General features: G+C 52.3%; 1 protein-coding gene across 6 annotated transcripts; it reads right to left on the reverse strand.

Moving 5' to 3' along the window:
- Positions 1-17,312: 17,312 nt before the first annotated feature.
- On the reverse strand, positions 17,313-183,662 carry B3GALT4 (beta-1,3-galactosyltransferase 4). Of its 6 annotated transcripts, none has more exons than XM_078641618.1 (3): positions 183,529-183,638; positions 92,007-92,118; positions 17,313-19,513 (listed from the first exon to the last, which is right to left on the reverse strand). In XM_078641618.1, exon 3 carries the CDS (start codon positions 19,184-19,186, stop codon positions 18,095-18,097), a length of 1,092 nt encoding a protein of 363 aa, XP_078497744.1. In that variant the 5' UTR covers positions 19,187-19,513; positions 92,007-92,118; positions 183,529-183,638; the 3' UTR covers positions 17,313-18,094. The 6 variants fall into 6 exon arrangements, with proteins under 6 accessions (XP_078497744.1, XP_078497745.1, XP_078497742.1 ...); XM_078641619.1 differs by lacking the exon at positions 183,529-183,638 and adding an exon at positions 135,866-135,928; XM_078641616.1 differs by lacking the exon at positions 92,007-92,118 and having other exon boundaries at positions 183,529-183,662.
- Positions 183,663-288,358: the final 104,696 nt, after the last annotated feature.

The following is a 288,358-nucleotide window of genomic DNA, read 5'->3' on the forward strand; positions in this document are numbered from 1 at the left end:
TAACCTGTTTCTTTCAGATGAACAAGTCACTTACCTTCGGTAACGATATATCTGTAAGAAACAGTAGTTAGTATTAGATTCCTCACTGCCCCACCCATCCTCCCCGTTCTGCGAACCGATATCTAGGGTTAAGGTCATCCCCTTTCAGGGCCCTAGTTTCAATGGCACCAGTGTTGGTTTTTAACATGGCTCTGCGTTTCTGGCGCGGAAAAGCTGTGTCTAAGAACTGACGTCAGCGCGCGGAGGCGGCGTCGAAGTACTCCGATGACATCATCACGGCGCCGACGACGGACGCGGAGCCGCAGACGACGCCTACCGACGCGCAAGGGTACTGCTACGCAAAAATTTCCAGATCCAGTCTGACGCCTGGGGATATTCTAAGATAAGGAATCTAATACTAACTACTGTTTCTTACAGATATATCGTTAACGAAGGTAAGTAACTTGTTCATCACTCTTGATTCTTTCTGCGCTTTTCTTGCCTCTTTCTGCGCTTCTCTTGCCTCGGTCTGCACCTCACTTCCCTCTGACTCTACCTCTAATGCCTCTTTCTGTATCCCACATGCCTCTTTCTGCACCCCTCTTCCCTCTTTCTGTCCCTTTCTTGCCTCTTTGTGCACCTCTTGCCTCTTTCTGCATCTCACTTGCCTCTTTCTGCATCTCACTTGCCTCTTTTGCACCTCTCTTGCACCTCTCTTGCCTCTATCTGCACATCGCTTGCCTCTTTCTGTACCTCTTACCACACCTCACTTGCCTTTCTGCACTTCTCTTGCCTCTTTCTGCACTTCTTTTCCCTCTTTCTGCACTTCACTTGCTTTTCTGCACTTCTGTTGCTTCTTTCTACGCTTCTCTTGCATCTTTCTCCACTTCTCTTGGCTGTTTCTGCACTTCTATTTCCTCTTTCTGCATTTCTGTCCCTTCTTTCGGCACTTCTCTTGTCTTTATGTGTGCATCTCTTGCCTGTTTCTGTACTTCTTTTGCCTCTTTCTGTACTTCTTTTGCCTCTTTCTGTACTTCTTTTGCCTCTTTCTGTACTTTTCTTGCATCTTTCTGTACTTTTCTTGCCTCTTTCTGCAGTTGTCATGCCTCTATCTGGACCTCAATCTCTTCTTTCTGCACCTCTCTTGCCTTTTCTGCATTCTCTTTTCAGCACTTTTCATGGTTCTTTCTGCATTTTTCATGCACTTTTCTGCACCTCTCTTACCTTTTTGCACTTCTCCTTCTTTCTGTGCTTCTTTTGCCTCTTTTTGCACTTCTCTTGCTTCTGTCTGCACCTCTCTTGCCTCTTACTGCACTTCTCCTTCTTTCTGTGATTCTTTTGCCTCTTTTTGCACTTCTCTTCCTTCTGAATGCACCTCTCTTGCCTCTTTCTGCACCTCACTTGCCTCTTTCTGCACCTCACTTGCCTCTTTCTGCACCTCACTTGCCTCTTTCTGCACCTCACTTGCTTCTTTCTGCACCTCACTTGCTTCTTTCTGCAACTCACTTGCCTCTTCCTGCACTTCTGCCTCTATCTGCACCTCACTTGCCTCTATCTGCACCTCACTTGCCTCTTTCTGCACTTCTCTTGCCTCTTTCTGTACTTCTCTTGCATCTTTCTGCACATCTCTTGCCTTTTTGTGCACATCTCTTGCCTGTTTCTGCATTTCTTTTGCCTCATTCACTTCTCTTGCCTGTTTCTGCACATTTCTTACTCTTTCTGCACCTCTTGTTTCTTCTTTCTGCACTTCTCTTGCTTCATTCTGCACCCCTGTTGCTTCATTCTGCACGTTCCATGCTTCTTTCTTCATCTGTCTTGCTTTTTTCTGCACCCCTGTTGTCTCTTTTTGCACTTGTCTTCCTTCTTTTTCTACCTTTCTTGCCCATTTCTGCATCTCACTTGACTCTTTCTGCACTTTTGCTACTTTCTACACCTGTTGCTTCTTTCAGAAATTATCTTGCCTGTGTCTGTGCCTGTCGTACCTCTTTGTGCAATTCTCTAGCCTCTTTCTGCACCTCTCGCCTTTTTCAGAATCTCTGTTGCTTCTTTCTGCACTTCTCTTCTTTCTGTATCCCTCCGGCCTCTTTCTGTACCCTCGTGCCTCTTTCTGCACCTTCGTGCCTCTTTCTGCACCCCTCCTACCTATTTCTGCACCCCTCTTGCCTCTTTTTGCACCTCTTTTGGTTCTTTCTGCACTTCTCTTGCTTCTTTCTGCACCTCTTTTGCAAATTTCTACATCCCTCATGGCTCTTTCTGCACCCCTCTTTCCTATTTCTCCACCTCTTCCTTCGGTCTGCACTTTTCTTGCTTCTTTCTGCACCTCTTGTGCACAATTCTGTATCTCTCTTTCTGCACTTCTCTTCCTTCTTTCTGCACCCCTCCTCCCTCTTTCTGTATCCTCTCGCCTCTTTCTGCACCCCTCCTACCTTTTTCTGCACCCCTCTTACCTCTTTTTGCACCTCTTTTGGTTCTTTCTGCACTTCTCTTCCTTCTTTCTGCTCCCCCAGCCTCTTTCTGTACCTCTGTCTCTTTGTGTACCCCTCTTGCTTCTTTTTGCACCTCTGTTGGTTCATTCTGCACTGCTCTTGCTTCTTTCTGCACCTCTTTTGCACATTTCTGTATCCCTCATGGCTCTTTCTGCACCCCTCTTTCCTATTTCTCCACCTCTTCCTTCGTTCTGCACTTTTCTTGCTTCTTTCTGCACCTCTCGTGCACAATTCTGTATCCCTATTTCTGCACCCCTCTTCCCTCTTTCTGTCCCGTTCTTGCCTGTTGGTGCACCTCTCTTGCCTCTTTAGGCACCTCTGTTGCTTTCTATGCCCCTCTTGCCTCTTTCTGTACCCCTTTTGCCTTTGTGCACCTCTCTTGCCTTTTTCTGCACTTCTCTTGCCTCTTCCTGCACCTCTGTTGGTTCTTTCAGCACTGCCCTTGCTTCATTTTGCCCCTCTGTTGCAAATGTCTGCATCCCTCATGCCTCTTTCTGTACCCCTCACGCCTCTTTCTGTAAACCCTCTTCCCTCTTTCTGCACCTCTCTTGCCTCTGTCTGTATACCTGTTCTCCCTTTCTGCACCCCTTTTACCTGTGTCTGCACCTCTCTTGCCTCTTTCTGCACTTCTCTTGTTTCTTTCTGCACCCGTATTCCTTTTTCTGCACATCTTACCTCATTCTGCACATCTTTTGGTTCTTCCTGCACCCCTCTTGCCTCTTTGTTCACCTCTGTTGCTTCTTTCTGCACTTCTTTTGCTTCTTTCTGCACTTCTCTTGCCTCTTTCTGCACCTCTCGTGCTTCTTTCTGTACCTCACTTGCTTCTTTCTGCACCCTTCTTCCTTTTTCTGCACCATTCTTGCCTCTTTCTACACGTCTCTTGCCTCATTCTGCACAAGTCTTGATTCTTTGTGAACTGCTATTGCCTCTCTGCACCCCTCTTGCCTCTGTGCATCTATTTTACTTCTTTCTGCACTTCTCTTTCCTCTTTCTGTACTTCCTCTTTCTGTACCCCTCTTGCCTCCTTTTTGCACCTCTGTTGGTTCTTTCTGCACTTTCCTTGTTTCTTTCTACACCTCTGTTGCTTCTTTCAGCAATTCTCTTGCCTCTTTCTGCACTTCTCTTGCGTCTCCCTGCACCTCTCTTGCCTCTTTCTGCACTGTACTTCACTTGCTTCTTTCTGTACCTCTCTTACAGCACCTGTTGCTTCTTTCTGCACTTCTCTTCCTTCTTTCTGCACCCCCAGCCTCTTTCTGTACCTGTCTCTTTGTGCACCTCTCCTACATTTTTTCTGTACCCCTCTTGCCTCTTTTTGTACCTCTGTTGGTTCATTCTGCACTGCTCTTGCTTCTTTCTGTATCTCTCTTGCCTCTTTCTGCACTTCTCTTGCCTCTTTCTGCACCTCTGACTTAGAGGTGGTTTTAATCCCCCTGCCCTATTCTGTACTAGGGCCTTAAGGGGAGTTCATGCCAATCACAGGGGTACCCCAACCCATAGTGTACCCTAGTGTATGTAGGTGTTTTCGAAGTGTCTTTCAGCATACCACTGGCTCAGGGCCTGGTTAGTCAGTTAGTTCCCACCAGTACCAGTCAGCAAAAAGTTGGGGGCACAAGATGACTTTGCAACAAGACCTCTTTCTGTACCTCTCATGGTTCTTGCTGCATAGCTCTTGCTTCTCTCTGCAACATTCTTTGTCTTTATGAACTTCTGTTGCCTCTTTCTGCATTTCTCTTGCTTCTTTCTGCGCTTTTCTTCCTCTTTCTGCCCGTCCTACCTCTGTAGGAATAGTTAGAAAGTATCATTTAAAAACCTTAGACATTCACTGAAAAAAACACAGGTTTCAGGGACGTTATAGTTAGTTAGACATTTAACTTGTACAAAACCAGAGAAATTCAGCTGTTATAGTTAGTTCAGCTAACTATAACTTGCGTCCCCGCAATGCGCTGCTGATGACGTCACATATTGCATAAATCATGACCTGGTCAGTGATATCACTGATGACATCTCAAATGACTTCACTGATGACATCATCCACTTGATGATCTGATGCACTTCCTCATACCCTAATATAACCTTTGATACACCCACTCTAAAATACAGACTTCCATTTTCAAAACCATCGACACACCAATACCAGTTACTACATACCCACTTACTGATTCCTAGGTGTACACACACACCCACACCCACACCTACACCCCCACACACACACCCACACACACACACACACCCTCCCCCCCCATACATGCAGTCGCTCATCAATACGGCACTATCCTATGCACTCATACACCTATGCAGACACTGCCACTCATCCATAGTTACTCACACACCTAGTCAATCATGCAAAGAATCAATCACACTCCCATTTACTCACCTATACACACACACCACCTCACTTATTCATACATATGCTAACGCATACTTACACTTTTATACAATCACTAATACAAGCACACAGACATCCATACAGCCACTCTCACAATCACTCACTCTCACATATAGTCATGTATATACTCCAACACTCACATATACTGCTTTTTACATATGTAGATACTCACACATGTACCACTGAGACATCCATTCATTCACCAACGCACTCATACAGTTTATCACAGATACACTCTTGAAGCCATACACCCAGTGAATCACCCACTCGCACATCTATGGACAGAGTCACACACTCCTCACCCACATACTCAGGCACCCATACAGATACTCAGACAACCAATCAATAACCAATATAGACACTCATTTAGCTACTCACCAACCCATGCAGCTGCTTACACACCAACTGACAGACATTTACAGTTTAGTCACTAACCCATGCATTCAGTAAAACACGTTTAATCCCTCACTTATACAGACAGTCATGCACCTACTAAATCATCCATTCAGACACTTATACACCCACTCATACTCCAATACACCTTTGCATATATAAATCTATATCTATATCTTTATATAACACATATTTGGACTTTACAGAAACACAGTCGCTGGATGATGTCATCAGTGATGTATTTTGAGATGCCATCAGTGATGTCACTGACCATGTCATGATGATGTAATATGTGACATCAGCAGTGCATTGCGGGGCGTGAGTTCTAGTTAGCTGAACTAACTATAATGGCCGAATTTCTCTGGTTCTGTATGAGTGAAATTTCTAACTAACTATAACGTCCCTGAAACCTGTGCTTTTTCCAGTGAATTTCTAAGGTTTTTTTAATGCTAATTTCTAACTATAACGTCCCTGAAACTTATGTTTTTTTCGGTGAACACACACACATATATATATGTACATTTGAATGTTGTTTTAAATTAACAAAAAGGCTTTCCCAGATGTCAGAGTATTGCACAAACAATACCTCATGTTTTATTTTGAAAACAGTCTTTTGATGTGCCTCATTTTATAAGAGTAAAGTCTCTTTCCTGGTGTTTTTATTGCTTCACTGTGTGTGTGCCTCCGTGTGGGAGAGCTGTGTTTTCTATTATTTGGGAGGGCAAAGCAATACAGCGATCGAAGTTGTTTTGAGTCTGAATCTTGTACAGTAACGAATCTGAAGAGCCACCCACAGGTAAGCCCTTAAGCACCCTAGAGAAAGGGTTGGAATGATTCAGGGGTCCCTACCAGAGGAGGGGCTGGACAGAGGGGAAGATACTCCCATGTCCTTTGTCAAGTTTCACGCAGGAGCGGGAGCCAACGGCTCCCTGAACTGGTTCAAACTAGAGTATGCAAGGAGGGCACCAAACGTGTCCTGCAAAGCAGTCGGGTGGTGCTGGCAAGCGCCCCCAGCCGAATAACCTAAATCCTATCTGGGAGGTGGACACCTCTCCCTCTGACAGGAAACCTATAGTTCTACCTGCACATGCTTGAGCTCAGCAGCAGGAGGGCAGAATCATGTCGGGGGTCTGCAGCAGCACTGGCTTGCTTGCTGGCAGACCTTGGAAGGCTGTCACTGGGGGCTTCCTGGAGGAGCCCCTCAGTGCATGGAATCATACCTCCAACTCTGGTAACGGTGTGGGGGGTATGATTCCAACATGTTTGATACCAAACCTGCCCAGCCATTATATAGTTAGCCATTGCGTAGTGAAGCATGGCCACTATATGTATGAAAATGGCTGACAGCACTTACGAAGCCTGGAGAATCGACTCTGGGGTTTGTAGGGGACGGCCTGCTCATGCAGGGTACCCTCACACATGTAACCTAGCACCCTGCCTTCAGGATTGAAAGGCCTGCCTGAGGGGTGATGCTACCACCCGGACTGCATGTCCAAGGAGCTTACAGGGAACATAACTATGCTGAAAGTCACTGTTACCCCCTGTCATCCTCCTTACTTGCTCCGCCACATACAGGCCCAGTATGAATGGCCGACGCACCCTTTTTTTTCTCTTTGTGTCATCTGTCAGCATTTCTCTTCTCTTCCCTGTCTGTTCTCAATGCTGGAACTCATACTCTTGCGAGAGTACAGCAAGCTATTTGAACAAGCCCCCTGTGACATGGGGGAGGTGTGCCTATAAGAAGGTGTGTGGGCTGGTGCCAAGGTGCTTGGCTTTAAGTTTTACTTCCGGTTTCATGAGAGATGGATGTCTCGCTTTTGCCAGTATCTCTGTGTGCTGACATTCCGCCGCGCACACCTCACCGCTTGTAGAGGACCGCTGGAGCGGTTCCTTGCTGGATATTGTTTGTGCGCTCAGCATTCGGCTGCGCACACATCTCTGCCTGAGGAGGACCGCTGGAGCGGTGCCTCCTGAAATTTGCATTTGACAGTGGCCTTCTGCCGCACACACCCCCTCATCGTTGGAACGGAGGGCGCAGTTCCTCCTTTACAGCACAAGGGTGCTCAACTTATTACCGCGCCCGCCCCCTTTTCTTTTCCTTCAGGAACAGTGGGTGCCGTTCCTCATCGCCTCACATGTGTGCTCAGCGGTTCGCCGGATGTCTCTCCGTGGATCTTCAGAAAACAGGTTAGAGTGCATGACTTTGGGATAAACTGTATCCTTTCTACTCACTTGGGGGCATATTATCAAGAAACGGCGTTAACATTATCGCTGCTTTAGCGGCAGAAAACTGCTGCTAAAGCGGCGATAATGGGATTGATAATATGCCCTTGTGAATTCCCATAGAAGCCCAGTTTCCTGCTGCTAAAGCGGCGATAATGTTAACGCCATGCTTGATAATCCGCCCCTAGTTTCGTCTTTACCTGATTGTAGGCCTCTTCAATTTGCATGCTTTTTTTTCCAACAGCATATTTTGGGTCAGTGCACTGCCCTATTGAACTTATAGGCTTGTTGTCCCGTTTGGGGGTGTTTTTAGTTCTCCTGCGAGACAAGCTAATTAGGGACCACATTTAGGTTCTTTCTGGACTCCCTCGGAGCCTATTCTTTCTTTCGTTGCTGCCATCACTAGACACCTATCCCATATGACTGGTAATAGGGATACTTGCCTGTGTTCATCAATCGCCGTCCCTGGATGCATTCCTGGTGGTTGCGTTTTCCTCTTTTGAATGTGGCGAGTGGCATTATAGAAAGGAGGGGAAACGGGGAGGGAGTGTTAGGGTTATCAGAGAGTGAAACATATTTCCCCTATGTTGCATGGTTTCCTGCCACTTACCCGTTTGTGTGGTTGTGTTTTACAGAGTGTGGTGGTACTCGTAGTACAAACAAAGAGCGACTGACACCATCCCGTGTCCTAGCCCTCTTAAAGGGAATCCCGCGGCTCTGCTGTGCTGAAGTTTTCTCTAAAGCTTATTGTTTCCTTTTTATTTTTCCTTCCTTTTCCCTTGGGACAAAATCGCTCATGCTGCTTGACCAGCGTGGAGGGTTGGTCCGGAGGTGAGAGGGGGGGGGGGACTATCTCCGTTTCTGCGGCTCCTGGTTTTCAGGTGAGTGGGAGCACAACAGTTGACTTACAAGTTATCTTATATCTGAGCTCACTGCTCTTAAAACCTATATCTGTCATAAGGGGCGCTAGCACCAGCTTACACAGGCTGCCAAGGTAGGCCTGTGGTAACAGTTTGAGTGGTCTCTCATGGGTGGTATAATACATGCTGCAGCCCATGGGAGATGCATTTTGTACCTATGCCCTGGGGACCTTAGTACCATATACTAGGGACTTAGAAGGGGACACTTGTAGCCAATTGGGAAGGTACCAAAGTACTAACCGCAGTCAAATTTAGGGAGAAAGCACAGTGACTGGGGTCCCGATTAGCAGGGTCCCAGTCAGACTAGTCATAAAATAGAATAACACCAGCAAAAATTGGGGATAACCATAACTTTTCTACACAAAGCAGGGACCCAGTGTACATCATTCGGAAAACATCAGTACCAGTGGCAAAAAGGACTAGTTTCCCACTGTGGCGAACAATGTGAGGTTACGCGGAGGACACCCAGCTCGTGTTTCCACTGACTGGTACGGTCATGGAAGGCACCATGCTGTTAAACAGGATCATGGAGAGCGCAACTCTGGCTGCGGGACAGTTGGTTGGTCATAAACTCGATCAACACTGAGAAGATCCTGGTTGGGACCAAAGTAAGCGTAGCCAAACCTGAAGAAGCTGATGAAGCTAGTAGGTTGAGTAACATCGAAGGAAGTCTCCCACCAAGTTAAATCTGTGAGTGTTGTCCTCCACGGGCGATGTCTTTCTAGATGCTTGTTAAGCAGTGTGTCCACAACTTGCCTAAGCTGTGGCCTTTCCTAGAGGCGGATGAAAGAGTAGAAATTACAAGAACAATTGTTGGCTCACCTATAGACTATTCCAATGCTATGTTTTTGGAAGGCCCAAAATAAATCATAAAGCGGTTGCAGGGCATCCCGAGTCAGGCAGTCCTGCTGGTTGCTTGTAACGGCTTCTAAAGCATATTTCCACTACGCTTGATAGGTAGCACTGGCTTCACGTGGAGGAGAGAGTGAAGTTCAGGATTCTGACCCAGGGCAGGCTGGAAAGAGAGACCAAAACACCAGAGTCTCAAAAGTGTGAACTATCCTCCAGGTAGGGCTTTAAGGGACAGCGAGAGGGGCTTCTTGACAACTCATTGTGCAAATCAAAGTATGTTTGGCAGCAGAATGCTGCATGTAAAGTGAGGATGTGGAATGAGCTTCGGCAAAGCATTTGACTACGTGAGAATGTTATAAACATGAAGATTTATGATGCTACACAAATACATTTGGACAGGACGGGACAGATCAGCAGGCCAACTAGAAAGCCCAGAACACGATTTCCTGAAGGTAGAGAACAACAGCAGTCCCAGAAGATGCTGGGAAGGGGGATATCTAGAAGGTGCAAGAGAATCCCAAAAGGAACAGAAAGAGAATAACTGAAGGTTCAGATAGCGGGGCCCGGAGATGGTGCCAACGGCGGGACCGGGAGATGGTGCCAACGGCGGGACCGGGAGATGGTGCCAACGGCGGGACCGGGAGATGGTGCCAACGGCTGGACTGGGAGATGGTGCCAATGGCGGGACCGGGAGATGGTGCCAACGGCTGGACTGGGAGATGGTGCCAATGGTGGGACCGGGAGATGGTGCCAACGGCGGGACCGGGAGATGGTGCCAACAGCGGGACCGGGAGATGGTGCCAACAGCAGAGGCAATAGAGGATGCAGGTAACTTGACTAAAAGAAGGTGCAAAATAATGGGACGCAAAGTGCAGAATGAGACTTCCAAAAGGACAAACATCTAGACTAACCTGCAGTTCAGGTCAGTCAGCCTGCCACAGTGCACCTCGAACAGCTGATCTCTAGATGGTGTGGAACAGCGACTCCCAGACAGTGCAGAATGGGACTCACAAACAGTGCTCACAGCAAAACTCCCAGAACTTGTGGAACATCTACATCCAGGGGGGCGCTAGAGGGCGCGCTTGCGGAATGGCTGCCTAGACCTGCAGCTCCCGCTCCTTGGACATTGATCCTACACTAATCCGCTGCCACGGGGTGCCGTGTTACCCCCAGAAGCCCGGTTCCTGCATCAGGAGAGTGCACCCTGCACTCGGTCGAAGTTTGGGGCGGCTGCGAGTCTCGGCGCCGAAGATACGAGCTCCTGCAGTTTGCCCGGCGCCGGCCCTGGAGCTCGCTGGGGAGAGAGTCCGGCCACTGCAGCTACGCGACTCCGAGGCCTGCCACAAGGCGACCAGGCCACACGGCCCCCTTGCCTGCCTCACCCCTCTGAGCCGGGACACTGTGCAGACCGAGTGGGTGAGCGGAACCACCGATCCTACGTTTGGTCTCCTCCCAGGCGCAGCTTTACCGGCCTGGCGTGCGACCTGCTCCTGCCGGGACGCCTGCTGCCTCGGCCTCGCTGACAGCCGAGCTTCTCCCCATCGCCGCCATTGACCCGGAGCTGCGTGACGCGGCCCGCCAGCCTCGACCGCCGACTTCAGCGACCAGGGGATGGGGCTGCTGCAATTGCGTGAGGCCCCCTTGCCATTGACAGCGCTATTTGCTCACAGAACGCCGCGGATCCTCTGAGTGTGGGCCTGACTGCCCTCCCTTCACGATACTGCCTGGTGGTCTGCATTGCACCTGCTGACGGCTGGTGAGGCGTGCTCCCTGAATTGATCCGGAGGCTAGACACGAGGACGGGTGCCTCGACGCACGAGTCGCTTGACAGGTACCTGGGGCTACTGCCAGGGAGGGCGGCTGCTACCGTCGTACAGTTGCTGACCGTGTGGCGCTACTGGTGACGCTGCACATACTATTTGTCGCTGCTGAGCTCCAGCCCTGAGACACTCCTGGCGTGCGACTGGCTGCTAATCGCCCGCTTGGCTACTACTACCCTTGCCACGTTGTCTGGACCCTCACCTACTTGGAGGCACCGCCATGGGGCGTCCTGATAATCGTCAGCCCAAACTGAACTTTGATGGCTCTCGCAAAGGCAGCACATCGGCGCAGATGCGCCCGGGTCCCAGTGAGCCGCCCCCGCAGCCTGCCCCACCTGATGCCCCTGCTGCGGACATCACAAACCTACTACAGGAAATGCGGCAGGGATTTGCTACCGTAGTGGAGAAGGTGGACGGAGTCACGGCCCGGCTAGACGCCTTGGTCCATAAAGTGGACCGCCATGAGGAACGCCTCACAACTGCGGAACAAAGAATCTCCGACAACACTGACGCCGCCGCGGCCCACGCGACGCAGTTGGCGAGAATGGATAACCTCCTCCGAATAATTGCGGCCAAGAATGAGGACTTGGAAGCGCGAAGCCGCCGCAACAACATTCGCATCACCAATGTGCCGGAATCCACTGCCACAGGCAGAATGGAGCTCTATGTGGAGAAATTGCTCAAGGACTCTATCGGAGAGGAAGCCTTCTCATCCCAGTTTATAGTGGAGAGGGCTCATCGATCACTGGCGCCTATGCCCCAGCCTGGCCTGCCACCGAGGCCCATAATCGCTCGGCTTCTGAATTACCGAGACCGCGATGCGGCTCTTCGAGCAGCCCGGACACAGAGATCGCTGAGGTATGAGGGCATTACCTTTTCCATATATCCTGATTTTACACCGATGGTTCAGGATGAGCGGCGCAAATTCCTTCCAATAAAAAAGAAGTTGCGGGACGCCCAGATAGACTATGCACTTTTATATCCGGCAAAGCTGAGGATTACTCACCAAGGCAAACAACGCTTCTTCACCAACCCGCAGAAAGCTGAGGATTACTTTAAATCCATCCGGAGAGCACGCAGAGACGACCAGGCGCCTGAGAACGACCTAGAGAATGGTGATTTGCCACCTGAACGCCAAGAGGACTAGCTGCCTTTCTGCACTTCGACCTAAGACAACAATGTACTTACCTGCTGGTTGGTGCTGATTCACCATTTGGGAGATGGGCAGCAACACGAGAATCGGACTTACTGGACACCGCACCCCCCGTGGTAACGTATACCAAGGACCGCTCTCTCGGCCCTAGCTTCCACCAAGGGCGGTACAGACTGGAGCTACGGGCCGGATAGTGGCAGCGCGCACCTTCAGATGATCCCTTGTTGGGTATTCCCCGTTGATCTATTGTATGTTTGGCTACTTGCCACTCTGAAGTTGGGGGGGAGGGGGATGAGGGAGGGCAGTTTTTGGGGATTTCGTGGCTGCTGGCATGTTTGGGATGCTGGGGTGGGTGGGGGGGGATTGGACTTCATGAGGTTACCATTGCATAAACTGTGTATACATATACTGGTGTGGTGTGGGGCTTGGCGCTTCTGGTGCGGATGTGTCTCCATGCTTTGGCCCGCTTGGGCGCCTTCTCCTTTACTATCGATGTACTCATGGCTACTCTGAACTCGACTGCGCGATTAACATGTCTTTCATGGAACGTTCGGGGGTTGAACGATGCTCGGAAATGCAGGAATGTCTTCGCCTACTTGAATAGACATCATGTACAAGTAGCTCTGTTGCAAGAGACACACATGCCCGTGCGCGGGAACGCCCCGTTTGGACTGAAGTGGGCGGGAGCCCGCGCTTTTTCCTCCTATTCGTCTTATGCCAGAGGTGTGGCGATTCTTATCGCCCGGGGTGTACCTTTCCTTCACATGGGGGAGGAGGCGGACAAGGAGGGGAGATATGTTTTGTTGTGGGGGAGGGTGGGACATGACACCTATCTAATTGTCTCAATGTATGCACCGAATATTGATTCACCTGTTTTTTTTTCCACACTGTGGGGCAAAATTGTTTCAATCGGGGCAAGACATGTCATCTGGGGAGGTGATTTTAATCTGGCCTTGGTGCCCTCGCTGGATAGGGCGGATGGTGTTAACTCTTACAAGCCCCGAGCTAGAGAAGTTTTGGAGGGAGTGATAGAAGAGGGTGGGCTGTTTGACGCCTGGCGACAGCTGCATCCCCACGGGCGGGAGGGCACGCACTTTACACATCACACCGGGTCCTGGGCGCGCTTGGATTATTTTTTGGTAACCCGGGGCGTCACTGGGGAATTGTTAACAGTCGACCATTTGCCTAGGACTTATTCAGATCACAGCCCTGTTAGACTGCAGTTCCGTACTCCTGGGTGGGATAACCCGAGACCGCAGTGGAGGCTGAGCCCAGATACGCTCCTAGATGAGCTTTTTCGCACGGAGCTGGGTGAGGAGATCAGGGACTTCTTCCCTAGAAACAAGGGCTCAGTAGAGTCCGTGGAATACATATGGGAGGCTTTCAAAGTCACTATTAGGGGCTTCTGTATTTCTAAGAGCCACGGGGTCCTGCGAGCTATTCTACGTACCATTACCACATTGGACAGCGAGCTGCGAGCACTAGAGCTCCAAATGGTGGCAAATGGTGACCCACACCTACAGATGGCCTTTAGGGACACACTATCCAAGTATGAGGAGGAGGCTGCCAGGGAGGCGAAATACCGGGGCAAACACTGGGTGGCCCGGAAATACTGTGAGGGGGACAGACCTGGCAAGGTGCTGGCCTCACTTACGCGCACGCCACGAGAACACAACACCATATTAGAGCTTACTGATGAGACTGGCACTGTCACTAGAGAATCGGATGAGATACTGACAGCATTCACGGCGCACTATTCAGCACTATATACTTCCAAGGCAGAAGCGGATGCTCCATACGCTGGCTATATGAACGACGTAGCACTGTGCTGGCTCAGTGATGGCGATAGGGAGTTCCTGGCAGCGCCTTTTGAACTCGAGGAAATTCGCGAGGCTATTATGTCCCTACAGAATGGGAAGGCCCCAGGGCTCGATGGCATCCCAGCGGAATTCTACAAGGCTTATATTGATACTATGGCACCGGTGCTTCGCGAAGTCTTCACTGAATCGTTAGCTGATGGTAGGTTACCCCGATCTATGCGCGAAGTGGTTATCACCTCCCTTCTGAAACCTGGCAAGGACCCTACTTCCTGTGACTCTTACCGTCCACTCTCCCTTCTGAACTGTGATGTGAAGATCCTTGCCAAAGTTCTCGCCACGAGACTCTCACTGCTGATGACTAGAATCGTCCTGCCCGACCAATCTGGCTTTGTAGCAGGCAGGTCCACTTCCCATAATCTCCGCACCCTTTTCGCTTTGCTTCGCTCGGTCCATCCTGATGTCCCGGTGGCGGCTGTTTTCCTTGACGCCACCAAGGCGTTCGACTCTGTCGAGTGGCCCTACCTCTTCTCGGTCCTGGGACGCATGGGATTCCCTAAACTGTTCTTGGCCTGGGTGCGTCTCCTTTACACGGACCCCACGGCGAGAGTACTGATCAATGGGAACCTATCGTCACCTATCAGTCTCACGAGAGGCACCCGACAGGGGTGCCCGCTCTCACCCCTATTGTTTGCTATTGCGGTCGAACCACTAGCATGCCGCCTGCGCCAATTACACCGAGAGGGAGCAATTCAATGCTTGCAGCGGCAAATCGATGTGTCCCTTTATGCGGATGACATCACATTATATGTCAAGTTCCCGGAGCTACACCTTAACCCCCTACTCCGAGAATTCGTCCTTTTCGGAGGACTATCAGGTGTTCATATAAACTGGTCCAAATCGCAATTTTTTCCCCTTACTGATGCGGTGAGCGCTTTTCAACTGGATTACCCGTTGGTGTGGTGCCCAGATGATCTTCGCTACTTGGGGATCCGTGTGGCACGTGATAAAGATGAGACACTTCGCTCCAATTATGGAGTGGCCATAACCAAATTGGCCGCCTCCGTCGACAGATGGATCACGATGCCACTCTCCATGGCTGGCAGAGCCTCCCTCATAAAGATGGTGATTTTGCCCCGCTTTTTATACTTTTTCCTAAATATCCCTTATTACCCGGGCGCTTCTTTCTTCAGGACACTCCGCGCCGAATTGCGCAGACTCTTTTGGGGTGGCAAATCTCCCCGGCTAAAGTGGTCCACGTTGACCCTTCCTTATGACCAAGGCGGCTTCGACATCCCTGATTTCGAGGCGTACTATCTGTGCGCACAGGCGCATTTTGCCTACCACTGGATAGCTCCTACCCCCTTCATGCCTCACATAGCAGTGGAAGATTGGATAGCACACCCGCTCCCATTGAACGGCCTGATACACTGCCCCGAGACTTCTATCCCTGCAGCGAATACCTCGATCTCCTGCACCCTAGACGCGTGGCGACGCATCGCCCGGCGACTCCTTTGCGCGCTGCCCTACTCTCCCAAACTTCCTCTGGCCTATCACCCCAACCTTACCTTGCTATCGGAACTAGGGTTTCGTCAGCTCTGTAGCAGACTCCATATCGCCTTATGGGGTGACCTGTTCCACGACGGACTTTTCAAAACAACGGATCTTTTCTTCAAATCGCAAGCCTACACGCCCCTTGAGCTATTTTACTATATTCGTTTGCGCGCGGGGATGCGGGACATCCTTCCGGATTACCCTGCTGAACCTACGACCTTACCACCACTACACCACCTCCTAGAATCACAGGATGGGGCTCATTTGGTCTCTGGGCTCTACCGTCAATGTCGCGGAGCTGCTCCCCTACCGGCCTCTGCTGCCAGACAGCACTGGTCAGCGGAACTTGACACCGAACTCACGGACGACCAATGGAAATACTGCTGCACATTGACTTCCCGCATCTCTGCCAGCTGCAGGTTGAAAATAATACATTATAAATACCTACAGAGGGTCTACTACACACCGGTCCGGAAACACAGATTCGGGCTGGCCGATAGTGACCGCTGTGAACGGTGTCGCGCAGAACACGCTGACTTTCTCCACTTGGCATGGTCCTGCCCCCAGGTTGCTGATTACTGGCGACAGGTCATCGAGGCTGTTGCGCAGATGGTGGGTAAGGAGATTCCCGCGGACCCTCTGGTGGCTATCCTTGGATACACACAGCATATATCTAAGGAAAGCAGAAAATTCGTCGATATAGCATTCCTCCTAGCCAAGCGACGTGTCGCTTGCCGCTGGGGCAGAGGCAGAGCGCCCAAGTTCAAAGATTGGCTAACCGACCTAATATATTGCCAGGATCAGCACAACACCTTTTCTGAATTGTTGCCTCTCACGAGTAGACCTAGGAACGTTTGGGACCCGCTGGTACACTACTTGCTCAAACGCTCGGACGATGACACGATGTCGGGCGATGAGTTCATCGCTTCCCAACCACATTGACACTTTTGATTACCTTATTGATGCCCGGCTATGGCAGACACATGCTGTTTTCCTCCATTTCAGTGGCCCCTGTGCCCCTGCGGTCTCCTCGTGGAGTGTATGGCACTGGCCTCCACGGTACTGCCCTCCTAGCCTCCCCCTCCTGCGACCATCTTCCCCCTCAGACGCGTTACAGGGTGTCCCCTCCTCCATCCGGAGTGTGCTATCCTGCATACCACTAGGAGCTCTGCACTGTCACCCCACGGACTACCACTGACCTAGATCCTTAGGCCTGGGACATTCACCGCCCCGCACACTGGCGCCTAGCAGAGCCACCACACTACACCACTACCATACATTGTTGTCGCACAGTTCTGCACCACCACATACACGTAACCTCGTTGGGAAGTTGGGGTTCTCTCTTTTTGTTTTTTTTTTTTTTTTTTTTTTTTTTGGTTCTGGTTATACTCGTTACAAAAAATGGGAGTAAGTTTCTCTTATTGCTCACACAAAACCTGTTTGACTGCGGTACATCCTTCCTTGACCTGCTCCACCGGACGGCGTTGTGAAAAGCTTTATTCCTGTGATGTGCCGCCGGGCCCCCGGGATGCCGGCTACTAGGCTGTGTGATGTTGCTCCACTATTGCTGCCGGCCTCCGGGTTGTAGGCGCCTCAAGCTGTGTATCCTTCTGTACTCTTATCAATAAAGCAGTTTGAACAAAAAAAAAAAAAAAAAAAAAACATCTACATCCATAAGATGCACTGCAGGACTCCAGGAGGTGCAGACAGCACAAAGAGACACAGGATAAACATCTTTTAAGAATATATTTTATTTGGTCTGTTGAGGTCCTTTAGGAGTAAAAGGCACTAAATGTGTAACAGGTTGGCCATAGTTCCCCCGTGACGTCACCCGTGCAGTAACCTTTCGACAATAAAGAGCGTTTCCTGAGCCCTGCGTGTCCACAGTTGACATGTCACAGTGATTTCCACAACTATCTCGGACTAGTTCTAATTTACAGTTCCCTCAGTAGCCGTTCGGTGCCGTTCATGTGCTGGAGCTAACGAGCCCCTGTTCAGCCTCCGTTCCTTGGATTTCGCAACAATATTGCTCCATAAATAACCACATTAAATTCTAGGCTTCAGTGCAATAAAGAGGTGAAGCTGTCCACATTCAACCGGTTGAGGGCACCAACGGTATGGTAAGATGCGGAGGTCGCTTTCTCTTCATGAACTTCTGCTCGCTGTTGGAATCTGTATCCAAGATGGGGTAGATTTTATCCACCAATAACCCCCGATGCCTGTGTGACCCTTGTGACCCTTGATGCTTGGCAGGTCTGTTTCATCTGCTGGAGCAAGGGTTTCATCGGGGTGGTCCTCCCATATGCGCCACTGTCACTGCCTTCCCACCATCATCTGCTCTCCCTGGAGGGCCATGTTGGAATAGGTTCCAGTTTCAGGTGCTGAGGTTTTAAGTTCATCCAGGCTCAAGACTTTTCCAGGACAGAGACGGTCTCGACCCTGTCTGCACCCGGGGCTTGAGTTTTCTGATTGTACGCTGTGAATGACTAGACCTTCTCTGCAACTCTCCAGTCAGTGCGAAGTGAATTGCTTGAGGAGCTTACAGTGCAGAAGTCCTAAGTGCCACTGAATCCAAGAGCACTTGTGGCCTTCTTGAATGAGCTGCCACACCTTCTCCATCTCGCTGGGCTTAACCTGATGGGAGGTGAAGATGATTTGGTAGCAGCAAGCATCCTCGGTGTAGTGTAGGGCCCCTGCGATCTTTGACAAGTGCATAGGCGCAATCCCTAGCTTCTGGGTGCAGATCCCAACATAGACGTCCTCCATCGGGACAAATGGAATCTCCAAGGAGGCTACGTAGAACTTCAGTGCCACATCCCCAGAGAGCAGGTATGCCGTACCACTGCAGTATGGCGGAAAGTATTGTTCTGGGTATGTGACTTCCGACACGTAATATTTGCTTGAGGAGTCGCGTATAGGATTAACCCACCAGTGGATGCGGCCGATATACAGGTCCTCTGGCTTGTCTCCCAAAGACTGGAGGTAGCCAACCAGCCCTTCTGAGTTCACATAAACATCGTCGTCCACCTTCAGAACGTAGCGGACATGCGGGCAGAAAGTGGCCGTCCACTGCATGATCATCACAGTCTTGCGAGTCAGGTTGCGGTAGGTGTCAATGAAGATGCCTTGGACTATGTCGCCGTGTTGGGCAGACTCCTCCTCTAGTTCCGCCTGAACGGTCAGCGAGGTCGACATTCCCAGGGCGAAGAGAGTCAAAATATGATGTCCTCCAACCAGCCGGATTGTCGACCAGGTCTTCCTGATGGCCCTTCGGTTTGCAACATTGGAAGGTGCACTAATCACGAAGCTCACCATGAAGGGGGTGTCTGGTTGGCACGCTTTGGCATTAGCGATGTGGTAGTAGGCAGGCGTTCTGAGGCGTAGGAAGGTGGTGTTAAAGTTTGCAGCCTTAGCTCGCAGCTCAGAAGCGCGGCTCTCCACCAGCAGTGGGGAGACTGTCCAGGAAAGTGCCTCTTCCAGCAGTCCCACAGCAACCAGGGTCAATATCAGGAGGGTGGAAACCAGAAAGAGCAAGAGTTTGAGCAAGCACAAGGTGCGGGATTTTGTGCAGCACACCCATCGCACAAAATCCCAGAGCCGCATCGCCACAGCTTTCCGAGACTCTTGACTTTGCTTGGAGATTCCCTGTCCTAGAGCGGCTATCGGACTGCCACATTCATTGCGTCAATCACCGCAGGACCTAGTGACTGAAACAAAAGTCTCTACTCATTTAAGTCTCTGGTCAAAGGTGGAACTCGTAGAAAAGTCCCACTGGGTGGTCAGTGGTGGACCTCTGCCTTGTACGTTCAAGTGCGCCATGCGGTCAGCCTGGCAGGGCTCTAGCAGACTTCGATCCATCAAGGTCTTCTGGTCACTGGTGCGACTCTTCTGGGCAGCATGAGTAGTCGGCCAGCAGAATACCGATCAAACCTGAAAGATAGAAAGAGAGCTGCATCAGCAAACAACCCCACGCGCATGCTCAGAGACAGCAGGGTGGGCAGGGCATAATTCAGCATTTAAAAAATATATTTTTTTATTAAACATACATCAGTTGCAGTGTACAGTGTTACTTAAACAAATGTCCGGAAGTACAAATACATTCACCCTTATATCTTAGTCTATGATCCTTTGTTCCAGCAATCATAACCGGTCTGAACCCTCCCTCCCTAATATCTCAGGGCGACCCCGCCCCCATAATGACCTATCTTCCCTCCCTCACGATTCCTGTATGTCCCCCATTGATTCCACACTTTCTCCCATTTTTTGAGGCAGCCCCTGCTCTCGTATATTGTCATTTCTGCTGCACAGCAGCAATCCAGATCTGTTTTTCATTGACCTATCGTCAGGCGAAGGGCAGTCCCCCACACCCTGCTGATATTCCTCTTGGCCATCATTTCCGCCACTAATAGCCAGATTTTCTGATATTTCGGTCAAGTCTAGTTCCCCGTTACACACAGTATATGCCATCTGGCCTCCGTAGGAACGGTCTATCCGATCATCTCCGACATTACCCGTACCACCCTTCCCCAAGATTGCTGTATACTGGGGCACTCCCAAATAATGTGGAAAAGGGTATTTCTTTAATCTCAGCCCCGTATACAACGATCAGTAGAAGTGCCCCCTAGTTTACGCATGAGTGTGCTAGTGGAATATGACCTATGGAGAATTCTTAATTGTATTAGCCTAAATCTCGCCGTGATTGCTACCTCTCTTGGGCTCTGTATGGCCTCTGCCCAGTCAACATCCTCTAGCAAACCAACGACGGTCTCCCAGGCCTCCCGCAAGGTCCCTAGCGAGCTGGGGGAGCTGTTGATAATCTTTCTATATGAACAGGATAGTGCCTTTTCTGGGATTGGGCCTAGTATGAGTAGGTCCTCTAGTGGACTAAATTCAGGAAGTTTATCCCCTTCTCTTATGTGCCTACGAAGTGCATGTCCCAGCTGTATATACCTGTATCTTTCTGTATCGACTATCTGATTTTCCTTTTGCAGATCTTCGAACGAAATGATCGCCTGGCCCCTCCATACATCACTGAGGTGTGCTATATCTAGCAATGTCCACTTGCCAAAGCCCTGCAGTTTTCCCACCTTCCTCAACATATCACTGTCCCATAGCAGGGTTCGTTCGGTCAGTCTATTATCCCACCCCAGGAATTTGTCAGCCCTCGTCCATACCTCCAGCACAGTCTTCGAGTGTGAGGGCATACTTTCCCTCGCTGCCCTCTGATATAATGCTCCAGGCCCATCACCCAGTGATCTAACCGGAATGCGGGGTCATTTCTGTCAGCTAATATCCAATCATTATTCGTCATTAGTTGCGACACCCAATAATACTTTTGGAGATCTGGTATAGCCAGACCATCCTTGTACACCCCTCTCTGAAGTTTGTTAGCGCAATTCTTGCCCCACCCCCATCCCACAGTAGTTTCAGCAGTTCACTATACACTTCCCTGAAGAATCTTTTAGGTACTTGATAGGGGGTGTTTTGGAGGACATATAACATTCTCAGTAGTGTCATCATCTTGAATAAGACGGCTCTCCCCATCAGGGAGATCGGTAATGTCCTCCAGTGGGCGACACCTCGCCTCAGGCGTTCCACTTTGGGCTGCAGGTTTCCTTCCATATGTTCTGTTTGTCTTGGCTATGATGATACCTAGGTAGTTAAAACTAGCTTTGACTTGGAGCTTTATCTCCCCACTCAGCGCAGTTACAAGACCGTCGGAGAGCATAAACAGAAGGGACTTGTCCCGATTGATTTGATATCCTGAGTACCCCCCAAATAATTGGAACATTTGTAGTAACCTGCTTATTGTAAAGCGATGTCTTGTCGCGTACAGGAGGACGTCGTCCGCATACAGTGATATTCGATCTTCCCACTGCCCGCCATAATTCAGCATTTATGATGAGTGCAGAAGAAGAACTACTCCAACATGGGTGCAAACCTCCAAGGAAGCCTCCACTCCTGGTGGAGGGGGTGCCTACACTAAAGCTCCTTTCAGCCCCGGAGATAACCTCTCTATCTTTGACACCCATGAGTTCTTGCAAACATGCAGTTTCATCAAATGTAACGAAAGATCCTGGTGAATAAAAAAGCACCTGAGAAGGCCTCAGTGGTCGATAGACACCTGGAGCCCGGCACTCTTTTCCTGCCAGGTGTTACTTTGAATACTCTTGGCACAGGTTGAGCAGAGCCCCTCTTCCATGTACAAGGCAAGGGATGCCCTGCAGGCTCCTGTCTGTCTGTGTGACATACAACATGGAATCTAAGCTGTACAGAAGCTTCGACAGCCTCTTATAAGCACCTGGTACCGAGCCTGCCAGATGCCTGGGTCCTCTAGTTCCTACTTGTTCAAGCCTGATCCAGTGACACCACTGCTGCCTGCGTGTTTCCTGCTCACCGATCTTCCTGCCAACTATGCCTCGCCCAACCTAGGATCTACCTAACGCAGGGCACAGTAGGTGCAATGCAGGCGTGCCACGAGAAAGCTCATCGCACCTGTCCAGGCCCAGCATCATGACCCCCGATGCTTCCACCACCGCAGATGCACCACCGCAGAGTTCTACACGCTCGACCCCAGACGCCACAACAAACACTGCCACTGCGCCAACCCACGCTCCACGATAGAACCTTTCACCTGCACCCGCTGCCACAGCGCACACACCAGCCCACTGATCATCACCCATGCCGAACACCGCACCGACCCCACCTGAACAAAAACACCAACTCACATGTGCCCTTCCCAACACACACTCACTATGGAACACACCACCAAGATTTGGGACCTCATCTCCCCCCTCACTCACTATGTCCTACCTCGCTGAAGCATTGCTCAAGCCCACTGCTGTGCCCAGCATCACCACCGCAATACCCGAAGAATACAAGATCACCCACCGCATCAACAAGCCTGGCAGAGAGATGGCCATCGTACACAAGGAATCCATCCAAAGCACCACCACAAATAGCATCACCCCAGCTATTGACACCTCCACTTCTGACTCCAAACAGAGAGCAAAACCACCATCCGGAGCACCCTAACCTACTGTCTCCAGGACCACACCCAGCCTTCTGCAACTTCATCACCCCCTCGCCAAAGACTCCAACAACTACATTTTTCTCTGCAACCTCAACTTCCATCTCGACATTCACAATGACATCAACACTACCAATCTCCTCGACAGTATGAACAACATCGGATCCACCCAACTCGTCCACAACCCCATGCATGCCGCAGGCCACACGCCAGACCCAATCTTCACCTCCAGTGACCACATCAAGTACAGCCACACCACGGAACTCACCTGGACCAACCACTTCATCGTCACAGACCTCCGCCCCCAGTCTGCCCACCGCAGCTGGAGCAAAGTCTCTGAGGACACATGGATGAGCGCCCTCAACACCACCCACCCCATCCCTAACAACCTAGACCAGACCGTCAGAAACTTCAACAGTTGGATCACCAAATGCGAAGACCGCATTGCTCCCATTAGCAACAACACCCACAGAAGGTCCACCAAGCAAGCTAGCAGGTACACTGAAGATCTCAAAATCGCTAAATACACTGTAAACAACTGGGAAGGGGGTGGTGCTAGCAAGGACACAACTGACAAGACTGCCTTCAAGACAGCCCTCAGCCTCTATGACAGACAGTTGAGAGAATCGAAGAAAAACGCCTTAGCCTCACTGTAAGAAATGGGGTTACCAAATCTCCAGGGGGGGTAGCACGGAACCAAGCGGGCAGGCCAAACTTCGGAGGACATGTGAAGCACTCACGCAGTACCCACAGACCACACACCAGGCACACCACAAAAGAGGCAGGACACCAGTTTGAGTTGGAAAATTAGTAAGTAGTTTAGTATCTCCAACCTGCAAAGCAAAAATGCATCAACCGTAGTATCACAACACGGCGCCAACTGGCACCAGAGCCAAGTGTATCAGGGGGGATTATTTACATGGGAAGTAAGGACTGAGTCTGTAAGTCCATGGCTGAAATAAAGAAGGTGATTACATTTGTCATTAAACCTGGGGTCACTATGGCGGGGCCAACTCAGGCTCTCATGCTTAGCAGTATAACTCCAACCCGACCCCTGTAAAGGAAAACTTCATGGCATCACAGTAAATCCCAACAGACAGGAACACCTGTAATAAATCAGCAATGGGATATAACCAGGGGCCTGGAATGACACGCCAGGCCAGCCCCGGGGCAGGACACCTGCAGTAAAAGGGCACATCAACATTAGGTATTGGTCTCATCACCTTAGGCCAGGGAGATGACCATCTCATCAGGGTAGTAGGCACCTTGTATGCAATTGAACCTTAGGCATACACATTACGCTTTGACATTAGGCATTTAACCATAAGCATATCAACACTGGCGCATTATTCCTGAGCACTACCCTGGGCATCTAACACATTGCGCACCTCACCAGTGCGTACATTAGGCTCAATTAGGCAGGTAAATAACATCCGCAGGGGCCCACAACCTCAGTTGTCTAACAGCCTGGAATCCGCGTAGGATCACCTAGCAGGCGTGAAACATCAATATACCTTAGTAACAGGTCACAACCATTCATGGCCAGGGATAATCAAGCATTTCCTCTAACCCGGTCACTGTGCAGGAATAAACCTTTCATTAGGGCAACCCTAAATACCTCTTCAGGCGACTAACACTTCCCTAGGGGGGGCAGTCAGCCTCAGCAGCATAACGCATGGGGATGCCCACCACTAACAGGGGCATTAACACTAGGCCTTAAGCACACTGGGCGCGAAACCATCGGCCTGAACATCAACCCTGCATTAGCATAAGTCCTGGCCCTAGCTCTTGGGGCTTTAATAATTCCTTGGGGGACCCAGGGGCACAGCATTGACCTCCAGCCTACACCAGTTGGCACTACAGGCCGTCGCCCAGTTCAGGGTATGATTACCATCCCAAGCAAGTCATAGGGGGGGGCGGACACCAACCCTGTGCCCCGTTGCCCACTCTACCCTCCACACAGTCTAACGTAGGCCCCACTCACCGGGGTTCTGGGGAGGTCTCCTTCTCAGTAGGGGCCAGGCACCGACAATGTGCCTCGAGGCCCCTGCCGCACAGCACTCTCGTCGCGGGGCTCTCCTTAGACCTGCACGGTCACTCGGGGCCCGCAAGGCCTCACTCAGGCCTATGCTGCTCAAACGGGGCCCTCTGCAGTTTCGAGGCGGAGGGGGGCAGGCACCGGCAATGTGCCTCGAGGCCCCTCCTTTCCGCGGCGTCACCCGGGCCCCTCCTCCTCACGGGGGCCCGGGGGTTCAGAACGGCCTCTGGGCGGCCACACTTGCCTCACCCGGGCCTCCTTTCCTCACAGGGGCCCGGGGTTTCAACACGGCCTCGGAGAGGCCTCAGGGGACACACGTGGTGTCTGGGCACACGTGGGGGGAAGCCCGCCTGGCTTTCCCCCCACCTCACACGGCTCCTGCAGCACAATCGGGGCTCCCTCGTCCTCACGGGAGCCCTGCAGGCACTCTGCTCCTCCGGCCGGCTTCGCCCAGGTTCCCTCCGCCTCACGGGAACCTGGGACTTCGATCCGGGGCCGACGGGCTTTTGTGAAGGCGGGGCTGGCACCGACAGTGTGCCCCTGCCCCCCCTATTCCACCGGCCCCTCACTCCGGGGCCCAGACCGGCGGGGTGGGCTCCCGCTCCGGTCGCTCCCAATCGGGGCTCCCCCTCGACCACGGGGGCCCCGCACCTTTACTTCACCCGGGTCCCCCTCCCTCACGGGGACCCAGGGCTTCGCGTCGGCTCCTCTTCTCTGGCTGCCGGCCGGCAGCCAATCCCTGCACGGCCGCGCAGGCCAATCCCTGCGCGGCGTTGGCGGGCCGATGACGCGGCCGGGCCCCCGTCACGTGATGCGGGTGACGGCGGCCTCGGGGCCTAACGCGGCCCTTTCTTCACTTCGGCGGCCCTCTCCTGGTACCGGGGCCGCCGCGACGATGCCCACAGCAGTGGGGGGTCCCTTCAAGGCGGCACCGCGCCGCGGCGGTGAGATCGGCGGCACAAGGGGTAGGCTCCCTTTTTAATTAATTATTTATATGGCGGACAGCGCGCCAAAACGAAGGTAGGCTCCTCCAGCTCGATTCCCCTCACAGTGCCCTCAGGCCACACGGCGCTATTCTTCTCAGCAGACGGCGCTATTCACAGCGCACTGCTCCTCCCTCTGCCCACAGCTCTCAGCTCCTTTCTCAGGCCACGCAGAGGGGGCAGGAATTTAGCACTTCTCCAGCGCTTCCAAATTATAGCGCTTCACAGGCTGCCACAGTCTTTGGACTCACATCGCTTCGGGGCCATGCAGCAGTTCATGCCAGTCATCCGTCCACCGTCCCTGGGAGGCACAATCCTCCCCGGGCAGCTCCTCACGACCCAGCACTCCCAAAGGGGCCACAGCTTCACAAAAGGGGGCAGACAGTCCCACTCCTCACCTCCTGGGCGCTTCTTCCACACAGCGCTGGCGTGGGACCCGGTCCAAACAGCGTCAGCGACTTGGGTAGGGGCCCTCCTTTGTCAGGGGCCCGGGGGACAGCAGAGGGGGGGGGTTTAGGGGTGCAGGGCCCAGCTCACAGGCCCATGTGGCGGTAGCACCTCGCAGCAGGTCCCCTCTCTTTCTTGTCCCAGCTCTGACTGACTCTCTGGTGGCACATCCCCCTTACTTATACCGTCCTCCCAGGCAGTGCCAGAACCTTCTAGAATGTTGGCAAAGCTGGTCTAAACTGGCTCAAGGGGAGGGGTTGAGCACCCTGGGTGCCAGGCTTTCCCTCCAAAAGCTAGGGGTAGCTGGGTAATAATAACTAGACCGCTGACCTATGGCAGTCCAGTGGCAAAACCCATGGCCATGGCATCCATTTTAAACACAGAACATTTTAGTCAGGTGCATTTCTAAAATGGGGGAAATTTACAAGTGCTCACACCATTACATGACATTACATTTCAACACAGGGCAACTCCTACCACACATGGCCTATACAGGTTTATTACCATGGGGGAGACATCCTAGACAAGGGGGTCAAAAGCGAAATTTTTGGGGGGAAAAGGCCAAGTCCAACACTCACGCATAGAATCAAGCTCCAATAAGAGCAAAGAACTCTTCAACATGGTCAACGAATTCTCCAACCCCTCAGCTGCAACAGACAACTCTACACCCTCACAGGAACTCTGGGACAACATGGCACACTTCTTCCACTAAATGATCGCCAAAATCAACAGAAACTTCAAAATCCAGTCCAAGGCCACTGACTTGTTTGAGCAACACACCGACTAACCAAATGGAGCCAGCTCGCCCCACGGCACACCACCTCCATGATGAACCTGGTCCCCTCAGGGGTTCCAACCAACCCATGCCATCTCCACATCTTCAACCTAGGCGAAGCGAGAATCAGCCATGTACCCACCGCCTCGTTTAACACCTCAGTTGCCAAGGCCTCTATCCCAGGGGACTGAAAACACGCAGAAGCCAACGCCCTACTAAACAAACCATCGGCAGACCCCAGCGAAAAAGCCATAAACCGACAACAAACCTCACATCTGCAATGGAACCTCCTACTCGACCTCTCCCAATCCGGATTCCACAGCAACCACTGCGCTGACACCGCCTTCATCGCAGCTACTGATGCCACCCAAGCCCTACTCGACAGAGAAGAGACTGTGGCTCTAACCTTCCCAGACTTCTCTGTGGCCTTCTATAAGGTCTCCCACCACACACTCACCACAAGGCTGCACAACATAGGCCTCCAAGGAGCAGCTCTCCGATGGATCACCTTTTTCCTCACCAGAAAAACCCAAAATGTCTGCCTTCCTCCCTTCACCTCCAAACCCAAGGAAATCATCTGTGGAGAACCCCAAGGATCGTCGATCATTCCTACCCTCTTCAACACTTATATGATACCTGTGGCCAGCATCGTCAAAACCCACAGACTCGTCATACCCTGCACCGGCGACACACAACTCATCCTCTCCCAAGACACCACCAACACCAACTTCCACAACTGCATGACTAACATCGGCAACTGGATAAAGGACAACTGCCTGAAGCTCAACACGGACAACGCAGAGGTACTGATTTCCAGAAACAAAAGCTTCCCATGTGACGCATCCTGGTGGCCCTCAGAACCTGGACCTACTCTTACCCCCACTGACCATGCTAGGAGCCTAGGCATTATTCTGGACGACAAGCTAACCATGAAGACTCAGGCTCACTCCATCTCCACCTGCTTCGTAAGATATGCAAAGGGCTACCCAGAAGCTCAAGATGCTCCATCACCCAGACCCTTATCTCCAGCCGACTGGAATGTTCAACACTCTCCACGCAAGGATCACAGCTCCCCTTCTCGCCGCGGCTAGATTCATCCTGGATCTCCCTGGACAAACTCACCTCACCGCCTGCCTCAGGGAACTCCACTGACTTCCTGTACAGAAAGGATGCCGGTTCAAGCTCCCAACCCATACATACAAGGCCCTACACAAGTGCGGACCCGCCTACTTGAACCACCACCTGAACTTCCATCAGCCCACCAGACACCTCCGCTCTGCAGCACTTCCACTAACCCTCGCCCCCGCATTCAACATAGCAGATGCAGAGGTCGCTCCCTCTCCTACCTAGCAGCGAAGACATGGAACGAACCACCCTTTCATCTACGGATGTCCGCATCCCGTCCAGAGTTCCAGAAGACCCTGAAGACCTGGCTATCCAGCAAATCAACTGAACCCTGTCAGTGCTAGGGTACCCTCACAGGTGACAAGAAGCGCTCTACAAATCTACCGATTGATTGAACCGCATCAAGGGGCTAGATTCTGTGCATCTAGATATCATGAAATCTAGATTATAATAGCACCTGCATTACACCAGAAGAGATGTGTTTATTTAACAGTTTTATAAAGCTCTTTGGTTGTATATAACTAAATAGTGTATGGATGCTTGGCTTTTCAACAACAAATACAAACAACACTTAGCAAAGAACAGCTTGTAGTAAAGAGCGGCTGCCACGCTGGGATCAGTGAACGAACAGACGGTTGGGAGAGAAGGAAGAAGTCAATATGATGGGTTTGGATAGAGTCTGCAAAGGCGAATGCTTAGATGTCCTCGAAAGGAAAGCAGCGATGGTCCGGCACTATGCCCACCGACAGTGCATACCAGACAGACGTGGCTGCTCCAGGCAATGGTTGGTGGTGGGCTTGGGTCATGGGGCCTCCAGGAGAAGGGAATTCCATGTCTACCTGACATATGCAGGAGATCGCAGAGAGGGGTTGGTCTGTTGTGGATCAAAGCTTTGTAGGTGAGGTAGCCAGGGCCGGACTGGGAACCCAAAGCAGCCCTGGTACATTTGATCAGCCAAACCCCCGCATGGTACATAGTGAGTGCAGCGAGCGAGCCCGACTACTACAAGGAGGGTATGTGTACGGGATCCCCCCCTCATACTCTTCGGTACACCTTGTGATTTCTTCCTTGGATTCTCTTCCTGGCTCTTCCTGGGTCTTCCCTTGTCTTGCTTTCCTTCCACACAGGCCCAGTTATCCCCCCGCTGCCCTTGTTTTACTAGTAATCGACTGGGCCTCTCCTTACTGGTTGCGGCTGGTTCTGCCCAGGTTTCACGTGAAACAAAAGATCATGTTTATTATTGTGTGTAACTTACCTGTGCTCGTTTGTAGTGCGCCCTAATGCCCGCAGGCCTCTTTGGAGCCATATAATGAAATTAAATATATCTAAGCACACGTGTCTGTCCCTCACTCTCCTCCAGGTATTCACGTGCATCACTGCACCTCACGCACTGTGCGCGGGTCACTTTGGGAGGGCCAGGTGGCCGCTTTGCCACACAGGCTGTGGGTGAAACAGCTTGTAGCGCTGTAGGACCAATCAGAGGCCACCATTTTCTAGTTGTCACACAGCCTGGTGTGATGGGCCGTCGTGTACACTTTGGGTAGAACCCTAACTGCTGAACCCCAAGTGCCCCCCACAACGTGCTTCTTTGGCGTCCAGTGCAAGGGGGTTTACCCCGGCCGGCTCTTCGTGTCCTCAGGGGTGGCGGCGGTGGTTGTGTAGCCGGCCTTTGTTCCCAGGTGCCTGTGTGTAAACGATTCTCAGCCTAATGTGTTTTTGTGTTCTGTGCGACTGTCACCGATTGTTTTAGTTTACTTTTTCTTCTCTCTCATTTATAACGTGCAAATATGTACCTTTTCCCTCATTTAACGTACTGGGTTCTATTGTGAAGCGTTGTGACGCCTTTGGGTAAAGTCAGCGCTATATAAAATTGCATAAATAATTTCTCATTTGCATTTAGCCCCCTGAGCTCCGCCTGGTGGCTGCTGCGTGCCGCTGTAGGCTGCTGTCAGGGAGGGTGTATGATGCCATCTATGGCCTGCCTGATGGGGGGGGCAGGGGAGGCTGACTCTCCTTTGGCAGAGGGGGGCGACTCTCCTGCTCGTCCTGGGGTGACCGTGCCTAAATGGGGAGTGCACTTCTCAGCATGGGCGGCCGGTGTTGCTGCCTGTAGTGATTGCTACTCACCCTTCTTGCTTATCCTCTGCTGTCACCATGTGGAATGTTGGTATCCATGAACACACATTAGAATGTTGGGTTCCTCGCTCTTTGAGTTCAGTTGGGAGCTTGGGGCTGAGCTGTAAGGAGAAAGCTCCTGGTGGGTTTTGTATCATTCTTAACATCTTATACCTTTGACTTCCATCCTGTACCATCTTATCAATAAATACTTATTCTTCAAGAACCTACGTTGGACTTCATCTTCATTTTACTTCACTACAGATTGGCGACGAGGATGGGATCTTTTTTTTTTGGGGATGTATTTCAAGTAGATTTATTGTAAATTCTTAAGTATCCTGGAACAAGCCCCGCCAGGAGCAGCCAGCAGGCAGCTCAGCCCCGTCATAACTGTGCTTATCTTCAACCAGCACCCAACATTCGTAGTGCACCACAGTGCAGAGGCATTCCACTCGAAGGGCATTAAGTGGGTAAAGGCATACATGGGAATATGCAATAAGTAGAATACAACACTGCCTTAGGTGAACCGCCCCAGTAAGCCGTGTCACCCCACCAGGAGGAAGAGGGGGGGTTTGGGGGGGTATTCAGTAGAGAAGCCAGCCAATCACCTGGGCGGACCTGTCTCCATGGTCCTCGGGGAGTCTCACATGCCAACTCGGAGTGTAAATATTGTTTTAATATATCAAGAAGCCTTTTTGAAATTGAACTTGGAACAGTAAACCACTGCAAAATTCAATTCTGGCTGAGCAGACCATCCCGCCAACCAAAGAAGCCCTTATCCCGGTGGTGAAGAAACAAACCTAGACCAGTAATTGGAGAGGGGAAACAGTAGTAGCCCTCTGTGGATGAAAAGCTAACGGAAGTGGGTGCAATAAAGACCCGGTTCCAAGCACAGCCTACAAATACACTGGCACAAAGGGAGGTGCTTTTCCGCACGCTGAAAAGTTTAAAAACAGAAACTGTCCACATAAGGGAAAGGACGCACGTCGAATAAGTCAAACCACGAAACTCTCGGGTTTGCTAAAAAAAATTCTAACTTCTTTAATATTTCATCAAACAATCGAACCAAGAAACGCACCAACTTTAAATATTACTATAATATTAAAATTATTTTGTTTGTTTCGATGCCATTGACTTGACTGTGACCTGAAGGTGTCGGTGTTTGACGTGTCCTATACCAGATTTAATATATGTGCGGCTGTTTAGACCTATTAAGATACCACCAGGTCTCTCTCAGAAGCTGGCAGGAGAATACAGGCGCCATTTCAGCCTATCCTCTGGTCTCTTCCATAAGACTGGCCGCAGGGCTGCGGTGCGAAGAGCACACGCTGAGACAGCAGGGTGCGCTGTGCTCCTGTGAGAGAAAAGAAATGAGCCTGCGTCCCCCAGAATAGAGCTCCTGAGAGGCAGGAAGGGCCAGAGAGAGAGGCGAGAGACAGATGAGACACTCGGGGAGGAGGTGAGGGAGGGGGTCTTATTTCCCAGAAGACCCTTTCCCCTCGGATGTATGACGTTACAACACATACTTTTACAACGCCTAGTGCTTTTAGGCGCTGGATAGTGATTTATTTAATTTACTATTCCAACTCCAGTCCCCGTGGATAGTAGGGAAGGTGTTGGATAGTATATTAAATACATTCCCTATCCTAGAGCGCCCCCCAGCGCTATGCGTTGTAATGGTTTGCGTTGTAAAAGTTGCGTCGTAATGGTAGTGCGTTGTAAAAGTTTCGTTGTAAAGGATGTTCCCCTTTCCCCTCTCCTCGCGAGGTGTGCCCATTTCTGCCCTGAACGCATGCAGAAGAAGTGAGAATCGTGACACAGGAAAAAAATATCATAGTGAGGAGGAAACTCCAGTGTAGACTACTCAGAGCAAGTACACAGCACTTACGGACAACCAGAGTACGGCGCTGTCAGATAATACAAGCACAGTGTGCTGACGGGTGGTGAGGATGGTGCACACACGAGCACTGACAGTGCAGCGTAAGAGTACATGAGGCACGTTCGTAGGTATGGCAAACGCACACAGTCACGGATGCTTGCAGCGTTGTGTTCTCACACTTGCAGTCAGTGCTGTGTACTCACACACAGACACTGCCAGCGCAGATGGAAGGTGAAACTTCAAGACAACAGGATGTATATACGTGCAATTGTTTCTATGCACCGAGCACTTTTTTCACACATTGCACGGTTCACACTGATAGTTCTAATTAGATAGCACGGCTCTGTGAGATTATTTATCAGTGGAACGTGATTTGTAAGGCCCTTCGACTCAATTATTAATATACGTTCAGAAGGATTCGGAGAGGACGCCACGTAACAGCCAGAGCTGCCGTTTTTGGAACTAGAGAACCAGGGGGCATATTATCAAGGGGGTTTATCTCCGCTTTTTTGGCTTTAAAAGCCAAGAAAGCGGAGATAAAATTATCTCCCTATTACCTAGCTATCGCTAACACCAGTTAGCGACAGCTAGTAGGAGATAGCGACCATCTTGGGCCCCACTTTGCATGGCAGTGATATTTATCACTAATGACATGCAAAGTGGGCGTGCCAAGATGTTAGCGACTGGAAACAGTCGCTAACATCGCTATCTCCTATTACCAACTTATGGAGATATTCGCGCTAAGCGCGAATATCTCCAAAAGCTAACACCTGCCCTGAGCAGTTCTTAGCCATGTTATCCTATGGGAGGTGGATAACATGGCTAAGAGCATTAGCTCGGTAATGCATGAATATCGCTGACTTTGCAGCGATATTCATGCATTGCGGCCGTTTTTTATCGCATTTGCGATAAACCTTGGTAATACCAAGGTTTATCTGCGATAAAAATCGCCGCAGCTCTGCGGTAAAATTTTGGGGCATATTACCAAGCAATAGCGATAATTATCGCTATTGCTTGGTAATATGCCCCCAGGTTCCAGTCTCCGCGCCGGCTCAATATCCTGCTGTGATTCTGGGCAACTCACTTAATCTAACGGGCACAGTTAGAGTGCTGTACTCGCAGATAATGCTAGTGCAGTGTACTCACACACAGTGGACGTGCAGTGCATTTACACAGAGTATTAATGCTACTATGATAAACCCAGCCTAGTGTGCATACAGATAATGCTAGTGCAGTGTACTCACACACAGTGGACGTGCAGTGCATTTACACAGAGTATTAATGCTACTATGATAAACCCAGCCTAGTGTGCATACAGATAATGCTAGTGCAGTGTACTCACACACAGTGGACGTGCAGTGCATTTACACAGAGTATTAATGCTACTATGATAAACCCAGCCTAGTGTGCATACAGATAATGCTAGTGGCAGTGTACTCACACACAGTGGACGTGCAGTGCATTTACACAGAGTATTAATGCTACTATGATAAACCCAGCCTAGTGTGCATACAGATAATGCTAGTGGCAGTGTACTCCCACACAATGGACGTGCAATGCTCTCACAAAAATGACTAATGCAGTGTACTCATGAATAAAGCTAGTGCCGCATATTCACGGGTAATGCCTCTAGGATAAATCCAGTCTAGTGTGCTCACAGATAATGCCTGGGTCCTGTTTTCACACACGATGCTAGTGCTGTATGTTCATTATCTGTGCTGAAAGAGCCGCCTGCGGGTGATTCCTCAGGAGAAGGATTTCTCAAACGACCGTGCATTTCTTTAAAAGGGAATAATGGAAATATTAAACCTTTTAATGCCAAATAATGCAAAAAGTAACACTTGGATTTAATGAAAGCACGCTACAAAGCCATACATTGTATCCTTAAGTAGAGTTTATGTCGGATACCGCCGCACACGTGCAGCGCTCGGAAGCTGCACGGACGCTATGCGGATAGTGAACAGCACAGCACCGCCACAGTGCACCGGGTTTACAAACAACCAGGATGAAGTGTGCAGTATCCGAACAAGAACAAAACTGCTGCTGACATTTACAGCCTGATTCATAACTCTCCCGTTTTGCGAGCCCCTAATAGCGATTCATAAGGAATCGCTATTAAGGACTTGCAAAATGGGATTCATGTAGGAATAGCAAAAAATATTGCAATTCCTACATGTTCCTTATTTGCGATTAGCAAATTGCTAATCGCAAATAAGGAATAACTCCCCATTCATTCCTATGGGCCTACAGGCCCATAGGAATGCATGGGGAGTTATTCCTTATTTGCGATTAGCAATTAGCTAATCGCAAATAAGGATGCGAATTAAAGGGTGCAGGGGTGTCCAAAGGACACCCTGTAGCACCCCTGAAATGTAATCTACATTGGTGTTACGCACACACATGTCCATAGGACATGTGTGTGTGTAACATGCAACTTAGAAAAATGCATTTAAATGCATTTTTCTAAGTTTTTGCTATTTACGACGAGGTCTGACCTCTCGGTAAATAGCGGCCCAAAATTGCAATTTCGCAATTTTAAAATGATTCATGAATTGCATTTAAGGAATCTCAAATAGAGATTCCTTAAATGCAAATCTTCGCAAATGTGCGAATTCTTTAATAGCGAATTTTGCATTTGGGATGATGAATCCCAAATGCAAAAATTGCACTCGCAAAAGGCAAGATTCTGAGAATCTTGCCCTTTGCAAGTGCAATTTAGCTTGATGAATCAGGCTGTTTTTCCTCAACAAAAGTGGGCACTGGACTGGATGGAACTGCGAAGCCCGAATCAGTAATTAGGATGCGGAAACGCAGACGTAACAAGACATCAACAGAGCAGATTTCTCTTTCTCATAAACACTGGGAAGGGGGGGAAAGGGAGGAGGCCTCCGGTCCAAGGGAGATGTATAATTTCACTTTAGGCGATAATAATTAAAAGGCCTCGGGTCATAGGTGGGAGAAAAAGCACCGGTAAAGGCATCACTAAGTCAACCTTTTGCAAAAAGTGAAAGAAAACGCAAGGCTCTGAATGCGACAATACCCTCCCTGTCTCTCTGTCGCGGCGGACTCCTTCGATGCATCTCTCTCTCTTCGGGCCTGCCTAGTCTGACAGACATAAATACAACTCTTTACACAGCACTCAAACACACTCTTTCATCATTGAAAGGACGGTCATTCTAGCCGGGGCCCTCAAGGCCACGACATAAATATGTAGTGAGTCATTTTCAGCTAAGAGCGCACAGGAGCCAGGTCTCCTTCACGTCGCTGGCGTCTCCTGCCTCTGGGACTGGGTATCCGCTCTCTTTGTCCAGCAAGCGCCAGAAACAGCACTTGCAAATTGTGGTGCTATTCTCACAATATTGGTACGTGTGTGAATGTGGTGTAAGTGCGACATTTCCCTTTCGGATTAATTCACACGAGGCACCTTTTGTAGAATGTGTCCTTAGAAAATCTTCACGCGGACAGTTACTTAAACGAGCAAACCCGGCAGCTTTATTCCAAAGTCGAGTTATTGTCTCCTGGAAGTGCAGTTTCATTTGACACTTTTCAGGCACATTAACACAAGAGCAGCAGTACAAAACACGTAGAACTTCCTGAGCGAGCCCCATGATTGATTGGAAGAGACAGCAAAGAGAGTGGGTAGAGGAGGAGGGACAGTGACATCTCTATGGAGAGAATGCGGCACGAAGGCAGTGTGATTGGAATTACATGCCCAATCACAGAGCCGGACTAGCGTGTACAGGCAGCGTGACGGAGAGCCGGTGAGAAGACTTTTCTTATCTGCTTGTTAAATAAACAAGCAGATAAGAAAAGTCTTCACGACAGCCGTGAATCAGGCCAGCCAGTCCGGCAAAAAGCAAAAGGGAGGCAACTAAAAACCCTCCTTTCCAATGGGAAGCCAGCGTTTACCATAAACGCTGACGCTACCCAATGGAAAGGAGGGACGGGGCTAGAGTCCCATTCTCAAAAGTAAATGGTTTACTATAGCTCTCGCAGGCGAGGAGCTCATGCGTGCTCCGATGCCAGACGAGACCTAAAAAGCGGGTGAATTCTATTTAAAGCTGCCGGTTTTCCATTTTTACTGATTTTTACAGATAAATACAGTCAGAAAACAATGTGTTTCCTGTCTGTATTTATTTTTAAAAGTGGAAAAATACTGAAAATGGGGCTTCTTGTGAGAAACTCTCCAAGCGGTCTTTCATGAATTCTAGGCAACAGCTGAGCAGGCAGACAGCATGGAGGGTTAAAATACAGGATAAGATTTCCTTAAATACAGACAAACGTTAACATATATTTGTAGTATGATGTTAATATATACCTGTGAGTGTAGTCTTTTGTTAGAAGTGGCTGGTTAGTATGCTAAAACGTGACCGGCATCCATGTTGGAGTGCATGTTGAAGAGCTATATAAACCCAGAAATATACCGTTTTACAGCTACATTTATTCTTAAAACACAAAACAAAAATGGATAAATACCAATAAGATGGCCAAATAATAAATATGGATAAATACAGACGATAATGTTAAAAAAAAAATACCATAAAACCGGGAGTCCTAATTATATTCCATTGAAATATAATAAAAAATATTGAGATATTTCCAACGTCTTGAATTGGCTCTTGTGGTGTCATTGGTACGTAGACTCTGCATGTAGAGCGGGTCTAGGAGGCGGATTCTATTCCTTTCTTGGAAGTCTAGAGAGTACATTCCTACCTACACATACACTTGGAGGGAAAGGCAGGGACAGTGGTGGAGGACCTTGGGATCCCTACACCCTGGAAAGCATTCGATCTGAAATTCAAGGGTTATAAAATATTGCCAAATTTGTTGTATCTCAAGCAATATAGATCCAAAGTATTAGGTAAAGTCCAAAATAAGTGTGTCCACAAGTGTACGTTTTCTTCTTCTTTTATTTCTCAAACAGCATTCTCTCAAACAGCTTTCAATTGGATCCTAGTCAACACGTGTTTCGTCTTTTGAGCGAAGTACGCCATAGACTTCCTCAGGGCAACGATCTCACAAAATATTTCCATAGACCATAATTCAATACCCGCACTGTATATTATAGTGTATCATACAGAGCTTCAACGAGGAGTCGTTCAATTTCAATAGAACAAAATCCAATACATATAACAGCAAACATACAAGCACCTCCTGTGCAACGCGTATTCACAGAAGATCTCCTTGTGTAAATGGACTGACCTCACAATCATGAGATCAGTAACAAAGTCAAGAGTAAAGTGCTCCAAAGCGCTGCGCTGATCTTCTGTGAATACGCGTTGCACAGGAGGTGCTTGTATGTTTGCTGTTATATGTATTGGATTTTGTTCTATTGAAATTGAACGACTCCTCCTTGAAGCTCTGTATGATACACTATAATATACAGTGCGTGTATTGAATTATGGTCTATGGAAATATTTTGTGAGATCGTTGCCCTGAGGAAGTCTATGGCGTACTTCGCTCAAAGACGAAACAGGTGTTGACTGGGATCCAATTGAAAGCTGTTTGAGAGAATGCTGTTTGAGAAATAAAAGAAGAAGAAAGCGTACACTTGTGGACACACTTATTTTGGACTTTACCTAATACTTTGAATCTATATTGCTCGGGATACAACAAATTTGGCTTTAATTGTGTGGACTTGGTCCACATATTTGGTGATGGTTGGATGGACATCACCCTTACCCCTATGAGCATCCTGATATTGTGAAGTTTACTATTTATAACTCAGCGCATTTAATACCCAATCATCCTTTTCTGTTGCTTTAATTGATAAAATATTGATTCCGAATGATCAGAAAAAGGAGCTGCAAGGACTAAGGGCCGGATTTAGATCTTGGCGGACGGGTCTCCGTCACAAACGTGATGGAGTACCTCGTCCGCTGACATCTAAATTAGGCCCTAAGAGAAAGAATTGCTGGTACTAGATACAACGTATCTTTCTGTTTCCCTGCGGAACGGAGAGCGACTGCCAAGTCAAGGTTCATACATACAAGAACCCGCCGGCTTCTGGTGGAATAAACTCAAAGAAAAGAGATAGGGGAGCGTGCGGACAAATACAGGACCCTGAGTGGTAGCGAGGGAACTTCGGCAGGTTCCTCAGGGGTGGATCGGAGAAAACGGATTCATGAAATATATTTATCGGTTTTACGAGGGCCCTTTGTGTCCGTTTTATGAGCGGTCTTTGCTTGTTTCTTTTTCGGGGGGGAGGGGGGTTGTGGACACCACAAGGTTATGTAATTTTGTTGAAATGTTATAGATTTCTGATATTTTTTCAAGGTAATTGAGACCAAGTTGTCTACTCTGCTATGTGTCCAATACATAGAATTAAATCTAAAAAAGGTAATCGTTGTGTGTTTTAGGAATTGTAGATGACTTCGAATAACAGCCATATCCGCATCTCAAGAGCAACCTTCCGCGCGTTAATCACTTTCACATGAACTTTGAGAAACGGACCCCAGGGCAATGAAGCCACCAATCAGGAGTGCAGTGGTGTTGAGGGATGATACATTTAGACAACAGGATGTGGGAGCACACCGCTGACCTCTCAGGCAAGGTTCGCCCCTGGCATTCTGGGAAATGCAGTCTCTTGTAGCTTGCGCCCATATTTTCGAGTGTTTCGCCAAGGTTGGCGCAGATAGTGCTGATCGCTAGACATGTGTTTCTGGATTATTAACCGTCATCAGTAGAGAATTCAGTCTTGTGTTTTGGGGTTTGCTGAGTAGGCTGCCAAACATTATATCAGGTCCGGTACCTCTCACTGGCGCGCAGGTGCTCCATCCACGAGCCCGTCAGCTCAATGACTCACGGGAGTACTTTACATAGACAACAGGGTGTGTAGCACACCGCTGAATGCCAGGGGCGAACCTTGCCTGAGAGGTCAGTGGTGTGCTCCCACACCCTGTTGTCTATGTAAAGTACTCCCGTGAGTCACTGAGCTGACGAGCTCGTGGATGAAGCACCTGCGCGCCAGTGAGAGGTACGGGACCTGATATAAAGTTTGGCAGCCTACTCAGCAAACCCCAAAATACAAGACTGTATTCTCTACTGATGACGGTTAATAAACCAGAAACACGTGTCTAGAGATCAGCACTGTCCGCGCCAACCTTGGCGAAACACTCGAAAATATCAGAGCGAGCTACAAGAGACTGCATTTCCCAGAATTCCAGGGGCGAACCTTGTTTCTTAAAGGAAATGGGACTGGCTTTAGATGAGAAAAGTTTGTTTTTTCGGCTTGTTTGAGAGTTTCAGTAGTCCTCTGGACCACTACCCCCAGCAAACATTTTTATTTTATTCACAATTGTAAATACGTCACCGCCCCAACTCAGGGATCTGTGACCTTTCAAAGATGTGGCTGTGGGACTGGATTTCGGTTTCTTGTAACGCCAGGTACGTTCATCCGGAACCCTTAATGTGAATGCCAATGTACCTGCTTTGTAAAAAAATAATGATAAAAATACCTTGAAATGAAAAAAAAACATGGATACATTTGAGAAGGAATCACTATTTGGAATGGACGCCCTAAAGACGCCTCTTCTGATCACTGGTGTGCCACCTGTTTCTAAGTCCATTTTGCGATGTAAACAGCCTCTTCGCGAATCACAATAAAAAAAGCCATTTATTCGAGTCCCAAACCCTGTCATTTTGCGAATCCCAAACTTTGCAACCCCAAAATGGCTTGGCACGTCAGCCCCGAATATCTCTGTTCATGACGTGGCCGCAAAGCTCACGCTGTGCGCGGCTCGATATTAAAATGACTCGCATATGTAGAGCGCTTTCAGCCTCAGGCCGCGGACCTCGGAGCGCTATAAATAGACGCCACTATTTCCGCTGCACCAGCCAGGGTTCCGCTGCACGACTGTCTCGTGACATGTACAGACATCGGCAGTGACGGCAGGAACCAAAGGATGTCTCGTGACATCAAATCACGCATCTCCCACAGGTCACCCGAAGTTGCATTTAGATTTAATTTGTGAGGGCGAAAGGCTGGCATGAGAGTTGCAGAATATTTTGTCCTTTTCAGACCCATTTCTGCCCCAGTCCCCTTTGCACTCCGTTTCTCTTGTTCTAAGCACTTCAGTGGATACTTTGATGGGGGGGGGCACAGGGCACCGAGGCCCCCTGGTCACTGCTGCCCGGGCACACATCAGCTGCAGAGCTGGGTGCCTCGTCGCTGCTCCAGCTGCCCGTGCCAGGGGTGCCAGGGCTGGGGGGCACCGAGGCCCCCTGGTCACTGCTGCCCGGGCCAGGGGTGCCAGGGCTGGGGGGCACCGAGGCCCCCTGGTCGCTGCTACCCGGGCACACGACAGCTGCAGAGCTGGGTGCCTCGTCGCTGCTCCAGCTGCCCGTGCCAGGGGTGCCAGGGCTGAGGGGCACCGAGGCCCCCTGGTCACTTCTGCCCAGGCTCACAAGAGCTGCAGAGCTGGGCGCCTCGCCGCCGCTGCCCGTGCCAGGGGTGCCAGGGCTGGGGGGCACCGAGCCCTCTGGGCCCAGCGGGCGTTGGGCACATTCACCCCACAACATACCTTGAGCCAGGACAGCCCCCAGCATTCCCGCCAGACCTGCGCGAGCTTTCCCTCTTCCATTCCGGCGCGTCCCTTCTTGTTCGTCTGCCAAGGAAAACAGGTCGCGCCAGAGTGGAGCCGGGATCGGTGTGCGGAGGCTCCGGTGCCCGCCCGCTGGGCACGGCGGGTCTCTGCACGTCTCTGCCTGCGTCTGAACTGCTCGAGGGATGAGTTCAGGAGAGGTTCCCCCCACCCTTCACCCCCCCCCCCCTACACACATACGTCAGTGTTTCCACAGGGAGTGCCAGGCACAGCTTTGCCAGACCCTCTGCCAGTCCCATGTTGTGAATTCTATCCTGGGCGACTGATCTACACCCAGCTTCTTGAAAATAATTCCTCGGGCAAGAACCTCCTTAACAAGCAGGCACTCCGTCACAGAGTACCTGCACTTGTATCTTTTTGTTACAATTAATTTATTTATTTATAAGTTTTTTATAGCGCGAACATGACCCAAGTGGGTATCAGAGCGCTTGACATAAGTTGAAGAAGCAATAGGCACGCAGCTCGAAGAGACAAGGCAAGGTACACGCAGGACACTGTGCCACAAGAGCGAAAATTACATAATGGAGGGAAGTAGCGAGAAGGCTGTGGTAGCAAGAAGAGAAGGGACACTGTCCATCAAGAAGAGAAGGGACATTATGGCCGGCAACAATAGGTCGCAACAGATGACATGTAATAGGTAGGATATCCAAAAAGTCTCGAGGTAACGGGAGCAAAGTTGCTAGATTAGCGCCTTGTTCATTAGTAGTGCTTTCCCTTCCCTTTTGAAGGTAAAAGTGATGGAATGAGCCTTGTCTCCACTGGCGGGGCGTTCCAGACTCTCGGGGCAGTGCCCGAGAATGTACGATTGTAGATTTTAAGCGTATTGAATTTCTTTGGCTTGAGCAGCAAGGTGCCGGAGCTCCTTGTGGGCCGGGAGCCCCCAGAAAGTTCCAGCTTATTTGCCAGGTAGAGTGGGGTATTAATGTGAAGAGCTCTGTGGGTCATACAAGCGATCTTTAGTTGGATCCTTGCCTCAAAGGGAAGCCAGTTGAGTGATTTCAGGTCCGGCGAGATGTGGTTGTTCTTCTTGGAACCCGTGATGAGTCTCGTAGCCGCATTTAGCGTAGCTCTGATGGGGGCTGAGCTGAGTTTCGGCAGTCCGCATAAAGTATCTCTGCCATATTCTAGTCTGGAGATGACCAGTGCTTGCACCGCCGATTTGAAGTCCTCATGGGGCAGGTAGGGTTTGAGTTTTCTTAGGACGGACAGCTGGAGGTTCGCTCCTTTGGTAGAGGCTCTGATGTGATTTTGCATGTTTAGGTTTTTATCGAGCAGAATTCCCAGTGATTTTATGGAGTCAATGAGGTGTGGTGTGCAGTTGAGCGCGGTGAGATCAGAGAGATATTTCACAACAGTGGGAGTTTGTCTAGCCGGTGCAATGAGGAGGAATTCAGCCTTGGGGGTGTTTAGTTTGAGGTGGTACTCTGCTACAGAGTACCTGCACGCATATTTTTCTATTTCAAGTACTGATTGTAACAAAAATATATAAGGGGAGAAGATGTGGTCTAATGGCCAAGGCGGTTGAACTTGAAGCTAAGGAACTGGTTCGAGTCTTGGCAGGAACCCTCAACATCCTGTGATCCTGTGCAAATCACTTATCTCCTGTCCCTAACAAGAAATTAATTTGTACGTCTGTAACGTAACTGGTTCTCATGTAAAGTGCTCTGATACTTTCGGGTCTAGTTCGTGCTGTATAAAACTCATAAAAACAATAAATGTCTTTGTCAGACAATATTGTAAGCTTTTTTCAGTGATAAGCGAAGGGAAAGTATAGACTGCAAGATTCCGCTGGCCTAGGAGAATTTCTACAGCATAAAGAATGGCACACATATGCCCATTAAGAAGCCCGCCGCTTTGCTCGTTTGTGACAGGTGTCACCCCTGCAGCGTTTACAGCATATTTTGTGAGGAACTATGCTAGCGCCAAAAGAAGATGCGAGACGAGGGTTTCCCAGGAAGACGGATGCCGGGAAGCGTCGCTACCTAGTCTGCGAGAAGCCTTCTTCTTGGGCACCTGCCAGCGTTGCTGGACTGGGCTCCCGTCCTAAAAGGTACAGTACTGCACGCTGCAGCGACCCCTCCGGCGCACCAAGGGTTAAAGGCACGCCGCGTCGGTCGGTCCAGAGCGCCATTCCTATAATTGAAGACATTATTTCCTTGGCGCACAAGACAGACCTGACCTGCTGCGGCTCCGGAGTTAGCAGGGGGAGAAGTTAGCGAGCAGGCCGGCCCGGAGCAGGAGAGTTCAGCGCACTCACGTCCCCTGGGACCTAAATTGCGGCAGTGCCAAGAAAGAAACCTTTTAACAGAGGGCGCTCCTCCCGAGGCATCTGCGGACATGGGCATGCAAACAGCTGGACAAGGGGAGTGCGTTCAAAATGGCCATCAGAAAAAACTAGATGGAAGAGCCGCCGTGCACAACAGATGCCGTGCGCGTGCACATCATCGCACGTGTCTGCCGCTTGTTTATATATGCATCCCGCTTTCACCTTAAGTGAAGGCGTGATATAAAAATAAACGCGCGCAAGCTAAATCTCCAGTCTGGGTGGGCGGGGCCTTATGGAGACGGGGCGGATACAAACCCTGCTTCCAATGAAGCGGGACACAAAATCAACGACTATAGATCTCGACAAGGCGAGCAGCGCATGCGCTGCAACGCAGGCGAGACCTAAAAAGGATTCTTTGAACTTCAGAATTAATCAAAGCCAACCTTAGAACACCCCCAAACCTGGGTTCACAGTGTTGGAGAGGAGTTGGCCTAAAGGCTAGGGAGGTCGACCTCGAATCTGGGGAACTGGGTTCGAGTCTCGGCAATGACGCTGAACATCCTGTGATTGTGGGCAAATCACTTAATCTCCCCATGCCTAACAAAAAAAAAGTATGTGTGTCCTCAACATAGCACTTCAACTGGTGCTATGTAAAGCGCTCTAGTTCGCTCTCTATAAAACTCTGTAAAAATAAAAGTCTTTGCAGCTCAATAGAGCAACGGCCCTCCATCAGGCCTCACAACCGTGCGCGACCACAGGGAGGGACGGTCTCCGCCGGAGCTCACACCGGTGACCCAGCACTGCGAGACCCCGGGGACTGTCTGTCCCCGCTAAGAATCACACCCGTGACCCAGCACTGCGAGACCCCGGGGAGGGACGGTCTCCGCCGGAGCTCACACCGGTGACCCAGCACTGCGAGACCCCGGGGACTGTCTGTCCCCGCTAAGAATCACACCCGTGACCCAGCACTGCGAGACCCCGGGGAGGGACGGTCTCCGCCAGAGCTCACAACGGTGACCCAGCACTGCGAGACCCCGGGGAGGGACGGTCTCCACTGGACCTCACACCCGTGACCCAGCACTGCGAGACCCCGGGGACTGTCTGTCCCCGCTAAGAATCACACCCGTGACCCAGCACTGCGAGACCCCGGGGAGGGACGGTCTCCGCCAGAGCTCACAACGGTGACCCAGCACTGCGAGACCCCGGGGAGGGACGGTCTCCACTGGACCTCACACCCGTGACCCAGCACTGCGAGACCCCGGGGAGGGACGGTCTCCGCCGGAGCTCACACCGGTGACCCAGCACTGCGAGACCCCGGGGAGGGACGGTCTCCACTGGACCTCACACCCGTGACCCAGCACTGCGAGACCCCGGGGAGGGACGGTCTCCGCCGGAGCTCACACCGGTGACCCAGCACTGCGAGACCCCGGGGACTGTCTGTCCCCGCTAAGAATCACACCCGTGACCCAGCACTGCGAGACCCCGGGGAGGGACGGTCTCCGCCAGAGCTCACAACGGTGACCCAGCACTGCGAGACCCCGGGGAGGGACGGTCTCCACTGGACCTCACACCCGTGACCCAGCACTGCGAGACCCCGGGGACTGTCTGTCCCCGCTAAGAATCACACCCGTGACCCAGCACTGCGAGACCCCGGGGAGGGACGGTCTCCACTGGACCTCACACCCGTGACCCAGCACCGCGAGATCCCGGGGAGGGACGTGGGTTCACCAAGAGGGGATGTATGACGTTACAACGCATACTTTTACAACGCATTTTTTACAACGCAACATCTTCTGGTGCTTCCGAGGACTGGACATTTAAACCCGGCAGTAGGCTTTCTCCGCCGCAAGAGAAGGGTTTGATTAGGTGGTGGAATGTGAGGGGAGCTTCATTCAAACAGGAGCGCCGATCGATTGGAGTGGACAAATCACGCCGCTTGTCGACTGTGGAGGGAGCACTGACCCTGGGCAGGGAAGCCCTGCTGCTGCCGCACTGAACCCTCGCCGCCACCGCACTTTGGACCTGTGCGTGTCCGCTGAGAAGGGGCAAGAACTACAAATCCCAGCATTCCCGGCCAGAGGAGTGCAGGGGGACCACGCCCACAACCGCGCCTGGCCGCGCTAAAAGCGCGAGACTCTTCCCGCGTCGCGGGGGCGCCGGGCTAAGCCCGGGCAAAGGGCGGGCCCTCTGTGGCCCTCAGAGGCCTGAGGAGACTGGACTGGGCTAGGGACCTTACATCATTTTAACCGGCCCATTATTGTGTATTAATTACGTGAGACTTTATTTTTTATTTTGTTATATTTCTTATGAGTAAGTAGTGGTTTTATCTGAGTGTATACCTTGTGTCACAACTGTTTAATATGTCGAAATCCAAAACTGATAAACCAGTAGTGGGTCCCGCCACCTTGGATAACTATTTGGTCAAGAAAGTAAACCAGATAAATAGTGAAAGACGTGCTTCCTTAGGGAAGGGCACTGTGATAGTGAATCTGCCAGAACTGTCTCCCACCAGACTGACTTTAGATACTGAGGCCGCAGTGAGTATTGGGGTTCACTCAGAGCAACATGTCCTGCCAAATGAAGAAATAGGTGTGCTAAATGAAGCCCAGCCCGCTCCAGGCCGATGCGCACCTGTAGGACAGTTCAGCAAAAAGGGGTAGGGAAGCATAATGATAACACTAAAAACAAGCATTTGCAATGCAATAGGTCTCGCATTAGGAAAGTTTGAGCTGTTGGTATTGTAAATGACAATTTTTTATTTATGTGTTGTTTTTGAAAATAGCGAAATTAATAGCTTTGTTTTTTACAATGCCAATAGTTTTAACTTTAGCAAATGTGACACCTATAGCATTTGTAATGCAATATAAAAGTTATTGTAATTTATAATGGCAATAGCTTTTGTAAATAACTTTTGTAAAGATTAAGTTCATTGTATTTTATTGTGGCGAAAATCCAAGAACAGAAGTGAAATATTAACATGTTTTTGTGACATTTGTAATAAAGCTTGAAACATTGAGAGAACATATTTGAACCAGTTGTTGTTGAATGGTTGCACAGAGTGATGCTGTGGTGGTGCTGAGTGATGTTCTTGTGTCGACGAGTGATGCTGTGGTAGCGCATAGTGATGTTGTGGTGCCTCTGAGTGATGCTGAATGATGCTATGGTGATGCGATAGATAGAGGGAGGGGGCGATAGATAGATAGAGGGAGGGCGATAGACAGATAGAGAGCGATAGATAGAGAGAGGGGGCGATAGATAGAGGGAGGGGGCGATAGATAGATAGAGGGAGGGCGATAGACAGATAGAGAGCGATAGATAGAGAGAGGGGGCGATAGATAGAGGGAGGGGGCGATAGATAGATAGAGGGAAGGCGATAGACAGATAGAGAGCGATAGATAGAGAGAGGGGGCGATAGATAGAGGGAGGGGGCGATAGATAGATAGAGAGCGATAGATAGAGGGAGGGGGCGATAGATAGAGGGAGGGGGCGATAGATAGATAGAGAGCGATAGATAGAGGGAGGGGGCGATAGATAGATAGATAGAGGGAGGGGGCGATAGATAGATAGAGGGAGGGGGCGATAGATAGATAGAGGGAGGGGGCGATAGATAGATAGAGGGAGGGGGCGATAGATAGATAGAGGGAGGGGGCGATAGATAGATAGAGGGAGGGGGCGATAGATAGATAGATAGAGGGAGGGGGCGATAGATAGATAGAGGGAGGGGGCGATAGATAGATAGATAGAGGGAGGGGGCGATAGATAGATAGAGGGAGGGGGCGATAGATAGATAGAGGGAGGGGGCGATAGATAGATAGAGGGAGGGGGCGATAGATAGAGGGAGGGGGCGATAGATAGATAGAGAGCGATAGATAGAGGGAGGGGGCGATAGATAGATAGATAGAGGGAGGGGGCGATAGATAGATAGAGGGAGGGGGCGATAGATAGATAGAGGGAGGGGGCGATAGATAGATAGAGGGAGGGGGCGATAGATAGATAGAGGGAGGGGGCGATAGATAGATAGAGGGAGGGGGCGATAGATAGAGGGAGGGGGCGATAGATAGATAGAGGGAGGGGGCGATAGATAGATAGAGGGAGGGGGGATAGATAGATAGAGGGAGGGGGCGATAGATAGATAGAGGGAGGGGGCGATAGATAGATAGAGGGAGGGGGCGATAGATAGAGGGAGGGGGCGATAGATAGATAGAGGGAGGGGGCGATAGATAGATAGAGGGAGGGGGCGATAGATAGATAGAGGGAGGGGGCGATAGATAGATAGAGTGAGAGCGATAGATAGAGGGAGGGGGCGATAGATAGAGGGAGGGGGCGATAGATAGATAGAGAGCGATAGATAGAGGGAGGGGGCGATAGATAGATAGATAGAGGGAGGGGGCGATAGATAGATAGAGGGAGGGGGCGATAGATAGATAGAGGGAGGGGGCGATAGATAGATAGAGGGAGGGGGCGATAGATAGATAGAGGGAGGGGGCGATAGATAGATAGAGGGAGGGGGCGATAGATAGATAGAGGGAGGGGGCGATAGATAGATAGAGGGAGGGGGCGATAGATAGATAGAGGGAGGGGGCGATAGATAGAGGGAGGGGGCGATAGATAGATAGAGGGAGGGGGCGATAGATAGATAGAGGGAGGGGGCGATAGATAGAGGGAGGGAGGGGGCGATAGATAGATGGAGGGAGGGGGCGATAGATAGATAGAGGGAGGGGGCGATAGATAGATAGAGGGAGGGGGCGATAGATAGATAGAGGGAGGGGGCGATAGATAGATAGATAGAGGGAGGGGGCGATAGATAGCTAGAGGGAGGGGGCGATAGATAGATAGAGGGAGGGGGCGATAGATAGATAGAGGGAGGGGGCGATAGATAGATAGAGGGAGGGGGCGATAGATAGAGGGAGGGAGGGGGCGATAGATAGATAGAGGGAGGGGGCGATAGATAGAGGGAGGGGGCGATAGAGAGCGATAGAGAGCGATAGATAGAGGGAGGGGGCGATAGATAGATAGAGAGCGATAGAGGGAGGGGGCGATAGATAGATAGAGGGAGGGGGCGTTAGATAGATAGAGAGCGATAGATAGAGGGAGGGGGCGATACATAGATAGAGAGCGATAGAGGGAGGGGGCGATAGATAGATAGAGGGAGGGGGCGATAGATAGATAGAGGGAGGGGGCGATAGATAGAGGGAGGGGGCGATAGATAGATAGAGGGAGGGGGCGATAGATAGAGAGCGATAGAGGGAGGGGGCGATAGATAGAGGGCGATAGATAGAGGGCGATAGAGGAGATAGAGGGCAATAGATAGATAGAGAGCGATAGAGGGAGGGGGCGATAGATAGATAGATAGATAGATACAGACAGACAGACAGACAGACGGCGATAGATTGTATTTATGTTGCATTGAGTAGAGTGTAATTATGTGGTGTGTAATTATGTGGCACTGAGTGGTATTTGGAGTGTATGTTCCATTGAGTGCATTGTAATTATGTGGCGTGTAATTATGTGGCACTGTTGGACAGGCCACGTGTAAGGCTGGCTCCCTCCCCGCACGACCAGGCCCGAGCCCCGCTCCTCAGGTGTTACACGCAACAACAACCCGTTTCCCGTCTCCTATAAGGCCCCTGCCCCTGAACATCTCACATCAGGGGCCCGATTCCCTACCGGCCCCCTCGCCCGGCCTGGGCGCCATCTTGGACACAGCACCACGAGGCCGCGTGGCCTCCGATCAACCCTGACCCTGGGCCTGGCCAGGCCCCGACATCCCGGCACCACCATCCACCCAGGAGGTGAACGGACTACTTGGCAGGTCAATGGGAGAAAGAGGTGTCGATGGCTCTCCCCCACCAAGTGCCGATCGCCCCCAGCTCCCCCAAGCGCTGGCTCCACCCCCCTGCTGGGTGTCTGGACTCCCTCATCCCGGGCCTCCCGACCTCCCAGTGAGAGGGTCCGGACATCAAAGGGCGCCAGACCTATAACTGGGGCAGCTCCGGAGCAGGAGGGCAGTTGTATCCTGGAGTCGAGAGACGCAGCGAAGAACTCAACCTGGACGGACTACTGGCGCTGCCGTAGCCCTGCCTTGCACACTACCGACCTGCCGCTGGCGCTGCCGCGGCCCTCTACAACCTTCGTCGTCATCGGGACCTGCTGGCTCCGCCGCGGACCGTCGTTATCTTCAACCACCCTGGGACCTGCTGGCTCCGCCGCGGCCCGAACATCTAGAACGCCGAGCTCGAGGATTGTGAGCTAATTCACCTACCACCATATCCCCCAGCGTGGTAACGAGACTGTCCCGCTACCCCCTAACCCAACCAAGAGACTAGAATAGAGGGGACCTCGGAGTCCAGACCTCCTTGTACCATCTCACCGTTCTTAAAGAATTGCTTATAAAGTAACGTTGAACCTTATCCTGGTGTGGTGTACGTCAGTGGGGGGGAAGTTATTTGCCTGTACGATCGTCGGAGACGGCTCTCCCCGGAGACCTCTCCTCTTATCTTCGGCCGACCCTCCCGGTCCGTCTAACAGGCACTGAGTGGTATTTGGAGCGTATGTTGCATTGAGTGCAGTGTAATTATGTGGCGTGTAATTATGTGGCACTGAGTGGTATTTGGAGCGTATGTTGCATTGAGTGCAGTGTAATTATGTGGTGTGTAATTATGTGGCACTGAGTGGTATTTGGAGCGTATGTTGCATTGAGTGCAGTGTAATTATGTGGCGTGTAATTATGTGGCACTGAGTGGTATTTGGAGCGTATGTTGCATTGAGTGCAGTGTAATTATGTGGTGTGTAATTATGTGGCACTGAGTGGTATTTGGAGCGTATGTTGCATTGAGTGCAGTGTAATTATGTGGCGTGTAATTATGTGGCACTGAGTGGTATTTGGAGCGTATGTTGCATTGAGTGCAGTGTAATTATGTGGCGTGTAATTATGTGGCACTGAGTGGTATTTGGAGCGTATGTTGCATTGAGTGCAGTGTAATTATGTGGCATGTAATTATGTGGCACTGGGTGGTAAGCTTTCAAGTACCTCCAGTTATTAAGCCTTCAGAGAGCATAAAAGGCAGAAAGGTCCTCTGCACCATGCTACAGTCTACTATTTGACTGTGCGGCTGATCATTAAAGACGGATTACTAGGGAGCCCCCAGCCCCCCTCTATTTTGGGGCAGAGGGGATTCTGGGAGTCTCAAATCGACATTTGTATGTTCCATTCTAGTGAGTAATGCCCTCCTGCGACATGGAAGCTTTCTACGGTATAACATATCTCATTACTGCTATGTGTTGTGTACACATTTTTATAGGTGCTAAGCCTCTTTTAACCTAATTACATGAGGTTGTGCTGACATTAGTATGCATTTAACAAACACATATGGAAATTATTTCTTTCTTATACTAAGTGCAATTTAAGAAATGAAATCTGAATATTTACAAAGAGCATAATAACATTCACATTTCGCAACCACTTAACAAGAATAAACAGCTAACTTCCTACAGAGGCAAGTGTTCATGAGGGAAACGCAAAAGATATATCTGCTAAACTTCCACTGACAGTACTTTAAGGGCTGTGCTATTCCACTGGGGATTGTGCATTATTTGTTACGAATTAATAAATTACTTTATTATTTGCACTGCTTGAGGCACTTTATAACTTGTCTGACAAATTGGAAACTACATATTTTCACCATTTAGTTGAAAAGTGTTATTGCTATTGGTATAATAAGTTAAAAAAACATTGTCATTTTCAATGCCAACAGCTTCAACTTTAACAAATGCATTTGAGTATTTACATGAAAATTGAAATAGCACTTAGTGACTTTAAAAAAAAATGGAAAGCGTTACTTGCCCTAACGTATGGTGTGGGAGCACTTTGCATCATATGCACAAATTGATAAATTACAAGTATGTTCATGAAATACATTGTATTGTGGTATTGTGGTATACTTATATAGCGCACCTGTCACCACCAAGGGCATCCTGGCGCTTTTGACTCATGGACCAAGCAAAGCAACGGCTCAACCCAACCTAGGGAAAAGGTAAGTTTTCAAAGCCTTTCTAAAGGCTGAAAGTTCCTCAAGACTTCTCAGGGATAGGGGCAGGGAGTTCCAAAGTTTGGCCGCCGCTACTCTGAACGAGCGACCGCCCATCCTCACTCTCTGGAAGCGCGGGACTACAAGTAACCTGGACGACGAGGAACGCAGGGCGCGAGATGGAACGTACCAGGCAAACATACGCCGCAGAGGGAATGGGCCCAGGCTATGAATAGCCCTGAACACAATACACGCTGCCTTGTAGCGTACGCGTAGGTGGACCGGAAGCCAGTGGAGTTCCTGCAACGCTGCCGTGGAAGAGCTATGGTAGGGACGGGAAAGGGCAAGTTTGGCAGCCATATTTTGCACCCTTTGAAGCTTGCCCATGAGTGTTAACGGGGCCTCCAGAAGCAGTGCGTTGCAATAGTCAAGTCGACTTAAGATGGTACTACGCACTACTTCTGGTCTGGCTTGCTCAGGGAGAAGGGGCAAAACCTTGCGCATGATGTTACGACAAGGGTTTTAAGATGTAGGAGTCAGTCTTTGTTGGTATGAATTATATGTAACAAGGGAGTGGCTGGGAGAAACACTACGTCATGATTTAAAATGTAAGGCAGAGTTGTCTGTACTAAAGAAAGGTTATTTGTCATAACAGAAACCCACTTACCGATCTACATACAATGAAGCTCACCTGCATGTAATGGGTTATTCTCTGCTGTAGACTTTCACTGTAACATAAAATATGTGGACTGAGACTGTTTTTTATGGGAAACATCACTTACAACGCAACTTTTACCACGCGATGCTTTTACATCGCAGCTTTTACAACGCAAACCATTACAGCGCATTGCGCTGGGGGGCGCTCTAGGATAGGGAATATATTTAATTTACTATCCAACACCTTCCCTACTATCCACGGGGACGGGAGTTGGAATAGTAAATTAAACAATTCACTATCCAGCGCCCCAAAGCACTATGCGTTGTAATGGTATGCGTTGTAAAACCCGCATTGTAAAAGCACGTGATGTAAAAGCATGCGTTGTAATGTCGTACATCCGTTTTTTATGACTCCGCACCTTGCAACTCTACCCTCTTTTCTAGCGACACCTTAACCCCAAATTAATGGTTCTCGGAGTAATTGACGTTTTTCCAACACTGAAGCAAAATGTCTTAACAAGCCTCCGTATGCTGTTCACTCAACCACATCAACTACATAACTACTGGAGGCCGCATCTTTTTGTTCCTGGCTGCACGTAGTTGGAAGACCCTACTATTGCAACGGGAGTTGCAATAGTGGCGTGTGTAGTGCAGATGACAGATTAAGGGAGGGTGAAGGCGGCCCCAATCTGGGGGGAAAAACACGAACATTATGAAGTGGATACCGTGTCCGGTAAAATAAAATGAAAGGCATGCAACACGAAGTGCATATATGGGGGTAAAAAGGGTGAGGGAAGTGAAACATCATGCTAGTTTCCTTGACGATGCAGACTTTCCTAGATTCGTTCAGCATTGTTTTAAGTGAATTTAGTGATCATAATCCTCTAACAATCCGTTTAAAAGGTTCCTGGATAAAAAAGGCAAATCAGAATAACAGCAAAGGTAGGCTGGGAACAACAGATGGGAGGAGGCGACTTAAATGGTCAATGGTCTCTTCGGATATTCTCTATAAAAATATCGCTGATGGTTGTGTGGAGGATATCAAAGAATGTACCCTTGAGGGCGGTGATCCCAGGCAGGTTTTAGCTGCTTATCAAAACATATCGGAGAAGGTGTCAGAATTACTATCTGTCCCGAATAAGAGCCAGGTGAAGGTGGGTCCGAGGTGGTTCTCCCATGACTGTACTAAAGCCGCCCGCAATCTTAGGTCCGCTTTGGCAGCTTCCCAGAGGAATCGGGAGGTTGTAAAATTGTGTAGAAAGGAATATAAGGTTGTCATTGCTTCCCGCAAGGAGTTCTTAAGAAGAGAGGCCTGGGATGAAATACTTGACCCCTCAACCCTGAACTGCAGCACCAAATTTTGGGCACTAGTTAAAAAACCTTTCCTGGTAGATGAATCAGGTGATGGACTTGATTGCTGCATAACCAAGGAGGAGTGGGAATGTCATTTTAAAAACCTGTATTATACAGTGGATCCTGTAACCATGGATGCTGCCTCCGATGACAGGGGAGGCGATATTAAATTTGATAAAAGCGAGGTATTGGTTGCAATAGAGGGACTCACTGTAAACAAAGCTCCTGGACCAGATGGTATCCCACCGGATCTTTTTAAATCAGATCCAGACTTTTGGGCACCCATTCTGGTGGCAGTATTTAATGCTGCCAGTATAGTGGGTTGTCCAACGTCTTGGGGATTGTCAACTATTGTCCCTGTCTTCAAGAAAGGAGACCGGGGCAGTGCTCTCTGTTATCGCCCAATATCACTTATAGATTCTATGGTCAAGATCATGGGGAGAGTATTATTGCAGCGTTTAACAAGCTGGACTGCTGATAATAACATTATGTCAAATTCCCAATACGGCTTCTGTGAAGGCCGTTCAACTATAACACAGTGCCTTAACCTGTTTCTCATATTGAGTAAATATACTGTTGTACAGAAGGGAGCCGTTCACCTCGCCTTCATGGATCTGTCATCGGCCTTCGACTGTGTCAACAGGGGAAGGCTGTGGCAGACCATGAGGGAGAAAGGTGTTGGCAAGGGGATTGTGGACTTTTTGATGAATCTGCACAGTGATACAAGAGCTAATGTTAGGTTTTCATCCAATGGTGAAACCACTGGAAATTTTAGTATTAAAAAGGGAGTGCGCCAGGGCTGTATCCTGGCCCCATTTCTTTTTAATTTTTATATTAATGATTTAGATGCCGTACTACAGGAGGTAAAATCGGATTGTCCAAGAGTTGGCAGGCGGGGAATTCCTGTACTTTTATACGCAGATGATGCGGTTTTAATCTCAAGAACAGAAAAGGGAGAGGGGTTGGCCTAACGGCTAAGGCGCTCGACCTCGGATCTGGGTTCGAGTCTCGGTAACGACGCCAATAACCCCCTGTGATTCTGGGCAAATCACTTAATCTCCCCGTGCCTAAAAAAAAAAATTAAAGTGTGTCCTCATGTAAAGTAACTGGTGCTATGTAAAGCGCTCTGATAACTGATTCGGTTCGGTTCTAGTTCGCGCTATATAAAACTCCCAAAAAAAAAAGAAAAGGGTCTCCAGGCACTTCTGAATGCTTTTATGACTAATAGGGATCTTATGGTCAACAATTCGAATTCGTATATAATGCATGTTGGCCGCCCATCAAAAAAGAAATGTATTTTTAAACTAGATGATGTCCTGATCCCCATCACTTACACATTCTCATACCTTGGTGTTTTATTTGATACAAAGCTCAGCTGGGCCCCACATGTGGCAAGAAAGAAGGGGGAAATGACAAGAGTAAATGCCTCTATTTTTAATTTTGCTACTAAATTGGGAAAAAAGCCAAACACTGCCATGATGAAACTATATAACGCTAAATCGATAGCTACTGCGGTCTATGGCAGTGAGATATGGGGCTATGTCAGCGGTGATCACTTACAGGTTACTGAAAATAATTTCTTAAAGCGTCTGCTCTGTGTCCCAGCCAGTACATCGAATCTGGCGGTGCATGAAGAGCTGGGAAGTCAGTACTTATCCGACATAGTTGGTTTAAGACCACTGACATGTTGGGTAAATTTATGGTTAAACCATGACATTCCGTTAACCCATCTGATAGTGAAAGATATTTTATCACATGATAACGCAATGTGTGTACCCTGGCTTAAATATTTGAAGTCTCAGTTCCAGAGGTTAGGACGCCGGAACCTGTTTGAAAATCCGAGTGAGATAGTAAAGGGTGATGTGGCAGCAATTAAGAGGGCTTTTTTTTTTTTAAACCTAATGTTAGAAAATACGTCATGTTAAGAACTTGTGATAGTATGGAATTATATCTAACATGCTCCTTTACTTCCCATGAAAAATTTTTGCTGACAAGGTTCAGGTTCAATATCTTTCATCATCTTTTAATTAGACCAAAGCTGGACATTTTTAAGAAAATTGCAGCTCCCTGTGGCTGCGACGGGAAGTCTCCACAGGATATGCTGCATTTTATATTTTTATGTAGATTTTATGAATACCCCCGAAAACGCTATCTTGTTACCCTTTTAAAGAAACTAAATTTTAATCAAATAAGACCTGCACTCATGTATTTACAGCTTTTGCACAGTGATAGTGTTCTCCAGGTGATGGAATTTTTAAAATTGACTGTGAAAATAAGAAAGTGCTTAGATGAGTGATTATATATCTTTGAAAGATGATGCATCAACGCACTTTATTGTATTTTGGTACTACCTGCATTTTTATTGTGATTTTGATTTTGCCTACTTACTCATCAAAGAAATTTGTATTAACTGTTTTTTGGAAATATGTATTTTTTGTTTTGATGTAACGGTAACTTTTACTATGAAATGTGTATTGAATTTGTGCTTTCATGGATTGAAATATATCCGAAATAAAGTCGAATTGAATTGAATTGAATACAACGCAACATCCTTTACAACGCATTCCATTACTACACATGCCATTACAACGAATTTCCTAAAAGTACCATTACAACGCATTCCATTACAACGCATACTACCTTTACAACGCATACCATTACAATGCATGTTTGGTAAGTGTTGGATAGCGTAGGGGTAAAAATTACTATTCTAACTCCAGTGGGTGCAACAGTAGGGAAAGCGTTGGATAGCGTAGGGGTAAAAATAACTATTCCCACTCCAAAGACTGCAACAGTAGGGAAAGCCTTGGATAGCGTAGGGGTAAAAATTACTATGCTAACTCCAGGGGGTGCAACAGTAGGGTAAGTGTTGGATAGTGTAAGGGTACTATACGTTGTGATGGTATGCGTTGTAATGGTATGCGGTGTAATGACTGCGTTGTAATGACATGCGGTGTGATGGTATGCGTTGTAATGACATGCTTTGTAATGGATCTTGCGTTGTAAAAGTTGCGTTGTAAAGGTTGTTTCCCCCAAGAGGATGGTTGTATGGGAGATAGCACCAATGACATCACATAGCCCTATCCTACGTCAGGCCCCTCAGCTCTTTAACACACAGGCATAGAGAGAGCTTTGGGGGTTAAAACAAACAGCCCTGCGTTGCAATTGTGGTTTTCCAAGTTCAATCATTCTGGATTTATAAAGTGCGAAAAATTACCTGCGAGGGCCTCGAGGCGCTGCAGCTGCCGGCTGCTGCGAGGTGATGTGTTCATAGTCACATCAGGGCCACATGAACCCCCGCCCCACATGCCCAAACCCGCAAATAACACAAGGACACAAATGTTAGGTTTGGGTAAAAATTGCTGCAGGTTTATTACATACAACATATGTAATGACGGTGGGTTAGCTTACGGGCGATCCTAGGGCAGGCCGCATTCTCGCTACCTGCCCGCCTGTTGAGCCAAACAACACAGTGGCGAACCACCCAACTGTTGTACAAATACCATAATTATACTGACACGCCCATTTACTGGGCGTGACTAGGCAAACCCCCGGTTGCACAGGCCCACAACCGCCCGAAGGACTACTGGGGCGCCGACACGGATTCCTGCACCTCCCATGAGGTTCCAGGTTAGGCTCTGAGGTTATGCTCTGGCACCCCTATGTGCCCGCTGACGTCCAGCGTTTGCACCTCTCTTCTTCCGGATCGCCCAGTAACTCCGCCTGCAACGAAAAAGAAACATATTAAAAGCTCCCCCCGGAGCCCCCTCAAGCCGACACTCTGGGTTCGAGGAAGGGCGGGAAAAGAGTGTCCCAACATGGAACAGCGACGTCCGGGGCGGCAAAGAGGCCTCCCCAGCAGGGCAGAGGTCTGATGAACTCCAGACGGCTCCTCCCCACCGCCCCGGACGTGCATCACTACCAGTCTCCACCAACCAGGGGAGACTGCCTCAGGAGAGGAACTACTGCGTCATGCGGGGGCGGGACAGCCCTCCGTGACTAGGAGCCCGCCCTCCTGATGGCCACTGCGTGGCCTCGGGCAGGCGCATAGTCACATCAGGGCCACATGAACCCCCGCCCCACATGCCCAAACCCGCAAATAACACAAGGACACAAATGTTAGGTTTGGGTAAAAATTGCTGCAGGTTTATTACATACAACATATGTAATGACGGTGGGTTAGCTTACGGGCGATCCTAGGGCAGGCCGCATTCTCGCTACCTGCCCGCCTGTTGAGCCAAACAACACAGTGGCGAACCACCCAACTGTTGTACAAATACCATAATTATACTGACACGCCCATTTACTGGGCGTGACTAGGCAAACCCCCGGTTGCACAGGCCCACAACCGCCCGAAGGACTACTGGGGCGCCGACACGGATTCCTGCACCTCCCATGAGGTTCCAGGTTAGGCTCTGAGGTTATGCTCTGGCACCCCTATGTGCCCGCTGACGTCCAGCGTTTGCACCTCTCTTCTTCCGGATCGCCCAGTAACTCCGCCACAGCCCGTGAGGTGGTTCCCGCTGCCGCACGGGCCCCCCACCATTATTACTGCTCTTTACCTGCAACCTACACCTAGAATTGCTACCTCCAGACAGAGGAGGAACAGGGCAACGCCCAAGGCGTGGGGTGCTACCATCAGGCACCAATAAACCTGTCCTACAACCCCTCAGGGAAACTAAAGGGATAGGAAGGGGCCCCTACCACAGAGGCCCTCAGTAACATGAAATAGGCTGTCCAGCGCAAGCCGTTGGGACACCACCATATCCCTTCCCACAGAGCGTCAGAAAACTGCGCCATGGAGTCACAGATACATCTGAATTACTGTCTTCATAATCCAGCAGGGAGAGTAATTGTGCTCACTGACACGAGGGAATAGGAGGGCACCGGACATACTATAGAACTTGGACGAGTCCCAGATAACGGATAATCCGGGTTCCCAGGCCAAACAGCCGGCATCCCCTGCCCTCTAGGTTTTAGGCTGGAAGCAGCTTCAGACATACCGTTAAGTTAGCTAGACTGAAGGCCGACTTGGGTTTTGGGCTGGTAAGCAGCATCGGCCATGATACCATAAGTTAACTAGTCTGTAAGCCACCTACAACCACCTCCCGGGGAGAACTGCGCCTGCAACGGGGAGCCCCCTAAGCTCCAGACCTGCGCCGGGATATGCCTGGAGAAATAAAAGCCACTCAGGCACCCATTGGCATAACCCCTACAGAATACAGAAGTCTATTGCAGTATGCAAATGTATATATTGGAATAACTAGCGACGTGGTCTAACAAGTGAAAACAGAAAAAACCACGGGGACAGCCGATAACACATGCCCCCCAGTCCGGCCTGCCGGCTGCCAGTCTATCCTACCACAGGGATAGCTTGTCCTAAGTTAACTAGGACCCCCCCCCCCCCCCAGGGATAGGGAACCGACACCGGGGGGGGGGGGGCACCGGGTAAGATACCAGATAGAACATTCTCTAAAGGACTTCTAGGGACCCACCTCAACGATTATAGACAGTCCGGGCTCGGGCTGTGGTAGCCACGGATGTTCTCCTTATACCTGAATTGATTGTTACACTAAGGCTGCAGACCGCGGGTGGGCTGCCAACAGGTACCCGAGCCTAAGATGAAAGATAGACAGCAGGACCAAAGGAAGGAGGGAAATGACTATTGACATACGACCTTCCCTATTCATGGTAGAGCAACACATGTGCTGTTATCAGGAGTGTACAGGTAGTATTTCTCAATTTTACGTGTTTGCCATTATTGCAGTGCTCCCTATGTACCAGTGTGTGGTACTCTTTGTTGCCAGCCACGCCACTTCTCTGAACGCACTGTTTGCTATTTCCCACGTGTTTATCTTTGCACTTACACTTTCTCACGTGTTTAGCTTGCACTTACACCAGCGCTAACATTGCCAACGTCCCGTATGTTCTAATGCCCTGGTGTCTATTGCGTGCTATACCTATTGCCTCCACACTGGGTGGCAAGTTTGCCGACCAGCATGGCACAAGCGCTTGTGCTGCACTCTCTTCATCTGCCCAAAATACCAGGGGGGGTACTATCAACTCCCGGAGTTTTTAGCATTTTTGATAACCCTAGTCAGAATACAACACTCAGAAAATCGCTTTCAGGTTCTGGCCAGAAGAAGCCCAAGAATGGCCACACCACTAAAATTGCCTGGCATAAGAAAACATGTCTAACAGGGACGATTTAGTTGGGAGAAGGTTTATTCTGAATGAGATATCATAGGGGAAGAGTCTAGAATGTAGATCCATTCCGAATTCTCCGGTGTGCCACAGCACTAAGCCTGGTGATGGCTACAGCAGATTTGATAAGTGTGAGGCGCACAATACATACCCACCCACCCACTCACAAAGTACAGTCTGGGTAGCTGGGACATGCCAGGAGGAGGTGTCTGGCCACAATTTAGTATATTATCGTAGCAAGAAATTGTTGGTTAGCATGTAAACAAAACATTTGGGAACAGTACATCTTTACTGGCGCTAACAGACTACAGGGCACGCCAAGGCAGTCCCATATGGCCTTGGCTTATTTAACATGAACGCTCACTCGTGTAACATGAAACTTAACTGACGCAGGGGAGTTTACGCCAATCCGCATCCTACCAAGTGCCGGCTGCTATGTGAGACATTTTATAATTTGAGTGTAATTATGAGTGACAATTCAATAGCTCACAGTGCTGCTTTCTCGTGAAAACGAGGGGAAAAACAGTTGCTCCACAAGGGCTCGAAATTAGCGGCTCAAATGACTTGTGCCCTAGCGCATACACTGTTTGTAGGCTTGTATATTCACACCTCATTCACACCCATACATAATATTTATTGTACCTGTAAAACAATTGAACCCCTAGTATTTAAAATAATAGCAAGCCTCCTGTATAACTTCCTGGCGTAAATACGGGGACCTATACATAGCTGACAGTTTGAGACTAAGTATGTGTGGCATATCCATTCATTTTACGTGTGACATATGATGTCTAATATCTAGCACTTCGCCGCATGTTAGAAAAAGGACTGAAAAGAGATCAGCCGTAGAGCCTATCAGTATGATGACCACCTCTTGTGTGGTGAATGGGACCAAGTTATAACGAAAGTGCTTCGAAAATAATAATAACATAAAACTATACTGGATTTCCTTTAAGATTACCTGCGGGTCAGATGCAAGGCAGAACTATCGAATTAAAGTAGTCGTGCCTTGCCAAAGCGTCAGGTTACTTTCCGAAACATGGCCCGGCGTGCAGCATTATCTATAACTGCAAATGCCTTGTTTTCTTTGAGCAGGAATCGCAAGGTGTGGGTGCGGGGAGCAAGCCTAATAGAGTAGTTGGTGTGTCATAGGCACTGTTACCGGAAAGATATGGGTCCCAGGATAGAGATAGAATGAAAATTACAGCCATGATCAAATACAACAATAAGGAGGAGACAGGCGTCCTCGGTGCCACTGCACCCGCTGCAGCTACGCTCTTGTTTGCCTGTCTCAGTGAGGGAGTCTCTTCATATAAAAACAGGAATGGGTTTATTCTCAAATCCTGTCCAGCCTCCAGCTATAATATTATTAAACCAGTTCTATCACATGCTATGCTGATGACATACTCCCACCCACACCGTTGTAGATAACTACCTGCAAAGCTGATCAGTTCCCGTATGGTTAGAGGGTTACTTTCCATTTTTATTCCTGATAATAGCAGAAAGAACACAGCACTAATCTCTGTCATACATGGGGCTTAAGGTAATGTATTATTAGGAATAGAAGCAGGGCTCGACTGAAGGATCGCTTTCAATAAGTGTATAATGAACCACTCGCACCCTCCATCGCCAGAGAAACTGTCCTGCTAAACTCAAGATGACGCTGGTCGAATATCCAATATTTATCTTGGGTGATATGATCGTAGGCATGTCATTTGCCACCAAAATGCCACACATTGTAATGGAATGGTTAGACAACTTATAGTAAGATACCATTGGGACAGGAAGTTGCGCATAAGCCTCGACTTCCCCCTATGCCGGGCTCCCAAACCGGACCAAATTGGCGTACAGGGGGGTCAATGGATTTGAAAATATTCTTAACTGCCCATCCTACAAGATGAACAATACTGATGACGTTTAAGGCTTGTGCACTCGCACCTGTTCATAGAGACTTATAGGGAAGGCACAACCGATGCAGGGTGAAATTACAAAGAAGTAACATGAATCAAGGGTTAGCACCGCACGGCTGGTCCCCATTCAAATCGTATAGTGCCCTTCCTTATAAATAGCTTGTCAATTTCATAATAGGGGTACATGTGAACACACCAGAATAGTTATTTCAGCCTACCAGAATTACCTACTTAAGTATCTGTGCAACCCTTTCAGTTTGGGGCCCGGGCCTCTAGGTTTGTGCTTGTCTGCTAGGCTGACATGGCTACTCTACACCCCTCATTTTCCGGGCTAGCGGCATCTAAAAATTCCGATTTAGGTAAGAGGCCTAAATATTTGAGGCTAGTACTGGGAACTGAGCTAGGGGACTTGCTCCCATGGGGGGGAAAGATGTGTCTTTGGAATACCATGATGCTACCTCTAAAAATGACGGACAATATTGAGCATTTCTTTAACCACAGGCAACACCCATCAAAAACATATCCAAACACGCTGAAGATTTCATAAAGACATATCATTCTCCCACCCACAGCCAAGGCTTGATACAGCCGCGGTACACACCAACGTGCTTCGTTAAGGAATAAATAATTTAGCCAGAAGACCATCTACGTATCCGGCACAGGTAAGAACTAGTGGTCCCGGACGTCGTTCCTAACAACTGCAATTACTCAAACCATAAACATACCGTAATGTCAACCTGCACGCACGAGAGGCTGAAGAAGGAACTTGTGTATGGATTAGACGCGTGCATCAGCAGATGTGAGAATACAAAGACTTGGATGCGCGATGAAGGTGTAGACCAAGAAGTTTACAGAGATTCAGACTGCCCCTTTGAGATGATATATTTTTTCGCTCTCCAAAACCTTCACAGCAAAATTCTAAAGACTGCGGGCGAGTCCATTTTTTAACAGGGTGGCGTAATTAGACATTCATCCGTACATATATCTCGTGCAAAAGAATTAAGCAAGTGCAGGTACACAAACTACTGAGTACCCGAATGCTCCTTAGAGGTGCGGCAATCTCCCTTAAATGATTTGCAGCAGTACTGAACTTGCAGGTAACTCCCTTTCAAATCACACGACGTTAATGTACTCTGCACGAGACAATACCAACCCATAATCACTGCTTGTATATGACAATATAAATGAGGAGAGACTTAATGTAACAGAAGCCAGATGACAAAATTCGCGCTGTACTTGCAAAGGAAGGAGACTAAACATGACTATGACCCCATCTGATAATACTACCTAGCAGGAGGCCTGATGCAACGAATCGGATACCTGAGGCCCCCTCAACACCACACCCTCCTGTTTGCCAGCATACATACCTCACAAGGAGTGGTTGCAGGAGCTGCCTGGTCAGCGCGGCGCCGGGAGTTCGCAAAAGGGGGCGGGGGGGGGGGGGGGGGGCCGAACAAAGGGGCGGAGTCTGAAATAAGAATGGCAAAATTAGGTATAGAAGCCCACACCAGAAGTGCTGCGTGGGTCGGAAGCAACAGTCACATGCTTAAGAAGCTGAACCTCGTGACTAACACCGCAAGTCATAGAGAACCCGGCTGCATCGCAAGCCAGGCGGAGCGAAAAGGAAACATAATGGGGGAGGGAGGACCCGAACACAGTATCCTCTTAACCATGCATTCCACGAAAATGTCCGTCAAAATTGTCCTCACTTACTCACATGCGCCGATATCGAAGAACCGTGACCCAAATTCACCGCCAACAGGCGCCATACACGTCTTGCGCCGGTCAAAGGAAACAAACCACCACCAAAAATAGCCGCACTGGACGCCATTACCCTTAAGCGCCGGACATCACACCATGGTGTCCCTAAAATGGCCGCACCCATCAGCCATTACACACGTGCACCAGGATAGTAGTAAGCAACTGCAAGGAACCAGGACCATCCCCACGCTTGCCCATATATGCATGTATATTAACAAACCACACTGCGTTATAGAATCGCGCCGTTCTTAGTCGTTGGGAGACTGGTGACCCAAGTGTCAGCACAACAAACCTACAACAGACATGCCGCGAAAGGCCCGAGGATGGCCGACACCCAACAATGGTAAGACTGAATGATGTGCTCGGAGTGAATACACCGATGTCGCAGAATTTTAAATATACCCATAATGCGAGTAATAAACTGAATTAGCGCCGCGGTCGGAAGCATGCCACAAGCAACCACAGCCGCCGCGTTATGGATCCGAATAGCCCGGGGTTAGTGCAATGAAAATGACTCCATGCCTCTTACAACCGCCCCTACGTGACAAGTCCCGGGCCGCAACCACAACATGCCGAAGATGACTCAGTTTCCCCCGGGGCGGAAATCAGCATAGAACTGGCGACGCCCGCCTGTGAACACCTCGCACCAAGATACCCGCGGAGCTGCGCTCAGCACAATACGACACCACCCGTGCTCCAGCCGAACTCCCGACAACTTGCCCCACAATAAAGATGACCGCAACCCATATGCGCAATACTTATTGCCCCCAGAAGTGCGAACCCGCCCGACGCACCCGCTGCTCTACCCAGGATGCGCTTGAACCCGCTTGAGCCGCGACGTGACAATACCACCGGCAGCAAAGGCCTCCACGCCCACGGGACGAGACCAGCCGACTCCCCCGGCAGCTACCGCACCTGCAGGAGACCCCTACTGCCATCACACCAAGCACACCCGTTACTTGCGCGCAAACCAGCCACTCAGAAAGTGCCACGATTCAACAGAGTCAAGCTGAGGTAGCGGTATGAATCTATCCCCCGCGCCCGGGTGCTGCTTTGTTCGCGCCCCCTCACAGACTTCAAACCTCGGGACCTGCTGTTCTCCCGCCGCGTAAAAAGGGGGGGGGGGCGCAATGCAAACTGGTGTATCCCGCAATAAACAACGCCGGGCAAGACTCACCGCACCGGAAGACGCCAACAAACACGACGCCAGACCATCGAGGTGCCCCCATGGGACCTCGGCACTGAAGGAGACCTCCAGCCGACCGGAAAAGAGAGTCCCTCTCGAGGACACTACCACGCGTCGAGGCAAAAAGAGTGTCCCAACATGGAACAGCGACGTCCGGGGCGGCAAAGAGGCCTCCCCAGCAGGGCAGAGGTCTGATGAACTCCAGACGGCTCCTCCCCACCGCCCCGGACGTGCATCACTACCAGTCTCCACCAACCAGGGGAGACTGCCTCAGGAGAGGAACTACTGCGTCATGCGGGGGCGGGACAGCCCTCCGTGACTAGGAGCCCGCCCTCCTGATGGCCACTGCGTGGCCTCGGGCAGGCGCATTCCGTTGCAATGAGGGAAAAACAAGGAGGAATCAGAGAAAACGAGGGGAATGCGAGGGGAAGGCAGCGAAAAATGAGGGAAACTCCAGGCGCGGACAGGTGCAAGAGTGAGGCAGCCAGCAGCGCGGGAAGAGCAGCGCCGGGCAATTTGGCAACATTGTTTGATCTTGGGCACAGCGTGCTCCCGGAGGCCTCGCCCCTTCTCTGCCCCCCCGGCTGCCCGGCTCTGCTCTGAATCTGAAGCCGCCAGGGCGGTACCAGCCGGTGCCAGGCGCTTTGGGGCCGCTCCATCCTCAGCTCCCCTCTCCTCTCTTCTGGCCCCTCGAGGGGGAGATGCTTTGCTCCAGTCCCCGTGAAGGTCACCCCCCGGGCTGCCAGGGGTGCCTTCCAGCTGCCTTGTAAATAGAGGCCGCCCCGGCTGTGCCCGGTGCCAGGGCGGGGCTGTGCCCGGTGCCAGGGCGGGGCTGTGCCCGGTCCCAGGGGGGGGGCTGTGCCCAGGGGGCTGTGCCCGGTGCCAGGGGGGGGCTGTGCCCGGTCCCAGGGGGGCTGTGCCCGGTGCCAGGGCGGGGCTGTGCCCGGTGCCAGGGGGGGGCTGTGCCCGGTGCCAAGGGGGCTGTGCCCGGTGCCAGGGCGGGGCTGTGCCCGGTCCCAGGGGGGCTGTGCCCGGTGCCAGGGCGGGGCTGTGCCCGGTCCCAGGGGGGCTGTGCCCGGTGCCAGGGCGGGGCTGTGCCCGGTCCCAGGGGGGCTGTGCCAGGGCGGGGCTGTGCCCGGTCCCAGGGGGGCTGTGCCCGGTGCCAGGGCGGGGCTGTGCCCGGTCCCAGGGGGGCTGTGCCCGGTGCCAGGGCGGGGCTACTCCAGGCCCCCCGCTCGCCTCTGGTTAACATCCTTAGTATCTGCAAATCCAGAAGTCCCTGGAGCCCTCCGAGGAAGGTGGCAGCTGTATGCAGCGCCGCGAGGCCTCCTCCCCTGGGCCACGCAGCGCTACATCACAGCTGGGAGTGCCAGAAAGACCTCAGAGCTCCACCACTGCTGGGGGGTGCAGGAAGGGACCCTCCTCTGGGACTTGGAGCAAGTGTGCAGCGCCCTGAGGCCTCCTCCCCTGGGCCACGCAGCGCTACATCACAGCTGGGAGTGCCAGAAAGACCTCAGAGCTCCACCACTGCTGGGGGGTGCAGGAAGGGACCCTCCTCTGGGACTTGGAGCAGATGTGCAGCGCCCCGAGGCCTAGGGTGAGCACCTCTCCCCAGCGCCGCGAGGCCTCCTCCACTGGGCCATGCAGCGCTACATCACAGCTGAGAGTGCCAGAAAGACCTCAGAGCTCCACCACTGCTGGGAGGTGCATGGAAGGGACCCCTCCTCTGGGACTTGGAGTAAGTGTGCAGCGCCCCGGGGCCTCCTCCCCTGGGCCACGCAGCGCTACATCACAGCTGAGAGTGCCAGAAAGACCTCAGAGCTCCACCACTGCTGGGAGGTGCAGGGAAGGGACCCCTCCTCTGGGAGTTGGAGTAAGTGTGCAGCGCCCCGAGGCCTAGGGTGGACACCCCTCCCCCCCATCATACTCCAGCGCTGCGAGACCCCCGGGGAGGGGTCTCTTGAGCCACGCAGCCATGCTCCGGCGCTTGAAGATGGCGGGAGGGGCCCCCAGCATGCCCCCAGTCGTCGGGCCTTCCTCGCCTTAGCCTCAGAGCCGTGATTGCGCACTGCAAGGCCCAGGGGCGTGGGGAGGGGCTCTCCTAGTTCTCACAGCCTGAAAGGGGGGGGGGGGGGGTGCGGGCAGAGGAGAGAGGGAGCCTCGGCCCTCAGGCTGTGGGGCTTTGGGCAGCACCCCCCCCCCACACTGTCCATGGGGAGCCCCGGCCCTTGTCCTGTAACAGACGGCTCTGCTTGAGCGCATTGAAGAAAGAGGGACACAACACATGAGCTGCGTCCTATTGAAAATGTGGCCCGTGCCTCGTCAGTGTGACCCGTGCCTCGTCAGTGTGACCCGTGCCTCGTGTGCGTGACCCGTGCCTCGTGTGCGTGGCCCGTGGTTCGTGAGCGTGGCCCATGGCTCGTGAGCGTGGCCCATGGCTCGTGAGCGTGGCCCATGGCTCGTGTGCGTGGCCCGTGGCTCGTGTGCGCGTGGCCCGTGCCTCGTCAGTGTGACCCGTGCCTCGTGTGCATGGCCTGTGGCTCGTGAGCATGGCCCATGGCTCATGGCCCATGGCTTGTGTGCGTGGCCCGTGGCTCGTGTGCGTGGCCCATGGCTCGTGAGCGTGGCCCATGGCTCGTGAGCGTGGCCCATGGCTTGTATGCGTGGCCCATGACTCGTCAGTGTGACCCATTGCTCGTCAGTGTGGCCCGTGGCTCGTGTACATGGCTCGTAGCTCGTGTGCGTGGCCCATGGCTCGTGTGCGTGGCCCATGGCTCGTGAGTGTAGCCCATGGCTCGTGAGCATGGCCCGTGCCTCGTCAGTGTGACCCGTGCCTCGTGTGCATGGCCTGTGGCTCGTGAGCATGGCTCATGGCCCGTGGCTCGTGTACATGGCTCGTAGGTCGTGTGCGTGGCCCATGGCTCGTGAGCGTGACCCGTGGCTCGTGAGCGTGTCCCATGGCTCGTGTGGCCATGGCTCGTCAGTGTGACCCTTAGCTTGTATGCGTGGCCCATGACTCGTCAGTGTGACCCATTGCTCGTCAGTGTAGCCCGTGGCTCGTGTACATGGCTCGTAGCTCGTGTGCGTGGCCCATGGCTCGTGTGCGTGGCCCATGGCTCGTGAGCATGGCCCATGCCTCGTCAGTGTGACCCGTGCCTCGTGTGCATGGCCTGTGGCTCGTGAGCATGGCCCATGGCTCATGGCCCGTGGCTCGTGTACATGGCTCGTAGCTCGTGTGCGTGGCCCATGGCTCGTGAGCGTGGCCCGTGGCTCGTGAGCGTGTCCCATGGCTCGTGTGGCCATGGCTCGTCAGTGTGACCCTTAGCTTGTATGCGTGGCCCATGACTCGTCAGTGTGACCCATTGCTCGTCAGTGCGGCCCGTGGCTCGTGTACATGGCTCGTAGCTCGTGTGCGTGGCCCATGGCTCGTGAGCATGGCCCGTGCCTCGTCAGTGTGACCCGTGCCTCGTGTGCATGGCCTGTGGCTCGTGAGCATGGCCCATGGCTCATGGCCCGTGGCTCGTGTACATGGCTCGTAACTCGTGTGCGTGGCCCATGGCTCGTGAGCGTGGCCCGTGGCTCGTGAGCGTGTCCCATGGCTCGTGTGGCCATGGCTCGTCAGTGTGACCCTTAGCTTGTATGCGTGGCCCATGACTCGTCAGTGTGACCCATTGCTCGTCAGTGTGGCCCGTGGCTCGTGTACATGGCTCGTAGCTCGTGTGCGTGGCCCATGGCTCGTGTGCGTGGCCCATGGCTCGTGGCTCGTGTGCGTGGCCCATGGCTCGTGAGTGTGGCCCATGGCTTGTGAGCGTGGCCAATGGCTCATGAGCGTGGCCCATGGCTCGTGTGCGTGTGGCCCATGGCTCATCAGTGTGGCCCATGGCTCGTGTGCGTGGCCCGTGGCTCATGTGCGTGGCTTGTGTGCGTGGCCCATGGCTCGTGTGCATGGCCCATGGCTCGTCAGTGTGACCCATGGCTCGTCAGTGTGACCCATTGCTCGTCAGTGTGACCCATTGCTCGTCAGTGTGGCCCATGGCTCGTCAGTGTGGCCCATGGCTCGTGTGCATGGCCCTTGGCTCGTGTGCGTGGGCCACGGCTCGTCAGTGTGACCCATGGCTCGTCAGTGTGACCCATGGCTTGTGTGCGTGGCCCGTGGCTCGTGTGCGTGGCTCGTGTGCGTGTCCCATGGCTCGTCAGTGTGACCCATGGCTCATGCACGTGGCCCATGGCTTGTGTGCGTTGCTTGTGTGCGTGGCCCATAGCGCGTGAGCATGGCTCGTGAGCGTGGCCCATGGCTCGTCAGTGTGACCCGTGCCTCGTCAGTGTGACCCGTGGGGGTGTGCGTGGCCCATGGCTCGTGTGCGTGGCCCATGGCTCGTGTGTGGCCCATGGCTCGTGAGCCTGGCCCATGGCTCGTCAGTGTGACCCATGGCTCGTGCGCGTGGCCCATGGCTTGTGTGCGTGGCTCGTGCGCGTGGCCCATGGCTCGTGTGCGTGGCTCGTGTGCGTGCCCCATGGCTCGTGCGAATGGCCCGTGCGCGTGGCCCATGGCTCGTGCGCGTGGCCCATGGCTCATGCGCCTGGCCCATGGCCCGTGCGCCTGGCCCAAGGCCCGTGCGCGTGGCCCATGGCTCGTGCACGTGGCCCATGGCTCGTGATTGTGGCCCATGGCTCGTGATTGTGGCTCGTGCGCGTGGCCCATGGCTTGTGCGCGTGGCCCATGGCCCGTGCGCGTGGCCCATGGCTCGTGCGCGTGGCCCATGGCTCGTGCGCGTGGCTCGTGCGCCTGGCCCATGGGCCGTGTGCGTGGCCCATGGCTTGTGCACGTGGCCCATGGCTCGTGGCCCATGGCTCGTGATTGTGGCCCATGGCTCGTGCGCGTGGCCCATGGCTCGTGCGCGTGGCCCATGGCTCGTGCGTGTGGCCCAAGGCTCGTGCGTGTGGCCCATGGCTCGTGCGTGTGGCCCATGGCTCGTGCGCGTGGCCCATGGCTCGTGATTGTGGCCCATGGCTCGTGCACGTGGCCCATGGCTCGTGCGTGTGGCCCATGGCTCGTGATTGTCGCCCATGGCTCGCACGCGTGGCCCATTGCTCGTGCGCGTGGCCCATGGCTCGTGCGCGTGGCCCATGGCCTGTGCGTGTGACTCATGTGACACATGTGGGAAGTGTTTGGTGTTGTGAGTGACGACCAGGGGGTGCTCCTGTCTTGTCATATATTGCTATCTTTGATTGTATAGCGCTGTGAGGCGAGTGGGCTAGAACGCTGGAGCTTCATATTGTTGTACTTGTCTGGATGGTGCGTGTTGTTAGTCTGGTCATTGTGGCAGCATCTTGCCGTGCTGTGTGATGAGGAGCAGCGGGCTCTTCTTGGGGCCTGCGCTTGTGTAGTCGCACTAGTGCCTGGAGTGAGAGCCCGTTGGTGGGGGGGGGGTAGGTGATTGTGACATTTATAACCTTGCTGTGATGCTCACTGTGCGTGAAATGTCTGCACGTGACGTAGGCTCCTTGTGCCTGTGCACGAGACACTGCCCTGGAATCCTTCTGTAAAGGGGTGTGGCTATGGGTGGTGCAACAGGTGCAGCTGCACCAGTGCCTCCGGAGCCCACTGCACTCACTTGTGAATCTATTACACTGTTCAATCAGCAGACAGAGTTCGTTCTCCTTTCTTGCAACATTTTTTCCAGTTTTTAGGTGGAGCCTGTAGCAGCGCGCATGCACTGCTCTCGAGAGGCTTTATGTAAACAGTAAAAGGGCTTTCGAAAGCTCACCGCACGCTCGTGCGTGCGGTTTGTTTTCCTTCACAGGCTATTCGCCTTTGCGTGCGTCTTTCTGAGAAGGACAGCGCGCAATTGGGCAACGCGGGTACATGTCCCGCCTTTGCTCTGCCCACGGCCTATTGCTTGCGTTTACCCGCACAGGCCACATCTGTTTTCAATTATCATGCACAGATGCGTGCACGATAATTAAAAACAGATCGCTCGCTGTGGCACGCGCGCACCACTCTCGGGCTTGTTCTGATGTGAACTTGTTTACTAAGTGAAGGTTTGCGTGAAGTTAAAAGTGCATTTTACCGTTCATCTATGAACAAAGCGCCGGCCCTCCCGTATTTTACCGCACTAAAAAGAGAAGAAAGCAACAAAAGACTTAATGAACACAAAAGCTTTCGGTTAGTGACTGTCTGCACCGTGTTGGACCCGGCCTCGTGGCGTGGTTCGCCTCTGTCCCTCCACACCCTATGAGTGTAGGCCTGTACCCCGAGTCCCCTGCGCAGCCTACCCATAAGTGTAGCCTGCACCCCGAGACTGGTCGTCCTACTCCAAGTAAACCTAGATCCCCCGAGAACCTTGACCAGGCCTGCCTTTCCCGCTCCACGCCCGGCTCCGAGCGCCTAACCTTGCATGCCCCACAAGGCCCGGACGCCATTTTCCCTTCCCGAGATCCCTGTCTCCCTGGGCCTAGCGTGACCCCGGCCCCAGCGAAACCCAGACTCCAAAGGCGCGCCAGTCCCGGATGGGGGGTAAAGGGCTCCCCGAGTGAGATAAGCCAGGGAGTTTCGAGGGCACCTCCAGCCTCCCCTGAGGGGCCGGTATCTGTCACACCTTTGGCCCTCCCCTATGGGCCAGTTTCGATCACCCCTCTGGCCTCCCCCAAGGGCTGGCTCCAGACCCGCTGGGCGTCTGGGAATTCCCGGGCCCATCTTTCAAAGGGATCAAAGAGCCAACCGCCGGACCCCGCCAACGACCAGCCCCCCCGGGCAGGAGACCTCCGCCTGCGAAGGTCCGGAGATCAAAGAGCAAAAGGACTATAATTGGGCCCGCCCGACAACTAGCGGGGAGTTGTATCTTGGACCTGAAGCCTGCTGATCTGATCGCGGCTGACCCTAAAACGAACTCATCTGGAACCATCGGAGCCCTGCTGACGCTGTCGCGGCTCAAGCTGAACTGTAACCATCGGAGCCCTGCTGACACTGTCGCGGCTCAAGCTGAACTGTAACCATCGGAGCCCTGCTGACGCTGTCGCGGCTCAAGCTGAACTGTAACTATCGGAGCCCTGCTGACGCTGTCGCGGCTCGACCTTTCCAAGACCTTCCGAGCCCTGCTGACGCTGTCGCGGCTCCTCACGAACTTCTCCAGATCGAGCCCTGCTGACCTCGTCGCGGCTTGAGGAGTACTCTGGTCCGACTGGACCATGGAGACCACCATCACGACCGCGCCGACTCGACGGAGGCGAAACAGCCAGTACGACCATCCTCCCGTATCCCCCGGCTCGAGGATTGAGAGCTGTGCGTAGGGTACGCCTCGTACTGACCCAGAGACTAAAAGACTGTCCCGCTTTCCCCGTCCCGAATCCTCCAAGACTTTGTGGTCCCTCGACCACTGTGTATATAAGAGTGCTTCCTTCGTTTATTGCTTATATAAAGAACTTGTTAATAGAATCCAACGGTGTGGTGTCTGTTCATAGTGTGGTGTGAGCTCAGTGTGTACGATCCTAGACTCGAAGTCCTCCCCGGTGAGGACCTCACCATCAAGACTCGGCAAGTTCTGTGGAAGAGGTGGGTCTTGGGAGGACTGGGTGAGCATAACCTGGCCCTCTGAGTGCGCCCCTTCCAACACACTGTATAATTTGGATTGTCTCAGTCATTTCTGCCTGTTACTGTCTGTTCTTCTGTGACCTGTTCGGTCTCTGTCTCGCACTGCCCTGGCTGAAAAATCCACCCTGCCTGTGCCCACGACCGTCTCTTTTGGTGCTATCACCCGTTGTCATTGTGCGGCTGTCTCGCCTGCTTAGATAGCCTGTCACGGCGCGCTCCTTGCGCTCTCCTTCTGCAGGTGCATCGCGCTCTCTTCCTTCTCTACTGCTATGTGTGGTCTGTGCTACTTCAGTCCCTCTCACACTCTTGTTGATGATGCCTGCTCCCTGTCTCGTGACAGCTGGGCCTGCCCTCGCGCTCCGAGCAGGTATCCTGCACTCGCAAAAACAGTTGATGGACAGAATGGAGAACAATGTCATACATTCACCCCAGTACAGAGATCTGGGCCTAAATCCATTTTTTTTGCTCACCATGCCATTCCAGTTAGGACCCAGCCATATGCAAATCAGCCTTGACCCTGTGCCTCATGGAAACAGTCCAGCCCGAACTGCCAAGCCATGTCTTTCCTGGACCGGAATCAAGCATCCTAGGACCGGTTTCTGGCATTACAGCCGTCTTCAGCCAGGATAGCTTGATTCCAGTGGCATGGAGAGCACGGGACTCACGTCTGAGCGTGGGTGGGGGTGTGGCATGGGCAGGTGGGGGTGTGGCAGGGGCGGGAGGGGTATGGCAGGGGCGGGAGGGGGGTTGCAGGGGCGGGAGGGGTGTGGCAGGGGCGGGTGGGGGTGTGGCAGGGGCGGGTGGCAGGGGCAGGTGGGGGTGTGGCAGGGGCAGGTGGGGGGGTGGCAGGGGCGGGTGGGGGTGTGGGAGAGGCGGGTGGGGGTATGGCAGGGGCGGTGGGGGTGTGGCAGGGGTGGGTGGGGGGTGGCAGGGGTAAGTGTGGGTGTGGCAGGGGCGGGAGGGGTGTGGCAGGGGTGGGTGGGGGCGTGGCATGGGCAGGTGGGGGTGTGGAAGGGGCGGGAGGGGTGTGGCAGGGGCGGGTGGGGGTGTGGCAGGGGTGGGAGGGGTGTTGCAGGGGCGGGTGGGGGTGTGGCAGGGGCGGGTGGGGAGTGGCAGGGGCGGGTGGGGGTGTGGGAGGGGCGGGTGGGGGTGTGGCAGGGGTGGGTGGGGTGTGGCAGGGGTGGGGGGGTGGGAGGGGATGTGGCAGGGGCGGGTGGGGGCGTGGCAGGGGCGGGTGGGGGTGTGGCAGGGGCGGGAGGGGTGTGGCAGCGGCGGTGGGGGTGTGGCAGGGGCGGGTGGGGGTGTGGCAGGGGCGGGAGGAGTGTGGCTGGGGCGGGTGGGGGTGTGGCAGGTGTGGGTGTGGGTGTGGCAGGGGCGGGTGGGGTATGGCAGGGGCAGGAGGGGTGTGGCAGGGGCGGGAGGGGTGTGGCAGCAGTGGTGGGGGGGTGTCAGGGGTGGGTGGGGGTGTGGCAGGGGCAGGAGGGGTGTGGCAGGGGCAGGAGGGGTGTGGCAGGGGCGGGTGGGGTATGGCAGGGGCAGGAGGGGTGTGGCAGGGGCGGGAGGGGTGTGGCAGCGGCGGTGGGGGTGTGGCAGGAGCGGGTGGGGGTGTGGCAGGGGCGGGAGGGGTGTGGCAGGGGCGGGTGGGGGTGTGGCAGGTGTGGGTGTGGCAGGGGCGGGTGGGGTATGGCAGGGGCAGGAGGGGTGTGGCAGGGGCGGGAGGGGTGTGGCAGCGGCGGTGGGGGGGTGTCAGGGGTGGGTGGGGGTGTGGCAGGGGCAGGAGGGGTGTGGCAGGGGCGGGAGGGGTGTGGCAGGGGTGGGAGGGGTGTGGGAGGGGCGGGTGGGGGTGTGGCAGGGGTGGGTGGGGGCGTGGCATGGGCAGGTGGGGGTGTGGAAGGGGCGGGAGGGGTGTGGCAGGGGCGGGTGGGGGGTGTCAGGTGTGGGTGGGGGGGTGGCAGGGACGGGTGGGGGTGTGGGAGGGGCGGGTTGGGGTGTGGCAGGGGCAGGAGGGGGTGTGGCGGCGGGTGGGGGTGCGACAGGGGCGGGTTGGGGTGTGGCAGGGGCGGGTGGGGGGTGGCAGGGGTGGGTGGGGTGTGGCAGGGGCGGGTTGGGGTGTGGCAGGGGCGGTGGGGGTGTGGCAGGGGCGGGTGGGGGTGTGGCAGGGTCGGGTGGGGGTGGGGCAGGGGCGGGAGGGGTGTGGCAGGGACGGGTGGGGGTGTGGCAGTGGCGGGTGGGGGTGTGGCAGGGGCGGGTGGGGGTGTGGCAGGGGCGGGTGGGGGTGTGGCAGGGGCGGGTGGGGGTGTGGCAGGGTCGGGTGGGGGTGTGGCAGGGGCGGGAGGGGTGTGGCAGGGACGGGTGGGGGTGTGGCAGTGGCGGGTGGGGGTGGGACAGGGGCGGGTGGGGTGTGGCAGTGGCGGGTGGGGGTGTGGCAGTGGTGGGTGGCGGTGTGGCAGTGGCGGGTGGGGGTGTGGCAGGGGCGGGTGGGGGGGTGTGGCAGGGGCGGGTGGGGTATGGCAGGGGCAGGAGGGGTGTGGCAGGGGCGGGAGGGGTGTGGCAGCGGCGGTGGGGGTGTGTCAGGGGTGGGTGGGGGTGTGGCAGGGGCAGGAGGGGTGTGGCAGGGGCGGGAGGGGTGTGGCAGGGGTGGGAGGGGTGTGGCAGGGGTGGGAGGGGTGTGGGAGGGGCGGGTGGGGGTGTGGCAGGGGTGGGTGGGGGCGTGGCATGGGCAGGTGGGGGTGTGGAAGGGGCGGGAGGGGTGTGGCAGGGGCGGGTGGGGGGTGTCAGGTGTGGGTGGGGGGGTGGCAGGGGCGGGTGGGGGTGTGGGAGGGGCGGGTTGGGGTGTGGCAGGGGTAGGTGGGGGTGTGGCGGGTGGGGGTGTGGCAGGGGCAGGAGGGGGTGTGGCAGTGGCGGGTGGGGGTGTGGCAGGGTCGGGTGGGGGTGTGGCAGGGGCGGGTGGGGGTGTGGCAGGGTCGGGTGGGGGTGTGGCAGGGGTGGCAGGGGCGGGTGGGGGTGTGGCAGGGTCGGGTGGGGGTGTGGCAGGGTCGGGTGGGGGTGTGGCAGGGGCGGGAGGGGTGTGGCAGGGACGGGTGGGGGTGTGGCAGTGGCGGGTGGGGGTGTGGCAGGGGCGGGTGGGGGTGTGGCAGTGGCGGGTGGGGGTGTGGCAGTGGTGGGTGTGGCAGTGGTGGGTGGGGGTGTGGCAGGGGCGGGTGGGGGTGTGTGGCAGGGGCGGGTGGGGGTGTGGCAGGGGCGGGTGGGGGTGTGGCAGTGGCGGGTGGGGGTGTGGCAGTGGTGGGTGGGGGTGTGGCAGTGGCGGGTGGGGGTGTGGCAGGGGCGGGTGGGGGTGTGTGGCAGGGGCGGGTGGGGGTGTGGCGAACGTGTTCAACACTGACACTATTTGCCAACCCTGGCTTCACTCCCACACCACGTATTGAGCTCCACCCTACAGGTTGACACTTTCCTAACTAAATACTTATAAGGTCCCAAATGCGAGACGTATTGGCTATGCCAATGCTTGTTTTCTATTTTTTATTGTTGTTTTTTTGCGGCCCGTGTGTTTTTATCGCAGGAGTTGTGCGCACGGGCGCTAGAGCACTTCACCTGAGCACCAGGTGACCTTATACAAGGTCAGAGCCAACCTTGAAGCAAAAACAGCCCAGGGCACAAGTCTTCAAAGCAGCCCCTCCTTCCTCCCCCACTCACTCTGCCCCCTCCTCTCTCTCCCTGGTCTCTCCCCAGGCTCCCTCCTTCCCTCCTCCATCTCTCTCTCTGCCCCCGCCCCGCTGTGCTTCTGGCAGAGGCCGCAACCTCCAAACACCTCACCCCGCCGGGAAATGCCCGGTGGGATGGAAGGCCAGTCCGACCCTGCCCCAGCCCCACACGCCGGGCCGGTGCAGGTAGCTGCCAGGAGCACACGGTCCACCCGGCTAGAAGGGGCCCTCTCCCGCCCCCCCCCCCGCCCCGCCCCCCCCCCCCCCCCCCGGAGCTGGGTGCAGATGGTGCCCGCTGGGCACTGCCAGGCGCCGTGCCAGGCTGGAGATAATTACCACGAGGACTTGGCTGCGTTTCCGCGGCAGAGCTGCCTGGGAGGTGACGTCAGCCGCCCCCCAGGGAGAGCTTTTCTCGAGGGGGGGGGGGCGCCTTCTCCACAAGAGATGTTTCTAATCTGAAGCCAGCGGTTCATTTTACAGCAGAAAGTTTCGAATATATCTGTTCAATGGAATTACACTTGGGGATTTTTTATTTTAACATTTCCGTCTGTATTTATCCATATTTATTTTTTGGCCATCTGATCTGTAGTGATCCATATTTTTTTAGTGTTTACAGCAAGAATGGCGTTGTAAAATGGTGTTTCCATATTTATGTAACTAATAAACAAGCCCTCAAACTAGGAGGACTACTGCATTTTGGAAAAATTCAACTGCAAATATAACAAAACGCTACACCCACGTGTAACGGTTAGCACTATATGCAAATATATGTTAACAAAGCCTATATTTAAGGAAACATAGTTCTGATAAATAGCTGGGTACAGGTGCTTTCAGTCGAGTCTGCTATTTTGAGAGTCCTCGAAAATGTTGGTTATTTTACAAAATATTGTGGTTTCTCTCGCTTCGTACTCCCACCAATCCACACTCCTCTCCTTTTCCACTGCCCCTTCACAGCCCTCTCCTGTGCCCTGCTTGTCTAAAATATATTTACAGGTATGCAGACAAAATATCGATATTTAAATATCGATATACAATTATATCGAAGTTTAAATATCGATGGGACAAAATATAGAAGGTAAGTAATATCGATAAATTAAATATCGATATTAGTAATATCGAAGTATTAAATATTGATGTCAGTAATATCGATGTTAATAATTTCGATGTTACTAATATCGATTTTTAAATTATTTTTGTGGATATTATTATGTATTTATTATGTATTTAATTAATTTTTATGTAATTTAATTAAATTTTGTATTTTAGTACTGTAGCGGGTTGTGAGTTTATAGGGGAATAGGGTGGGAAGTAATTTAATTATGTTACATTAATTATTAATTATTAGGAATTATAAATTAATATTTATTAATTGGTAATTATTTTTAAATAATTGGTAAATATTTTTAATTAATTGATTAATTGATAATTATGTTCTGTAGCGGGTTGTGGGTTTATAGGGGAATAGGGTGGGAAGTAATTTAATTATGTTACATTAATTATTAATTAGTAGGAATTATAAATTAATATTTATTAATTGGTAATTATTTTTAATTAATTGCTAAATATTTTTAATGAATTGTTTAATTGATAATTATGTTTTGTAGTGGGTTGTGGGTTTATAGGGGAATAGGGTGGGAAGTAATTTAAATGTAATTAAGTAATAATGTTCTTTAATTAATAGTTTGGTTAATTATCTAATTGTTAATTCATTATTAATTGTTAATTAAATATTATGAAATGGTATTTTTCATAATTTTTTTAATTACATATATTTTGTTCACATGTTTTTAATAATTATGTATTGGTATTTGTAAATGGTTTATATTTATTTAATAGTTAATATTTTTATTATTTAAAATAAAACATTTATTTATAAGTATGTTATTTTTACCCCTACGCTATCCAACATTTTCCCTAATGTTGCACTCTCTGGAGTGGGAATAGTAATTTTTACCCCTACGCTATCCAACTCTTTCCCTTACTGTTGCGCTCTCTGGAGTGGGAATAGTAATTTTTACCCCAACTCTATCCAACACTTTCCCTTATTGTTGCGCTCTCTGGAGTGGGAATAGTAATTTTTACCCCTACGCTATCCAACGCTTTCCCTACTGTTGCACTCTCTGGAGTGGGAATAGTAATTTTTACCCCAACTCTATCCAACACTTTCCCTTACTGTTGCGCTCTCTGGAGTGGGAATAGTAATTTTTATCTCTACGCTATCCAACACTTTCCCTACTGTTGCGTTCTCTGGAGTGGGAATAGTAATTTTTACCCCAACTCTATCCAACACTTTCCCTTACTGTTGCGCTCTCTGGAGTGGGAATAGTAATTTTTACCCCAACTCTATCCAACACTTTCCCTTACTGTTGCGCTCTCTGGAGTGGGAATAGTAATTTTTATCTCTACGCTATCCAACACTTTCCCTACTGTTGCGTTCTCTGGAGTGGGAATAGTAATTTTTACCTCTACGCTATCCAACACTTTCCCTACTGTTGCACTCTCTAGAGTGGAAATAGTAATTTTAACCCTCCCACTATCCAACACTTTCCCTACTGTTGTGCTCTCTGGAGTGGGAATAGTAATTTTTACCTCTACGCTATCCGACACTTTCCCTACTGTTGCACTCTCTGGAGTGGGAATAGTAAATGTTACCCCTACGCTATCCAACTTTTTCCCTACTGTTGCACACACTGGAGTGGGAATAGTAATTTTTACCCCTATGCTATCCAACGCTTTCCCTACTGCTGCACTCACTGAAGTGGGAATAGTAATTTTTACCCCTACGCTATCCAACACTTTCTCTACTGTTGCACTCACTGGAGTGGGAATAGTAATTTTAACCCCTACGCTATCCAACGCTTTCCCTACTATTGCACTGTCTGGAGTGGGAATAGTAATTTTTACCTCTACGCTATCCAACACTTTCCCTACTGTTGCGCTCTTTGGAGTTGGAATAGTAATTTTTACCCCTACGCTATCCAACACTTTCCCTACTGTTGCACTCTTTGGAGTGGGAATAGTAATTTTTACCCGTACGCTATCCAAAGTTTACTTACTTTTTTTAATTAGTTTTACATTATCAATAATTGTTATTTATGTATATAAATTTATTTGTAATTTATTATATTTTAATTTATTTATAAGTTATTAAAAAAATATTTTAGAGTTAAAATTAGTTACGTATATATTATGTATTATATTTTTATTATTATTAGTTTTTATTACATCATTTATTAATTTTAAATATTATAATATATTTTTAACTATGTTTATTATATTTATAAGTATTATTTTGTTAATATTACATTTTATTTACATTTAAAAAAAAACGATATTTTCTTAAAAACTATATTTTTGACATCGATATAATATTTTCGATATTTTTGTACTTACCTTTTTAGAGATAGGATCCCGATATTATTGTCCTCGATATTTTTGTTGCGATATTTTTGTACCTCGATATTTTTGTACCGATATTATGTCATAGATTCATTTAAACATTAAATGCTAGCGTGATTGTTGGAGAATCTGAAGCCCCCCACCTTACTGACCAAGCTGCGACCCTGCTTAGGGCGTATTCACCCCTCACAGAGGCCCCATGTGTTTGGATGGTGCGTGCCAAAACTGCAGCCAATCAGAGTGAGGGTCCCTGAAAGCAGTTAATCAAGTTAGGTCTACCTGGGTGTACCCAAGATTCATTCATATCTGGAACAAAACGATCAACAAATTAAAAACACATATCATTCCTCATCAGACACCTTCAGTTTAGGGCAAAGGGCCCCACGGGGCCCCCTCTTACCACCAACACTTTTCAGCTGTTCCATAGACCCCTTGGCGTCCTCACCCAGCAATCCAAAGCGGTTCTATCCCTTCCTGAAGATCCCCAGCTTTACCTGAAAATCTCTTCACAAAATAACATTTACCCACACAAACAGTCTGAGACCAGGGCACGAGTCCTAAAAAGAGAAGTGGGGGGGACGCTGTCACCGGAAGTGACGTCACAACAGGAAGTGACGCCACGAAAGGTGCGCTCCGATCTCGTCCCAGAGAGGCCAAAGAGTGAAGTCCAGCTGTTTGGCAGGGGAGACGCCGTCCACCCGGTAAAATAAGTGGGGGGACGCCGTCCACCCCCGTGGTACCCCGACTCGAGCCCTGTCTAAGACGTACTCACGGGTCACTTGACCACCTTCAACTTAACCCACTCAAAACAGAGGAGTTTATTTACAAGCCCCTTGCGCCAGCCGAACGTCACTTTTCCCATGTTAAACATGACGCAAAAGTGGCGCCAGAGGCTTGAAAATAAGCCCCAGCGTGTCTTCGGGCAACGCCATTAAAGTGCGGCTCGTCAGTACCCGAATGGCTCATGACACGGTCCACACTTAGCCGCAATCCAAAGGTTCATCGGGTTTCTTACTAGACAACCTCCTGTACTCAAAGGCAAGTGAGACGATTCCCACCACAGAAAACTGCGTCATAGACATGGCCGCCTTTAGAGGAGCCAATAGGGAGTGAGAAGACCTGGAATTAAACAGCCCTGAATGTGTGAATGAAACCCATGCCGGGGGGGGGGGCTGGAACATGCCTTTAGTGTTAATTTTTTCAACTAGACTTTTTCAGGTGCACGCACACACACACACACACACTGTCAGATCAGAGGACAGAGGTTGTGCAATTTGACCAAGATTAATTAATCTGGTAGCGTTGGCGAGCTGAGAGTGTAACCAGTATTGCTTTTTCCAAAGACTATGGGCCATATGTATCAAGCAAAATTGCGATCGCAATTTTGCTTAGTGGTATGTAAGAGCCAAATCTGCGTGCAAAATAAGGAATCACAAAATTTGCAATTCCTTATCTTGCGATTGCATTTAAGGAATCGCAAAATTTGCGATTCCTTATTTTGCGATTGCATTTAAGGAATCACAAATTTTGCGATTCCTTAAATGCAATGTAAGAAACACCAAAAAAGTGCAATTTGGCCTTAAGGAATCGCAAATTAACACCAACTTCAAGTTGGTGGAAATTTGCGATTTCTTTGAAAAATGCACTTTTTTGCATGTTTCAAAGTGCAATGTGAAGCACATACATGCCCTTAGGGCATGTATGTGCGCCACATGTGCACCCATCCTTATTTCAGGGGTGCACAGGGTGTCCTTTTGACACCCTTGCACCCTTGAAATTGCATTCTCAATTTGCGATTCTCTAATTGCTAATCGCAAATGAGAATGTCTTCCCATTCATTACTATGGGCCCATAGGAATGAATGGGGAGGTATTCCTTAATTGCAAATCGCAATTTGAGATTCGCAAATAAGGAACATGTAAGATTTGCAAAATTTATTGCAAATCCTACATACATAGCATTTTGCGATTCTCAAATAGCGATTCGCAAAAAATAGCTATTTGAGAATCGCAAAAGAGGATTTTGATACATATGGCCCTATAACTTTTGCATCATCTTACACTTTGGTGAACAAACCATTAGAGTGGGCATAGTCTACCCACCTTCCACCAAGCTAAAATCCAGTTTAGTTTGTAATCAGAAACGTTCCACCAGCTTGCAGAATGATTCTAAATACTTCTGGTCTCAGAGAAAAAGAATAGAGACAGAGGGTTAAGTTAAAAACGGATTGCCCAAGAGCACACAATTTGGCCAAATAGAGAACCAGGGTTTAAAAAACAGGCCCCTGGAGTCCAGAGATTCCAGGCTACAACTGCATCGGCAGTGAGTGAACTGTTTGTGGGCCCTGCTCAGATTTATAATTCACTGTTGATTTCCGGCTTGTCTAGGTAAAGAGTAAAGCCAGGATGGGATGTTAAATTTAATGTCGGTGTCTGCCCACCCCCACAAATTGCCCACCTTGTTACAGGTCCTGTCAAGGTGCTTTTTATACCACTTGCTACCTGTAGGCTTTCTATTGGAAGTAGCGATTAGGGCTTCTTATGTGATTGGTTGCTGGATTAAGTGTGGGACTGAGACTAGGGTTGGGCTTTTTATTGGAAGTAGGGACCAGGGCTTCCTCTGTCATTGGTTGCTGGGATTAGGGTGGGGACTACTGCTAGAGCCAGGGCCTCTATTGGACATTGAGATTAGGGTTTTTGAACCTGATTGAATGCTTGGATTAGGGCTCAGATTGGCTGTAAGGTCCTGGTCTACAAATTGGTTCTGGAAAATAGGGCTTGTGTTGTGATTGGATAGTGTTAGGGCTAGGGTTCCCAATGGCTGAAGGGGTCACCTGATTACTAGGGCTATAAATGGCCAAGGCTTAGAGCGTTTCAGCCCAGGCATCGAGGCTAAGGGTAGAGAGGACAAGGCAGGTGCCTGTTTAAGCCTGTTAAAGGCGGAGAGGACAAGGACAGGTGCCTGTTTGAGCCTGGTCGGGACTAGGGCCAGAAATGCTGCCCATTTTCACATTCAGTAATACCCACCCCACACCATCCACATCAGAGTAACACACTCACACCAAATGTACACCACACACTTACTACAAACAAACCCTATGCACAAAGCAATGTACCAACATACCTTACAAAATAACCACCCAAACCACAACTATACACCCTTCTATCCCAACTACCACACATTTCCACAATCACCCACAAAGAGTCCACAACTCTATCCTATACCACTAACCAATCCACTCATCACTAACACAACCAAAATCCACACCATACGCAACTACAACCCATCCAGAGACACACTCCCAACTCTAATTACTCCTAACAGACCCCCATTTATCATTCACAAACCCATACTCCGCCTTCCTTCCATCATTCGTCCAACCAACACCCTACTCTTCTTTCTACCACAATAACACAACACACCAATTACATGTCACAGCGCCACAAATTTTAACTCTTGCAGCAAACAGGTCTAAAACAAACAGTCTTAAATCTACTTTATCCCCTCCCACACACAACATACACTCTACTCACAAGCACATCACCGCCTCCTTTACCTTACAACTTCCACTCACAATCAATACTATACAAACAAACCCATCAGCACCTCTTTTCACCACTCCTCAAAAGCAAAACATATCACACACATCAGCAGAACAAAATCTAACAAACAGAACACCTCACAATACTTACAGTCACAAAATACAATCATACACCTACCTTTCAAACGACGCAAATGAACAAACTCCAATGCGAAGCTTTCTCTCTTCCACCACACCTAACAGATACAACAAAACAGCAACTCTCTTCCAGCCGCCTCTCATCCATTGGACAATTTAGAAGCCTACTACATGATCCACATGCTGCACCACCACCCCCGACTCAAACACCTTGAATTTGAATTTAAAAACACTTGTAAAGCGCACATATACCTAGCGGTTTCTTGGCGCTGACGGACTTTTAGAACCTGGGTGAGAGCTGTGAGGGGCTAGGCTGAGAAAGCTTGCAGAAAGAGATGGGTTTTTAGGGCCTTACGAAAATCGGGGTAAAGCGGGATGGATCGGATGGTGGGGGGAAGGGAGTTCCAAAAAGTGGGTCCAAGAACCGCAAATGTCACCCCCCCATCCTCTTTTTCCTGAAGCGAGGGACTAAGAGAAGGGACTGGGAGGAGGAGCGAAGCTCTCTTACCGGGATGTAGCTGGAGATTGCCGAGTTTATAAAGGCTGGGGCAGTTCCAGCTCGGGCCTGGAACGCGGTACAGCCAAGTTTGAAGAGGGCCCGCTCCCTGACGGGCAACCAATGCAAGTCCTTTAATACAGGGGTATCATGATGGAGTTTGGGGAGACCATGGATGAGACGGGCCGCTTGATTCTGAACCAGATGTAGGCGTCGGAGGGCATAAGCCGGAACGCCATTGTACAGGATATTACCGTAGTCCAGCCGGGATAATACCATTGCCATCATGATGAGTTTAAGGGCAGAAGGGGAAAAGAATCTAGAGATTTTCCTGATAGTACGGAGAGTGAAAAAGCAAGAAGATACCACCATACTGATCTGGGAGTGCAGGGTAAGATTTTGGTTTAACGTGATCCCAAGTGTTTTAACTGAGTGAGAAGGTGAAGGGGGGGGGACCAAGTGAAGGGGGCCAAAACATAGGGGTCCAGGGACTGGATGCACCGCCCGTCAAAACCAGCTCGGTTTTATCCGGGTTGAGTTTGAGGTGGTTGAAGTTCATCCAGTCCCTGATAAAAATCATAATGGATTGAAAATTATAGATAGATTCAGAAGAATGCGAACGGTCAAAGATCAACTGGAGATCATCTGCGTAATTGAAAACAGTGACCTCCAGTTGTTGTAGAGCAGAGATAAGAGGGAAGATATAGAGATTGAATAGAAGAGGAGAGAGGGAGGAACCTTGGGGGACACCACACTGCACCTTACGAGGGGGAGCAGAGAACCCTTCTAGATGGACAGCCTGGGTGCGGTCCCTCAGGAAGGAGGTAAGCCAAGCCAGGGGGGACCCACTAATGCCCGCTGCCCTGACAAGGGTGAGGAGGATGGAATGATCAACCGTGTCAAAGGCAGCGGACAAATCTAGGAGGACCAGGGCCTGGGAGCGGCCCGTATCCATTCCCTCCCTTCCCTGAGGCTGTCTAAGACCGAGACCACAACCCTCTCGGTAGAGTGGCGGGGGCGAAATCCAGCCTGGCAGGAGGCCAAGTAACCACTGTCCTCCACAAAGGAACTGAGGACAGAGGCGACGTGACACTCCAAGATTTTTCCCAGGTAGGGGAGAAGGGAGATGGGGCGGTAGTTGGTAAGGGAAGCAGGGTCGGCACCGGGTTTTTTCAGTAAGGGGATGATTATGGCTGTTTTGTGAAGGTCAGGGACTATACCATTCCCGAGGGAATCGTTCAGGAATGCCAGGGGAGGAATGGGGCAAGCCTGAAAGATTTCTCTCAAGATAGGCGCTGGGCATACATCGGAGGGAGAACCTGATTTAACTCGCACCGCCAGAGAGGAAAACGTTTCTCTGGTCAGTGGAGGGATGTGGTCTAGATGAAACCTGTTAGGGGGGGGCTCGGGGCCCGGGGGAAGAGGGGGAGGAAGGGGTATGTTGGCCTTAATAGCTGCGATTTTCTCCACAAAAAAGTTGCTTAGGGAGTCACAGAGGGCTTGGGAGGGGGAAGGTTTTAGGGAGGTCCTGTCTGACAAGGCCAACTCATGAACGGTAGAGAAAATTTCTCTAGACTGATTTCCAGATGAAAGTATTTTGTCAGAGAAATAATTGGTCTTGGCTAAAAGAATTGCACTTTTATACGCGCTAAGCATAGACGAATAGTGAGCTTTTAGGATTGGGCAGTAAGCGCGCCTCCATGCGCGTTCTGCCTGGCGAGCAGCCAACTTCTTTACCTTGAGTTCGTCGGTGAACCATTTGTTAACATTATGGGCACGTTTCACAGCAACACATTTCAGGGGAGCCACCTGATTGCAAGACCTAGATAACCAGACATTGATAGCGGTGGCCTGGGAAGAAGGGGAAAGTTCCTCCAGGGCCGGGTAAGAGCTTTGAAGGGTAAGGCAGAGGGCAGGAATGTCAACCTTGTTCCAGTTGCGGGCCCAGACGTTCCTGGGAAGGGTAGGGCGCTTGGGCCGGTGGAGGTCTAAGGTGAACGAAATCAAAAAGTGGTCTGACCACAGGCAGGGTGTGATGGTAGGGGGGAGACCGGGATATTCAATGACCAGATGTGGTCTAAGACGTGGCCCTTGATGTGAGTGGGAGCGGACACATGGGAGGTAAAATTTAGGCTAAGGAGGGAGTCTGTGAAGTCCCTAGATACTGCGTCTTCCGCAGGGTCAGATGGCCAGAAGTTAAAATCGCCAAGAACTAACACAGAGGAATTGTTAACTGTTAGTGTGGCAAGTAGTTCCTGAAACTCTGTAAAAAAATGAGGGGTATAATTAGGTGGGCAGTAAACAAGGACACAGGTGATGGGGGTTTGAAAAGAGGCAGATCGCATCACTAAACACTCAGCTCCCTTGATGACCGGAGAGGAGAGAATTTGGAAATGGAGGTCCGACTGGACAATCAGAGCAACACCTCCGCCTGCCTTGCCCAGCGGTCGATCGGCCCGGAAGGCATAATAAGCGGAGGGTAGTGATGCGAGGATGTTAGGAAGGGAGTCTGGACAGAACCAAGTTTCTGTCAAAAATAAAAGATCAGGTTTGTAGGAATCCAGGAACTCAAAAAGTTCTAAATTGGTGTTTCACTGCTGATCTAGTATTTAAAAGGAAGGCCGAAATAGCGGTCACTGGCCTTGAAGGCTGGCCAGGTTCTGATGGAGGGAGGGGCAGGGGTGAGGGGAGAAGCAGAGTGGATACAGTGGAGGGAATAGAAAGGGACCGAGCAAGACCGAGGTTGGAAATAGTGGACGCTGAAGTGGCGCTAAGGGTTCCATGGCTTTGATAGCAATGAAGTTCCTCTGAGGAGTAGGTTAAAAATTGGGCATAGTAAGGTGCCCGTTGCCCCGGCCGGCTGCGGACGGGCGCAGACGGGCTTGCCTTTGGCGCGCCGCTGGCGCGCCCGCTGCGCGTGCGCATGGTGCGTCGCTTTTTTAGCCTAGGTGCGCGGTGACTAGAGCGCTACCCCAGGGAATGCTCTGCCCCTCCAAGATGGCGACCGCAACCCCGTCAGCCCTCCGGATCAAGCGGCACTCAGCCTTGCCGGACCGGGGCTAGGGGAGCGGTAGTTGGAGCGAGGAAGCAGCAGCGGCCAGGTAAGGAAAAACAAAAGTGATATTTTAAAATAAGCAACGCAGTAAAATATACTAAGCGAGCCCACAAGCACCACAGCAGCCGCGAACCAGCTGCCACCAGGTTCAAGCGCGTCCCTTCCGCACTAAACATACGCAAACAATATAAACAACGTGCCACACATCACTACTTTGCTTCTCCATGTCTACACCACAAAAGGTTACACCACAAAAACAACACAGCACACCAACTCACTCTCAAACAATGTCCCCCCCACGCACGCAGACCCATCAAAATGCCTTCTTAGCCTGCTGGACAAGGAACACATTACAGAACAGCTACACAATTGCTCGCCTCATACAGCGAATACCAGCACTAGAAACACAACTGCTACAAACCCATACAATACTGATCACTCTTCTACAAAACAAAGTCTCACTATCACCAAAGGCCAATCTCTAAACTGTCTACTAATAAATGCTCGATCACCCTCTAAAAACAAACATCACATCTACGACCTTCTCACTGATGCAAAACCAGACATACTATTCCTTACTGAATCATGGGTGGGAGATGATATTGCTCCAGTCCTGCATGAAGCCGTTCCTCTAGGCTATCAAACGATCACCCACAATTGTATAGGCAAACAAGCATTGAAAATGCAATAGGTCTCGCCTTTTATTAACCCCTTCCATGCTGGTGATGAACCCCAGCCGTCACGCTCCACGGTGCTCGTGTGCTGATGACAGCTGGGGTTCGTCACGGCCCCGCCCTGTTCGTGCGGCTGCCGCACACGGGGGAATCGCGGCCGCACGGAAGGGGTTAAGTTAAAGCCCTTTGCTTTGCTAATCGTATTGTATAACAAAACAAATGGCTTTAACTTAATGAAAGGCGAGACCTATTGCATTTTTTATGCTGGCCTCAGGTGGCAGCTTTGGAGCACTTTCACTTGTCACACATGGAAATGAACACTCAAATGGGCAGAGTAGAGAGAGGATAAAAGCAGTGTCTGTAACCAGGAGAGGGAAGCAAGCTCACAGGTAAGGTGGCACAGATGGTCTACCCAATTTATATGTGTTTGTTCTGTGTCGTTTATCCGTGTTTTATTCCTGAAGTGTCCCACAGTCATACATCCCTTACTAACATTCGGCGGTGTGGGTTATGTGCAAGAGAGCGAGGCTTGGAACAGCTTGTAAGGGCTCTGCTGTAGAAGCGGTGCTCACGGCTCAGGGTACCTCCAGGGCCTGACTGGGAACCAAAACTGGCCCTGGCAAAGTGCTTGCCCCCTCCTCCCCCCCACAGAGGGAGGGGAGGAGGGGTTTGGGGGTGCCACCAAGCTCTTTGCTGGGGCCGGTTTTCAGACGATTTTGTTACTGCAAAAATGTCCCTGTAACAAAAACGGCCCCCAGGGGCCCAAAACCGGCCCCACCCCTGCGGCGCACCGGGGGATTGCCTGGTGCCCGCTACGGCCAGTCCGGGCCTGGACGCCTCAATGTGCGATAACAATGAGAACAGGAAGTTGAAAAGCACAAGACATAGGCGTGGAGACCGCGGCTCGGTTTCTCGAGCAGGAAGTCAAAAATAGCTCAAGAGGCCCCTGGAACATTGATCGCAGGAGTGCTTGTCGCTCATGTGTGGAGAAAGCAACAGACACACTTCATGACGACCTAACTGAATCCAATATTGATCCAAGACCAAACATTCAGGACCACAAAGCAAAATCCACTGTTTCCAATTTCACTGATATTCATAACTCTAGAGGGGGGGCCAGGCCAGCTCAAAATGTTCCTGGGCGCCACGGATTCCTAGTGGTACCTTGTGAGTTTTACTTTTTAGGGAGAGCAGTGCATTCGCTAAAAATAAGCTACATGACAATAAAATGACATTTTCAGAAATCTTGCTGCCGTAATCAAAGTTTCGTCCAGGCAGCAGCGCCCGGTAGGGCTGGGGTAAAGCCAGTCACGTCGCGGGCAAGGATGGCATCTGCCTGAGTTGGTTTGGTGCCTGGACTGCCGGCCTCAAGAGCACCGCGCGCCACTAGACTTGGGGAGTACCTGGGCCTCCATGTAGCATCTCAAAGCTTGCAGTGTCGCCTCACTCGCGATCCAGGTGAACGGCCAATGAAAAGTCAATGTACAGTGTGGCAGTAACAACCCTGTTGTACGGAAGACGCACGATCCTCTGAGTGCCAAGTATGCCTATAGAGAGAAGCGGCGATCGCCCTGCCAAGAAGGCCTGCCCGTTGCCAGCCTGGCCCCAACCCCACCCGCCTTAGGTAGGATCCGCATGTTGGCGGGAAGCTTACATAGCCCCCCTGTAACAGCATTGGGGGAGGATAATTCGACTCATTCAGTACACGTGGTAGTGGCGGGGGTGTATACAGGTGGCTCCCCCACTTAACTCCCACCCCTGGCTCGGCTTCCCCGAGACGTGTACAATCCAGACACGTACACCACCGCCCGCTAGGGTTCCCGAAGCGCGCGCAGTGTGCCCAGTCTGGTCCTAAAGGGCAGCGACGGAGCCGAATAGCAAAACAGTCCCCCTCAGCTAATCTCTCCTCCTGTGAATACCTTTGCATAGATATCAACAGCACACACAGACCCTTATGCAGCCTTCACATCTTCTACCACCCCCCAGGTGACAACCTCCACCTAATCGAACAAGTTATGGAAACCATCTCCTCCAACCTTGGCCGTCACTCCCCCCAGATCTTCCTCGGTGACTTCAATCTCCACTGGAATGACCTGCACGATCAGGCAGCTACAACCCTCAAAAACATCCTTACCGACCTATCTCTCACTCAATTCTGCGACAGCCCCATTCACAACCTAAGTTCGACACTGGATCTCATCTGCAACCCCAACTCCATTCATCTCGAATCCATTCTCCCCTGTGACTGGTCTGACCATCATTGTATCAACTTCCCGATTCCTGAAAGTTGGAACCACAAATCTGCTCAACCACTCAAACTTAAACACTAGAAAAGACCGCTCCATAACACTAGCGTCAATGAGCTCATAGATCGCTGCAATCTCTCTCTCCCGCCGCCTTCTGACATGTCTGTTGCTCACGACCTCACTGAACACTATAACAACACCATGCTATCGGCCTTGAATGATACGGCCCCCCTTCAAATAAAAAGAAATCCCATAAAAGACTCCAAACCGTGGTTCAATGACAGACTAAATGCTGACAGACGCTGTCTTACACTAGTTGAACGCAAGTGGAGATCCTCTCCCTCCACGTATCTTCTAAACACTCTAAGATCCCAAAGAAGCAGATACAACAAACTCATTAAAACGGTGAAAGCCAATTTCTTCAAACACCAACTTGACTTAGCTAAAAATCGCCCAAAACGACTTTTTGAGCTCATTAAATCACAATCCAACAACACCTCTACTCAATCTCAACACACCACTCGCCTGCAACCAAACTGCGATCCGGTGGCTGAATTCTTCCTCGAAAAGACAAATAAAATCTAAGGTCTGCTGCACTCACCCTCTCCTGACTCCTCTGTCTCCACACCCCTGGCCTCACCTCAGGGACTCTCACTCAAAAACATTGCCTCTTGGAGTCATTTCACTCCCCTCAATGACAGTACCATCCTCAACATTCTCTCTACCCTTAAACCCTCTAATCACTTCAATGACCTCCTTCCCCCCTAACTTCTTTAAAGAAATGATAGGTTCACTAGCGCCACTCTGGACGAAAATCATCAACGCCTCACTTCTTCTAGGTGAGATCCCAGACTGCTTGAAGGCAGGCCTAGTGCTCCCTATTTTAAAAAAAAACCCTTGGCTGACCCTGTTGACCTGAACAACTACAGCCCAAACACAAACATACCGACCCTGGCGAATCTTCTGGAGAAATGCGTTCACGAACAACTTCGCAAACACATTGAGCAATTCCAGCTTCTTGACCTATTCCAATCTGATTTCTGCACTGGACACAGCACTGAAACGGCCATCACTCACATTGTGGACAACACTCACTTTACTTGACCAAAATGAAACCTGCCTCTTAATTGTGCTCGATCTCTCATTGGCTTTTGACACTGTCAAACATGGCAATATACTCTTCCTCTTGGAACACAGCACGGGGCTCTCAGGCACGGTCCTTAAATTATTTGCCTCTTTCCTCAACAACCGAACACAAAGGGTCAAATCCAACCAGTCTCTCTCCAACCCGAGTTCCTGCACACTGGGTGTTCCCCAAGGCTCCTCGCTCTCCCCCACTCTCTTCAACCTCTTCCTGGAACCACTGACTGTAATTCTTAAAGACTCCAACATCCAATATCACATGTATGCGGACGACACCCAACTCTACATGAAAATCTCCTCCCCCGAAGACATCAAATCTCTCAACGGAACCCTTCTCAAAACCCTTAACTGGCTAACCTCCAACCATCTCAAATTAAACACCCTCAAGCCGGAATTCCTCCTCATTGCAACCGCTAAGCAAACCCTCACTGTGTTGAAATTTCTCTGTAACCTCAACGCCCTCAACTGCACTCCGCACATCGTTGACTCCACTAATTCACTGGGAGTTGTGCTAGACAAAAAAGTAAACATGCAAGATCACATCAGATCATCAACCAAAGGAACGAACTTTCAACTCTGCATACTAAGGAAACTCAAACCCTTCCTTCCCCATGATGACTTTCAATCGGCGGTGCAAGCACTTGTCATTTCCAGACTAGAATATGGCAGTGCGACTCTTTGCAGTCTGCCTAAACTCAGCTTAGCACCTATCCGAGCATCTCTAAATGCTGCCACTAGACTCATCACGGGCTCTAAGAAGACCAATCACATTTCACCGGACCTGAAATCACTCAATTGGCTTCCGGTTGAAGCAAGGATACAGCTTAAGATCGCTTGTATGACCCATAGAGCACTACACTTCAACACCCCACTCTACCTGGCAAACAAACTGGATCTTTCAGGTGGCTCCGGGTGCACAAGGAGCACCGGCACACTGCTGCTCAAGCCCGAGAAATGTAATAAGCTTAAAACTTACATTCGTACATTCTCTGGCATCGCCCGAGAATCTGGAACTCTCTTCCAGTGGAAACAAGACCAATTCCCTCTACACTTGCCTTCAAAAGGGAAGTCAAAACTCTACTATTGAACAAACTCTTCTAATGAACAATGTGCTGAACTTGATGCTGTGCTCCTATTGCCTCCAAGTGATTGTTTTTTGTCTGGTTTGCTCTTGATGTATATTGCCCTTCTTTTCACTATCACCCTTCCGGCTTCCTGTGCCTGCCCCAATCTCTGCTTGCCCCTGTTGTATATCGCCTCACTGTTTCCATGATTTCTCTCACCTACCTATTTTCCTTTGTCTACCTATAAAGCGCTTTGATACCCTCCGGGTTCATGTCCGCGCATACAAACTTTTTAAATAAATAAATTAAACGATTAACAGGGGCCGCAGGGAGTGGTCACTGAGGCGGGCAGAAGAGGGGCCGCAGGGAGAGAGAGAGGTCAATTAGGCAGACAGAGCAGGGAGCAGTCAGTCAGGCGGATAGACTCTTGTCATAGGACCCAATATGGAACCTTCATCAGAGCCAAGAAACCGAACTAAACACTTAAAAAGAAGTGAAAATGATTTATGTGCATTTAGTCGATAAACTAGGGTAGATCGGACCCGAGACCTCGAAAACCGTAATATTGCAAACATTGCTGACCATACGAGGGGTTAAATTAAAGAGCCAAGCGGCGAGTAACAGTCCCCGGTTCAAGTACCAGCGAGCAGTAGATGCCACATCACATATGAAGTGTGCCAACGTGGAGCGAAACGAGATGGCGCCTCGAGTAATATGTTGGAGTATCTGTAGCTGTATCAGCTAATTATTAAAAACAGAAGGGGCGAATGTTTAAAGGGTAGAGCAAATAGATACAAAATTCCAGATGACTGGGGGTGAAATCCGGCTCTCGTCTACTATATGTTAAGGAAATAGAAACATTGAGTGCTTCTCTTCGTAAGGTGCTTGAGTAGTTATTTCAAGATATGACCATTTCGAATAAAGCAAAGCATTCATCGAGCACGAACTGTAAATTGAGTTCTGTTAACAACATCTGAACAATCATAACAAACTACGTGTAAACATGAATAATTTACCTCCCAAATAAACAGCTCGATGCAGTCAATGGAAAGTGAGTTCTGTTTGAACCATTTCTTTTAATAACAACAATTTCCCATATAGCGGCATCTTCGTAACTGGAGATCCTACCTGAAAAGATTACAAACCACTGTGAGCAATACAGGGAAAAGTGTTGCTAACCCCAACAGTATCTATGCACATGGATTCCGCCATCACCCTCCCTCCTAAACAAAACAAAAGAGTGCGGGCGCTGGAGCTGTCAGTGATGCAACAGCTGCAACCGTAATGCCAATAGGGACAATACTGTACAAAAGGGGGTGGTGATGGACGGAGCATCTGAACCAATCAAACACTCACACCCTGTCAACAGATCTGGGTTTAATCCATCACCGTTCTTTAGCCCACTCTGCCACCCCAGTTCAGACATGGCTATATACAAATCAGTCTGACCCTGTGCCTCATGGGAACAGTCCAGCCCGAACTGCCAAGCCATGCCTTCCCTGGACCGGAAACAAGCTTCCGAGGACCAGTTTCTGGCATTTCAGCCGTCTTCAGCCAGGCTTGCTTGAATCAATTTGTAACACTTAGAAACACAACTAACATCCAGTACTGATCTGAAACAATACATTCTGTTAAAAAAAACTATATGAGTGGCTACAGGAACCGTTTGATATCCTGATACCACTAAAAACCACATAACAGAACAAAAGAAAACTAGCACCTTGGAGAAATACAGAGATAAAAGACATAAAACTACAAATTAGAAAGCTGCAACGTGACTGGCTCAAAACAAAAACAACCAAGACAAACTTCACCTACAGAAAATTAACAGATTATACAAGTCAGCTATCAAAAAAGCAAAGAAAAGGTACTATTCAGACAGAATACAAAATGTTAAATGTGCAAATAAAGAATTCTATAAAATACTCAATGAATTTCGTAATCCAATTGCCTAGAAGGAACTCATCCTGTTACTCAATATTTCACAGACGGGCAAATCATTATTCGGACAAAGCAGACACGTTGGACTCGTACTTAAAACAGAAACAAAGCACCAGCACTAACCCTTGTACAAAACAATAATCCAAGAATGCTCTAATCAAGCCTCTCCGTTCCTTCCAACACATCTCACACGATGAATTTATGGACCTGGTCAAAGCAAGCAGGCCTGCCGGCAGCCCTTCTGACCCCTGTCAACCACAAACTTTCAAGACAATTCTTTCAAACAACCTCTGCTGCCACTCCAGTAAAAAGAATCATCAACGATTCCTTAACTACTGGAATATTTCCAGAAGAACTCAAAAAGTCATACATACGCCCTTTACTGAAGAAAACAAACTTGGACCAGCTGAACCCTGACTACTACAGACTGATATCAAAAGCACCTTTCCTGGGCCAACTGATAGAAAGAGCAGCGTTCGCCCAGATGTCACAATTCATTGAAGAGTATGACATACTTTCAGACTTCCAAACAGGATTCCGTCCGGGAAGAGGCTCAGAATCTGCCCTCCTTGCCATCTGGGATGACCTAAAGAATACAGTTGACCGCAACGGGGTTGCTGCGCTACTCCTCTTGGACCTCTCAGTTGCCTTTGACACGGTTGACCATGGCACTCTGATACAAAGACTCTACAAAGCCGGCATAGAGGGAACTGCTCTAGACTGGATTGCGTCCTACCTTCGAAACAGAACTAATTTCATCCATACCCCACCTTTCTCGTCCAAACCGTACTCCACAAAAGCAGGGGTCCCTCAAGGTTCTATCATCTCGCCCATGGTTTTCAACATCTACATGAAGTCATTACCAGTACTGATCAATCAATTTCACCTTACGTGCTATAACTATGCAGATGACACGCAAATACTCCTTCTACTGGAAAGCCCCAAAGACATTGGAAACTCGCCAATTTTCAGCTGTGTCAGAGCCGTGGATCAATGGATGTCTTGGAGCCATCTCAAATCGAATGCTCCCAAAACAGAAATACTCATGTGTGGCGATTGGAAACATTATGACGTGCTTGCTGTCTGGCTTGATGAACTGGGATCAGCGCCTAAAGTATCAAAGGAAGTAAGAAACTCTGGAATGACCATGGACTCCAAGCTGTCAATGAATGCCCAAGTGGACAAACTAGCAAGATTAAGCTTTGCTACTATAAAACCTCTGCAACTAATCTTACCCATTTGGGATTTCCACACAAGGTCCACGTTACCATCTCCCTCGTTCTGTCCAAACTCGGTTACGCCAATAGCCTCTACCATGGATCACCTTTAACAACCATGAAAAGACTACAACGGATTCAGATCTCGGCTGCCAGACTACTCTTGCAGATCAAACCGCAAGACCACATCTACCCTGCCTTGAAAACCCTGCATTGGTTACCGGTTGCCAGAAGATCCACGTTCAAGCTGCTTTGTATCACCCACAAAGCGATATATGGAACAAGACCGCTCTTCATCAGGAATAAAATCACCAAACACATTCATCGATGGAACCTCCGCTTTAGAGTGGCACCTCACCACAAAATCCCAAGATACAAGAAAAAAAACATGGGTGAAACAGCCTTCTCTGTTCAAGCAGCCAAACTATGGAACTCTTTACCCCCCAACATAAGAGCAACGACAACCACCGTATCTTCAGAAAGCTACTCAAGAATTGGCTCTTCCCCACATAAGCACCATACGCAAACAGAAATATACTGCTTATCCCTCTGTATACTAGCATTTATTTGTACTATAGATATGTGCTCTTAAATGTGTATTGCTTTGTATTAGCATGTAGAATATGTTAAAAAAATACATTTTTAAGTACAACACTTCAAAACCAGAGTTTATCGAATGCATCTTTAATCTACTTATACTTACTTCCTTTATGCATCTATATACCTTCCACGTACTTCGATCTATATATTTATTACTTTCATACATAAAAATAAAATAATAATATATGCACTACCCTATTACTCACCCTATACCTCTATCAATATCTTTAATCTACATATACTTACTCCCTTTATGCATCTATAAACTTTCCATGTACTTATGGATCTATATATTTATTACTTTCGTCTCATTCAGCATATGCAATGCACTATCCTATTTCTCACCCTATACCTCTATCAATATATCCACTACCTCCACTCTCTCAATCAAGCCAAACTCCATACCACTACTATGATCCCCAAAATAACCCTTTCTAGACTCTCCCCAACTCTACCCCTCCTTGCACCACCCAACACCTCTTTTACTGTACTGATCCCCAAAACAAACCTTTCTAAACTCTTCCCTCTGACTCTTCCCCTCCACATCCTGTTTTACTCATCTCAACCCTCCCACTACTCCCATGACCTCCAAAAAAAAAAACAAAAAGTCTAAAGCCTTTACTCTTCTATCCCCCCACTATCCTTTTCAATCGAAATAACAAACAAACAAACAAACAAACATGCATGTCCACTTCTCAAATTTCATATTTCACTACACTACTTCACCACTAATCCTTTATGGGTTCCGGAGTAGCGTGCTACTTGCCGAAAAAGTGCTTTAACACCGAATTAGGGGTAACAAGGGATATATATATATATATATATATATATATATATATATATATATATATTCACTGAAAAAACCATAGGTTATAGACCATATATAGTTAGGAATTAGCATTTAAAAAACCTTATTTTACTCACACAAAACCATTGAAATTCCATATATAGTTAGTTGTACTAACTATATATCGCGCACCCGCAATCCACTGCTGATCATGTCACATATTACATCATTCATGACATGGTCAGTGACATCACTGATGACATCACTGATGACATCTCAAATGACATCACTGATGACATCACTGATGACATCTCAAATGACATCACTGATGACATCACTGATGACATCTCAAATGACATCACTGATGACATCACTGATGACTACATCCAGTGACTGTATAATTCTGTAAAGTTAAAATATGTCTTGAGTGGATGTATAAGTGTCTTGATGAAGGATTTAGTAGGTGCATGACTGACTGTATGAGTGACTGATTAAATGTGTCTCACTGAGTGCATGGGTTAGTGACTAAACTGTCTTAATTTGTGCATCATTATGTCTGTTGTTCTGTAAACTGCTGCATGTGTTGATCAGTAGCTATATGATTAACTATATGGGTTATTGATTGGTTGCCCAAGTATTTGTATGGGAGACTGTGTGTGTGTGTGGGTGTCTGGGAGGTGTATGACTCTGTGCATAGATGTGTGAGCAGTTGATTCACTAGATGTATGGGTTCAAAAGTGCATGTGGAAACAGCTGTATGGGCGGTTGACTGTGTGCATGAGTGTATTGGTGAGTGAATGGATATCTCAGTGCTACATGTGAAAGTAAGTACATATGTAAAATACAGTACATGTGAGAGTTGACATATATAAATAACTGTGCATGAGAGCCACTGAATGTGTGAGTGGCTGTATGGATCATTGTGAACTTGTATCCAGGATTGTATAAGTGAGTAAATATGTTTTAGTATATGTTTGAATAAGTAAGGTGTGTATAACTGTATAGTTGAGGAAATGGAGGTGTGATTGATTCTTTGCATGACTGACTAAGTGTCTGAGTAACTCCATGGATGAGTGACAGTCTATGAGTGTCTGTTTACACTGAGTGTATCTAAGGTTATATTAGAGTCTGAAGAGGTTCATCGTATTATCACATGAATGATGTCATCAGTGATGTGATCAGTAATGTCAAATGAGATGTCATCAGTGATGTCATCAGTGATGTCATCAGTGATGTCATTTGAGATGTCATCAGTGATGTCATCAGTGATGTCATTTGAGATGTCATCAGTGATGTCATTTGAGATGTCATCAGTGATGTCATCAGTGATGTCACTGACCATGTCATGAATGATGTAATATGTGACATGATCAGCAGTGGATTGCGGGTGCGCGATATATAGTTAGTACAACTAACTATATATGGAATTTCAATGGTTTTGTGTGAGTAAAATAAGGTTTTTTAAATGCTAATTCCTAACTATATATGGTCTATAACCTATGGTTTTTTCAGTGAATTTTCAAGGTTTTGTAAATGCTAATTCCTAACTATATATGGTCTATAACCTATGGTTTTTTCAGTGAATTTCAATGGTTTTTTAATAGCAAATATCATAAGCTGTCGATTGTCAAGTACGTGGTAAGAAAAAACATTTTCGTGTTTATGCACACTGATCTGCTTTCAATGCTGCCCCCCCCTCATTTCTATTAGGAGTACTCTCTCTTTCCAGATAGTGAAGGTTAGTTAACGCAGGCCTTTGCCCCCGTTGTAATCCGTCGTGCCTGCTTCTCTCTCCATTTGATTGATTGTTATCCAAGCATTTACTGTTTTAGAATTGGTTCTCTTTGGTTCATTCTCTATTTACAAACAAGCACAGAGTCGCAATACTCTGTTTAGTCTTTGCAGATAGCGAAAAATCGTGTAAAAAAACAAAAGGAATCGAGCAAAATCAGTAGGCCACTAATGGGATCTCTTTTTGACCTCGCTAAAATAGAAACATTAGGAACAACCTGTTGAAAATAGCAATGTGTATGTACATAAGCGGCGTTCATTTGTGTTCACAGTACCCCTTGTTGATTGTTTGAATCGAGCATTGAATTGTTCGAAGTTGGTTCTCTTAAGGATCTTCTCTGCCTGCAAACGGGGAAGAATAGGAATATTCTTTCTCCCTTTGCAGATAGTGAAGGGTAGGTAACGCAAACCTTTAACACGTCGTGCCTATTTCGTTCCTCATTGATTGATTGTTTGCCCGAACATTGACTGTTTGGGAATTGGTTCTTTTTGGAGGTATTCCCTGTTTGCAAATAAACGTAGGGAAATCTTTGCAAGTAGTGAAAGGGTAGGTAATGCGGACCTTTGTCCCCCGTTGTAATCTGTCATGCCTATCTACTCCCCACTGATTGATGCACCTGTTTCACCCGGACCATTTACTAGAGATAGGTCATCTGGCCCGACCAGAGAGCACCCCTAGTGAAAAGGACATATGCAATAATAACGAAGTGATCACTGTATCCTGTTAACAGAAACTTTAGCATGAAACAACCTGGAAAGAAAGGAATAGGAAAACGAAAATCAGTAGGCCACTGATGAACTTTTTATTAAATAACAAACAAAGAAACGATAACAATACGTAATGATAAAACCTATTATTGTCCTAGAAACAAGAAACGTTAGAAGTAAGCCCGTAATAAGAAACCTGAAAACAGTAAGAGAAACCAAGTGTGACATTGCAACGGCCACAAGGCAACGAGGCTTCATCGCCCCTCACTGCCCCAAAACGTGTCTGTCCCACCGCCTGCCACGGCCAAATAACGGCAAACTGGGAAAGATACAAGTCAGCAGACATCCGCCCCATTCTGGAAACTTCCAAAGTGCAACAGGTTTGCGGCTACGCCCAGCCGGAAGCAACACATATAAGGCGGGTCCTGCTGCCAACCGTCGGCAGAAGATCATCACGTAGGGTGTAGCCGGAGGAAAGGCCGAGGCCAATGGGACCCGGCCAGGGGGATTGCTACGACAACCCTGGAGAGTTGCAAGGGGGGGAATGTCTGTGTCCTCGACCCTCCCCTCTCTCTCCCAGTCCGGCCACCATCAACCAGAGGCCGAGGCCGACGGGATCCGGCCACGGTGGCGGTAACCCTGGAGAATTGCAGGTTCGACCCTCTCTCTCCCAGTCTGGGCCAGCATCCATGGAGGGCCTGGGAGTGGAGAGGCCACTGCACGAAAGGCCCAGGAGAGGCACCACACGCCAAGGCCTGCCCCACCGGATGAGCCAAGGAACCCGTTCATGGGGCCAGAGCAAAGGGCGTCCGGCCGCCATCCACCGGAGGTCCGGCCCAAAGACGGACGGGACATTTCTTCTTTCTTTTATAATGGCTGCGACAACACTGGGGGGGGATGTCTTGCACATGCCTCCGACCCCCCCCCCTCGTCCTCATCGCCTGGTCCGGCCATAACAAATGTCAAGCGAGACGCCGTGGGGTGCACTGGGAGGGAGAGACGGTGCGAACAGGCCTCTCCCGCCTCCCCAGGTGGAGGCTTCCCAGCTGCACCCTCAGCGCTCCAGGCGCCCGGAAAAGGGTTCTTCCACTGTGGCGATGCTGCAATGTCTCGCCCGGCAGGGTGGAGCCCGTCCGCTCATTTGACCCCGCGATCGCCGGTAGCTACCGAACTCTCAAAATGGCGGTCGACCTGGCAAGAGCGGGCCCAGCATAAAGAAATGGCCCGGTCACTGGTTGACTCCACCACCGTAGTCCTCCACGACCTTGAAGATTCTAGAGGACCCGCGGGAGTCCCCGACCCCCGCAGACACCCCCGATGGGGAATGACTGCCATGATCGCCCGTGGAGCGACGAAACTGTAGCCGCGGGACGTCGGCGATCCCATGCTGGCGCCAGCCTCAGTTTGAATGACTAGAATCCTGCAGACCACAGTTCGGATCAGTTCCGGGGAAAGCACAGTGTGACCCGGTAGGAAAAATTGTTGCACCCCCTCCCCTTTTTGACTGATGGTTCAAACCACCGATCCTTTCCTTTGCCCTTTTAACGGAACTTTGGACTGCCTCCCCCCCCCCGGGGCGCCCCACGCCGTTATTCAGAGGGCGGCAACTTACTGGACATCACCTTGGTGCCATCCACATTTCAGCGCTTTCTGCTGCCTTGGAACTATTCGCACAACAGACCGCTACTGACGACCCACCCCCCGGGACGCCCCACGCCGGATACCCAAATCAGTGCGGCACCCAGGCAACATCACCTGGGTGCCGTCCAGAAATCTGGACGTTGTGTTGCCTTGGGACTATTCGCACAACCGACCGCTACTGACCATTGTTCCTTCTTTTTCCCTAAAAATGTTTAAATGTTTTTACTGTTTTTGTTTTGTTGTATATATTTATAAGTTATTAAAGTTTTATAATCCTACTACTTTGTTGGAGTGCTATATATTTTTAATGTGACACATAATTGTAAAAACTTTGATGTACAAAGAGTCATCCCTGGAATCTTCCGCTTCAGGCTCGGTCCCCTCCCCAATCACAATACAGGATGGTTTTCAGATAGTAGGAACGCGTGTGGTGTGACGGATCTCATCGGGTGTGGGCCTTGATCTACTATAACTCCTTTGAAGAGGGGTGATTCTTTACAGCTGGGGCCATAAACTACATCTGCAGGGCTAGCTGATAGCCTGGGACCGGCCTGGACAATCGGACACAGAGGAAAAGGAGTGTCAGAGGGTGCGGTAGTGAATAGGGCGAAAGGGAGGTGTCGGACAGGCACAGGGTGTGATTCTCAGGGAAGAGCAGCGCAGATGGGGGGAGGTTTATTGCCCATGCATAAGACAGAGAGCGGGGGTGACCAGTGCCTGGGGGAGATGCTACGGATCGACAGCGTGCAGAGAGTGGGTCTGGTCAAGGCATCTAAAATGGCTGCCGTGCACAACAAAAGTGTGGCATTTGAAAAAAGGCAAGATGGCGCAGACAATGTTTTTCAACACTTCCTGATTTCCTTCGAATCGAACGTTAACAGACGTTGGGGCATATTACCAAAGTTAAGCGATATTTATCGCTAACGATGCTTAGCAACGAATTTTTTACCGCTAAGCATCGTCAGAAATTATCGCAGATAAACCTTGCTATTATCAAGGTTTATCGCAAATGCGATAAAAAACGGCCGCAATGCATGAATATCGCTGAAAAGTCAGCGATATTCATGCATTACCGAGCTAATGCTCTTAGCCATGTTATCCACCTCCCATTGGATAACATGGCTAAGAACTGCTCAGGGCAGGTGTTACTTTTGACATGCAAAGTGGGGCCCAAGATGGTCGCTATCTCCTACTAGCGGTCGCTAACTGGTGTTAGCGACAGCTAGGTAATAGGGAGATAATTTTATCTCCGCTTTCTTGGCTTTTAAAGCCAAAAAAGCGGAGATAAACCCCCTTGATAATATGCCCCGTTATCTCTCCCACACTACCGGTCCCCCTGGGCTTAAACGCCGAGATGGTAGGGACTGCATCCCGTGGAGATAGGCCAAGACGTCACTCAGCAGAAAAAAAAGTTAAAAAAAAGTCTATAAACATACAATAAGTTAAAAGTCAATCATTCTTCTTTCCTTGTAAAACGCTCCCCAGTCCGCTTCCCGTTACGCTAACCGGGCGCACCCCACCAAAAAAACGATATATTTTTTTTTTTGCCCCGCGGAGCCCTTTTAAAGCCTCCACATCAAACCTATGGGGTCAGGGAGGATCTACTATGCCCCCTTATGGTCATTTGCCCCTTCGCTTTGGCCTCCTCTTGTCTCTCGATCCTACCGAGAGACAAGATGGTGGCCGCTACGGACTGTTTGGAATGTTTATAGACGCCGGAGAACCAATCAGCTTCGCTTCACAAAGCTCCGTAACGCGAAAAGTACGCGAAGTGGAGCGCTGCCCGGTACGCTGTTACAGATATATATCTTTTTTTGAACGTTAATTTCTCAAAATCCACTGGAGCACATATATTGAGACCTAGCAAAGGCACATCGGGCTACCAGTCCCTACAATTTTGCCAAGTTTCGTGCAAATCCATTCAGCCGTTCGATTATTATTATTATTTATTTTTTTTGCCCCGCGGGGCCCTTTTAAAACCTCCACATCAAACCTAAGGGGTCAGGGAGGATCTACTATGCCCCCTTATGGTCATTTGCCCCTTCGCTTTGCCCTCCTCTTGTCTCTCGATCCTACCGAGAGACAAGATGGCGGCCGCTACGGACTGTTTGGAATGTTTACAGACGCCGGAGAACCAATCAGCTTCGCTTCACAAAGCTCCGTAACGCGAAAAGTACGCGTAGCGGAGCGCTGCCCGGTTCGCTGTTACAGATATATATCTTTTTTTGAACGTTAATTTCTCAAAATCCACTGGAGCACATATATTGAGACCTAGCAAAGGCACATCGGGCTACCAGTCCCTACAATTTTGCCAAGTTTCGTGCAAATCCATTCAGCCGTTCGGGCTAAAAGTGAGGCCAACCGCCCTATGGAAATTAACATTGGAAAAACGCGTTTTGGGACCCCCCTTTTTTCTCGGCCCCCCCTTGACGAACCCCCCCAAATTTCCAGGGGCTGCTCAGAAACAAAATGTGCCATTTTCCAGAAAATGTCAGCCAATTCCGTCCACAAACGCCAAAGTTATTAGACATAGAATTTTCAAAAAACCCATAGAGAAAAAATCCTAACTATATATACCTACTGGCGACCGCCAGTAGGTAATATATATATATATATATATATATATATCCTCGCTTCCCACTGTTGCCAGGTCGTGCACTCTTGCCACGGGTGCTTGTGTGCGGGTGACAACACCCCGCTATAATCCAGGCTTCCCCTTTCTCACCTTCCAAGAAAGCACAGCACTCACAGGAGGAGGGTATAAATCTTTATTACCCTCAGAGAACCAGACGCGTTTCGGCTACTGCCTTAGTCTTTGGTATATATATACTAGCAGCTCGTCCCGAAGTTGTCCGGGTATGAATTGCTGCCGGCCAGTGGTATATTGTTTTGTAGGATTTCGTTTTGATAGCATTTCTTATCTGTGACAGGCCTGTGAAACGCTCCGATTCACAGTGCACTGCTGATGCACTTACGAGTGCGCGTTCAATAGTGTGTGAACACGAGTTTCCCTACTTTATTTTTCCTTGCAATATTATATAGCGCGAACTCGACAACATGGCATGAGCACAATTTACATTACAGAAGAACACATTCATTTGTGGTAGGCACGGGGAGACAAAGCGATTTGCCTGGAATCACAGGATGTTGAGCTGATGCCGAGATTCGAACGTAGTTTCCCAGCTCTAAAGTTCGCAATTCTAGAACTTGTGGCGGGAGGTGTATATAAAAGTGTATGACGGTGCTGGCCATCAATGAGGGAGACCTGTGCATTTTTCAAATCGGTGGTGAAAAAATATGAGTATGTTGCTGGAGATATGGGCTGCCGTGCCACCAATGTACTTACCGGGGGAGGGTAAACACCCATTATTCCGCAACTTTCTTTCCGCATACCATCACTCCGCATACATTCATTGCGAAAGTACCATGACTCCGCAATGCCATTATAACGCATGGCATTACATTTTATATGCTTTTACCACGCATACATTTACAACAAAATTCGTTGTAAATGCATGAATGGTAAAAGCATGTTTTAAAAAAAATGTTTGGATAAGGTAAGTATGGGTATAGGGGTATATGTTTTGGGGTACTGAGGTAGATGTTGTGGGGTGTTTGGGTACTTTAAGGGTTCAGATATAGTTTTGGTTTATGGGGTACAGGGGTAGTTTTAGGGTTCAGGGATAGGTATGGGTGTTGGGGTACAGGGGTATTTTTAGGGTTCAGGGCTAGGTTTGGGTTTTGGGGTATAGGGGTATTTTTGGGGTTCAGGGCTAGGTTTGGGTTTTGGGGTACAGGGGTATTTTAAGGGTTCAGGGCTAGGTTTGGGTTTTGGGGTACAGGGGTATTTTTAGGGTTCAGGGCTAGGTTTGGGTTTTGAGGTACAGGGGTATTTTAGGGTTCAGGGGTAGGTTTGGGTTTTGGGGTACAGGGTTATTTTTATGGTTCAGGGCTAGGTTTGGGTTTTGGGGTAAAGGGGTATTTTTAGGCTTCAGGGGTAGGTTTGGGTTTTGGGGTACAGGGGTATTAAGGGTTCAAGGCTAGGTTTGGGTTTTGGGGTACAGGGGTATTTTAGGGTTCAGGGGTAGGTTTAGGTTTTGGGGTACAGGGGTATTTTTAGGGTTCAGGGCTAGGTTTGGGTTTTGGGGTACAGGGGTATTTTTAGGGTTCAGGGGTAGGTTTGGGTTTTGAGGTACAGGGGTATTTATAGGGTTCAGGACTAGGTTTGGGTTTTGGGGTACAGGGGTATTTGTAGGGTTTAGGGATAGGTTTGGGTTTTGGGTACAGGGTATATTTATAGGGTTAAGATGGGTTAGTGTTTAAGGGTGTTGGGGTATTTTAAGGAGTAAGGGTGGGTTATGATTATGGGGTGCAGGGGTATTTAAAGGGAGCAGGGTGGACACCCGGAGCTGGAATGTACAGAACCTGGGAAGAAAAAACAATGAAATATTGGGCACAACGCTCGCTTTTTTTCCGAAATCCCGAGCCCCGCACACGCCCACGCCCCCAGCACACGCCCCCAGCACACGATATGAGACATGGCATGAAGGGCGGATCGTACCACAAGCCCCCAGCGTTTGTCACACCCCCAGCACACGCCCACAGCACAACGCAGACATGCCCACAAGGGACTACTTTGCTGGCACGGTTCTTTTACCTTTTAAATGTATATGGTGGGCGTCTGCATAGCCTATATCCTTCTGCTGCAACTGCCCTTTCCAACGCTGTATTGGGTGTTGTGATTGGTGCTGTGGTTCCTGAGATTACCCGCCTCAAAGGTTTGGGCTCGCTCTTTATTATATTAGTATGGATATATATATATTCTAGCAGCCCGGTATGAATTGCTGCCGGCCAGTAGTATATTGTTTTGTAGGATTTTGTTTTGATAGCATTTCTTATCTGTGACAGGCCTGTGAAACTCTCCAATTCACAGTGCACTGCTGATGCACTTTAGAGTGCGCGTTCAGTAGTGTGTGAACTCGAGTTTCCCTACTTTATTTTTCCTTGCAATATTATATAGCGCGAACTCGACAACATGGCATGAGCACAATTTACATTACAGAAGAACACATTCATTTGTGGTAGGCACGGGGAGACAAAGCGATTTGCCTGGAATCACAGGATGTTGAGCTGATGCCGAGATTCGAACGTAGCTCCTCAACTCTAAAGTTCGCAATTCTAGAACTTGTGGCGGAGGTGTATCTAAAAGTGTATGATGGTGCTGGCCATCAATGAGAGAGACCTGTGCATTTTTCAAATCGGTGTTGAAAAAATATGAGTATGTTGCTGGAGATGTGGGCCGCCGTGCCACCAATGTACTTAACGGGGAGGGTAAACACCCATTATTCCGCAACTTTCTTTCCGCATACCATGACTAAGCATGGGCGGATTTTGCGAATTGGCAATCCGCGAACTTGCGTATTTACGGATTCGCAATCCGCAAAATCCGCAAAATCTCGCGAATTTGCGGATTTGTAATTTTTTTTTGTGTTCGCAAGGGTTTCTGCCAGTTCGCGAGGGTTGTGTACCAGTTCGCAATTGCGAACTTACTTGTCGGCTCGCAAAGGCTCGCAAAGGCCGCGACTATGTTGTTTCTACGTCTGGTTCATCATCACAGGTTCACAGCACCCTCTGTTTCACCACTGCCACCCTCTGGTACACCCATGCCACCCTCTGGTACATCACTGCCACCCTCTGGTTGGTTTATCAATATAGATTATGGGGGTGAAAAAAAGCAAGCACACCTGCCCTGCTTCAACTGACATGAACTAATTTGGGGTTGATTAATGTGTCACTGAATTTAAACTTCCAGTCTGGCTGGCACCTGCTTCCTTATCTGTAATTTGCTTTCTGTTGCAGTGCAATTTTTTTCACAGGACCTTTGTGGCCTACTTGTAGCTATTCTCTGAGCCTGCTGTGAGGGTCAGAGCAGGGTCATAGAATAGTTGCAAGTAGGCAACTGAACTCTGAAGGGGCCCCTCAGGAAGCACTACAGGGAATGGTTACTAATGATAAGATTGAACTTTTGCACCTGCTGAGTGCTTTCAGTTTTGTCTGTAATTGCTTTCTGTTGCAGTGTAATTTTTTTAACAGGACCTTTGTTGTATACTTGTAGCTATTCTCTGAGCCTGCTGTGAGGGTCAGAGCAGGGTCATAGAATAGTTGCAAGTAGGCAAATGAACTCTGAAGGGGCCCCTCAGGAAGCACTACAGGGAATGGTTACTAATGATAAGATTGAACTTTTGCACCTGCTGAGTGCTTTCAGTTTTGCAAAAATCCAAATATCCAGCAGCATCCACAAAAAGTAATCCTTCCAGGTCAAGATCCAAATCAAAGTGACCAGCACATGAAGAAAGCACTGGGAGGAGCACAGGAACAGGAAGTTGGAGACTGTGGGGCACTTCCTTCCTCCCACCCTCCCCCCCCCCCCAAAAATGGACTCCTTGCAAAGAAAAAGTGCAGGCAAATGTCAACCTGAGGAGTTATTCTGATAAAAATCATAATTTTCAAGGTTTATGCTGCCTGCTGGTGGATTTCTTGTGCGAAATTGCAAATTTTGCAATCTCGCAATTGCGAGATTGTCGCTGCCCGCCGCATCTACGTGTTCGCAAGTGTTTACTCCCGCGAAATTGTATAGTATTCTAGTTGGCAAGTGCGACCAAGCAAAAAATCCGCTACGCACGGATTTTACGAATTTTCGGCAAGTTCGCGAGAGTTCGCGGATTGCGAATTTGCCGAAAATCCGCAAAATCCGCGAGTGGAACGGATTTTACGCTCATGCGTAACCATGACTCCGCATACTTTCATTACGAAAGTACCATGACTCCGCAATGGCATTACATTTTATATGCTTTTACCACGCATACATTTACAACGAAATTCATTGTAAATGCATGAATGGTAAAAGCATGTTTTTTTTTTAATGTTTGGATAAGGTAAGTATAGGTATAGGGGTATATGTTTTGGGGTGTTTGGGTATTTTAAGGGTTCAGATATAGTTTTGAGTTATGGGGTACAGGGGTTGTTTTAGGGTTTAGGGATAGGTATGGGTTTTGGGGTACAGGGGTATTTTTAGGGTTCAGGGCTAGGTTTGGGTTTTGGGGTATAGGGGTATTTTTAGGGTTCTGGGGTAGGTTTGTGTTTTGGGGTACAGGGGTATTTTAAGGGTTCAGGGCTAGGTTTGGGTTTTGGGGTACAGGGGTATTTTTAGGGTTCAAGGCTAGGTTTGGGTTTTGGGGTACAGGGGTATTTTAGGGTTCAGGGGTAGTTTTGAGTTTTGGGGTACAGGGTTATTTTTATGGTTCAGGGCTAGGTTTGGGTTTTGGGGTACAGTGGTATTTTTAGGGTTCAGGGCTAGGTTTGGGTTTTGGAGTACAGGGGTATTTTAAGGGTTCAGGGCTAGGTTTGGGTTTTTGGGGTACATGAGTATTTTAGGGTTCAGGGGTAGGTTTGGGTTTTGGGGTACAGGGGTATTTTTAGGGTTCAGTGCTAGGTTTGGGTTTTGAGGTACAGTGGTATTTTTAGAGTTCAGGGGTAGGTTTGGGTTTTGAGGTACAGGGGTATTCGTAGGGTTCAGGGCTAGGTTTGGGTTTTGGGGTACAGGGGTATTTTTAGGGTTCAGGGGGAAGGTTTAGGTTTTGAGGTACAGGGGTATTTTAAGGGTTCAGGTCTAGGTTTGGGTTTTGGGGTACAGGGGTATTTTAGGGTTCAGGGGTAGGTTTGGGTTTTGGGGTACAGGGGTATTTTTAGGGTTCAGGGCTAGGTTTGGGTTTTGGGGTACAGGAGTATTTATGGGTTCAGGGGTAGGTTTGGGTTTTGGGGTACAGGGGTATTTTTAGGGTTCAGGGCTATGTTTGGGTTTTGGGGTACAGGGGTATTTTTAGGGTTCAGGGGTAGGTTTGGGTTTTGAGGTACAGGGGTATTTATAGGGTTCAGGGCTAGGTTTGGGTTTTGGGGTACAGGGGTATTTTTAGGGTTTAGGGATAGGTTTGGGTTTTGGGGTACAGGGGTATTTTTAGGGTTTAGGGATAGGTTTGGGTTTTGGGGTACAGGGTATATTTATAGGGTTAAGATAGGTTAGTGTTTATGGGTGTTGGGGTATTTTAAGGAGTAAGGGTGGGTTATGATTATGGGTGCAGGGGTATTTAAAGGGAGCAGGGTGGACACCCCGAGCTGGAATGTACAGAACCTGGGAAGAAAAAACAATGAAATATTGGGCACGCTTTTTTTTCCCATAATCCCGCGCCCCGCACACGCCCACGCCCCCAGCACACAATATTAGACATGGCATGAAGGGAGGAACGTACCACACGCCCCCAGCGTTTGTCACGCTCCCAGCACAGCACAACGCAGACACGACCACAAGGGACTACTTTGCTGGCACAGTTTTTAGGTCTCGCATGCGCATCGAGCAAGGCGAGAGTATTGCGAGTTATCCACTCTTTATCCACACTGCAAGGAATCGTGGCGATTCCTTGCAGTGCCCGTGACTTTTAAGCTCAATGCGCATGTGCATTGAGCTTAAAAGCGCGTGCACAGCCGCCCGCATTCCTCCGACACCTTTGAAGTGAAGCTTAGCTTCACTTCAAAGGCCCGGCTTCTTCACACCCACATGCCGCTCTGCCCCGCTCCGCCCCCTCCCCTGAGTCATCCTGCCTGCCCCTTCCCGCCGTGTCGCATTTCTCCTCCCCCCTCCCCTCTCTTCCCTCCGTCTTGTTTCGTCCATGTACCTTTTTCTTTTCTTTTCTTTAACGCATTGCACTTTCGCTGGTTCTGGCCGCTGAATCGACTAAATGCTCCCGCATCCGTAATCAGTGTTTTACCCTGAGGGTAGGGTTTAAATCCTGGCGTGTCCTCTCACCTATTTCTTTTGTTTTCCCAGCTCCGGTCTTATAATGTGCCCCAATGAGAGGCTTGCACAGAATGGCGGAGCGCAGCGATGTCAAGGTAAGTTGTACTAAGCGCTATGTTATGTTTGCTGTAGCAGATTTGTCTCTGTAATGTTTTGTAATGCTTATTTCTTTTGTTTTCCCCAGCTCCGGTCTTATAATGTGCCCCAATGAGAGGCTTGCACAGAATGGCGGAGCGCAGCGATGTCAAGGTAAGTTGTACTAAGCGCTATGTTATGTTTGCTGTAGCAGATTTGTCTCTGTAATGTTTTGTAATGCTTATTTCTTTTGTTTTCCCAGCTCCGGTTGTGTAATCTGCCCCAATGAGACGCTTGCACTGAATGGCGGATCGCAGCGATGTCAAGGTAAGTTGTACTAAGCGCTATGTTATGTTTGCCGTAGCAGATTTGTCTCTGGAATGTTTTGTAATGCTTATTTCTTTTGTTTTCCCCCAGCTCCGGTCTTATAATGTGCCCCAATGAGAGGCTTGCACTGAATGGCGGAGCGCAGCGATGTCAAGGTAAGTTGTACTAAGCGCTATCTTATGTTTGCTGTTGCAGATCTGTCTCTATAATGTTTTGTAATGCTTATTTCTTTTGTTTTCCCCCAGCTCCGGTCTTATAATCTGCCCCAATGAGACGCTTGCACTGAATGGCGGAGCGCAGCGATGTCAAGGTAAGTTGTACTAAGCGCTATTTTATGTTTGCTGTAGCAGATTTGTCTCTGTAATGTTTTGTAATGCTTATTTCTTTTGTTTTCCCAGCTCCGGTTGTGTAATGTGCCCCAATGAGAGGCTTGCACTGAATGGCGGAGCGCAGCGATGTCAAGGTAAGTTGTACTAAGCGCTATCTTATGTTTGCTGTAGCAGATTTGTCTCTGTAATGTTTTGTAATGCTTATTTCTTTTGTTTTCCCCAGCTCCGGTCTTATAATGTGCCCCAATGAGACGCTTGCACTGAATGGCGGAGCGCAGCGATGTCAAGGTAAGTTGTACTAAGCGCTATGTTATGTTTGCCGTAGCAGATTTGTCTCTGTAATGTTTTGTAATGCTTATTTCTTTTGTTTTCCCCAGCTCCGGTCTTATAATGTGCCCCAATGAGACGCTTGCACTGAATGGCGGAGCGCAGCGATGTCAAGGTAAGTTGTACTAAGCGCTATCTTATGTTTGCCGTAGCAGATTTGTCTCTATAATGTTTTGTAATGCTTATTTCTTTTGTTTTCCCCAGCTCCGGTCTTATAATGTGCCCCAATGAGACGCTTGCACTGAATGGCGGAGCGCAGCGATGTCAAGGTAAGTTGTACTAAGCGCTATCTTATGTTTGCTGTAGCAGATTTGTCTCAGTAATGTTTTGTAATGCTTATTTCTTTTGTTTTCCCCCAGCTCCGGTCTTATAATGTGCCCCAATGAGAGGCTTGCACTGAATGGCGGAGCGCAGCGATGTCAAGGTAAGTTGTACTAAGCGCTATCTTATGTTTGCTGTAGCAGATTTGTCTCTGTAATGTTTTGTAATGCTTATTTCTTTTGTTTTCCCCAGCTCCGGTCTTCTGGGTTTCGAAGTGCAGGCTTAATACTCAGAACCATATGTTAGCTATCCAATGTTTAAGTGCGCTTCACAGAGGCACATGAACGTTTTGGGGTCAGTTGAGGAAGGGGTCATTACTAGATGTTTACTTGTCCGGTATTGCCTTGCAAGTGGAACTTCACAGACAACTACATAAAAAAAGCATTTGCAATGCAATAGGTCTCGCATTTGTGAGAGTTTAACCTATTGGCATTGTAAATGACAATGCCTTTTATTTATGTTTTAAAAACCAACACATAAATAAAAAAAATTGCCATTTACAATGCCAATAGCTCAAACTCTAACAACTGCGAGACCTATTGCATTGTAAATGCTTGTTTCCTTTTACATGTATATGGTGGCCAGCTGTATAGCCCATGTCCTTCTGCTGCAACTGCCCTTTCCAACGCTGTATTGGGTGTTGTGATTGGTGCTGTGGTTCCTGAGATTACCCGCCTCAAAGGTTTGGGCTCTCTTTTTATTATATTAGTATATATATCTATCTATCTATCTATCTATCTATCTATCTATCTATCTATCTATCTATCTCTCTCTCTCTCTCTCTCTCTCTATATATATATATATATATATATATATCTATACTAATATAATAAAGAGAGAGCCCAAACCTTTGAGGCGGGTAGGCTCCGGAACTCCAGCGCCAATCAGAACACCCAATACAGCGTTGGAAAGGTGAGTATAAGCAGATGGACATAGGCTATACACCAGCCCAATATATACATTACATGTGAAAAAGACCGTTTTGGGACAAAGTAGTCCGTTGTGGGCGTGGGCGTTCTGCTGTAAAGCAATGCTTGCGAAAAGCGTTCTGTGTGAGAAAAGCGTCCTGTGTGAGAATAGCGTTGTGGCACGTCTTGAAGTGGGCGTGTCGTTTAGCAGTGTTGTGGGCGTGTGCCTTCAGAGACGCCCGAAGCATTGCGTAGAGGGGGAATAGCGTCCTTGGAGTTGTGGCGTTTGGCAGTGACGCTATGTGGGGCGTCTAAGTGCACCAAGCAAGCCTTTGGGGAGTGTAAATGCACTCCCCTTTCTCACTTCCTTTGAGAACTTTCCCACCCGGAGCACCTATGCATATGTTTGTTTATGATGCATGACTAATAATACAAAAATAAAAAGTGAAATTGTTTTTCAATTAATGAGATGGGTGATGTGACATCTGTTTATTATGCTCCCCACTGGGACCCTACTAAGGCACATGCCCTCAGTGTGCATGCCAGGACTGATCAGGGGCGTCGGCAGGAACGGACACACACGTTCGCATTCTGCGGAAAGGACAACAAACCGCAGAGCACATGCTCACCTTCCGTGCAACAGAAAGAGAGGTTCTGAGCAGCCGCACAGGCAAGTAGCATGAAATAATAAATGTACTATGCCATGAACTTTTAAAAAGACTTTGCCTTGCCTATTCTAACCATTTAAGACATTCTTTTTCGTACCCGGACAACGTTGGGACGGGCTGCTAGTATATATATAAGCCTTTGTCCCTCTTCTATTCCTCTCCTACCCTTTTCAATCCAAATAACTGACTAACATCCACCACTCAAATTACTTTCATATTGCGCTATACTAATTCAACACTAATCCTTTAATGAGTTCCGGAGTAGCATGCAACTCGCCAAAAAAACAAAAAAAAAACAAAGAAGAAGCGCTTTAACACCCCATCAGGGGTAACACGCGCTATATAAATGCAAACCTTTCCCCTCTTCTATCCCCCCGCTATCCTTCTCACTCCAAATACCTGCCTACTATCCACAACTCAAATTACTCCTTCCCTCTCCCTAGTGCCGGCGACAATCAGGCTGCCGAGTGCAAAGGTGTCTGTGTGAGTCTAGCACAGGTTTTGTACTGGAAAGCTGCCCTTCCACCATGCTTAGACTAACTTTAAAACATGTCCTACTTTGTATGTGTGTTGTACAGAGCAGGGCACAGGCACAGTCGGGCAAGAAAAGACAAATAAAAGCAATTTCCCTTGATAGCACTAATTAAACGGGTAAAAACCTTGCCTATTTTTTTTCTGCAAAGGGTTTTGCATCAAAAAGCACGGACGGCTGCATGAGAGCGCCCATGCACACCCCATGGAAGGACCTCTTGGCGCAAGGTAACGCAGAGCAGCAGGGGGCGCCCTTGCGCCACGCATGGAACGTCCCTTGGCACAAGTAACGCAGAGCAGCACGGGGCGCCCTCGCATCACCCATGGAACGCATTCTTGGTGCAAAGTAACGCAGAGCAGCACGGGGGCACCCGCGCACCACCCATGGAACGTCGCTTGGCGCAAGTTACGCAGAACAGCACGGGGGCGCCATTGCACCACCCATGGAAGGACCTGTTGGCGCAAAGTAATGCAGAGCAGCACGGGAGCGTCCACGCACCACTTACGGAAGGCCCTCTTTGCGCTAAGTAATACAACACCGCGCGCTACTTTCAAGTGAATTTCTAGCTCAAATAAGTTTTAAATTGGAAGAAAAAAGTTACACTGATAACATGGCGTAAAAATGTAGTAAATATTCTCCCAAGTGTCTTCGCCCAGGACCGGCTGTACATTGTGTGAGGCCCTCGGGGTCCTATCAGTTTTTCTCCCTCACCCTGACAAGCGTCCAGTGCAATTATGAGGCATCTGCCACTGGTACTGTTTTCGAGTTGACTGGGCCTCAGAGGGGACGGTGATTCTTAGGTTGAGCCTGGGCAGCACAAGCGCCGTCCTACGAGGCATGCTGGAATGTATATTGTGGATAACGGCCAGAGCTTTAGTGTGATCCCGGCCCTGGTCAAATCAAGCATTAATGTAACATCTTTTACTAAGGTGACTATGCAGGGGCGCCGAGATGCTCCTTGGAGCGATTGTTGCGCGGTATAAATGGGCAATTACATTACATTACATTACATTAAAAGCCTTCCTCTTTTTAGGTAGAGCATTCGAGACCTCTTGTATATACTCATAAGTGTATGTACTTTGTGGGCTCTGGAGATCAGCCCTAGGACTTGTCTGCTTCCGCTTAGGGACTTTTTTTCCTCTTCACCTGCCTCTATTTAACTGTCTTGATAGAAAACGACCAGCAGAGGTCAGTAAAATACCAGAATCACTTTAGCATTCTCTAGATTCCAGTCCATAGAAATTGTCTTCCACAAACACCTGTAGACAATAATATTTTTCTCAAATCTTGTATTTCCAGTGATATGACCACCGAAGGCCCTGATTTTAAATTAAAAACAGAGCTTTGGACTATACCGTTTCCCACTGAAAGGCAATATTTCTCCATGTGTTCCCATACCTGGCGTGTCACACAGTTTGGTGGTTACTTTCCCTCCATGTTAAAGAACAGTAGATGTTTCAGCACCCAGGCTAATGTGCTGCAGAGCTAAATACATATAAGGACCCAAAGGCGAGACCGATTGCATTGCAAATGCTTGTTTTTATTGGTTCCCATTTGTGCCTTTTAGAAATGCATGTTTCGTCAGCAAGTCCAATTCCTCCCGCCTTTTGTTGGTTTATATCCTCCCTGCAAGGGTTTTCCCGCTGTCTTTAATGAATGTTTTTTTGGTGGCCCTCCTTGTTTTCTTTGTTAAGGCGCCTCCCTTTCCTGTCACAGACCCCGCCCGCCTCTGGCCCCGCCCCCAGGAGGGTACCGGCACACTTACTACGCGTTGGTTGAGGGTTCGAGTGCAGCTACAGGGTGATCTCGCCCAAGCGACGCTTACGTGTTTAATTTTTTTTTAAGTAAAAATGCTCTTTGCATTATAATGAGCACCCCTGCTCTTCACAGGGGGGCAGCCGGGATTCCTGGGCATTGTAAGTGCATTTGTGCTTTGACGCCGCTGCGTTTTCCCCTAAAAACTGGTTTGTCAGCTTTGTGACTCGGTTTTATTTTCTATGGGGAATTTCACATCTGGTTGTTTAAGGTACAGTATCTAATCTCTATTCCGCACCTCGCTGTAATAGAGATAACAATGTTTACTTTTAATCCAGTGTTATCTTTATTGCACAGTCGGTGTCAAGTAGACAAACAAAATGCGTTTTTTTGTAAAAGCGCTGTGTGAAAGCGCACATGGCGCGCTGAATGTTGCAGGAAAGCATGTCGTGCCTGCAGTAGGAGAAACTCATTTAAGAAAATAGTCTTACAGACTCAACAGCAACGCGCAGAATTAAGTAACTTGATTGATTCAGATACCTCGCACCATTTGGTCCAAGGCGCAATTTGAATTGCAATTTACTTGACGTGAGCCGGCTGCCGCCAGGATATACGTTTTACATCCTACACGAGACACGTCGTGATTTATTCCCTTTTGAGGTCATACCTGTTTTCGATTTACTGACCCCTTTAACTCAAGCAGTCCACGAATGGGACTGGGTTGCGTCCTTCTTTCAACACCTCTGCCATAGGAGCCTTTGGGGCCCCATTCGCATCGCGATTCCACCACTAAAACGGTTGGATATAAGGTGGCTCCCTCTGTCCTGAAGAAGGCCCCGGTTTAAGGACTCAATGCACCTTATTTGATGGGGTCGAAACGTCAACTGTATTTCAATGCCTGTACTGATTATGTCACACAACTGTGATAACAGTAATTGTGTTACTGTATCTAAGTAACTGCTTGTATATGTAAATGCTTTATGACCTCATTGGCTATCAGACAGGCCTTCTTTTATAAGACACTGAATACTGTAAATGCACACCCCTTTCTCACGTTTCCAAAAACCCTCACAAACAAGCACTTCCTTTGAGCACTCCCCCCTCCCCCTCCCCCCACCCCCTCGGAGCACCTATGCTTATGTTTGTTTATGATACATGACTAATAATGCAACGATAAAAAGGGAAGTAAACTTTTAAAATTGTTTTTCAATTAATGAGATGGGTGATGTGACATCTGTTTATTAGGCTCTCCCCTGGGACCGCCTGTCTTTCTGTACTCAGTCAGTCATAAGCTTTTATTCGATATGCAAGATGTCTTATAAGCACATTTACAATAGAATCATTACAATATACATAAAAAAAACATTGCTTAAGAAGTCAGTATAATAAGTCATTTAAAAAGATAAAAGGACATGAAGTGCCCATATATAAATTAACTAAAAGAAGAATTAAACCGCTACTGACAATCTCTTACATCGAATAAGCCAAAACTGTTTAAAAAATTTTGCTATGAACTCATCTGATCTAAAAGCATGAAATTAGGTCTTTTTTGACGTAAATAAATCTGAAAATGATGAATGCATTTCAAATGTGTCAATCTGGTATATAGCAAATGTATCAATTTTGCTGTATTATATATGTATATGCCCGCATGTATGGAACACTATGAGTGACCTTGCATAACCCTCTTCTGTATAGGTGTAAAATATTTGTGAAAAGAAAGCGGTATATCAAGAATGTGAAAGTATTGTTTTTACCGATAGAAAGTGTAAACAAATCCAAACTAGTTCAGCTATATTATACTACGTTAGGAGGCCAAATAAGTAAAATATTGTTGTGATCTTTTTTACAGAAACTGGATGGTATATGTCCTGATGAAGACATATTTTTATGTTGAAACGCGTCGACCGGATGCCATCTAATCTTCCCTTTTTTAATTTGAAATCCTTTGTATAAACAGATGTACAACTATAGGAATGTTTTATTAATTGTAATCAATGCACTGATTTTTAGTGTTGTCTCTTTATCCTTTTTTAATCTTATTAAAAATGTATTTGTTCTAAACTGTACTAGTTTGTTTGTTTAATCTATTGTGTAATTGGTATATGCCTGGGAGTGTTACTTTACATATATTGTTTTTCCCTGTCCCAGGATATTGATCCGTATCAGGGGGTCCTTGTTGTTAACACAGTATGTTTGTTTATGATACATGACTAATAATGCAACGATAAAAAGGGAAGTAAACTTTTAAAATTGTTTTTCAATTAATGAGATGGGTGATGTGACATCTGTTTATTAGGCTCTCCCCTGGGACCGCCTGTCTTTCTGTACTCAGTCAGTCATAAGCTTTTATTCGATATGCAAGATGTCTTATAAGCACATTTACAATAGAATCATTACAATATACATAAAAAAAACATTGCTTAAGAAGTCAGTATAATAAGTCATTTAAAAAGATAAAAGGACATGAAGTGCCCATATATAAATTAACTAAAAGAAGAATTAAACCGCTACTGACAATCTCTTACATCGAATAAGCCAAAACTGTTTAAAAAATTTTGCTATTCCACACACAATAGGGGGGGAAGTGTCCGTAGTTAGGATACGCAAGGCAACTAGGTGGCTACGTGTACCCATATTTCGGAAGAGAGGTTTCAACCAAAAGCTCCTAGGTCTTGCATAATCCGGGCATTCAAATAGGACATGCGCAATAGACTCAACCCTGTTCGGGCAACATGCACAATTAGGGGAAGAACGGGCCGCTGATGTCCAGTTCGATACCACAGCACCTAGCGGAAGGGATCCAACTCTAAATTTAAAATAAAGGGCTCGGTCAAAGGGGAGGGTGATCAGGTCCAGGTAGGGTTCAAAGGCCACAATGTCTTTAATTTGTAGGAAGGAAACAGTGGACTTGCAGTGCTTCGAGTTTGTAATTAGACGCTCCGCCGTCCATTTCCAGAAAAGCGCCTTGACAACTTCTTTTGGAGGGGCTGAACGTGATGACCAACAGTCCCCTAGTCCGATCTTTTCCAAGAGCTTTTTAGTTTCTCTTAACCATCTGATCTTGGCCCAACCCCCCAGACTCATTATTTCCCCCAGACCCTCAGCGTAGGGTTTTAGATCTTCACTCCTCCAGATTCGTGTCCATAGCAGGAGCGGGCGAAGCTGAGCCTGATCTTTAATGTTATTACAGCCCGTATCCAACAGCACTGGTACAGATGGTGTGCTCAGTGGAATAGAGATAATGGATTTTAGTAGCTTGCTCTCCGCTATCGCTAGGGCATCCAAACGGCAGTCGCCCCACAGCTCTGCCCCATACAAGGCTGATGTCACTACTTTGGCCTTGTAGATGTCGATTACTGGGGTAAGCGATCTCCTTGGTGAGGCCCGGAACTCCCTCACGAGTGCTCCTCCTACTCTCCTATGGTTAAGGACCATTTTGTCAATGTGGTTTGCCCAAGACATCCTATCCGTAATCCGAATACCGAGGTAATCGAATTCGGCTACTTTCTCTAAAGCAACCGAGTTAAGAGTAGGTGGGCGGCCCAGTTTCCTAGGTGGATTTAGGACTAGGTATTTTGTTTTGTCCACATTTATTATTAAACCTTTTGCAGCACAAAAATCCTGGAAACGCGTTAGCAATTTCTGCAGGCCTTGGGGGGTCTTCGAGATCAGAAGCGTGTCGTCCGCAAAAAGCAAGGTGGGGATACGGACTCCTCCAAGGCAGGGGGCGTCGGCTGGTTCTTGTTGAAGATGTTTTACCACCCCATTCATATATAGTGAAAATAGGGTGGGCGCCAAGACGCAGCCCTGTCTTACGCCCCTGGACACTGGTATCTTCTCAGTGAGCTCTCCGTTTTTACCCCAACGGACCTGTGCAAAGGTATGGTCATGGAGACTAATGAGGAGGGACAAGATGTAAGGAGGTAATCCCAACTCATTAAGCACCCCCCAGAGCTCTTCCCGGGGGACTAGGTCAAAGGCAGTCTTCAGGTCTATAAAGGCCAAGTAAAGACTACCCTTGCCTAGTTCCACAACCTTCCACCCCAGCATTGCCAACCTAAAAACCTGCTCTACTGTCCCCATACCAGCCCGGAAACCTGCCTGAAAGTCTGATAGGATTTTATTCTCCTCCACCCAATGTAAAATCCTTCCTAGGATAGCTTTACCAGCTATCTTTTGGGTGGAGTCAATCAGACTTATGGGGCGGTAGTTCCCCGGGATTTCCCTGCACCCTTTTTTGTAAATCGGGACCACCACCGCCCCTTTCCAGGATTCCGGCACTGCCCCTCCCATCATGATGTCGTTTAAGAGAGCGGCAATGACCCTTCCCCATTTCGCTGGGTATGCCTTCATAAGATCCCCCGGAAGGCCGTCTGGGCCCGGTGCCTTGCGAGGCGCTACCCATCCTATGACCCCCTCAATCTCTAAGGGAGTGAAGAGATCATAGGCATGAGGTTCAATTGCTAGTATAAGCTCCCTCCCAACATTTACAGCCTGATTCATGTACATGCCGTTTTGCGTGTCCCTAATAGCGAATCATAGCGATTCGCTATTGAGGACACGCAAAACGGCATTCATGTAGGAATTGCTACTTAAATAGCGATTCCTACATGTTCTTTATTTGCGAGTAGCAATTTGCTACTCGCAAATACTCCCCATTCATTCCTATGGGCCGAGAGGCCCATAGGAATGAATGGGGAGTATCCCTTAATTGCGAGTAGCAATTTGCTACTCGCAAATGAGATAGCGATTTTAAGGGTGCCAGGGGTGTCCAAAGGACGCCCTGTAGCACCCCTAAAAAGCACATTTGAACAGGTGTTGCGCGCACACATGTCCAAAGGACATGTGTGTGTGCAACATGCAACTTAGAAAAATGCTTTTAAACGCATTTTTCTGAGTTTTTGCTATTTACCGACAGGTCTGACCTCTCGGTAAATAGCGGCCCCAAATGTCCAAAATCGCTATTTTGTTTTGTGTCATGAATAGCATTTGAGGAATCTCTAATAGAGATTCCTTAAATGCTATTCCTCGCATATTTGCGACTTCTTAAATAGCGATTTTTGCATTTGGTATCATGAATACCAAATGCAAAAATCGCACTCGCAAAGGGCCAGATTCTCAGAATCTGGCCCTTTGCGAGTGCAATTTACCTACATGAATCAGGCTGTTTGTTCCCCATCTGGAGGGAGGTATAGGGTCCCGAAGTGTTTTACCCAGTTTTGAGGCGGGATGTTGCAGGGTCTCATAGATGCATCGGGTTTATTCCGTGTGCCTATGAGATTCCAAAAGGCCCTTGAATCCCTAACTTTACTAGCCTGGAGCAGGTCTTCCCAGAATTTGTCTTCCCACTCCCGCCTAGCAAATCTAAGGGATTTATTATAGGCCTTCCTTGCATCCTGTATCTCACTTCGGGATTTGTGCTTAACTGCCTCAACTAACTTTGCCTTGTGAACCCTACATGTTTGGGTATACCAACGGTCAACAGGTTTTCTAAATTCTTTTTTGCCCAACTTATTGGGATGTGAGGTAAAGACGCTAGATAAGGCTTCTACCAAGGAGACAAAAAGCCCACTCACTCTACCCACCCCTTCTGGGGATGTTCTGAGGTTTGTTACCGCATGATTTAAGAGGGTTTGAATTTCCCCTACCTTTCCCTCGGAGAGGACCAATTTCGCCCATTTTATTCGTCTTCCACAAGGGGAGACTTCAGAATCATCCGGGAGTGCAGCTACCAGGTTAATATTGTCCTTCCTTAAGGGGCGCCACCACTGGTCCATACTTAAAGAGAGTGAGTTGTGGTCACTTTCAGTCGTGGGGACCACCTGCATGTCCCTTACGTAAGGCCATAGACACACATCTATTAGGATATAATCTAACCTGGAGGTGTGTCCTGGCCTATTGTACGTGTGAGCACCCCCCCTATCCGAGGTTGTCCTCCCATTTACCGCCCTTAAGTTAAATTCAAGGCTCAGGGAGTATATCTGGAGCGCCACTTCTGTCCACCTTCTGATCGGTGGGATGTCCAGTACCGGAATCCCCAACCTAATATCATCCTCATCTTGGTCGAGGGAAACGTCCGAGCCCAAGGGCTCGAACGTACAATTCATATCGCCCGCCACCAATGTACGAGTCTTGTGTGGGGTGTTTTTTAGCAAGGTCTCAAGGAGAGATATTACAGGAGACTTTCTCCCGCCCTTGGTTCCCCGGGCATAAATATTATAAACATTTAAGGCAATTCTTCCCCTATGATCTATTAGGGTGATATTTTGTATGTCCGGGCAACCTGTGGGAAACTCCACTACTCTGCAGTCTAAGGAGGCTGCGACCCAAATGAGAAGGCCACCCGAAGGTCGCCCTCTCCCTGATTCCGAGACTTGTGCAGGGGAGGAATAGGAAGAAAATCCCACCCTATGAGCCGGCACCAAGCTCCATGTCTCTTGGAAGAGGCACAGGGAGTGCTCATCAACCCATGCAGTAAATTCCGGTATAGCCAATTTTCTTGCAATCCCTGCAACATTCCAGCTGCAAACCTTAAAGACTAGGTCCGTCACAGCTGGAGTGTCGCTAGGCGCTAGAATGCCCCTGTCTATGTTCCTCCTCAAGGATATCTGAGGTGGGCAGGGTTCTTGGGGGGTGGCTAAAGAGGCTACTATCCCACTTACAAAGTTCACCTGGGTGGGTGATACTCCCGATGGCTCTACTCTACTCTCGATTTCCAGTCAGTAAGGCCCAGGAGCCCGCAATTGGTTCTCCCCTGGGCCTCCCATGACCCCAGCCCAATTTTGACCAGAAACAGGGGAACTTGAACTTCCTCCAGTTAGGAGAACATTTTGCCTGGGGTAAAAATAAGAAAGATCAACCACTTTAACCCCTGGGACCCCCATACTTTTAATAGGGGTACAAATCAAGGGCACTACTCTTGGGTCTTGAAAATTTATAATTATACAATCCCCCTCCTGAGTCTTTTTCCCCTGGCCTACCCACCCCACTCTGCGGACACCTAGAATGATACCATCCACACCCGGCGGGATTGGCCTGTTTGCCTTCAGCCAGTGGATACACTTGTTTTTAAGTGAGTGATGGTTTTCCAACTGGCCTTCTTTTAAAGGGGGCACATTAACCATAACGACAACAAAAGGTTGACAGTCTGGTGGGAGGTTTACTGGCGGGATCCGTCGTACTAGATTTCTAGGGACCGATAGGGTAGTGGACGGGGCAGTAGGTTGGGATACAGATCTAGGGGCTTCCCCTACCGCTAACCCATTGAATTTGTTACGAGCGCCCAATTTTTGGGAGCCTTCCGTTTTGCCACTAGCTATCTGTGGCTGCTTTTGTGGGAGAGGGTTAGGCTTATTATTATCAGGCTCTAGGTGTGTTAGTAGCCCCTTGTGTTTTGGCCCTGCTTTGGGACGGGGAGGAGATTTAGGAGCTGGGATTCATGGGCTGATTGGTACAACTTTGTTTAGACATAGTGGGGGCTTTGGGTCTCTCTGGGATGGTAGCTCGTTTCCCTTTGCGCCCATGTCCTTGTTTTCACTCACTCTGGTTAAATGTTTAAATGTAGTTTTGAGTGAGTGGAACCCATCAAGAGTTGATTGCTCTAGTTTATCTATCCGCTCCCCTAAACCCTTGACCTGTGATAGTAGCGGTTTCAAGAGACTGTATACTTTCTCGAGGATATGTTCGACTGCTACTGGGTCAGTGAGGTTGGGAACCTTAGCAGTGTTAGCGTCTGTGTGTAGCCCCTTGGAAGAGATCAGAACATCCCCTTCAGTGTCAGCTTCATTCACTGTAGACCTACCCCTTGTGTTTCTCATCCCTGAGCCAGAAGACGTTCTTGCTCTTTGATATAGAGCAGCCTGTCTCACTAGTCTACCCTTTTTACGTTTTCGTGTTTTTTTACTTAAGGGCCTATTCTCCTGACTAATCTCAGGAGTTTGGCTATTGGGGGAAACCCTAACTGACTCCCCTTGTGATACAACTAAGGAGGTGGTAAGCGATGTTGAGGACAGAGGATCACTGGTGGCTTCGTGTGGAGGGTTAAATGTTGAAGGTGTAGACAGATTACAAGGTCCACCGTCTTCCTCAGTAACTATAGGTATAAGTTCGGCGAGATTTTCCAGCCTGTCTATATTTTGCTCTATACCAGCCAACTGGGGGGGGTCTACGGAAACGCCAGGCACACTAGATGGGGAAGCAAATTGAACCCGGACACTGGCCGGTGTAAGCGACTGGGCAGCAACCCCCAGGGATGAACGTCTTGAGGGGAGGTACACCTCTGATAAACGCCGCTCAGACATAGCAATCTCCTTTTCAATCACCGCCGCCACCCTGGTGATGAAACGGTCCATAGATCCTATAACAGGGCTCGCGGCATTTGACCCCCTTTCGCCTTCACTCCTAAGAAGCTTTCCAGAGCGGGTAGACATGATTGCGGGGAACAGCACGGAGACTCAAAATGGACGTATGTACTCACGGCTGATGCAAAGGTAAGGGACGTGGCCCAGCCCAGCCTTGACAGCCCCTGACTGCCACAGACTGCCCGCCCTTTGCTCGGGCTTCGCTCGGCGTCCCGCTCGCGTCCCGCGGAGCGCCAGACAAAGCGTTAAATAGAAGAGTGTTACAGGCAGGGGGCGTGGCTGGTGGTGGGCGCGTCCGCTAGCGCACCTGTGAGAGCAGGGACTCCTGGATCTTCGAGTCCCTGCTAGAGCGCCAACGCCAACGCCAACGCCAACGCCAGGAAACAGCTTTCACCCTCTTGGAGCCGCGAAGCGGCACCCGCGGAGCGGGTGCGGCGAGGGGTAGCGGCAAGAACACAAGAGTCGGTCCCAGGGTCAGCGGGTCGTGCTGAAGCTCCACAAACGCCTCAACACCAAATGCAGCTTTCAAGTGGGTCCCGGGAAGCACAGGAGACAGACGCCTTTTCAGATTGACCAGGCGGGGGCGTGGCTGGTGGTGGGCGCGTCCGCTAGCGCACCTGTGAGAGCAGGGACTCCTGGATCTTCGAGTCCCTGCTAGAGCGCCAACGCCAACGCCAGGAAACAGCTTTCACCCTCTTGGAGCCGCGAAGCGGCACCCGCGGAGCGGGTGCGGCGAGGGGTAGCGGCAAGAACACAAGAGTCGGTCCCAGGGTCAGCGGGTCGTGCTGAAGCTCCACAAACGCCTCAACACCAAATGCAGCTTTCAAGTGGGTCCCGGGAAGCACAGGAGACAGACGCCTTTTCAGATTGACCAGGCGGGGGGCGTGGCTGGTGGTGGGCGCGTCCGCTAGCGCACCTGTGAGAGCAGGGACTCCTGGATATTCGAGTCCCTGCTAGAGCGCCAACGCCAGGAAACAGCTTTCACCCTCTTGGAGCCGCGAAGCGGCACCCGCGGAGCGGGTGCGGCGAGGGGTAGCGGCAAGAACACAAGAGTCGGTCCCAGGGTCAGCGGGTCATGCTGAAGCTCCACAAACGCCTCAACACCAAATGCAGCTTTCAAGTGGGTCTTTCTGTACTAATATTGACCCAGGTCCGGTGGCTGATTTGGGGTTTTCCCTAGTGAAGTGTAACGTACAGAGTACAGACTAAAGACGTACCGTGTAACAACCAACGTAAAAGAGCCAGGCCATCATGGGAGGTTACAAATGAAGACAATATGTACCGAAAAAACAATGTTCACAAGGAACTCATTTCAAAAAAATCAATAACAAATTTTGCAATTAAAATAATTGCAATGCTTAATCATACACAAAATATATATACCCTGGTTAGCTCTTCTATATAATCCTGCAATAATCAGATAACTATATAGACGTTTCAGACAAGCTCGCAGCAATTTCAAACACTTCTACCTAACTTCAGCCAAAGTAGGCACATTTATTTATACAAAATAGAAAATACAATTTAATAATATTCTTAATATTTTTACATAAGAACTATTTTCGTGCCCCAAGTGTAGTGACCATAACCATATTTACAGTGAAATAAGTGACATATTCAAAGACAAAAGACGGTTATCAATAGGTTACAGAAAAGGACAAATTATAAAATAAAAATGTTGTGGTTTTTCAAGGTGGTCATCCCACATAGCGACAAAGCATGGGCCGCACTAATCACTTATCGCACAGTAACTGCGTGGCTGCAAAGGGACCTCTCCCCAGCCCTTCTTACATGTTTCATTTAATGCAAAGTAAACAGTTGTAAATTCGACCTAAATTACTCCCTTTAAAAAACAAAAAAAACAATAACCATTGCCAGTTAGGAGCGCTCTGGGTTTTACAGAGTGTTAGAGGCGCACACCACAAGCACCACCTCAGCATCAACACTGCGCTACAAAAGCACAGCAACTCAGCACCACTAAGAACCACCTCAGCATTGCTCAGCACCACCACCTCAGCACTGCTCAGCAGCACCACCGCAGCACTGCTCAGCACCACCACCTCAGCACTGCTCAGCAGCACCACCTCAGCACTGCCCAGCAGCACTGCCTCAGCACTGCTCAGCACCACCGCCTCAGCACTGCTCCGCAGCACCACCTCAGCACTGCTCAGCACCACCACCTCAGCACTGCTCAGCAGCACCACCTCAGCACTGCTCAGCACCACCACCTCAGCACTTCTCAGCAGCACTGCCTCAGCACTGCTCAGCAGCACCGCCTCAGCACTGCTCAGCACCACTGCCTCAGCATTGCTCAGCACCACCACCTCAGCATCGCTTGGCACCACCACCTCAGCACTGCTCAGCACCACCACCTCAGCATTGCTCAGCACCACCACCTCAGCACTGCTCAGCACCACCACCTCAGCACTGCTCAGCACCACCACCTCAGCATTGCTCAGCACCACCACCTCAGCACTGCTCAGCACCACCACCTCAGCATTGCTCAGCACCACCACCTCAGCACTGCTCAGCACCACCACCTCAGCATTGCTCAGCACCACCACCTCAGCATTGCTCAGCACCACCGTCCACCTCAGCACTGCTCAGCAGCACCACCTCAGCATTGCTCAGCACCACCGTCCACCTCAGCACTGCTCAGCAGCACCACCTCAGCATTGCTCAGCACCACCACCTCAGCATTGCTCAGCACCACCACCTCAGCATTGCTCAGCACCACCGTCCACCTCAGCACTGCTCAGCAGCAGCACCTCAGCATTGCTCAGCAGCAGCACCTCAGCATCACAATCGTAACTGTCGGGGGTTGTATCAGGGCTGGGTGCCTGCATAGGTGCGTCTCACTGTGGTGAAGGCGAGTCCCTGGCTCCTGGCCGCGGCCGGGGTCCCTCCTCACAGATCCCACGGGATCCCCGCCGGCCGGGCGGGTGGGTTCATATTTTTCTTTATTTTAATTTTATTTAATGCATTCTTATAAAGCGCGGACTTTACCCGAAGGCGTCAGAGCGCTGTACAATAGAACCAGTTACAGTTACATGAGAGAACTGTTGCAGGAATAGAACAAATAGAAATAGCAAACCATAGAACCAAAGCGACGCAGGCATAAGGCACCTCAATCTCATGCACAGCAACCACAGACTGTACAAGCAAAAATAAGAATACATATGACGACTTTTATAATGACTAAAGCACTTCTTGGCGAACAATAGCAGGCCAAGGAATCAAAACAACGCCAGGCCCCGGCTTAGGAGTGGGTGTGCATGGGGGGGGGGGGGTCAAAGCACTATGCTGCCCCCCTCTCTCCTCTGCATAGCGCTGCGCACAGGCACGCTTGGCTTCAGCGCTCTATTCCGGCCCAGGCCCCTCGGCCACACCCTGCGGCCCCGGGTGAGCCGGGGGCGAGAGGGTCAGTCACTGGAGCCAGGCTCCTCTGGTCGCCTCGGCCAGCCCGGGCCCTGCTGCCTGCTTCTGGGGCCCCGGGCCACGGAGAGCCAGTCTGCCCCCCCCCCCCGCCCCCGCTGTTGCGCTTTCTGCCAGCCGTGCGGTGGGGGCCGAGAGCCCGTGCAGGCTCGTTTGTTTCCCCCTCTGCTGGTCCTGGATTAGGCCTCGAGTTCTCTCCCCCGCCCCTCCCCCCTCCTTTAGGCCTGGCTCAGGGTGCGGCGGGGGGGGCCTGGCCCCCAGCTTGGCCCTGGTCCCCGCGCTCTGATGCTCTGGGGACTTTTACGCGCCCCTCGGCTGCTGCGCGTTATCTTTAGTGACCACTGTTCTTAGCGGCCGAAGGCTCTTTGCACCGCAGCAGACACATGCCAGCTGCACATGCCAGAGGCTGCTCCGTGCCCTGTCACCCCCTCCAGAGCGGCCACCCTTGCCTTGCCGGCTCCCACGGTGTGTAACGCACCGGGGGGTCACGGATGCGCTCTGACGCCAGGAGTCAAGGTATCTCTCTCCAAGCATGCTTTGCTGGTGCGTGTGTCTGGCCTTGGATAAGTTCTCTGATCCGCTGTGTGTCCTCGCCCCCTCTGTCGCATGCCTCCTCCTGGTGGGGGGCAATTTCCAGCCGTGGTTGCAGCGCAGGTTGAGGGGGCCCCGCGGGTGCTTAGCTTTGCCAGTTGTGCGTGCGCCCGCAGCGCGTCAAGCTCGATTGTGCTTCGGAGCAAATCACTTACCTACCTACCGTGACAAAGACAACACAGCTGGTGGCCATGTACTGGGGACAGCGCCACAGAACTGTTCTTTTATTATCACCGAGAGCAGACCATTTTAAAACAGGATCGACGCTGCGTCGTTTTAAAATTATACAATCCAAATTCGGGTCACCCGAAACCGGCTCGAGATGGCGCCAGGAGTGGCGGGTTGGCACTGCCAGTGTGGGTGAGACAGAAAAGGGGGTGGTGATGAACAGAGTGTCTGAATTAAGCAGACCACTCTTACCCAGTCCAAAGATCAGGGCTTGATCCATCACCGTTATTTAGCTCACTGCCCCATCCCAGCTCAGAACCTGGCTATATGCAAATTAGTCTGTCACTGGCCCAGTGCATCATGGGAACAGGGCAAACCAAACTACCAAGCCAATTCTTCACCAGAAAGGAGACAAGCTCCCGGGGACGGTTTCTGCCATTTCAGCTTGAATCCTGATGGAGCAGTGAGCAAGGGACTCATGTCTGAGTATACCCTTCCACGCTTATGGTGGACAAAATGATTCAGAAAAGGGGGTGGTGATGAATCAGGATTCAAGCAAGCCGGGCCGAAGACGCCTGAAATGGCAGAAACCGGTCCCCGGAAGCTTGTTTCCTTCCCAGTATAAGAATTGGCTTGGTAGTTTGGTTTGCCCTGTTCCCATCATGCTCTGGGACAGGAACAGACTAATTTGCATATAGCCAAGTTCTGAGCTGGGATGGTGCGGTGAGCTAAAAAACGGTGATGGATCAAGCCCTGATCTTTGGACTGGGTAAGAGTGGTCTGCTTAATTCAGGCACTCTGTTCATCACCACCCCCTTTTCTGAATCATTTTGTCCACCATAAGCGTGGAAGGGTATACTCAGATGTGAGTCCCTTGCTCATTGCACCATCAGGAGTCAAGCAAGCCGGGCCGAAGACGCCTGAAATGGCAGAAACCGGTCCCCGGAAGCTTGTTTCCTTCCCAGTATAAGAATTGGCTTGGTAGTTTGGTTTGCCCTGTTCCCATCATGCTCTGGGACAGGAACAGACTAATTTGCATATAGCCAAGTTCTGAGCTGGGATGGTGCAGTGAGCTAAAAAACGGTGATGGATCAAGCCCTGATCTTTGGACTGGGTAAGAGTGGTCTGCTTAATTCAGGCACTCTGTTCATCACCACCCCCTTTTCTGAATCATTTTGTCCACCATAAGCGTGGAAGGGTATACTCAGATGTGAGTCCCTTGCTCATTGCACCATCAGGATTCAAGCAAGCCGGGCCGAAGACGCCTGAAATGGCAGAAACCGGTCCCCGGAAGCTTGTTTCCTTCCCAGTATAAGAATTGGCTTGGTAGTTTGGTTTGCCTGGTTCCCATCATGCTCTGGGACAGGAACAGACTAATTTGCATGTAGCCAAGTTCTGAGCTGGGATGGTGCAGTGAGCTAAAAAACGGTGATGGATCAAGCCCTGATCTTTGGACTGGGTAAGAGTGGTCTGCTTAATTCAGGCACTCTGTTCATCACCACCCCCTTTTCTGAATCATTTTGTCCACCATAAGCGTGGAAGGGTATACTCAGATGTGAGTCCCTTGCTCATTGCACCATCAGGATTCAAGCAAGCCGGGCTGAAGACGGCTGAAATGGCAGAAACCGGTCCCCGGAAGCTTGTTTCCTTCCCAGTATAAGAATTGGCTTGGTAGTTTGGTTTGCCCTGTTCCCATCATGCTCTGGGACAGGAACAGACTAATTTGCATATAGCCAAGTTCTGAGCTGGGATGGTGCAGTGAGCTAAAAAACGGTGATGGATCAAGCCCTGATCTTTGGACTGGGTAAGAGTGGTCTGCTTAATTCAGGCACTCTGTTCATCACCACCCCCTTTTCTGAATCATTTTGTCCACCATAAGCGTGGAAGGGTATACTCAGATGTGAGTCCCTTGCTCATTGCACCATCAGGATTCAAGCAAGCCGGGCCGAAGACGCCTGAAATGGCAGAAACCGGTCCCCGGAAGCTTGTTTCCTTCCCAGTATAAGAATTGGCTTGGTAGTTTGGTTTGCCCTGTTCCCATCATGCTCTGGGACAGGAACAGACTAATTTGCATATAGCCAAGTTCTGAGCTGGGATGGTGCAGTGAGCTAAAAAACGGTAATGGATCAAGCCCTGATCTTTGGACTGGGTAAGAGTGGTCTGCTTAATTCAGGCACTCTGTTCATCACCACCCCCTTTTCTGAATCATTTTGTCCACCATAAGCGTGGAAGGGTATACTCAGATGTGAGTCCCTTGCTCATTGCACCATCAGGATTCAAGCAAGCCGGGCCGAAGACGCCTGAAATGGCAGAAACCGGTCCCCGGAAGCTTGTTTCCTTCCCAGTATAAGAATTGGCTTGGTAGTTTGGTTTGCCCTGTTCCCATCATGCTCTGGGACAGGAACAGACTAATTTGCATATAGCCAAGTTCTGAGCTGGGATGGTGCAGTGAGCTAAAAAACGGTGATGGATCAAGCCCTGATCTTTGGACTGGGTAAGAGTGGTCTGCTTAATTCAGGCACTCTGTTCATCACCACCCCCTTTTCTGAATCATTTTGTCCACCATAAGCGTGGAAGGGTATACTCAGATGTGAGTCCCTTGCTCATTGCACCATCAGGATTCAAGCAAGCCGGGCCGAAGACGCCTGAAATGGCAGAAACCGGTCCCCGGAAGCTTGTTTCCTTCCCAGTATAAGAATTGGCTTGGTAGTTTGGTTTGCCCTGTTCCCATCATGCTCTGGGACAGGAACAGACTAATTTGCATGTAGCCAAGTTCTGAGCTGGGATGGTGCAGTGAGCTAAAAAACGGTGATGGATCAAGCCCTGATCTTTGGACTGGGTAAGAGTGGTCTGCTTAATTCAGGCACTCTGTTCATCACCACCCCCTTTTCTGAATCATTTTGTCCACCATAAGCGTGGAAGGGTATACTCAGATGTGAGTCCCTTGCTCATTGCACCATCAGGATTCAAGCAAGCCGGGCCGAAGACGCCTGAAATGGCAGAAACCGGTCCCCGGAAGCTTGTTTCCTTCCCAGTATAAGAATTGGCTTGGTAGTTTGGTTTGCCCTGTTCCCATCATGCTCTGGGACAGGAACAGACTAATTTGCATGTAGCCAAGTTCTGAGCTGGGATGGTGCAGTGAGCTAAAAAACGGTGATGGATCTAGCCCTGATCTTTGGACTGGGTAAGAGTGGTCTGCTTAATTCAGGCACTCTGTTCATCACCACCCCCTTTTCTGAATCAGTGTGGGTGAGACAGGCATCACCAGCAGGGGGCTTGCTGCTGTCCAGCGTTATTCCCACACCTTGCGCATCGTCCAGTGTCCGGCAGCTCGTCCCCGCCCCCTCCGCCCGCCACTAGCTTGGGGCGAGCTTTGTCTGGGTCCCTGGTCCCGGAATAAAAAGGGGATAATTAATGTGTGTGTGGGGGGGATTGGGGGGGAGCTTACCAGGCTCCTCCGCGGCCCACACGAGGGGTCAAGAGCGTGTCACTTCCGTCCTGTAGGGGATTTGGCCCCATGCCCAGAGTCACCGTGGGGGGTCCTCAGGAGGGGCATATTATCAACAAATAGCGATTTTTATCGCTAAGTTGGCTTACCAGCAATATTTTTATCGCCGCGCATCACCGTTTTTTTATCGCTAAGATAACTTGCTATTAGCAAGGTTTATCTCAAAAGCGATAAAAATCCAGGCGATAGCAGCAAAATGCGTGAATATCGCTGAGAATACAGCGATATTCACGCATTAGCGATGAAATGCTCTTAGCCATGTTATCCACCTCCCATTGGATAACATGGCTAAGAACTGGTCTGGGCAAGTGTGAGTATTTGGAGATATTCGCGCTTAGCGCGAATATTTCCATCGCTACGCCTACCTTGCTAATAAGTGATAGCGTAGTTATCGACTGCTTACAGTCACTAACGGGTTGGGTACGCCAACGACTTGCGTTGTTGGGCGCGGATAGTGAATAGTATAATTTACTATTCTAACACCAGTCCCTGTGGATAGTAGGGAAGGAGTTGGAATAGTAAATATACTATTCTTCATCCTTTAGCGCCCTCCAACGCAAGTCCTGGTTACGACTTGCGTTGTAAAAGACGCGTCGTAAAAGCACTGCGGGGTAACATCCGCGTTGAAAAGGATGTTCCCCGTCGGCTGGCGATGCAGATGTGACGGGTGTTGCCTGGGCACCCATCGATTAATACCTCCCCTCTGTTGGCCGTGCACAGCCATCGTCAGGATGCTTGAGGGACTCTGGCGCGTTTCACCGCTGCATTTTGAAAGGTTTGAGGTCAGGAATGCATACTCGAGCACAACAGCACATGCGGTAGTAATACCTGTGGCCCTTGGTAGAAACTTATTAGGGGGACCTGGTTTAGAACGGCTTTCAGTTTGATACAGTCCAGCTCTTTCATGCGCACTTTGGGAAGAGTTACTGGCAGTGCGCGGTCATACGCTTCCAATTTCTAAAATATGTTTCCATACAATATTTAGGGATGGTGACGTGTGTGCAATACGGTAACACAGCAGCAGCTCACTAATAGTAATGAAAATAGTAGGTGACTCTACCAACTAGCATATAGGAGGTTCTGTTTTGATCTAAAAGAAACCTTTCAGTGATGTCGTAAGGGTGGAACACATGGCTCAAGCGGCGCAGGGTGAAGCGTTGCAGGGATGCATACTGGGCTCGGTAACGGAACGCTGTGGGTCGGTAGTGCGACCGTTGGTGTTAGTTTTGCTCTCACAGGTTGAGAAGAATAATAGAGACCTGGACTTGGTTGGCGCCAATTTGATAAGGGGCTGGGTTCTTTGCGAGCACATGTGCCACCACCCCAGATCCGTTGCGTTTTCAGTATACTACTGCACCAAAGCCATATTGGGGCTGTTTGCCTGGTTGGTGTCCTGTGCGCAAGAGGGGCAGATTCGGGCCTCCCGTCCCCGGGTAGGGGAGGGCAGTGCTCTCTCCAGGTGCAGCTGCTGCTTGGGGGGCCTTTGGGGTGCAGCTTGATGATGGCAGCATGGGTCAGTGACAGTGAGTGGCGTGCTCAGTATGAGGCGAAGCCGGAACGAGCTGGTTCACCCGTCAGAAAAGGGGTGTGCATCGCGCAAGGCGTAGTTTGCATGCGCTCATCTCCTGTACGTACGGTGCCAGGCTGTCCAGACTGACTGTGTATATTTGTGATACTCTGCTCCATCGGAGCTACGTCAGTCTCATGCCACACCAGGCACCTTGACTCCCAAAGTATCCTATATATGTTACTGTCTCACACATGCACACTCCAAGCTCGGGAATATCTCACAAAAGCAACCTTAAACCTTGGTCTTTTTAGAGTTTCTTGCTGGTCAAATGGGCGTAATTACTGATATCGGGGCTGCCTCATCTTCATTGTTTTATTGCTAGCAAGAAAGTGTCACTCATAGTGCACTGAAATAATGGAAATGTCACACAGAGCAGTTGAAACCTTGACAGCCATGGATGGGGGTGGTTAGCTCTCGGTTGGCAATGCAAGAAAGCTATAATGGTGGCTTATTTATCTTATGCAACTAAGGAGCATTGACTAAGCCAACAGATGGGATTGTTGTAGGTGTAGTGCTTCTTTTGTAGTAATGACATAGCGGCGAAATACCAGGCAATTTTCAGCACATTGCCTGAGCACGCTGTGTAGCCCTGTGGAATAGTTGGGCCTGCATAAGCCACACATATACCTCCCACATTCTGGCCCACGCTGAGACATTTACATAAGTTGTATCACTGCATCGCCAGTTTTCTTATACTCGGGCCCATTGGCGCTATGGTGATGCGTGAGCAATTTGCACAGCATTTTGGGCCTGCATTAGCCACACATTCCGCCTCCAGTCTGACCCCACTAAGACCATTCAGCTCGGGCTCCGCTCCGGGTCTGGCTGATACAATAAAGCCTCTAGCTTGTTTAATCTCACTGGACACAGGTTGGTGCGTTAATGGCCATGTAGGCGATTGGTTTGACTGGTTTTACTTGAAGGGTCCGGATGTGGGCAGGCAAAAGCAACAGCGAAAACTCAACAACAGGGGTTGACACGCAGCGAAGGGCCCTTGGCGAGGTGCACTGGTACGCTTTTACCTCAACAGTATTTATTTAGTGGTTATTCAGGTACTAAAGTGGGGTTTTTCCTTTTGCAGTATTCACATGCCAGGAAGTACGAGTGAGGAAGTCACAGTTCCCCTAGTTGCACAACAAGTATATACATTTGTATAGGGTGCTTGTTAACCCCTTCCACGCTGATGACGAGCTCAGCTCGTCATCAGGTACAACTCTCGCACGCTGATGACGAGCTGAGCTCGTCATGAACTGCGGGATTCCACGATTCTCAGTGCACAGCGGGAAACCCCGCAGCGCGCATGCGGTTAAAAACTTCCTTGGGTCCAACGAGTGCCAGGCAAACGGGGACGACTTGTTCAAGTGATAAACATGAGGAGTTACTCAACACAGTGTTAGAAGGGATGTTGTCTAAGCAGAACTCACACTGGCCTTATACGCATGATCTAGAAGTTTGCGGCCAGGCAGTGGTCTTGTCCAACAAATGTGATAATGTTACGGGTTGCGAGCATGCACCAAGAGATGGACCCTCGAGACCATCCAGGACAGACGATAAGACCCGCCCGATAGCACGGCTTTTGCGGAAGCGGCCAGCTAACTTGTGGGTTGCGTTGCAAGAAGCTGAGGGGGACATGGGGTCAGAGCATCATTAGGCTACAATGATGGAAGAAGGATGGTTTTGCCGTTCCCACTGCTCAAGAAGGGGCAAGTATTCGTTCATGTTGTTCTCCTCTTACACAGCAGGTACACGAGGACTCCCGTGCTTATGTCACATATCACGTGGCAGGACAGTCACCAAAGGGGAGAATGGCCGTTGCCAGGCCTTTGCCGGGACAGGGATAGCGACTCACACTATCGGGAGCCTCTTGGGAAGATAAATGTTAGAAACACAGACGGGTGTGCGGGGCCAAAAACCCCTCACCAAAGCTGCGGGGGGCATCAGGCTGTCAGGTGGCTTTGAGGGTCGGGCAAGGGCATTAAAGGTCCGTAGTGCGTGACACGGCATTTGCAGGGACACAGAAGGGTCCCAGCGGATCCACCAAAGGGACTACAGCGAAGCAGGTGACACAGAACCTTGTAGTCCGAAACCATCACTGGTGTAAGTATCAAGGGTCACAGGTGGATAGCAGGGACCGGGCGTCTGTGACCGGTCGAAGGTTCGGCAAGCAGGGTAGGCTCGTTGGCTCTTCACAAAAGATTGCAGTGTCTAATAAACAGGCACCGTACACTTATTCCCTCAAACATGACGTGACTCCATGCTATGTTCGCCAGGGATCAATCGAAAAGAACTTGTCTGGTCAATGAGGCAAAGTAATGCACCCGAGAAGAAGACCACAAGGTACAAATTGGCAACCAGTTGGGGCCAGGTGAACTTTAGTGGTCTGAATTCACCCCCGGCTCCCGTGGCAGGGAGCTCGGTCGGGGGAAGTGAGGCAGCCTGCGCGCAGGAGGTTCATCTGCGCTATGCGTAAATTAATTGAGCAGAGATTTGGTTTTATTAGACATGAGTGCTACACGCCAAATTCACAGGGTGTTTTTAGGACGATGGGGTACATCGGTCCAGTATAAGCATGGACCTGTTTCTTGCTGGATAGGGGAGAGGCCCTAGAAATAGCAAGTAGGAAATAGTAAGGAGGAATGCCGGCCTTGGTGGGGGGCCCTGGCTACGACGGGCGCAGCCAGGGCCCCATCTGCAACTCTCGCAAATGCGAGCCCTGTTGCCAATGCTTGTTCTAGATACTTCCATCGGGGTTGGTGAAGGTCAGTTTACTTCCCTCCAGGACTGTTTGCAAAGGCACAAAATAAGCACCTTTTTGTGAGAGAACGTTTGGGAACGTCCGGCTCAGAGTATTTTTGCGTGTGCTGGGGGTGGGGCGCAAATATGCTTTTAGAGACAAATGTATCTCGGTGGGTGGGGTTATTATTAACTTGACAAACTTTGTGAACTCCATGTGGATAAAACAACCTCACGCCGTTGTTGAGTAAAAGAAAGCGCCGCCGTGTCTGAGTTTCCAAGAACACCAGCCCTTTAGCAAACACTTTCTTCTAATAAACACACCATAAAGGTGTGTGGTTTCAGCCACGTCTTTTCAATCCCCTTTGTCTGGCACCCCAGCCTCCTATGCACACAACCCACCGCGGACTGCAGTGACACGTCTGACACTGGCAGTGTGAATGCAGCCACCCTGCCCGGGCGCCGCTGCACCCTATGCACACAGACCGGGCACTGCACAAGAAGCACACACACGGAGGCCTCACCACACGCGGGTCCGGGTGCCGCTGCACCCTATGCACATAGAGCAGGCACAGCACAAGAAGCACACACACAGAGGTCCCACCGCACGCGGGTCCGGGCGCCGCTGCACCCTATGCACACAGAGCGGGCACAGCACACACGGAGGCCTCACCACACGCGGGTCCGGGTGCCGCTGCACCCTATGCACATAGAGCGGGCAAAGCACAAGAAGCACACACACAGATGTCTCACCGCACGCGGGTCCGGGCGCCGCTGCACCCTATGCACACAGAGTGGGCTCAGCACAAGAAGCACACACGCGGAGGCCTCACCGCACGCGGGCCCGGGCGCCGCTGCACCCTATGCACACACACAAAGGCCTCACCGCACGCCCGGCAGTTTGCTTCATTCAGGTTTATCCATAGGGTCCACTGCCTCCTGGGCAGTCATAAATATATTCAGGCAGGTGATTTAAACAGTCCTGATGATGATCCCATTACACCTTCAAAGGGATCGAAACGCCGTCGATCCTAGAGGCACGAGGCACCCAGGGGTCTCCCCAGGGGCACAGAGGCAGCCAGGGGTCTCCCCAGGGGCACAGAGGCAGCCAGGGGTCTCCCCAGGGGCACAGAGGCAGCCAGGGGTCTCCCCAGGGGCACAGAGGCAGCCAGGGGTCTCCAGAGTGGCACAGAGGCACCCAGGGGTCTCCCCAGGGGCACAGAGGCACCCAGGGGTCTCCCCAGGGGCACGAGGCACCCGGGGGTCTCCCCAGGGGCACAGAGGCACCCAGGGGTCTCCCCAGGGGCACAGAGGCACCCAGGGGTCTCCCCAGTGGCACCCGGGGGTCTCCCCAGGGGCACAGAGGCACCCAGGGGTCTCCCCAGGGGCACGAGGCACCCGGGGGTCTCCCCAGGGGCACAGAGGCACCCAGGGGTCTCCCCAGGGGCACAGAGGCACCCAGGGGTCTCCCCAGTGGCACCCGGGGGTCTCCAGAGGGGCACAGAGGCACCCAGGGGTCTCCCCAGGGGCACAGAGGCAGCCAGGGGTCTCCCCAGGGGCACAGAGGCAGCCAGGGGTCTCCCCAGGGGCACAGAGGCAGCCAGGGGTCTCCCCAGGGGCACAGAGGCACCCAGGGGTCTCCCCAGTGGCACCCGGGGGTCTCCAGAGTGGCACAGAGGCGCCCAGGGGTCTCCCCGGGGGCACAGAGGCACCCAGGGGTGATACGCACCTGGTTTGCCCCTGAAGTCTCTTCTCCTCGCCCGGTCAGTGCTGCTCCGAGGCCGCCGCCCTGGTCCACGGAGAGGAAGCGACGCCTTTCTCATCTCTCGTCTGTCGGATGTGAGGGGGAAGTGGTGTGTGGAGGAAACTCCCACCGGGGCTGTGGCTGGTGCAGCTCCTGGAGGCGCAGGAGGGGTCACGAGGCACCTCCGCCCTGGGTGTGTGTGACGCGTCTGCAGCTGTCAGTGTGTTGCTTCTGGCCCCGGAGGGACCAGGGGCCCTGACACTGGTGCAGTGGGCAGTGCTGCTCTGGCCAGTGGCCACACCCGTGGCCGCACGAGGCCGACCTCCTGCCGGGACAAGGGGGTCCTGTTCAGGCTGTCATCCTTCAAAGGGGAACATCTGCATGGACAAGATTCCTGCCCTGGAGCCCAGGAGTGTCTGGTGGGTTGGGGGTGTGCAGGGGTTCTGTGGTCACCCCTACAACCGGGGGCACCCTCCCTGCCTGAGCTCCCGGGCTGTGCTGGAGGTCACCCCGCTTCCACCACCCTCCCTGCCTGAGCTCCCGGGCTCTGCTGGAGGTCACCCCGCTTCCACCACCCTCACTGGCTGAGCTCCCGGGCTGTGCTGGAGGTCGCCCCGCTTCCACCACCCTCCCTGCCTGAGCTCCCGGGCTCTGCTGGAGGTCACCCCGCTTCTACCACCCTCACAGCCTGAGCTCCCGGGCTGTGCTGGAGGTCACCCCGCTTCCACCACCCTCCCTGCCTGAGCTCCCGGGCTGAGCTGGAGGTCACCCCGCTTCCACCACCCTCCCTGCCTGAGCTCCCGGGCTGAGCTGGAGGTCACCCCGCTTCCACCACCCTCCCTGCCTGAGCTCCCGGGCTGAGCTGGAGGTCACCCTGCTTCCACCACCCTCACTGCCTGAGCTCCCGGGCTGAGCTGGAGGTCACCCCGCTTCCACCACCCTCCCTGCCTGAGCTCCCGGGCTGAGCTGGAGGTCACCCTGCTTCCACCACCCTCACTGCCTGAGCTCCCGGGCTGAACTGGAGGTCACCCCGCTTCCACCACCCTCACTGCCTGAGCTCCCGGGCAGAGCTGGAGGTCACCCCGCTTCCACCACCCTCACCGCCTGAGCTCCCGGGCTGTGCTGGAGGTCACCCCGCTTCCACCACCCTCACTGCCTGAGCTCCCGGGCTGTGCTGGAGGTCACCCCGCTTCCACCACCCTCACTGCCTGAGCTCCCGGGCTGTGCTGGAGGTCACCCCGCTTCTACCACCCTCCCTGCCTGAGCTCCCGGGCTGTGCTGGAGGTCACCCCACTTCTACCACCCTCACTGCCTGAGCTCCCGGGCTGTGCTGGGGGTCACCCCGCTTCCACCGCCCTCACCGCCTGAGCTCCCGGGCTGTGCTGGAGTTCACCCCGCTTCCACCACCCTCCCTGCCTGAGCTCCCGGGCTGTGCTGGGGGTCACCCCGCTTCCACCACCCTCCCTGCCTGAGCTCCCGGGCTGTGCTGGAGGTCACCCCGCTTCCACCACCCTCACCGCCTGAGCTCCCGGGCTGTGCTGGAGTTCACCCCGCTTCCACCACCCTCCCTGCCTGAGCTCCCGGGCTGTGCTGGGGGTCACCCCGCTTCTACCACCCTCACTGCCTGAGCTCCCGGGCTGTGCTGGAGGTCACCCCGCTTCCACCACCCTCACCGCCTGAGCTCCCGGGCTGAGCTGGAGGTCGCCCCGCTTCCACCACCCTCACTGCCTCAGCTCCCGGGCTGTGCTGGGGGTCACCCCGCTTCCACCACCCTCACCGCCTGAGCTCCCGGGCTGTGCTGGAGTTCACCCCGCTTCCACCACCCTCCCTGCCTGAGCTCCCGGGCTGTGCTGGAGGTCACCCCACTTCCACCACCCTCACTGCCTGAGCTCCCGGGCTGTGCTGGAGGTCACCCCGCTTCCACCACCCTCACCGCCTGAGCTCCCGGGCTGTGCTGGAGTTCACCCCGCTTCCACCACCCTCCCTGCCTGAGCTCCCGGGCTGTGCTGGGGGTCACCCCGCTTCCACCACCCTCCCTGCCTGAGCTCCCGGGCTGTGCTGGGGGTCACCCCGCTTCCACCACCCTCACCGCCTGAGCTCCCGGGCTGTGCTGGGGGTCACCCCGCTTCCACCACCCTCACCGCCTGAGCTCCCGGGCTGAGCTGGAGGTCACCCTGCTTCCACCACCCTCCCTGCCTGATCTCCCGGGCTCTGCTGGAGGTCACCCCGCTTCCACCACCCTCCCTGCCTGAGCTCCCGGGCTGTGCTGGAGGTCACCCCGCTTCCACCACCCTCACCGCCTGAGCTCCCGGGCTGTGCTGGAGGTCACCCCGCTTCCACCACCCTCACTGCCTGATCTCTCGGGCTCTGCTGGAGGTCACCCCGCTTCCACCACCCTCACTGCCTGAGCTCCCGGGCTGTGCTGGAGGTCACCCCGCTTCCACCTCCCTCCCTGCCTGAGCTCCCGGGCTCTGCTGGAGGTCACCCCGCTTCCACCACCCTCACTGCCTGAGCTCCCGGGTTGAGCTGGAGGTCACCCTGCTTCTACCACCCTCACTGGCTGAGCTCCCGGGCTGTGCTGGAGGTCACCCCGCTTCCACCACCTCACTGCCTGAGCTCCCGGGCTCTGCTGGAGGTCACCCCGCTTCCACCACCCCCACTGCCTGAGCTCCCAGGCTGAGCTGGAGGTCACCCCGCTTCCACCACCCTCACTGCCTGAGCTCCAGGGCTGTGCTGGAAGTCACCCCGCTTCCACCACCCTCAGCGCTCGAGCTCCTGGGCTGTGCTGGAGGTCACCCTGCTTCCACCACCCTCACTGCCTGAGCTCCACGGCTGTGCTGGAGGTCACCCCGCTTCCACCACCCCCACTGCCTGAGCTCCAGGGCTGTACTGGAGGTCACCCCGCTTCCACCACCCCCACTGCCTGTGCTCCTAGGCTGTGCTGGAGGTCACCCCCCTTCCACCACCCTCACTGCCTGAGCTCCCGGGCTCTGCTGGAGGTCATCCCGCGTCTACCACCCTCACTACCTGAGCTACCGGGCTGTGCTGGAAGTCACCCCGCTTCTACCACCCTCCCTGCCTGATCTTCCGGGCTCTGCTGGAGGTCACCCCGCTTCCACCACCCTCACTGCCTGAGCTCCCGGGCTGAGCTGGAGGTCACCCCGCTTCTACTACCCTCACTGCCTGAGCTCCCGGGCTGTGCTGGAGGTCACCCCACTTCCACCACCCTCACTGCCTGAGCTCCCGGGCTGTGCTGGAGGTCAGCCCGCTTCTACCACCCTCACTGCCTGAGCTCCCGGGCTCTGCTGGAGGTCACCTCGCTTCTACCACCCTCACTGCCTGAGCTCCCGGGCTCTGCTGGAGGTCACCCCGCTTCCACCACCCTCACTGCCTGAGCTCCTGAGCTGTGCTGGAGGTCACCCTGCTTCCACCACCCTCACTGCCAGAGCTCCCGGGCTGTGCTGGAGGTCACCCCACTTCTACCACCCTCACTGCCTGAGCTCACGGTCTATGCTGGAGGTCACCCCGCTTCTACCACCCTCACTGCCTGAGCTCACGGTCTATGCTGGAGGTCACCCCGCTTCTACCATCCTCACTGCCTGAGCTCCCGGGCTGAGCTGGAGGTCACCTCGCTTCCACCACCCTCACTGCCTGAGCTCCGGGGCTGTGCTGGAGGTCACCCCACTTCCACCACCCTCACTGCCTGAGCTCCCGGGCTGTGCTGGAGGTCACCCCGCTTCTACCACCCCCACTGCCCGAGCTCCTGGGCTGAGCTGGAGGTCACCCCACTTCCACCACCCTCACCGCCTGAGCTCCCGGGCTGTGCTGGAGGTGACCCTGCTTCTAACACCCTCACTGCCTGAGCTCCAGGGCTGTGCTGGAGGTCACCCCGCTTCCACCACCCTCACCGCCTGAGCTCCCGGGCTGTGCTGGAGGTCACCCCGCTTCCACCACCCTCACCGCCTGAGCTCCCGGGCTGTGCTGGAGGTCACCCCGCTTCCACCACCCTCCCTGCCTGAGCTCCCGGGCTGTACTGGAGGTCACCCCGCTTCTACCACCCTCACTGCCTGAGCTCCCGGGCTGTGCTGGAGGTCACCCCGCTTCCACCACCCTCACCGCCTGAGCTCCCGGGCTGTGCTGGAGGTCACCCCGCTTCTACCACCCTCACCGCCTGAGCTCCCCGGCTGTGCTGGAGGTCACCCCGCTTCCACCACCCTCACTGCCTGAGCTCCTGGGCTGTACTGGAGGTCACCCCGCTTCTACCATCCTCACCGCCTGAGCTCCTGGGCTGTGCTGGAGGTCACCCCGCTTCCACCACCCTCACTGCCTGAGCTCCAGGGCTGTGCTGAGCTGGAGGTCACCCCGCTTCCACCACCCTCACTGCCTGAGCTCCCGGGCTGTGCTGGAGGTCACCCCGCTTCTACCACCCTCACTGCCTGAGCTCCCAGGCTGTGCTGGAGGTCACCCCGCTTCCACCACCCTCACTGCCTGAGCTCCCGGGCTGTGCTGGAGGTCACCCCGCTTCCACCACCCTCACTGGCTGAGCTCCCGGGCTGTGCTGGAGGTCACCCCACTTCCACCACCCTCACTGCCTGAGCTCCCAGGCTGTGCTGGAGGTCACCCCGCTTCTACCACCCTCACTGCCTGAGCTCCCGGGCTGTGCTGGAGGTCACCCCGCTTCTACCACCCTCACTGCCTGAGCTCCCGGGCTCTGCTGGAGGTCACCCCGCTTCCACCACCCTCACTGCCTGAGCTCCCGGGCTGTGCTGGAGGTCACCCCGCTTCCACCACCCTCCCTGCCTGAGCTCCCGGGCTGTGCTGGAGGTCACCCCGCTTCTACCACCCTCACTGCCTGAGCTCACGGTCTATGCTGGAGGTCACCCCGCTTCTACCATCCTCACTGCCTGAGCTCCCGGGCTGAGCTGGAGGTCACCCCGCTTCCACCACCCTCACTGCCTGAGGTCCGGGGCTGTGCTGGAGGTCACCCCACTTCCACCACCATCACTGCCTGAGCTCCCGGGCTGTGCTGGAGGTCACCCCGCTTCCACCACCCTCACTGCCTGAGCTCCCAGGCTGTGCTGGAGGTCACCCCGCTTCTACCACCCCCACTGCCCGAGCTCCTGGGCTGAGCTGGAGGTCACCCCACTTCCACCACCCTCACCGCCTGAGCTCCAGGGCTGTGCTGGAGGTCACCCCGCTTCCACCACCCTCACTGCCTGAGCTCCCGGGCTGTGCTGGAGGTCACCCCGCTTCCACCACCCTCACTGCCTGAGCTCCCGGGCTGTGCTGGAGGTCACCCCGCTTCCACCACCCTCACTGTCTGAGCTCCCGGGCTGTGCTGGAGGTCACCCCACTTCCACCACCCTCACTGCCTGAGCTCCGGGTCTGTGTTGAAGGTCACCCCGCTCCCACCACCCTCACTGCCTGAGCTCCACGGCTGCGCTGGAGGTCACCCTGCTTCCACCACCCTCACCGCCTGAGCTCCCGGGCTGTGCTGGAGGTCACCCCGCTTCCACCACCCTCCCTGCCTGAGCTCCGGGGCTGTACTGGAGGTCACCCCGCTTCTACCACCCTCACTGCCTGAGCTCCCGGGCTGTGCTGGAGGTCACCCCGCTTCCACCACCCTCACCGCCTGAGCTCCCGGGCTGTGCTGGAGGTCACCCCGCTTCTACCACCCTCACCGCCTGAGCTCCCGGGCTGTGCTGGAGGTCACCCCGCTTCCACCACCCTCACTGCCTGAGCTCCTGGGCTGTACTGGAGGTCACCCCGCTTCTACCATCCTCACCGCCTGAGCTCCTGGGCTGTGCTGGAGGTCACCCCGCTTCCACCACCCTCACTGCCTGAGCTCCAGGGCTGTGCTGAGCTGGAGGTCACCCCGCTTCCACCACCCTCACTGCCTGAGCTCCCGGGCTGTGCTGGAGGTCACCCCGCTTCTACCACCCTCACTGCCTGAGCTCCCAGGCTGTGCTGGAGGTCACCCCGCTTCCACCACCCTCACTGCCTGAGCTCCCGGGCTGTGCTGGAGGTCACCCCGCTTCCACCACCCTCACTGGCTGAGCTCCCGGGCTGTGCTGGAGGTCACCCCCACTTCCACCACCCTCACTGCCTGAGCTCCCAGGCTGTGCTGGAGGTCACCCCGCTTCCACCACCCTCACTGCCTGAGCTCCCGGGCTGTGCTGGAGGTCACCCCGCTTCCACCACCCTCACCGCCTGAGCTCCCGGGCTGAGCTGGAGGTCACCCCGCTTCCACCACCCTCACTGCCTGAGCTCCCGGGCTGTGCTGGAGGTCACCCCGCTTCCACCACCCTCACCGCCTGAGCTCCCAGGCTGTGCTGGAGGTCACCCCGCTTCCACCACCCTCACTGCCAGAGCTCCCGGGCTGTGCTGGAGGTCACCCCGCTTCCACCACCCTCACTGCCTGAGCTCCCGGGCTGTGCTGGAGGTCACCCCGCTTCCACCACCCTCACTGCCTGAGCTCCCGGGCTGAGCTGGAGGTCACCCCGCTTCCACCACCCTCACTGCCTGAGCTCCCGGGCTGTGCTGGAGGTCACCCCGCTTCCACCACCCTCACTGCCTGAGCGCCCGGGCTGTGCTGGAGGTCACCCCGCTTCTAACACCCTCACTGCCTGAGCTCCCGGGCTGTGCTGGAAGTCACCCCGCTTCCACCACTCTCAGCGCTCGAGCTCCCGGGCTGTGCTGGAGGTCACCCCGCTTCCACCACCCTCACTGCCTGATCTCTCGGGCTCTGCTGGAGGTCACCCCGCTTCCACCACCCTCACTGCCTGAGCTCCCGGGCTGTGCTGGATGTCACCCCGCTTCCACCACCCTCCCTGCCTGAGCTCCCGGGCTGTGCTGGAGGTCACCCCGCTTCCACCACCCTCACTGCCTGAGCTCCCGGGTTGAGCTGGAGGTCACCCTGCTTCTACCACCCTCACTGGCTGAGCTCCTGGGCTGTGCTGGAGGTCACCCCGCTTCTAACACCCTCACTTCCTGAGCTCCCGGGCTGTGATGGAAGTCACCCCGCTTCCACCACTCTCAGCGCTCGAGCTCCCGGGCTGTGCTGGAAGTCACCCCGCTTCCACCACCCTCAGAGCTCGAGCTCCTGGGCTGTGCTGGAGGTCACCCTGCTTCCACCACCCTCACTGCCTGAGCTCCACGGCTGCGCTGGAGGTCACCCTGCTTCCACCACCCTCACCGCCTGAGCTCCCGGGCTGTGCTGGAGGTCACCCCGCTTCTACCACCCCCACTGCCTGAGCTCCAGGGCTGTACTGGAGGTCACCCCGCTTCCACCACCCCCACTGCCTGTGCTCCTGGGCTGTGCTGGAGGTCACCCCCCTTCCACCACCCTCACTGCCTGAGCTCCCGGGCTCTGCTGGAGGTCATCCCGCGTCTACCACCCTCACTACCTGAGCTACCGGGCTGTGCTGGAAGTCACCCCGCTTCTACCACCCTCCCTGCCTGATCTTCCGGGCTCTGCTGGAGGTCACCCCGCTTCCACCACCCTCACTGCCTGAGCTCCCGGGCTGAGCTGGAGGTCACCCCGCTTCTACCACCCTCACTGCCTGAGCTCCCGGGCTGTGCTGGAGGTCACCCCACTTCCACCACCCTCACTGCCTGAGCTCCCGGGCTGTGCTGGAGGTCACCCCGCTTCTACCACCCTCACTGCCTGAGCTCCCGGGCTCTGCTGGAGGTCACCCCGCTTCTACCACCCTCACTGCCTGAGCTCCCGGGCTCTGCTGGAGGTCACCCCGCTTCCACCACCCTCACTGGCTGAGCTCCCGGGCTGTGCTGGAGGTCACCCCACTTCCACCACCCTCACTGCCTGAGCTCCCAGGCTGTGCTGGAGGTCACCCCGCTTCTACCACCCTCACTGCCTGAGCTCCCGGGCTGTGCTGGAGGTCACCCCGCTTCTACCACCCTCACTGCCTGAGCTCCCGGGCTCTGCTGGAGGTCACCCCGCTTCCACCACCCTCACTGCCTGAGCTCCCGGGCTGTGCTGGAGGTCACCCCGCTTCCACCACCCTCCCTGCCTGAGCTCCCGGGCTGTGCTGGAGGTCACCCCGCTTCTACCACCCTCACTGCCTGAGCTCACGGTCTATGCTGGAGGTCACCCCGCTTCTACCATCCTCACTGCCTGAGCTCCCGGGCTGAGCTGGAGGTCACCCCGCTTCCACCACCCTCACTGCCTGAGGTCCGGGGCTGTGCTGGAGGTCACCCCACTTCCACCACCATCACTGCCTGAGCTCCCGGGCTGTGCTGGAGGTCACCCCGCTTCCACCACCCTCACTGCCTGAGCTCCCAGGCTGTGCTGGAGGTCACCCCGCTTCTACCACCCCCACTGCCCGAGCTCCTGGGCTGAGCTGGAGGTCACCCCACTTCCACCACCCTCACCGCCTGAGCTCCAGGGCTGTGCTGGAGGTCACCCCGCTTCCACCACCCTCACTGCCTGAGCTCCCGGGCTGTGCTGGAGGTCACCCCGCTTCCACCACCCTCACTGCCTGAGCTCCCGGGCTGTGCTGGAGGTCACCCCGCTTCCACCACCCTCACTGTCTGAGCTCCCGGGCTGTGCTGGAGGTCACCCCACTTCCACCACCCTCACTGCCTGAGCTCCGGGTCTGTGTTGGAGGTCACCCCGCTCCCACCACCCTCACTGCCTGAGCTCCACGGCTGCGCTGGAGGTCACCCTGCTTCCACCACCCTCACCGCCTGAGCTCCCGGGCTGTGCTGGAGGTCACCCCGCTTCCACCACCCTCCCTGCCTGAGCTCCGGGGCTGTACTGGAGGTCACCCCGCTTCTACCACCCTCACTGCCTGAGCTCCCGGGCTGTGCTGGAGGTCACCCCGCTTCCACCACCCTCACCGCCTGAGCTCCCGGGCTGTGCTGGAGGTCACCCCGCTTCTACCACCCTCACCGCCTGAGCTCCCGGGCTGTGCTGGAGGTCACCCCGCTTCCACCACCCTCACTGCCTGAGCTCCTGGGCTGTACTGGAGGTCACCCCGCTTCTACCATCCTCACCGCCTGAGCTCCTGGGCTGTGCTGGAGGTCACCCCGCTTCCACCACCCTCACTGCCTGAGCTCCAGGGCTGTGCTGAGCTGGAGGTCACCCCGCTTCCACCACCCTCACTGCCTGAGCTCCCGGGCTGTGCTGGAGGTCACCCCGCTTCTACCACCCTCACTGCCTGAGCTCCCAGGCTGTGCTGGAGGTCACCCCGCTTCCACCACCCTCACTGCCTGAGCTCCCGGGCTGTGCTGGAGGTCACCCCGCTTCCACCACCCTCACTGGCTGAGCTCCCGGGCTGTGCTGGAGGTCACCCCCACTTCCACCACCCTCACTGCCTGAGCTCCCAGGCTGTGCTGGAGGTCACCCCGCTTCCACCACCCTCACTGCCTGAGCTCCCGGGCTGTGCTGGAGGTCACCCCGCTTCCACCACCCTCACCGCCTGAGCTCCCGGGCTGAGCTGGAGGTCACCCCGCTTCCACCACCCTCACTGCCTGAGCTCCCGGGCTGTGCTGGAGGTCACCCCGCTTCCACCACCCTCACCGCCTGAGCTCCCAGGCTGTGCTGGAGGTCACCCCGCTTCCACCACCCTCACTGCCAGAGCTCCCGGGCTGTGCTGGAGGTCACCCCGCTTCCACCACCCTCACTGCCTGAGCTCCCGGGCTGTGCTGGAGGTCACCCCGCTTCCACCACCCTCACTGCCTGAGCTCCCGGGCTGAGCTGGAGGTCACCCCGCTTCCACCACCCTCACTGCCTGAGCTCCCGGGCTGTGCTGGAGGTCACCCCGCTTCCACCACCCTCACTGCCTGAGCGCCCGGGCTGTGCTGGAGGTCACCCCGCTTCTAACACCCTCACTGCCTGAGCTCCCGGGCTGTGCTGGAAGTCACCCCGCTTCCACCACTCTCAGCGCTCGAGCTCCCGGGCTGTGCTGGAGGTCACCCCGCTTCCACCACCCTCACTGCCTGATCTCTCGGGCTCTGCTGGAGGTCACCCCGCTTCCACCACCCTCACTGCCTGAGCTCCCGGGCTGTGCTGGATGTCACCCCGCTTCCACCACCCTCCCTGCCTGAGCTCCCGGGCTGTGCTGGAGGTCACCCCGCTTCCACCACCCTCACTGCCTGAGCTCCCGGGTTGAGCTGGAGGTCACCCTGCTTCTACCACCCTCACTGGCTGAGCTCCTGGGCTGTGCTGGAGGTCACCCCGCTTCTAACACCCTCACTTCCTGAGCTCCCGGGCTGTGATGGAAGTCACCCCGCTTCCACCACTCTCAGCGCTCGAGCTCCCGGGCTGTGCTGGAAGTCACCCCGCTTCCACCACCCTCAGAGCTCGAGCTCCTGGGCTGTGCTGGAGGTCACCCTGCTTCCACCACCCTCACTGCCTGAGCTCCACGGCTGCGCTGGAGGTCACCCTGCTTCCACCACCCTCACCGCCTGAGCTCCCGGGCTGTGCTGGAGGTCACCCCGCTTCTACCACCCCCACTGCCTGAGCTCCAGGGCTGTACTGGAGGTCACCCCGCTTCCACCACCCCCACTGCCTGTGCTCCTGGGCTGTGCTGGAGGTCACCCCCCTTCCACCACCCTCACTGCCTGAGCTCCCGGGCTCTGCTGGAGGTCATCCCGCGTCTACCACCCTCACTACCTGAGCTACCGGGCTGTGCTGGAAGTCACCCCGCTTCTACCACCCTCCCTGCCTGATCTTCCGGGCTCTGCTGGAGGTCACCCCGCTTCCACCACCCTCACTGCCTGAGCTCCCGGGCTGAGCTGGAGGTCACCCCGCTTCTACCACCCTCACTGCCTGAGCTCCCGGGCTGTGCTGGAGGTCACCCCACTTCCACCACCCTCACTGCCTGAGCTCCCGGGCTGTGCTGGAGGTCACCCCGCTTCTACCACCCTCACTGCCTGAGCTCCCGGGCTCTGCTGGAGGTCACCCCGCTTCTACCACCCTCACTGCCTGAGCTCCCGGGCTCTGCTGGAGGTCACCCCGCTTCCACCACCCTCACTGCCTGAGCTCCTGAGCTGTGCTGGAGGTCACCCCGCTTCCACCACCCTCACTGCCAGAGCTCCCGGGCTGTGCTGGAGGTCACCCCACTTCTACCACCCTCACTGCCTGAGCTCACGGTCTATGCTGGAGGTCACCCCGCTTCTACCACCCTCACTGCCTGAGCTCACGGTCTATGCTGGAGGTCACCCCGCTTCTACCATCCTCACTGCCTGAGCTCCCGGGCTGAGCTGGAGGTCACCCCGCTTCCACCACCCTCACTGCCTGAGCTCCGGGGCTGTGCTGGAGGTCACCCCACTTCCACCACCATCACTGCCTGAGCTCCCGGGCTGTGCTGGAGGTCACCCCGCTTCCACCACCCTCACTGCCTGAGCTCCCAGGCTGTGCTGGAGGTCACCCCGCTTCTACCACCCAACTGCCCGAGCTCCTGGGCTGAGCTGGAGGTCACCCCACTTCCACCACCCTCACCGCCTGAGCTCCAGGGCTGTGCTGGAGGTCACCCCGCTTCCACCACCCTCACTGCCTGAGCTCCCGGGCTGTGCTGGAGGTCACCCCGCTTCCACCACCCTCACTGCCTGAGCTCCCGGGCTGTGCAGGAGGTCACCCCGCTTCCACCACCCTCACTGTCTGAGCTCCCGGGCTGTGCTGGAGGTCACCCCACTTCCACCACCCTCACTGCCTGAGCTCCGGGTCTGTGTTGGAGGTCACCCCGCTCCCACCACCCTCACTGCCTGAGCTCCACGGCTGCGCTGGAGGTCACCCTGCTTCCACCACCCTCACCGCCTGAGCTCCCGGGCTGTGCTGGAGGTCACCCCGCTTCCACCACCCTCCCTGCCTGAGCTCCGGGGCTGTACTGGAGGTCACCCCGCTTCTACCACCCTCACTGCCTGAGCTCCCGGGCTGTGCTGGAGGTCACCCCGCTTCCACCACCCTCACCGCCTGAGCTCCCAAGCTGTGCTGGAGGTCACCCCGCTTCTACCACCCTCACCGCCTGAGCTCCCGGGCTGTGCTGGAGGTCACCCCGCTTCCACCACCCTCACTGCCTGAGCTCCTGGGCTGTACTGGAGGTCACCCCGCTTCTACCATCCTCACCGCCTGAGCTCCTGGGCTGTGCTGGAGGTCACCCCGCTTCCACCACCCTCACTGCCTGAGCTCCAGGGCTGTGCTGAGCTGGAGGTCACCCCGCTTCCACCACCCTCACTGCCTGAGCTCCCGGGCTGTGCTGGAGGTCACCCCGCTTCTACCACCCTCACTGCCTGAGCTCCCAGGCTGTGCTGGAGGTCACCCCGCTTCCACCACCCTCACTGCCTGAGCTCCCGGGCTGTGCTGGAGGTCACCCCGCTTCCACCACCCTCACTGGCTGAGCTCCCGGGCTGTGCTGGAGGTCACCCCCACTTCCACCACCCTCACTGCCTGAGCTCCCAGGCTGTGCTGGAGGTCACCCCGCTTCCACCACCCTCACTGCCTGAGCTCCCGGGCTGTGCTGGAGGTCACCCCGCTTCCACCACCCTCACCGCCTGAGCTCCCGGGCTGAGCTGGAGGTCACCCCGCTTCCACCACCCTCACTGCCTGAGCTCCCGGGCTATGCTGGAGGTCACCCCGCTTCCACCACCCTCACCGCCTGAGCTCCCAGGCTGTGCTGGAGGTCACCCCGCTTCCACCACCCTCACTGCCAGAGCTCCCGGGCTGTGCTGGAGGTCACCCCGCTTCCACCACTCTCACTGCCTGAGCTCCCGGGCTGTGCTGGAGGTCACCCTGCTTCCACCACCCTCACTGCCTGAGCTCCCGGGCTGAGCTGGAGGTCACCCCGCTTCCACCACCCTCACTGCCTGAGCTCCCGGGCTGTGCTGGAGGTCACCTCGCTTCCACCACCCTCACTGCCTGAGCGCCCGGGCTGTGCTGGAGGTCACCCCGCTTCCACCACCCTCACTGCCTGAGCTCCTGGGCTGTGCTGGAGGTCACCCCGCTTCCACCACCCTCACTGCCTGAGCTCCCGGGCTGTGCTGGAGGTCACCCCGCTTCCACCACCCTCACTGCCTGAGCTCCGGGTCTGTGTTGGAGGTCACCCCGCTCCCACCACCCTCACTGCCTGAGCTCCACGGCTGCGCTGGAGGTCACCCTGCTTCCACCACCCTCACCGCCTGAGCTCCCGGGCTGTGCTGGAGGTCACCCCGCTTCCACCACCCTCACTGCCTGAGCTCCCGGGCTGTGCTGGAGGTCACCCCGCTTCCACCACCCTCACTGGCTGAGCTCCCAGGCTGTGCTGGAGGTCACCCCCACTTCCACCACCCTCACCGCCTGAGCTCCCGGGCTGAGCTGGAGGTCACCCCGCTTCCACAACCCTCACTGCCTGAGCTCCCGGGCTGTGCTGGAGGTCACCCCGCTTCCACCACCCTCACCGCCTGAGCTCCCAGGCTGTGCTGGAGGTCACCCCGCTTCCACCACCCTCACTGCCAGAGCTCCCGGGCTGTGCTGGAGGTCACCCCGCTTCCACCACCCTCACTGCCTGAGCTCCCGGGCTGTGCTGGAGGTCACCCCGCTTCCACCACCCTCACTGCCTGAGCTCCCGGGCTGAGCTGGAGGTCACCCCGCTTCCACCACCCTCACTGCCTGAGCTCCCGGGCTGTGCTGGAGGTCATCCCGCTTCCACCACCCTCACTGCCTGAGCGCCCGGGCTGTGCTGGAGGTCACCCCGCTTCCACCACCCTCACTGCCTGAGCTCCTGGGCTGTGCTGGAGGTCACCCCGCTTCCACCACCCTCACTGCCTGAGCTCCCGGGCTGTGCTGGAGGTCACCCCGCTTCCACCACCCTCACTGCCTGAGCTCCGGGTCGGTGTTGGAGGTCACCCCGCTCCCACCACCCTCAGTGCCTGAGCTCCACGGCTGCGCTGGAGGTCACCCTGCTTCCACCACCCTCACCGCCTGAGCTCCCGGGCTGTGCTGGAGGTCACCCCGCTTCCACCACCCTCACTGCCTGAGCTCCCGGGCTGTGCTGGAGGTCACCCCGCTTCCACCACCCTCACTGGCTGAGCTCCCGGGCTGTGCTGGAGGTCACCCCCACTTCCACCACCCTCACTGCCTGAGCTCCCAGGCTGTGCTGGAGGTCACCCCGCTTCCACCACCCTCACCGCCTGAGCTCCCAGGCTGTGCTGGAGGTCACCCCGCTTCCACCACCCTCACTGCCAGAGCTCCCGGGCTGTGCTGGAGGTCACCCCGCTTCCACCAACCTCACCGCCTGAGCTCCCAGGCTGTGCTGGAGGTCACCCCGCTTCCACCACCCTCACTGCCAGAGCTCCCGGGCTGTGCTGAAGGTCACTCCGCTTCCACCACCCTCACTGCCTGAGCTCCCGGGCTGTGCTGGAGGTCACCCCGCTTCCACCACCCTCACTGCCTGAGCTCCCGGGCTGAGCTGGAGGTCACCCCGCTTCCACCACCCTCACTGCCTGAGCTTCCGGGCTGTGCTGGAGGTCACCCCGCTTCCACCACCCTCACTGCCTGAGCGCCCGGGCTGTGCTGGAGGTCACCCCGCTTCCACCACCCTCACTGCCTGAGCTCCTGGGCTGTGCTGGAGGTCACCCCGCTTCCACCACCCTCACTGCCTGAGCTCCCGGGCTGTGCTGGAGGTCACCCCGCTTCCACCACCCTCACTGCCTGAGCTCCGGGTCTGTGTTGGAGGTCACCCCGCTCCCACCACCCTCACTGCCTGAGCTCCACGGCTGCGCTGGAGGTCACCCTGCTTCCACCACCCTCACCGCCTGAGCTCCCGGGCTGTGCTGGAGGTCACCCTGCTTCCACCACCCTCACTGCCTGAGCTCCCGGGCTGTGCTGGAGGTCACCCCGCTTCCACCACCCTCACTGGCTGAGCTCCCGGGCTGTGCTGGAGGTCACCCCCACTTCCACCACCCTCACTGCCTGAGTTCCCAGGCTGTGCTGGAGGTCACCCCGCTTCCACCACCCTCACTGCCTGAGCTCCCGGGCTGTGCTGGAGGTCACCCCGCTTCCACCACCCTCACCGCCTGAGCTCCCGGGCTGAGCTGGAGGTCACCCCGCTTCCACCACCCTCACTGCCTGAGCTCCCGGGCTGTGCTGGAGGTCACCCCGCTTCCACCACCCTCACCGCCTGAGCTCCCAGGCTGTGCTGGAGGTCACCCCGCTTCCACCACCCTCACTGCCAGAGCTCCCGGGCTGTGCTGGAGGTCACCCCGCTTCCACCACCCTCACTGCCTGAGCTCCCGGGCTGTGCTGGAGGTCACCCCGCTTCCACCACCCTCACTGCCTGAGCTCCCGGGCTGAGCTGGAGGTCACCCCGCTTCCACCACCCTCACTGCCTGAGCTCCCGGGCTGTGCTGGAGGTCACCCCGCTTCCACCACCCTCACTGCCTGAGCGCTCGGGCTGTGCTGGAGGTCACCCCGCTTCCACCACCCTCACTGCCTGAGCTCCTGGGCTGTGCTGGAGGTCACCCCGCTTCCACCACCCTCACTGCCTGAGCTCCCGGGCTGTGCTGGAGGTCACCCCGCTTCCACCACCCTCACTGCCTGAGCTCCGGGTCTGTGTTGGAGGTCACCCCGCTCCCACCACCCTCACTGCCTGAGCTCCACGGCTGCGCTGGAGGTCACCCTGCTTCCACCACCCTCACCGCCTGAGCTCCCGGGCTGTGCTGGAGGTCACCCCGCTTCCACCACCCTCCCTGCCTGAGCTCCGGGGCTGTACTGGAGGTCACCCCGCTTCTACCACCCTCACTGCCTGAGCTCCCGGGCTGTGCTGGAGGTCACCCCGCTTCCACCACCCTCACCGCCTGAGCTCCCGGGCTGTGCTGGAGGTCACCCCGCTTCTACCACCCTCACCGCCTGAGCTCCCGGGCTGTGCTGGAGGTCACCCCGCTTCCACCACCCTCACTGCCTGAGCTCCTGGGCTTTACTGGAGGTCACCCCGCTTCTACCATCCTCACCGCCTGAGCTCCTGGGCTGTGCTGGAGGTCACCCCGCTTCCACCACCCTCACTGCCTGAGCTCCAGGGCTGTGCTGAGCTGGAGGTCACCCCGCTTCCACCACCCTCACTGCCTGAGCTCCCAGGCTGTGCTGGAGGTCACCCCGCTTCCACCACCCTCACTGCCTGAGCTCCCGGGCTGTGCTGGAGGTCACCCCGCTTCCACCACCCTCACTGGCTGAGCTGGAGGTCACCCCCACTTCCACCACCCTCACTGCCTGAGCTCCCAGGCTGTGCTGGAGGTCACCCCGCTTCCACCACCCTCACTGCCTGAGCTCCCGGGCTGTGCTGGAGGTCACCCCGCTTCCACCACCCTCACCGCCTGAGCTCCCGGGCTGAGCTGGAGGTCACCCCGCTTCCACCACCCTCACTGCCTGAGCTCCCGGGCTGTGCTGGAGGTCACCCCGCTTCCACCACCCTCACCGCCTGAGCTCCCAGGCTGTGCTGGAGGTCACCCCGCTTCCACCACCCTCACTGCCGGGCTGTGCTGGAGGTCACCCCGCTTCCACCACCCTCACCGCCTGAGCTCCCAGGCTGTGCTGGAGGTCACCCTGCTTCCACCACCCTCACTGCCTGAGCTCCCGGGCTGTGCTGGAGGTCACCCCACGTCCACCACTCTCACTGCCTGAGCTCCCGGGCTGAGCTGGAGGTCACCCCACTTCCACCACCCTCACTGGCTGAGCTCCCGGGCTGAGCTGGAGGTCACCCCGCTTCCACCACCCTCACTGGCTGAGCTCCCGGGCTGTGCTGGAGGTCACCCCACTTCCACCACCCTCACTGCCTGAGCTCCCGGGCTGTGCTGGAGGTCACCCTGCTTCCACCACCCTCACTGCCTGAGCTCCCGGGCTGTGCTGGAGGTCACCCCGCTTCCACCACCCTCACTGGCTGAGCTCCCGGGCTGTGCTGGAGGTCACCCCGCTTCTACCACCCTCACCGCCTGAGCTCCCGGGCTGTGCTGGAGGTCACCCCGCTTCCACCACCCTCACTGCCGGGCTGTGCTGGAGGTCACCCCGCTTCTACCACCCTCACTGCCTCAGCTCCCGGGCTGTGCTGGAGGTCACCCCACTTCCACCACCCTCACTGCCTGAGCTCCAGGGCTGTGCTGAGCTGGAGGTCACCCCGCTTCCACCACCCTCACTGCCTGAGCTCCCGGGCTGTGCTGGAGGTCACCCCGCTTCTACCACCCTCACTGCCTCAGCTCCCGGGCTGTGCTGGAGGTCACCCCGCTTCCACCACCCCCACTGCCCGAGCTCCTGGGCTGAGCTGGAGGTCACCCCACTTCCACCACCCTCACCGCCTGAGCTCCCAGGCTGTGCTGGAGGTCACCCCGCTTCCACCACCCTCACTGCCGGGCTGTGCTGGAGGTCACCCCGCTTCCACCACCCTCACCGCCTGAGCTCCAGGGCTGTGCTGAGCTGGAGGTCACCCCGCTTCCACCACCCTCACTGCCTGAGCACCCGGGCTGTGCTGGAGGTCACCCCGCTTCCACCACCCTCACTGCCTGAGCTCCCGGGCTGTGCTGGAGGTCACCCCGCTTCTACCACCCTCACTGCCTCAGCTCCCGGGCTGTGCTGGAGGTCACCCCGCTTCCACCACCCTCACCGCCTGAGCTCCCGGGCTGTGCTGGAGGTCACCCCGCTTCTACCACCCTCACCGCCTGAGCTCCCGGGCTGTGCTGGAGGTCACCCCGCTTCCACCACCCTCACTGCCTGAGCTCCTGGGCTGTACTGGAGGTCACCCCGCTTCTACCATCCTCACCGCCTGAGCTCCTGGGCTGTGCTGGAGGTCACCCCGCTTCCACCACCCTCACTGCCTGAGCTCCAGGGCTGTGCTGAGCTGGAGGTCACCCCGCTTCCACCACCCTCACTGCCTGAGCTCCCAGGCTGTGCTGGAGGTCACCCCGCTTCCACCACCCTCACTGCCTGAGCTCCCGGGCTGTGCTGGAGGTCACCCCGCTTCCACCACCCTCACTGGCTGAGCTGGAGGTCACCCCCACTTCCACCACCCTCACTGCCTGAGCTCCCAGGCTGTGCTGGAGGTCACCCCGCTTCCACCACCCTCACTGCCTGAGCTCCCGGGCTGTGCTGGAGGTCACCCCGCTTCCACCACCCTCACCGCCTGAGCTCCCGGGCTGAGCTGGAGGTCACCCCGCTTCCACCACCCTCACTGCCTGAGCTCCCGGGCTGTGCTGGAGGTCACCCCCCTTCCACCTTCCTCACCGCCTGAGCTCCCAGGCTGTGCTGGAGGTCACCCCGCTTCCACCACCCTCACTGCCGGGCTGTGCTGGAGGTCACCCCGCTTCCACCACCCTCACCGCCTGAGCTCCCAGGCTGTGCTGGAGGTCACCCTGCTTCCACCACCCTCACTGCCTGAGCTCCCGGGCTGTGCTGGAGGTCACCCCACGTCCACCACTCTCACTGCCTGAGCTCCCGGGCTGAGCTGGAGGTCACCCCACTTCCACCACCCTCACTGGCTGAGCTCCCGGGCTGAGCTGGAGGTCACCCCGCTTCCACCACCCTCACTGGCTGAGCTCCCGGGCTGTGCTGGAGGTCACCCCACTTCCACCACCCTCACTGCCTGAGCTCCCGGGCTGTGCTGGAGGTCACCCTGCTTCCACCACCCTCACTGCCTGAGCTCCCGGGCTGTGCTGGAGGTCACCCCGCTTCCACCACCCTCACTGGCTGAGCTCCCGGGCTGTGCTGGAGGTCACCCCGCTTCTACCACCCTCACCGCCTGAGCTCCCGGGCTGTGCTGGAGGTCACCCCGCTTCCACCACCCTCACTGCCGGGCTGTGCTGGAGGTCACCCCGCTTCTACCACCCTCACTGCCTCAGCTCCCGGGCTGTGCTGGAGGCCACCCCACTTCCACCACCCTCACTGCCTGAGCTCCAGGGCTGTGCTGAGCTGGAGGTCACCCCGCTTCCACCACCCTCACTGCCTGAGCTCCCGGGCTGTGCTGGAGGTCACCCCGCTTCTACCACCCTCACTGCCTCAGCTCCCGGGCTGTGCTGGAGGTCACCCCGCTTCCACCACCCCCACTGCCCGAGCTCCTGGGCTGAGCTGGAGGTCACCCCACTTCCACCACCCTCACCGCCTGAGCTCCCAGGCTGTGCTGGAGGTCACCCCGCTTCCACCACCCTCACTGCCGGGCTGTGCTGGAGGTCACCCCGCTTCCACCACCCTCACCGCCTGAGCTCCAGGGCTGTGCTGAGCTGGAGGTCACCCCGCTTCCACCACCCTCACTGCCTGAGCACCCGGGCTGTGCTGGAGGTCACCCCGCTTCCACCACCCTCACTGCCTGAGCTCCCGGGCTGTGCTGGAGGTCACCCCGCTTCTACCACCCTCACTGCCTCAGCTCCCGGGCTGTGCTGGAGGTCACCCCACTTCCACCACCCTCACTGCCTCAGCTCCCGGGCTGTGCTGGAGGTCACCCCACTTCCACCACCCTCACTGCCTCAGCTCCCGGGCTGTGCTGGGGGTCACCCCACTTCCACCACCCTCACTGCCCTAGCTCCCGGGCTGAGCTGGAGGTCACCCCGCTTCTACCACCCTCACCGCCTGAGCTCCCCGGCTGAGCTGGAGGTCACCCCGCTTCTTCCACCCTCACTGCCTGAGCTCACGGTCTATGCTGGAGGTCACCCCACTTCTACCATCCTCACTGCCTGAGCTCCCGGGCTGAGCTGGAGGTCACCCCGCTTCCACAACCCTCACTGCCTGAGCTCCAGGGCTGTGCTGGAGGTCACCCCGCTTCCACCACCCTCACTGCCTGAGCTCCCGGGCTGTGCTGGAGGTCACCCCGCTTCCACCACCCTCACTGCCTGAGCTCGCGGGCTGTGCTGGAGGTCACCCCGCTTCCACCACCCTCACTGTCTGAGCTCCCGGGCTGTGCTGGAGGTCACCCCACTTCCACCACCCTCACTGCCTGAGCTCCGGGTCTGTGTTGGAGGTCACCCCGCTCCCACCACCCTCACTGCCTGAGCTCCACGGCTGCGCTGGAGGTCACCCTGCTTCCACCACCCTCACTGCCTGAGCTCCCGGGCTGTGCTGGAGGTCACCCCGCTTCCACCACCCTCCCTGCCTGAGCTCCGGGGCTGTACTGGAGGTCACCCCGCTTCTACCACCCTCACTGCCTGAGCTCCCGGGCTGTGCTGGAGGTCACCCCGCTTCCACCACCCTCACCGCCTGAGCTCCCGGGCTGTGCTGGAGGTCACCCCGCTTCTACCACCCTCACCGCCTGAGCTCCCGGGCTGTGCTGGAGGTCACCCCGCTTCCACCACCCTCACTGCCTGAGCTCCTGGGCTGTACTGGAGGTCACCCCGCTTCTACCATCCTCACCGCCTGAGCTCCTGGGCTGTGCTGGAAGTCACCCCGCTTCCACCACCCTCACTGCCTGAGCTCCAGGGCTGTGCTGAGCTGGAGGTCACCCCGCTTCCACCACCCTCACTGCCTGAGCTCCCGGGCTGTGCTGGAGGTCACCCCGCTTCTACCACCCTCACTGCCTGAGCTCCCAGGCTGTGCTGGAGGTCACCCCGCTTCCACCACCCTCACTGCCTGAGCTCCCGGGCTGTGCTGGAGGTCACCCCGCTTCCACCACCCTCACTGGCTGAGCTCCCGGGCTGTGCTGGAGGTCACCCCCACTTCCACCACCCTCACTGCCTGAGCTCCCAGGCTGTGCTGGAGGTCACCCCGCTTCCACCACCCTCACTGCCTGAGCTCCCGGGCTGTGCTGGAGGTCACCCCGCTTCCACCACCCTCACCGCCTGAGCTCCCGGGCTGAGCTGGAGGTCACCCCGCTTCCACCACCCTCACTGCCTGAGCTCCCGGGCTGTGCTGGAGGTCACCCCGCTTCCACCACCCTCACCGCCTGAGCTCCCAGGCTGTGCTGGAGGTCACCCCGCTTCCACCACCCTCACTGCCAGAGCTCCCGGGCTGTGCTGGAGGTCACCCCGCTTCCACCACCCTCACTGCCTGAGCTCCCGGGCTGTGCTGGAGGTCACCCCGCTTCCACCACCCTCAATGCCTGAGCTCCCGGGCTGAGCTGGAGGTCACCCCGCTTCCACCACCCTCACTGCCTGAGCTCCCGGGCTGTGCTGGAGGTCACCCCGCTTCCACCACCCTCACTGCCTGAGCGCCCGGGCTGTGCTGGAGGTCACCCCGCTTCCACCACCCTCACTGCCTGAGCTCCTGGGCTGTGCTGGAGGTCACCCCGCTTCCACCACCCTCACTGCCTGAGCTCCCGGGCTGTGCTGGAGGTCACCCCGCTTCCACCACCCTCACTGCCTGAGCTCCGGGTCTGTGTTGGAGGTCACCCCGCTCCCACCACCCTCACTGCCTGAGCTCCACGGCTGCGCTGGAGGTCACCCTGCTTCCACCACCCTCACCGCCGGAGCTCCCGGGCTGTGCTGGAGGTCACCCCGCTTCCACCACCCTCACTGCCTGAGCTCCCGGGCTGTGCTGGAGGTCACCCCGCTTCCACCACCCTCACTGGCTGACCTCCCAGGCTGTGCTGGAGGTCACCCCCACTTCCACCACCCTCACCGCCTGAGCTCCCGGGCTGAGATGGAGGTCACCCCGCTTCCACCACCCTCACTGCCTGAGCTCCCGGGCTGTGCTGGAGGTCACCCCGCTTCCACCACCCTCACCGCCTGAGCTCCCAGGCTGTGCTGGAGGTCACCCCGCTTCCACCACCCTCACTGCCAGAGCTCCCGGGCTGTGCTGGAGGTCACCCCGCTTCCACCACCCTCACTGCCTGAGCTCCCGGGCTGTGCTGGAGGTCACCCCGCTTCCACCACCCTCACTGCCTGAGCTCCCGGGCTGAGCTGGAGGTCACCCCGCTTCCACCACCCTCACTGCCTGAGCTCCCGGGCTGTGCTGGAGGTCATCCCGCTTCCACCACCCTCACTGCCTGAGCGCCCGGGCTGTGCTGGAGGTCACCCCGCTTCCACCACCCTCACTGCCTGAGCTCCTGGGCTGTGCTGGAGGTCACCCCGCTTCCACCACCCTCACTGCCTGAGCTCCCGGGCTGTGCTGGAGGTCACCCCGCTTCCACCACCCTCACTGCCTGAGCTCCGGGTCTGTGTTGGAGGTCACCCCGCTCCCACCACCCTCACTGCCTGAGCTCCACGGCTGCGCTGGAGGTCACCCTGCTTCCACCACCCTCACCGCCTGAGCTCCCGGGCTGTGCTGGAGGTCACCCCGCTTCCACCACCCTCACTGCCTGAGCTCCCGGGCTGTGCTGGAGGTCACCCCGCTTCCACCACCCTCACTGGCTGAGCTCCCAGGCTGTGCTGGAGGTCACCCCGCTTCCACCACCCTCACCGCCTGAGCTCCCAGGCTGTGCTGGAGGTCACCCCGCTTCCACCACCCTCACTGCCAGAGCTCCCGGGCTGTGCTGGAGGTCACCCCGCTTCCACCAACCTCACCGCCTGAGCTCCCAGGCTGTGCTGGAGGTCACCCCGCTTCCACCACCCTCACTGCCAGAGCTCCCGGGCTGTGCTGGAGGTCACTCCGCTTCCACCACCCTCACTGCCTGAGCTCCCGGGCTGTGCTGGAGGTCACCCCGCTTCCACCACCCTCACTGCCTGAGCTCCCGGGCTGAGCTGGAGGTCACCCCGCTTCCACCACCCTCACCGCCTGAGCTCCCAGGCTGTGCTGGAGGTCACCCCGCTTCCACCACCCTCACTGCCGGGCTGTGCTGGAGGTCACCCCGCTTCCACCACCCTCACCGCCTGAGCTCCCAGGCTGTGCTGGAGGTCACCCTGCTTCCACCACCCTCACTGCCTGAGCTCCCGGGCTGTGCTGGAGGTCACCCCACGTCCACCACTCTCACTGCCTGAGCTCCCGGGCTGAGCTGGAGGTCACCCCACTTCCACCACCCTCACTGGCTGAGCTCCTGGGCTGTGCTGGAGGTCACCCCGCTTCCACCACCCTCACTGCCTGAGCTCCCGGGCTGTGCTGGAGGTCACCCCGCTTCCACCACCCTCACTGCCTGAGCTCCGGGTCTGTGTTGGAGGTCACCCCGCTCCCACCACCCTCACTGCCTGAGCTCCACGGCTGCGCTGGAGGTCACCCTGCTTCCACCACCCTCACTGCCTGAGCTCCCGGGCTGTGCTGGAGGTCACCCCGCTTCTACCACCCTCACTGCCTCAGCTCCCGGGCTGTGATGGAGGTCACCCCACTTCCACCACCCTCACTGCCTCAGCTCCCGGGCTGTGCTGGAGGTCACCCCACTTCCACCACCCTCACTGCCTCAGCTCCCGGGCTGTGCTGGGGGTCACCCCACTTCCACCACCCTCACTGCCCTAGCTCCCGGGCTGAGCTGGAGGTCACCCCGCTTCTACCACCCTCACCGCCTGAGCTCCCCGGCTGAGCTGGAGGTCACCCCGCTTCTTCCACCCTCACTGCCTGAGCTCACGGTCTATGCTGGAGGTCACCCCACTTCTACCATCCTCACTGCCTGAGCTCCCGGGCTGAGCTGGAGGTCACCCCGCTTCCACCACCCTCCCTGCCTGAGCTCCGGGGCTGTACTGGAGGTCACCCCGCTTCTACCACCCTCACTGCCTGAGCTCCCGGGCTGTGCTGGAGGTCACCCCGCTTCCACCACCCTCCCTGCCTGAGCTCCGGGGCTGTACTGGAGGTCACCCCGCTTCTACCACCCTCACTGCCTGAGCTCCCGGGCTGTGCTGGAGGTCACCCCGCTTCCACCACCCTCACCGCCTGAGCTCCCGGGCTGTGCTGGAGGTCACCCCGCTTCCACCACCCTCCCTGCCTGAGCTCCGGGGCTGTACTGGAGGTCACCCCGCTTCTACCACCCTCACTGCCTGAGCTCCCGGGCTGTGCTGGAGGTCACCCCGCTTCTACCACCCTCACCGCCTGAGCTCCCGGGCTGTGCTGGAGGTCACCCCTCTTCCACCACCCTCACTGCCTGAGCTCCCGGGCTGTGCTGGAGGTCACCCCGCTTCCACCACCCTCACTGCCTGAGCTCCCGGGCTGAGCTGGAGGTCACCCCGCTTCCACCACCCTCACTGCCTGAGCTCCCGGGCTGTGCTGGAGGTCACCCCGCTTCCACCACCCTCACTGCCTGAGCTCCCGGGCTGAGCTGGAGGTCACCCCGCTTCCACCACCCTCACTGCCTGAGCTCCCGGGCTGTGCTGGAGGTCACCCCGCTTCCACCACCCTCACTGCCTGAGCGCCCGGGCTGTGCTGGAGGTCACCCCGCTTCCACCACCCTCACTGCCTGAGCTCCTGGGCTGTGCTGGAGGTCACCCCGCTTCCACCACCCTCACTGCCTGAGCTCCCGGGCTGTGCTGGAGGTCACCCCGCTTCCACCACCCTCACTGCCTGAACTCCGGGTCTGTGTTGGAGGTCACCCCGCTCCCACCACCCTCACTGCCTGAGCTCCACGGCTGCGCTGGAGGTCACCCTGCTTCCACCACCCTCACCGCCTGAGCTCCCGGGCTGTGCTGGAGGTCACCCCGCTTCCACCACCCTCACTGCCTGAGCTCCCGGGCTGTGCTGGAGGTCACCCCGCTTCCACCACCCTCACTGGCTGAGCTCCCAGGCTGTGCTAGAGGTCACCCCCACTTCCACCACCCTCACCGCCTGAGCTCCCGGGCTGAGATGGAGGTCACCCCGCTTCCACCACCCTCACTGCCTGAGCTCCCGGGCTGTGCTGGAGGTCACCCCGCTTCCACCACCCTCACCGCCTGAGCTCCCAGGCTGTGCTGGAGGTCACCCCGCTTCCACCACCCTCACTGCCAGAGCTCCCGGGCTGTGCTGGAGGTCACCCCGCTTCCACCACCCTCACTGCCTGAGCTCCCGGGCTGTGCTGGAGGTCACCCCGCTTCCACCACCCTCACTGCCTGAGCTCCCGGGCTGAGCTGGAGGTCACCCCGCTTCCACCACCCTCACTGCCTGAGCTCCCGGGCTGTGCTGGAGGTCATCCCGCTTCCACCACCCTCACTGCCTGAGCGCCCGGGCTGTGCTGGAGGTCACCCGCTTCCACCACCCTCACTGCCTGAGCTCCTGGGCTGTGCTGGAGGTCACCCCGCTTCCACCACCCTCACTGCCTGAGCTCCCGGGCTGTGCTGGAGGTCACCCCGCTTCCACCACCCTCACTGCCTGAGCTCCGGGTCTGTGTTGGAGGTCACCCCGCTCCCACCACCCTCACTGCCTGAGCTCCACGGCTGCGCTGGAGGTCACCCTGCTTCCACCACCCTCACCGCCTGAGCTCCCGGGCTGTGCTGGAGGTCACCCCGCTTCCACCACCCTCACTGCCTGAGCTCCCGGGCTGTGCTGGAGGTCACCCCGCTTCCACCACCCTCACTGGCTGAGCTCCCGGGCTGTGCTGGAGGTCACCCCCACTTCCACCACCCTCACTGCCTGAGCTCCCAGGCTGTGCTGGAGGTCACCCCGCTTCCACCACCCTCACCGCCTGAGCTCCCAGGCTGTGCTGGAGGTCACCCCGCTTCCACCACCCTCACTGCCAGAGCTCCCGGGCTGTGCTGGAGGTCACCCCGCTTCCACCAACCTCACCGCCTGAGCTCCCAGGCTGTGCTGGAGGTCACCCCGCTTCCACCACCCTCACTGCCAGAGCTCCCGGGCTGTGCTGGAGGTCACTCCGCTTCCACCACCCTCACTGCCTGAGCTCCCGGGTCTGTGTTGGAGGTCACCCCGCTCCCACCACCCTCACTGCCTGAGCTCCACGGCTGCGCTGGAGGTCACCCTGCTTCCACCACCCTCACCGCCTGAGCTCCCGGGCTGTGCTGGAGGTCACCCTGCTTCCACCACCCTCACTGCCTGAGCTCCCGGGCTGTGCTGGAGGTCACCCCGCTTCCACCACCCTCACTGGCTGAGCTCCCGGGCTGTGCTGGAGGTCACCCCCACTTCCACCACCCTCACTGCCTGAGCTCCCAGGCTGTGCTGGAGGTCACCCCGCTTCCACCACCCTCACTGCCTGAGCTCCCGGGCTGTGCTGGAGGTCACCCCGCTTCCACCACCCTCACCGCCTGAGCTCCCGGGCTGAGCTGGAGGTCACCCCGCTTCCACCACCCTCACTGCCTGAGCTCCCGGGCTGTGCTGGAGGTCACCCCGCTTCCACCACCCTCACCGCCTGAGCTCCCAGGCTGTGCTGGAGGTCACCCCGCTTCCACCACCCTCACTGCCAGAGCTCCCGGGCTGTGCTGGAGGTCACCCCGCTTCCACCACCCTCCCTGCCTGAGCTCCGGGGCTGTACTGGAGGTCACCCCGCTTCTACCACCCTCACTGCCTGAGCTCCCGGGCTGTGCTGGAGGTCACCCCGCTTCCACCACCCTCACCGCCTGAGCTCCCGGGCTGTGCTGGAGGTCACCCCGCTTCCACCACCCTCCCTGCCTGAGCTCCAGGGCTGTACTGGAGGTCACCCCGCTTCTACCACCCTCACTGCCTGAGCTCCCGGGCTGTGCTGGAGGTCACCCCGCTTCTACCACCCTCACCGCCTGAGCTCCCGGGCTGTGCTGGAGGTCACCCCTCTTCCACCACCCTCACTGCCTGAGCTCCCGGGCTGTGCTGGAGGTCACCCCGCTTCCACCACCCTCACTGCCTGAGCTCCCGGGCTGAGCTGGAGGTCACCCCGCTTCCACCACCCTCACTGCCTGAGCTCCCGGGCTGTGCTGGAGGTCACCCCGCTTCCACCACCCTCACTGCCTGAGCTCCCGGGCTGAGCTGGAGGTCACCCCGCTTCCACCACCCTCACTGCCTGAGCTCCCGGGCTGTGCTGGAGGTCACCCCGCTTCCACCACCCTCACTGCCTGAGCGCCCGGGCTGTGCTGGAGGTCACCCCGCTTCCACCACCCTCACTGCCTGAGCTCCTGGGCTGTGCTGGAGGTCACCCCGCTTCCACCACCCTCACTGCCTGAGCTCCCGGGCTGTGCTGGAGGTCACCCCGCTTCCACCACCCTCACTGCCTGAGCTCCGGGTCTGTGTTGGAGGTCACCCCGCTCCCACCACCTTCACTGCCTGAGCTCCACGGCTGCGCTGGAGGTCACCCTGCTTCCACCACCCTCACCGCCTGAGCTCCCGGGCTGTGCTGGAGGTCACCCCGCTTCCACCACCCTCACTGCCTGAGCTCCCGGGCTGTGCTGGAGGTCACCCCGCTTCCACCACCCTCACTGGCTGAGCTCCCAGGCTGTGCTGGAGGTCACCCCCACTTCCACCACCCTCACCGCCTGAGCTCCCGGGCTGAGATGGAGGTCACCCCGCTTCCACCACCCTCACTGCCTGAGCTCCCGGGCTGTGCTGGAGGTCACCCCGCTTCCACCACCCTCACCGCCTGAGCTCCCAGGCTGTGCTGGAGGTCACCCCGCTTCCACCACCCTCACTGCCAGAGCTCCCGGGCTGTGCTGGAGGTCACCCCGCTTCCACCACCCTCGCTGCCTGAGCTCCCGGGCTGTGCTGGAGGTCACCCCGCTTCCACCACCCTCACTGCCTGAGCTCCCGGGCTGAGCTGGAGGTCACCCCGCTTCCACCACCCTCACTGCCTGAGCTCCCGGGCTGTGCTGGAGGTCATCCCGCTTCCACCACCCTCACTGCCTGAGCGCCCGGGCTGTGCTGGAGGTCACCCCGCTTCCACCACCCTCACTGCCTGAGCTCCTGGGCTGTGCTGGAGGTCACCCCGCTTCCACCACCCTCACTGCCTGAGCTCCCGGGCTGTGCTGGAGGTCACCCCGCTTCCACCACCCTCACTGCCTGAGCTCCGGGTCTGTGTTGGAGGTCACCCCGCTCCCACCACCCTCACTGCCTGAGCTCCACGGCTGCGCTGGAGGTCACCCTGCTTCCACCACCCTCACCGCCTGAGCTCCCGGGCTGTGCTGGAGGTCACCCCGCTTCCACCACCCTCACTGCCTGAGCTCCCGGGCTGTGCTGGAGGTCACCCCGCTTCCACCACCCTCACTGGCTGAGCTCCCGGGCTGTGCTGGAGGTCACCCCCACTTCCACCACCCTCACTGCCTGAGCTCCCAGGCTGTGCTGGAGGTCACCCCGCTTCCACCACCCTCACCGCCTGAGCTCCCAGGCTGTGCTGGAGGTCACCCCGCTTCCACCACCCTCACTGCCAGAGCTCCCGGGCTGTGCTGGAGGTCACCCCGCTTCCACCAACTTCACCGCCTGAGCTCCCAGGCTGTGCTGGAGGTCACCCCGCTTCCACCACCCTCACTGCCAGAGCTCCCGGGCTGTGCTGGAGGTCACTCCGCTTCCACCACCCTCACTGCCTGAGCTCCCGGGCTGTGCTGGAGGTCATCCGCTTCCACCACCCTCACTGCCTGAGCTCCCGGGCTGAGCTGGAGGTCACCCCGCTTCCACCACCCTCACTGCCTGAGCTCCCGGGCTGTGCTGGAGGTCACCCCGCTTCCACCACCCTCACTGCCTGAGCGCGCGGGCTGTGCTGGAGGTCACCCCGCTTCCACCACCCTCACTGCCTGAGCTCCTGGGCTGTGCTGGAGGTCACTCCGCTTCCACCACCCTCACTGCCTGAGCTCCCGGGCTGTGCTGGAGGTCACCCCGCTTCCACCACCCTCACTGCCTGAGCTCCGGGTCTGTGTTGGAGGTCACCCCGCTCCCACCACCCTCACTGCCTGAGCTCCACGGCTGCGCTGGAGGTCACCCTGCTTCCACCACCCTCACCGCCTGAGCTCCCGGGCTGTGCTGGAGGTCACCCCGCTTCCACCACCCTCACTGGCTGAGCTCCCGGGCTGTGCTGGAGGTCACCCCCACTTCCACCACCCTCACTGCCTGAGCTCCCAGGCTGTGCTGGAGGTCACCCCGCTTCCACCACCCTCACTGCCTGAGCTCCCGGGCTGTGCTGGAGGTCACCCCGCTTCCACCACCCTCACCGCCTGAGCTCCCGGGCTGAGCTGGAGGTCACCCCGCTTCCACCACCCTCACTGCCTGAGCTCCCGGGCTGTGCTGGAGGTCACCCCGCTTCCACCACCCTCACTGCCTGAGCTCCGGGTCTGTGTTGGAGGTCACCCCGCTCCCACCACCCTCACTGCCTGAGCTCCACGGCTGCGCTGGAGGTCACCCTGCTTCCACCACCCTCACCGCCTGAGCTCCCGGGCTGTGCTGGAGGTCACCCCGCTTCCACCACCCTCACTGCCTGAGCTCCCGGGCTGTGCTGGAGGTCACCCCGCTTCCACCACCCTCACTGGCTGAGCTCCCAGGCTGTGCTGGAGGTCACCCCCACTTCCACCACCCTCACCGCCTGAGCTCCCGGGCTGAGATGGAGGTCACCCCGCTTCCACCACCCTCACTGCCTGAGCTCCCGGGCTGTGCTGGAGGTCACCCCGCTTCCACCACCCTCACCGCCTGAGCTCCCAGGCTGTGCTGGAGGTCACCCCGCTTCCACCACCCTCACTGCCAGAGCTCCCGGGCTGTGCTGGAGGTCACCCCGCTTCCACCACCCTCACTGCCTGAGCTCCCGGGCTGTGCTGGAGGTCACCCCGCTTCCACCACCCTCACTGCCTGAGCTCCTGGGCTGAGCTGGAGGTCACCCCGCTTCCACCACCCTCACTGCCTGAGCTCCCGGGCTGTGCTGGAGGTCATCCCGCTTCCACCACCCTCACTGCCTGAGCGCCCGGGCTGTGCTGGAGGTCACCCCGCTTCCACCACCCTCACTGCCTGAGCTCCTGGGCTGTGCTGGAGGTCACCCCGCTTCCACCACCCTCACTGCCTGAGCTCCCGGGCTGTGCTGGAGGTCACCCCGCTTCCACCACCCTCACTGCCTGAGCTCCGGGTCTGTGTTGGAGGTCACCCCGCTCCCACCACCCTCACTGCCTGAGCTCCACGGCTGCGCTGGAGGTCACCCTGCTTCCACCACCCTCACCGCCTGAGCTCCCGGGCTGTGCTGGAGGTCACCCCGCTTCCACCACCCTCACTGCCTGAGCTCCCGGGCTGTGCTGGAGGTCACCCCGCTTCCACCACCCTCACTGGCTGAGCTCCCGGGCTGTGCTGGAGGTCACCCCCACTTCCACCACCCTCACTGCCTGAGCTCCCAGGCTGTGCTGGAGGTCACCCCGCTTCCACCACCCTCACCGCCTGAGCTCCCAGGCTGTGCTGGAGGTCACCCCGCTTCCACCACCCTCACTACCAGAGCTCCCGGGCTGTGCTGGAGGTCACCCCGCTTCCACCAACCTCACCGCCTGAGCTCCCAGGCTGTGCTGGAGGTCACCCCGCTTCCACCACCCTCACTGCCAGAGCTCCCGGGCTGTGCTGGAGGTCACTCCGCTTCCACCACCCTCACTGCCTGAGCTCCCGGGCTGTGCTGGAGGTCACCCGCTTCCACCACCCTCACTGCCTGAGCTCCCGGGCTGAGCTGGAGGTCACCCCGCTTCCACCACCCTCACTGCCTGAGCTCCCGGGCTGTGCTGGAGGTCACCCCGCTTCCACCACCCTCACTGCCTGAGCGCCCGGGCTGTGCTGGAGGTCACCCCGCTTCCACCACCCTCACTGCCTGAGCTCCTGGGCTGTGCTGGAGGTCACTCCGCTTCCACCACCCTCACTGCCTGAGCTCCCGGGCTGTGCTGGAGGTCACCCCGCTTCCACCACCCTCACTGCCTGAGCTCCGGGTCTGTGTTGGAGGTCACCCCGCTCCCACCACCCTCACTGCCTGAGCTCCACGGCTGCGCTGGAGGTCACCCTGCTTCCACCACCCTCACCGCCTGAGCTCCCGGGCTGTGCTGGAGGTCACCCTGCTTCCACCACCCTCACTGCCTGAGCTCCCGGGCTGTGCTGGAGGTCACCCCGCTTCCACCACCCTCACTGGCTGAGCTCCCGGGCTGTGCTGGAGGTCACCCCCACTTCCACCACCCTCACTGCCTGAGCTCCCAGGCTGTGCTGGAGGTCACCCCGCTTCCACCACCCTCACTGCCTGAGCTCCCGGGCTGTGCTGGAGGTCACCCCGCTTCCACCACCCTCACCGCCTGAGCTCCCGGGCTGAGCTGGAGGTCACCCCGCTTCCACCACCCTCACTGCCTGAGCTCCCGGGCTGTGCTGGAGGTCACCCCGCTTCCACCACCCTCACCGCCTGAGCTCCCAGGCTGTGCTGGAGGTCACCCCGATTCCACCACCCTCACTGCCAGAGCTCCCGGGCTGTGCTGGAGGTCACCCCGCTTCCACCACCCTCACTGCCTGAGCTCCCGGGCTGTGCTGGAGGTCACCCCGCTTCCACCACCCTCACTGCCTGAGCTCCCGGGCTGAGCTGGAGGTCACCCCGCTTCCACCACCCTCACTGCCTGAGCTCCCGGGCTGTGCTGGAGGTCACCCCGCTTCCACCACCCTCACTGCCTGAGCGCTCGGGCTGTGCTGGAGGTCACCCCGCTTCCACCACCCTCACTGCCTGAGCTCCTGGGCTGTGCTGGAGGTCACCCCGCTTCCACCACCCTCACTGCCTGAGCTCCCGGGCTGTGCTGGAGGTCACCCCGCTTCCACCCCCCTCACTGCCTGAGCTCCGGGTCTGTGTTGGAGGTCACCCCGCTCCCACCATCCTCACTGCCTGAGCTCCACGGCTGCGCTGGAGGTCACCCTGCTTCCACCACCCTCCCTGCCTGAGCTCCGGGGCTGTACTGGAGGTCACCCCGCTTCTACCACCCTCACTGCCTGAGCTCCCGGGCTGTGCTGGAGGTCACCCCGCTTCCACCACCCTCACCGCCTGAGCTCCCGGGCTGTGCTGGAGGTCACCCCGCTTCTACCACCCTCACCGCCTGAGCTCCCGGGCTGTGCTGGAGGTCACCCCGCTTCCACCACCCTCACTGCCTGAGCTCCTGGGCTGTACTGGAGGTCACCCCGCTTCTACCATCCTCACCGCCTGAGCTCCTGGGCTGTGCTGGAGGTCACCCCGCTTCCACCACCCTCACTGCCTGAGCTCCAGGGCTGTGCTGAGCTGGAGGTCACCCCGCTTCCACCACCCTCACTGCCTGAGCTCCCAGGCTGTGCTGGAGGTCACCCCGCTTCCACCACCCTCACTGCCTGAGCTCCCGGGCTGTGCTGGAGGTCACCCCGCTTCCACCACCCTCACTGGCTGAGCTCCCGGGCTGTGCTGGAGGTCACCCCCACTTCCACCACCCTCACTGCCTGAGCTCCCAGGCTGTGCTGGAGGTCACCCCGCTTCCACCACCCTCACTGCCTGAGCTCCCGGGCTGTGCTGGAGGTCACCCCGCTTCCACCACCCTCACCGCCTGAGCTCCCGGGCTGAGCTGGAGGTCACCCCGCTTCCACCACCCTCACTGCCTGAGCTCCCGGGCTGTGCTGGAGGTCACCCGCTTCCACCACCCTCACCGCCTGAGCTCCTAGGCTGTGCTGGAGGTCACCCCGCTTCCACCACCCTCACTGCCGGGCTGTGCTGGAGGTCACCCCGCTTCCACCACCCTCACCGCCTGAGCTCCCAGGCTGTGCTGGAGGTCACCCTGCTTCCACCACCCTCACTGCCTGAGCTCCCGGGCTGTGCTGGAGGTCACCCCACGTCCACCACTCTCACTGCCTGAGCTCCCGGGCTGAGCTGGAGGTCCCCCCACTTCCACCACCCTCACTGGCTGAGCTCCCGGGCTGAGCTGGAGGTCACCCCGCTTCCACCACCCTCACTGGCTGAGCTCCCGGGCTGTGCTGGAGGTCACCCCACTTCCACCACCCTCACTGCCTGAGCTCCCGGGCTGTGCTGGAGGTCACCCTGCTTCCACCACCCTCACTGCCTGAGCTCCCGGGCTGTGCTGGAGGTCACCCCGCTTCCACCACCCTCACTAGCTGAGCTCCCGGGCTGTGCTGGAGGTCACCCCGCTTCTACCACCCTCACCGCCTGAGCTCCCGGGCTGTGCTGGAGGTCACCCCGCTTCCACCACCCTCACTGCCGGGCTGTGCTGGAGGTCACCCCGCTTCTACCACCCTCACTGCCTCAGCTCCCGGGCTGTGCTGGAGGTCACCCCGCTTCCACCACCCTCACTGCCTGAGCTCCAGGGCTGTGCTGAGCTGGAGGTCACCCCGCTTCCACCACCCTCACTGCCTGAGCTCCCGGGCTGTGCTGGAGGTCACCCCGCTTCTACCACCCTCACTGCCTCAGCTCCCGGGCTGTGCTGGAGGTCACCCCGCTTCCACCACCCCCACTGCCCGAGCTCCTGGGCTGAGCTGGAGGTCACCCCACTTCCACCACCCTCACCGCCTGAGCTCCCAGCCTGTGCTGGAGGTCACCCCGCTTCCACCACCCTCACTGCCGGGCTGTGCTGGAGGTCACCCCGCTTCCACCACCCTCACCGCCTGAGCTCTAGGGCTGTGCTGAGCTGGAGGTCACCCCGCTTCCACCACCCTCACTGCCTGAGCTCCCGGGCTGTGCTGGAGGTCACCCCGCTTCCACCACCCTCAGTGCCTGAGCTCCCGGGCTGTGCTGGAGGTCACCCCGCTTCTACCACCCTCACTGCCTCAGCTCCCGGGCTGTGCTGGAGGTCACCCCACTTCCACCACCCTCACTGCCTCAGCTCCCGGGCTGTGCTGGAGGTCACCCCACTTCCACCACCCTCACTGCCTCAGCTCCCGGGCTGTGCTGGAGGTCACCCCACTTCCACCACCCTCACTGCCCTAGCTCCCGGGCTGAGCTGGAGGTCACCCCGCTTCTACCACCCTCACCGCCTGAGCTCCCCGGCTGAGCTGGAGGTCACCCCGCTTCTACCACCCTCACTGCCTGAGCTCACGGTCTATGCTGGAGGTCACCCCACTTCTACCATCCTCACTGCCTGAGCTCCCGGGCTGAGCTGGAGGTCACCCCGCTTCCACCACCCTCACTGCCTGAGCTCCGGGGCTGTGCTGGAGGTCACCCCACTTCCACCACCCTCACTGCCTGAGCTCCCGGGCTGTGCTGGAGGTCACCCCGCTTCCACCACCCTCACTGCCTGAGCTCCCGGGCTGTGCTGGAGGTCACCCCGCTTCCACCACCCTCACTGCCTCAGCTCCCGGGCTGTGCTGGAGGTCACCCCACTTCCACCACCATATTTACCTGTAAATTCTAGCAGGATGAATGCAAATTCTTAACAATAATTAAGATCTCTTATGATACATATAAGCATTTCTAGATTTGTATGGTAGTTTATCCAGATTCTCAAAAAATTAGAAAAGGGCCAAGAATGCTCTATGAATTTTATTAGAATTGTAATGTTGAGGACATTATGAAATAAAAAAAAGATTTATATTAAGATTAACCTAGAAAAGCACTGAATAGGTTTCTCTACCAAATTGAAGGACAAGATGTAAAATAGGTGTGGAAAAGATTGGTTCACAGGTTATCTATCTGTCTATCTCTCTCTCTCTTTCTCTCTCTCTCTCTCTATCTATCTATCTATCTATCTATCTATCTATCTATCTATCTATCTATCTATCTATCTATCTATCTATCTATCTATCTATCTATCTATCTACCAGTCTACACAAGTGCTGAAACAGAGGTCATATATTAGACTAAGTGGTACATTGTATAATACTGATTTCTCTATCTTGAATCGAGATAGAAATGTATGATACTAGCGCTCGTGCACGAACGACATTGAGTTGAGATCTTTGTATCCAAACATTTGACGTGTAATCACCGTATTGCGATGCAGATGAAATGAAGAAGTGTAGTGAATGACAATCTGCTCCAGAAGTGATAATTTGTATCCTTTAAATATGGAATCTGGAAGAATAAATTCAATGTAATGAATTGAATATGGGTTCCTCGAAGTATTTTCAATGTACCTGATTGTTTAGGATGTTTGTACCTTCGACCTATTTGTATATGGGAAACAGCCTTTACAATATAGTCATTACATCACACTACCTTTATATAGCAGTCATTACATCGCAACATCCTTTACATCGCATGTAATTACATTGCAGCCATTACATTGCATGTCACTACAACACATGTCATTACAACGCATGTCACTACAACACAGGCATTACATAGCAAGTCATTACAACATATAGTACCCTTACACTATCCAACACTTTCCCTACTGTTGCACTCACTGGAGTGGGAATAGTAATTTTTACCCCTACGCTATCCAACGCTTTCCCTACTGATGCACTCACTGGATTGGGAATAGTAATTTTTACCCCTACACTATCCAACACTTACCCTAAATGTAATGGTGTGCATTGTAAAGGTAGTTTCTGAAAATGCGATGTAATGGAATGCATTGTAAAGGATGTTGCGATGTAAAAGCTGCGTTGTAAATGCATGCATTGTAAATGTATGCGTTGTAACGTCATACATTCTTTGTATATAGAATGTGAATCGTGGGGTGACTGGTAAGGGTGTATCCAGCACCGGGTGTTGCCTCTTTGACCCATGTTTGCCTGGTTTGTGAGTTAGTTCAATCCTTGAATATGGGTTGTCCTAAGTCCTAGTCAGGCACTTGTGAAGGATGGACGTCCTTTCACGAGGAGCCATGGATGGGTTTCAGCCCCAGAGTGGTGTGGTTATCTCATTCCAGGTCAAACATCAAGCATAGCTTACAACCCTCTGGGGTCTGAGACAGATGCACAGGAGAGGCCTGCGGAGAAGCTGTTACAGGATTCCAGGAAGGACCTAACCACGGGAGGATTAGCGAAGTTTTCTGAGAGCAGTACTAGGAAAGTCTCCAAGGACAGGATGATATGGAGGGGAGGTCTACGGGTGTCCGAAGCGCTCTTTTAGTAATACAGCGGGCATTCGGTATCATACAAGGCCACCTATGCTCAGAAATGGGTTAGACCTGCACGATTGGTAAGATGCTGTCATGACGCTAATATCAACACCTGTACGATGATAAAACCTGTAAAGTGTGTCCACCCGGGGAAACGCAATAAAGGTATCGACAGTGTATGAAAGGATGGACGGCGATTGGGCTATAAACTGTTATAGAATCGCATGATTACCCCAGACAAGTGGACTCTTGTTAAAGAAAGTTACTTTTCTGTAACAAAGGTTTTATAACGTTCGGCCAGATTTAGATCTTGGCGGATGACTTACTTCATCACAACGGTGACGGATATCCTGTATGTCGAAATATAAATCCCATAGGATACAGGATTCATATTTCGGTGGATGTGATATCTGTCACCGTTGTGAAGGAGCAACAATCCGATAGGATATAATGGGATTTATATTTCAGTGGATGGGATATCCGTCACTGTTGTGACGGAGTATCAATCCGATAGGATATAATGGGATTTATATTTCAGTGGATGGGATATCCGTCACTGTTGTGACGGAGTATCAATCCGATAGGATACAATAGGATTTATAGTTCAGCGGACGGGATATCCGTCACCGTTGTGATGGAGTAGCCCGTCCGCCGAGATCTAAGCCAGGCCCTTAGTATCTTTTGAAAAATGTATGTGACTTGTGTAAGTGGACACATATCAATGGGCGCTGCAGAGGGGACCGAGGACAGCCCTCTAGTACCAAACCTGCTTTCACTGGTGGGCTCCTTGTAGAGTCGGGGTTGAATGCTCATGCCACGCTGGAGACTTTAAGCCAAACACTTAGAATAGTAGGAACTTGCTGAGAGCTCTAAAAGTATCAAGCAACAAGATAGTTCAGAAATGTAATGTAACTTTTGCAGAGATGTCTGGGAAACCCTTCCGGCTCACAGGTTTGACCCTCAGCTGGGACTGACTCAACTTCTGAATCCTACAGTGTCGACAAAATGATGAACCGGTCCATTGATGGTCAAAGTTTTGTAGTAAATGCTGTAACGGTGTACACTCGCCGGAGGGTGATTCTGCAGCTGCATTAGCAGTGTATCCTTACGGCAGATCGCCATCCGCTCTAAATCCTGTCTGTCCTCCTCCAAGCCACTGGACAGACATTTTGGGCCGCTGAAGCCCCAATGTGTAGGATAATTCTTTTTGGATATTAGTCGGTTGTCGTCAGCCAGGCATTCTTCAGTTCCTTCAATAGTTACTTTCTAATGTCGGCTAACCTTCCCCCAAGACGCTCCGTAGGTATCTTGTTGGGTGGATCAGTCATTGTCAGCCACTCATCCTCCGAAGCGTTGACTATATCATTTCTAATGCTGGGCTCTCAGCTTTGCAGGTACCCTTTAAGCAATTACAGAGATATTTTCTGCTGTCCTCTGGTGAGTATTGGCCAGTCATTCCCTGAGACGTTGACTATGTCCTTTCTACTAATCGCGGACTGAACAATACTGGACAATTTTCCAACAAGACGTTGAAGAGGTTTTTTCTTCTCCCACCTGGTCATCCTCCGAGATGTGAAATATGTCCCTTCTACTAACTGCTAGGCAACGCTGGTCTGCCTCCCCCTCCAAGGTGCTGAAGTAATCTTCCTGATGTGGCCAGTCAATGACGAAGTCATTGCTTTGGATGAAAAAAATACTCAAAAGTAGGTCTTTTTGAACGTTGGCTGGTCTGCCGACTCCGTATTGAATAGCACTTCTCTAAGGCTTCCAGCTATTGTTTAAGCACTGAGCAGGTCTTTTAAACAGTTGACCAGTCAATACCAATGCATTGGTTCGTCTTTACTATAGGGGTGGGTGGAACTTGCGGAGTTTTACCCCGCAGAATTCCGCAGGATTCGTAAAAGCTCTGGGAAATTCCAGAGTTCCACGAGCAGCAGAATTCGGCATCTTGCATTTCTCGTGCTCATTCTAGCGCCTGGAGCTTTTTCCGCTTTGTTAAATCACCATGAACAGCACCACATGGCGCACTAAAGGGTACTGCTTCTTTCTGTCACTTGAGTAGATTTTCTACTTGAGTGGCAGCTCTCGCAACGCGAACAGCTGCGACTGCCCGCGTTGAGAAATCTTGCAGGGAGGCGTTCTAGCACCTGAAGATCATCCTAGGGGGCGTAAATTCTCACTTGGCAAGTTAGTGTTGGTGAGCAATGTGTGAGAAAAAACTCAGTCACGAGGCGGATGGCGGAGTTTCCCGGAACTCTGAACTCCAGGCGGAATGCGGAGTGGGCAAAACTCTGCGAACTCCGCTGGCCAAGCTGAGTTTTTAGCCACCCCCACTTTTCTATTCTCATCCAACGACTGCCAAAGGTGCTGTGTAGGGCTTTTCTAACATCAACTTGTCAATGTCAGTTAGTCCATAGTAATCCTTCAAGGCCTGTCAACATCTATTGCTTTAGCTAGGTATGGTTTTATTCCGTCCACTAGTAATCTAAGATGATGATAAGGTCTCAAATAGCGGAGAGTCGGGCCAGAGGGTTTGAGCAGGCCTTTGTCTAATGGCAGACGGTCATCTTGTAGGACACTCGAGTGTTCCTCCAGCTCCAACTGGGTGTTGTGTAAGGCATGATTTAGGTCTTCCCTCATGTCCTCCAGTCCTCAACCAAGGTGTTAAGTTGGTTTCTGTCCTACCAGCCTGTCATCATCCATGGATGCCACATGCCTTGCCATATGTCCTACGGTAGATTATCTAGGTTGTTGAGAAGGGTACACAGTCTAAATATCGAGTTTGTAATATCGACCTACAGAAATATCGAGTCTGAAATATCGAAGGTAAAGAATATCGAGCTCAAGAATATCGTTGGACAGAATATCGACCCTAAGGTAAGTAATATCTTATTTTTTTCTTATCGATGTAAGTAATATCGAAGTCAGTAATATCGATATCAAATATATCGATGTTACTAATTTCTATGTTACTAATATCGATATTTGTATTACTGTTATGTATTTTATTATGTATTTAATATGTATGTGTTATGTTTTTTGTTAAGTATTTTATTTGTTTTAAATTGTATGTGTACTATTTTTATATATTAGTAATGATATTTTTAAGTCAATTTTATATTTTAGTACTGAGCGGGTTGTGGGTTTATAGGGGACTAGGGTGGGAAGTAATTTAAATACATTAAATTAATTATTATTTTTTAGGAATTACAAAATTCATTTTAATTAATTTTTGCATTTAAATTCTGTAGCGGGTAGTGGGTTTATAGGGGAATTGGGTGGGAAGTATTTTAATTGTAATCAAGTAATGATTTATTTTAATTTATTGGTATGAATAATTATTTCATTTTGAATTAATTATTAATTGGCAATTAATTATTTTAATTGTTCATTTATTTTTTTAATTGGTAATTTTTTTTATTGTTAATTAATATTTGTAATTGGTAATTAATGTTTATAATAGGTAATACATTTTTTTACTTGGTAATTAATTTTTTTATTGATAATTAATGTGTGTAATTGGTAAATAATGTTTGTAATTGGTAATTAATTTTTTTAATTGGTAATTAATGATTTTAATTGGTAATTAATTTTTTAATTGGAAATAATTTTTTTATAATTGGTAATTAATCATTTATAAAAAGTATGTTTGGGTATAAACAATAATTTTATGTAAAGTTTTTTAATTGCTAATCCATTTTTAATAATAAAAATGTTTTTGTTTTGAAAAATATTAAATTGTTCAATATTTATTATTTGGTAACTAATATTAAAAATTTTATATTTATTGTAAATTTATTGTTAATAAATTATTCAATTGTAAATATGTTTTTATTAATTATTAATGGGTATTTGTAAATGATGTTGAGTAATTTCAAATTTAAATTAATAATTATTTTAAATACAAACATTATTTATGAGTATGTCATATTTAATTTCTATGCTATCCAACCCTTTCTCTACTGTTGCAGTCTCTGGAGTGGGAATAGTAATTTTTACCTTCCCGCTATCCAACGCTTTTCCTACTGTTGCACTCTTTGGAGTGGGAATAGTAATTTTTACCCCTATGGTATCCAACGATTTCCCTACTGTTTCACTCTCTGGAGTTGGAATAGTAATTATTACCCCTACGCTATCCAACGCTTTCCCTACTGTTGCACTCTTTGGAGTGAGAATAATAATTTTTACCCCTATGCTAACCAACGCTTTCCCTACTGTTGCACTCTCTGGAGTGGGAATAATAAGTTTTACCCCTACGCTATCCAACTCTTTCCCTACTGTTGCACTCTCTGGAGTGGGAATAGTCATTTTTACCCCTACACTATCCAACGCTTTCCCTACTGTTTCACTCTCTGGAATTGTAATAGTAATTTTGACCCCTACGCTATCCAACACTCTCTGGAGTGGGAATAGTATATTTTACCCCTACACTATCCAACGCGTTCCCTACTGTTTCACTCTCTGGAGTGGGAATAGTAATTTTTACCTTCCCGCTATCCAACGCTTTCCCTACTGTTGCACTCTTTGGAGTAGGAATAGTTATTTTTACCCCTACGCTATCCAATGCTTTCCTTACTGTTGCACGTACTGGAGTGGGAATAGTTATTTTTATCCCTACGCTATCCAGCGCTTTCCTTACTGTTGCACTCTCTGGAGTGGAAATAGTAATTTTTACCCCTATGCTATCCAACTCTTTCCCTACTGTTGCACTCTCTGGAGTGGGAATAGTAATTTTTACCCCTACACTATCCAACGCTTTCCCTACTGTTTCACTCTCTGGAATTGTAATAGTAATTTTTACCCCTACGCTATCCAACACTCTCTGGAGTGGGAATAGTATATTTTACCCCTACACTATCCAACGCTTTCCCTACTGTTTCACTCTCTGGAGTGGGAATAGTAATTTTTACCTTCCCGCTATCCAACGCTTTCCCTACTGTTGCACTCTTTGGAGTAGGAATAGTTATTTTTACCCCTACGCTATCCAATGCTTTCCTTACTGTTGCACGTACTGGAGTGGGAATAGTTATTTTTATCCCTACGCTATCCAGCGCTTTCCTTACTGTTGCACTCACTGGAGAGGGAATAGTAATTTTTACCCACCCGCTATCCAACGCTTTCCCTACTGTTGCACTCTCTGGAGTGGGAATAGTAATTTTTACCCCTATGCTATCCAACTCTTTCCCTACTGTTTCACTCTCTGGAGTTGGAATAGTAATTTTTACCCCTACGCTATTCAACGCTTTCCCTACTGTTGCATTTTCTGGAGTGGGATCAGTAATTTTACGTGCTACGCTATCCAATGTTTTCATTACTGAAGTTTTTTTGGGACTTTAAATAGTTGTTTTATTTATTTATTTATCTATTTAATATTTTTTGTATTATTTTAGATAATGTAGTATTTAATGAATTTTACATATTTTAAAAGTATATTTAATTGTTTTAATTTATTAAAATAAGTATTTACTTTTTATTTATGATATTATTTTATGTGTGTAGATGTATTTGTAATTTATAGTATTTATAAATAATTTATAAGTAATTAAATTATTTATTAAATGTTATTATTAAGTATATATTATATATTTTATGTATATGTTTAATTAATGTTTTATTATTATATGTGTATTATTTATTAATGTTAAACCTTATTAAATATTTTTAACTATGTTTATTTTATTTATTAGTATTATTTACTTTATTTTACACATTTATTTTTAACATTAAAAAAACGATATTTTTAATTACGATATTTTTAACATCGATATTTTATTTTCGATATTTTTGTACTTACCTTGTTGTAGATAGGATGTCGATATACTTGCCTTTGATATTCCAGCGTCAATGTTTCTGTAGGTCGATATTCTTTGAGTCGATATTCTGTCAGTGATCCGTTGAGAAGTCCTTTCAATATGTTGTACGGTCGGTCATCTAAGTGTCGACAAGGCCTCTCCATACACCGTAAAATTGATCGTCTGAGGTACCGAATAGGTCTTTCAATAAGTCGATCATTTAAGACGTTCTGTAAAATCATCCGATCTTCGTCCAAGGAAATGACTATGTCTTCTCGTATGTCATATGGTCAGTCCCCTGCGACAGTCTTCATAGTGTTAACCAGCCATCGACCAATTCATCCAGGTTATTTTCTTATGGTCTCCGGTCACTGTATGCAGCATTTACCAGGTGATTTCTCAGTTGAACCTGTCAATGTTCAAGACATTGAATAGGGTTTCTGTTATGCTTCTAGGTCGTCATCTGTGGCAATGAGCAGGCCTTCTCAAATATTGAAAAATGCAATCAACAATAGAGAAAGGGTCAAAAAGTCACTCTTGTACCCCTTAGCAATAATGTATATCAATCAACAGAAGAGTGACAATGTAAGCTTAGACGGCGACAAAAGTAAAGGAAAAACAAGGAGTAGTTAGTTTCTACCACCAGAAGAAATACAAAATAATAAGGAGGTAAAAGTGAGCATGCTTAGTGAAAGAAAAAGAACCCTCAGGCACCAACAGAAAGTCGGTAGCCAGTTGTCTTCATTGGGTTCTTGTTAGGAAATTAGTATCAAAAAGTGTGATAAGCTAAAGTGAATTAAAAGGAGTGTGGTCTACTCCCCAAACCGAAACATTCTTTTAATAAGAGGGTAGCTCTAACTCCATTAAAATCAGTGATAGCGGACGTATAAATGGTTGTATTAATTTGAACCATAAAGTCCTATGTATTAGTCAGAAAGAAAGAAAGAAAAAGTGGGTCGACATGTTTCTGCTAGTGAGCCAATAGTCAGCTCAGCATTCGTCAGGACCAAAGAAGTCCTCACTCCGCGGTTGACGCACGCTAAGGCGCCAGACCCAAGGGTGTGGGACATAAAACTATACAACCTTATGTGTAATAGTTGCACAGGTATTGTCTCCTATGGCCTCTCCGGATTTTGGGAGACAGGGAATTAGTCAATCAGCAGTGCAGGTGCCCCATAGGCTTGTGGCAGGGGGAATCCTTCACGCCCAGTGTATTTGCTACTGGGCGACTGCCCGCCGTAAACACCTATAGCGTCCACATCCACAGCCTGCAACAAGCCGTGTTTGTTTGGGCAAAACTCTGCAAACTCCGCTGGCCAAGCTGAATTTTTAGCCACCCCCACTTTTCTATTATCATCCAACGACTGCCAAAGGTGCTGTGTAGGACTTTTTTAACATGACCAGGTCAATGTCAGTCCACAGTAATCCTTCAAGGTGCTGCGATGATCTTTAATTGTCTTGAGTCGGTTCTTTCTTGTCAACATCTATGGCTTTAGCTGGATATTGTTTTATTCCACCCACTAATAATCTAAAATGATGATAAGGTCTCAAATAGCAGAGAGTCATGGCCAAAGGTTTTGAGATCTTCTCTAATGGCAGATGGTCATCTTGAAGGTGACTCGAGTGTTCCTCCAGCTCCAACTGGCTGTTGTCTAAGGCATGATTTGGGTCTTCCCTCATGTCCTCCAGTCCTCAACCAAGGCGTTAAGTTGGTTTCTCTCATATCAGCCTGTCATCATCCATGGATGTAACAGACCTTTCCAAATGTCCGACGGTAGATTATCTAGGTTGTTGAGAAGTCCTTTCAATATGTTTTACGGTCAGTCATCTAAGTATCGACAAGGCCTCTCCATACACCGTAAAATTGATTGTCTGAGGTACCGAATAGGTCTTTCAATAAGTCGATCATCTGAGACGTTCTGTAAAATCATCCGATCTTCGTCCAAAGAAATGATTATGTCTTCTCGTATGTCATATGGTCAGTCCCCTGCGACAGTCTTCACAGTGTTAACCAGCCATTGACCCAGGCATCCAGGTTATTTTCTTATGGTCTGCAGTCACTGTCTGCAGCATTTACTCAGTGATTTCTTAGTTAAACCTGTCAATGTTCAAGACATTGAATAGGGTTTCTGTTATGCTTCTAGGTCGTCATCTGTGGCAATGAGCAGGCCTTCTCAAATATTGGACAGGCTTCATCAAACATCAGAGCTTCTCTACGCCCATCACTTGACTGTCCAAGGCATCGAGTAGATCAGTTCAAAGTACTGGCATTTCTCATTCAAGGTGTTTAACGGGTCATCTCCAATGCTGGCCAAGCACTGTCAAGGGCCTGACAGGTATTTTGTATTCCTATGCCCTCTGTTGTTTATCTGGGCCTTCTCTGATGCTGGATGGGGATTGTCTAAGGAGTTTAGTAAGCGTTCTCTAGTGCTCGTCTTCATCCAAGGCATTAAGATACTTTCTCTGAGTCTGATATTGCGTACGTCGGCTGCATTGTTTCTAATTTGACTCAGAAAGAAAACGGTCTATGTGCCTTGAGCAGGTCTTCGTTAATATCAGTCAATCTTCGTCTAACTTCTTCTTCTCTTTTGTCGGCAGTGGTGAGCCAAGATAGTGAGCAGGTCTTGTGTCCTGTCTGCAGGTCATTAGAGAGTCCGTTATAAGCAAAGGAATTGGGTACATTTCCTTGAAAACCAGCCGGTGCTGATGCGCCATTTAACATCTGCAGGTCCTTGGTTGAGTGGATCTTCTATCATTCTGCAGAGTCATCGTCAAAGGTTTGATGTGCCCTAGAAGGTCCTCGGTCACCCAAGATGACGAGCAGATGTGCAGCCGGTGTTTGTCTAATTCTGGTGGGTCATCCTGTAAGGTTTGATGAGCTTCTTAACGTCAGAAGGTCCTCGTCATCCAAGATGTCGAGCAGGTGTTGAGTAGGTTTTTTCTCTCGCACTGGCTGCTGATCGTCTAAGGCCCTGATGTTCTGGTTAACATGAGAAGGTCCTCGGTCATCCAAGATGTTGAGCAGATGTTCAGACGGTCTTCTCTTATTCTGGTGGGTCATCGTCTAAGGTCTGATGTGCTCCTTAATGTGAGAAGGTCCTTGGTTGAGTAGATCTTCTATCATTCTGCAGAGTCATCGTCTAAGGTTTGATGTGCCCCAGAAGGTCCTCGGTCACCCAAGATGTTGAGCAGATGTTCAGCCGGTCTTCTCTTATTCTGGTGGGTCATCGTCTAAGGTCTGATGTGCTCCTTAATGTCAGAAGGTCCTTGGTTGAGTGGATCTTCTATCATTCTGCAGAGTCATCGTCAAAGGTTTGATGTGCCCTAGAAGGTCCTCGGTCACCCAAGATGTCGAGCAGATGTGCAGCCGGTGTTTGTCTAATTCTGGTGGGTCATACTGTAAGGTTTGATGAGCTTCTTAACATCAGAAGGTCCTCAGTCATCCAAGATGTCGAGCAGGTGTCGAGTAAGTTTCCTCTTGCACTGGTTGATGATCGTCTAAGGCCCTGATGTTCTGGTTAACATCAGAAGGTCCTCGGTCATCCAAGATGTTGAGCAGATGTTCAGCCGTTCTTCTCTTATTCTGGTGGGTCATCGTCTAAGGTCTGATGTGCTCCTTAATGTGAGAAGGTCCTTGGTTGAGTGGATCTTCTATCATTCTGCAGAGTCATCGTCTAAGGTTTGATGTGCCCCAAAAGGTCCTCGGACATCCACGATGTGTAGAAGGTGTTCAGATGGTCTTCTCTAATTCTGGTGAGTCATCCTGTAAGGTTTGATGTGCTTCTTAACGTCAGAAGGTCCTCGGTCATCCGAGATGTCGAGCAGGTGTCGAGTAGGTTTTCTCTCGCACTGGCTGATGATCGTCTAAGGCCCTGATGTTCTGGTTAACATCAGAAGGTCCTCGGTCATCCGAGATGTCGAGCCGGCGTTGAGTAGGTTTCCTCTCGCACTGGCTGATGATCGTCTAAGGCGGGATGTTCTGGTTGAGGTCAGAAGCTCCTTGGTCACTCGTGGTGCCCAGCAGGTCTAGCGCTTGTACTCTCTGACCCTAGCTGGTCACTGTCGAAAGTGCTAATGTGGGTCACACTTCGTCTCCAGGATGGAACCTTAGACCAACCCCGCAGGTGTTCGGGAGCGCTGGTGTGCTATGGACCGGCCCGGGGTGCCGACAAGGACCTTTCTCTGGTCAGCTGGACATCGTCCAAGGCGTTGAGTAGATGTTGTTGAATGGCAGCCGGTGTGCTTCGACCACTCCAGAGGCCGTTGCGTCCTGGTGCCGGGGCGGGTTTTGAGTCATCCTTCTGCATCATTTCACACCAAGAGTGAGATTCCATTTGGAATTGATTCATTCTGACAGATCAGAGGTTTTCTGTTTACGTTTTTACAGCGGGATGGGTTGGGGTGATAGTGGTTTGTTCTACAGGCTCTGGGTTGTGTTGGTTTGTTCTACAGGATCTGGGTTATAGTAGCTTGTTCTACAGGCTCTGATCTCTTGGCTGGGTGTTGCAGTGGCGTGTTTCAAAGGCTCTGGGTTATAGTATCTTGTTCTACAGGCTCTGATCTCGGCTCTACGTTGTAGTGGCTTGTTCTACAGGCTCTGGGCTATAGTATCTTGTTCTACAGGCTCTGGGTTATAGTATCTTGTTCTACAGGCTCTGATCTCGGCTCTACGTTGTAGTGGTTTGTTCTACAGGCTCTGATCTCGGCTCTGGGTTGTAGTGGTTTATTCTACAGGCTCTGATCTCGGCTCTGGGTTGTGGTGGGTTGTTCTACAGGCTCTGATCTCGGCTCTGAGTTGTAGTGGTTTGTTCTACAGGCTCTGATCTTGGCTCTACGTTGTAGTGGTTTGTTCTACAGGCTCTGATCTCGGCTCTGGGTTGTGGTGGTTTGTTCTACAGGCTCTGATCTCAGCTCTGAGTTGTGGTGGTTTGTTCTACAGGCTCTGATCTCGGCTCTGGGTTGTGGTGGTTTGCTCTACAGGCTCTAATCTCAGCTCTGAGTTGTGGTGGTTTGCTCTAAAGGCTCTGATCTCGGCTCTGAGTTGTAGTGGTTTGTTCTACAGGCTCTGATCTCGGCTCTACGTTGTAGTGGTTTGTTCTACAGGCTCTGATCTCGGCTCTACGTTGTAGTGGTTTCTTCTACAGGCTCTGGTCTCAGCTCTGAGTTGTGGTGGTTTGTTCTACAGGCTCTGATCTCAGCTCTGAGTTGTGGTGGTTTGTTCTACAGGCTCTGATCTCGGCTCTGGGTTGTGGTGGTTTGTTCTACAGGCTCTGATCTCGGCTCTGGGTTGTGGTGGGTTGTTCTACAGGCTCTGATCTCGGCTCTGGGTTGTGGTGGTTTGTTCTACAGGCTCTGATCTCGGCTCTGGGTTGTAGTGGTTTGTTCTACAGGCTCTGATCTCGGCTCTGGGTTGTGGTGGTTTGTTCTACAGGCTCTGATCTCGGCTCTGGGTTGTGGTGGTTTGTTCTACAGGCTCTGATCTCGGCTCTGGGTTGTGGTGGGTTGTTCTACAGGCTCTGATCTCGGCTCTGGGTTGTGGTGGTTTGTTCTACAGGCTCTGATCTCGGCTCTGGGTTGTAGTGGTTTGTTCTACAGTTTCTGATCTCGGCTCTGGGTTGTAGTGGTTTGTTCTACAGGCTCTGATCTCGGCTCTGTGTTGTAGTGGCTTGTTCTACAGGCTCTGATCTCGGCTCTGGGTTGTAGTGGTTTGTTCTACAGGCTCTGATCTCGGCTCTGGGTTGTAGTCGCTTGTTCTACAGGCTCTGATCTATTGACTGGGGCTGTGCTGGCTTGGTGTATTGGTTCTGGGTTGTAGTGGCCCCTTTGGGGCTCTGATCTCTTGACTCTGGGCAGCAGTGGCATGTTCTACAGGCTCTCACAGGCTCTGGGCAGCAGTGGCCCCTCGCGGGCTCTGATCTCTTCCCTGGGGGGCTTCGGGGCCCCTCTCGGGCTCTGATCTCTTGTCTGGGGGGCTGCGGGGCCCCTCTCGGGCTCTGATCTCTTCCCTGGGGGGCTCCGGGGGCCCCTCTCCTCCTGCTGCCATGAGGCGTCACCGCTTCTATTTATAAACCGGAGGCTGCGCGGCGGAGGGAGGGAGGGAGCAGGTGGGGAGGGGGTGTGGGTGGGGGGGGGGGTTATAGGATGGGAGGGGTTGCAGGGGGGCCGGAGGGGACGAGGGGGGTGGGGGTCTGGAGCGCTCACCTGCGGGGGCTGCTGTTTTATGCTTCCTCGCTCGGGTCCTCGGTGGGGCCTCGTCGGTGGCGGCTCGTCATGGGGGCTCGGCCCTCCTCTCCCCTCCCCCCCCCAGCAGTGGAGTGAGAGCCGCCCGCGCTGCGCACCGCCCTCAGCATCACACGGCATCACACGGCGGCTGTGCAGACACTGCCCCCCCCCTCCATCCCCGGGTCCAGAGCCCCCGCCCCCTCCCCCGGGTCCCACCAGCTGCCCCATGGCGCCTACACCCCCCCCACCCCCCACTCTCCCTCCCACCGCAGCTGCTTCCTTCCTCCCCAATCACCCCCCCCCCCCCCCCCTCTGCATTCATTTACTGTTCCTATGACGCGCTCTGACACCTTCGGGTAAAGTCCGCGCAATAAAAAAGCGCATAAAATAAAATAAATAAACATCAACACTTACCCCTCCCTGCCCACCCCTCTCCATCACCCGCCCCCTCCCTGCCCCCCTCCCACATCACCACTGACCCTTCCATTCCTTCATCCTAACCGGCCCTCCATCCATCACACGCCTTCCCTCACACCACGAACACCCCTCCACCACCCCTCCCCCCTCCACCAACAGCACCCCCTCCACCACCAGCACCCCCTCCATCACCAGCACCCCTCTCCACCACCAACAGCCCCCCTCCACCACCAGCACCCCCTCCACCACCAGCACCCCCCTCCACCACCAGCACCCCCCTCCACCACCAGCACCCCCCTCCAGCCCAAGCTGAAGCACCCCTCCACCACAACCAGCACCCCCCTCCACCACCAGCACCCCCTCCAGCACCAGCACCCCCCTCCACCACCAGCACTCCCTCCAGCCCCCCTCCACCACCAGCACCCCCCCCTCCACCACAACCAGCACCCCCTCCACCACCAGCACCCCCTCCACCACAACCAGCACCCCCTCCACCACCAGCACCCCTCCACCACCAGCACCCCTCCACCACCAGCACCCCCCTCCACCACCAGCACCCCCCCTCCACCACCAGCACCCCCCCTCCACCACCAGCACCCCTCCACCACCAGCACCCCTCCACCACAACCAGCACCCCCTCCACCACCAGCACCCCTCCACCACCAGCACCCCCCTCCACCACCAGCACCCCCTCCACCACCAGCACCCCCCTCCACCACCAGCACCCCCTCCACCACCAGCACCCCCCTCCACCACCAGCACCCCCTCCACCAGCAGCACCCCCCTCCACCACCAGCAGCCCCCCTCCACCACCAGCACCCCCCCTTCCACCACCAGCACCCCCCCTCCACCACCAGCACCCCCTCCACCAGCAGCACCCCCCTCCACCACCAGCACCCCTCTCCACCACCAACAGCCCCCCTCCACCACCAGCACCCTCCAGCACCAGCACCCCCCCTCCACCAGCAGCACCCCTCTCCACCACCAACAGCCCCCCTCCACCACCAGCACCCTCCATCACCAGCACCCCCCTCCACCACCAGCACCCCCCTCCACCACCAGCACCCCCTCCACCACCAGCACTCCCTCCAGCACCAGCACCCCCCCCCCTCCACCGGCAGCACCCCTCTCCACCACCAGCACCCCCTCCACCACCAGCACCCCCTCCACCACCAGCACTCCCTCCAGCACCAGCACCCCCCTCCACCAGCAGCACCCCCTCCATCACCAGCACCCCTCTCCACCACCAGCACCCCTCTCCACCACCAGCAGCCCCCCTCCACCACCAGCACCCCCTCCACCACCAGCACCCCCTCCACCACCAGCACACCCCTCCACCACCAGCAGCCCTCTCCACCACCAGCAGCCCCCCTCCACCACCAGCACCCCTCTCCACCACCAGCAGCCCCCTCCACCACCAGCACCCCCTCCACCACCAGCACACCCCTCCACCAGCAGCACCCCCTCTCCACCAGCAGCACCCCCCTCCACCAGCAGCACCCCCCACCACCACCACCTCCCCTCCACCAGCAGCACCCCCTCCACCACCAGCACCCCCCTCCACCACCAGCACCCCCCTCCACCACCAGCACCCCCCTCCACCAGCAGCACCCCCCACCACCAGCACCCCCCCTCCACCACCAGCACCCCCCTTCCACCACCAGCACCCCCCTCCACCACCAGCAGCCCCCCTCCACCACCAGCACCCCCCTTCCACCACCAGCACCCCCCCTCCACCACCAGCACCCCCCCTCACCACCAGCACCCCTCAACCACGAGCACCCCCTCCACCACCAGCACCCCCCCACCACCAGCACCCCCCTCCACCAGCACCCCCCTCCACCACCAGCACCCCCTCCACCACCACACCCCCTCCAACACCAGCACCCCCTCCACCACCAGCACCCCCCTCCACCACCAGCACCCCCTCCACCACCAGCACCCCCTCCACCACCAGCACCCCCCCTCCACCACCAGCACCCCCCCTCCACCAGCACCCCCCCTCCACCACCAGCACCCCCTCCACCACCAGCACCCCACACCACAAGCAGCACCCCCTCCACCACCAGCACCCCCCTCCACCACCAGCACCCCCCTCCACCACCAGCACCACCCCTTCCACCACCAGCACCCCCCTCCACCACCAGCAGCCCCCCTCCACCACCAGTACCCCCCATTCCACCACCAGCACCCCCTCCACCACCAGCACCCCCCCTCCACCACCAGCACCCCCCTCCACCACCAGCACCCCTAAACCACGAGCACCCCCTCCACCACCAGCACCCCCCCACCACCAGCACCCCCCCTCCACCAGCACCCCCCTCCACTACCAGCACCCCCTCCACCACCACACCCCCTCCAACACCAGCACCCCCTCCTCCACCAGCACCCCCCTCCACCACCAGCACCCCCCCTCGACCATCAGCACCCCTCCACCACCAGCACCCCCCTCCACCACCAGCACCCCCCCTCCACCACCAGCACCCCTCAACCACGAGCACCCCCTCCACCACCAGCACCCTCCACCACCAGCACCCCCCTCCACCAGCACCCCTCCACCACCAGCACCCCCCTCCACCACCAGCACCCCCCTCCACCAGCAGCACCGCCCTCCACCACCAGCACCCCCCACCACCAGCACCCCCCTCCACCAGCACCCCCCTCCACCACCAGCACCCCCTCCACCACCACCCCCCTCCAACACCAGCACCCCCTCCACCACCAGCACCGCCCTCCACCACCAGCACCCCTCCAGCACCAGCACCCCCCTCCACCACCAGCACCCCTCCACCACCAGCACCCCCCTCCACCACCAGCACCCCCCCTCCACCAGCACCCCTCCGCCACCAGCACCCCCCTCCACCAGCAGCACCGCCCTCCACCACCAGCACCCCCCCACCACCAGCACCCCCTCCACCACCAGCACCCCCCCTCCACCAGCACCCCCCCTCCACCAGCACCCCTCCACCACCAGCATCCCCCCTCCACCATCAGCACCCCCCTTCCACCACCAGCACCCCCCTCCACCACCAGCAGTCCCCCTCCACCACCAGCACCCCCCTTCCACCACCAGCACCCCCCTCCACCACCAGCACCCCCCCTCACCACCAGCACCCCTCAACCACGAGCACCCCCTCCACCACCAGCACCCCCCCACCACCAGCACCCCCCCCTCACCACCAGCACCCCTCAACCACGAGCACCCCCTCCACCACCAGCACCGCCCTCCACCACCAGCACCCCTCCAGCACCAGCACCCCCCTCCACCACCAGCACCCCTCCACCACCAGCACCCCCCTCCACCACCAGCACCCCCCCTCCACCAGCACCACTCCACCACCAGCACCCCCCTCCACCAGCAGCACCGCCCTCCACCACCAGCACCCCCCTACCACCAGCACCCCCTCCACCACCAGCACCCCTCCACCACCAGCACCCCCTCCACCACCAGCACCCCTCCACCACCAGCATTACCCTCCACCACCAGCACCCCCTTCCACCACCAGCACCCCCTCCACCACCAGCACCCCCCTCCACCAGCAGCACCCCCTCCATCACCAGCACCCCCCTCCACCACCAGCACCCCCCTCCACCACCAGCAGCCCTCTCCACCACCAGCAGCCCCCTCCACCACCAGCACCCCTCTCCACCACCAGCAGCCCCCCTCCACCACCAGCACCCCCTCCACCACCAGCACACCCCTCCACCAGCAGCACCCCCTCTCCACCAGCAGCACCCCCCTCCACCAGCAGCACCCCCCCCACCACCCCCCCCTCCACCAGCAGCACCCCCCACCACCAGCACCCCCTCCACCACCAGCATCCCCCCTCCACCACCAGCACCCCCCCTCCACCACCAGCACCCCCCTCCACCAGCAGCACCCCCCACCACCAGTACCTCCCCTCCACCACCACCACCCCCCTCCACCACCAGCACCCCCCTCCACCACCAGCACCCCTCCACCACCAGCATCCCCCCTCCACCACCAGCACCCCCCTTCCACCACCAGCACCCCCCTCCACCACGACCAGCCCCCCTCCACCACCAGCACCCCCCCTTCCACCACCAGCACCCCCCCTCCACCACCAGCACCCCCCTCACCACCAGCACCCCTCAACCACGAGCACCCCCTCCACCACCAGCACCCCCCCACCACCAGCACCCCCCCTCCACCAGCACCCCCCTCCGCCACCAGCACCCCCTCCACCACCACACCCCCTCCAACACCAGCACCCCCTCCACCACCAGCACCGCCCTCCACCACCAGCACCCCCCTCCACCACCAGCACCCCCCCTCCACCACCAGCACCCCTCCACCACCACCCCCCCTCCACCACCAGCACCCCCTCCACCACCAGCACCCCACTCTACAAGCAGCACCCCCTCCACCACCAGCACCCCCCTCCACCACCAGCACCCCCCCTTCCACCACCAGCACCCCCCTCCACCACCAGCAGCCCCCCTCCACCACCAGCACCCCCCCTTCCACCACCAGCACCCCCCTCCACCACCAGCACCCCCCTCCACCACCAGCACCCCCCCTCCACCACCAGCACCCCTCAACCACGAGCACCCCCTCCACCACCAGCACCCCCCCACCACCAGCACCCCCCCTCCACCAGCACCCCCCTCCACCACCAGCACCACCCTCCACCACCAGCACCCCCTCCACCACCAGCACCGCCCTCCACCACCAGCACCAGCACCCCCCCTCCACCACCAGCACCCCTCAACCACGAGCAACCCCTCCACCACCAGCACCCCCCTCCAGCACCAGGACCCCCCCTCCACCACCAGCACCCCTCCACCACCAGCACCCCCCTCCACCAGCAGCACCCCCCTCCACCACCAGCACCCCTCAACCACGAGCACCCCCTCCACCACCAGCACCCACCACCACCAGCACCCCCCCTCCACCAGCACCCCTCCACCACCAGCACCGCCCTCCACCACCAGCACCCCCCTCCACCAGCAGCACCGCCCTCCACCACCAGCACCCCCCACCACCAGCACCCCCCTCCACCAGCACCCCCCTCCACCACCAGCACCCCCTCCACCACCACACCCCCTCCAACACCAGCACCCCCTCCACCACCAGCACCGCCCTCCACCACCAGCACCCCTCCAGCACCAGCACCCCCCTCCACCACCAGCACCCCTCCACCACCAGCACCCCCCTCCACCACCAGCACCCCCCCTCCACCAGCACCCCTCCACCACCAGCACCCCCCTCCACCAGCAGCACCGCCCTCCACCACCAGCACCCCCCCACCACCAGCACCCCTCCACCACCAGCATCCCCCCTCCATCACCAGCACCCCTCTTCCACCACCAGCACCCCTCCACCGCCAGCATCCCCCCTCCACCACCAGCACCCCGTTCCACCACCAGCACCCCCCCCTCCACCACCAGCACCCCCCCTCCACCACCAGCACCCCCCTCACCACCAGCACCCCTCAACCACGAGCACCCCCTCCACCACCAGCACCGCCCTCCACCAACAGCACCCCCTCCAGCCCAAGCTGAAGCACCCCTCCCCCCTAACCGTCTCGCCTTGGGATAGTGTGAAAGAGCCCTACAGCCCCGCCCCCCTGTGCACCTGAGACAGACTCTATACCTGACAGGGTCCTACAGCCCCGCCCCCCTGTGCACCTGAGACAGACTCTATACCTAACAGGGCCCTACAGCCCCGCCCCCCTGTGCACCTGAGACAGACTCTATACCCGAGGACCCTACAGCCCCGCCCCCTGTGCATCTGAGACAGGCTCTATACCTGACAGGGTCCTACAGCCCCGCCCCCCTGTGCACCTGAGACAGACTCTATACCTAACAGGGCCCTACAGCCCCGCCCCCCTGTGCACCTGAGACAGGCTCTATACCTAACAGGGCCCTACAGCCCCGCCCCCCTGTGCACCTGAGACAGGCTCTATACCTAACAGGGCCCTACAGCCCGCCCCCCTGTGCACCTGAGACAGGCTCTATACCTAACAGGGCCCTACAGCCCGCCCCCCTGTGCACCTGAGACAGGCTCTATACCCGAGGACCCTACAGCTCCGCCCCTGTGCACCTGAGACAGGCTCTATACCTAACAGGGCCCTACAGCCCCGCCCCCCTGTGCACCTGAGACAGGCTCTTACCCGAGGACCCTACAGCTCCGCCCCCTGTGCACCTGAGACAGGCTCTATACCTAACAGGGCCCTACAGCCCCGCCCCCTGTGCACCTGAGACAGGCTCTATACCCGAGGACCCTACAGCCCCGCCCCCTGTGCACCTGAAACAGGCTCTATACCTGACAGGGCCCTACAGCCCCGCCTCCTGTGCACCTGAGACAGGCTCTATACCTGACAGGGCCCTACAGCCCCGCCCCCTGTGCACCTGAGACAGGCTCTATACCTAACAGGCCCTACACCCCGCCCCCTGTGCACCTGAGACAGGCTCTATACCTAACAGGCCCTACAGCCCCGCCCCCCTGTGCACCTGAGACAGACTCTATACCCGAGGACCCTACAGCCCCGCCCCCTGTGCACCTGAGACAGGCTCTATACCTAACAGGGCCCTACAGCCCCGCCCCCTGTGCACCTGAAACAGGCTCTATACCTGACAGGGCCATACAGCCCCGCCCCCTGTGCACCTGAGACAGGCTCTATACCTGACAGGGCCCTACAGCCCGCCCCCTGTGCACCTGAGACAGGCTCTATACCTGACAGGGCCCTACAGCCCCGCCCCTGTGCACCTGAAACAGGTTCTATACCTGACAGGGCCCTACAGCCCGCCCCCTGTGCATCTGAGACAGGCTCTATACCTGACTGGGCCCTACAGCCCCGCCCCCTGTGCACCTGAGACAGGCTCTATACCTGACAGGCCCCTACAGCCCCGCCCCCTGTGCACCTGAGACAGGCTCTATACCTGACAGGCCCCTACAGCCCCGCCCCCTGTGCACCTGAGACAGGCTCTATACCTGACAGGGCCCTACAGCCCCGTCCCCTGTGCATCTGTGACAGGCTCTATACCCGAGGACCCTACAGCCCCGCCCCCTGTGCACCTGAGACAGGCTCTATACCCGAGGACCCTACAGCCCCGCCCCCTGTGCACCTGAGACAGGCTCTATACCTGACAGGGCCCTACAGCCCTGCCCCCTGTGCACCTGAGACAGGCTCTATACCTGACAGGGCCCTACAGCCCCGCCCCCTGTGCACCTGAGACAGGCTCTATACCTGACAGGGCCCTACAGCCCCGCCCCCTGTGCACCTGAGACAGGCTCTATACCTGACAGGGCCCTACAGCCCCGCCCCCTGTGCACCTGAGACAGGCTCTATACCCGAGGACCCTACAGCCCCGCCCCCTGTGCACCTGAGACAGGCTCTATACCTGACAGGGCCCTACAGCCCGCCCCCTGTGCACCTGAGACAGGCTCTATACCTGACAGGGCCCTACAGCCCCGCCCCCTGTGCACCTGAAACAGGCTCTATACCTGACAGGGCCCTACAGCCCCGCCCCCTGTGCATCTGAGACAGGCTCTATACCTGACAGGACCCTACAGCCCCGCCCCCTGTGCACCTGAGACAGGCTCTATACCTGACAGGCCCCTACAGCCCCGCCCCCTGTGCACCTGAGACAGGCTCTATACCTGACAGGGCCCTACAGCCCCGTCCCCTGTGCATCTGTGACAGGCTCTATACCCGAGGACCCTACAGCCCCGCCCCCTGTGCACCTGAGACAGGCTCTATACCTGACAGGCCCCTACAGCCCCGCCCCCTGTGCACCTGAGACAGGCTCTATACCTGACAGGGCCCTACAGCCCCGTCCCCTGTGCATCTGTGACAGGCTCTATACCCGAGGACCCTACAGCCCCGCCCCCTGTGCACCTGAGACAGGCTCTATACCTGACAGGCCCCTACAGCCCCGCCCCCTGTGCACCTGAGACAGGCTCTATACCTGACAGGGCCCTACAGCCCCGTCCCCTGTGCATCTGTGACAGGCTCTATACCCGAGGACCCTACAGCCCCGCCCCCTGTGCACCTGAGACAGGCTCTATACCTGACAGGGCCCTACAGCCCCGCCCCCTGTGCACCTGAGACAGACTCTATACCCGAGGACCCTACAGCCCCGCCCCCCTGTGCACCTGAGACAGACTCTATACCCGAGGACCCTACAGCCCCGCCCCCCTGTGCACCTGAGACAGACTCTATACCCGAGGACCCTACAGCCCCGCCCCCTGTGCACCTGAGACAGGCTCTATACCCGAGGACCCTACAGCCCCGCCCCCCTGTGCACCTGAGACAGACTCTATACCCGAGGACCCTACAGCCCCGCCCCCTGTGCACCTGAGACAGGCTCTATACCTGACAGGGCCCTACAGCCCCGCCCCTGTGCATCTGAGACAGGCTCTATACCTGACAGGGCCCTACAGCCCCGCCCCCTGTGCACCTAAGACAGACTCTATACCCGAGGACCCTACAGCCCCGCCCCCCTGTGCACCTGAGACAGACTCTATACCCGAGGACCCTACAGCCCCGCCCCCCTGTGCACCTGAGACAGACTCTATACCCGAGGACCCTACAGCCCCGCCCCCTGTGCACCTGAGACAGACTCTATACCCGAGGACCCTACAGCCCCGCCCCCTGTGCACCTGAGACAGGCTCTATACCTGACAGGGCCCTACAGCCCCGCCCCTGTGCATCTGAGACAGGCTCTATACCTGACAGGGCCCTACAGCCCCGCCCCCTGTGCATCTGAGACAGGCTCTATACCCGAGTGTTAGACGGACCGGGAGGGTCGGCCGAGGATAAGGGGAGAGGTCTCCGGGGAGAGCCGTCTCCAGTGAATCGTACAGACAAGTAACTCCCCCCCCACAGACGGACACCACACAATGATAAAGTTCAACGATACTTTATAGGCAATTCTTCAAGTACGGTAGAATGGTACAAGGAGGTCTGGACTCAGGGGTCCCCTCTATTCTGGTCTCTGTTTGGGAAAAGGGTAGCGGGACAGTCTTGTTACCAAAGAGATGGAAATAGCTCTCAATCCTCGAGCTCGGTGGTGTAGATGAACGGGCCGCGGCGGAGCCAGCAGGTCCCGTGATGGATGAAGGAAGACGACGGTCCGCGGCAGAGCCAGCAGGTCCCGATGAAGGTGGTGGTTACAAACGGTCCGCGGCCACGCCAGCAGGTCCCGACGACGATGAAGGATAGGGTGGTTCCCAAAGCCGCGGCAGCGCCAGCAGGCAAGACGAGGGTGCACAAGACAGAGCTACGGCAGCGCCAGTAGTCCGTCAAGGATGAGTTCTTCTTTGCGTCTCTCGACTCCAAGATACAACTGCCGTCCGGCTCTGGAGCTGCCCCAGTTATAGGGCTGGTGTGCTTTGATGTCCGGACCCTCGCACTTGGAGGTCGGGAGGTCCGGGATGAGGGGGTTCAGACACCCAGCAGGGGGGTGGAGCCAGCGCCCGGGGAGGCGATGGGCGAGCGGTACTTGGCGGGGGAGAGCCATCGACACCTCTTGCTCCCATTGACTGACCAAGTAGCCCGCTCACCTCCTGGGTGGATGTTGGTGCCGGAATGTCTGAGGCCTGGCCAGGCCCAGGGTTGAGGTCGATCGGGGGCCAGGCGGCCTCGTGGTGGAGTGTCCAAGATGGCGCCCAGGATGGGCGCGCAGGCCGGTAGTGGGTCGGCCTACGCGGTCAACAGGTTCGAGTGTAGGGGTCCCTGCGGGGACGGTGGACGTGTAATGGTGGTGTGTGGTACTTGCGTGGCTGGTTCGGGCCTGGTTGGGCCGGGGGAGAGCGGCCCTTCATGTGGCCTGTCCAACATGCGTCCCCCCCAGCTGAAGGCGGGGAGAGTTACCCATTCTCTTGGGGACTCTTCTCGTCGAGGCGGAAGAACCGGGACAGGCCATCTGCGTTGGCGTGATCTGGCCCAGGCCGATGTTCAACTGTGAAGTCCATCCCTTGTAGGGAGATGGACCAGCGTAGTAACTTCGGGTTTTCCCCCCGCATCTGCATCAGCCACTGCAGGGGTCGGTGGTCGGTCTGTACCCGAAAGGGTGTGCCAAAAAGGTAGGGCCGGAGCTTCTTGAGGGCCCATACCACCGCAAAGGCCTCCCTCTCTATGGTGCTCCAGCGTTGTTCCCGTGGTAGGAGTCGCCGGCTGATGAAGGCCACCGGCTGATCACGGCCTTCGGTGTTCACTTGAGACAGGACTGCCCCAATGCCATGGTCGGAGGCATCCGTCTGGACGATGAACTCCCGGCTGTAGTCGGGGGCCTGGAGCACAGGGGCGGAGCACATGGCGGCTTTCAATTGTTCAAATGCAGCTTGACACTCTGGGGTCCAGTTGACTTTCTGGGGCTGATTTTTTGACGTGAGCTCTGTGAGGGGCCTCACGATAGTACCATAGTCTTTCACGAACCTTCGGTAATAGCCCGTGAGGCCCAGGAAGGCCCGTACCTCGGTCTGGGTAATGGGGGGCTGCCAGGACTGGATGGCGGCAATTTTCAGCTGCAGAGGGGCCACCAGGCCGCTTCCCACCTGGTGCCCGAGGTAGGTTACAGACCCTTGCCCAATTTGACATTTGCTGGCCTTGATCGTGAGGCCAGCTTGCTGAAGGGCGTGCAGCACTGCTCGGAGGTGGCGGAGGTGCTCGGACCACTGGTTGCTGTATACAGCGATGTCGTCTAGGTAGGCGGCGCTGAATCCTTCGAGCCCCGCCAGGACCTGATTGACGAGTCGTTGGAATGTTGCTGGGGCATTCTTCATGCCGAAGGGCATGACTGTGAAATGGTAATGGCCATCGGGAGTGGAGAAGGCAGAACGTTCTTGTGCCCGGGGTGTGAGGCCGATTTGCCAGTAGCCCGCCGTCAGGTCGAAGATACTGAGGTAGCGGGCAGCTCCCATGCGGTCGATTAGTTCATCTGCCCGGGGGATGGGATGTGCGTCTGTCCTGGTGACCGCATTCAAGCCCCGGTAGTCGACGCAGAACCGGAGTTCTGGTGTGGTGCCGGGGGCAGCTGCTTTGGGGACCAGTACTACAGGGCTGGCCCAGGGGCTGTCTGAGGGCTCGATGACCCCGAGCGTGAGCATTTTGGCTACTTCCTCCTGGATGCAGGCCCGTACCCGATCTGGCACGCGGTAGGCCCGGTGGCGGATAGGGGGGCTGTCCCCCGTGTCCACATCGTGCGTACACCAGGAAGTGACACCTGGGGTGAGGGAGAACAGGCTGGCGAATTGTGACAGGAGAACTTGGCACTCCTGGCGTTGCTCTCGGGTGAGGGCCTCTGAGAGTCGGACCCCCTCTACGGAACCATCTTTCTCCCGCGTTCGTAGGAGGTCCGGGAGGGGCTCGGAGTCCTCTTCAGCCCCATTGTCTGTGGCCATCAGGAGGCTGAGTTCTGTCCGTACAAAGTGCGGTTTCAGTCTGTTAGCGTGGAGGACCCGGAGGGGGTTCCGGGAAGATTCCAAGTCGATGAGATAGGTAGCCGGACCCTTGCGCTCGACCACTTTGAAGGGCCCTGTCCACTTGTCTTGTAGGGCGCAGGGTTCGGTGGGGGACATCACCCATACCTGTTGCCCAGGTTCAAATTCGATGGAGGAGGCATTCCGGTCATACCACCTTTTCATGTCCTCTTGACTGGCCTCTAGGTTGGCTTTTGCTAGTCCTCGGAATCGCCGGGTCTGGTTGCGGAGTGTTAGGAGGTAGCGGAAAACATCTGGTGGGTTCTTTAGAGGGGGCATCTCCCAGCCTTCCTTAACTAGGCTGAGCGGCCCGCGCACGGGGTGTCCATATAGCAGTTCAAATGGGCTGAAGCCCAGGGACTTCTGGGGAACCTCTCGATATGCGAAGAGGAGGCACGGCAGCAGCACATCCCACTGGCGACGGAGGGGCTCTTCCAACCCCCCGATCATCCCTTTGAGCGTGCGGTTGAACCGCTCAACGAGGCCGTTTCCTTGAGGGTGATAGGGGGTCGTGAACCGGTAGGTAACCCCGCACTGTTGCCAGAGAGATTTCATATATTTCGAAATAAAGTTCGTGCCTCTGTCACTGACGACCTCCCGGGGGAAGCCCACCCGGGAGAAGATCCCCATCAGAGCCCGGCCGACTACCGGGGCTGTCACAGTCCGCAGGGGAACAGCCTCCGGGTAGCGGGTGGCGTGGTCCACTAGCACCAGGATGAATCGATGGCCTTGTTTTGTGCGCGGGTCCAGGGGCCCTACGATATCGATTCCGACCCTCTCGAACGGGGTGGTGACCACGGGAAAAGGTTGCAGGGGGGCTTTCAGTTTGCGGCCGCTCTTCCCACTGGCTTGGCACGTGGGGCAAGATCGGCAATGCTGGTGTACATTGTCCCTCATTTTGGGCCAGAAGAAGTGGGTCACCAGGCGGCTATAGGTTTTGTCTTGACCCAAGTGTCCTGCCAGGGGGACATCGTGGGCCAGGTTTAGCAGAAAGTCTCTAAAACGGAGGGGTACCACTAGGACTCGGCTGGCCCCCAGCTCCGCGATTCTTTGCTCACTGTACAGCAGATCATTGTCCCAGTAGACCCAGTGAGTTCCGGAGGTATCCCCTGCGCTTTGGGCTAGCGCTTGCTGGCGGAGTCCCTCGAGGGAGGGACAGGTCTTTTGTTCTTGGCGAAATTGTTCTTGCGTGGGCCCCCCCTCTTGAGGCCACTGGTCGAGGTTAGCGAGGTCTGGAGGTTGAGCTGGTTCGGGGGGGACGTCACGGTCGGTGGTTTCGGCGGGGGCGACCGGAGGCGGTGGCGCCGGCCATTCGAGTTCCTCTGGGCGGGTGTTGGCACGGGCGGTCATGGACCGGGTGGTGACGCACGCCCAGTCCGGGACGCCCAGCATCCCCAGGTGCTCTTTTCGTTCGACTGCTGCCCATGGAGAGCTTTCCAGGTCATTACCCAGGAGGCAGTCTACGGGGGCATCATCTCGGACCGTCACCTTCAACATGCCGGAGACCCCTCCCCATTCGAAGGGGACGCAGGCCATCCGACACAGACTTTCTGAGTTATCGGCTGAACGTACAGGGCAGAGAATGTTTGGTAAGTATTGTTCGGGGGTCACCAGGTGACAGCGGACGGCTGTTACACTGGCCCCAGTGTCACGAAGGGCTTCAGCCCGGCGTCCATTGATGCCCACCCATTGGCTGTACTTCTGGGTATTAGCGGGTAGGGGGACCCGCGGGACCATGTCTCTCCCCCCTAGGCAGGCGAGAGCCATGGCGGCTGGCTCCCATTCTTGGTGTTCCTGTTCATATTCTTCTTGTTCCTCTGAGATCTGTTCCTCCCCCAGAGCAGCAGCGGCTACTTGGCGGGGTCTTGGGCTCTGGTACTGGGGGCAGTTTGGGTCGTTTGCATAGTGTCCGACTCGTTGGCATCGATGGCAGGTAACATTGGCTCGATGTCCCGGTCGCGCTGGGGTGCTGCCCCGGTTGGCCGGGGGGGTGGGGCTGGTAGTGAGGGTGACCGGAGCGTTGCTTCTTCCGCGTCCTTGGCCTCCACCTCCTCGGGGACGGTGCTGACCATTGTTGTTCCGGTTCTGTTCGGAGGACCCATTTCGACTCACTCTGGTGATCTCCCACCGGTCTGCTTCGGCTGCGAGCTGCCGGGGATCCGTTAACTTGCTGTCGAGGAGGTGCTGACGAAGTTCAATGAAGCAATTGTTCGACAGATGCTCCCATACCATAAGATTGAACAGTTGTTCGTAGGTTGTGACCTTGCTTCCTTTGATCCAGCCCTCGAAGGCTCGGCTAAAGTAATTGACATAGTCCACCCAAGTTGTACCTGGGATGCGGGTGCAGTCTCGGAACCTCTGACGGTACATCTCGGGTGTGAGGCCATAGCGGGTGAGGAGTGCAGCTTTCATATGGTCATAGGAGGTCATCTGGTGGTCCGGGAGTTGCAGCAGGGCGTCGCGGCCCTCATTGAGGAATCTCCCCCACAGACCGGCCCCCCAATCGCTTCTATCGATCCGGTGTGCAGTCATAGCGATTTCATAGGCCTTAAACCATTGCTGGATGTCGTCCTCTCGGAAGTATTCTCGAGCGACATCCTTGGGGATGTGTACCTTCTTCTCTGTTGCCCCTGGAGTGTGGGGTTGCTCGGGCACCCCTGCTTCTTTATTCTGTTTGCGTAGGTCGATTTCAGCTAATTTCCGCTCATGTTCATATGCCAGTTTCTTTTCCTCGAGCTCCCTTTGTCTCTGTTTCTCCTCTCTTTCTTCTCGGAGACGCAGGTGCTCTAAGTTGATTTTCTGTTCGGCCAACTTTAGTTCAACGTCCATTTTGAGCCGGGCCATTTCCAGCTCGTGTAGTCGGGTTCTTTCTCGTTCCTGGATCTCGTCTGGCGAGAGACCCGTTCTTCGTTCTTCAGGGGCCATGGGGGTTTGTGCTGCGATGTCTTGATCGGGGGTTCCGGCAGCCCCGGTTTCTGCCCAAGATTCCAGGGCCTGCTTAAAGTCATCTTTGGTATTTAGTCCGGTGGTAGCGATACCTAATTCGATACAGAACTGTTTAAGTTCACGATGGCTGTACTCGTCCAATTTCTCCATCTGGAATTTCTCCGTTGATCCGCTGTCTTTAGTTGACATCGTGATTCGCCGTGGGGTGAGCTACTCTCTGTACGGTTTATGCGGTGATTCGGATCCCGTCGCTGGCCACCAATGTTAGACGGACCGGGAGGGTCGGCCGAGGATAAGGGGAGAGGTCTCCGGGGAGAGCCGTCTCCAGTGAATCGTACAGACAAGTAACTCCCCCCCCACAGACGGACACCACACAATGATAAAGTTCAACGATACTTTATAGGCAATTCTTCAAGTACGGTAGAATGGTACAAGGAGGTCTGGACTCAGGGGTCCCCTCTATTCTGGTCTCTGTTTGGGAAAAGGGTAGCGGGACAGTCTTGTTACCAAAGAGATGGAAATAGCTCTCAATCCTCGAGCTCGGTGGTGTAGATGAACGGGCCGCGGCGGAGCCAGCAGGTCCCGTGATGGATGAAGGAAGACGACGGTCCGCGGCAGAGCCAGCAGGTCCCGATGAAGGTGGTGGTTACAAACGGTCCGCGGCCACGCCAGCAGGTCCCGACGACGATGAAGGATAGGGTGGTTCCCAAAGCCGCGGCAGCGCCAGCAGGCAAGACGAGGGTGCACAAGACAGAGCTACGGCAGCGCCAGTAGTCCGTCAAGGATGAGTTCTTCTTTGCGTCTCTCGACTCCAAGATACAACTGCCGTCCGGCTCTGGAGCTGCCCCAGTTATAGGGCTGGTGTGCTTTGATGTCCGGACCCTCGCACTTGGAGGTCGGGAGGTCCGGGATGAGGGGGTTCAGACACCCAGCAGGGGGGTGGAGCCAGCGCCCGGGGAGGCGATGGGCGAGCGGTACTTGGCGGGGGAGAGCCATCGACACCTCTTGCTCCCATTGACTGACCAAGTAGCCCGCTCACCTCCTGGGTGGATGTTGGTGCCGGAATGTCTGAGGCCTGGCCAGGCCCAGGGTTGAGGTCGATCGGGGGCCAGGCGGCCTCGTGGTGGAGTGTCCAAGATGGCGCCCAGGATGGGCGCGCAGGCCGGTAGTGGGTCGGCCTACGCGGTCAACAGGTTCGAGTGTAGGGGTCCCTGCGGGGACGGTGGACGTGTAATGGTGGTGTGTGGTACTTGCGTGGCTGGTTCGGGCCTGGTTGGGCCGGGGGAGAGCGGCCCTTCATGTGGCCTGTCCAACACCGAGGACCCTACAGCCCCGCCCCCTGTGCATCTGAGACAGGCTCTATACCTGACTGGGCCCTACAGCCCCGCCCCCTGTGCATCTGAGACAGACTCTATACCCGAGGACCCTACAGCCCCGCCCCCTGTGCACCTGAGACAGACTCTATACCCGAGGACCCTACAGCCCCGCCCCCTGTGCACCTGAGACAGGCTCTATACCTGACAGGGCCCTACAGCCCCGCCCCTGTGCATCTGAGACAGGCTCTATACCCGAGGACCCTACAGCCCCGCACCCTGTGCATCTGAGACAGGCTCTATACCTGACTGGGCCCTACAGCCCCGCCCCCTGTGCATCTGAGACAGACTCTATACCTGACAGGGCCCTACAGCCCCGCCCCCTGTGCACCTGAGACAGGTTCTATACCTGACAGGGCCCTACAGCCCCGCCCCCTGTGCATCTGAGACAGGCTCTATACCCGAGGACCCTACAGCCCCGCCCCTGTGCATCTGAGACAGGCTCTATACCTGACAGGGCCCTACAGCCCCGCCCCCTGTGCATCTGAGACAGGCTCTATACCCGAGGACCCTACAGCCCCGCCCCCCTGTGCACCTGAGACAGACTCTATACCCGAGGACCCTACAGCCCCGCCTCCTGTGCATCTGAGACAGGCTCTATACCTGACAGGGCCCTACAGCCCCGCCCCCTGTGCACCTGAGACAGGCTCTATACCTAACAGGGCCCTACAGCCCCGCCCCCTGTGCACCTGAGACAGGCTCTATACCTAACAGGGCCCTACAGCCCCGCCCCCTGTGCATCTGAGACAGGCTCTATACCCGAGGACCCTACAGCCCCGCCCCCTGTGCATCTGAGACAGGCTCTATACCTGACAGGGCCCTACAGCCCCGCCCCCTGTGCATCTGAGACAGGCTGTATACCTGACAGGGCCCTACAGCCCCGCCCCCTGTGCATCTGAGACAGGCTCTATACCCGAGGACCCTACAGCCCCGCCCCCTGTGCATCTGAGACAGGCTCTATACCTGACTGGGCCCTACAGCCCCGCCCCCTGTGCATCTGAGACAGACTCTATACCCGAGGACCCTACAGCCCCGCCTCCTGTGCACCTGAGACAGGCTCTATACCTGACAGGGCCCTACAGCCCCGCCCCCTGTGCACCTGAGACAGGCTCTATACCTGACAGGGCCCTACAGCCCCGCCCCCTGTGCACCTGAGACAGGCTCTATACCTGACAGGGCCCTACAGCCCCGCCCCCTGTGCATCTGAGACAGGCTCTATACCCGAGGACCCTACAGCCCCGCCCCCTGTGCATCTGAGACAGGCTCTATACCTGACTGGGCCCTACAGCCCCGCCCCCTGTGCATCTGAGACAGACTCTATACCCGAGGACCCTACAGCCCCGCCTCCTGTGCACCTGAGACAGGCTCTATACCTGACAGGGCCCTACAGCCCCGCCCCCTGTGTACCTGAGACAGGCTCTATACCTGACAGGGCCCTACAGCCCCGCCCCCTGTGCACCTGAGACAGGCTCTATACCTGACAGGGCCCTACAGCCCCGCCCCCTGTGCACCTGAGACAGGCTCTATACCTGACAGGGCCCTACAGCCCCGCCCCCTGTGCACCTGAGACAGGCTCTATACCTGACTGGACCCTACAGCCCGCCCCCTGTGCATCTGAGACAGGCTCTATACCCGAGGACCCTACAGCCCCGCCCCCTGTGCATCTGAGACAGGCTCTATACCTGACAGGGCCCTACAGCCCCACTATGTGAAAGTGCCCTCTTTCTGCATGGTTGCCCCTACTTAATGCTGAACTACTGATGTGCTTTGACTGAGTGTGCCCTGGGCTCCTGCCATTCAGGTACAGGGCCTGTGTTCCTTCCCTAAACCTGCATTGAAAACAAAATCCATTGGCATCTCTGGCCACATGTCAGCCCCAGGTAAATGGTACCACAGGTACCCAGGGCACTGTGAACAGAGAAGGCCCCTAAGGGCTCCAGCACCTATTATGCCACCTTAGAGGCCCTGTACCCTGACACTCACTCACTGCCTTTGCAGGCTGCGTGTCTTGGTGCAGAACAAAGTGAAGAATCGACATGGCACACTGTGTGCCATGCCTACAACCCACTGCCCTGGCATAGATCAGTCACTTCTCTAGCTGGGTGCACTATACCCGTGTTGAGGGCACAGGTGCATGAGCCCTGTACCCCTACATTGTCTAAGTCCATTTGTAGACATTGTAAGTGCAGTGGTTCCATTAAGAGTATATGGTGCTGGGAGTTTGTCATTACGAACTCCACAGCCCCATAATGGCTACACTGAAAACTGAGAAGTTTGGATTCAAAATTCTCAGCACAATAAACCCACGCTGATGCCAGTGTGGGATTTAATGCAAAATGCACACAGAGGGCATCTTAGAGCTGCCCCCTGAAAAACGACCTTCCACTAGTGTCCAGGCTGATTGGCTGCTTTCAGCTGCCACCACCAGACATGTTTCTGGACCCTGGGTCGAGAACCTGCTGCTCTCAGGGGCATGAAGCAATGCACATCCTGGGACGAGGTGCCAAGCCTCCTCCCCCGGGATGGGCAGAGTTCGTGAAGGGGAAGCTTTAAAGGCTTGCCACCATTGTGAGCTTCCCCAGGCCACCTGCTGCTTTCAGCAACTGGTCCCCACTGGTTCGGAAGCCCACTTTGGGTGGGAGAACCGGCAGCAAAAACAAGTGAGGAAGAGAGGTGTGCCCACCTCTGCCAACTCCACCCCTCAGGCGGGGGAGGCGGGGTGAAGCACAACTCTCAGTCCACGCCATCTCGCAGATGGGGGACCCAGCCAACCAGGAAAAGGCTTACGCACCCCTCCCACTGAAGGGTGGCATAATAGGGGGTGTACCCACCCTAGGAAGGAACCCATTGTTCCCAACCTTTTTTCCTACCTGTAACGTCCCTAAATCTAGTATTTAGGAGCACCCCTGAACCTTGCTTCCTCATACAAGAAATCAGAAATAGAAAAGGAGCAAACAACCGTGCCAAAGAAACGAGAGGAGAGACCCACTGACTTAGTCTCAGCCCTACCAGCCTGTACCCACCTCGAACCGGCTCCTGCAAAAATCCCAATGTGTCCTGCAGCCAGCAACCCTACAGCCCGCCCCCCTGTGCACCTGAGACAGGTTCTATACCTAACAGGGCCCTACAGCCCCACACCTGTGCGCCTGAGACAGGCTCTATACCTGACAGGGCCATACACCCCGCCCCCTGTGCACCTGAGACAGGTTCTATACCTGACAGGGCCCTACAGCCCCGCCCCCTGTACACCTGAGACAGGCTCTATACCTGACAGGGTACTACAGCCCCACCCCCGGTGTACCTGAGACAGGTTCTATACCTGACAGGGCCATACACCCCGCCCCCTGTGCACCTGACACAGGTTCTATACCTAACAGGGCCCTACAGCCCCACACCTGTGCGCCTGAGACAGGCTCTATACCTGACAGGGCCATACACCCCGCCCCCTGTGCACCTGAGACAGGTTCTTTACCTGACAGGGCCCTACAGCCCCGCCCCCTGTACACCTGAGACAGGCTCTATACCTGACAGGGTACTACAGCCCCGCCCCCTGTGCACCTGAGACAGGTTCTATACCTGACAGGACCCTACAGCCCCACCCCCTGTGCACCTGAGACAGGTTCTATACCTGACAGGACCCTACATCCCCGCACCCTCTGCACCTGAGACAGGCTCTATACCTGACAGGACTCTTCAGCCCCGCCCCCTGTGTATCTGAGACGGGCTCTATACCTAACAGGGCCCTGCAGCCCCACCCCCTGTGCACCTGAGACAGGCTCTATACCTGACAGGACCCTACAGCCCCGCCCCCTGTGCATCTGAGACAGGCTCTATATCTGACAGGGCCCTACAGCCCCGCCCCCTGTACACCTGAGACAGGCTCTATACCTGACAGGGCCCTACAGCCCCGCCCCCTGTGCATCTGAGACAGGCTCTATACCTGACAGGCCACTACAGCCCCGCCCCCTGTGCACCCGAGACAGGTTCTATACCTGACAGGGCCATACAGCCCCGCCTCCTGTGCACCTGAGACAGGTTCTATACCTGACAGGACCCTACAGCCCCACCCTCTGTGCACCTGAGACAGGCCCTCCTGCCTTCAATCCCAAAGACTCTGTCTCCCGTGAACACTGGATTTGTTCAACAACAGACTCCAGCTCTGCAAGGATCTGCGGGCCTGCCCCACTCTACACCTGATGACTATGGCCAGAGTTCGAGTGGCCCAACACCAAGAGGAGGTCTCCCCGGAGATCCTGACCCGAGATCCGGTGACCCCTGTCCTGCCTCAAGCCTCCAGCCAATGCCTGCAGCCTCAAACCGGAAGGTCCCCCCAACCAGATCAGGAGCTGGTAAGAAGATCCGACCCTAAAAGTCACCCCTGCAACCGACGCCCCACGGCCTTGGGTGGCCCAACCAATGGTGCCTAACCAACCCCCAAGATCCCAACCTACCTCTCCAAGTGGTGGCCGCACCCAGAAGACCTTCGCCCCCGAGCCTGCAGTGTGTTTGCAAACCGGAGACTCCCCATTGAAAGCTACAGGGCGCCCAACGCCAAAACAGCACTCTGCACCCAGCTGCCCCAATGTCCCTGAGGGTGCATCTTTTATGCTGGCCTAAACCCCTATTTGCCCTGAGCTTAAGTCCAGGAGCTTTGCTCCTACAACCCAGTGGCCTGCTAGTCAGCAGCCACCAACCGGAGGCCCCCTATCCCCCATTGGATAACATTGGGCCTAAGCACTCTGCACCTGGCCACCCTAGTGCTGCTGAGGGTGTAACAAGAGTGCATCCTTGACCCTGGGTGACCCCTGAGTTTAGCCCCAGAATACCAACTCCCACAACAAAGTACTTACCTTTGAAGCAATAACACTATTTTCCTCCATAGGATAACATTGACTATTTTTCTATGAAAAGTTTCCAAGTGTGGAGTTAAAAAATCTATGAAAATCTTTTACAACTGTACTAAATAACTGTTGGAAATGGCCCTTTTTGCAGGGTTATCCCCAAACTTTTTGCTTCTTCCTCCTATTTTTCCATGACCTGTTTGTGTTGGGTTTAGGACTCTGGGCACTTTACCACTGCTAATCAGTGCTAAAGTGCAAATGCTCTCTGTGTAAATTGTGTTATGGATTAGCGATTCCATGATTGGATATTTGATTTACTTGTTAATCCCTAGTAAAGTGCCCTGAGTGTGCCAGGGCCTGTAAACCAGATGCTTCTAGTGGGTCTGCAGCACTGATTGTGCCACCCACGTGAGTAGCCTTAAAAAGGTAACTTCAGACCTGCCATTGCAGAGTCTGTGCGCAGTTTGTAACTACCATGTCGACTTGACCAGTGCACACACTTGCCAGTCCCTAACCTTCCCTTTTCTACCTGTTAGTCACCCCTAAGGTGGGCCCAAGATACCCCTGTGGGCAGGGTGCAGTGTATGTGAAAGGTAGGACATGCCCTGGTGTGTGATAGTGAATTACAGCCCATTTCATTTTAGATCTCGCCTAGCGATGCAGCGCATGCGCACTGCCCGCCCTGGCGAGTTCTATTGTTGCCGCTTTCTGTGCCGAAGGGAGACAGGAGATGGCACACACGGACAGGAGACGTGCACATGTACGGACAGGAGATGTGTACTCTGTACGCGTGCACATCTCCTGTCAGCGAGCGCATCACACGCTTTCACTTTCCCTCCCCCGTCGGCTCCATGGAGCCAACTTGTTTTTCCAAGCAAAGCGGAGGGAGGGCGGTCATCCGATACTGTTGGCTGGCAGCAATCCAGTGCTAAGAAGCTGGCGATCAAACCGCAGAAAGCTCCGTCCACCTGCCATGGAGAAAGGTTTTGGCGTGAGTGCAATCAGAGCTGCTAGCAGATCCGCAGCAAGGAAGCATCTGTGCTTCCTTTTACATCACTCCAACCCGCCTGCATCCAGGGTTAGAATACACTCTCCAGCGCACACCCACCCGGCCGCGCGCCTGTTCCTGGAGAGGAAGGGTCTCTGGCAGCCCACAGCGTCCGACGCTCGTGTAACACACATAGCAGAACCCCCCGTTTCTCCTTCGCCCATTAAACAGCTGCTGCAATTTTTAATTACGTCGATAAAACCATGTCGCAGTGTATTCCCATGACAGACAGCGAATGCCTATTCTAATTGGCTTGGAAACCGGGTTATCAAAGCAGCACTCGGTGTTACCTACTGAGATCACTACAATAGGCGTTGTTTTGTTACTGTATTGGATGATGCAGCTTTGGCCATATATAGGCTGTCCGGAATTCGGTTTAAACCGACTGTCCCCGACAGTACCCTACCAGATGAAAATCAGCTGACCCGGTTTAAACCGAGTGTCACTGATTTTCGTAGTTGTTGCTCCGCTTGGCCTCTTGATGGAGCTAAAGCATTACAAATATTGGCCTGCCTGTGGTCACCTGGCTCGGAAGTGTCAGGGGAAAACACTGCTTCACTGCTTCTGCACGTGGGGTGCTGAGGTGTGAATAGCCCAAGGGCCAGAGCAACACCATGCCCCCTGCTTGGCTCATATAGGGGGAGAGGAGCTGTTGTGATCTGTCGTCTAACTGCAGCCACACCCGAGTACTTCACAGGTCTTTAAAAACACCATTTACTTAACAAGGCGTTAATAAAGGAGTGGGCGCCGGGGGATGGGCACTGGAGAAAGAGGCGGCACTCACGTTTCTTGCTTGTTTTTTTAACCTGCTGTGTGTTTGCTATTATCTCCAAATTTCGAGCTTCCACCCTGTTTCATCATCCGCGGGATCTGACATGGGGTGGCAGACCCTGAAGTGTTTAGGGGTGGGCGCCCACCACGCCCCAGCTACCCCCTGCCACCACACCCAGGGGATTTGAGGCTGGAGTAGTGGCTTCAGTAGGGGCAGGGGAGAGAGTGAGCGTTGGATGGGGAATCAGACAGGAGTGCCCCCCACCACACCCCAGCCTGCTCCGACGCCCCCTCTCCAAGGCCCCTGGGCCTGCGGGAGGGAGAGGAGGAGGAAGCTGAGTCCTGGAAGCGCCTGCCGGCTCCGCCCTCCCCTATCCCTGCCACCTCAAGACCACCGTCTTCCCCTCAAGGACCCCCACCTCGCCTGCACCCCTGGGCTGGCCCCCTGGCGTCGCCGCTAGTGCCATGCCGGGCATCACGGGGGCACCATGAGAGGCGGACACCCGGCGCCCGGCGCCCGGCTGCTCCTGCCAGCCCGTGGGGCCCCACCATTTTGCATTACTCCGCTGGAGGAGTGTCTCTTTAAGTTCTGCTGACCTGGGAAGCAGTGAGATCTGTTATTTTAAGACAGGGGCATCTGTGGTTTTTGAACAGGAAGGGAAGCGGGAATCGGCGCGAGGCCTCTCTTCTGGGATCAGAGCTCTGAATGAGAAGTGACGCAGGGCCTCTCAGCTGGGAGTTAGAGTTGGAATGAAAGAGGGTGCAGGGCCTCTCAGCTGGGAGTTAGAGCTGGAATGAAAGAGGGTGCAGGGCCTCTCAGCTGGGAGTTAGAGCTGGAATGAAAGAGGGTGTAGGGCCTCTCAGCTGGGAGTTAGAGCTGGAATGAAAGAGGGTGCAGGGCCTCTCAGCTGGGAGTTAGAGCTGGAATGAAAGAGGGTGTAGGGCCTCTCAGCTGTGAGGTGGCGCAGGGCCTCTCTTCTGGGATCAGAGCTCTGAATGAGAAGTGACGCAGGGCCTCTCAGCTGGGAGTTAGAGTTGGAATGAAAGAGGGTGCAGGGCCTCTCAGCTGGGAGTTAGAGCTGGAATGAAAGAGGGTGTAGGGCCTCTCAGCTGTGAGGTGGCGCAGGGCCTCTCAGCTGGGAGTTAGAGCTGGAATGGAAGAGGGTGCAGGGCCTCTCAGCTGGGAGTTAGAGCTGGAATGGAAGAGGGTGCAGGGCCTCTCAGCTGGGAGTTAGAGCTGGAATGAAAGAGGGTGCAGGGCCTCTCAGCTGGGAGTTAGAGCTGGAATGAAAGAGGGTGCAGGGCCTCTCAGCTGGGAGTTAGAGCTGGAATGAAAGAGGGTGTAGGGCCTCTCAGCTGGGAGTTAGAGCTGGAATGAAAGAGGGTGCAGGGCCTCTCAGCTGGGAGTTAGAGCTGGAATGAAAGAGGGTGCAGGGCCTCTCAGCTGGGAGTTAGAGCTGGAATGAAAGAGGGTGCAGGGCCTCTCAGCTGGGAGTTAGAGCTGGAATGGAAGAGGGTGCAGGGCCTCTCAGCTGGGAGTTGGAGCTGGAATGGAAGAGGGCGCAGGGCCTCTCAGCTGGGAGTTAGAGCTGGAATGAAAGAGGGTGCAGGGCCTCTCAGCTGGGAGTTAGAGCTGGAATGGAAGAGGGTGCAGGGCCTCTCAGCTGGGAGTTGGAGCTGGAATGGAAGAGGGCGCAGGGCCTCTCAGCTGGGAGTTGGAGCTGGAATGGACGAGGGTAAAGTAAAAGTAAAGTCCACATTTGTAAAGCGCACAATCACCCATAAGGGTCTCTAGGCGCTGGGGGCCGTCGGGAAGATTAAGCGAGCTATTGCCCAGAGTCACATGGTGCTGGGCTGACCTGCCGCCGGAGCCGGGGATCGAACCGTGGTCCCCAGATTCCAGCGTCAGTCGCCCTGGCCGCGGCGCCACACCTCTTCCCAAGGTGCAGGGCCTCTCAGCTGTGAGGTGGCGCAGGGCCTCTCAGCTGGGAGTTAGAGCTGGAATGGAAAAGGGAGCACGGCCTCTCAGCTGTGAGGTGGCGCAGGGCCTCTCAGCTGTGAGTTGGCGCAGGGCCTCTCAGCTGGGAGTTGGAGCTGGAATGAAAGAGGGCGCAGGGCCTCTCAGCTGGGAGTTAGAGCTGGAATGGAAGAGGGTGCAGGGCCTCTCAGCTGGGAGTTAGAGCTGGAATGGAAGAGGGTGCAGGGCCTCTCAGCTGGGAGTTGGAGCTGGAATGGAAGAGGGTGCAGGGCCTCTCAGCTGTGAGGTGGCGCAGGGCCTCTCAGCTGGGAGTTAGAGCTGGAATGGAAGAGGGCGCAGGGCCTCTCAGCTGGGAGTTAGAGCTGGAATGGAAGAGGGTGCAGGGCCTCTCAGCTGGGAGTTGGAGCTGGAATGGAAGAGGGCGCAGGGCCTCTCAGCTGGGAGTTGGAGCTGGAATGGACGAGGGTGCAGGGCCTCTCAGCTGTGAGGTGGCGCAGGGCCTCTCAGCTGGGAGTTGGAGCTGGAATGGAAGAGGGTGCACGGCCTCTCAGCTGTGAGGTGGCGCAGGGCCTCTCAGCTGGGAGTTGGAGCTGGAATGGAAGAGGGTGCAGGGCCTCTCAGCTGTGAGGTGGCGCAGGGCCTCTCAGCTGGGAGTTGGAGCTGGAATGGAAGGGGGGGCACGGCCTCTCAGCTGTGAGGTGGTGCAGGGCCTCTCAGCTGGGAGTTGGAGCTGGAATGGAAGAGGGCGCAGGGCCTCTCAGCTGTGAGGTGGCGCAGGGCCTCTCAGCTGGGAGTTGGAGCTGGAATGAAGTGGCGCAGGGCCTCTCAGCTGGGAGTTGGAGCTGGAATGGAAGAGGGCGCAGGGCCTCTCAGCTGTGAGGTGGCGCAGGGCCTCTCAGCTGTGAGGTGGCGCAGGGCCTCTCAGCTGGGAGTTGGAGCTGGAATGGAAGAGGGCGCAGGGCCTCTCAGCTGTGAGGTGGCGCAGGGCCTATCAGCTGGGAGTTGGAGCTGGAATGGAAGAGGGCGCAGGGCCTCTCAGCTGTGAGTTGGCGCAGGGCCTCTCAGCTGGGAGTTGGAGCTGGAATGGAAGAGGGTGCAGGGCCTCTCAGCTGTGAGGTGGCGCAGGGCCTATCAGCTGGGAGTTGGAGCTGGAATGGAAGAGGGCGCAGGGCCTCTCAGCTGTGAGTTGGCGCAGGGCCTCTCAGCTGGGAGTTGGAGCTGGAATGGAAGAGGGTGCAGGGCCTCTCAGCTGTGAGGTGGCGCAGGGCCTCTCAGCTGTGAGGTGGCGCAGGGCCTCTCAGCTGTGAGGTGGCGCAGGGCCTCTCAGCTGTGAGGTGGCGCAGGGCCTCTCAGCTGTGAGGTGGCGCAGGGCCTCTCAGCTGTGAGGTGGCACAGGGCCTCTCAGCTGTGAGGTGGCGCAGGGCCTCTCAGCTGTGAGGTGGCGCAGGGCCTCTCAGCTGGGAGTTAGAGCTGGACTGGAAGGCGGGGCATGCACTGTCGGCTGGGCATCTATCGCCAGTGGTGATGGCGTCTCAGCGCCCCGTGCTCTCTTCGCCTGCCCTCTGCAGCAGACGGGCTCTCAGGGCAGTGCTGCCTTCCTTGGGTGGCAGCCCCGGGTGCTCACGGCCTTCTCCCCGGGCTCAGAGGGTGCCGCTGCCAGCTCTGGTGGCACACAGGGCTTGGCGCGGCTGCCAGGCAATGCTACTGCTGCCAGGCGGAGAGTCAAGCCCCAGGGCAGCATGTTGTTGTGCCAAGTTATGAAATAAACTCCCTGCTCCTCTGTTGGGTCGGCCCTCTCTCCCGGATTCGGACAGGGATGCGGAGACAACAAAGAGCGAATAAAGAGCATAATATCAACCCTCTGCCCTCTGCCCTCTGATCTTCTCTCCGTTCTGCCTTCCTCTTCAGACCTTATGGTTTCATATTTTGTGTTCTTCCATTTCCGGGTATTGTCTGCTCTCCTTGTTTTCGTTCTGTGTCCTTCCCTGCTCTCTCTTGTGCCCCGGTGCCATGAATAGCTGCATTGCCCGCCTGTAAGGCGCTCGGGCCCTCTAGTTTGCATTATCACTGACTCTTGAGACAACCGAGCTCGTGTCTTGGTCTGGACGCTCTGTGTCAGGTGTGGGCAGGATGTTTCTATTCACAAGGGAATGCCTTCGGTCCAATATTTCTTCATACCTTTGTGTTTCTGTTTCTTCTCTTCTTCCACGATCCAAATCCCACGGCCCTTTCCACCCTCCTTCCCTTTGCCCTTTCCCCCTTTCCCCCCTTTTCTTTTCTTTCTTCCTTTCTTCTCCTCTGCACACTCTTCCTTTTATTATTCACCTGCCTGTGTTCTTCCCTTTCACATTGTCGTTCTTACTCCCAGGTTTACGGCTAGGGCGGTCGCCCTCGAAGTTGGGGAACCAGGTTCGAGTCTCGGCAATGACGCTCAGCATCCTGTTATTCTGGAAAAATCACTTAGTAGCTGTCGTGTTCCCAGACCCAGGAGAATACGCAGGACACGATAGTATTGTACAGGTATGCCTTTATTCTTTTCCCTTACAACAGCATATGCATATCACGACCTCATGCTTCGAGGTCCAGCATCAGAGTGTCCTCTCCCCACCCTTTGACCGGATGTGGTGTCCGGTGTCCCCTCGCCCCTTCGCTGCCCCAGGGTCCTAGTGCCCTTGTCCTGGACAGGACATCTCCCCCCCTGTTGCAAAACAAACATTTTGAGAAAGGAAAGAGAGAAAGAGAGAGAGAGAGAGAGAGAGAGAGAGAGAGAGAGAGAGAGAGAGAGAGAGATGTTGTTCGATGGCCCAGAGGCCTCTTCTTTTACACCTCTTCAATTAGTCTCTTTCGTTCCATGTGCTTCCTTCTTGATCGCTGTTTTCTGATATCCGCTTGAGCTTCTTCCTTTTGTGTGCCTTTCTATAGTTCTTGCTTTGACCTTTCCGCTTCTCTTGCGTCTGCCTTGCTGACATGCGAAAGGTGCCCTGTGACGTGACACTGGCCAAACTGCCGCCTTTGCCATCCGTTCTTTTGCTTTTGTCATCTTCAATTTGCCTCCGGGGATCTCGTTGCTCCATTTCCTCGCTTGTCCTTCTTTGACCATCACAATGCCTCCTTTCTTTCTTTTCCGTTTCGTCGCATGTCTTCCTTTTTTCTCCTGAGCCTTTGTTGTTGCGTTTGCTGTTTGAGCTCTTACAGCAGTGTCTTCTTGTTCCACGCTTTTTCCTTTCTTGTGTGTGATAGTCTCACTCGTCTTCATTCTCTCATTTCCACCACCTGTCTTCGGTAATTTTTTTTTTTTTTGATGTTGTGTCACCTTTGCTACCAGTTCTATTTCGTTGCTATCTGAATTTGGCTTTCTGCGCTGTCCCCGGTCAGCATGTGCTGCGTCGTCCTCGGCCGTCATAGCAAGTCTTGTCTCTTTCAATTCTTTGTGGTGCTCCTCGGTCCACGTGACACGTTTTCCTTTGTTTGTTAGCCCCTTCGGTGGTGTGCTTGTGATGGCATCATCTTCTTCCAGTCTTCCAGTTGCCATAAGACCCATCATTTGCGTTGTGACGTTGCTCAACAGGCACGGCGCTTTTTCTTCTGTAAACTTTCCTCGCTCCGGTGGGGTGCTTGTGATGGCATCATCTTCTTCCAGTCTTTCAGTTGCCATAAGACCCATCATTTGCGTTGTGACGTTGCTCAACAGGCACGGCGCTGTTTCTTCTGTGAACTTTCCTCGCTCCATTTCTTTTTCGTCTGCTGTCGCTCTAGCCTCCGCTCTTGCTAGGGCCAGGATCTTTTCTAGTGATGTTGGCTCTTGTAGTATCTTTGCACGGAAGCTCCTGTCACGGCATCCTTCTATTATTCGCAATCTTATTGCTTGTGTGTTGTCAAATTTGTCAAATTCACAATGTGTTACAAGTTTCCTCAGCCTTGTCGCAAAGTCATCTGGTGTTTCGCCTATTTGTTGAGACGCAGTTGCGAAATTGTATCTTTCAAGGTCAATATTTCTTTGCCCGTCAAATTTCATTGTTAAACATTTCTTTAGTTTTTTATAAGTAGTTGTTTCCTTTGTTGGTAGCGTCACTAGGAGGTCCCCAATGTCATCGCCTGCATAATTTAGTAATAGACCCAGTTTCTTTGCCTCTGTCACATCCGTCTCCTCCATGTATCTCTCCAGATGTCTGATCCAATTCTCCCACCTTATTCCTACTTGTGGCTCCGACAAGTTGAATGGTGGTGGTTTTCTGTATTGTGCACTTTGTCTTTCTGGCTTGGGGTCTGTCATTTCTTCTTTTCTATGGTATTCTTTTGTTGTTTCCCGTGCTCTTTCTGGCACTCTTCTATTTCCTGTGCTCTTCTTGGCACTCTTCTATTCTCCGTGCTCTTCCTGGCACTCTTTTTTTTTGTTGTTTTTTTTGTTATGTCTTCTATTGTCTTTTTCTTTTGTTGTTTCCCGTGCTCTTTCTGGCACCCTTCTGTTTCCTGTGCTCTTCCTGGCACTCTTCTATTCTCCTGTGCTCTTCTTGGCACTCTTCTATTTTCCGTGCTCTTCCTGGCACTCTTTTTTTTTTTTTTTTTGTTATGTCTTCTATTGTCTTTTTCTTTTGTTGTTTCACGTGCTCTTTCTGGCACTCTTCTGTTTCCTGTGCTCTTCTTGGCACTCTTCTATTCTCCGTGCTCTTCCGGCACTCTTCTATTCTCCGTGCTCTTCCTGGCACTCTTCTATTTCCTGTGCTCTTCTTGGCACTCTTCTATTCTCCGTGCTCTTCCTGGCACTCTTTTTTTCTTTTTGTTATGTCTTCTATTGTCTTTTTCTTTTGTTCTTTCCCGTGCTCTTTCTGGCACTCTTCTGTTTTCTGTGCTCTGCACTTTGTCGTCTTTATTTTCTCTTATGTGTCTTTATTTTCCTTTCTTTCCTTTTACTTGTTGTCTTTTTCTCTTATTCACTGTTTTTGGTCTTCGCTTGTGCTCTATTAGCGCTCAATTCCTTTAGTTCGATTCTCTTATTCGTCCTTGTCACCCTTTGTTCTGTTTTTTGTTTTCTTCTTTGTCTGTGCTTTGTTCTCTTGTATCTTCTTTACTTGCACCTGTTCGTTGTGCTGTCACCTTCTTTTCTGTTCTTTGTTCTGTTGCTCCTTGTTCAACCCTTATTTCCTTATTCTGCCTCTTTTTGCCTTTGCATATGCTTGTTTGTGCCTTTGCCTTAATTTCCTTTCTTTTCTTTCTTTTGTCCTTTATTTTGCCTCGTTTTGCCTTTGCATATCCTTGTTTGTGCCTTTATCTTAATCTCCTTTCTTTTCTTTCCTTTGTCCTTTTACTTGTTGTCTTTTTCTCTTATTCACTGTTTTTGTCTTCGCTTGTGCTTTATTAGCGCTCAATTCCTTTAGTTCGATTCTCTTATTCGTCCTTGTCACCCTTTGTTCTTTCTTTATTTTCTTCTTTGTCTGTGCTTTGTTCTCTTGTATCTTCTTTATTTGCACCTGTTCGTTGTGCTGTTACCTTCTTTTCTGTTCTTTGTTCTATTGCTCCTTGTTCAACCCTTATTTCCTTATTCTGCCTCTTTTGCCTTTGCATATGCTTGTTTGTGCCTTTGCCTTAATTTCCTTTCTTTTCTTTCTTTTGTCCTTTATTGGCCCCTCTTCTTCTTTAGTTGCACCTGTATTTATGTATTTATGCCCTCTTCCCTGGTACTATGTTCTGTATGCTGCCTTTTTGTCACTTTTGTGCTTTACTTTGCTTCTCTCCTTTTTGCTTTTATTTTCTCTCTTTTTCACTTGTATGGCCCTCTTGTCAATTGTCTTTTACTTTAACCACCCTTTGTGGTCTTCTTTTCCTCTTTTTCGGTGCCTTTATCCCTTATTTTGTATTTTTTTGCTCTTTTTCGCGCTTCGCCTGTCTTCAAAATGGCCGCCGCGCTAGTTCTTTGCTCCTATTTGTTTATATGCCTGTCTTCAAGATGGCCGCCGTGCTCTCGCGGGACTTCCCGTCCAATTGCGGCGCTGCCTGACTCCAAAATGGCCGCCGCGCTCTTTGCAGTTTCTATTGGCTCCCGCGCCTGACCCCAAAATGGCCGCCGAGACTCTCGTGGGTCACGAGAGCTCGCGCTGCTTTTCTATTTCAATTGGATTTCGCGCTCTTTGCTAGGCGCTTACCGGAGGGGTCGTTTTTTTGTTCCTTTCCTCGTGCAGCGGTCGGGGTGGGCTCCCGCGTCGCTGCTGCTCAATCACTGTTGCTGCACTCCTCCTTCTGGTCACGACGCGATCCAGGGTGGGCTCCTGGTTAAAATCGCGATTTCTCCACGTCGGATGATTCCGATCCCGCCTCGTCGCCAGATGTCGTGTTCCCAGACCCAGGAGAATACGCAGGACACGATAGTATTGTACAGGTATGCCTTTATTCTTTTCCCTTACAACAGCATATGCATATCACGACCTCATGCTTCGAGGTCCAGCATCAGAGTGTCCTCTCCCCACCCTTTGACCGGATGTGGTGTCCGGTGTCCCCTCGCCCCTTCGCTGCCCCAGGGTCCTAGTGCCCTTGTCCTGGACAGGACAGGAGCATATGTAGGTAATTTCCATTTTGCGATTCCCAAATAGCGATTTTTAAGGAATCGCTATTTGAGAATAGCAAAATCGAATGTAGGTAAAAATGCGCAATTTTTTTGCGAATCTTGTACATTCCTTATTTGTGATTAGCAAATTGCGAATCCCAATTAGGGAATGAGTGTTCCATTCATTCCTGTGGGCCAAAAGACCCATAGGAATGAATGGGGATACATTCTCAAATTGCGACTTTCTGTGTGAAAATCGCAATTTGAGAATCGTAATTCCAAGGGTGCCAGGGTGTCCAAAGGACACCTGTTGCACCCCTGGAATGTGCCTGTAAGTACATATGGCGCACATACATTCCCTAAGGGCATGTCTGTGCGCCACATGACACTTTGAATTTTTTAAAAAAATGCATTTTTGAAGGAAATTGCAAAATACCATCTACTTGAAGTAGGTGGTATTTTGCGATTCCTTCTGCAAAAATCGCAATTTTTAAAGCACCCCTACATAGCATTTAAGCAATCGCAAAATTGCGATTCCTTAAATACTATAAGCAAAATAAGGAATCGCAATTCTTGCGATTCCTTATTTTGCTAATATGCACCTACATATCAAAACGCCGTTTGCGATTCGCAAACGCTGAACTTCGCAGAATTTCGGCGTTTGCGAATCGCAAACGGCGACCTACATATGCCCCTTAATCTCCCCGTGCCTGACAATATGAATGTGTCCTTCTGTGATGAAACTTGTGGTATGTAAAGCGCTCGGATACCCGATGTCTCGAGTCTAGTTCGCGCTGTATAAAACTGAAGAAAAAACAAGGGTAAACATGCCTGAATGCAGCCTTTTCAGCTGCAGTCTCTTCACCTTATGTCTAAATATAATCACAGCGGATAAGCTGAAGGAGAATATATGTCAAGCTTTAGAAACAAACACACACGGGTGTGGCCTCCTCTCTCTCCCTCACAGTGCTCTGCTTTAATGGGGTGCCTCCTGCACCAGAGCACACCAGGCGTGCGCAGTCACGAGGGTGGCGCAGTCACGAGGGTCGCACAGTCACGAGGGTCACGCAGTCACGAGGCGTGCGCAGTCACGAGGGTCGCGCAGTCACGAGGGTCGCACAGTCACGAGGGTCGCGCAGTCACGAAGGTTGCGCAGTCACGAGGGTCGCACAGTCACGAGGCGTGCGCAGTCACGAGGGTCGCGCAGTCACGAGGGTCGCGCAGTCACGAAGGTCGCACAGTCACGAGGGTCGCACAGTCACGAGGGTCACGCAGTCACGAGGCGTGCGCAGTCACGAGGGTCGCGCAGTCACGAAGGTCGCGCAGTCACGAGGGTCGCGCAGTCACGAGGGTCGCGCAGTCACGAAGGTCGCGCAGTCACGAGGGTCGCGCAGTCACGAGGGTCATGCAGTCACGAGGCGTCCGAAGTCACGAGGGTCGCGCAGTCACGAGGGTCGCGCAGTCACGAGGGTCGCGCAGTCACGAGGCTCTGCCCCTTGGTTCGGCCCCCACACCCCAGGGGGAGGGGGATAGTGGCTGGACCGGGGGTCTCAGTGGAGGCCACCCCCGGGAAGCAGAGCCCGAACACCAATGAAAAGGATTGGCGGGAGATAAGGGAAGGGAGACAAGGAAGGAGAAAGAGCGGGCCCACTAGGCAATAGGGCTGGACCAGCGTAGTCGTAAATCTAGGGTTAGGAATGTGGTAGGGAGATAGGGGTATTTAAAGGTGGGCACCGGGCACAAGGCCCTTTTTCTCCGGGGAATTTTGTCAGGAGAAGACCCACCCACCCACCCGCGGAGGAACAAGATTTCAGGGGGGCGCCTGGAGAAGGAGGTGAGATTTGTCGCAGAGGCATAGTGGACTTGCAAGAGGTCCTTTGGTTCGGAAGAAGGGACAGCAGGCGGTACTTACAAAGCGATCCAAGAATAGTACAAAGCAGGTGGTGAAGCGGGCACAGACCGCAAACGGGCAGTCAGGACCCAGGGGGTCACTGGCAAGCTCCCCGAGCACTCTGTGTTCAGGTGAACCGGAAGTAAACAATTACACAACAGAGGGCAGAGCCTGGGACATGGAGGAAGTTGGGGTACCGGTTACCGGGGCACCTCGCAGAGATGGGTGGGGGAACAGCCAACCACGTTTGGCGGGCGGGAAGCACATCGGCTTGCCCAGGTAACAAGAGGGTACGCACCGGAAGGGAAGAGGCCCCGGGCTGGGGTGGGAACAAACGCTTACCCGGAAGGAAATGTGTGGACACCGGAAGTGAAAGGTCACCCGGCCGGGTGGGAACCGGCTGGTTACCCGGGAGTGAGTGGGCACCGGAAGCTAAAAGGGCCATCCGGTTGGGTTAAAGCAGACGCTTACCCAAGGAGTGCGTGGCAACCGGAGGTAAAAGGTTACCCGGTCGGGCTGGAAGCAGAAGCTTGCCCGGAGAGAAAGGAAAGGGTGCGTCCCCAGGTGATGGGTTTACCGTGGCAAAGATATCTGCACTGAATGTAGGGCACAGTGCAGAGCGGCTGGGGTTAAGGACGGTGATTGGTCACCTTGCCAAAGATAGCTGCACTGAATGTAGGGCACAGTGCAGAGCGGATGGGGTTAAGGACACAGGCTCGCCGGACAACAAAATTTATGGTGTGTAAAGGATCGCTTGTAAGTTGGAATTGCCTAATAAACTGTGGCCTCAATTCTTCCATAAAAAGAAACTTGTGTGTTCTGAATTTATTGGGTTTCGGGTGGTGCGACCATGTGAGGAGTGCCTCTGCTGTGCGTCAAGGGAGAGCTCGAGGCTGAGGTGGCCAGGACTGCAAGAGCTCACTGCGTAAAGCTCGAGATAAAGTCTGCCAACATACCTGGCGCGCTGCGCCTCCAGCAAAACGTTCTCTCTTCCAATTTCCAGATTGCAAACTCCACGCAAAGTGGCCTGCACACTGGAGAGCCTGGGCTGATTGTCCAGAGGCCTGGATACGCTCTGTAAGGGTTAGGTGTCAGAATATTATTAGCAAAAATATTGCTTCATCCAAGTATCCTGTCGTAAATTTCCTTTAAAAAAAAATCTTGTCACATTGGGTGCAGGTTTACTATTATTAACCACAGTCGGGGTATTTTTGTATGATATTTAGGGCACCATGGACTGCTTGAACATCTAACCTGGCCCTTTCAACCACCCAGTGCTTGAAATGGAAACATACAAGTGCTGGTACCCCTTAGCAAAGTATCTGCGTGCGTCTGAGAAGTGCCGGTACTCTCCAATTAAACGTACTATATCACTCTTGAGATCAGGTACTCTCCCTCTGAACAAAAAAGTGTAAGAAACTCAGTCCATTTAAAGCGCTGGAAACACCCCACCACTCCCGGAGAGTCGCCCATCATCCCCTCATCGCTTTGGCGCAGGTGGAATGCCTTACGACACCTAAAATGTCACCCGATCTGCCTCGGAGGAAGGGTTGCCCGCAAATTTCTTTATCACCCTAGCGCCGGCTTATGAACTTTCTGACTGTTGGTCTACCTGTAGTTTGCAATTCCTCTGTCTACACTAGGGCCTAATTTGAGCAGGTGGTTGCCAGTGGGGACACTTATTCTTGGGGAACCCACATCATTTATGTACCTATTACACTGAGCAGAAAGACGGCGGAAGACGGCAAAACCATTACAAAATGAAAATTCAGGAACCTCAAGGAGTGAGATAAAGGGGAGGGAGCGTCTGGTAGTGGATTAACGAGGTATGAGGTGGCGTTAAAACTACCATCCCTGGTATTCCACGTGCCCACGTTTAATTGCAGCGGCTGCGGGCTTCTGAGCATAGTTCAGGCCCTGACACTCTCTTTCACAAATGAAGCACTGACCTACACACTTATATATTGCTGGCTCTTATGCTTCTTAGAAGGTGCTAGAAACTCACAGGTGTTTTGTTTGCAAGTGCGTGCCTTGCGTAGCGTTTTATCGTGAGTGCTGTGAGACTGTTGCATCAGTATTACTTGTGAGTAGTTTGAACTTTTGCAATACCATCCTTAGATCTTTCCAGAAGCTCACCGAGAGGTGGCCGACGCCCTGCATTTCTAAAAGGACTGTTTGCTGGTCAGCCAGAACTGTTTGGATTTGTTTGCTCACAACGCCGTGATATACCCAGACGGAGCTATTGACATCAAGGAACTGTTTTTAAAGAGTATTTTCATAATTGTGGATTTTTAAATACTGTATTGTGGATTTACCTCTGATGCCGCCTTCCTGCTCGCCCACACTACCACAAAAAGAGAGTGAGGTGCTATCTAACTTTACCTCTGCCTGCCTTTGGGGTTCCACTGGATTCTGTGCACACTATACCTCACTTTGGTATAGGATATACAGAGCCAGATTTCTAAACCCACCCCATGTGCACCTGAGACAGGCTCTATACCTGACAGGGCCCTACAGCCCCGCCCCCTGTGCACCTGAGACAGGTTCTATACCTGACAGGGCCCTACAGCCCCGCCCCCTGTGCACCTGAGACAGGCTCTATACCTGACAGGGCCCTACAGCCCCGCCCCCTGTGCACCTGAGACAGGCTCTATACCTGACAGGGCCCTACAGCCCCGCCCCCTGTGCACCTGAGACAGGTTCTATACCCGAGGACCCTACAGCCCCGCCCCCTGTGCACCTGAGACAGGCTCTATACCTGACAGGGCCCTACAGCCCCGCCCCCTGTGCACCTGAGACAGGTTCTATACCTGACAGGGCCCTACAGCCCCGCCCCCTGTGCACCTGAGACAGGTTCTATACCTGACAGGGCCCTACAGCCCCGCCCCCTGTGCACCTGAGACAGGTTCTATACCCGAGGACCCTACAGCCCCGCCCCCTGTGCACCTGAGACAGGCTCTATACCTGACAGGGCCCTACAGCCCGCCCCCTGTGCACCTGAGACAGGCTCTATACCTGACAGGGCCCTACAGCCCCGCCCCCTGTGCACCTGAGACAGGCTCTATACCTGACAGGGTCCTACAGCCCCGCCCCCTGTGCACCTGAGACAGGCTCTATACCTGACAGGGCCCTACAGCCCCGCCCCCTGTGCATCTGAGACAGGTTCTATACCTGACAGGGCCCTACAGCCCGCCCCCTGTGCACCTGAGACAGGCTCTATACCTGACAGGGCCCTACAGCCCCGCCTCCTGTGCATCTGAGACAGGCTCTATACCTGACAGGGCCCTACAGCCCCGCCTCCTGTGCACCTGAGACAGGCTCTATACCTGACAGGGCCCTACAGCCCCGCCCCCTGTGCACCTGAGACAGGCTCTATACCTGACAGGGTCCTACAGCCCCGCCCCCTGTGCACCTGAGACTGGTTCTATACCTGACAGGGTCCTACAGCCCTGCCCCCTGTGCACCTGAGACAGGCTCTATACCTAACAGGACCCTACATCCCCGCACCCTCTGCACCTGAGACAGGCTCTATACCTGACAGGGCCCTACAGCCCCGCCCCCTGTGCACCTGAGACAGGCTCCATACCTAACAGGGTCCTACAGCCCCGCCCCCTGTGCATCTGAAACAGGCTCTATACCTGACAGGGTCCTACAGCCCCGCCCCCTGTGCCCCTGAGACAGGCTCTATACCTGACAGGCCCCTACAGCCCCGCCCCCTGTGCATCTGAGACAGGCTCTATACCTGACAGGGTCCTACAGCCCCGCCCCCTGTGCCCCTGAGACAGGCTCTATACCTGACAGGCCCCTACAGCCCCGCCCCCTGTGCATCTGAGACAGGCTCTATACCTGACAGGGTCCTACAGCCCTGCCCCCTGTGCACCTGAGACAGGCTCTATACCTGACAGGGTCCTACAGCCCCGCCCCCTGTGCACCTGAGACAGGCTCTATACCTGATAGGGTCCTACAGCCCCGTCCCCTGTGCACCTGAGACAGGCTCTATACCTGACAGGGTCCTACAGCCCCGCCCCCTGTGCACCTGAGACAGGTTCTATACCTGACAGGGCCCTACAGCCCCGCCCCCTGTGCACCTGAGACAGGCTCTATACCTGACAGGGTCCTACAGCCCCGTCCCCTGTGCACCTGAGACAGGCTCTATACCTGACAGGGCCCTACAGCCCCGCCCCCTGTGCACCTGAAACAGGTTTGTGTACCTGGGATTTCATCGTTCAGCACAGGGCCCCCCTGTGTAAGACATGAACCTGTTATACAAACCGATGCGTACCTGAGATGTCACCCTGTCGCACAGCGCCGTCCCTGTTTAAAACGTGAACCTGTGACACAGCCTGGCGTACACCTGAGATATCATCCTATAGCTTAGCCCCTCCCGCGTGGACGCGAACCTGTGACACGAACCAGTGTGTACCTGAGATATCATTATTCCTATAGCACAGCGCCCTCCCTGTGTAAGACGGTAACCTGTGACACAACCCTGTGTGTACCTGAGACATCCTCCTATAGGACAGCTCCCTCTGTGCTTAAGACACGATCCTGTGACACAACCCTGTGTGTACCTCTGGCTTCGTCCTATAGCACAGCGCCCTCCCTGTGTAAGACGGTAACCTGTGACACAACCCAGTGTGTGCCTGATGTTTCATCCTATAGCACAGCACCCTCCCTGTGTAAGACGGTAACCTGTGACACACTCCAGTGTGGACCTGAGACATCCTCCTATAGGACAGCTCCCTCCGTGCTTAAGACACGATCCTGTGACACAACCCTGTGTGTACCTCTGGCTTCGTCCTATAGGACAGCGCCCTCTGTATCTATGTCGTGCTCCTGTGACACTCCTCGGAATGTGCCTGAGGTTTTGTCCTATAGGACAGCGCCCTCCCTGTGTAAGACATGAAGCTGTGACACAACCCTGTGTGTACCTGAGACTTCGTCCTATAAGACAGCGCCCTCTGTATCTGTTGTGCTCCTGTGACACCCCCCCTGCACCTGAGGTTTCATCCTATAGGACAGCGCCCTCTGTACCTGTGTCGTGCTCCTGTGACACAACCAAGGGTGTACCTGCGATTTCATCCTATAGGACAGCGCCCTCTGTACCTGTGTCGTGCTCCTGTGACACTCCCCTGTGTGTACCTGCGGTTTCGTCCTATAGGACAGCGCCCCCAGTATCCGTACCATGCTCCTGTGACACTCCCCTGTGTGTACCTGCGGTTTCGTCCTATAGGACAGCGCCCCCAGTATCCGTACCATGCTCCTGTGACACTCCCCTGTGTGTACCTGCGGTTTCGTCCTATAGGACAGCGCCCCCAGTATCCGTACCATGCTCCTGTGACACTCCCCTGTGAGTACCTGCGGTTTCGTCCTATATGAGAGAGCCCTCTGTATCTGTTCATGCTCCTGTAACACTCCCCTGTGTGTACCTGTGGATTCAACCTATAGGACAGCGCCCTCTGTATCTGTGTCGTGCTCCTGTGACACTACCCTGTGTGTACCTGCGGATTCAACCTATAGGACAGCGCCCTCTGTATCTGTGTCGTGCTCCTGTGACACTACCCTGTGTGTACCTGCGGATTCAATCTATAGGACAGCGCCCTCTGTATCTGTGTCGTGCTCCTGTGACACTCCCCTGTGTGTACCTGCGGATTCAACCTATAGGACAGCGCCCTCTGTACCTGTGTCGTGCTCCTGTGACACCCCCGGGTGGACCTGAGGTTTCATCCTATAGGACAGCGCCCTCTGTACCTGTGTCGTGCTCCTGTGACACTCCCCTGTGTGTACCTGTGGATTCAACCTATAGGACAGCGCCCTCTGTATCTGTGTCGTGCTCCTGTGACACTACCCTGTGTGTACCTGCGGATTCAACCTATAGGACAGCGCCCTCTGTATCTGTGTCGTGCTCCTGTGACACTACCCTGTGTGTACCTGCGGATTCAATCTATAGGACAGCGCCCTCTGTATCTGTGTCGTGCTCCTGTGACACTCCCCTGTGTGTACCTGCGGATTCAACCTATAGGACAGCGCCCTCTGTACCTGTGTCGTGCTCCTGTGACACCCCCGGGTGGACCTGAGGTTTCATCCTATAGGACAGCGCCCTCTGTACCTGTGTCGTGCTCCTGTGACACCCCCGGGTGGACCTGAGGTTTCATCCTATAGGACAGCGCCCTCTGTACCTGTGTCGTGCTCCTGTGAGCCCTCCCCCCCTCCCCCCCCGGTGTACCTGAGGTTTCATCATAGGACAGCGCCCTCTGCATCTGTGCAATGCCCCCTCACAGGCCCCGTTACCTTGCACCTTGGCATCGGTGTGACGTTGGCCACAGGTCCCCGCCCCTCAGGCCCCCTGGGTTAATCGCTCGCCGCTCACGTCGGCCGTGTGCGGTCGGTCCTCGGGATCTGGGATCTCCAGGTGGGGCAGGGAGGGATCACCTGGAGCAGGGAGGGGGGCCCCACCTGCGCACGGCCCCGCCCCCTCCATCCTCCGCCCCGCCCACAGGGGAGGCGGCTGGAATGCTCTCACTCAGGTGGGGCTGATGCTGCCACAGCTGCCGAGGGGGGGGCAGCCCCCCAGGGCGGGACGAGGCCCCCGAAGAGAGGGGCCCCGGAGAAGGCCCTGGAGAGCCGGGGGCCACGGACCAGAGGGATAGCGCTGCTGTCTGAGGGTTGTGTATCCTGAGGGATAGCGCTGCTGTCGGAGGGTTGTGTATCCCGAGGGATAGCGCTGCTGTCGGAGGGTTGTGTATCCCGAGGGATAGCGCTGCTGTCGGAGGGTTGTGTATCCCGAGGGATAGCGCTGCTGTCGGAGGGTTGTGTATCCCGAGGGATAGCGCTGCTGTCGGAGGGTTGTGTATCCCGAGGGATAGCGCTGCTGTCGGAGGGTTGTGTATCCTGAGGGATAGCGCTGCTGTCTGATCTCAGAGCTTGAGAGCGCTGTGTCACCCGAGGGACAGACCTCGAAAGGTTTCTTTGAATCCACCTGTCCCAGGTGTGTCCTTCACCTCACCTGCTGTTCAGATATTTTCAAGTCAAATGAAGCCTCCTTTAGCCAACAGAGGCGCTGCCGAGCCCTTCAACCTGCTGTATCTGGAGGGTGGCAACCCTTGGCATGGCTAAGAGCTGCATCCCCTGTATCTCTAACTAACCATGCCTGGGAGGGACGGGCTGGGTGGAGTCTGCATCCCCTGTACCTCTAACTAACCAGGCCTGGGAGGGGCGGGCTGGGTGGAGTCTGCACCCCCTGTACCTCTAACTAACCATGCCTGAGAGGGATGGGCTGGGTGGAGTCTGCACCCCCTGTATCTCTAACTAACCATGCCTGGGAGGGACGGGCTGGGTGGAGTCTGCATCCCCTCTACCTCTAACTAACCATGCCTGGGAGGACGGGCTGGGTGGAGTCTGCATCCCCTGTACCTCTAACTAACCAGGCCTGGGAGGGGCGGGCTGGGTGGAGTCTGCACCCCCTGTACCTCTAAGTAACCATGCCTGGGAGGGGCGGGCTGGGTGGAGTCTGCACCCCCTGTATCTCTAACTAACCATGCCTGAGAGGGATGGGCTGGGTGGAGTCTGCACCCCCTGTACCTCTAACTAACCATGCCTGGGAGGGACAGGCTGGGTGGAGTCTGCATTCCCTGTACCTCTAACTAACCATGCCTGGGGGGGACGGGCTGGGTGGAGTCTGCATCCCCTGTACCTCTAACTAACCATGCCTGGGAGGGATGGGCTGGGTGGAGTCTGCATCCCCTGTACCTCTAACTAACCATGCCTGGGAGGGACGGGCTGTGTGGAGTCTGCATCCCCTGTACCTCTAACTAACCATGCCTGGGAGGGACGGGCTGGGTGGAGTCTGCATCCCCTGTATCTCTAACTAACCATGCCTGGGAGGGACGGGCTGTGTGGAGTCTGCATCCCCTGTACCTCTAACTAACCATGCCTGGGAGGGACGGGCTGGGTGGAGTCTGCATCCCCTGTATCTCTAACTAACCATGCCTGGGAGGGACGGGCTGGGTGGAGTCTGCACCCCCTTGTACCTCTAACTAACCATGCCTGGGAGGGGCGGGCTGGGTGGAGTCTGCACCCCCTGTATCTCTAACTAACCATGCCTGAGAGGGATGGGCTGGGTGGAGTCTGCACCCCCTGTACCTCTAACTAACCATGCCTGGGAGGGACAGGCTGGGTGGAGTCTGCATTCCCTGTACCTCTAACTAACCATGCCTGGGGGGGACGGGCTGGGTGGAGTCTGCATCCCCTGTACCTCTAACTAACCATGCCTGGGAGGGACGGGCTGGGTGGAGTCTGCACCCCCTGTATCTCTAACTAACCATGCCTGGGAGAGACGGGCTGGGTGGAGTCTGCATCCCCTGTATCTCTAACTAACCATGCCTGAGAGGGATGGGCTGGGTGGAGTCTGCACCCCCTGTATCTCTAACTAACAATGCCTGAGAGGGACGGGCTGGGTGGAATCTGCACCCCCTGTACCTCTAACTAACCATGCCTGAGAGGGACGGGCTGGGTGGAGTCTGCATCCCCGGTACCTCTAACTAACCATGCCTGGGAGGGGCGGGCTGGGTGGAGTCAGCACCCCCTGTACCTCTAACTAACCATGCCTGAGAGGGACCGGCTGGGTGGAGTCTGCATCCCCGGTACCTCTAACTAACCATGCCTGAGAGGGACGGGCTGGGTGGAGTCTGCATCCCCTGTACCTCTAACTAACCATACCTGGGAGGGACGGGCTGGGTGGAGTCTGCATCCCCTGTACCTCTAACTAACCATACCTGGGAGGGATGGGCTGGGTGGAGTCTGCATCCCCTGCACCTCTAACTAACCATGCCTGGGATGGACAGGCTGGGTGGAGTCGGCATCCCCTGTACCTCTAACTAAGCATGCCTGGGAGGGACGGGCTGGGTGGAGTCTGCATCCCCTGTACCTCTAACTAACCATGCCTGGGAGAGACGGGCTGGGTGGAGTCTGTATCCCGTGTATCTCTATAATAGCGGGCCTGTGAGGGACGGGCTGGGTGGAGTCTGTATCCCGTGTATCTCTATAATAGCGGGCCTGTGAGGGACGGGCTGGGTGGAGTCTGTATCCCGTGTATCTCTGTGATAGGATGCCCGGGAGGGATGGGCTGGGTGGAGTCTGCATCCCGTGTATCTCTGTGATAGGATGCCCGGGAGGGATGGGCTGGGTGGAGTCTGCATCCCGTGTATCTCTATAATAGCGGGCCTGTGAGGGACGGGCTGGGTGGAGTCTGTATCCCGTGTATCTCTATAATAGCGGGCCTGTGAGGGACGGGCTCGGTGGAGTCTGCATCCCGTGTATCTCTATAATAGCGGGCCTGTGAGGGACGGGCTGGGTGAAGTCTGCATCCCGTGTATCTCTATGATAGCGGGCCTGTGAGGGACGGGCTGGGTGGAGTCTGCATCCCCTGTATCTCTAACTAACCATGCCTGGGAGGGACAGGCTGGGTGGAGTCTGCACCCCCTGTATCTCTAACTAACCATGCCTGAGAGGGACGGGCTGGGTGGAGTCTGCATTCCCTGTACCTCTAACTAACCATGCCTGGGAGGGATGGGCTGGGTGGAGTCTGCACCCCCTGTATCTCTAACTAACCATGCCTGGGAGGGGCGGGCTGGGTGGAGTCAGCACCCCCTGTACCTCTAACTAACCATGCCTGAGAGGGACCGGCTGGGTGGAGTCTGCATCCCCGGTACCTCTAACTAACCATACCTGGGAGGGGCGGGCTGGGTGGAGTCAGCACCCCCTGTACCTCTAACTAACCATGCCTGAGAGGGACCGGCTGGGTGGAGTCTGCATCCCCGGTACCTCTAACTAACCATGCCTGAGAGGGACGGGCTGGGTGGAGTCTGCATCCCCTGTACCTCTAACTAACCATACCTGGGAGGGATGGGCTGGGTGGAGTCTGCATCCCCTGCACCTCTAACTAACCATGCCTGGGATGGACAGGCTGGGTGGAGTCGGCATCCCCTGTACCTCTAACTAAGCATGCCTGGGAGGGACGGGCTGGGTGGAGTCTGCATCCCCTGTACCTCTAACTAACCATGCCTGGGAGAGACGGGCTGGGTGGAGTCTGTATCCCGTGTATCTCTATAATAGCGGGCTGATGCTGCCACAGCTGCCGAGGGGGGGGCAGCCCCCCAGGGCGGGACGAGGCCCCCGAAGAGAGGGGCCCCGGAGAAGGCCCTGGAGAGCCGGGGGCCACGGACCAGAGGGATAGCGCTGCTGTCTGAGGGTTGTGTATCCTGAGGGATAGCGCTGCTGTCGGAGGGTTGTGTATCCCGAGGGATAGCGCTGCTGTCGGAGGGTTGTGTATCCCGAGGGATAGCGCTGCTGTCGGAGGGTTGTGTATCCCGAGGGATAGCGCTGCTGTCGGAGGGTTGTGTATCCTGAGGGATAGCGCTGCTGTCTGATCTCAGAGCTTGAGAGCGCTGTGTCACCCGAGGGACAGACCTCGAAAGGTTTCTTTGAATCCACCTGTCCCAGGTGTGTCCTTCACCTCACCTGCTGTTCAGATATTTTCAAGTCAAATGAAGCCTCCTTTAGCCAACAGAGGCGCTGCCGAGCCCTTCAACCTGCTGTATCTGGAGGGTGGCAACCCTTGGCATGGCTAAGAGCTGCATCCCCTGTATCTCTAACTAACCATGCCTGGGAGGGACGGGCTGGGTGGAGTCTGCATCCCCTGTACCTCTAACTAACCAGGCCTGGGAGGGGCGGGCTGGGTGGAGTCTGCACCCCCTGTACCTCTAAGTAACCATGCCTGGGAGGGGCGGGCTGGGTGGAGTCTGCACCCCCTGTATCTCTAACTAACCATGCCTGAGAGGGATGGGCTGGGTGGAGTCTGCACCCCCTGTACCTCTAACTAACCATGCCTGGGAGGGACAGGCTGGGTGGAGTCTGCATTCCCTGTACCTCTAACTAACCATGCCTGGGGGGGACGGGCTGGGTGGAGTCTGCATCCCCTGTACCTCTAACTAACCATGCCTGGGAGGGATGGGCTGGGTGGAGTCTGCATCCCCTGTACCTCTAACTAACCATGCCTGGGAGGGACGGGCTGTGTGGAGTCTGCATCCCCTGTACCTCTAACTAACCATGCCTGGGAGGGACGGGCTGGGTGGAGTCTGCATCCCCTGTATCTCTAACTAACCATGCCTGGGAGGGACGGGCTGTGTGGAGTCTGCATCCCCTGTACCTCTAACTAACCATGCCTGGGAGGGACGGGCTGGGTGGAGTCTGCATCCCCTGTATCTCTAACTAACCATGCCTGGGAGGGACGGGCTGGGTGGAGTCTGCACCCCCTTGTACCTCTAACTAACCATGCCTGGGAGGGGCGGGCTGGGTGGAGTCTGCACCCCCTGTATCTCTAACTAACCATGCCTGAGAGGGATGGGCTGGGTGGAGTCTGCACCCCCTGTACCTCTAACTAACCATGCCTGGGAGGGACAGGCTGGGTGGAGTCTGCATTCCCTGTACCTCTAACTAACCATGCCTGGGGGGGACGGGCTGGGTGGAGTCTGCATCCCCTGTACCTCTAACTAACCATGCCTGGGAGGGACGGGCTGGGTGGAGTCTGCACCCCCTGTATCTCTAACTAACCATGCCTGGGAGAGACGGGCTGAGTGGAGTCTGCATCCCCTGTATCTCTAACTAACCATGCCTGAGAGGGATGGGCTGGGTGGAGTCTGCACCCCCTGTACCTCTAACTAACCATGCCTGAGAGGGACGGGCTGGGTGGAGTCTGCATCCCCGGTACCTCTAACTAACCATGCCTGGGAGGGGCGGGCTGGGTGGAGTCAGCACCCCCTGTACCTCTAACTAACCATGCCTGAGAGGGACCGGCTGGGTGGAGTCTGCATCCCCGGTACCTCTAACTAACCATGCCTGAGAGGGACGGGCTGGGTGGAGTCTGCATCCCCTGTACCTCTAACTAACCATACCTGGGAGGGACGGGCTGGGTGGAGTCTGCATCCCCTGTACCTCTAACTAACCATACCTGGGAGGGATGGGCTGGGTGGAGTCTGCATCCCCTGCACCTCTAACTAACCATGCCTGGGATGGACAGGCTGGGTGGAGTCGGCATCCCCTGTACCTCTAACTAAGCATGCCTGGGAGGGACGGGCTGGGTGGAGTCTGCATCCCCTGTACCTCTAACTAACCATGCCTGGGAGAGACGGGCTGGGTGGAGTCTGTATCCCGTGTATCTCTATAATAGCGGGCCTGTGAGGGACGGGCTGGGTGGAGTCTGTATCCCGTGTATCTCTATAATAGCGGGCCTGTGAGGGACGGGCTGGGTGGAGTCTGTATCCCGTGTATCTCTGTGATAGGATGCCCGGGAGGGATGGGCTGGGTGGAGTCTGCATCCCGTGTATCTCTGTGATAGGATGCCCGGGAGGGATGGGCTGGGTGGAGTCTGCATCCCGTGTATCTCTATAATAGCGGGCCTGTGAGGGACGGGCTGGGTGGAGTCTGTATCCCGTGTATCTCTATAATAGCGGGCCTGTGAGGGACGGGCTCGGTGGAGTCTGCATCCCGTGTATCTCTATAATAGCGGGCCTGTGAGGGACGGGCTGGGTGAAGTCTGCATCCCGTGTATCTCTATGATAGCGGGCCTGTGAGGGACGGGCTGGGTGGAGTCTGCATCCCCTGTATCTCTAACTAACCATGCCTGGGAGGGACAGGCTGGGTGGAGTCTGCACCCCCTGTATCTCTAACTAACCATGCCTGAGAGAGACGGGCTGGGTGGAGTCTGCATTCCCTGTACCTCTAACTAACCATGCCTGGGAGGGATGGGCTGGGTGGAGTCTGCACCCCCTGTATCTCTAACTAACCATGCCTGGGAGGGGCGGGCTGGGTGGAGTCAGCACCCCCTGTACCTCTAACTAACCATGCCTGAGAGGGACCGGCTGGGTGGAGTCTGCATCCCCGGTACCTCTAACTAACCATACCTGGGAGGGGCGGGCTGGGTGGAGTCAGCACCCCCTGTACCTCTAACTAACCATGCCTGAGAGGGACCGGCTGGGTGGAGTCTGCATCCCCGGTACCTCTAACTAACCATGCCTGAGAGGGACGGGCTGGGTGGAGTCTGCATCCCCTGTACCTCTAACTAACCATACCTGGGAGGGATGGGCTGGGTGGAGTCTGCATCCCCTGCACCTCTAACTAACCATGCCTGGGATGGACAGGCTGGGTGGAGTCGGCATCCCCTGTACCTCTAACTAAGCATGCCTGGGAGGGACGGGCTGGGTGGAGTCTGCATCCCCTGTACCTCTAACTAACCATGCCTGGGAGAGACGGGCTGGGTGGAGTCTGTATCCCGTGTATCTCTATAATAGCGGGCCTGTGAGGGACGGGCTGGGTGGAGTCTGTATCCCGTGTATCTCTATAATAGCGGGCCTGTGAGGGACGGGCTGGGTGGAGTCTGTATCCCGTGTATCTCTGTGATAGGATGCCCGGGAGGGATGGGCTGGGTGGAGTCTGCATCCCGTGTATCTCTGTGATAGGATGCCCGGGAGGGATGGGCTGGGTGGAGTCTGCATCCCGTGTATCTCTATAATAGCGGGCCTGTGAGGGACGGGCTGGGTGGAGTCTGTATCCCGTGTATCTCTATAATAGCGGGCCTGTGAGGGACGGGCTCGGTGGAGTCTGCATCCCGTGTATCTCTATAATAGCGGGCCTGTGAGGGACGGGCTGGGTGAAGTCTGCATCCCGTGTATCTCTATGATAGCGGGCCTGTGAGGGACGGGCTGGGTGGAGTCTGCATCCCCTGTATCTCTAACTAACCATGCCTGGGAGGGACAGGCTGGGTGGAGTCTGCACCCCCTGTATCTCTAACTAACCATGCCTGAGAGGGACGGGCTGGGTGGAGTCTGCATTCCCTGTACCTCTAACTAACCATGCCTGGGAGGGACGGGCTGGGTGGAGTCTGCACCCCCTGTATCTCTAACTAACCATGCCTGGGAGGGGCGGGCTGGGTTGAGTCAGCACCCCCTGTACCTCTAACTAACCATGCCTGAGAGGGACCGGCTGGGTGGAGTCTGCATCCCCGGTACCTCTAACTAACCATGCCTGAGAGGGACGGGCTGGCTGGAGTCTGCATCCCCTGTACCTCTAACTAACCATACCTGGGAGGGATGGGCTGGGTGGAGTCTGCATCCCCTGTACCTCTAACTAACCATACCTGGGAGGGATGGGCTGGGTGGAGTCTGCATCCCCTGCACCTCTAACTAACCATGCCTGGGATGGACAGGCTGGGTGGAGTCGGCATCCCCTGTACCTCTAACTAAGCATGCCTGGGAGGGACGGGCTGGGTGGAGTCGGCATCCCCTGTACCTCTAACTAACCATGCCTGGGAGAGACGGGCTGGGTGGAGTCTGCATTCCCTGTACCTCTAACTAACCATGCCTGGGAGGGACGGGCTGGGTGGAGTCTGCATCCCCTGTACCTCTTACTAACCATGCCTGGGAGGGACGGGCTGGGTGGAGTCTGCATCCACTGTACCTCTAACTAACCATGCCTGGGAGGGACGGGCTGGGTGGAGTCTGCATCCCCTGTACCTCTTACTAACCATGCCTGGGAGGGACGGGCTGGGTGGAGTCTGCATCCCCTGTACCTCTAACTAACCATGCCTGGGAGGGACGGGCTGGGTGGAGTCTGCATCCCCTGTACCTCTAACTAACCATGCCTGGGAGGGACGGGCTGGGTGGAGTCTTCATCCCCTGTACCTCTAACTAACCATGCCTGGGAGGGACGGGCTGGGTGGAGTCTGCATCCCCTGTACCTCTAACTAACCATGCCTGGAAGGGACGGGCTGGGTGGAGTCTGCATTCCCTGTACCTCTAACTAACCATACCTGGGAGGGACGGGCTGGGTGGAGTCTGCATCCCCTGTACCTCTAACTAACCATGCCTGGAAGGGACGGGCTGGGTGGAGTCTGCACCCCCTGAGCCTCTAACTAACCATGCCTGGGAGGGACAGGCTGGGTGGAGTCTCCATCCCCTGTACCTCTAACTAACCATGCCTGGAAGGGACGGGCTGGGTGGAGTCTGCATCCCCTGTACCTCTAACTAACCATGCTTGGGAGGGACGGGCTGGGCGGAGTCTGCATCCCCTGTACCTCTAACTAACCATGCCTGGGAGGGACGGGCTGGGTGGAGTCTGCATCCCGTGTATCTCTATGATAGCATGCCCGGGATGGATGGGCTGGGTGGAGTCTGCATCCCGTGTATCTCTATGATAGCAAGCCCGGGATGGATGGGCTGGGTGGAGTCTGCATCCTGTGTATCTCTATGATAGCATGCCCGGGATGGATGGGCTGGGTGGAGTCTGCATCCCGTGTATCTCTATGATAGCATGCCCAGGAGGGATGGGCTGGGTGGAGTCTGCATCCTGTGTATCTCTATGATAGCATGCCTGGGATGGATGGGCTGGGTGGAGTCTGCATCCTGTGTATCTCTATGATAGCATGCCCAGGAGGGATGGGCTGGGTGGAGTCTGCATCCCGTGTATCTCTATGATAGCATGCCCAGGAGGGATGGGCTGGGTGGAGTCTGCATCCCGTGTATCTCTATGATAGCATGCCCAGGAGGGATGGGCTGGGTGGAGTCTGCATCCTGTGTATATCTATGATAGCATGCCCAGGAGGGATGGGCTGGGTGGAGTCTGCATCCTGTGTATCTCTATGATAGCATGCCTGGGATGGATGGGCTGGGTGGAGTCTGCATCCCGTGTATCTATATGATAGCATGCCCGGGATGGATGGGCTGGGTGGAGTCTGCATCCTGTGTATCTCTATGATAGCATGCCCAGGAGGGATGGGCTGGGTGGAGTCTGCATCCTGTGTATCTCTATGATAGCATGCCTGGGATGGATGGGCTGGGTGGAGTCTGCATCCCGTGTATCTCTATGATAACATGCCCAGGAGGGATGGGCTGGGTGGAGTCTGCATCCTGTGTATCTCTATGATACCATGCCTGGGAGGGACGGGCTGGGTGGAGTCTGCATCCCCTGTACCTCTAACTAACCATGCCTGAGAGGGACGGGCTTGGTGGAGTCTGCATCCCCTGTATCTCTATGATAGGATGCCCAGGAGGGATAGGCTTGGTGGAGTCTGCACCCCGTGTATCTATATGATAGCATGCCCGGATGGATGGGCTGGGTGGAGTCTGCATCCTGTGTATCTCTATAATAGCGGGCCTGTGAGGGACGGGCTGGGTGGAGTCTGTATCCTGTGTATCTCTATGATAGCGGGCCTGGGAGAGACGGGCTGGGTGGAGTCTGCATCCCCTGTACCTCTTACTAACCATGCCTGGGAGGGACGGGCTGGGTGGAGTCTGCATCCCCTGTACCTCTAACTAACCATGCCTGAGAGGGACGGGCTTGGTGGAGTCTGCATCCCCTGTATCTCTATGATAGCATGCCCGGGATGGATGGGCTGGGTGGAGTCTGCATCCCGTGTATCTCTATGATAGCATGCCCGGGATGGATGGGCTGGGTGGAGTCTGCATCCCGTGTATCTCTATGATAGCATGCCCAGGAGGGATGGGCTGGGTGGAGTCTGCATCCCGTGTATCTATATGATAGCATGCCCGGGAGGGATGGGCTGGGTGGAGTCTGCATCCCGTGTATCTATATGATAGCATGCCCAGGAGGGATGGGCTGGGTGGAGTCTGCATCCTGTGTATCTCTATGATAGCATGCCCGGGATGGATGGGCTGGGTGGAGTCTGCATCCCGTGTATCTCTATGATAGCATGCCCAGGAGGGATGGGCTGGGTGGAGTCTGCATCCTGTGTATCTCTATGATAGCATGCCTGGGATGGATGGGCTGGGTGGAGTCTGCATCCCGTGTATCTCTATGATAGCATGTCCAGGAGGGATGGGCTGGGTGGAGTCTGCATCCTGTGTATCTCTAAGATACCATGCCTGGGAGGGACGGGCTGGGTGGAGTCTGCATCACCTGTACCTCTAATTAACCATGCCTGGGAGAGACGGGCTGGGTGGAGTCTGCATCCCCTGTACCTCTAACTAACCATGCCTGAGAGGGACGGGCTTGGTGGAGTCTGCATCCCCTGTATCTCTATGATAGGATGCCCAGGACGGATAGGCTTGGTGGAGTCTGCATCCCGTGTATCTATATGATAGCATGCCCGGGATGGATGGGCTGGGTGGAGTCTGCATCCTGTGTATCTCTATAATAGCGGGCCTGTGAGGGACGGGCTGGGTGGAGTCTGTATCCTGTGTATCTCTATAATAGCGGGCCTGTGAGGGACGGGCTGGGTGGAGTCTGCATCCCGTGTATCTCTATGATAGCATGCCCAGGAGGGATGGGCTGGGTGGAGTCTGCATCCCGTGTATCTCTATGATAGCGGGCCTGTGAGGGACGGGCTGGGTGGAGTCTGCATCCTGTGTATCTCTATAATAGCGGGCCTGTGAGGGACGGGCTGGGTGGAGTCAGCATCCCATGTATCTCTATGATAGCGGGCCTGGGAGGGACAGGCTGGGTGGAGTCTGCATCCCGTGTATCTCTATGATAGCGGGCCTGAGAGGGACGGGATGGGTGGAGTCTGCATCCCGTGTATCTCTATGATAGCGGGCCTGAGAGGGATGGGACGGGTGGAGTCTGCATCCCGTGTATCTCTGTGATAGGATGCCCGGGAGGGATGGGCTGGGTGGAGTCTGCATCCCGTGTATCTCTATAATAGCGGGCCTGTGAGGGACGGGCTGGGTGGAGTCTGTATCCCGTGTATCTCTATAATAGCGGGCCTGTGAGGGACGGGCTGGGTGGAGTCTGCATCCCGTGTATCTCTATAATAGCGGGCCTGTGAGGGACGGGCTGGGTGGAGTCTGCATCCCGTGTATCTCTGTGATAGGATGCCCGGGAGGGATGGGCTGGGTGGAGTCTGCATCCCGTGTATCTCTATAATAGCGGGCCTGTGAGGGACGGGCTGGGTGGAGTCTGTATCCCGTGTATCTCTATAATAGCGGGCCTGTGAGGGACAGGCTGGGTGGAGTCTGCATCCTGTGTATCTCTGTGATAGCGGGCCTGAGAGGGACGGGACGGGTGGAGTCTGCATCCCGTGTATCTCTATGATAACGGGCCTGTGAGGGACGGGCTGGGTGGAGTCTGCATCCCGTGTATCTCTATGATAGCGGGCCTGAGAGGGACGGGACGGGTGGAGTCTGCATCCCGTGTATCTCTATGATAACGGGCCTGTGAGGGACGGGCTGGGTGGAGTCTGCATCCCGTGTATCTCTATGATAGCGGGCCTGTGAGGGACGGGCTGGGTGGAGTCTGCATCCCGTGTATCTCTATGATAGCGGGCCTGAGAGGGACGGGACGGGTGGAGTCTGCATCCCGTGTATCTCTATGATAGCATGCCCGGGAGGGATGGGCTGGGTGGAGTCTGCATCCCGTGTATCTCTATGATAGCATGCCCGGGAGGGATGGGCTGGGTGGAGTCTGCATCCTGTGTATCTCTATGATAGCATGCCCGGGAGGGATGGGCTGGGTGGAGTCTGCATCCCGTGTATCTCTATGATAGCATGCCCGGGAGGGATGGGCTGGGTGGAGTCTGCATCCCGTGTATCTCTATGATAGCATGCCCGGGAGGGATGGGCTGGGTGGAGTCTGCATCCCGTGTATCTCTATGATAGCATGCCCGGGAGGGATGGGCTGGGTGGAGTCTGCATCCCGTGTATCTCTATGATAGCATGCCCGGGAGGGATGGGCTGGGTGGAGTCTGCATCCCGTGTATCTCTATGATAGCATGCCCGGGAGGGATGGGCTGGGTGGAGTCTGCATCCCGTGTATCTCTATGATAGCATGCCCGGGAGGGATGGGCTGGGTGGAGTCTGCATCCCGTGTATCTCTATGATAGCATGCCCGGGAGGGATGGGCTGGGTGGAGTCTGCATCCCGTGTATCTCTATGATAGCATGCCCGGGAGGGATGGGCTGGGTGGAGTCTGCATCCCGTGTATCTCTATGATAGCATGCCCGGGAGGGATGGGCTGGGTGGAGTCTGCATCCCGTGTATCTCTATGATAGCATGCCCGGGAGGGATGGGCTGGGTGGAGTCTGCATCCCGTGTATCTCTATGATAGCATGCCCGGGAGGGATGGGCTGGGTGGAGTCTGCATCCCGTGTATCTCTATGATAGCATGCCCGGGAGGGATGGGCTGGGTGGAGTCTGCATCCCGTGTATCTCTATGATAGCATGCCCGGGAGGGATGGGCTGGGTGGAGTCTGCATCCCGTGTATCTCTATGATAGCATGCCCGGGAGGGATGGGCTGGGTGGAGTCTGCATCCCGTGTATCTCTATGATAGCATGCCCGGGAGGGATGGGCTGGGTGGAGTCTGCATCCCGTGTATCTCTATGATAGCATGCCCGGGAGGGATGGGCTGGGTGGAGTCTGCATCCCGTGTATCTCTATGATAGCATGCCCGGGAGGGATGGGCTGGGTGGAGTCTGCATCCCGTGTATCTCTATGATAGCATGCCCGGGAGGGATGGGCTGGGTGGAGTCTGCATCCCGTGTATCTCTATGATAGCATGCCCGGGAGGGATGGGCTGGGTGGAGTCTGCATCCCGTGTATCTCTATGATAGCATGCCCGGGAGGGATGGGCTGGGTGGAGTCTGCATCCCGTGTATCTCTATGATAGCATGCCCGGGAGGGATGGGCTGGGTGGAGTCTGCATCCCGTGTATCTCTATGATAGCATGCCCGGGAGGGATGGGCTGGGTGGAGTCTGCATCCCGTGTATCTCTATGATAGCATGCCCGGGAGGGATGGGCTGGGTGGAGTCTGCATCCCGTGTATCTCTATGATAGCATGCCCGGGAGGGATGGGCTGGGTGGAGTCTGCATCCCGTGTATCTCTATGATAGCATGCCCGGGAGGGATGGGCTGGGTGGAGTCTGCATCCCGTGTATCTCTATGATAGCATGCCCGGGAGGGATGGGCTGGGTGGAGTCTGCATCCCGTGTATCTCTATGATAGCATGCCCGGGAGGGATGGGCTGGGTGGAGTCTGCATCCCGTGTATCTCTATGATAGCATGCCCGGGAGGGATGGGCTGGGTGGAGTCTGCATCCCGTGTATCTCTATGATAGCATGCCCGGGAGGGATGGGCTGGGTGGAGTCTGCATCCCGTGTATCTCTATGATAGCATGCCCGGGAGGGATGGGCTGGGTGGAGTCTGCATCCCGTGTATCTCTATGATAGCATGCCCGGGAGGGATGGGCTGGGTGGAGTCTGCATCCCGTGTATCTCTATGATAGCATGCCCGGGAGGGATGGGCTGGGTGGAGTCTGCATCCCGTGTATCTCTATGATAGCATGCCCGGGAGGGATGGGCTGGGTGGAGTCTGCATCCCGTGTATCTCTATGATAGCATGCCCGGGAGGGATGGGCTGGGTGGAGTCTGCATCCCGTGTATCTCTATGATAGCATGCCCGGGAGGGATGGGCTGGGTGGAGTCTGCATCCCGTGTATCTCTATGATAGCATGCCCGGGAGGGATGGGCTGGGTGGAGTCTGCATCCCGTGTATCTCTATGATAGCATGCCCGGGAGGGATGGGCTGGGTGGAGTCTGCATCCCGTGTATCTCTATGATAGCATGCCCGGGAGGGATGGGCTGGGTGGAGTCTGCATCCCGTGTATCTCTATGATAGCATGCCCGGGAGGGATGGGCTGGGTGGAGTCTGCATCCCGTGTATCTCTATGATAGCATGCCCGGGAGGGATGGGCTGGGTGGAGTCTGCATCCCGTGTATCTCTATGATAGCATGCCCGGGAGGGATGGGCTGGGTGGAGTCTGCATCCCGTGTATCTCTATGATAGCATGCCCGGGAGGGATGGGCTGGGTGGAGTCTGCATCCCGTGTATCTCTATGATAGCATGCCCGGGAGGGATGGGCTGGGTGGAGTCTGCATCCCGTGTATCTCTATGATAGCATGCCCGGGAGGGATGGGCTGGGTGGAGTCTGCATCCCGTGTATCTCTATGATAGCATGCCCAGGAGGGATGGGCTGGGTGGAGTCTGCATCCCGTGTATCTCTATGATAGCATGCCCAGGAGGGATGGGCTGGGTGGAGTCTGCATCCCGTGTATCTCTATGATAGCATGCCCAGGAGGGATGGGCTGGGTGGAGTCTGCATCCCGTGTATCTCTATGATAGCATGCCCAGGAGGGATGGGCTGGGTGGAGTCTGCATCCCGTGTATCTCTATGATAGCATGCCCAGGAGGGATGGGCTGGGTGGAGTCTGCATCCCGTGTATCTCTATGATAGCATGCCCAGGAGGGATGGGCTGGGTGGAGTCTGCATCCCGTGTATCTCTATGATAGCATGCCCAGGAGGGATGGGCTGGGTGGAGTCTGCATCCCGTGTATCTCTATGATAGCATGCCCAGGAGGGATGGGCTGGGTGGAGTCTGCATCCCGTGTATCTCTATGATAGCATGCCCAGGAGGGATGGGCTGGGTGGAGTCTGCATCCCGTGTATCTCTATGATAGCATGCCCAGGAGGGATGGGCTGGGTGGAGTCTGCATCCCGTGTATCTCTATGATAGCATGCCCAGGAGGGATGGGCTGGGTGGAGTCTGCATCCCGTGTATCTCTATGATAGCATGCCCAGGAGGGATGGGCTGGGTGGAGTCTGCATCCCGTGTATCTCTATGATAGCATGCCCGGGAGGGATGGGCTGGGTGGAGTCTGCATCCCGTGTATCTCTATGATAGCATGCCCGGGAGGGATGGGCTGGGTGGAGTCTGCATCCCGTGTATCTCTATGATAGCATGCCCGGGAGGGATGGGCTGGGTGGAGTCTGCATCCCGTGTATCTCTATGATAGCATGCCCGGGAGGGATGGGCTGGGTGGAGTCTGCATCCCGTGTATCTCTATGATAGCATGCCCGGGAGCTGAAAATAAGGCTAGACGAGAGAAACGCGCGGAGCTTCAAACCCGAGTACGGGAACTCAACCGCATCCACCACCGCACTGGTGTCCCTGGGTCTGGAGGCAAGTAGAGATAGCAAGGAAGCCATTCGCGGGACTAGATTTAGACCATGCAGAATACTCAGTCTTATGCCTTAAACACGCTTACTACCTGGGGGAAATAAATGTGGGAGATTGTTGGCTTCTAAACTTAGGGGCCAACGCCAAACAAACTCAGTGGCAGAATTGAGAACGGAGACGGGAGGGAAAATAAATAAAGATGATGAGATAGCAGCTAGATTCGGCAGCTTCTATAAGGATTTATGCTCCGCCCAAGATATTCCCCCGAAACTGATGGCCTCTTACCTAGAAATAGCTACGGTGACTAAATGAACAAATGAGGACGCATCGGCAGTAGATTGCCCCATTCAAATCTCCAGGTCCGACGGGTTCTTGGCTTTATTCTATAAAACATCCTGCTCAACGCTAACCCCTTTCTTACCAAAGTGTTCAATGCAACCATCAACGCAACACTTCCCCCATTGACGCTTCCGGCCACCATTACTGTTATACCAAAACCAGGCAAGGCAGCTTGTGGGTCTTTTAGACCCATTTCACTCCTTAACGCAGATGCAAAGTTACTCAACGGGATATTAGCAGCTCGACTGGCTCCCGTAATGCCGGGGCTAATCGCACCCGATCAATCAGGCTTCGTCCCTAGCAGGCAATGCTCAGACAATACTAAGCGCCGGCTCCACTTAATAGACCAAGCTTCTCGTGATTGACGCCGAAAAGGCTTTTGACAGAGTGCACTGGCCATACCTAAGAGCGGTGCTAAGCGGCTTCACTATGCTACGAGGAAGCACAGAAGAAACATGGACAGATCTGCAAGGTTTAGAAACCAAAGCAGTTTGGTAATATTGTTTTACACTATTTCATTGATTCTATCTGGCCACAATGGGGTGATGTCCCACCCGTAAAGCCAGCCTTCCCGCCCACTGGAATTATCATGAGGTCTGAATCCACTTCTCGACAAGCTGGAGGCAGGTCCATCGGAGGGAGTCGGCCACTTCACCATCATCATCGTCTTCTAGTGGAAAAGACTCCACACATAGATAGATAGACATGTCCTGTCTTTTTATGCGCAGAGTTCCCTGCCCCGTCGGTAGAGTCTCCACAGTCAAAAAATAACTATTAGTGAATTTAAACTTGTAATTTGTGAATACCCCCAAAAATTGTAAACTTACACAAAAGTTTGCATTTATCTTTGTGAATCAGGTCAACGGTTATATATTGTATTCACACAAAGATCATTACAGAAAGAATGTATCTCTCTGAATGTTAATGGTCATTCTGAGCAACAGCCCTTTTATCTAATTTATATTAAACTGATGTTCTTATATGTGTGCAGCAGACCACCAGCCCCTTTCCGGCGTGTTTAATTTTGTACTACAGATTTCCCTTTTATTATTCTTCTCTGCAACCTTGCTGTCTCTTTTATAAAAATAGAACTAGACACCAATGATTTAAGCAGTTTGTGGGTAGTTGATAGTGTTGCTATACATTATAAGGAATAAAATACCCTCTGCTGTACAGTAAAATTATTTGCACGTTACCTCAGAGTTCTATTACCTTATAAAGTAGCTTGATATGTGACCTCCTTCCTCTCTGTGGTCACAGAACTCCTAGGTGGCTTGCACTATCATTATAATGTACACCAGGGGGTACTTTATCCCATAAATAAAGCGCAACATGTTTGCAGGGGCGTATCTTCAGTTGGTTAAGCGAGTGCAGTAGCACCAGGCCCTAGATCATTGCTGTATTTTATCATTCAATTTGCAGCCAAGGGGAGCATTCCTTCCTTGCACTAGGGCTCATGACTCACTATCTATGTATGGGACACATGGTTATATGTACATGGTCCGCGTTCCTGTTCTTCGGCTGTCTTTTGATGTCATTGGGCTTGGTAGTACAATTGTCTCGCAGAATAAGACATTCGACATTGCACTAGTCCATATGTTACAGACCCGCCCCTGTCACAATGGCACGCTCCTCAGATGAAAAGAATCTGAATCTTTTAAACTAATGGAATCCCACAGCCACACCTTGTGAATTTGAGCTTTTTGAAGTGAGTAGCTCCCAGAGTAAAAGTTTAGGTTTTTTATCTGAATCGCAGGAGACGTGAAAGGGCCATGTTGTGGTGACCACAGGTCCAAGGACTAACTAGCGGCACTTACCACCACTGATGAGGCATTGAAGCACTTTGTGGACAGGTAGCACTACTCCACGGCACCCAGAGTTAGTGTCTAGTGCTTGGTAGAAGTGCTGCAGTAAGTTGTACAACTCTTTGTTCCCGTACCATCTTCACCCTTGAAGAGTTCCACACCACAGCCACCATTCCCAATTTCAAGAAGACTTTCCACAGGAATTAAAATTAATTTTACTTCACCTGTAATTCCTTCCTAGTCAGGGTGGGGCACAAGCCAACCCCAAATGAACCTGTGCCCACCCCCCTGGTAGCAAGGAGCAGTCAGGCTTACCTTAGAGGCAAAGTGTAAAGTGTTTATGCAACACCTCAAAGAGCAAAACATTGAAAACACCACACAAAAGATCCCACACCAGGTTAGAAAAATAGAAATTAATTGAGACCAAAACGACAATAATCCAATCAGTAGATCCGGAGTTATTGAATTTGAAAGATTTTTGGGTAAATGGCATCAAAAGGCATAAAGCGCCAACTGTGGATATCCGGTCGTGCCGGACCGGGACAAAGTCACAAGTTCAGGCTGACCCCGATGGAGGGCGGCGGGATACAGGGACCCAGTTAGGACCACTGAACAGAGTGCCCTAAATCCTGGTCTGTGGAGCATTGTGTGGATCCACATTGAAGATGCGTCACACAGTCAAAGCGATGCATTGGTTCTGAGATGTGGCGAGGCTGCGGAGTGAGCTGTTGTTACATTGATGCTGAGAATCCCATCAATAAGGGTTTGCGATGCAAAGTCCGGGGATGTGCTGCACAGTCAAAGCGTTGTGTCAGTTCCAACGAGCTGCCAGTCATCGACGCTGAGGCTGTCATCGTCGTCGAGGCTGCCGTTGATGAGAGACCCAAGGGCCTGCACTGAAGAGGCATCGCACAGCCGTGGTTTTGAAGGGGATGCGGTGGCGATGCGAGTCTTTGCGATGGGTGCAAGCCATGTAGCAGCGGAAATGCGTTGGTTCTGCTCGGGGTTGTACCGCGCAGCAGAGGAGATGTATCAGTTCTGCTGGATCCACACAGCTGGCAAAGCACCTCAGGCCACTTCCAAGGGCCCAGGACTGGAGTGGCACCATTTGGCAGGAAGACTCAAAGATGGCAGAGTCCAGGTGCAGATCCAAGGTGGTTGGAAGCCTGTTATGTCCCTGTGGCTTCATATCAGGAGGCCACTCAACTAGCCCATGGAGTCACTCTGGGTTCTAGGTTCAAGAGATACACATCCAGTCCTTCTCACCCATGCAAGAGGCAGCAGGCAACAGATCAGCACAGCAGGGCAGCAGTTCCTTCAGAGCAGCAGAGTGGCAGTCCTTGTAGCAGCACAGCAGCCTTTCTTCCAAGCAGAGTATCCACGGGTGCAGAAGTGTACTGAAGTGGTGGTGTTTGAGGTCCTTCTTTTATACACAGTTGTACCTTAGAAATGGCATTGCCCTGGCTCCAGACTATTTGCAGGGTGTTTGCAGCCCTTTGTGTCGAGATAGGACACAACCTATTCATGTGTAAGTGCGGCTGTGACCAGCTTTTCTTTCCTGTCCAGCCAGTGAAGGCCCATCCAGTCACACCTAAGCTCCCATTGGCTGTGGCTGTCTAGGAGAAATACACAAAGTCCAACTGCCAACTACACCAAGTCATGTGACCAGAGACAGGCTGCAGGCACCAAATGCTGAAGGCAACAAAATGCCAACTTTCCAAAATTCAAAACACAGAAAAGGGGACCTGGTGCCGTCACTCCTTAAGCTCTTATTGCTTTAGAGCCACAAACAGACAACTTTTTCTGTTTGAATGGTTTATTTATTTTAACCACTCTATTTGGCTATTAAAATTTTTTATCAGATTTTTTTTTTTTTTAATGTGTGAAAAGTACAGAGACACCTATTTTTCAAATGACATACACTGGTAATCTTAACATTCACTCAAAACAATAATCATAAGCACACAACATTAATATATACAACATTTTTAAACAACATAAACTTGTTACATTTGCATCAAAACCATGTAATGACCCCAATGAATCTGTTGCTATTCTGAATTCTAGACTAACCAAGTGTCTAACACGGGGAAATGATATGAGTCTATAAACGGGGGATGGTTTTCATGGCAGTATCTGTAGGGGCCAATTCACAGAACTAACTTAAGACAAAATCGTAAACGTACTACTTTAGGTATTCACAGAAGGCATTTCGTAGCAGCAAAGTTAGGATTTTGTCTTAAGTTTGACTTAAGACAGACTTAAGACAAAATCCTAACTTAAGTCTGTCTTAACCATTGGTGCTATATAAAGGCAATAACAATACAATTATAATGCCTTTCAGCTGTACAGATAAAGCTCAGGGGTTGCTGTGTGTCCTCGCGTGACGCACATAGCTAGGGCAGCCCCGTCATGCGTGGCCGCCCAGTACATCATTGACACTCAAAGTACGGCCGAGCCCGTATGGGGCCCTCCTGTACTAAGCCTTCAATGAGCAGGCAAGCATGACGGCCACCTGCGCTTTGCCAGGTCCATAAATTGTAATCCTTCTAATATAGCACAGTGAGCTATGATGGACACGTGTGTGACCCGACACGTGTGTGACTCCTACACCTTGTAACCCTCACTGTCTCATGTCACACATCCTGTAGTTGGTCTACACACGTGATGTATTGTCAATGTATAATGTTTACGTGCGATGTAAAGTGCTCCAACACCCTGGATTGCGGTGAGTTGCACTATAAAAGAAATCAAGCAAAAGGGTGGTATTTAAATTGTTCTTTGTGTAAATACTGGGACAGACCAACACACCTGACACTCTTACCCTGTATGCCTGTCTCTTATATGCAGGGACTGAGGAAAGTCGAAGGCCGCCTCTCTTAAGTACCTGTGAAGTGATAAACTGTGTGCCTTTGTTTACCCTCCATTGCATCTAGGAGGGAGGCTCACATACCTCCCAGCCTGGATACTCCAACCAAAGGGGGCTGATGGCCCCTTAACTTCGGCCTTTGTTTTGGGCCAGCTGGAATTGTATCTAAGAAAGCTCCCTCCTCGCCTGCACGTGATGGCTGAGCCGGCACGTGCAGGCGCTGCTCATAGTGCCAATATCGGCCCATACCCCGGACCGCTCCTCCTCCAACTTTCCCAAATAACAGACACCACACTATGATTTGTTGGAGAAAGTTGTTGCAGCTTTATTAGCATGTACATTATGCCAACATGTGGGTTATCTAACGAGCGATCCAAGAGCAGGCCGCCTCTCGCGACCCGCCCACCTGATGAGCCATAACCCCCCGTGGTGTTAACCGCGGGGCGTGGTCAGTTTTGGGGGAAGGTCTAACCCCTCCCCTCGGCGGACCTCTATTCCGCCCCTTACTCACGCCCCTCCTTCTCCGGGGGGCTGAGCGTTGTAGGCAACCCCCGGTTGCTCAGGTCTACAACCGCCCGAAGGACTAACGGGGCGCCGTCCCTCCTCCAGGATCCACCCCAGCGTGGATCTCCCTGGGGATAATTTGCTCTCGCACCCTTCCAGTGCTCCTGTAGAGGGTACCCCTCTGTACCTTCCTGCATTGGATCGCCCTGTAATTCCGCCTCCAACACAAAAGACAGTAATATTAGTAGAAACAAGCCCCCCCTTACTGCCCGAAAGCAGGGTAAGCGTAAAGGCGGGCAAAAAGCGCACGGGCAGCCACCGCCCGAAGTCCACGAGGGAAGGGGGGGAGGGTCAGCTCGCCACCGCGTCCAGGAACAAAGAGGGCGCTTGACCCTCGCCCCCTGGGTCATATAGCCTATCTTGCCCCTCCCCCTGGACGAAGGAAGTGACATCACAGGGGGACCATCTGGTCCCCCCAACACTAGACCGCTCATGGGTCTGTGCCATCCTCTGCCCCTTAGGGTGGCCGCCCTCGTAGGTGGCCACCTTTGGTGGCCCGGGGAAGCCAGTCTAATGTGTTGGCGCCCTGCACCGGGGGAGGGCAGCATGTTCGAGGGGGGCCCAACGTCCTGGAGGGTGGACGGCGCCTGCCCTTTAGAAATATGCACGTCATGTCCAGGCAGGACCTGTAAGCAGAGGTCACTGCGCCAGGGTCACCAGGGGAAAGTAGGGTTTAAGACCCAGGCTCTGCAGACAGACAGACAGCATCGAGCACGTGCCCTTCCCCCCAGGGGCCCTCAGAGCAGGAGACCCCTCTGTGCACCCCGGACACGAGCAGCGGCGGGGATGAGCCCGCACTGGGCGTGTTCAGCAGACACAGGTACCAGGGGTAGCAGGCAGCAAGGGGGGCTGTCTGAGCCGGGGCCAGAGACTTCTAGAGTCCGGTGCCTGCGGGGCCGGGGATGAAAGGGTTGTCCCCGCCCCACCCCTCCCTGGCAGAGGGGGATATGTGAGGCCCTGCACCTACTGTCTGCCAGCAGAGACGTTTTAAGGCGGGGGCAAAGTGGGCTTTGGCCCAGGGCCCCCACCTCACAAGGGGCCCCCTTGCAAAATCCCAAAGTCCCAGGCCCCACCTCACACGGCACATTCAAAGTACAAGCACGCAGACATGAAGCACTTCTTGCCTCGGACAGTGCAGCTGCATGTCTTTCCTATGAGGCTTCGATGGGGCATGCCTGTCACTCTCTTCATCCCGATATCCTATCAGATAGCAGGATAGAGGAGGCGTGCTAGCCTCCAACCCTATCCTAGCATCTGATATGGCAGGCAGTTGTAACTCGCTTGCCAGGCCAAGATGAGCAAAAGCTATGACTCATCATGACAGCTTCCGCTTTTTCAGACTGCCTGGCGCGCAGTTTGTGGGAGGCAGAATCCAGGAGAAAGAATCAGAGAGATGTCTTAGAGTGCCGACTTCAGAGGTAAATATTTCTTTCTTTCTTTATTGACAGTTTTAAATAGCATTTGCTCGACCCAAGGGTATCCGTGAGGTTTACAGTACTGTGGAACAGGCCAGGATCATAGCATTAATGCAGGGATTCAAGGGGATAAAAAACAATGCAACATTATTATATGTATATTAAAAGTATAAAAATTACAACATTATACCTCTGTGGAATTAATGAATGATTAGACGCTGCGTCAAGGGGCCTTTTCCATGCTCATGTTGGTGTGCTGGGCTCATGTAGTATTTGTTCAGCAATAGCAATTTGGGATTTTGTTTGAAGAAAGTATAGGAGGGATTGCAACGGAGATCTATCAGAATCCATGGATCAGTATAGGATAACTAATGTGCATGATCTAATGTAGCACTTTGATAATGTAGTAATGTAGTTGATAATGTAGTGAAATATATTAGGTCACGGAAAAATAAATGATGTCCCAGCTTTATATGCCAAAAGAACAGGACTCACCTTCTTTTCACTTCCATTTTCTGTGTTACATTGAACTGTGCAGTTTTATTTTAGCTCACTCAGTGGTAATGTGTAGTGTGGATATGTGTAAGACATTCTGCATATAAATAAGGACAATTAGATTTGTGCTTGCTTGAAACAGTATTTGTAAAATGTTCTACATGTAAAGAAAGAATAACTGAATTTGTGTTTGCTCTGGTTATTACATATTAAGGATATTACTTCCTGGAGGTATGAGGTTTTCAGTTTTTTTTCTATCTTGCTTTCAGTTTATGAATGGTTCAGACTTGCAAGGGCAAGTATGGCCAATAAAACAAACAACGAAGAATCATTTTTTAGAACTGTAATCTTTTCCAACAGTATCAGGGCCAAACTGGCTCAGATGGCCTCTATTCTAAAACAAGCTATCCAATCACCCAAGCAAGGGCGTGACTCAAACCATACTCTTGGGGGCAGATTTATGAGGCCCTTGCGCCACGTTTACGCCGCTGTTGCGTCACGCAAGGCGGCGTAAACGTGGCGCATCCCTACGAACGATTTACAACGTGACGCATCTAGGCAGATGCGTCACGTTGTAAAGCCCTGCGCCGCTTGTGGGCGTTCCGGCGCAGGGTGGGTGTTCTGGGGCAGGTGCGCCTCGCAAAAGTGGCTGAGTGAAATCTATAAGATTTCACTCAGTCACTTTCAGGCCAATGCTGCGTCAAAAGCCTGCGCCTGCTTGAAGCAGGCGTAGGTCTTGATGCAGCATTGGTCAGATAGGGCACCCCCCGAGCCTTGCTGGAGCTGCGTTGCGCTTGCGACGCAACTCCAGCAATGCGCCGCCTTTACGGCACAGATGCGTCACGCATCTGTGCCGTTTTTGCCCCATGGGGCGCCGCATTGTAAATGCGGCGCACCATGGGTGGCGGAGCTGTGGCGCACTGTGGCGCACATTAACTGGCGCATCCCTGGGGATGTGCCAGTTAACATAAATCTGCCCCTTAGTATATTATTACACTACTGGAAGCAATAGGTATAATACAATACAAGACACTTGTAGAGCGCACAGCTGCCTCAGAAGAGGCGACTCGGCGCTAGCGGTAGCTCCAGTGAAAGACTGGCCTAGGTATGCAAAAAATACCAGCTAGAGCTTTTTGTAGAGAGACACAACAAAATGAAAAAATTAAAAGATTTCACAGCGCCTTGACTGATACCAAAGTAATTTTTACATTCATCTGATCTTCATACAACTTGAGTGCTAGTGAGGTTTGTTGTCTTGAACCTTAAAAAATCACGGATCTCGGTTTTCAATACTTTGAAGCCAGTTAGAATGTATGCTTTATGTAAGTGCAACTTGTGCGCAGATAAAGTGCTGCATGCATAGGCCACTAACTGCTCAATCAGTGCTAAAGTGCTTAGGTCCTTACATTTATTGGCGTCGTTAGCCTCTGATTATTACTATATCTGTTTGCTGAGGTTTAGTGCGGGCTATGCATTTAACCTTTTACTACTTGAGGCTTACAGTGCCTTCAGCTCTTCAGATTCCCTGATCTATGTTTGCTATGTCTGTTTACTTCCATTAGTACAAATTAGCATACAGCCTAAGAAAAATACGCTGTTTAAAATGCAGTGGGGTATGTGCAAAAGTGCTTTGAGCATTGAGCGCCATTGGGGGCAGTGAACACGATTTGTTAATTTACATGCGGTTTGCCATAGGACAAACATGTTTTCCATTTTTAAAATACAATATGTTTATTCAGTTCCCTCTTAATTTTATGTTTTTGAGGTGGATTGCTTCCCCAATTAAATGCTTATCATTTTTAATAAACTCAACTAGAAAGTAGAACACATGGATAAGATTACTCGTAATAATTGCTGAACAAACTGTCGTAGTCTTGTGAGAGGCCTGCAGAATTGTAGGGTGCGAGGTGGGACCTGGGGAGAGCTAAGGGATGGGAGAGAGCCAGAACTGTTATTATGCAATTCATTCGTAGCCCTGGCCTCCATTCATACGCACTTAAATCCCAGATGACTCTGTGTCATTTGTTCTAAAGTCTTATCATGCCCAGTTGTCTAATGTTAGTCCTCGGTACTCTGATTGATGCTACATTGATGCTACATTTTTTATATTGAATTTTTGCTTTTACAACCGTAACATACAGTTGTTCAACTACATAACCGCACGTGTCAGCACACTGGAATTTCAGTTTGTTGTGTACACAATTACACATTATGTAGAATAAGCATCCCCATCACCCCGCTGTCTGGGCGTTGTAGAGTGCACCAGTATCCTAACAGGCTAGCTGTCACGCTGTACAGGGTTGCTCTGTCAAGGCCACCCGCCTCCGACCTAGCAGGGTCGTCATTGCCAACAGTTTCTTGCATTGTTTAGGGGAATCAAGGCTACACCCAGCAGTGCCATCATGGGAGACATAGGAATTATTAGCTCTAGCGTGTGAATTACCTGGGACCGAGATGTTGCAGCTGCTGAGAAGGGCGGGAGCACACCAAGTGCTCAAAATCTCTCTGACCCAAGGGCAGCACACCCACAGCATTTAGACCCTGCCAATAATCTGCCTTTAGCATGCACACACCAAACGGATCATTATTTGTCAGTATTTTTATTACTTATGTCTTTGGACCAAAGTATGCAGGTTAATCCAGATGAACCGTGATATACAACATTTTCAGCAATGCTATATGAAAAACTCATCCTTTCAATAAAGCTGCCATCTTCATTGCAACCGAGTGCTGCTAGGCACCTACCTTGTAATTGTGGTCCACATGTTTGTTAAATATGGAATGACAGAAGGCCCTCTCATAATGAAAACAGGCATCGGTAGCACTGCTATAGTAATGACATTCAAATTAAAAGAAAAATGCAGCTATCTGTAGAGATCTAGTGCCACACTGTAGGGGTTTGAGCTCCTTTATCAGGGGAGTGGGCTTTGAATGTCAAATTAGTGCACACCTGCGTTACTGTGCTTTGAAAAGAACTGAAGGGCTTCCCAGCGATACAGAGCTTTGCATGCGACAGAAGGGCATTTCTAATTAGTGCTTTTGTACTTTCAGTGGGTCAGTTAGTCACTCCAGTGCAACTTTGCTTTAAATGTAACAGTAGGGCAATTCTCACCAGTGCAGTTGTACTTTCGCAGGGACCGCAGGGCACCCCAGAGCTACTGCGTTTTAAAGGAGATAGTAGGACACTCCAGGGTTGCTATATTTAAAGTGAACAGTAGAGGACTCCAGTGCAACTGTGCTACAAATATGGTGGAAGGACACTCCAGGGTTATAATGATTTGAGTAGAACTGTTTAGTTTTCCAGCTCTACTATAATTTGAATAGGAAAGTAAGGCGCTTCTCATTAGTGCACCTGTACTTTCAGTGGGACCGTAGGGCTCTCCATGGCTAATGTGCTCTGAATGGGACCGTTGAGAGCTCTGGTGCTAGTGGACTTTCATTGGGACTCTAGGCCATTCCAGTGCTACTGTGTGTTGAATGGGACAGTATCACACTCAAGCGTCACTGTGCTTTGAATGAGGCAGCATGGCACTCCAGCACTAGTGTACTTTGAATGAGACAGTAGGGCCCTTTTTTTGCAGTTTTATATAGCTACCTATGTTGTTATATGCCCTATCTTTATTAATGTGATAATTGCACTTTCACAATTGCTTTATTAACCTTCTTGCTTTCTCAAATTTGCTTGAAAATGCACCATTTGTCCACTCTTTTTTCAAATTATCTGGGGGGAGAACCACCCCGAGCCCCCGTAGGTTGTTCAGGCTCGTTCACTTTGCTAGTTCGCCACAGTGCAGTAGGCCAATAATTTTACACCTCACCACTTTCAAATGTCACCAGCCGCCACCCCCATAGCCCTAGCTATTTTGGCTGCTTCATGCAGCCAAAATCTTCAGGGGAAACATGACAGAGTCTCCACAGACTATGTAACACCTAATGAGAATTCTAGATGTGGTCAGTAACAGTTACCAGCACCATTTGGAATTTTGAAACCACTTCAGAGCATCAAATGAAAATATGAAAGTGTGGGTACTCATTATCCTGGAGTATCTGTTTGCTCCTGAGATGTAAATGTGCTCTCCCATTAAGAGTATTGGCAGTCTGCTGAGGAGCATAGGAACTCTCCCTTTTGTATTAAAGAAGTGCAAGGACTCAGTACCTGACAGTATCTGCACTCATAATGCGGCCCGAAACATTGACATACTCAGAAGTGGAACTGTAATCTAAATCTGTACAGAGATACCACATTTATGTCACTGGGACAAAAGATGCCCCCTCCTTCTTGGCTTTTCTATTAAGTTAATCCATGGAAAAGAAGCAGCAGAAAGTTAGATATGTTTGATGTGTAGGTTTGTGTGTGTGTCGAGAGAGAGAGAGTAAAACATAATTATTCATTATTACTGTAAATAACTTTGACAGTAAATAAAGAGTAGAGCCCTAACTGAGGTCCATAAGATCGAGCTGCCACTGTGTTCCTGGCACTGATTTAGCCACCTCTGAGGCCAGGGATCACAAGGCCAGTACCAGGGATAACAAAGGGCAAGCCAGGGGCCCTAGCTGCCATCCCGGTGACTCCTAAATGATGCCCCTGGTGTACAAATCATATATTATTGATCCCAAATAATGTACTAATTTATTCCTCTTAAGCACATAATTGAAATATTGATAGACACTGTATTTACCAAGTACATTAGAAATCCAAAGGACATGCTTTGCTTAATTTATTAGCTAGTTGAGTTGCCTGTATTTAACTTTTCTTTTGTGTTATGTTTCAATACATAGCTAATTTGGAAATCCCACTCCCGTTAGAAATTGACTCACTGTGAATATTTGGATGATGTGTCCAAAATAAATGTATCAATACTAATATGTATGCAAATATAATTTTAAATGAATCATAAACCTGCCCTGTCTTCATGTGAAAAATTAAAATTGCCCAAAAACAAATTAAGTCCCACAAAGGAAAGTGATACCTTTCAATTGCTCCCTAAGTAAAATAAATGTGAGTAATGTTCATGCAGTTAAATTTGTAACTGAATGCTAGTTACTTTGTGCCCCAACCTCCCACCACCCTGCTGATAGGGAGGGTAAATTTGAAATGTACATATTTTATACCTTGGCCTAGTAGGTCCAGAATGTTTGATCATGCTTCAGGATTTCCTGAACATATTTGTATGCCCCACATCATAGTCTGCAATAGTGTGTTGAACAAATGGTTACCAATATAAATAACAAACAACAATGTACTGTTTTCTTACTTCCTCAGCTCGTGAGCACATATATAATCTGATAAGTTGCTCACTGCACAAAATGAGGCGTTCATATGTGAGTGGAGCTACGAAAAGGAAAAAAAAATCTGAAGTAAAACAGAAGCTTGCAAAGCTTCAAAAAGTAACTTCATTTTTTCCGGTACAATCGAAATGCTGTACTGATAGTGCGGCGCAGTCACAGTATGAACGAGATGGTCTTGTTGCTAACGAGCCAGTAAGAGAATGTACTGAGGATGTATCTGCTTCCACTTCCTCTAACATTATAGATTTACAAACTATTGCCGGAAATGCTTCTCAGAGTATGATAACAGATGACAGCCAATGTTCAAAAATTCCACAACTAACAGCAGTGAGCTACGCAACAGATCCCGCCTTATGGAATCTTATCACAAACGAAACACGATCGTATTGGGTTCAAAGAGGGCCTTCAACCTGTCAAAATCGAAATAGTGATTTTTCCAGTTCTGCTCGTGTTTATCAAATTGGAGAAAAGAAACACAAGCGGAGTTTATCCGATGCTGCTTTCAAGCAGCAAATGCAAAATGGGGAATTTGTAAGCCGTACATGGCTATTATATTCTCCTTCACAAGGATCAGTGTACTGTTTTGCTTGTCGTTTGTTTTCTAGTACAGATTCTGCCTTCAGTAGATCTGGTTTTAATGACTGGAAGCATGCAGCCCGTCGTATTTCTCAGCATGAAGCTTGCCCTGAGCATCAAAAATGTATGTTAGTATACACCACCCGTCAAAAAGAAACTGGTAAAATTGATTCTGAATTAGAGGAACAGATAAAACATGAACAAATATACTGGCAGGGTGTGCTGAAAAGAATTGTAGCAGTTGTTAAATTTTTAGCAGCAAGAGGTATGGCATTCAGAGGAGAAAACCAGATGATAGGATCACTGCACAATGGAAATTATTTGGGAATTTTAGAACTTCTAAGCCAATTTGACCCGTTTCTTGAAGAGCACATCAGGAAATATGGAAATGCTGGAAAGGGCAATCCCTCATACCTATCAGCAACAATTTGTGAAGAATTTATCACATTAATGAGCAAGAAAGTTTTCTCTGCAATAATATCAGAAATAAAGGAAGCAAAATATTATTCTCTCAGTGTAGACTCCACTCCAGATGTGTGTCACATCGATCAGTTGACATTCACAGTGAGGTATGTAAAGGGTCACGTACCAAAGGAGCGTTTTTTGGAATTTATCTCCATTCATGGTCATGGGGCAGAGTATCTTGCCGATGTTGTAGTGAAATTCCTAGAGCGGGCCGGTATTCCATTATCAGATTGCCGTGGTCAGTCATATGATAATGCATCTAATATGTCTGGTCAGTATTCGGGCTTACAGGCAAGACTGAAAGAGATCAACACATTTGCTGTTTATGTGCCATGTGCTGGCCATTCCTTGAACCTGGTGGGTATAAAAGCTGCTGAGTGCAGCATGCAGGTTGTTTCTTTTTTTGACTTTGTTCAAAATTTGTACACTTTTTTTGCTGCTTCTACTCATCGTTGGGATGTGCTACTTCATTCTGTAGGCCCAGATCACAAGGTTGTAAAACGCTTGTCTGATACTCGATGGTCAGCTCATGCAGATGCCATCAATGCATTGTGTGGTGGCTATGAAAGAATTAAAGCTGCTCTTGAGTCACTGGCAAATGATCACATTCAGTCAAAAGATACAATGCATGATGCACTTAGTCTCCTTAGAAAAATGGACAAGCTGGAAACCATTTTTTTGACCATTCTCTGGAATGACATACTGATGCGTTTCAACGAAACAAGCAAGACTGTACAAAAAGAAGATGTTAACCTATCTGTTGCAGTCAACATTATCCAATCTTTGAAGTCTTATGTCCAAGAGTTGAGAGACCAATTTGATGACTATGAATGCAAGGCAAAGGCAAAAGCTCCTGATACTCATTACAGAGATTTTGGAAAGCGTACACAACAACGAAGCATTAGACAAACTCGGTTTGAAGGGCCCTCTAGTGACACCGTACTTGAAGGGCGGAACAAATTTAAGGTAGAAGCATACTTACCGATCATGGATGCTCTGATTGATGGTTTAACACGGCGAAGTGAAGCATATAGAGACCTAAATAATCGGTTTGGCTTCTTTATAGAATTAAAAAACATGAACACCAAAGAAATCGAAGGGTGGTGTGAAAAGCTTGCCTCTTTGTACTATAAAGACCTGAACAAATCTGATCTCATCAAGGAATGCCAGCAGTTCAAACATTATCCTGTACACAAAAATGAAACAATTTCAATGTCTGGTCTTTACAGGAAAATAAAAACTGATAAACTAGAGAACACTTTCCCTAACATTGAAATTGCACTGCGGATATTCTTGTCGATGATGGTCACAAACTGTAGTGGTGAAAGGTCCTTTTCAAAATTGAAGCTCATAAAAAATGAGCTACGTAATCGAATGCTACAAGCCAGACTCAATTCTCTGGCTCTGCTGAGTATTGAGTCAGAAATGCTCCAAGAAATAGAATTTGCTGATCTGGTTAATGAGTTTGCTGCTAGCAAATCCAGAAAGAGATGCATACTTTAAGTAGTGTCTTACAGGTGCCTAATATTGTACAGAGATGCTCCAAGGTTCTACTTAGAAGCTTTATTTTGCAGAAACACATTGTGACATTTTTGGTATTTATTGAATATAAGTAAATATTCATAGAAACACATTTACTTTCCATTTTCTAAAAATCTGCATTAAGATGTTTAACTTCCACAACCTAACCTGCACTTAAAATACCCCAAGATGCTCTGGAATCACAGCACATTGTGCACTTATAGCATTTGACCTTATATGACAAGAAAAACTGACAAATGGGAAGAAGACCCAAGAACAAAATCACTTTGAATAATGTTCGCAAGAAAATACCAAAAACTTATTTTATGTGACAAACAGCATCGTCAAAATTCAAGCCAACAGCATAGAGTTCTTGTACTCAATCTTGCCTATTTCATCCTTCTCCAACAACTAAAGAGGGCCTGACCATTCAGGAAAACAGCATGGATGCCTTGCAGGCATCTCTAAGATTGAATAGACCTGAAAAATGGTAAATCATAAATAGGGTCCATCTGAGCATCTTAAAATTATTGTCAGCAGTTCACAAAAGCCTATAGGTTTCTATGGTCTATACCTTTCTACTTATCATTGAAACTTAATTCAAGCCTTTGATACAGGCAGCAAACATTGCCATCAACAAAACTTCGAAACCCAGCAGCATTTATGTTCAATTCCTCAAAATTAAAATAGAACTCCTTAACACAATTACTGCACAGGTCAGGTGTAGATAACAAGATTTGCAGAGAAACAAGATGAGGTCAACAATGATAATTTCTCAATCATGTCCTGTTTAACCTATGCACCCTGATGTATATGATATCATCCAAACAACTACCTATTGCACAGAACACTTTGAAGAATGTTGAACGCCAATGCTTTTCTGTATTTATTACTGTTTTCTGTCAGCCCATGCATTAAAGTTCGTCCCAGAATCAACATGTTTAAGGTCTTAAACAATTTGAAATTCACCATTAAAATTTAGTAAAAAGTATGTCTGAGGAAAGAAAGAACCAATGTTAACAATAGAAAGAATGTAAGAAGAACAGCACTGAAAATAGTAAATGCATAGAAAGCCCTATACCTCAGGCTGAAATGAATGAAAACTAATATCATGGAACAAGACATTGATTGAAATCTAGACAGGTGGATACATAATCTTGCTAGAAAATGGGACAACATCATTCTGGCCTACTTCAATAATGTTATATGTGATACTTAGAGTGACTGAGAGAGTGGCTTAGCACAACCAGAGGACCCCACAGATCTTCATTTGTCTTCAGGAGTGGATTCAAATAACATAATCACTATAAAATGTAAGTAATTACAGCTCATTTTTCTTCTTTTTTTACTGTTTCATACATTTTGAATGTGTCATTACATATTGCGTGACATAACAAGGGTGTGAATGAACGTATAATGGAAAGTGAATTCAAAGGTATTGCGAACAGGGGCCCCCAAAATATGTTTGGCCCAGGGCCCCCAAAATCCTTAAAATGTCCCTGTCTGCCAGCTCTGCCCCGAAGAGCAGGCGTCTTTGCATTCCTTGGTTTACAGCCCCCGTCTAGCGCCGGCGCAGCCTCGCAGCGCTGCACACAGCCAGGCTGTAACCAGAGGCATCATTTCAGAGGGGCGTGGTCCCCAGCTATGACGTAACTCTAACGCTGTGCACTGTGGGTGCATCCTTTCCCAAAACATTGGGGGTCCTACTAACTAACGACCCCCCAGAATATCCTGGCACCAGAATATGGAGGGCAGACGATAGAGAGGTAGGTGCATAGAGAGAGGTAAGTGCATAGAGAGAAAGGTAAGTGCATAGAGAGAAAGGTAAGTGCACAGAGAGAAAGGTAAGTGCACAGGGAGAAAGGTAAGTGCATAGAGAGAATGGTAAGTACATAGAGCGAAAGGTAAGTGCATAGGGAGAAAGGTAAGTGCATAGAGAGATGTATGTGCATAAAGAGAAAGGTTGGTGCTTAGAGAGAAAGGTAAGTGCATAGAGAGAAAAGTAAGTGCACAGAGAGAAAGGTAAGTGCATAGAGAGAAAGGTAAGTGCACAGGGAGAAAGGTAAGTGCATAGAGAGAATGGTAAGTACATAGAGCGAAAGGTAAGTGCATAGGGAGAAAGGTAAGTGCATAGAGAGATGTATGTGCATAGAGAGAAAGGTAGGTGCATAGAGAGAAAGGTAAGTGCATAGAGAGAAAGGTAAGTGCATAGAGAGAAAGGTAAGTGCACAGGGAAAAAGGTAAGTGCATAGAGAGAAAGGTAAGTGCATAGAGAGAAAGGTAAGTGCACAGGGAGAAAGGTAAGTGCATAGAGAGAACGGTAAGTGCCCAGGGAGAAAGGTAAGTGCATAGAGAGAAAGGTAAGTGCATAGAGAGGAAGGTAAGTCCATAGAGAGAAAGGTAAGTGCATAGAGAGAAAGGTAAGTGCATAGAGAGAGGTAAGTGCATAGAGAGAAAGGTAAGTGCATAGAGAGAAAGGTAAGTGCATAGAGAGAAAGGTAAGTGCACAGGGAGAAAGGTAAGTGCATAGAGAGAAAGGTAAGTGCACAGGGAGAAAGGTAAGTGCATAGAGAGAATGGTAAGTGCATAGAGCGAAAGGTAAGTGCATAGAGAGAGGTAAGTGCATAGAGAAAGGTAAGTGCATAGAGAGAAAGGTAAGTGCATAGAGAGAAAGGTAAGTGCACAGGGAGAAAGGTAAGTGCATAGAGAGAAAGGTAAGTGCATAGAGAGAAAAGTAAGTGCATAGAGAGAAAGGTAAGTGCATAGAGAGAAATGTAAGTGCACAGGGAGAAAGGTAAGTGCATAGAGAGAAAGGTAAGTGCACAGGGAAAAAGGTAAGTGCATAGAGAGAAAGGTAAGTGCATAGAGAGAAAGGTAAGTGCATACAGAGAAAGGTAAGTGCATAGAGAGAAAGGTAGGTACATAGAGAGAAAGGTAAGTGCATAGGGAGAAATGTAAGAGCATAGAGAGAAAGGTAAGAGCATAGGGAGAAAGGTAAGTGGATAGAGAGAAAGGTAAGTGGATAGAGAGAAAGGTAAGTGCATAGGGAGAAAGGTAGGTACATAGAGAGAAAGGTAAGTGCATAGGGAGAAAGGTAGGAGCATAGAGAGAAGGTAAGAGCATAGGTAGAAAGGTAAGTGCATAGGGAGAAAGGTAAGAGCATAGAGAGAAAGGTAAGTGCATAGAGAGAAAGGTAAGTGCATAGGGAGAAAGGTAGGTACATAGAGAGAAAGGTAAGTGCATAGGGAGAAAGGTAGGTACATAGAGAGAAAGGTAAGTGCATAGGGAGAAAGGTAAGTGCTTAGAGAGAAAGGTAACTGCATAGAGAGAAAGGTATGTGCATAGAGAGAATGGTAAGTGCTTAGGGAGAAAGGTAGGTACATAGAGAGAAAGGTAAGTGCATAGGGAGAAAGGTAAGTGCATAGGGAGAACGGTAAGTGCATAGAGAGAAAGGTAAGTGCATAGAGAGAAAGGTAAGTGCATCGAAAGAAAGGTAAGTGCATAGGGAGAAAGTTAAGTGCATAGAGAGAATGGTAAGTGCATAGAGAGAAAGGTAAGTGCATCGAGAGAAAGGTAGGTGCATAGGGAGAAAGGTAAGTGCACAGGGAGAAAGGTAAGTGCATAGAGGGAAAGGTAAGTGCATAGAGAGAAAGGTAAGTGCATAGAGAGAAAGGTAAGTGCATAGAGAGGTAAGTGCATAGAGAGAAAGGTAAGTGCATAGAGAGAAAGGTAAGTGCATAGAGAGAAAGGTAAGTGCATAGGGAGAAAGGTAGGTACATAGAGAGAAAGGTAAGTGCATAGGGAGAAAGGTAAGTGCATAGAGAGAAAGGTAAGTGCATAGAGAGAAAGGTAAGTGCATAGAGAGAATGGTAAGTGCATAGGGAGATAGGTAGGTACATAGAGAGAAAGGTAAGAGCATAAGGAGAAAGGTAAGTGCATAGAGAGAAAAGTAAGTGCACAGGGAGAAAGGTAAGTGCATAGGGAGAAAGGTAAGTGCACAGGGAGAAAGGTAAGTGCATAGAGAGAAAGTTAAGTGCACAGGGAGAAAGGTAAGTGCATAGAGAGAAAGGTAAGTGCACAGGGAGAAAGGTAAGTGCATAGGGAGAAAGGTAAGTGCACAGAGAGAAAGGTAAGTGCATACGGAGAAAGGTAAGTGGATAGAGAGAAAGGTAAGTGCATAGAGACAGAGGTAAGTGGATAGAGAGGAAGGTAAGTGCATAGGGAGAAAGGTAAGTGCATAGAGAGAAAGGTAAGTGCACAGGGAGAAAGGTAAGTGCACAGGGAGAAAGGTAAGTGCACAGAGGGAAAGGTAAGTGCATAGGGAGAAAGGTAAGTGGATAGAGAGAAAGGTAAGTGCATTGAAAGAAAGTTAAGTGCATAGAGAGAAAGGTAAGTGCATACAGAGAAGTATAGATTTACTGTTCCTAACTCCACATCTATGACCTCGACGGTATACCTATTGCATAGGTACATATATACGGACCAAGGTATAGAACACCTATACTTACCTGTTGATATTTGGGATTCCATGTTCTGTCCCTGATACTCTGTGCCAGCGATATCCTATGTGGGATATTCAGGGTGCGCACCCTGTGATTCTACGTGACGAAATACGTCTGTTCTTTGAAGCTACACATTAAAGCACACTCAAAAAAGTCTCCACAATCCCACTAAAATTCTATGAATTAGATGGGATTTAGCGTAGAGGGGTGGAAAGTTGTAAAGTAAACTGACTCGTAACTTTGTGCCTTTACTAAACTGTTTACGCTTTCTGAAATGCAAAGCTTATAAAGTTATTTTTTTTACACTGAAACGCTTGCCTGAGCTCAGAGCCCCCCCCCCTCCACAGCTCGCCCCTCAGGTGGCGGATGTCTAGCCCCACACTCACTTCCAGAACGTGTCCTGGGGTAGGTGAATAGGCCTCCACCAGCACGCTCTCCACGAAGACTCTGAGCGTCACTTCCTCCTTACAACGCAGTCATTACAAGTACCTACCTTCACAACGCAACTGTTACACCACAACTGCCATTACAACGCATTGTAAGGTAAGTAATGGGGATTTTTTTATTAGGTCTCGCCTTTTCCATTCCGCAGGAATGGAAAATGGAGAGAATTCTAGTGGTCAAAATACTCGTCAAACCAAGGGTTTTTTGGTGTTTTTTTTTTCGAGTTCACGGGGCCACAGGCACGCGCTTTTGGGCTATAAAGTTTCACGGCCATCTGTTCCCCAGCTCCAGCACCTCCCCTCTCTCTTCCCGCACACAGCCTTACTTGGATCCCCCTGCCTTGGTCTTCAAAGGCTCCCCTTACCATTTGCTCCTACCTCCCACTGCTTCACACGTGACTCGCATTTCTGCCCAGCCCCCTTCACACTTCACGGCCGCCGGCCGTGACTCGCATTTCTGCCCAGCCCCCCTCCCAGCGCTGCCTTGTTTTCACGGCCGGCCTCCGAGAGCTTCAAAGGGATCTGCTTCCCCGCCCACTGCTTCACACTTCGTGGCGGCCTTGACTCGCATTTCTCCTTCCTTCGTGCCCAGCCCCCCTCCCAGCGCTGCCTTGTTTACTTTGCACTGAACAACTTGCACCGCACACTTAACTTCTCGTAACGCGCAACTCCACTGCTCTGTAGTGTACACTTGACAACTGCATGTGTTTTGAACTATACTATTCACAACCCTGTGTACCCTCATGTGCAATGCATGATATCATTCACAGTTTTGTATGTACACCGGAGTGCAATGCACTTCATTAACTTATGCACCAGCGTGTGTAGTTAAAAGTATTGGCATTGTAAATCACAAAACATAAATATAAAATGTCATTTACAAAACCAATAGCTCCAACTTTCCTACTGCGAGACCTATTGGCAACGCCAGTGCTTGGTATTAGAGTGGGAATGGGGTTTGGGGTACATGGGAACAGTCATTTTTACCCCTACACTATCCAACATTTAGTAATTTGTACCCCTACACTATCCAACACCTACCCTACTGTTGCCCTGAAAGTATTATGTCTTGTAATGGAATGCGTTGTAATGGTAGTTTTTGAAAATGGGTTGCAATGGCATGTATTGTACAATCATGCAATGTAATGGTAGTTGAGATGTAAAGACTGTGTTGTAAAAGCATGCGTTGTAATTGCATGTGTTGTAATATCATGTATTCTCTTAATATAGGAGTGTCACTGATAGTCTGAACCTCCACACTAAACATTCCTTTGCATTAGGATGTCCTACCTGGGATATTCTGCATCGGGAGCTCATCACATCGTGAAGGCGCGTGCGGATAAACCTTACATCACGTAAAGTTAGGAACCTTCATCTGCTTCGTAAAGTGTGAAGTGTCCTAATTCTGCTCAGCTTCATAAACTAAGTGTTAATTTAACTCGCCACTAATTTAAAATAACTTTACAAAGGGATTTGAACAGATCAAGGGCATTAAAAAAAACCTGTGGTGAGCACTGTGCTTTGAACATTTTTGGGCTGCGACAACAGGGCGACTGACGCTGGAATCTGGGGACCACGGTTCGATCCCCGGCTCCGGCGGCAGGTTAGCCCAGCACCATGTGACTCTGGGCAATAGCTCGCTTAATCTTCCCGACGGCCCCCAGCGCCTAGAGACCCTTACGGGTGATTGTGCGCTTTACAAATGTGGACTTTACTTTACAATGGTGAAGATTCAATAGAATTAAAATGTAATTTTACCCGGGGACGTTGGGAAGGTCTCACAATGCATTCCACTATAAGGTTGTGACACAAGACGGATGGTTCAATTACATTTGATTTCGTTTGATCAAAAGCCCCAATTAAAGCTGCATGGACTTGTAGCGGGCTCTGACACTGGCATGCACCCCTCATAGTTACAAGCAGGTTGTGCGAAAGGAGACCTTTGTTGGACACCGACCAGCAAGAGGGGTAGGCAGGGTAAAGGCCGGGTGATGCCGTGAGCCTGGCATGGGTCCATGTGAGGCCTGTGGCCCGGCTGAGGACACTGGTTCCATCCCCAGTTAGAGGGGCCGTCGCTGGTCGGGCAGCAGCACTGCCGCTGAGGCTCTGGCTTCACGGTTTGCATCTAGGATCCTGCTCTGTGATAGCTGGTCTCTTCGATGCGGCTTGAAGGGTACCTTCCATTTGGATGCTCCAGAGTCCGCCACTTCCGGCATCACAGACTGTCTCCTCTCTTTCACATGCAGTCGACTCCTTGCATAGAATCCTCAAGGTGGCACCCTCTAAGTGACGGCCATATTTAGAAAGCCAAATCACCTCCATCGTAGAGCTTGGACTTCTCAGAAAGTGGGTTGTACTTTCTAGCGACTATTCTAGTAAATAGAGACATGGCCGATATGCATTAAAAAAGAAGGCTCAAAACACTAGGGGTCTTATTAATAAGCCCCTAAGACACAGGTGCGTCACTTTTAATATGGGAAAAAGTGACATACCGGCGGCGCCGGAGCCTTGTAAATATGCCCCTAAAAGTCTCCTACAACCTGAATTGCCTGGACCTGACAATCCTTTGTTACCTCATTAAGGCAAGCAGTGCTTGGTGAGTGTAAGGAATGCCTGACCCCATGAAAAAGCTGCAATATTCTTTTCGTAGGATCTACGCTCACTCTAATAGTGGCATGCCTCATCATTGGGTCTTATCCTGGTCCCTCAAAACCAGGATGGACTCGAACCATGTTCTGTGGAGCACTTTGGCTAATCTCTTACCGGGGTCTTCCCAGAAATAAAAATACTTTGGAATACCCAGGTTTCCCTTTACTAAAAAGTATTCCTGGTGTGGTTAAAACACTATTTGGTAGTGGTGTTATTGGGGGTGTTGATCCTACACACTCTGGGTCGTCAACATGTTTCAGCCCTATTCTATAGAGCCTTCGGATCCCGGCCTTTCATCAGGAGGAAGCTTAATATACTAAACTTACAAAAAGAGGACTAAAAAATAGTTGTGGCAGAGACCCTGCAGCTTTTCACTCTCTCTGTGCCTCTATCTTAAGTAGGTAATAAAAAAACAGGGGTTAAGGTAAAGAAATAGAAGGGGACATCATTACATTTTTAAGACTGCCCTCACCCACTATGTAGTGGCATGCTTCATCATAGGACTGCTAACGACACCCAGGTGTCGACCAACACTCTGGGTGCAGCGCTGATTTTTTTGCTAAATAAAAAGAAGAAGAAGAAGAAAGGAAAGGAAAAGTTTCCTTAGTGAGGCATCACTCCTGCAGAAAAAAATGTGAGATAAAACTACCTAAGGAGGTACCATCCGAACTCCTTTATTTATTGGTCCCCCTTAGCAGGATTAGAAATCAACAAGGGTGTATTGGAGAAGTTACTGCTCCTGTACCCCATCAGCGTTTAAAGACATGTTTCAGTCAATTGTGGTTGCCCTTCTTGGTCACTGGCCTTCCTCAGGGTATGGATCCCTCAAGATAAATATAATACTTATAGTCACAGTCTGACCTATTTTTGAGGGTCGTTAATGAAACCTTACTTGTTTACCGTGGGCACACTCGCCTGTAGCACCCGAGTTTCATATTTTATTCTCCAACCCCAGGACCGTTGTGAGAACACCACCCAATAGTCACACATTTGTCAAGGGTCGATGTCTCCGAAAAGTGCCACCCGGCGTCCTCTGGCGAAGAGCTTAATATACTCCTGAAACAAATTTGATGAGGTTGGTCTGTTTCCCTAACAAATTTAGGGGCATATGTAGGTAATTTTCATTTTGCGATTCTCAAATTGCGATTTTTAGGGAATCGCAATTAGAGAATAGCAAAACGAAATGTAGGTAGGATTAGCAATTTTTTGGAGAATCACAATTATTCCTTATTTGCGAATCGCAAATTGCGATTCGCAAATAAGGAATACCTTCTCATTTATTCCTATGGGCTAGAAGGCCCATAGGAATGAGTGGGAAGACATTCTCAATTTGCGATTCTCTATTAGAGAATCGCAAATTGAGAATGCAATTTCAGGGTTGTAAGGGTGTCAATAGGACACCCTTTTGCACCCCCCCCCCCCTGAAATTGACATGTGTGCACATGTGGCCCACATACATGCCCTAAGGGCATGTATGTGACCCACATGGCACTTTGAAAAATGCCAAAAAGTGCATTTTTTAAAGAAATTGCAAAATACCACCAACCTGAAGTTGGTGGTATTTTGCGATTCCTTAAGCCAAAAGTCGCACTACTTGGGTGCTTCCTTCATTGCATTTAAGGAATCGCAATTTGCGATTCCTTAAATGCAATAGCAAAATAAGGAATCGCAAATTTTGCGACTCCTTATTTTACATGTGGGTTTTTGTGTGCTAGATAGCACACTGCCCTAATTGCGATCGCAAATGCTGAAATTCTGCGAATTTCAGCATTTGCGAGCGCAATTAGTGTTCCTACATTTGGTCCTTAGTCTGAGCAAACTCGCCCTCACTTTGCATGTTATATGTGTTACATGTGATTGACAGTTGATGGAGCGGGATAGAAAACAGAAATCTGTTTAAACCCGTGAAGTCACACTTCCATAAATAAATTAATAATGCTAATAATTTGTGCTGTGTGTATAATAATTCAACCTAGTTTAAAGTTACATTACATTACAGAACACGCGGGAAACTAATATGTGTGCTCATAAATGTGCATTATGTTGCATTCTTATATATGTGGAAAATAATAAATTAATTTTGTCTATTGTCATGTCATAACTAATAGCAGCTGTTTTTAAAATAATGGCATGTGCTTATTTTGCTTCCCTTGTCTATGTGATGTCATTTCTACTATTCTAGGTGCACATAAGGCTTTATGGATTATGAAGACTGGTAGATATAAAATGCTGCTTTATTTGTGCTTTACTGCTAGGTAATTTAGACTAATGGGTTAATTATTAGCAATGATGGGAGGCAACAGAACAAACTGTATTTCTTTCATTAATTATTCTTTGTGTTTGTTTATATAATAGTTTTACAAGTGAAGCTTAGAGATGGCTGCAGAAAAATAGTACCCTTTTAAAAGTGGCGCAGGGACAGTGGCGCAGAAAATTGACGCTTTTTGAGAAGAGGCCTAATGATGAAAATGGCTCAAGTGAAAATAATTCTGAGAAGGATGGAAAAGGCCTCTGAGCTTTTATTTTGAAAGGTTTTGGAATGAACTGCTAAAAAGATGACTTTCTGGAGAAATTTGCTAACGTTTGCTAACGTGCCACGGGAGTTCAGAGCTGACAGACTCAAGGTTAAAAGGAAGCTGTTGCTACAAAATGTAGCAGCCTAAGGAAGAACTGCCAAGACTTCTAAATGAACAATGGACTAGTGAATTTGCCCGGGCATGTAAGAAGGAGGTGTCACAGTTTACTATGGTACGAGGTGGCTCAGCCAATGGAGAACTAGAATTCGTCTGCTGGAATGTGAAAAATAGTTAGCTCAGCTCAATTTAGGGTATAAGAATAGGTTCAGAGAACACATAGTTGGCTTACGCTCGAGAAATTCTGGAGGACGATGTTATGCTGATGGACTTTACACGTGAGGACAGGAGTTTTTATTAATTACTTTATTACTAGGTGATGAGGGTAGAGACAGAGATATAGTTAGGATTTTGGAAAATGCTTAATTTTACTTATTCCTGCTAATGAATAATAATTCTTGATTTATGCTCTTTTTATTAATACTGAATAAATCTTTCTTTATGACATTTTTCTAATGCTTGTTTAATAAAATACCAAAACCTAAGTTTTTCTAGATGTGTTAAAATAAACTTTCTAAAATGACAAGCTGGTCTTGATTATTGCAGATGGTTTAAACAACTATATTTAGATCTTATCGCCTCATGATTCAGGCGCTCTATTGTTGTTATGGGCCTAGTGTTGTAGTGTAAGTTTTGTGGTAGTAAATAGTGTCATTTGTGCAATATTTTGGTGAGAGCGCTGGATCAATTTCTGGTAGCCATCGGACGGTTTATATATGTTGTTTTTGACATACATGTTACATGCATGATACATATATGTTGGTAAAATCATAGGATTAAGTTTTAACACATGTTGAGTTTGTTTAATTTGTGCTATGTGTGTACCGGTACAAAAACTGTGTGATGAGAAGGTAGTCATGCAGAATATCTGATCTGTTTCTGTGATATCGCCGAGTATCACTGTTGGTATCGCCGTGTACCAGAAGTATTGTCGCCGTGCAATACAGTGTTGTCGCCGTGCAACACAGTTTTAGGGCTAGGTGTGAATCTTGTAATAGTGAGGGTTTTCTAAGAAATTAGAGCAGCATGAGAATAGGGACAAAGCGCCTTCCATAAAACTCACTGTGATAAGAGTATTAGTTATATTCGAGCTTGAGTGAAGGGCAGGGTAATGTCGGTGCATGATTATCTATAAACAGGTGAAAGTCCTGTACGGGTACATGTTTTATATCTATAAACAGGTGAGAGTCCTGTACGGATAACGGTGTTATTTTGCTAACGGTGCATGATTTCTATAAACAGGTGAGAGTCCTGTACGGATTTCATGTGTGTCTGAAGTTAGGGAATTTTCAGTGTGAAAGTGCGTGATTGTTTTGTAAGGAATGTTCAAGTGGAACTCTTAGATACTGTCACTTCGCGGTGCGTTCAGAGGAAAATGAGTTCATATTCTTACGTGTTAGAAGGGTAGGGTAAGAGTTGCTCTACTGGCAAATGGAAATTATCCTTAGTGTGAATAGCGCCGACTATTCCGAAGTGTGGATACTTGAATGTATGTAAACTATCCTAATTAGAGAAGCAGACAGATGAGTTTCGTTTTTTATGTATTCACTAAAATGTACCAAAAGTAATTTTAAGGTACTTAGGAAAGTTCAGGATAAAGTCTGTACCATTCTAAGACTTTTATGATGATGTGCAGTGTTTAAATACATTTAAAAGCTCTGCACGTTAATAAAATTCAAATCAAAAGTGTTCAGCATAGTTGAAAAGTATAAAAAGGTGAACTGTGCTATTTTAAAACATTCAGGAGCATTTTAGAATGTTCTGTGTTAATTAGGCTATAATTAAGGTATTCCACGTTGTTAAACATTTTTTAAGTAAGTAAAAAGCGATTAGTATTCATTTTATAAACATTCCCCGTTTTAAATACAGTAATAAATTGTTCTCCCTAGTTTAAAACGATTAAAATGTGCCCTGATCGAAAATTGTAAGGGAGGGGCTGGTTTTGCGAGTGAAACAGTGTGGGGAGAGACAGAAGCTGCAGCAGCTGCTTACGTCAAAACAACCGCGCTCTGATTCGTTGAAGCCTAAGGCTCGTCATAGGGAGAAGACGCTCTGATTGGTTAAAAGTGTCAGGAGTGTTTGAGCAAAGCTGTGCTCTGATTGGGCTGGAGCGTCAGCTAAATTACTGTGAAGAGAGTTTCAATTGTTAAGAAACGATTGCGCTTTAATAGTTGATATATGTCACCACAAATGTTCAAATAGTTTATAAAATAAATTGCCCCTGATTTAATTTCTGCCTTGGATTAGGATTTTGATAAAACGAAGCGTGTCACATGAGCGTGGGGAGATAGACTGTGGTACAAGCGTTTCCCTCACGATAATAATACTGTTGTTAAAAGAGGAATATTAATGCTGGTAAAGCTAGTGCGTGTGAAAAGCGTAGCGCGCTATTAAAATTAAAATTTTGTGAGGGAGGGGCTGTTTGCCGAGAGAGAGGAGCGAAGGGGAGAGCTGCGAGCTGCAGCGGCTGTCTACGTCAGCCGCCGCGCTCCTGATTGGATAAAATATCGTCGTGTCATAATAGAGTAACGCTGTGATTGGCTGACAGCGTTTTACTGTTCAAAATTTAATTGTCCGTGATATTTTACAGGTGTTCCAAAATTTACATAAACACACACTCTAAATAAAATTAAGTGCCCGTTTTTATTTCCTTCCTTATCGCGCTATTGTGAATCCTTTTGAAGCGCGAGGGGAGAAAGTTTCCAGTTGTAGCAGCTGAGTGTGTTAAAAGCCGCCGCACTGACATTGGCTAAAACGCCGACGTGTCATAGGCAGGGCCGTGCTCCTATTGGGCGAGGCTCCGTGAACCCCGCTCTGATTGGGCGAGGCTCTCCCATTTGGAAATACATAGTCTGAAGTGTCTTGGGCTGCCTCGCTCTGATTTGGTAGCGCTGTCATTGGTTAAAGTACAATTGACATTTCGAAATAGTTAATACATGAAATGAGTGTTGCTGTATTGCAACTTGTTTAGAACACGAAGGGAAGAGATTTAACTAAAAATGGAGTTGTAAACGAAGGAGCCGCCTTTCTATTGGCTCAGGTTCCGGCGCGTCATAGAAAAAGCCGCGCACCCATTGGCTGGTGACGCGCAGCGTCATAAGGGAGCCGCGACCGGATTGGTTGAGGCTCGAGTATGGGCTTTGTGCCTGCCGAGGAAGTGTTTTGTATTTAAATAAATAAATAAAACACCGTTTTAGCCCCCTTTTCCTCGACGCATTAATATTATAAAAAGAGAAGCCTGTAGTAGATGATGTACACGAGCAAGTGCACTTTAAATAAAATTTGCATAAACAAAATAAATTAAAAGCGACTACGCGCTGTGTTCAAATTAGATTTTCTGAAAAAGAGGCAGAACGCAGAGAACTCAGAACAGCAATAGCAGTGTTTGTCAGAGCGACAGCGCTCTGATTTGTTGGAGCACCGGAGTGTCAGGGTAGAGCTGTGCTCCGATTGATTGCGGCGTCTGGAGCATCGGGGCGAGGGAGCGTTCTGATTGGCTGAAGAGGGCTGGCGAATGACGGCAAGACTGTGCTGTGATTGGTTGGTGCATCACTATCAACTCTGTGATTGGCTGAAGCGCGTGATTGCTTCAAAGTTATTGTTGAGTAAATTGTAGAAAGTAAATATTGCCGCTTTGAATTCCCTTCTTGCCACGCTGTTATTTTTGGGTCACAGCTGATGTGTGACAAGCGCGCGAGGGGAGAGAGGGACTGCAGCAGCGGCATAGTGTTGTGGCTGCAGCCGTGCTGTGGTTGGCTGAGGCGGTGTGGACGGTGCTGTGGTTGGCTGTTGCTCGCTAACGGCGCTGTGATTGGCTGGGGCGGGCTAATGTTTCAGAGTAGATTGTATTGTTTGGGTGGCTCCCGAGTCGAGTGTTTAGAATATTAAATTAAAAGTGCTTTAGTGTAGGTGCCTAGAACTGATATAAAATAATAATTTTAAGCCAGCAAATATATAATAAAATTAGGGACATTGGGAACTGGTCCATAGTGTTAGGGAGGATTTAATGTACTATAAGATTACCACAGCAATCACATTAGTGTAAATAAAAGCATTAGAATAAACTAAAGCAGGGACAACAGTGATAACAGTTAATAAAGGCAAAATAGATTAGGTTTTCTTTTTTACAGGTATATGTTGCAGAAGGTGTGTAAGTGAAAAATAAGTACAATTAAAACACATGTGATTATATGTTGGTATTATTGTTATAAATAAAAATTTTGCGTTGCTGTTTTTCCAAATTGATATTTTTCTTTACAGGTTAATTAAATTTAGTAATATAGGTAAATTAGGAGATATATTAAATTGACCAAATTTTAAGGTTTTCTACACCTGATAGTGTTAAATTAATTAATTAATTAATCAGCAAGCGCTGTAAGGCAAATTAAGAGAATACGTTTACCAAATTAATTAAAGAAAATGTCTTTCTTATACAAGAAAATGAAAAAGGTTGTTGCTAAATGTGAGAGCAAATTAAAGATTCCCAAATTAGCGAAAATAAATAATAAAAGTATCAGAGTAGAAAATATAGATCAGTGTACAATTGATGTTGTAAATATGGATCAGAACAGAAATCCAAGAAGACTCCCAGAGCAGATTGATACAACGCCAAAAGTCCAAGATCAGATTGACATGATGTCAGCTCAGACTTCTACTAAAATTGATGCGACAGAAAAGCATGATGAAATGATTGGTACATCTGGAATTAATATTCCTGATCATATAAATTCATCAAATGATTTAAAGGAGTCTATGAAAATTATGGAAACAGAGATAGTGCCTACACTGGGAAAAGATGAAATTAATTCCGCAGTTTTAAAGGTCCCATTAACTGAAAAGGTTTATTCTATCGTACTTGAGATTGAACTAGTAGGGATCAAAACTCAGCAAGAAACAGAGATGACTTCAGTTCTGGTAAGTGAGAAGTCTGACATTGACCTAATTGAATTGACACAGTCAGACGAGTCAAAATTCTGGTCAATTAAAAAGGAAACTGAGATAAATGAGTTAAATAAAGAGTTACAAATACAACGACAGGTAATGACTCAAGAGATTGAGATGGCTTCATTGCCATTGCAAAATTTTATTAATGAACAGTCAGAGAAAACAGATACAGGATTAATTAATGAACAAGAAAACAGTCTAAAAGGATTAGATGTACTTCCAGAATATTGGTATAAAAATGATGTTCTTTTGAGTGAAGACATCAAAGTAAAGGACGTAATTAATCAACAGATTAAAACATTGACTTTTACAGGTTCACTTTTCAGAAATGCAAAATTAATTAAAAGATTGATTGATGATATTCAATTGGCAGAAAGGTTTGCTGTCGTGATATGTGCAGCATACAAAATGAATGATGAACATGCTTTGAGTTCACTAATACTAACATCTGTAGTTGAAACATGGCAGGTAGTCAAAGACTTACTAAATGATGCAACTCATGAGGAGAAAAACACATGGTTGAGAAACACATGGTTGAGTACAGATTTTAGACAGCGAGATGAGGATGAGATTTTGTCACACAAAGATGGTAGAATAGTTTTGCTAAATAACATGATTACTGATATGGACAGAATATACCATAAAATTGCAGAATTTCTTTACCAGAGGTGTCTGACTTATCAGCAAGTGAACACAATTAAGAGAACAATTATGAGAATGGGAACGGAATTACAGGAGAGTGGTTCATTGACCAGATTACAAATGAATTTCTGTGAGATGTCACTGCATTACAAACTGTGCTACATTTTTGTGATTTACTGTTTGATTACAAAATGGATTGAAACATTTCAGACGCGACGTAATGATGAAATTACTGTTGCAAATTTACTAGATGGCAAAAGACATATTGAAAACAGACTGCTCTATTGTACAGATAGAATAGAAATTTCAGATGTTGAGGAGCAAGAGAACGGTACTATAAAAGACAGAAATGTAAAAATGTGCCTAGTTGCAGGTACAAAATGGACAGATGTCCTTCCACTTGTTTTGATGTTTCTGAGAAACACTACTGATAAAAAGACAGATTTAAGTCCACATGAGATTATGATGGACAAGGTCATGAGACAGACATTCATACCAGAGAAGAGAATGATGACTATCAATGATAGCATCAATTTGGAGTACTGCAGGAATTTATCAGATGAAATGATTTCTGTGTTTGATGAAGATGAAACTGAAGTGCAAACAAGAGAAAAAGAGCAAGCACTTGATTTGTTACCAGGAAAAAGAATCAGGAAAAAGGTTCGTCTAAAAAGAAATTATCTAGCGCCAAGGTGGCAGAAAAGGAGGCTAGTCAGTCTTGTCACAATAAATGCAGAAAAATGCAAAAGACTGAAGAGATGGATTGACACTGGCCATACTTTTCGTGTAACTACACCTGAAAATCCTAATGAGAATAGTGTCACAACTGCTGATTCAGATTCTGAAGAAGAGCCTGAAGAGAATCCAGATCTTGAAGATCGACAAGTTGGTCGATATCTGGAGAACATGAATAGAAAACAAGCCTTGATTGAAGAAGACTTGAAAGTTGTGACTGAAGACTCAGAAAATGATGGAAATATGCCAGAAAAAGAAGCAGAAGAAGAATGTGATCAGATTGTGATTCAAGACCAGGAGAGTATTGAAAAGCAGAAGAGTAGCTCTGAAAGTAGGAACAGGAATTCTGAAACTGGGAAGTTGAAGGTAATTGAAGAAGAAAATGAATTGCCAAGTACCAGCTACAAAGATGACGTTCCTAACGGAGTGAAGCTGCTGAGTAAAGAAGTACCTGAGTCCAGAATGGAAATGTCTGACACTGAAACTGATGAAAGTGATGAAGATTCTGAAATAAGAAAATTCAGAAAAGGAGCTTGGAGAACAGAATGTAATGTGACCAAGCAAAAGAAGAAATTACTAAGAAAAAGTGATAACTGGCCAGAAGAAAATGAAGACCTAAAATTCAAATTGAGATACAGATCAAAGAAACAGATTGATGAAAAATCAAGTCAAAGAGATTCTGTAAAGAAAAGTGAGACAGGAAAGAGAATGGAAGTGATACCTGTAATGGATTGCAGTCAGGAAAAGATTGAAAACAAAAGTGACAATGATTGAAGTACATACCTGTTAAATTTTAGGTTTTTGTTTTTGGCATAAGGCTGAAGAAATCTTGTTAGATGACACAAGGTCGAAGAAATACTGTTAGCTGAAAAATTTAATTGTGACATTAGGTCGAAGAAAAACTGTTAGAAGGTTTAAAAAAGTATAAAAAAAAAAAAAAAAAAAATTTGAAAAAGGGGGGGTGTTAGAAATTTTTAGAAAATTTAGGTACAATTTTTAAAATTTTTGTTTTATTTTTTCTCGCAAGCTTAATGAAATTACTTTCATGTTTTTGTAAAAAACAATTCAAGATACCTAATTTTAAAGAGATATTGTAAGATGTCTCTGATATATATGCTCCTAATAATTCTGCTTTGGTTAATTTAGGTTATTGTTCTTTGAGAAATTAATAAGGAGAAGTTTAAGGTCAATATGACAAGCAAGATACTGACATTTTATTAGTTATAGTTTTTACAACACATTTATTGAAGCTCAGTTGTATGATACACAAGAGAAAGAAATAGAACTAGAGGGGTTTCTTAAAACTCAATATGAGAATTGTAGATAAACTGATGAGAAGTCTTTAGAAATACTAACACAGGTGAAATTGAATCATGTTCATCTTAGATAAAATCTTTGCTAAAATATTGGGTGGTGGTGTGGTGATTTGTGAATCACCAGATGAGGGAGTTGATGGAGCGGGATAGAAAACAGAAATCTGTTTAACCCCTTCAGTGCTAATGACAAGGGTAACTCGTCATGGAGTTTCCATTGATTTCAATGGAAAGTCAATGGACCCACTCCCACACCCCTTAGCAGCCAAGTGGTTAAACCCGTGAAGTCACACTTCCATAAATAAATTAATAATGCTAATAATTTGTGCTGTGTGTATAATAATTCAACCTAGTTTAAAGTTACATTACATTACAGAACACGCGGGAAACTAATATGTGTGCTCATAAATGTGCATTATGTTGCATTCTTATATATGTGGAAAATAATAAATTAATTTTGTCTATTGTCATGTCATAACTAATAGCAGCTGTTTTTAAAATAATGGCATGTGCTTATTTTGCTTCCCTTGTCTATGTGATGTCATTTCTACTATTCTAGGTGCACATAAGGCTTTATGGATTATGAAGACTGGTAGATATAAAATGCTGCTTTATTTGTGCTTTACTGCTAGGTAATTTAGACTAATGGGTTAATTATTAGCAATGATGGGAGGCAACAGAACAAACTGTATTTCTTTCATTAATTATTCTTTGTGTTTGTTTATATAATAGTTTTACAAGTGAAGCTTAGAGATGGCTGCAGAAAAATAGTACCCTTTTAAAAGTGGCGCAGGGACAGTGGCGCAGAAAATTGACGCTTTTTGAGAAGAGGCCTAATGATGAAAATGGCTCAAGTGAAAATAATTCTGAGAAGGATGGAAAAGGCCTCTGAGCTTTTATTTTGAAAGGTTTTGGAATGAACTGCTAAAAAGATGACTTTCTGGAGAAATTTGCTAACGTTTGCTAACGTGCCACGGGAGTTCAGAGCTGACAGACTCAAGGTTAAAAGGAAGCTGTTGCTACAAAATGTAGCAGCCTAAGGAAGAACTGCCAAGACTTCTAAATGAACAATGGACTAGTGAATTTGCCCGGGCATGTAAGAAGGAGGTGTCACAGTTTACTATGGTACGAGGTGGCTCAGCCAATGGAGAACTAGAATTCGTCTGCTGGAATGTGAAAAATAGTTAGCTCAGCTCAATTTAGGGTATAAGAATAGGTTCAGAGAACACATAGTTGGCTTACGCTCGAGAAATTCTGGAGGACGATGTTATGCTGATGGACTTTACACGTGAGGACAGGAGTTTTTATTAATTACTTTATTACTAGGTGATGAGGGTAGAGACAGAGATATAGTTAGGATTTTGGAAAATGCTTAATTTTACTTATTCCTGCTAATGAATAATAATTCTTGATTTATGCTCTTTTTATTAATACTGAATAAATCTTTCTTTATGACATTTTTCTAATGCTTGTTTAATAAAATACCAAAACCTAAGTTTTTCTAGATGTGTTAAAATAAACTTTCTAAAATGACAAGCTGGTCTTGATTATTGCAGATGGTTTAAACAACTATATTTAGATCTTATCGCCTCATGATTCAAGCGCTCTATTGTTGTTATGGGCCTAGTGTTGTAGTGTAAGTTTTGTGGTAGTAAATAGTGTCATTTGTGCAATATTTTGGTGAGAGCGCTGGATCACAGTCACTCATAAAGGCGTGTCAACAAGCACTGGGCTCCATTTTGCAGTGAGGGAAGTATCTGGGCCACCTCTTTAAGAGTAAGCGGCTTGTGAAAGATTGTTAAAAGCCGCATTCCTTTAGATCCAAATTTAAAACTGTATCTTTCAACAGGTTTAAATCCACAGATTGGATGCACAAAATCTCCACCTGCTATATTCCTGAGAAATTGACCTTCAATGAAATGTTTGCTTACTTTTTCTCTCCCTTATTCATTCTGAGTGCACCTCTGCCCCCCTCTACCTTCTGCCTGCCTCTTCTGCATATGAACACCTCTGAATCTCATGCCTCTCTGCCTTAAACTCCTTTTTAATCATAACAATATCTATTCCAGCAGCATTTGCTTCTCACAAACCCCCTCTAATGATCACACCTAAGTCACCAATTCAAAGAATCCGGGGTTCAGGCATGGAATGCCTTCCTGTAGCACGCACGACTAACCCTGGTAACCCATTACAGATGGATAGCTTTAGCTAAACGTGAAATCGCTCTTCACTGGGGGGGCCGACGTGTATCAACTGCCAACGCTTGGTTAAACAGCTTAATGTACTGTGACACTACCAGTGAACTGCACGCCTCGCTGCCGACGCCGACCGCCAGGACAAAGGATATTTGGGAACCCTGCGAAACCATCTAGAGGCGTCGGAGACCACGTGGTTGGGTTCTTGAGCATGGGTGTCAGGGCCGGACTGGCCATAGTGGGCACTGGGCACAGTGGAGTAGTGTGGCTCACTGGTTAGAGGCGGCATACCCGAGAGCAGAAGTCGGCCCGGGACCAGGGTTCAATTCCCGACGCGGCAGGGTCGTGGACCAGGGTCAGCGGACTCGATAGTTCTCGCTTCGGTGCTTACTCTAACCAGGGATCACACTCTGCAACTCTGGGCATTAGCTTGCCTAATCTCCACAACGGCCCCATCAATTCCGGGGATGCCTGGCTCCACCTTGGGGACTCCCAGGAGGGACCTTCCCACAGGAAAAGCCAGGACGGGTTCCCCAGCGTTATACAGCGCCAGGAAACCTATGGACGGGTAGCAGAGCACTTTACAAGCTCAAATACATTTACATTTACATTCCCCGTTGGGCCGCCAGGGTGGGGGGCGGTTTTGGGCCCCTGGGGGCTGTTTTTGCTCCGTCGCACCCCCAATCCCCCGGGGGGCTGGCCAAGCACTTTGCAATGGCTCTTTTGGTTCCCAGTCCGGCCCTGATGGGTGCTATTCTTGTGTGTTCTGTGTGGGCCTCGCAGACCTGTGATGGTGACCGCCAGACATGGCCGACTCTCCGACTACATTGGGTTGCTTGCCGCGTGCACCTCTCTTCCATGTACCACGATTCGTTGTGCTTACTGTACCACCTGCTGTGTGCTTTAGTGTACATGCTACAATGCACGCTGTTGTTAGTCTTGTTTTATATGCCATGACAAAATGATGAATAAAGTTAAAAAACAAAAAACTCAGGGGCAGAAAGCACTATACAATTTCAATTTCCGTGCACCTTATCATCCGCGGCTGTACGCTGCATCCCGTAACATGACGCCTGCACCTCGGTTGTCTTCACGCATGACATCGAAACACCTCCCACAAAGGTTCACAAAACAAAGACCACACACTTCCAACCACACACCCTCGAAGGCTCAGCTTGCGGCCCATGTAGGTAAGTGCTTCATTGTCCCGGATAGGGGGAGTAATCGCTATACGAATGTTGCAATACAACATTTGGCATCTGTGCATCCCCCAGATTTGTGTTAATGCTATTACAATTTTTTGTTTCTAACTCTCTTTAGAATTGCAAAGCAAAATGTGCTGTGCCTGTGCTTTCACGACTGCTGATATTTTGAAATATTTGTACAGTTCATTTACAGGTATTTAATTTATGTTTGTGTATTAGGAACAAATTGGCTTCCTACAGTGCTTGTTGCATACTCCACTTTACAAAATCCTCTCATTTTGCTGTCACAGGATGAAAAGTAACTTAATCTTTGTTTTAGAAGAATGAGCAGCAATTGTCAGAAGACATATCTTGACATTAACCCTCTGCCTTCCACTGCACAGCAAATTGGGCAAGATAAAAACAAAATGTAAAGGCATTTTCATTACTCTTTTACCATCTGAATCCCAGCATGGATATTTTGGGGGTGCGGTAGCAGCCCCACCCACCCACGCCTCTCTTTCCAGGGCATATATGTTTTTTTAACATTCTGTATCCATACTAATATAATAAAGAGAAAGCCCAAACCTTTGAGGCGGGTAATCTCAGGAACCACAGCACCAATCACAACACCCAATACAGCGTTGGAAAGGGCAGTTGCAGCAGAAGGACATAGGCTATGCAGATGCCCACCATATACATTTAAAAGGTAAAAGAACCATGCCAGCAAAGTAGTCCCTTGTGGGCGTGTCTGCGTTGTGCTGTGGGCGTGTGCTGGGGGCGTGACAAACGCTGGCGGCGTGTGGTACGTTCCGCCCTTCATGCCATGTCTCATATCGTGTGCTGTGGGCGTGTGCTGGGGGCTCCCCCGGTAAGTACATTGGTGGCACGGCGGCCCACATCTCTAGCAACATACTCATATTTTTTCACCACCGATTTGAAAAATGCACAGGTCTCCCTCATTGATGGCCAGCACCGACATACACTTTTAGACACACCTCCCGTCACAAGTTCTAGAATTGCGAACTTTAGAGCTGGGGAGCTACGTTCGAATCTCGGCATCAGCTCAACATCCTGTGATTCCAGGCAAATCGCTTTGTCTCCCCGTGCCTACCACAAATGAATGTGTTCTTCTGTAATGTAAATTGTGCTCATGCCATGTTGTCGAGTTCGCGCTATATAATTTTGCAAGGAAAAATAAAGTAGGGAAACTGGAGTTCACACACTACTGAACGCGCACTCTTAAGTGCATCAGCAGTGCACTGTGAATCGGAGCGTTTCACAGGCCTGTCACAGATAAGAAATGCTATCAAAACAAAATCCTACAAAACAATATACTACTGGCCGGCAGCAATTCATACCCGGACAACGTCGGGACGGGCTGCTAGTTTCGTTATAAAAAGGCTCCATTCGGAGATGCGCTGCGTCTGTTTGCTTCTTGAAAGTGAAACCTGTCAGTCTGTCTCTTGCTTAAGGCTTAAAATGTTTTTGCTTTGAGACCGGACTTCCTGTCAGACTCCTTGCTGCGTTGAAGTGAGCCCAGGGCTAATTCTCTGTATTGATTTAACCTGTACCTTGATTATTCATTCCTGTTTGCCTTCTGCATTAAACCTTACTTTTACTGCTCTCAAAAGGCTTTTATTGACTCTGGTAATTTGCTGCTGAGAGTCGGTTATCTGTCGCTATGTTACCTCATATCATCTTTAGGCCACCGCGCCCCGCTTTATCGACACTTGTCTGATACGAGGGCCGCGACAGTGTTAATACAAGATAAGGGGCTGAGCGGTGCCTCTGAGGGGCGGGGCTTCAGCTGATGGAGAAGAGAGACCCATGGCAGCGGTAGGAAGCTGGGCTTTTGTTGCAGCCCCCCCACACCTTTTGTTCCCCCCTTTTTTTTAGCTGCTAGATGCTGGTTTTCGACTCTGACAGGGCCCTGAGACCTGCTAACCAGACCCTTCGTTAAAACAAAGTGATGTCTGATTGACTTACAGCTGGCCGAGCTTTAGCGTCCCTGTAAGTCCCTAGTAAATGGTACCCGGGTACCGAGGGCAGGGGCACTGAAGAGGGTCCCTGAGGGCGGCAGCATAGCTTATGCCACCCTAGGGAATCCACACACAAACTCTACACAGGCTGCCAGTGCAGGCTGCGTGACATGGTGCAAACCATGAGTGAAAACACAACGTGACATACTCCTGTGTCTTACGCCAAAGTCACTGCATGCAAAATATGTGGATCACCCCTACAGCAGGCCCTGAGCCCGAAGGCAGGGTGCATTATATTTTATATGAGGGCAGATCTGCCCCTGTAATGTCTAGTTCTATTACAAGTGAGCAGTGACGGCCATCTTAAGGTAAGTACTGGGCACTGGTCAAAATGAGTTTACCAGCTGCATGAAGGCTTCACTGAAACATATGGTGTTTGGTATCAAAACCTCGAACTAATAAACTCACGCTGACTCCAGTGAAGGATCTATTAATACATGCATCCAGAGGGTGCCTTATTGGTGCCCCCTGAAACCTAGTGGTCCTCTGGTGTGCTGGCTGACTGGTGCTGTCCAGCCGGCCACCACAGACGGATGTATGAGATGACAACGCAGGCTTTTACCCCGCGCTGCCATTACGACACTGCTTATACAACGCAAGTCGTTACAACGACTTGCGCTGGAGGGCACTGGATAGTGGAATAGTTTAATTTTCTATTCCAACTTCAGCCCACGTTACAGTAGGGAAGGTGTTGGAATAGAAGATTAAACTATTCCTTTTCCAACAGCGCCCTCCAGCTCAAGTGGTTGTAACGACTTGCGTTGTAAAAGCAGCGTCGAAATGGCAGCGCGGGGTAATGCCCGCGTTGTCATGGCTGCTCACCCCACAGACACGTTTGAGACCCTCTAGGAGGTGAGAGCCCCACTCTCAGAAGTGCCACCTGGCAGGAGGTGTTTACACCTCCTCTGGCCGGATGGCGAGTGATTACCCACATCAAGGCCAGGGGCTTCAAGGCCTCTACCCCCTTTGTTATGCGACCCCGACTTCCCCCAGACCTGGGAGATGCCATCCCCTGCCCTGAGGCCCATTTGGAACCAGGACAAAAGGGAAATTAGCTTTGCAAGGAGGCGTGCTGCACTGTCAGGCTAGACACACCTCTAGGGTGGGCAGCCTGAAGTGAACCCGAAAAGAGGAATTCCACCATCTTGTGTGTGGTAGAATTAGGATCTTTGGGACAGGGGGATGCCCACTCCCCAAAGGAAGTGGTCATCTAGGGGGTGTAGTGACCCTAGGGGTGAGGAAGGTGTTCCGTCGGGGCAGTTCGTAAAACACGCCTCTTGGATAGACACATTGAGACACCACTGGGGGGATATTTCACAAGAGCTCCCGACACACTTGCTGCTACAATATATCCACGTACTGGGCACGGGGAGACACCTCATCAAATGTTTTGCGGAGTCCATTAGAGAATACTTTTTTACTGATTTAACACACTTGCGTGTTAAGGGGGAAATGGATTTTGCACGAACATTCACACCTAGGGAATCGGGTGCGTTGTTGGAAAGCCGCAGACAGATCCCTGAGAATGCAAGATTTAGGCTAATTCAGTTCAACATAATACATAGGGCCTACCTATCCCCAGATAAAATGAATACGTTTTTCAATAAAGCAGATGCTTGTTGCCTCTGATGCCAATTGGTGAACGCTGGTTTATTGCATATGATATGGTCATGCCCTAGACTGCAGGCATACTGGCTCGGAGTGATACGTTTCTTAACCATTGGCACAGATAGAGCTCTACCGAATATATGGGGGGCTTGCGTCAGGGGTATATTTCCTAGAGATAGAAAAAATAGGGCCATCTCTCGTTTTCTTGACTTGGGGCTGGCGGTGGCCAAGCGATTGGTCACCCGTTGTTGGAAGCCAATTGACCCCCTTCACTCACAGCCTGGGTTCACTCAATGGGCTAAAGCAGAGGCAACTTCATTGATAAGAGAGGACCCGCTGGGAGTCCGCAAGTATCCTATCTTGGTGGCATGGGGAGTGATGTTGACGGCATTACAAGTAGCATCAACTCCAGAAGACTCCTCTACTGCGTCCGACTCCGATCAGGTTAATCCACATACTAGGCATGGGGATCCCACTCCTTCACGAGTTTTGCACCTCGTACATTGCTTTTCTTTGGATGATTTTGTTTCTTGAAATGTGCCACCGAGACTGGTATTTCTGGGACTGAGTGTGGGATGATGTGGCCTTATAAAACAAACGGATTGTTCCCATACACCAAAACCCCTCACCCCCTTTCCTTCCTTCTCTTATTATCCTCACCGGTTCTCTAAGTTGATTTTTCTGAGTGGTTATACATAGTTTTATTATAATGTGGAGAAGTGTGGCTCAATGGTTAGAGCGGCAGACCCTGATGCAGAGTCTGTCCCGGGACCAGGGTTCAATTCCTGCCTCGGTGGGTCTTGGGCTCAATTTCCTCGAACCTGATAATTCTCACCTCGTGCCTATTCTAATCATGGGTCCCACTCTGCAACTCTGGGCAATAGCTTGCTTAATCTCCACAATGGTCCCAACAGCGCTGGGATGCCTGGCTTCACCTTGGGGGTGCCCAGGAGTGGGCATTTCACAGGGAAAAGCCAGGAAGGGTTCCACAGCGGTATGCGTACAGCGCCAGGACACCTCTGGGTATAAGCGCGCTATACAAGTACGAATTCATTTCATTTCATAATGAATCTGTTTACTTACACAATGGTCATGACTCTATACCTCAGCCGAAAGGAGTTGCTAGAAATGTGCAGTTCTAATGTTGTGGAGAGAAATGTGTGCTCTTGCATGGTGCCCGGATATTGCTTCAACGGCAGGCTGCAATGGTTGATATACAATGTTGGAAGTACGAATGTATAATGGTTAAGTGTCTGTATACTTCTGAGACAAGATACTTTCGCGGATACCTTTATCTTTCTTTGTAAGGATTTGATGTACTTCTCAATAATGTGAACTGTCGATCCAACTGGTACTCGTTGCTTCTATGTAGGTCTGGATTATATTTTCATATATCCACAAAATTTCAATAAACAGATTAAACAAAACAAAACAAATAAGGAGCCAGCTTCCTACATGTCATTGACCTTTTTTTTAAGGTCAGTTCTGGTTCAAATAGATCTAAGCAATGCAAAAAGAGAAGGTATTGTAATTTCAGTAATTCAGTAATTTTATTTATTTTGTTCAGACCTCAACTGAGGTCAACAAATACAGATAAAGAATTATTATTATTGAGTTTAAAATAAGTGAAATGGTAAAACTTTTAAAACACACTATAAAATGGAAAATTAGTAATTGTTTTATCGCCTTCTTATACAACCTTCAATAAAATAAAGTAAACTCTTGAGATTGTGCGTTTTTCTTTTAGAACAGCATCAGAAAACTTTTTAAAAACTTAAACAAGCTATGGCATACAAATGTATTGACTGGAGACTTACACAACAAAATTAAATCTTGGGCCAGGATAGCATTATACTTTAGATGGATTGGAATTATATATCGTCGTTGCGCCACTACTATACTCGCGCTAGGGCAGATTAATAAAACGTGAAGTAAATCTTATTGGTCTCCTTTGCACAATTCACACATGCCTTTGGGGTTATTTGTACCGTCCCAGCTAGCTAAAAACGTTGCTAAAGGGAGTATACCCAGACGTAAAAGTAGCATACAGCGCCTCACCCGGTGCTCTAGCTGAAATCGTAAATAGAGAGCATAGGTTTTAAATTCTATATTTTCTGAAAACGCTTTATAATGCTGCAATTGAATGCAGTGTTCTTTATCAATTTCATGGCTAATTCCAGGGGCCAGATGTTTTAAAAACAGTTTCAAGAGCGCAGGAGACCGCTCCTGCAAAAGTGCAACAGTGCATTGTGAGACCTCAAAGGCTTTTAACATATTCCTATTAAAGGTGTACCCAGACGCTTCCTCTCTAAAGGTCTCCAGTTTGAACAAATGCCTTAACCCCTTCCGTGAGGGGCTGTTTCCCCCCGCTGTGCTGGGGGAGCGGGGGGCGCGCACAGCGCCCCCATGCTCATGACGAGCCGAGCCCAGCTCGTCATAAGCCACGGCGCTCCGGTGCTCATGACGAGCTGAGCTCGTCATGACCACGCCCGTTTTAATGGAACGCTCAACACAGCAGGGGAATCAGCCCAGCGTGCGAGCGTTCCATCAAACTGGCGCGGTCATGACGAGCTCAGCTCGTCAAGAGCACCGGAGCACCGTGGCTTATGACGAGCTGGGCTCGTCATGAGCACAGAAGGGGTTAATGTGTCTGGCGCTGCATGTAATAGGTTGTACGCCCACCTAATGATATTATTGAGGTATTGAGATTCAAGCCAGCGAACCCTTACCCGTCCTTCATCCGCTCCCCTTCGTGGTCGGCTGCTCTGGTCCTGCTGGAAAGGAAGGCCCTGCTCGACATTTAACAGCTTTGCTAAGATATATATCCATCATGCGGGGACTATGCTATGGGGTCTGCACAGCTATCTCCAGTTTAACATTCAAAGAGAAAACACAGTATGATAATTGTTCAACGTGGTGGTGCTGTTATGGTATTAACACCTAGCCTTGTAACACAACACAGATGGGGAGGGTCTGAGGGGAAACTATATTTAAAGACCTAGTAAACCAGCCTACACCCCCCAATTAAACTAGTCACAAGAAATAAAGACTGGTGGAGGTCTGTGTTAAACACTGAAGACTGAGCAAGTAGATAGAGGCAAGTGCATGAGTGTTAGAGCATAGAAGTGTATGTCCATATGGGCGGGTTGATGGGATTCATTTCCTCCCATTCATACACTTCTATGCTCTAACACTCATGCACTTGCCTCTATCTACTTGCTCAGTCTTCAGTGTTTAACACAGACCTCCACCAGTCTTTATTTCTTGTGATTAACACCTAGCCACCTTCGGTGTAAATCATCTGCCCCACACTGTAGCGCAGCCTGATACAAATAACCACACAAGGCACCAAAGCACACACAGCCCAATTAGTATTCCTTGACCTTGTCTTTGTTTGATATTGAATTCTCAGTGATCGATTGAGGTCCCAGCAAATATGGTACAAAATTCTTGTTTATTGCAGGAGCACTTCTGCACACATCATTTATCAGGAAAACAGAAGCCGACACGTGTTTCGTCCTCCCGGACTTTTTCAAGACTGCAAAATCATGTATGACAATTGATTGTACTGAGTAGCACGTGTATGATATGATATTATTCGTGCCACCACCATGAGGTTGTGCCATCACCTGTGCCCCATATAGAACACCAAGAATAAGTAAACGATGGATAGTGTACCTAGTGTGGAAGGGCGTGTGTTTGAAGATGTCTCATTTTAAAGATTGATAATGAAACATAAACTTATATAGGTATGTGTGTATTCCTCCTATAACAAAGAGATCTAGAATGTGCTGGCACATAATAGTCGTGTTAGGTCATGCACAGAAAGGGGAACATCGTTTGCGACGCGGTTTTTACACCGCAGTGCCTTTACCCCGCAGCTATTACAACGTAAGTCGTTACTACAACTTGCGCTGGATGGCGCTGTGGGATAAGGAATCTTGCAATTTTATATTCCAACACCTTCCCTACTGTTACGGGGACTGGTGTTGGAATATAAAATTATAAGATTCCTAAATCCACGCCCTCCAACGCAAGTCGTTGTAATGACTTGCGTTGTAAGACTTGCGTGGTAAAGGCATGCGTTGTTACAGCATGCGTTGTAACAACGTACATCCACACAGAAATGTATCTAACCTAGGTGGTTTTAGAGTCATAAAAAGGGGTTTTACGCTGATAAAATGCTCAATAGTATGATTGATATTGAGATTGAGTATGTAGAACAGATACGTTTTGAGGCAACGTTCCCGTGGCATTTAATATCTGAGTATAAAAAAGCAAAAAAAGTCATGTTTGAATATTCTTTAACCGCAATTACAATTTGACAACATTACCTGTAAATTCGTGCCCCTCCTTCTCTCCTACTATTGGTTGTTCTGTCATATGGCCCCGCCCCTTCAAAACTCCAGGCCCTGCTCCCTTCTCCTCCCCAACAGACCCAGGCTTTATTCAGCGTTGTAATGCTTCCCTGCTGTAGGCGTTACTCCCGCTCCCTGGAACAGGTCTGCTTTACTCTCCCACATAAGTGAGTTTGCTCTCCCCATTCTGGAATAGGTATTCTGGTGAAAAATAAAGGTAGCTATATTGTTTCAAAGCAAAACCAAAGGGGATGATGGACGGAGTGTTGAACATTGCAAGCACTCACACACAGTCAACTGATCTGGCTTTGATCCATCACCGTTCTTTAGCTCACTCTGCCACCCCAGTTCAGACATGGCCATATGCAAATCAGTCTTGACCCTGTGCCTCATGGGAACAGTCCAGCCCGAAATGCCAAGCCATGTTTTCCCTGGACCGGAAAGAAGCATCCTGGGACCGGTTTCTGGCTAATCAGCTGTCATCAGCCCGGCTATCTTGAATCCAGTGGCCAAGTCAGCAAGGGACCCATGTCTGGCATACCCTGCCAACTTAGGGCCAACAAAGCAAAACCAAAGGGGGTGATGGACGGAGTGTTGAACATTGCAAGCACTCACCCCCTGATGGTGAGAGATTGAAAAACACAGTTACTCAATAATTTGCGCTTTTTAGCCACGCCTTTGATTCCACCTCTGCGCTCACTTACCCCGTCCCCATGGCAGTATCCGTACTTTTTTTAATGCACTTCACCTGCTGCATTGAATAGGTCCGAGGTGGTTAAGACACCAAATTAACAAGGCCAGCCGAGCGAAGGGTCTGGCTCGGATCTTTGGGGCTGATTACGATGGCGGGTGGACTTGAGTCAGCCCAACATCGTAGTGGGATCGGGACCGGCCGCCCGTAAAGCGGCGGTACTGCACCCCTAATTACAATGCGACCGCCACTGCGGTGGTCGCATCCAGCAATTTAACATGGCAGTGGGTGCTGCTGGGTGCAGCGCCCGCAGCAATGTTAAATGGCCATGTTGTGCATTTCCATGCACCACGTGGCAGGCACCGCCGTGCCTGCCACCTTTTGCGTATAAATGTAGGGGGGTACCATGGGTACCCCCCCCCCCTGTGCACAACTGGCTCCCCAAACACTGAGGGGGCCCACAATGGGCCCCCCAAATCCAGCCTCTCCATGGCGGTTCCACCGCCATGGAAAAGCTGGCTGACACCAGCATTGTGATCTGGCGGGCGGTGCCTTCGAGGCACTGCCACCATATCTCCGGTCTCATCCGCTCCGCCAGGCAACCGTTCCGATTGCCTGTGGTGGAAGCGTGACGGGCGAGCTTTGTGCCCGCCAAGCTTGCGGAACGAGTCTCCGCGCCATCCTGTTGTGGCGGGGGGAAATGGGCATGCAGATGGTGGATGGACCGCCACCGCCGGCCCAGCGGTGGTGGTCACTCCGCCATCGTAATCAGCCCCTTAGAGCCCGTGCACGAGCCAAGTGCTGATATTTTTGCTACATAAATCATATAAGAAACATCAAGTATTTACATCACATTAAAGCACATCAAAATCAAATACAATAGGTTTTTGTACAACCGGTATTTAGAACTCACGTATTTGAAAGTGCTTTCATGCGCATTAGTGGAAGAACTGGCGATAAAGTGAAATATTTGCCTAGGATCACACAATTTAAGTAAGGAAGACATTATTTATCCCGAATTTCTAATTTAAAATCAGACAGGAAACGGGTATTGTCTTTTCTTATGTCAAGGCTTTGGTTTGACTTCTTTGTGCATGTTTATGCAGTTTTTATACAGTGTGAACTAAACCTCAAGGTATCGGAGCGATTTACATGAGCACCAGCTGCATTACACAAGGCCACATTCATTGTTTATAGCATTGGGAGATTAAGTGGTTTGTCCAGAATCACAGGATGTTGAGCCGATGCCAAGATTCAAACCTGGTTCCCCAGTTCCAAAATCGTCAGCCCTGGCCCTAAGGCCACATCCTGGGTAGCAGGAAGGAGGCAGGAAGAAGCCACCTGAAAGCTCGGCTCGTTATTGGCTCGAGGTTCCAACAGGACCTGGAGCTGGGCCCGAGCCAGTCTTCGGGCTCAAGCGTGGCTCGCCGTTTCAGTGGTTCACCACATCTAGAATAGCTCCATAATGTCTAAAGTGTCAGTGATATTAGCATATGGTGTCCTGCCTTACCTTACTTTTATTATGAACCTTTTGTTTTAGATATTGTGTCAGATTAGCCTGCGATCTGTATTTATTTAAGACAGTATTCCATTCATCTTACATATCTGTTCAAAACACGGGGCCTCATTTATGAAAAGTGACGCATCGCTGCGTGAAAACAGCGATGCGTCACTTTTCACTGCGCCCTCCTTGCAACACCAATGATGCCTCATATTTACAGTACCACGCATCATTGCGCAAGGAGTTACCGATACGTCAATATTTCTGACGTATCTGTATGGCGCAAAAGTGACGCATTGCTGGAGTGTGTCACAAAAGTGACGCAACTCCAGCAATGTGTCCTTTCACATGGGGCAAGCCCCATGTGAAAGGGCCTGCATCAGTCTTACACCTGCTGTGAGGCAGGCGTAAGAAATTGACGCATTTGTGTCCTAGAAGTGGCGCAGCGAAATCTCATAGATTTTACTGCGTCAATTCTACGACCCTTTCTTGCGTCAATACGCCCCCCCCCTGCATACATTATACCTGGCGCAGGTATAATGTGGCGCAGGGGTTTACAAAGTGACGCATCTACCTACATGCGTCACTTTGTAAATATGGCGCAACAAGGCGCAATATTTACGCCACTGGTGCGTCACAAAAAGTGACGCACCAGCGGCGTAAAAGTGACGCACGGCCTCATAAATGAGGCCCACTGTGTTCTGCTTTTAAAGGGGCTTGAGACAAATACATTAATCTAGTCAGTGGCTTAAGTGCTTTATGTTTTGCCAGGAAGCCTAGGTTCAGATCCCAGATTTCCCGCACAGCCAAGTTGTGTGATCTTAGTCAAATCTTAGTCAAATCAATTTACTTCGTGTTTCTAATGTACTTGATAGTGACATCTGAGAGCACTTCCAAGTAAGTCAGTTTAAGATGGACTGTGTACAAAAAACTCACTTGTATGTTTTATTAGCCTGGAATCTTCCACCAACCATAACAATAATATTGACCACTAAGAAAGGGACGCAAGATAATTGTTTCACTCTTTTCACTCCTGATGTAGTCACGAGGGAGGGTAACGAATATTTTAAAGTTTATGTTTAGAAACTTTCATTTCATATATATGCCAATGCAATGTTGTGATTTAATGCACTAAATTGAAACACTATCATATTTTTTTTAAATATTTGATTGTTGTATGTCAAAAGAAATACTATGGCAAGACCCGGAGGCGAGGATTAGGGGTTTCCTTCTTCTCTTTTTATTACCAGCAGCCTTTTCAAAGAAATTTTTTTAAATAAAAAAACGACATTTTCCATGACAGATTGGGAATATTAACAGAAAACAGTCCATCCAATCAGAGTGCTGCACTGCATTGAGGTCCCTGCAGACACTCCATCTCCCTCTTTCTTCACTGCTCCAGCAGTGCTTTGCTCTCTTGACCTTGTTCTGGTGTTTTTTTATAACTCGAAGTAGCTATTAAACCGCTTGACCGCGGTGCGAATTCCGCCACGGTGCTGGCGGAATAATGAGTGGGCGGGTTTCGGACGGCACCTGGCCGTCCTCCGCACACGCTCACCCGGTCATTGCATGGAAGAGGTTAATGTTTACTGTTCACATGCAGGCTTACGTAAAATAGCATCCCGCCGCTCTCTTGGTTGTTTATTTTCTCCTTTTTTCAGCATTTACCCCCAGATTCATCATGCTCCTCTTTAGCGAGTCCTTAATAGCGATTATTAAGGAATCGCTATTAAAGACTCGCAAAACGGGATGCATGTAGAAATCGCAAAATTTATAGCAATTTCTACTTCTTCCTTATTTGCGATTCGCTAATTGCTAATCGCAAATCAGGAAGGACTCCCCATTCATTCCTATGGGCCAAAGGCCCAAAAACCCATAGGAATGAATGGGGAGTCAATCCTTATTTGCGATTAGCAATTAGCGAATCGCAAATAAGGAAGCGATTTCAAGGGTGCCAGGGTGTCCAAAGGACACCCTGTAGCACCCCTGAAATGGTGATTTACACTGGTGTTGCGCACACACATGTCCAAAGGACATGTGTGTGTGTAACATCCAACTTAGAAAAATGCACTAAAGTGCATTTTTCTAAGTTTTCGCTATTTACCACGAAGTCAGACTTCGCGGTAAATAGCGGCCAAAAATTGCGATTTCGCAATTCTAAAATGGTTCATGAATTGCATTTAAGGAATCTCAAATAGAGATTCCTTAAATGCAATTCCTCGCAATTTAGTGATTTCAAATTTTGCGATTTTTGCATTTGGGATGATGAATCCCAAATGCAAAAAAAGGGCTCGCAAAGGGCCAGATTCGCAGAATCTGGCCTTTTGCGAGCCGATTTTTGCTTCATGAATCTGGCTGATAGTCGACTTCACACTGCGTATTTTTGCTCCTAGGCGGTCGCGTCAGCATTGTAGGCTTGCATGTGCAGTGCAGCCAGTCGATCGTCAGGGGGCTCGCGCAACTCGTAAGCCCACACTCTGCGCGTTCCTACCCCCAGCAGCCAGCACGCGACAATTTAACTGTGAGCGGTAATTGACACAGGAGAGGAATCTAAAAATGGAATTGACTTTGGCATTTTAACCGCTTCACTGCGGCGGCTACTCCGCCGCAGTGCTGACGAATTTTCCCGGCCGCGCGGCGCCCGCATGCTCGTGACGGAGCCGCTCCGTCACGAGCGTCGGTTGAGCTGTGCTCATGACGGAGCGGTTCCGTCACGGCCCGCCCCGCTCAATAGAACGCTCAGCGCAGGCGCGGAATT

This window comes from Lissotriton helveticus, chromosome 5_1 (genome assembly GCF_964261635.1).
Source record: "Lissotriton helveticus chromosome 5_1, aLisHel1.1, whole genome shotgun sequence".
NCBI lineage: Eukaryota > Metazoa > Chordata > Amphibia > Caudata > Salamandridae > Lissotriton > Lissotriton helveticus.

Coding starts and splice junctions, on each gene's coding strand:
- B3GALT4 (XM_078641616.1), bottom strand. CDS start 19,186: ATGCGGCTCTGGGATTTTGTGCGATGGGTGTGCTGCACAAAATCCCGC.